General features: G+C 38.9%; 2 protein-coding genes across 2 annotated transcripts; both read right to left on the bottom strand.

Moving 5' to 3' along the window:
- Window positions 1-226,579: 226,579 nt before the first annotated feature.
- LOC142098164 (taste receptor type 2 member 119-like) lies at window positions 226,580-227,293 on the bottom strand. The gene has a single exon (XM_075180723.1). It carries the CDS (start codon window positions 227,291-227,293, stop codon window positions 226,580-226,582), a length of 714 nt encoding a protein of 237 aa, XP_075036824.1.
- Window positions 227,294-233,064: 5,771 nt separating this feature from the next.
- LOC142098162 (taste receptor type 2 member 40-like) lies at window positions 233,065-233,718 on the bottom strand. Its single transcript, XM_075180720.1, has one exon. The coding sequence runs from the start codon at window positions 233,716-233,718 to the stop codon at window positions 233,065-233,067; it is 654 nt and encodes a 217-aa protein (XP_075036821.1).
- Between the last annotated feature and the right edge of the window lie 54,640 nt (window positions 233,719-288,358).

Here is a 288,358-nt window from a genome sequence, read left to right as displayed (position 1 = left end):
CCTTTAAAAATTATATGCGGCACAAGAGAGTACCAATGGACTGGAGTTATACGGCTGTACCACTGGACTTATACGGCAGGATCAGTGGACTTAAACAGCAGTACCACTGGACTTATACGGCAGGATCAATGGACTTAAACAGCAGTACCACTGGACTTATACGGCAGGATCAATGGACTTAAATAGCAGTACCACTGGACTTATATGGCAGGATCAGTGGACTTAAACACTCCTTATTTGTTAATACAAATGAAATAGCGAAATATTAAAAAAAGGGGAATGTAAGCATTTTCTTGTAAATATGGAATAAACTGCTAAAAAATGTAGCTGAGAACTACCCTAGCACGTCGGTGTAGAAATTATAGATCAATAGTATATTTATTTGATAAATAGTATAATTTCCATAATTCCTGCTATATATAAATTACGAGATCCAGACTAAACATATAGTATTAGTGATCTGTTAGTAATAGGATCACATACTGAAGAGGGATGGTAGCTGTCTATTGTCTACAGCTCCTTCTTAATCCCTCCTATACGTAGTATAAACACTGTCCCTGATAATTGGATCAGACAGACTCACTGGGATAAGGAATTCACACTAGAGCTGTATAATTGTGTGTTTCACCACTGGACTGAGCAGGACAGAGGACACCACCACACACCTTCCCTCTTCCTTCTCCAATGCCCGAGTGAAGATGGCGGCGGGCAGCGGGGAATAATATGAATCCGGATCTTGCGAGATCCGACGGCAGGATGATGACGCTTTGCCTCGTTCTGAGTTTTGCGTCGGGTGGGAATCCCCGAACAGTTCTCGGATCCGGCTCGGATCGGCACTGTTCGGGGGTGTTCGGATTTCAAGAATCCGAACCCGCTCACCCCTAGTTGGGGGGAAACTAAATACAGACTGGGCACAATCCATGGTGGTACAAAATATCAATTATCATGTTTTACTAACAGCTTCAGTTCACTCAGAACTTCCTGCTACATCTCTGCACAAACTGGAGTGATTTCATGAAAAGAACTGGTAGATACGAAAATACCAATCAGCTTAGAGTATTGATTTACATTAATAGTCTATTAGATGAAGGAGGACTTGGTAATAATTACCAACAGCTGAATAATTATATCTTAACCAGTGGAAATATAGATTTATCATTCACTTACCAGACGCATATTGTTATGTGTCTCTCTGCAGGAGAATTTAAGGCATTATATAGAGTATGAACCTTGCTGCCTATAATGACCTGTGCTGATTATTATCCTGATAACGTGGACAAATCAGAAATTCGTAATGTGATTGTCTATGAGGTTATATATATGCATTTTAAGTGTGTAGGATAATAATGAATATGATTTGTTTTCTCTATTTCTGCACAAATGGGAAAGTGAGTAATTTATATCTGTGCTTTTAATAGCGCTATTTTCATATGACATTATTAGTATATTGATATTACTTTGTTTCATTGATTTGCATATACTAGTTTGTCCCCTGTTAGAACTGGTGTCTGCACTCACATGTTGTAATACGTGTTTTACCTTCAGTGTTTTGTGCAGCAAATCTCCAACTGTAATTTTAGAATTTTGGAATATTTTAAAGAGAAGATAATAATTATTGTTTAAGCTAAAACACAATGTTCTAGTGAATTTTCAACACTGTTGATGCATCTGACACCTGAATAATATAATACCCTCAATACTCAGGTCATTTACGATATCTGCAATAACGTATCTTAAATATTGAGATTGTATATCAGTGTTGGCTAACCTGCGACACTCCAAGTGTTGTGAAACTACAAGTCCCAGCATGCTTTGCCAATATATAGCAGCTTATTGCTGGAAGGGTATGCTGGGACTTGTAGTTTCACAACACCTGGAGTGTCACAGGTTAGCCAACACTGTTGTATATAAATACTGGAAAATAAGTTATTCTTATTACACAAAACCATTCATTTACATTATGTATTTACATTCATGACAAAACACAAATGTTCTGAGCCTTGTTGCAAAATGCGTCTAGTCAGCAAAGTTACGTGACCACAGACAACTTGTTTCAAAACTAAAGATGTTAGTTAGTATTCAGGAATTAGCAAAGAGAAACAGATAATGGAACATTGAGGAATAAACAAATAGAGAGCTTTGTTCCAAGGACCGTTATCAGGACTGATGTGTTCTATACTCTCCATACGTGTATCATTCCTATCCATACTTGCCAACTCTCCCGCATTTTTTGAGAGTCTCCCGGACTCCCGGGTGAGTGTGGCAATCTCCCGAATTCTGCCCACTTCACTAGGAAGTGCCCCATTACCTAATGAAGTGGGCAGAATTAGATCCCAAACGCCGCGATTCCCGGTGTCAAATGACGCAATTTGCGTCATGACGTCACAGGGGGCGGGGCCGAAATGACGCGATTTCGGCCACCCCGCCCCCTCACGCCCACCTCCACTGTCTGGCTTCTGGAAGGGAGCTGAAGGAAAGTAGGTAATTATGTTCCTATCACTGGTGTCTGCAATCTCCTTTTCCTCACCATTGTCCTGACCTCACGGCTGTGTACCTTCTATTGTATCAAAATTGTCTCCTTCCATCACCAGCTCATTATATTCCTGAAGTCAAAACTCACCCCATCACATCAATGCAGCTAAAATGATGTTTTTATTCCTAGCACTGAAAGTAGATTTTTATTTATCCCAAATTCTACTGAATTATTTCCCTTTATAGTCAGTAAGTTCAGTGTTTCATGTTTCTTACTGGAAACTTTAAGCTCTAATACTTACCTTCAAAAACAAGAAATTAATAGTTATTTGTCTGTCACCTCTACACAGGGCCATCTTAACAACATTATGGGCCCCCGGGCAAAGCAGTGCACCGGGGCACCTAGATATAGATATAGATATAGATATATAGATGTATACAGATACAGATATAGATATAGATATAGATATAGATATATAGATGTATACAGATATAGATATAGATATAGATATATAGATGTATACAGATATAGATATAGATATAGATATATAGATGTATACAGATACAGATATAGATATAGATATATATATATAGATGTATACAGATATAGATATAGATATATAGATGTATACAGATACAGATATAGATAGATAGAGATAGAGATAGAGATAGATAGATGTACTTACTCAGTGACCCTTGAAGGTTTTTTTTGCAGGTTTTTTTCTTTTGCAGGATTATTTATTCTCATTAAGAGCCATGCCTATGGGGCCCCCTTGCCCATGGGGCCCCCGGGCAGCTGCCCATCATGCCCAATGGAAAAGATGGCCCTGCCTCTACAGAACTATTTTAAAAGAAAATTTGACTCAAACAGATGACAATAAAACTGACTAATTACTATTAGCCTATATTCTGCATATAGTGTTTGTTAATATCTCTAATCTGATGAGTTCTCTGTCTGATATAGTCTGTTACATTTAAGGAAACGTCTCTAATTCGTTCACTGCAATTCAAGCAACTCAGGATGGAGAATATCAAGTCCATGTTGTTTTAAAGTGAATTTATCATTAACACATTATCAAAGATGCTTAATTTATAAAGATAAATTAAAATAAAGATGGCAATACATGTTCTTACTATGTGTTATTGTAATGTAATCTCTTTATGTAGGGATCCAATCTCGCATTTCTCACAGGATATGATATGGTAAAATAATACGGTTCTTCAAAACTTTACCAGAAAATATCTCTAGTAAAAAAAATATAGTATAAAAATGTTTTTAATAAGTAATATTTAATCTGGACAGAATGGTGGGGTAAGTACAAAGCTTGGTCATAGGGCATCGGGGTGCGAGTTGTTCCAGTGTTTCATTATCACAGTAAATTACAATATCTATTGCTGGAGTTGTTGTTACAACAAATGGAACAATATTTATTTGCACCTCTTTCAAGCTCCACATAAGCTGTTATTAGTTGCATTTCTTTTAAGTACGAATATAATTATTTAGCTGTATGAATTTTTTAAACTCTGTAGCAACATGGCAACAATATATCTTTATTTAACAGAGCAGCAGCCAATATTGATGAAGATGTCTGTGCTATGTTGAACATGTCGCTTACAGAAGAACAAACATCTAGCTCAAGCGGCCGTGGGAAATCTCCATGTCCTAGGTAGGACCAGTGCCGCTTACAGCTCACTTTGCACCAAGAGATCGTTAGAGTTAGTTTAGCATCATGTTTTTAGGTATTTGTTTTGCCAAACAATGACCATTTGGATCTAAGACAGATGTAGTTGCAAAATAAATAGGATGTTTAAGGGATGGTTTACATGCCCTGGCAGCCATGGGTATGCTGGCGCTTGTAGTACTACAAGTGCCAGCAGGCCCAGACAGTTACTTGCAGCCTGGTCTGGCTGGGACCTGTAGTCCAACATGTTTTTTTACATTAATTAAACTACTATTACCAAACCCATCACCCGGCGGATTGGGAAGAGCCTTAGTGCTTTCAGTACAGGACTGAGTACACCTAACGGGAGGAACACTTTTTTTTCCAGACCCAATCTTGTTAGGGAATCCAGCCCTGTGCTGACCAGTCTGGGACTCATTTATCATTATGGCAGGGGGACGCCACACTGTGGGATTTCCTGCTATAGTCCTACCAACAAGGCAAAGTACAATGCTAGTAATAGGAAAATCCAGGTGGCCCCATGCTTTTTGTGCCCCTGACTTTGCTAGTGCCAGCCTAGGCTGGCAGCACTAGAGTTGGTTAAGTTATTTGGGGGGGTGGGGTCATCAATTTTTTAAGCATTTATATTATTCCACACAAGTTCCCCAAGTACCAACATGCCTGGCAGCCTTGGGTATGCTGGTGCCTGTAGTACTACAAGTGACAGCATGCTAAGATACTAAACAGCAGCCCAACCATGGTGCACCAGGGACAATAATTTTTTTTTAAGATGAAAACATTATATTTACCCCTCACCCACTGCCAAGGGATGTGTGAATAGCCCCAGTGTTATCATCATGGGGCTGGGTACACTTAGGGGTTCACATTTTTTGTTGCAGATCTCCCTAGGGAATCCAGACCAGTGCTGATCAGCCTGGGAGTGGTTTGGCATTATGGCAGGCGGGCCCCTTGCTGCGTGTTCCCCTACTGTAGTACCATCCAACCCCGGATGACCAAGCCTAGTACTGGTGATAGCGAAATCAGGGTGATCTATGCTTTTTGTTTCCAGGTTTCAGTAGTACCAATCTAGGCTGGCAGCACCGGGGTTGGTTAAGCAGTTTGGGGAGGTGGGGACTCCATTTTTATTTTACATTTAGCTCAGGTTTACTTTCTCCCCAGTATTCACATTTTAAATCTAGTCACATATGTTGACCTTTTTACTGATTCCATTACAACCTGTAGATATTTTACATGTTGACCTTTTAAATGTGTTCACCCAATGAACAAGATGACATTTTGACTCTTGACTTTGGCGTAAACATTGTGAATGTCCAGCCCAATGGGATTCTTCCGCATGTTGACAAGGCTGGGGCTGACGCATCTTATGACTGGTGAACGACACCCTGTGTCTCTTTGTTATAGTGTGACCAGTCCAGCCTGGTGCTGGTCGCTGCTTCGTGGGGAGAACCCAACCCGTATAGAGTTAGACTAAAAATGCCTTATGTCTTTAGAGGCTGAACGGGAGAGGGAAGGAGCGGACATAAGTAGTCTGAGCACAGAAAGAGTATGTCCACTTAACTTCGACTGAGACGCAGACTCAGATACACCACATTTTGTTAGATACACACAGATATGCAGTGTTAATGACAATCGTAAAAACAACTGTCCTTTTATCTCTTGTGGGTGCTAGAGGGTTTGGACGATCAATATCCCTCTGAGGAAATTGGTGTTACATAATATAGAAGAAGACGCACATCAGGGTGAATTACACATAAAGGACTTGGAGGTCGATACAAGGTGCCAGGACTCAAATTAACATTCTACTTATACAAAGAACCAGGAGCGGAATTCAAAGTCTGCTGAAAGGCTTGACCCATGTCTATTTTTGGCCATGCTGTTTATGCCCCTGCAAACATATACCCATCTGTTTATGGGAGATTGGAGTAACGTTCCACGTAATTACTAACGAAGAGCCCTGCATGTTCTAATTGAGAAAGACTGTTCTCTGGTGAAGGGGAAGAAGAAGATTAAATCATTTTACTAAGGTTCACTTTACCTGTCTTCAAGTTTGACAGAAATAGTTTCTATTATACTTATTATACAACTGCATCAGATAGAAAAGGACATTTTCTCATTTATAGCTGTGATTTCATTTCATATTGCTATTTGTATATGACTATTTAAATATAAATTGTGAAATGTAATTGCTAATACAAGTTTGTACATTAGAATATTTATATGCCTTGGTTTGATTGACTTGTATATATTATATATTATTAATATTTTATTATTTTATTTAGACTATGGTCTTCACATTTTCTTGTGTAAAAGTAGTTTTACCGTCTCTCTTTTGTGGAGCAGTTCTGTAACTGTAATTTTACAAAGTAGGAATATTTTAAAGAGAACTTGCTAATTATTGTGAAGCTAAAACACAATGCACCATCACCAGTGAGGATGCTTCTGTCATCTGAAGAATAAAACACTCTGAAACATGTATAATACTCTCATTATTTATAGTATGTGACATAAAGTGTCTTAAATATCGAGATTTGAAGTAATTACTGTAAAATAAGGTATTCTTATTACACAAAACCATTCATTTACATTATGTATTTACATTCATGACAAAATACAAATCCTCTAAGCGTTGGTGCATATTGCATACATTTAATCATGCAAAGTATTGTAAAGTTACGTGACCAGAGGTGACACAGATGGATTATCTCAAAACCAAATAAACATGTTAGTATTTAGGAATCAGCAAAGAGAATACATAAAGGAACAGAGAGGAATAAACATAGAGCGAGACGGAGAGACGGAGAGGGAGACAAACAGACGGAGAGACTGGGAAGAGTTGGAAAGGTTATCTGATTACTGAGATTAGTTCTCATAGAGCTGACTAATAGAACCTATTTTAATAGGTAAAAATGGAGACTCTGTACATTGGTTTCCGGATTTTGATCATTATCATTCTCTGTTCTGGAACATTGCTCAGCACTTGTATAGCAGTTGTCAGCTACAGATCCCGGACAAAAGATGGATTTCAAAATCCTCAAGATCTGATAATATTTCTCATTGGACTGTCCGGTGCTCTGTTCCAGGGATTTCACCTTTCTTGTAATGTATTAGTCCTTATTAGGAGAGATGTGTTCTCAACATTCAATGTGTGTATGATATCTATTAATGTGGTGTCCTCAATCTCCATTTTCATCACTATTTCTCTGACCTCATGGCTGTGTACCTTCTACTGCATCAAACTTGTCTCCTTCCAGCACCGGCTCATCATATTCCTGAAGTCAAAACTCACCACATTGTTTCCCTGGATAATAGGAGGAACCTTTGGGATGTCCAGTGTTTTACTGATCATAGAGCTTGGTGTGATCTTTATGATGGTTCCTCTAGATAACACTAATAACAGCACCAATTACTGTGGAAGACTCAATGATAAGTATATAAGTAATATTCGGCGTACTGTAATTGGAGTATCCTTCGTAATAGCTGTACCATTCTTCCTGATCCTGGTCTCACTCGGATCCACGCTCACATCTCTCATTCTCCACATCTGGAGAGTACAGAATTCATCCAACGTAGAGACTTCACACCTGAGAGCTCACATCAAAGCAGCCAAAACCATGAACCTGCTCCTAGTACTGAATGTAACTTATTTTATATTACAAATACTACTAATAGGGGATTTATTGGCTTTTTCTCCCCCTTTAACCTGGATATGTTCAGTGTTTTATGTTTCTTACTGGAAACTTCAAGCTCTAATACCTATCTTCAGAAACAAGAAATTAAAAGTTATTTTTCAATCCCCTCTACTGACGTGTTTTAAATTAAAATATGACTCAAACTGATGACAATTAATCCACCTAATTACCGGGGGGCTAATATTCTGCAAACCGACGTTACAACAATCTCCAATCTGATGAGTCACATGCCTGCCATATTCTGCAACATTTATGGAATAATCTCTAATTCTTAAACTGCAAATCAGATAATTCAGTAGGAAGAAGTGAGGGGAGAATATGAAGTCCATATGGCTTAAAAAATATAAAGCAGCAAAACATCCACAGCACTCAACCACATATAAATATTAATATTTAACATTTTATTGCACTAATCAATCAATAGCAAAAAATACAATGCTGTCCATGTAGATCTTTTTTTTACAAAAAAATCATATGCAACTCTCTATATGACCAGTACTATATAGTACATACTGTTTTACATAATATGCTCACATGGAACTGAACCTCATCTGCTTTTCTCTTGACTTAGTGATCTATGTATTTAAAAAAGCTCAGTGACAATCAATTTGTATCTCTGCAATGTATAATGAAGCATCGCTCTAATTCACCATGCTGTGGCTGCTCTGAGAGTCCCCCTGGCAGTGCGAAGTCCTTTCACTATATACCGGCAGCGGCTTCAGCTGGGTCCCACAGAAAATGACAGGTAACACCATCCATACTTTGTCTTGGGGTTTAGTCCATCTCTATATTTTATGCACAATTAGTATTGTAATGAACAATATTAATCCTTAAAGAATGAGTGCTATTAAGAGATGGTGATAAATGATGTTCTTTTTGGGCTACCAAAATACTATGGTATCTCCATCAATTTTTGCTATTTTCTTCGTATCATGATCCAACTTGATGATCGCCTGATTCTCTGTCTTCTGGAGCTCCTCCAGGAAGTCTTCATCTTTCTCAAAGATAAGCATCAAATGGGGTTAAGGGTATAATATGTTCCATGGAGGTGGGTTCCTCTTGGTTTGCAGTTAGTAGCATATATATTGTATGAGGCATTTTGTAATGGATACCAACACCAGTATTCTTGCCCCAGATACTTTACAGTAGAACATAGTTTTGGACTAGCTTCCATTAAGCAGACTCCTTCCCTGTCCCTGCACTGATGTCTGAGAACCTTGACATGATCCCTTAAACACAACACGGCATGTTCCCTTCTCTAACAATAATCTTTATTAACCAGATACGAATGTGAACCTTCATATGTTAAAATGTCAGACAGGAGACATTGTACCTCCAGACATGGGAACACCCAAAGTCACTGCAATGTACCTCTGCAATTCTCTACTGGAAACTGAAGCTAGAGAAGCAGCAGTACAGGGATGTGTTGTGAGAACTGAGTGGGATGGATGTGGGGATTAAGTAGGACGGTTATAGGGACTGAGTGAGATGTTTATAGGACTCTCCAGAATGTGGAGACTGAATGGGATGGATGTGGGGATTCAGTAGGATGGTTATAGGGACTGAGTGAGTTGTTTATGGGACTGTCCGGAATGTGGAGACTGAGTGGGATGGATGTGGGGATTCAGTAGGATGGTTATAGGGAGTGAGTGAGTTGTTTATGGGACTGTCCGGAATGTGGAGACTGAGTGGGATGGATGTGGGGATTGTGTAGGACGGTTATAGGGACTGAGTGAGATGTTTATGGGACTGTCCGGAATGTGGAGACTGAGTGGGATGGATGTGGGGATTCAGTAGGATGGTTATAGGGACTGAGTGAGTTGTTTATGGGACTGTCCGGAATGTGGAGACTGAGTGGGATGGATGTGGGGATTGTGTAGGACGGTTATAGGGACTGAGTGAGATGTTTATGGGACTGTCCGGAATGTGGAGACTGAGTGGGATGGATGTGGGGATTCAGTAGGATGGTTATAGGGACTGAGTGAGTTGTTTATGGGACTGTCCGGAATCTGGAGACTGAGTGGGATGGATGTGGGGATTGTGTAGGACGGTTATAGGGACTGAGTGAGATGTTTGTGGGACTGTCCAGAATGTGGAGACTGAGTGGGATGGATGTAACTTTTGTGCTACATATCTGCTCAGGTCATCAGTTACATATAATGAATGTGTGTAATCCAGTGAGCACATTAATTTGTGAATTAGCAGCTCCACCACAGGATGTAATGTCTGGATGGTGAGAAAAATTCCCCAGCAACAGTGCTGTGAGCCAGTAAAAAAGCTATTACTCTGAACATGATGACATTTTGACTCTTGACTTTGGCGTAAACATTGTGAATGTCCAGCCCAATGGGATTCTTCCGCATGTTGACAAGGCTGGGGCTGACGCATCTTATGACAGGTGAACGACACCCTGTATCTCTCTGTTATTGTCACGATCTGCCCTCAGCTTATGTGCTACATGCTGCTTTGCATGGCAGCTCCTGCCTTTTTGTCCTATTATTGTTTTGTATTGGCAGTACCTCCACTCACCAGAGGTGCTGCTATTGTGTGCATTAGGGGTTAACCCTCCTGTTCACCAATCATTCTATGCACCTGGGTGTGGTCCATTTAAACCTGTTTCCCCCAGCTCACATTGCTGGTTATTGTTGTCCTAATCCTGATGTCATTTCCTGTTGTCCTTACCTGATTGTTTCTGGACATTTCATGCTACTTGCTGCATCAGCTGGAACCTGGTATTTATCACTGCTCCTTATTACCTGTTATCACCTCTCTGCAAATAAACACAGTGTTTTTCACCGAATTCATGACTCCTAGCTGTACTTCTGTTTGAGAACCGTGACAGTATAACCAGCCCAAAAAACAGCCTTGGAGTCAGGTGAAAGTTTTGTTTTTTTTCTGGGACCTTTTTGCTGCAATCAAGTTTTCATTTGTCTTTTGCAACATGTCTGTTTTACCTATCATGGAATTACCCCTGCTACAAACCTTACAAATGGACATTATATTGTTGCGCTCCCAGCTGGCCGGATTTTCCGCTTTGCTTTTGGACCCACTCAGGAGACTATCAGAGACGGTTTCACTGAAATCTAATGCTGTTGATTTGACCCAGCCAACTCTGTCTGCTGCTGAATCCGTGCCGCCAACACCTTGCAATAATACCATGTCAAATTTGCATTTAACCAACAACTGCAGTTTAACTAATGCCCGGTTCACAAGTGGGCCACGCCCCCATCTGACCGAAGTGGAGCGACAGCGCAGAGTAACCAACAAACTGTGTCTCTACTGTGCCAGCAATGCACATTTCTTGCAGGACTGTCCTGTCCGTAGACCACGTCAGCTTACTGAACCATCTCCTGTTGTTTCCTCTCGGCACTCCAAATCTGTTTATGCTCCAGCATTCCTGTTCTCTGCGAAGAGACCCAATCTGCCAGCTCCAGCCGCCTGTCCTGAGGCACCCATTCCCTCTGTCTCCTGTGCCGAGGTGCCAGCCTCTGTCTCCTGTGCCGAGGTGCCAGCCTCTGTCTCCTGTGCCGAGGTGCCAGCCTCTGTCTCCTGTGCCGAGGTGCCAGCCTCTGTCTCCTGTGCCGAGGTGCCAGCCTCTGTCTCCTGTGCCGAGGTGCCAGCCTCTGTCTCCTGTGCCGAGGTGCCAGCCTCTGTCTCCTGTGCCGAGGTGCCAGCCTCGGTCTCCTGTGCCGAGGTGCCAGCCTCGGTCTCCTGTGCCGAGGTGCCAGCCTCTGTCTCCTGTGCCGAGGTGCCAGCCTCTGTCTCCTGTGCCGAGGTCACATCATCTGCCTCCAGCTTGGAGCCTGCTGCCACTGTGTCCGGTTCGGAGTCTCCTGCCACTGTGTCCGGTTCCGAGTCTCCTGCCACTGTGTCCGGTTCCGAGTCTCCTGCCACTGTGTCCGGTTCCGAGTCTCCTGCCACTGTGTCCGGTTCCGAGTCTCCTGCCACTGTGTCCGGTTCCGAGTCTCCTGCCACTGTGTCCGGTTCCGAGTCTCCTGCCACTGTGTCCGGTTCCGAGTCTCCTGCCACTGTGTCCGGTTCCGAGTCTCCTGCCACTGTGTCCAGTTTTGAGTCTTCAGCCGCTGTCTCTGTTCCTGAGCTCCAGTCTGCTCCAGAGGGGGCGCTGCCCTTCCAGTCTGCTCCAGAGGGGGCGCTGCCCTTCCAGTCTGCTCCAGAGGGGGCGCTGCCCTTCCAGTCTGCTCCAGAGGGGGCGCTGCCCTTCCAGTCTGCTCCAGAGGGGGCGCTGCCCTTCCAGTCTGCTCCAGAGGGGGCGCTGCCCTTCCAGTCTGCTCCAGAGGGGGCGCTGCCCTTCCAGTCTGCTCCAGAGGGGGTGCTGCCCTTCCAGTCTGCTCCAGAGGGGGTGCTGCCCTTACCGACTGTTCCAGAGGGGGCGCTGCTCTTACAGTCTGCTCCAGAGGGGGTTCTGTCCCTCCAGCCCGAGTTGCCAGTCCATGCGGTCCAGCCCGAGTTGCCAGTCCATGCGGTCCAGCCCGAGTTGCCAGTCCATGCGGTCCAGCCCGAGTTGTCAGTCCATGCGGTCCAGCCCGAGTTGCCAGTCCATGCGGTCCAGCCCGAGTTGCCAGTCCATGCGGTCCAGCCCGAGTTGCCAGTCCATGCGGTCCAGCCCGAGTTGCCAGTCCATGCGGTCCAGCCCGAGTTGCCAGTCCATGCGGTCCAGCCCGAGTTGCCAGTCCATGCGGTCCAGCCCGAGTTGCCAGTCCATGCGGTCCAGCCCGAGTTGCCAGTCCATGCGGTCCAGCCCGAGTTGCCAGTCCATGCGGTCCAGCCCGAGTTGCCAGTCCATGCGGTCCAGCCCGAGTTACCACTTGGTGCTGTCTGCCCTCAGGCTTCTCAAAGTGCTGTCTGCCCTCAGGCTTCTCAAAGTGCTGTCTGCCCTCAGGCTTCTCAAAGTGCTGTCTGCCCTCAGGCTTCTCAAAGTGCTGTCTGCCCTCAGGCTTCTCAAAGTGCTGTCTGCCCTCAGGCTTCTCAAAGTGCTGTCTGCCCTCAGGCTTCTCAAAGTGCTGGCAAGCCTGCCACCCAGTCCGGGCCAGCTTCCAAGCCTGCCGCCCAGTCCGGGCCAGCTCCCAAGCCTGCCGCCCAGTCCGGGCCAGCTCACAAGCCTGCCGCCCAGTCCGGGCCAGCTCCCAAGCCTGCCGCCCAGTCCGGGCCAGCTCCCAAGCCTGCCGCCCAGTCCGGGCCAGCTCCCAAGCCTGCCGCCCAGTCCGGGCCTGCTCCCAAGCCTGCCGCCCAGTCCGGGCCTGCTCCCAAGCCTGCCGCCCAGTCCGGGCCTGCTCCCAAGCCTGCCGCCCAGTCCGGGCCTGCTCCCAAGTCTGCCGCCCAGTCCGGGCCTGCTCCCAAGTCTGCCGCCCAGTCCGGGCCTGCTCCCAAGTCTGCCGCCCAGTCCGGGTCTCCTGTCAAGCCTGCTGCCAAGTCCGAACCATCCGTTGCCAAGGGTGCCAAGTGTGAGCTGTCATCTACCTTTGATGGGCACCTTTCTCAGTTTAGTGCTCTACTGAGGTTTTGTGCTTCTTATTTCCCCTCAGTACCTAGCCTTGCCAGTGACCCAAAGAGGCAAGTTTTGTTTTTGTTAACACATTTTAGAGGAGAGGCTATGGAATGGGCAAACCCTTTTGTTGAGTCTGATCACCCCATTCTTTCTGACTTACAACTATTTGTCGAGGCAGTGATCAACAAGTTTTCACCAACACCTCCCGCTATGCCTTGTTACGGGGCCTCTGTATTGTCAGCAGGTCCACCCATCTCACCTGGCCAAGAGATATCTTTGTGCTCCACTCAGTTGGCTCAGGCCCCAATTCCGAGAAAGTCCCGTAAGAGAGGAGGACGTAAGAGAAGAGGAGGTTCTGCAGTTCTTGAACTGGCAACTGGCATGGTCTCCTTTGCCTTTCCGCCCTTGGACGAGGACTTTTCTGCCGGGCCCCCAATTCTGGATTATGATTCCGATGAATTCAGACATTTTTGATAATTGGGCGTCTGGAATCCGCCCTTAAGGGAGGGGATACTGTCACGATCTGCCCTCAGCTTATGTGCTACATGCTGCTTTGCATGGCAGCTCCTGCCTTTTTGTCCTATTATTGTTTTGTATTGGCAGTACCTCCACTCACCAGAGGTGCTGCTATTGTGTGCATTAGGGGTTAACCCTCCTGTTCACCAATCATTCTATGCACCTGGGTGTGGTCCATTTAAACCTGTTTCCCCCAGCTCACATTGCTGGTTATTGTTGTCCTAATCCTGATGTCATTTCCTGTTGTCCTTACCTGATTGTTTCTGGACATTTCATGCTACTTGCTGCATCAGCTGGAACCTGGTATTTATCACTGCTCCTTATTACCTGTTATCACCTCTCTGCAAATAAACACAGTGTTTTTCACCGAATTCATGACTCCTAGCTGTACTTCTGTTTGAGAACCGTGACAGTTATAGTGTGACCAGTCCAGCCTGGTGCTGGTCGCTGTATCGTAGGGGGAACCCAACCCATATAAAGACAAAATGCCTTACGTCTTTAGAGGCTGAACGGGAGAGGGAAGGAGCAGACATGAGTAGTCTGAGCACAGAAAGAGTATGTCCACTTAACTTCGACTGAGACGCAGACTCAGATACACCACATTTTGTTAGATACACACAGATATGCAGTGTTAATGACAATCCTAAAAACAACTGTCCTTTTATCTCTTGTGGGTGCTAGAGGGTTTGGACGATCAATATCCCTCTGAGGAAATTGGTGTTTCATAATATAGAAGAAGACGCACATCAGGGTGAATTACACATAAAGGAATTGGAGGTTGATACAAGGTGCCAGGACTCAAATTAACATTCTACTTATACAAAGAACCAGGAGCGGAATTCAAAGTCTGCTGAAAGGCTTGACCCATGTCTATTTTTGGCCATGCTGTTTATGCCCCTGCAAACATATACCCATCTGTTTATGGGAGATTGGAGTAACGTTCCACGTAATTACTAACGAAGAGCCCTGCATGTTCTAATTAAGAAAGACTGTTCTCTGGTGAAGTGGAAGAAGAAGATTAAATCATTTTACTAAGGTTCACTTTACCTGTCTTCCAGTTTGACAGAAATAGTTTCTATTATACTTATTATACAACTGCATCAGATAGAAAAGGACATTTTCTCATTTATAGCTGTGATTTCCTTTCATATTGCTATTTGTATATGACTATTTAAATATAAATTGTGAAATGTATTTGCTAAGACAAGTTTGCACATTAGAATATTTATATGCCTTGGTTTGATTGACTTGTATATATTATATATTATTAATATTTTATTATTTTATTTAAACTATGGTCTTCCCTCACATTTTCTTGTGTAAAAGTAGTTTTACCGTCTCTATTTTGTGGAGCAGTTCTGTAACTGTAATTTTACAATGTAGGAATATTTTAAAGAGAACTTGCTAATTATTGTGAAGCTAAAACACAATGCACCATCACCAGTGAGGATGCTTCTGTCATCTGAAGAATAAAACACTCTGAAACATGTATAATACTCACATTATTTATAGTATGTGACATAAAGGGTCTTAGATATCGAGATTTGAAGTAATTACTGTAAAATAAGGTATTCTTATTACACAAAACCATTCATTTACATTATGTATTTACATTCATGACAAAATACAAATCCTCTGAGCGTTGGTGCATATTGCATACATTTGATCATGCAAAGTATTGTAAAGTTACGTGACCAGAGGTGACACAGGTGGATTATCTCAAAACCAAATAAACATGTTAGTATTTAGGAATCAGCAAAGAGAATACATAAAGGAACAGAGAGGAATAAACATAGAGCGAGACGGAGAGACAGAGAGGGAGACAAACAGACGGAGAGACTGGGGAGAGTTGGAAAGGTTATCTGATTACTGAGATCAGTTCTCATAGAGCTGACTAATAGAACCTATTTTAATAGGTAAAAATGGAGACTCTATACATTGGTTTCCGGATTTTGATCATTATCATTCTCTGTTCTGGAGCATTGCTCAGCACTTGTATAGCAGTTGTCAGCTACAGATCCCGGACAAAAGATGGATTTCAAAATCCTCGAGATCTGATAACATTTTTCATTGGACTGTCCGGTGCTCTGTTCCAGGGATTTCACCTTTCTATTTATGTATTAGTCCTTATCAGGAGAGATGTGTTCTCAACATTCAATGTGTGTATGATATCTATTAATGTGGTGTCCGTAATCTTTGTTTTCTTCACTATTTGCCTGACCTCATGGCTGTGCACCTTCTACTGCATCAAACTTGTCTCCTTCCATCACCGGCTCATCATATTCCTGAAGTCAAAACTCACCACATTGTTTCCCTGGATAATAGGAGGAACCTTTGGGATGTCCATTATTTTACTGATCATACAGCTTGGTGTGATCTTTATGTCAGTTCCTCTAGATAACACTAATAACAGCACCAATTACTGTGGAAGACTCAATGATAAGTATATAAGTAATATTCGGCGTACTGTAATTGGAGCTTCCTTCGTAATATCTTTCCCGTTCCTCCTGATCCTGGTATCACTCGGATCCACGCTCACATCTCTCATTCTCCACATCTTGAGAGTACAGAATTTATCCAACGTGGGGACTTCACACCTGAGAGCTCACATCAAAGCAGCCAAAACCATGATCCTGCTCCTAGTACTGAACGTAACTTATTTTATATTACAAATACTACTAATAGAGGATTTATTGGCTTTTTCTCCCCCTTTAACCTGGATATGTTCAGTGTTTTATGTTTCTTACTGGAAACTTCAATCTCTAATACTTATGTTCAGAAACAAGAAATTAAATGTTATTCTTCAGTCCCCTCTACTGACGTGTTTTAAATTAAAATATGACTCAAACTGATGACAATTAATCCGACTAATTATCGGAGGCCAATATTCTGCTAACTGACTTTATTACAATCTCCAATCTGATGAGTCACCTGCCTGCCATATTCTGCAACATTTATGGAATAATCTCCAATTCTTAAACTTCAATCCAGATAATTCAGTAGGAAGAAGTGAGGGGAGAATATGAAGTTCATATTATTTTACAGCGAATTTATCATTAATATATTATGAAAGATGCGTAGTACATGAATATAACAAGAAAGTGTTTCTACTATTTGTTATTGTATATATGTCATATCTTTATGTATGGATGTAATCTAGTATTTCTCCCAGGTGATGATGAAACATGTAGCTTAAAGAAATATAAAGCAGCAAAACATCCACAGCACTCAGCCACATATAAATATTAATATTTAACATTTTATTGCACCTATCCATCAATAGCAAAAAATACAATGCTGTCCATGTAAATCTTTTTTTTACAAAAAAATCATATGCAACTCTCTATATGACCAGTACTATATAGTACATACTGTTTTACATAATATGCTCACATGGAACTGAACCTCATCTGCTTTTCTCTTGACTTAGTGATCTATGTATTTTAAAAAAGCTCAGTGACAATCAATTTGTATCTCTGCAATGCATAATGAAGCATCACTATAATTCACCATGCCGTGGCTGCTCTGGGAGTCCCCCTGGCAGTGCGAAGTCCTTTCACTATATACCGGCAGCGGCTTCAGCTGGGTCCCATAGAACATGACAGGTAACACCATCCATACTTTGTCTTGGGGTTTAGTCCATCTCTATATTTTATGCACAATTAGTAATGTAATGAACAATATTAATCCTTAAAGAATGAGTGCTATTAAGAGATGGTGATAAATTATGTTCTTTTTGGGCTACCAAAATACTTTAGTATCTCCATCAATTTTTGCTATTTTCTTAGTATCATGATCCAACTTGATGATCGCTTTATTCTCTGTCTTCTGGAGCTCCTCCAGGAAGTCTTCATCTTTCTCAAAGATAAGCATCATATGGGGTTAAGGGTATAATATGTTCCATGGAGGTTGGTTCCTCTTTGTTTGCAGTTAGTAGCATATATATTGTATGAGGCATTTTGGAATGGATACCAACACCAGTGTTCTAGCCCCAGATACTTTACATTAGAACATAGTTTTGGACTAGCTTCCATTAAGCAGACTCCTTCCCTGTCCCTGCACTGATGTCTGAGAACCTTGACATGATCCCTTAAACACAACACGACATGTTCCCTTCTCTAACAATAATCTTTATCAACCAGATACGGATGTGAACCTTCATATGTTAAAATGTCAGACAGGAGACATTGTACCTCCAGACATGGGAACACCCAAAGTCACTGCAATGTACCTCTGCAATTCTCTACTGGAGACTGAAGCTAGAGAAGCAGCAGTGCAGGGATGTGTAGTGAGAACTGAGTGGGATGGATGTGGGGATTGTGTAGGACGAATATAGGGACTGAGTAAGATGTTTATGGGACTGTCCGGAATGTGGAGGCTGAGTGGGATGGATGTGGGGATTGTGTAGGATGATTATAGTGACTGAGTGAGATGTTTATGGGACTGTCCGGAATGTGGAGACTGAGTGGGATGGATGTGGGGATTGTGTAGGACGGTTATAGGGACTGAGTGAGATGTTTATGGGACTGTCCGGAATGTGGAGACTGAGTGGGAAGGATGTGGGGATTGTGAAGGACGGTTATAGGGACTGAGTGAGATGTTTATGGGACTGTCCGGAATGTGGAGACTGAGTGGGAAGGATGTGGGGATTGTGAAGGACGGTTATAGGGACTGAGTGAGATGTTTATGGGACTGTCCGGAATGTGGAGACTGAGTGGGATGGATGTGGGGATTGAGTAGGATGATTATAGTGACTGAGTGAGATGTTTGTGGGACTGTCCGGAATGTGGAGACTGAGTGGGATGGATGTGGGGATTGAGTAGGATGATTATAGTGACTGAGTGAGATGTTTGTGGGACTGTCCAGAATGTGGAGACTTAGTGGGATGGATGTAACTTTTGTGCTACATAGCTGCTCATGTCATCAGTTACATATAATGAATGTGTTTAATCCAGTGAGCACATTAATTTGTGAATTAGCAGCCCCCCCACAGGATGTAATGTCTGGATGGTGAGAAAAATCCCCCAGCAGCAGAGCTGTGAGCTAGTAAAAAAGCTATTACTCTGCTTGTACATAAAAATGCTGAATTCTCAGTTACACATATTTGCAAATGTATGGTAAGTCCTGTCAAGGCGCTTCTGTTAATAGGGTGGTCCTAACTCTAAACAATGAGAGTCATATATATTGGGCCACTCATTCATGTGTTTTTAAATTTAGAGCTAACTTACCAAGAGTTACCCCTCTTAATATGACTAATTACTCGGGGTCAGATCCTGCAAACCAGCTTTATTTCCTTAAATATAATTTAAGGAAATGTCTCTAATTCTCAATCTGCAATATGGGCAATTCAACAGGGAGAATGAATAGGGGTGAATATAAGTCCAGACTCTTTTATAAGGAATTTATTGCTTATATATTATCAAAGATGGTTAATAAATGATGGTAAAATATATATTAAAATTATGTGTTATTGTAATGTAATCTATTTATATAGGGATCCAACCTAATATCTCTCACAGGAAATCGTATATATTAAACTAATTTTCTTCTTCAAATCTTTATCAGAAAGTAAGCTGCAATATCTACTGCTGGATATGTTTCTATAATAGATGGAACAGAAAACATCTGGTTACATTTAAAGCCTTACATAGATCATACCGTAGTTATTAGTTACATCCATTTTTTATACAAATTTGAGTATTTGGCTGTATGATTTTTAATTTTTATTTTTAGCATCAGAATATTGTTAAGGTCAATTAGGCATCAAGAAAATGACATGAAACTCAAATAGAGACCAGACAGACAAATCCAAATAGCCAGGCAGAGATCAAGCAAATAGGCGAGGTCCAGAAGTCTGTCCAAAAGGTCAGGGCAACAGGCAAAACAGTATAGTCCAAGGTACAGGCACATGATTCAGGGTCTCAGGCAAGCAGGCAAGGTCCAAGGTACAGGCAGGGGTCATACACAGAAGTTCAGTCCAGCAGGTAAATACCAAATTGCACAGGAGCAGGTTAGCAGCAGCCAGGAACAAATGGATGAACTGCACAGAGCACAGCTAGAGGCAGGTACTTAAAGCAGTGCAACAGGTGCAGTTCTAATTAGCATCAGACAAGGAGATTAACTCCTTCAGGCATGTTGCATAGTTCAGGAGCAGGACAGCAGCAGCACCTCAGATGGATTATAGGTACTGCTGCCAGATACAAAACAAAGGCAGTCATAACATAGCCCCCCTTTAAGGAGCGGATTCCAGACGCTCCATACATGCTCCCTTCAGGTTCTTCTCCTCTTCTTTTTCTTTTTATAAGATCTCCCTGGAGACACAATTGGGCTCTTCTCTAATGGAATACAGAGAAGACCCAATTCTTCAGAAGCAGAAGAATTGTAAAGTCCGTCCACTAACTCTCTAGTATCCTCCACAAATTCACGTTCAGAATCTGAGTCCCAGCCTGGAGTCGGGATAGGACCTTTTATTTTATCACCAGATGATGATATGCCCAAAAAGCCAGTCACCAAGGTTGGTATTTGTTGTGACTGAAGTGGCAAAGCAAAGGTTTTTCCATTCTTGTTAACCTTCTCCCTAGGTGACCTAGACTGTCTGATGGAAGACACATTCATAGAGGTCTCATGGACAAGTGCAGGAACTGACGCACAGGCTGGAATGGGCACAGAAAAATCGTGATCAGATGACTTGACTGTGGATGGAGTGTACTTCTGACAAACAGCCTTATGAGAAGGCCCAGGTTTGTGGCTCCCCTCTAAAAAATATAATAAATTGAACCCACTTGGTTAAATTGGTCAACAAAATAATCCGGACATTCTTGAAACTGTTTCATGGAAAGTTCGAGTACCGTAACAAACTGTTTGATGTCTCCATCAAAGAAGACTGGAGGAGGATCAGATGACTCGGAAGAGGCTTTTGGGCATTCAGGCTCAATAGCAGTCTCTGCAGAGTACCCAGCTTGTGCAGCAGTCTCTGGAGAGTCCTCAACTGGAATGGCAGAGCAAGAGTCCCCGACTGGGATGGCAAGTTGGGCACACTTGACGGAAAAACCGTACTGGGCACAGCACTCTGACTGGATTGCACTGTGAGACGCCTCAGAGCAGACAGCACTGTGAGACGCCTCAGAGCAGACAGCACTGTGAGACGCCTCAGAGCAGACAGCACTGTGAGACGCTTCAGAGCAGACAGCACTGTGAGACGCCTCAGAGCAGACAGCACTGTGAGACGCTTCAGAGCAGACAGCACTGTGAGACGCCTCAGAGCAGACAGCACTGTGAGACGCCTCAGAGCAGACAGCACTGTGAGATGCCTCAGAGCAGACAGCACTGTGAGATGCCTCAATGCAGACACTACTAAGTGGTAACTCGGGCTGAACCGCATGGACAGGCAACTCGGGCTGGACCGCATGGACAGGCAACTCGGGCTGGACCGCATGGACCGGCAACTCGGGCTGGACCGCATGGACCGGCAACTCGGGCTGGACCGCATGGACAGGCAACTCGGGCTGGACCGCATGGACAGGCAACTCGGGCTGGACCGCATGGACAGGCAACTCGGGCTGGACCGAATGGACAGGCAACTCGGTAGGGGACTGAAGGGACAGGGCCCTCTCTGGAATGGGCTGGAGGGACAGGGCCCTCTCTGGAACGGGCTGGAGGGACAGGGCCCTCTCTGGAACGGGCTGGAGGGACAGGGCCCTCTCTGAAAGGGGCTGGAGGGGCAGCGCCCCCTCTGGAGCTGAAGACCCAGGAGTAGAGGCAGCGGCTGAAGACCCGGGAGTAGAGGCAGCGGCTGAAGACCCGGGAGTTGAGGCAGCGGCTGAAGACCCGGGAGTAGAGGCAGCGGCTGAAGACCCGGGAGTAGAGGCAGCGGACTCAGGACCGGACACAGCGGATTCAGGACCGGTCACAGCGGACTCAGGACCGGACACAGCGGCCTCAGGACCGGACACAGCGGACTCAGGACCGGACACAGCGGACTCAGGACCGGACACAGCGGACTCAGGACTGAAGGCAGAGGCTGGCACCTCGGAACAGGAGGCAATGGCCAGAGACTCAGTGCTGGCGGCAACTGGAACTGGCACTGCAAGACAGGCGACAACTGGAACTGGCACAGCAGGACAGGCGGCAACTGGAACTGGCAGCGCAGGACAGACGGCAACTGGAACTGACACCGCAGGACAGGCGGCAACTGGAACTGGCACCGCAGGACAGGCGGCAACTGGAACTGGTACTGCAGGACAGGCGGCAACTGGAACTGGCACCGCAGGACAGGCGGCAACTGGAACTGGCACCGCTGGACAGGCGGCAACTGGAACTGGCAGATTAGGCTGAAGTAAAGCAACAGGAGCTGATGTGCAGAACAATCCAGGGTCTGGAGAGGAGCACACTAAAGGCTGCTGCATAGGATGTTGTGGACTGCGGAGCAGACAACTTTGTAAGAAATGTTCGCCACTGGCGCAGTAGAGGCATAGTTTATCAATCCTTCTGCGCCATCGTTCCTCCTCAGTGAGAGGGGGACGCAGGTAGCTTGGTCGTTTAGAATCCCTAATGGTAGGGACCGCTGGCAATACCATAGATGCAGCACCAATGTCAGAAAAAGTTCTGGGAGGATTCTCTGCATTTGTAAACAACCACAAATAAAATTTGGGGTAGTGCCCAGGCGCCTATACAGAGACAATGAAGTCAAATGGGCGAAATAGGTGTTTATTTGAATGAATCCATAATAATGAACGTTGGCATATAATATATTTTCCTCTATGACTGCGATATAAAAACATATACATAAAAAAACGTGAAACACAGCAGTCTTGTTGGTAAACAAACTTTACCAGATAGTGAGCTGTTATGCATAAATGGATGATAGAGTCCAGAGTAATTAATTGTAAAGTTGCAAAGATGGTGCAATAGCCATGTGTATAGGCCCAAACAACAATGGGTGTTGTAGTTCTTTACAAAGCAGAGCAGTCTTTATGTATAAAGACAAAATCAGTATGAGTGGAGTGAACCCACAGCGGCTCCAATTCACCACATAGGGGCAAAGGGTCATGAACAAAACAAACTCACCCCGCTCTGCAGAGTTTATCTCCCAAACATCCATCAGGGCTTCATCAGGGTTGTCATAGTTATTAAAAACGGATTGTCCAATGAAAGGTCTTGTTGGACCAAATGCAGAAATTGAAGCTTCACAATGAATAGGTTCAATAATAACAGCAGGTTCCTTTCAATATCTTAAGTGTATCTTCAAAGATCCCCCAAATGGCAAAAAGAACTGGATTTGATGCAGAAATCTAGTCTCTTAACAAATCCCTTAAGAGACCAGAATTATTCTAATCTAAAAAGAATGATTAAAGAAAACTGTTAAGTTCAAAGTCAATATTAAGACCTCTTGGAACGAGAGTCTTAAGTTTGTAGATCCATTTACTCTCCTCACAAGACATGGACCGGATGAAATCTCCTCCTCTCCATGACCTCTTTACTATACAGATGCCCTGAAATTTAAGCAATGAGGCATCTTTATTGTGAAGGAGTGCAAAGTGACTGGAGACACTGTGTGCCTCAAACCCCTTAGTTATGTTCCTTTGATGTTCGCTAATCCGGGTATGTAGATCTCTTGCTGTCCTACCTGCATACTGTCTTCCACAGGGACACTCAAGCATGTAAATCACCCCCTTGGTGTCACAGGTGATTTTGTCTTTTATCTTGTAAGTGGCTCCAGTAGCAGTTGCAGTAAACGTACAGATAGGTTTAGTGCCCCTCATACAGCTCGTCTTGCATGCTTGACATCTTGTGCAGTAAAAGAAGCCTTTTTTATCCTCTCCCAACCATGTACTGGAAGGTGTCTGTCTGGTAATGGGAATGCTGCTTGTTACAAGGGCATTTTTAAGATTATCCGCCTTTTTGTAAATAAACCTTTAAATAAAAGTTTACAAGGTAAAACTTCCCTCAATCTTTCATCGCCCAAAAGAATGTTCCAATGCTTGCAGGTGATTTTCTCTATCTTTTTGGAATCATTATTATATCTGGTGATAAATGAGGGAGCATCGTATGAATCAAGAGGTTTTGCCGTCTTCTTTATCAAGAGGTTTTCTCTGTTCTCTTCCCTGACTTCAACAAGGGCTTTTTCTACAGAGGTGTTATCATAGCCTTTCTGTAGGAACCTGTCCTTTATTATGTCAGCTTGGATGTCATATTGCTCTATGGTGGAACAGTTCCTCCTGATCCTGGTGAACTGGCCTTTGGGAATGTTTCGTAGGCAGTTATTGTGGTGGCTACTGCAGGCCGGGATATACGAGTTGCAGTCAACATCCTTGAGGTGCGTTTTAGTTGCAATCTGATTGTCCTCAATATAGATTTCAAGGTCCAGGAAAACAACCTTATTTCTGCTATGGTTGGCTGTAAATCTCATGTTTAGGTCATTGTTGTTGATATAGAGTAAAAACTCTTCCAGCTGTCCTGTAGTGCCTTTCCATATACACAGTACGTCATCTATAAATCTGTACCACTTGTGTATATTTTCTGCGAATGGATTGTTGTTCCATATCCTAAGGTTTTCCCAGTGGGCTACAATCAGATTCGCGTAACTTGGCGCGAACTTCGCGCCCATCGCAGTCCCACGAATCTGTCTGTAGTACCTACTGTTCGCCCAAAAATAATTATGTTGTAGGACGAAGTGTATACTTTGCATCAGGAATTCTATTTGTTCCGTTTGGAGGTTTGATTCCTCTCTTAGAATGGAGTTCACATGTTGGCAACCCTTGTCATGATCGATTATCGTATATAAAGAAGTTACATCACATGTGAGAAGAATAAGGCCCTCTTCCCATTGGACACCCTGTAGGACTTCCAATGCATGGCTTGTGTCTCTCAGGTAACTCCTTTGTTGTATGACAAGAGGTTGCAAGAAGAAGTCTATGTAGCTTGACAAGTTGGTGGTGAGGGAATTATACACACACACACACACACACACACACACACACACACACACACACACACTAGGGTAAATTTTTGATAGCAGCCAATTAACCTACCAGTATCTTGTTGTTTTTTTGAGTGTGGGAAGAATCCGGCGCACCCGGAGGAAAGACAACGCAAACTCGAGGAGAACATACAAACGCCACACAGATAAGGCCATGGTCGGGAATTAAACTCATGACCCCAGAGCTGTGAGGCAGAAGTGCGAACCACTAAGCCACTGTGCTATTTTTTCCTGATTTTCCTAATTTCCTAAAATATGTGGCTGACTGCTTTGCTCTTCACCTACTAGAATTATCAACTTTACAATAGGAATCTTCTTCGTTTTGAGGATGAGGATATCTGGGCTTCTACCAAAGCTGCTGGTGGTATCAGCTCTTTAGTGCTTCTTTTTGGAAATTCCATATATCTGGAACATTTACACTGAAAATATTACAATAGGAAACACTACATATAATTTCAATGTTTGTTGTGGCGTCATCATAGTTAGGTTCTCATATCTCATATCAGAGCTCTGGGCTGCTTATTACCTCTCGTATTAACTCTAATCCCCAAAGGACTGACTTTGATCTCACTCTAGACACATGCAAATAGGATGAAGATGACTAAATCAAACACCTGTCATCCTCCAACACGGTCTCATATACAGTGGCCAAAGCCATAATACCTCTGGTTACCCTGCACATCACCTTTCATGTAACCTGCATTTCTCTTCTATTAAATTTAAATACTTTTGTTGGTATTATTTGTTGTTCTATTCCACAAAGCAATTCCTTGTCATTATAGCAGGTAGGCAGACAAAGAGGTTCTAAGGCTCTTTATCCTATACTATGTGGTCCCAACAGCTGAGGATGGTTAATATCCAATTTGTTTAAGCAAACTCATATTTCTCAGCATTATTGTTGGTGTGGTCAGTTACAGACATTGTTTAGGTAGGTTCAGTTTACTTCTCTCCAGCTGTCCATATGCACATCTATAGATCTGTTAAATTGGCCTGAGTACCAAGACACCTGAGGGTAAATGTATCAAGCTGCGGGTTTCTGGCAGGTTTGAAAAGTGGAGATGTTGCCTATAGCAACCAATCAAATTCTAGCTTTCATTTTTTAGAATGTGCTAAATAAATTATAACTAGAATCCGATCAATCACATACTGATGTTGGGATCAAATGTTTAAAAAAGTTCCAAGATCTTTCCAGCATGAGTCTTCTAGAAGACCACAGGCATATATATATTTCAATAGCCACCATCCCCAAACAACCAACGCCTTTCAGTCCAGGGACCGTCCGGGATTTAAAGCAACATCCCAGATCTGTGCCTTTTGTATTGCTAACCTCTTATCCTATTACATAACAATATCTTGCACGTAACACCTTCAATAACTTTGTCTGTATAGGTACAAAGTGTATTTGATTTACATTGTGTACTACACAGAACTGTGAGCTATGTTCATGCATTATAATAATGAAGTAAGTGAGAGTTATTGTGTCCACTTGTCTGTTATATTTCCAGCACTTTACTTATGCCATTGATTAAGTGTGTACTTTTGTGAGCATTGATCATTTTGAACTAAATGTTGTATTTCCACAATGTTCCTCATACTACAGTCTGAGATCACAACCAACCAGGACAACCTTCTCCAGGGAATGACTCATTCTAATTAGAAAGTGGAATAATATCCACTAGCACTTTAATGACAAAAACATCCAGTTTATCATACATTTGTTTCAGGATGATTTGCAAGTCTTTGTCCTTCCAACAAGGATGATGTGGATGCAAAGCAGGACCTAAGATTTGCATCTACATCTGTGATTCACAGCCCTCATATTCTGTGCAAATCGTGAATAACTAGAGAACACACATTATGCTTTCTCCAGCTTTTTCAACACTAAAATATGTATTATGTATTGGTTCTGGAGTTTCTGGAATTATATTCAATACATGGATTGTACATGTGAATTTTAAAGACTGGAGAAGAGGTGTCAGACTGAGTCCATCTGATCAAATTATCAGTTTAATGGGTCTTATAAACATAGTTCTGCAAACTGTGTTGAGCGTTGACATATTTCTCTCTGAAATGCCATCTTTCAAGATGTTTATCCAAAGTCACCTAATTTTTCTGTTTTTCATGATGTTCCTTGTTTCCTGCACTATGTGGCTCACTGCTTGGCTCTCCATCTACTATTGTCTGAGAATTGTCAACTTCACAAGAGGAATCTTAGTTTTAAAGATGAGGATATCTGGGCTTCTACCAAAGCTTCTGGTGATATCAACCATTTATTGCTTATTTTTTACAGTTCCATCTCTCTGGAACATTTCTGCTGAGATAATAGGAAACACTACAGATAATTATATGAATAATTACAGGATCATAGTAAGCTTCCCATATCTTATTACAGCATTTATGGGGTGCATTTTACCTTTCATATTAACGCTGATCCCCATAGGACTGACTCTGATCTCACTCTGGAGACACACAAATAGGATGAAGATAAATAAATCAGACCTCAGTCGTCCTCAGACACAGGCTCATGTCACAGCGGCCAGAACCATGATTCTTCTGGTCACACATCGCTTTTTTTGGATCATCCATCTATATACTGTTGAAATCATTCAATATTACAGAGATTTACACAATCTTTTGTTGGTATTTTATTTTGTTTTATTCCACAAAACAATCACTGGTCATTATAACAGGCAACTCAAAACTGTGGAAGGCCAGTAAAGGGATCCTAATTCACACTGATATGAGGAGACATGTAGTCCCAGCCGTTCAGGATGGACTTTAACTTAAATATGAATCCTTTTAATAGCCAATTATTTAGTAAATATAATATATTATGTTTCTTGTTAGAGTTTGCGATAAGTTTCTGCGGTTGTTTCAGGATGACTGATGGTGTAATCAGTTACATGTCTTAGTGATTTAGCTCAATCTATTGTTAGTTTCATTTGTAACCTCCTTTAATAGACATATTGATGTTTGGATGTGTGTCCAATGTACAAAGTGGAGAAGGTTTATTGTTATTATAGTTACATCGATTTATGCTTCATCTCATCTATGTTTTCATATTTCTCTTTCTATTGAAATCAGTCCTGTAGTGTTATTATAGATTATTGGAATATATGATTTCCAGAGGTCCCTGTTTCACAGGAAATCTGTTTCCAGAACACTTCTGTCCTTGGGAGAAATGGTCTTTTGGACTATACTCAATTTAAAAACTATAGATGTGGACAAATAAATAAATGCAGAGTCCAAAAAGATGTATACAGACAAAAGGAGTGTATATAAATGTATATAAATGTTGACAAGAAGGTATAATTAAACAGGAACTGAGAGAACTGAATAAATAAATAAAAAAAAATGATAACATAATAGAATAAAGACTTTTGATTAGGGAAAACTGCTTTGGGTGGTTTTATTGTTAAGACTGGATATGTCCTCTGATAAACACTGCTTATTTTAAAGACTTAGGACACTAAGTAAATAGGAAGGTACCTGAAGCAACAACAACAATATGGCTGTTTTCACTAATTTTAGAATCACCAAGGTTACCCCTATGGTTGACTTAACAAGACACATTAAAGCTGAAATGATTGTCCTTATTCTTTAGATGATACATTTCCCTCTGACACTTGCTCCAACCAGGACCGGTGCTAGGGTCCTTGGCGCCCTAGGCACAATTTCAAAATCCCACCCTCTGAGTCTCAATGCGCCCTCCTATCCCCCCTGGGTCTAAATGTTCCCCTTCCCTCTTTTTCCTTACCTTAAAGATGCTCCTCGCTGCTGCTTAGTCCCGTCCCTCACTGACACTGTCGGGCCGTGATGATGATGTCACGCCCGACAATCAGTGAGGGGAGGAGGGAATGGAGGAGAGTCGTCGGAGGGAAGGTCCGCCCCATCAGCTGTTGGAGGGGAGGAGGGCGGTCGCGATCCATGGCCTTTCGCCCCTCCCTGTGAATTCATCGGAAGCTGTGCGGCGGCCGCGGAAGGTATGCTCAGCGGTCACCGCACAGTATTAAAGTACAACGGTAATTAAGTACCCTACTTCTGTGGCGCCCTCCAGAGCCCGGCGCCCTAGGCAACTGCCTAACCTTGCCTAATGGGAGCGCCGGGCCTGGTTCCAACATTACACTACAACGTTCTATAAAACTTGCACTGTGCTCCTAGTTATCCTTCTGGAATTCTGAGCTTAATCCTAAATGCCTGATCCTGTCACCTTCATCTCCAAAGACACCAAACATTACAGCCAATGTGCTCTGTTCTGAAGACTCAACACAGAGGGCCTGGTCACAAAGATTACTGTTGTATTGTGCATGTTCAATAAAATAATGTGGACTTTAGAGTTATGTACAAGTCACAGATGAGCACACTTCAGTGTGGCATGTTATTAGTGTGGCTGGAGTGTTCTGATTGACTAATCTTGTATAGAACCATTGTAGGCTATGACTGAATTGCATTTTATCAGTGGCACAATGGTTAGCATGGCTGCATCGCAACACTGGTATCATGGATTTGATTCCAAACATGGCCATAGCAGTATGGAATTTGCATGTTTCCCCTGGTCTTGTGTGGGTTTCCTCTGTGTGCTTCAGATTCATCCCACAAAAACATACTGGTAGGTTAATTGGCAGATGATTTAAGTTTTGTTTCTTCCACCCCATATTAACCAACACCACCCATCACCACAAACCCACTCATCTTCCTTGACATTACATCCATGGACTCCTGGCTCTAATGCAGCCCTACTCCAGACATCAATCTACAGGACTCTGTGGCAAGGCTTTGTATATTGGACACTGAGTTATAGTTGGTGTCCCTATACTTACGCTGTACACAAAGCCTAGAAAGTAGCTCATTACCATAATAAATTGTACACATGCATAAATACAATACACATGCAGACATGAACCGGTTGCTTAGAATTTCCCTACCAGAAAAATTGGATTCTCAAGAACATCTACATTAATTAAGTATAACTGTAGTTCAGATTTTCCCCCACTGGTAGACTGGGTAAAAATTAATACATGTAAATAGAATAAATGACTACACAATTATTAGCAGTGACTGGCACAGGACTATAATCAAGTTGTAGGTGGATTGAATAAATATATATATATATATATATATATATATATATATATATATATATATATACAGTTCTACCGGAAAGAGTTCACAGCGCTTCACTTTAACACATTTTGTTATGTTACAGCCTTATTCCAAAATGGAATAAATTCCTTTTTTCCTCTCAAAATTCTACACACAATACCTCATGATGACAATGTGAAAAAAGTTTTTAGGGATTTTTGCAACTTTATTAAAAATAAAAAACTAAGAAACCACATGTACATAAGTATTCACAGCCTTTGCCATGAAGTTAAAAATTGAGCTCAGGTGCATCCTGTTTCCACTGATCATCCTTGAGATGTTCCTACAGCTTGGTTGGAGTCCACCTGTGGTACATTCAGTTGATTGGTCATGATTTGCAAAGGCACACACCTGTCTATATAAGGTCCTACACCTGTCTATATAAGGTCCTACACATACACCTGTCTATATAAGGTCCTACACCTGTCTATATAAGGTCCTACACCTGACTATATAAGGTCCTACACCTGTCTATATAAGGTCCTACACCTGTCTATATAAGGTCCTACACCTGTCTATATAAGGTCCTACACCTGACTATATAAGGTCCTACACCTGACAGTGCATGTCAGAGCATAAACCAAGCATTAAGTCAAAATAATTGTCTGTAGACCTCCAAGACAGGATTGTCTCAAGGCACAAATCTCAGGAAGGGTACAGAAAAATATCTGCTTCTTTGAAGGTCCCAATGAGCACAGTGGCCTCCATCATCCACAAATAGAAGAAGTTAGGAACCATTAAAAAAAAATCCAATGGCTTATAATCAAAGCTTATGTTTTGTAAATAGACCATCAGGTAGATACCTATTTGGGATAATATATGTCAATAATAAACAAAAAAATCTAATATCAAAATTAGCATTCATTATCCATATACATCACTGCTAATAATAATAATAGTAATAATAATATATATTATATATATCCTATGAATCATTCTAAAAATACAGCAACATAAAAATCACCCTGTGTGACCAGCAGCATATAAATCACACAGTGTGACCAGCAGCATATAAATCACACAGTGTGACCAGCAGTATATAAATCACCCTGTGTGACCAGCAGCATATAAATCACCCTGTGTGACCAGCAGTATATAAATCACCCTGTGTGACCAGCAGTATATAAATCACCCTGTGTGACCAGCAGCATATAAATCACACTGTGTGACCAGCAGTATATAAATCACCCTGTGTGACCAGCAGCATATAAATCACACTGTGTGACCAGCAGTATATAAATCACCCTGTGTGACCAGCAGTATATAAATCACCTTGTGTGACCAGCAGCATATAAATCACACTGTGTGACCAGCAGCATATAAATCACACTGTGTGACCAGCAGTATATAAATCACACTGTGTGACCAGCAGTATATAAATCACCCTGTGTGACCAGCAGTATAAATCACCCTGTGTGACCAGCAGTATATAAATCACCCTGTGTGACCAGCAGTATATAAATCACCCTGTGTGACCAGCAGTATATAAATCACCCTGTGTGACCAGCAGTATATAAATCACCCTGTGTGACCAGCAGTATAAATCACACTGTGTGACCAGCAGTATATAAATCACACTGTGTGACCAGCAGTATATAAATCACCCTGTGTGACCAGCAGTATATAAATCACCCTGTGTGACCAGCAGCATATAAATCACACTGTGTGACCAGCAGCATATAAATCACCCTGTGTGACCAGCAGCATATAAATCACACTGTGTGACCAGCAGTATATAAATCACCCAGTGTGACCAGCAGTATATAAATCACACAGTGTGACCAGCGGTATATAAATCACCCAGTGTGACCAGCAGCATATAAATCACACTGTGTGACCAGCAGCATATAAATCACCCTGTGTGACCAGCAGCATATAAATCACACTGTGTGACCAGCAGTATATAAATCACCCAGTGTGACCAGCAGTATATAAATCACACAGTGTGACCAGCAGCATATAAATCACACAGTGTGACCAGCGGTATATAAATCACCCTGTGTGACCAGCAGTATAAATCACACTGTGTGACCAGCAGTATATAAATCACCCTGTGTGACCAGCAGTATATAAATCACCCTGTGTGACCAGCAGTATAAATCACACTGTGTGACCAGCAGTATATAAATCACCCTGTGTGACCAGCAGTATATAAATCACCCTGTGTGACCAGCAGCATATAAATCACACTGTGTGACCAGCAGCATATAAATCACCCTGTGTGACCAGCAGTATATAAATCACCCTGTGTGACCAGCAGTATAAATCACACTGTGTGACCAGCAGTATATAAATCACCCTGTGTGACCAGCAGTATATAAATCACCCTGTGTGACCAGCAGCATATAAATCACACTGTGTGACCAGCAGCATATAAATCACCCTGTGTGACCAGCAGTATATAAATCACACTGTGTGACCAGCAGCATATAAATCACCCAGTGTGACCAGCAGTATATAAATCACACTGTGTGACCAGCAGCATATAAATCACCCTGTGTGACCAGCAGCATATAAATCACACTGTGTGACCAGCAGCATATAAATCACACTGTGTGACCAGCAGCATATAAATCACACTGTGTGACCAGCAGTATATAAATCACCCTGTGTGACCAGCAGTATATAAATCACCCTGTGTGACCAGCAGTATATAAATCACCCTGTGCGACCAGCATATAACTTAACCTGTAAGACCAGCAGCATATAAATCACCCTGTGCAACCAGCAGTATATAAATCACCCTGTGCGACCAGCATATAACTTAACCTGTGCGACCAGCAGCATATAAATCACCCTGTGCGACCAGCAGTATATAAATCACCCTGTGCGACCAGCAGTATATAAATCACACAGTGTGACCAGCAGTATATAAATCATCCTGTGTGACCAGCATTATATAAATCACCCTGTGCGACCAGCAGCATATAAATCACCCTGTGCGACCAGCATATAACTTAACCTGTAAGACCAGCAGCATCGTAATGTGGTTTTTCAAAGTACAAATTTGCTGCTTTTAGTTGTATTAGCTCCTAACTCTAACTGATTTCCAATATATTTGCAACGTTTTCCGTAACATTTTCCTGAGCCTGTGTATTGTGAGAAGTACATATCTACCATCTGTATATTACCATTTACTTTCTTAACAGGTAACCAGTCGTCAATTGCTATTTGCATTAGTCAAATTCCACTCACTGACCTGTTTCTGTTCAGCTTACTCTGTACACATCCTTTACCACCATCTAGAAGAGCACACTCTGCCCAGAAAATGTCGGTCCCAGTGTTGACTGCTATGATGGTCCTCACAGTGATTGAAGGTGTGGTGGCTATTACTCTGAATGTCAGCATCGTGATTATAAATGTCAAAGGCATGAAACATGGTTTGATACTGAGTCCTTCAGATCTAATTCATGTGATAATGGCCGTAGTTAACCTCACCATGCGCTGTTTTATACTTATACATTCAATAGGTCTTTCTACCTCAGCTTGGAATGTTGTGGACAATTTCTATATAATGGTCGTTCTTCTACCGTTCCAAATTTACTTCACCTATTGGTTAACTGCCTGGCTCTGTGCTTATTATTTTATCTCTGTCACCAACTTCAGTCACCGTCTCTTTGTTTGGATGAAGAGAAGCTTTTCAACTTTCCTTCCTTATCTCCTCATACTGTCGGGTGTTGGGTCATTTGCCATAAGTGTCCCATCCATTTGGATTATCTATTTGAAGAATCCAGTACTTTTTCAAGGGAATAATACACTCAGCTCCACAAGTAATGGTGTAACATCTCTAAGTTTACCATACACAATACTTATCAGCTGTATAGGGTGCTGTTTTCCATTCATTATTATCATCAACTCCCTGGTGTTCACAGTGTCCTCACTTATAAGACACATCTGGAATATAAAGCAGAATGATTCTGGATTTTCTTGTCCTAATCCCCAAGCTCATATTAACGCTATAAGAACAATGATCCTCTTTCTTGTACTGTCTGTAATATTTTACATAGCTGAGGTTATAGTTTCATCAGGAACTTTCAATTTTGCAGATACTGTGTATAATATTAGCTGGTGTATAATCATGTTATTTCCAACAGCTGAGGCCATCATCATTATCCAGGCCAGCTCCAAGCTCAAGAAGATCTTTCTGCAGAAGTTTTGTGCTAAGTAATTGAAGGACACTGAGAATTAGAAGTGGAAAGAAGAAAATAGAGTTGTTATATTTACATATTTAGTAGTTTAACATTTTATATTGGACAATTAGAAAAGAATGTCCTTCTGTTTACTACTTATAGGACCCGAAAGTGTCAAATGAATTGGAGATTGTATCAGAGTCTACTCTACTGTAATCACATTTTCAGGAAAAGCTTCATCACTGTTTCTCATGAAATTTCATAAATGTATTGGGAGGAAAACACGATTATTTTGCTTTTTATATTTAAGAAATATGGGTCTTTTTAGGAAGTATTGGGACAAGTTAGGAATCCAGATATTTCTTATTTAGATATCAGGTTTTTTTTTAGATACATATTTATGTTATGTTTTCCTTTACTACGTAATGCACTTGTTATTTAGATTGTCAAGATATTGTGTTTGTTTTATTCATTTTTATTATTTTGCAAAAACAAAATTGAAAACATAATGTTACATTTATACTGAAATCTAATGTATAGTACTACACACTGAATGATCAAATAATAAATTTGAAGGCTGTATAACCTATTGCAGTTTATATGTATCACAGGTTTGTAATTCAATACTAGGAGACGAGGAGATAAGGACCACGGCATGTGCATTGCTTGCTCAAACTTGTGAAATTACTATAATTATTATTTATTTATTTATTTATAAGGCACCACAGACTCTGTAGCGCTGGCTACACTAAGCAAGTCAAAAATTGATGAGGTAATACACATAAGAAGCACGGATGAATGTCACTAACACTGTGGGGACTCACACAGAATGTAGCTAAAGACATTACAAGGGAGATGGAAAGTAGACAGATAAGAAACAATAGGTAGAGAGGACCCTGCCCATGGGAGCTTACACTCTAGAGGGAGAGGTGGTTAGAGGCAGTATGAGCAACTGGGATAAAATAGAGATGGCAGCCGAGGAAGAGGAGGTGATGGACAAGATGGTCAGGAGGTGGTAGGATAGGCAAGAATGAAAAGGTGAGTTTAGAGTGAGCGTTTGAAGGACTGAAGGTAGAGGGAGAGTAGAGTGAGGCGGGGAAGGGAGTTCCAAAGAATGGGGCAGCACGGCAGAAGTCTTGCAGGCGAACATGGGAGGAGGTAATGAGAGGTGAATTGAGGTGGAGGTCAGAGACAGTACAGAGTGGCTGGGTTGATATGTACCTCAAGAGAAGGTCAGAGATGTAATGGGGAGAAGTGTTGGTAAGGGCTTTGTAAGGGATAGTAAGGAGCTTGAACTGAATTATAACACGGATAGGGAGCCAATGAAGACATTTATGCAGAGGAGCAACTGAAGTGGAGCGATGGGAGAGGAAGACGAGCCTAGCCACAGCATTCTGGATGGATTGAAGGTGAAAAAGGGGGGAGTCAGGAAGGCCATAAGGATAATAAGTTTGCATTGGTTGAGATGAGAAATGATGAGTGAATGGACCAGGATTTTGATTGCTCTGTGAGAGAAGAAGGGGCAGATTTTGATCATGTTATGGAGGAGGAATTGGCAGGATTTGGTAAGTGACTGGATATGAGGGGAAAATATGAGGTCATAGTCAAGGGTGACTCCAAGACAGCGGGCTTGGGTGACAGGAGAGAGAGTTATGTTACCAGCCAAGAGGTAAATATTGGGAGGGAAAGCAACATTGGCAGGAGGAAAGATGATGAGCTTGGATTAGGAAATGATGAGTTTGAGGAAGCACTGTGACATCCAGGTAGTGACAACAGTAGATACTTGGGATAGGAAGAAGGGAGAGACGTAATGGGAGGAAAGATAGATTTGTGTGATATTGGAGGCCAAATGATTGAATAAGTTGGTCGAGAGAGATGGTGTAGAGAAAAGAGAGCAGAGGGCCAAGAACAGAGCCTTGGGGGGCTACAATAGAGGGGATTAAAATTGGAAGCAGAGACACTAAAGGAGTGGCCAGAGAGGTAGAAGGCTAACCAGGATAGAGCAGTTTGACGAGGATCTAAGGAGTGAAAGATGCTGAGGAGAATAGAATAGTTGATGGTGTTAAAAGAAGCAGAGAGGTCAAGAAGTACGAGAAGTTAAACGTGACATTTAGACTTAGCTGAGAGTCGTTTGTGAAATAACTTTAATGAAGAATTTTTCTATTGTCTTATAAATAAATTAATAATTGCTGTGGCTTCAGAAAAGATTTGCACCTTTGATAAACGTTAGTAAATAGTTTGGCTGTGGAAACGATTGATTCTGAGAAAGAACACATATGTTTTAGTAACACAGATTTGCAGGTATAAGCAGATTCTGAAAATGGCACATGGAGGTTATTGCTTGTTGTCCTCGTGTTATTCGCTATTTGCTATACTGTTAATTTTAAAGTCACAAGGGAGATTTACCAAAGTGTGTTGTTGTAAAAGTGCACATATTTCATGTGCATTTTGCAAACTGTGAGATTTACTAAATGTTGCATCACACATAAAATCACGTTTTTAAAAACGCCATTCCAATTTCTTCAAATGGCAAGTATGCTCTGTGGATTTCAAAAAACTTTATAGACTTGTTTAGATATTGTTGCTTAAATAATATGTTTAATATTTTGTATCATATATACATAGTTACTGTGAGATTTTGTATGTGTCATGTCAGTAAATATTATATATTCACTGTTTGTATTTTTTTTTCCCTCATCTTGAATACATGTTTGCTTGAGTCTCGTTAAAAATTCTTTAATGACCCTGAGTGATCAGTTAATTGCATAAACCACTTGTTAATGAAGCTGTAGACTTTTTTATTACTATAATAGTCTGTGTTTTTGACCCTGCATTAAAGAGTTAAGCTGGACTGGGATTGGCATTATAATACATCTAAAAAATGTAGACCAACAAAGCAGCAATCATGTTAGCAAATAGAGCACACAGTGGGGATGCTGTCTCTAAATGTCTTCAATTTCTTCTTCAAGTGTCTGCTCTCTATGTGGTCTATTTATCAATGGAACTAATACACGTTCTCAGGTGAAAATGAGAGTTTTCGCTTGATTTTAGAAAGCCCTTGATCCCAAGACTTCCACCAGTTATTGCTAGAGATATCCTTTATCAGGGACCTCTGGTGGAGCTTATGTATGATAGACAGTGGTGGTAAAAATACCACTGCTGTCCTCTTATCTCAACCACCATCTCAGGGTGACAATAGCAGAGGGAACATCCGAATAAAGGCTTTACTTATTTAAATAAAGTCTTCCTTTGAATTGAAAATATTGTAGAATCAATATATATATATATATATATGTATATATATATATATATATATATATATATATATATATATATCTAATATATATAAGCCTAGCAGCGTGTGTTAGTCTGTGTGTCAAAAAAAAACAAAACAAGCTGCAGCGCCACCTGCTGGGCGGAGTTATACACTGACCTACTAAATTCTTAGCATTATCTCATATATAAAAGTAAAAGCCTAGCGGCGTGTGTTAGTGTGTGTGTGTGTGGGGAAAAATCTATTTTCTCAGAAAGAGCTCATCCAATTGACCTGAAATTTGGTATACTGACATTATTTGACAAAAAAATTAGAATAGTGAAGTCAGTTAACTTCCATCATCCCCCCTTCCCCCTGTGGGAGGGGTAGTAAAGGCTAAATTTACGATTTGAGGGGTCAAACTCATTTTCATGAGGTAATTTTACCTTATGAACACACATTAAAAAGGGTGCTTGCGTCGGGAAGTAACGCTCTTCCCCTGAGGAGGCCTGGGCTAGGCCCAAATGCATGACAAGAACCTTTTTAAGACCTTAAGTAGCTTGATTTGACTAGAATGCATGAGTATCATGCACGGGTTAACTTGTGTATATATATATATATATATATATATATATATATATATGTGTGTAAAACAATAGGCAGTGAACTCTTTCTCACTCACAATAAAGATCAGAGTTTTCTGCCCTTTCAGGCATGCTGTAATACCTCCATGTACTGCGTGCTTTGACCAATCCCAGCTTGTCATCTGATAACTTCTCTTTCTTGATGTGGCAGAGACTGGGATTGTCTACCATGTATTATCTGATTACAGAATTCCTTTGAAAGATTCAGCTCTATCTATCATTTGTGTGATAGGGAAACATAGAGTATTAATATAAGCAGATTTCATACTCTCAGATAAAAACAAAAATAAATTCCCCAGCGCTAAGTAAGGGGACTGAGGACCAATAGGAGAAACTAGAAGTGTGAAGTCCTGTATTTCATATGTTTATAAATAGGTAATTTAAAATATTCTCTCAAACAGTGAAAGCATAAAAACAAATATAAACACATAGAAAATGAGAAAAAATATAATAAACTACCTCCCCATAGTTTGGCAGCTTATTAAGGATACATGGAGAGCTCTGGAGTACTTTTCTTTTCTTTATTTCATACTGTGCACATGGTCCTTCATATACAGATAGCTTTTGGGTTGAGTGAAGGTGTCAAATAAGTCAGTGGCCTTGTGTCATTATTATATAGATCATTTTGCAAACCTCCCTTAGAAGAGAAGCCTAATTATGAACTTGATTGAGAGGGTGAACTTTCCTCCCCCACAAGATAAGGGCTCACGAAATATGGAAGCTGTAATGTCATGAAGGTGTCTGTTAGTGCTCAGGCAAAAATAAATCTCATCTAAATAATATTCTGCTAGTAAATGACTCCAAAATGTAAATATAGTCTCCACCCTACTTTTGGCCATTGTGTTTTGGAGGCCTTGGCGAGGTGGTGACTTCTCTCTAGGTACAGCTGGTGGGGTGGTATTTTTATTAGTTAATTTCAATTTCATTTTGGAGACTTGATTTTATTCTCTAGGCAGAGACCCTGAACAGCTCTGCTTAATACCCTCATTTTGAATCTATGAGAAGCACAACATACATTTACCAAGTTCTCTCGGCTGTATATGTTGCATATCTCCATCATGGCTCATACTGGGATTACTGTACCAAAAACTACTCTAAAATGAACTCTCTTTGCCTCAGTAAGATACTTCCAGCTTTGGTGGAGGACAGAGTCTCTTCCTTTCATCATAGATGGAGCAGTTATAGTAATACTGTAGTTACGTGACATCTATGGGCTTAATGAATATTTTCCATAGCTAAATGTTCTGCCTCTTTAGCATATTTCTGTTACATAGGTCACTGGGACAATGGTGACTTTAGCGGTATGTACAGTAGTGAGAATTTGTTACACTGTAACCATGATGTAACACATAGCAACTGTTTCAGTCTAAGTACACTCCAGTTATAAAGCAGCTTCTATTTGTACTTTGTAAGTGACGTTTCTTCAGAATTTGCAGATACATAAGTGGTCACAATCAATTATTTTGGCACTTTGGAGTTTTCACTCTAGATGGAGTTGACTGATTGTCTTTATTCCCTGATACAATGTAAGTCACTGAACTGTTATTTATGATTTCTAGTAATATTCACTGCTCCTAGGCTCCCTCCATGTGTTATATGTATAGCTAAGTGGCCACCTTAGTGTGTATTTGTAAGTGACGCAGTTCTGTTATAATTGTATTGGCAGAGTCTATTTAATTGGACCCCACATGTTCCTGATATGTCTGTATCTATAAGACTACAATTACTTGTTATAGGCTCTCGTGTGATACTCAGATTTATTTTGTATGTTTTGTGTTACTTTACACTTTCCCTTTATTGTTTTCATGATATTCATGTTGTGCAGATCTACATTGTTCTCTCCTTTCTTGTTTAGAAAGATAAGACACATCACTCGCTCCAAATGACAAAGATAATTAAAAGTTCTGAGCAACATAAACATTATAAAGTAAGAATATAAGCACAAATATCTGTACAAGGTTAATATGTGCTCATGTAACGTATATGGGAGGCGGTGACGCAGTAGGTAGGTTTTGCTATCTCACAGCACAGGGGTCTGTAATAATATATAATGTATATAATTCTGCATAATATGTTGGCGCTGTTTACAGACAAGCTAAGCACAGAAAGAGACAAGAAAGTTCAGACATTTCAGCCACTGACAATGTTTAACCGTTGTACTTCAAATGAAAAAGTTTATATTAAGAGCGGTCATGAAAGCCGCACAATTGGACGCATTTTATAAATGACAGAACCAGTGTGTGAAAATGATAGAGGCGATTTAGGAATTATTAATGAGACAGAGCTCTATATTAATAGTGCGTATACTGCTGGATGTGCAGCACCTCCATGACTGAACAAGGTGACATTTTATATCAACAGCGATTACAGTCTTTTAAATATACCTCACCCTCTAGTGCAACATGGTTTTGCCAAGGTGAAAAGTTACTCCTTTTCTTTGCTTTGCTCCTAACTTAAAATCAGGCCCAAAGTGGGCTCATGCTCCATCAGAGGTGCCATAATACTAATGGTTTAATAAAATCTGGCATATATTGAGTGAATATATTTTTATATTGTAACATGAATAAGTACTAGGTAAGCAGTGCAGCTCTGTATATATATATACAATCATCTGTAAAATAAGGGACCAGCATAGGGTGAAACCACAAACTAATCTAAGTTTATTTCCAGCTAGTGCTCAGGGTGCCCATTGCTGATCATACATGTGAACATTAAAAAATAAATGTATAGAAATGAATTCTCCCCAATATTAAGTAAGTAGTACGGTTATAATTGGATAGAAGAAGAATAACTTTTCATAAGATAACCCCCATTCTGATCTCAATGAAGAGACAAAATAAGGACAAGGGCAAGGTAGAGTATATACTATGAATACCTAATATAAAGAGAACAATAGGGACTTATACAGGGGGACATTCTATTTATCTGCACACATTTCTATCCTTTAATCACTTTTTCATTTTTTTAACATAGTTGGTTAAGGAGAGCTCATTACTATATTAATGGATAAATAAATGGAAATACTTTAATTTTACAAGTATAAATCACGTTTTATTTTTATCATACATCAATGGATTCAATATTTGTCTTAATACTGGTTAAAAAATTTTAGTGCCCCCAATATCACAACTTTCATGTCTCTTTTTGCGTGTGATATATTGTCCTTGTTCTGGCAGAGCACCCCAATAATAAATATTAGTTTTGGGTCGATATAACCAGTAGAAAGCAAATATTGCTACAAAGCATATCTGGAGCGGATATTTCTTTATCATAGTTTACGTAAACTTAATACATAATAATAATATATTTTGTAATATATGTACATTTTAGACATCCACTTGTGAATGCAGAAAGAGAAAAACAAAAAACTAAGCACCACTTAAGTCTTAGAGTAACCCTACATCTATCATCATTCAAAAATGTTGGACACTTAGGGGTAAATGTATCAAGCTGAGAGTTTTCCGGCGGGTTTGAAAAACCAATTCGATTCTAGCTATCATTTATTTAGTACATTCTACAAAATGATAGCTAGAATCTCCACTTTTCAAACCCGCCGGAAAACTCTCAGCTTGATACATTTACCCCTTACACTGCAGATGATAATCCTTCTCACCACTTCACAGCCCAGCAAAAGTTACTTGGCAAAATACAAATTCCCAGATATAGGTGAGATAGGGACCTGAGCAGTTTTGTAGGTGTTGTGATAAGAGACTACGAACTACATACAATAAATTCAGTGTTGCTATCCCCTTCCCCACTCATGTATCCCACCATACACTGGTGACATTATCACAGTTTAAAATAATAATGGGTAGGACAGTGGGTAAGCTGGAGAAACCGAACCTGACCATCTAGATACTTTGATATAATTCAACATCATATGGGCAACAATTTGTCATACACTATTGCAACTCTTCAAAACTAACAGCTACAAACTGTTTCACTATGAGATCATTTATATTATATTACAAATATCATTATTACATATATCATAACAATTGTTTCATCAATTTTCGTTATAGTTCTGTATCTCGCTCATCTCTAAGAATCATCTGACTAAGGGATCGTCCCAGTGTTTAGTTGAATCATCTCACATGCAAATTCCTTACATTTCTACAATTTTCTAATTCTCAGTTTTCACGTTTCTCCAGAAAACTGAAGAAAATTTCTCCAGCAATATCTTCTTTAGCTTGGAGTTGGCCTGGATAACGATGATGGACTCTGCTGTTGGATGGGACATTATTATAAACCAGCTGATTAAAACTGTGTCATCTGGGGAGGAACTGACATTCCTTGTAAATAACACGATTTCAGCTATGCCGAAGATTACAAATAGTATAACAAGAAGGATTAATGTTCTTATGGCGTTGATGTGGGCTTGGAGTTTAGGACGAGTAAATCCAGAATCATTCTGCTTTATTTTGCACACGTGTCTTATAAGAGAGGAAAAAGTGAGCACTATAGAATATAGTATGAAAGTTAAGGGAAGAAAGCAACCCAGGAAGGTAGCAAGTAGCACATAAATATAGTTAAAATTAAATTTCCCGCTGATAAAAGAGGCTCCGAGTGTACTGTTCTGAGAAGATTTCACTTCAATTTTTACTTTAGTATTCCAAATGCACAGGAGACTTAGGAGAAAGGACCCAGCTGCTAAAAGTAGAAGAAGAAGCATCTGGGAAGTTGAGCTAATCCTCTTTAACCAATCACAGAGTCCATATCTGAAGTTGGTGATGCGGGTACAGTAGTAGGCACAGAGCCAGGCAGTGAGCCAAAAGCTACAGTAAATCATTGTAAGTTTAAATATAATTACTGATAAGTATACTTCTTTAATAAACAATATAGGAACACAGATACCATAGATTGCACCTTGTACAATAACAGAGCATTGTAGAATAATGTTCACCAGCCCCATCGCAAGATGGATGAGATGAGATGAATTCAGTCTCTGTCCATTTTTTATGCTTTTGACATAAGTAATCACGATGTATGTGTTCAAAGTAATCGCTATCCCACTTTCCACAAAGCTAATGATTAACAGAATGATCCACATTGGAGACAGCATTATCTGGCTTCTCTGTGTATGTTCCAGCTGGTGATAATGGTTTGTGCACGTTAAGTACAGACAGATCTATGTTTGGAGTTTGAATGATGCAAATAGTTTTTAGGGCTTGGTTACATAATCTTCTAATAACATAAATATATATTTTACTGCAAAGCTATTTAAACTAGTTGACAAAGTAAATTGAATGTTCAACATTTGCATTTAAAGTTTGCCTATTTCTGCAAATGATTATTTTCCTTTACCAGATAGATCTCTTCAAAGCTCTGTGTTAAATAAAGATTAAACAAGTGGCTGTAAGAGATGGGATTTTTTTTATTTACCTAATACAGTGAAATGTGCATCAGTGTTAGCTGTGTGTCTTTTAGCTTCTCTCCTATACATGTGATCTATATAATAATATTTATTTATTAAAAAAAAAAAAGATGTATTAATGATTTCATAAGCAGAATATATTAGGGAGATGGGGGCCTGTTGATGAAATGTATTAGACTGAAGCAATTCACAACAATGTTTAGATCCCACACTGGGAGCTATCCCAAGAAATGCTATGACATATACCTATAACAATATATCTAAAGTTTAATAAGGAGTTTCTGACAGCACCACAGTGAGGCCCTATCAATACGACAAAACAATTATGCAACTTCATGTTTAAACTATGTCTAGCAGTGAGTACTATAAAACATAAAACATAATAATACAAATACCAGACATCTGCCAAATATCAGATTGCAGAGATGACTTGGTAATTAATGCAGATCAAGGTATTTAGGGGACGGTGATTAAGAGTGAAGTTAATGTCCAATGTGAAGTAGGCCTGGGCTGAAACAAACAAGGCTAAAGAAGCAGCATTACTGGTACACAGAGGTATTGAATAGTATAAGGAGAGCACAAGGAGAGAATGTCCTATCATGAGACTTTATATTGTAAAATATAATGGGAAGAAAGAAATTGATCGGCACTGCGTGGGGGAGTGCGGGTGATATCGGAGTGCAAATCAGTTTATTATTTTGCACATAAGTTAAATACTGTCTGTTTTTTTCATGTAGCACACAAATACTTGATAGCTTATTTGTACACTGAAATTTAAAATTGATATTTATGTGCTACATGAAAAACAGTCAGTATTTAACTTATGTGCAAAATAATAAGTTCATTTAATCCCCTTGCATTGCAACATGGTTTTGTCCAGAAAACTTAAGTAAGAAAACATACTGAAATTCTTGTCTGAGTTCCTTAATGACTCAGGGCCAATAAGACTATACCGCAAGATGTGGCTATAACATTATCCTATAGTCAATATCCAACAGTAAAAACACAATAAGATAAAAAAAAACTCTAATAATAAAAATGACAAAAATCTCAGAGATCAATATAGAAAACCCTAAAATACTTTAAAATATCACAACTATTCTCTCCTAGCAGAAGTTTCCTCACAACTCTATCAATAGAAAATGAGGAAGTGCCAAACATTTCATAGATGATCCCAGCTCACACTCCCACACATTTTAAGCACCAATAGAAAGTCACACAGGTAAAAGGGCGTTTGTAAATACTAATACTAATTTATGACTGAAATCCGTCAGTTTGAGGTTTTGGCATTTCAAAGTCACCATATATTACCAATGACTAGTATACATGCAGTTTGGACCTGAGAACGTCATGCCAAGATGTAATGTTTTATACAAAACCTCTCAATAAAAATTTCCCCCGTGAGAGTGTTAGAATATATTAAAACAAAAACAAGATAATGGAGTTGGTTTATACTGGTGTTATTATTTCCTCTTTCTAGAAATAACTTATGTGGTGAAATAACCATAAACCAGATGTCCCCCGCAAAAGTGAAATTGTCTTATTCTATCTCAGAGCTCAGAAAACAAGAGATCAAATGGAAATCACTGGAAATTATAACAGAGTTTGTAATATTTGTGTAACTACTGATAACAAAGACTTATAACAGGAAACCATTAATTTACATAGGTGACACATTGCAAATTCTTCCACCCTTGTTGCAAATTAAATGACCACAGATGACACGCCTGGATTATCACAGGACCAAATAAAGATGTTAGTATGAGAGAGAGACAGAGAGATAGAGAGAGAGACAGAGAGATAGAGAGAGACAGGGACGAAAGAGAAAGGTTATATGATTTGTGAGAGCACTTCTCATAGACCTGATTAACTAAACTGTAAAATGGAGGCTGCAGAAATTGCACTTTTGATTCTTATGATTTTCACGTCATGTTCTGGAATAAGTTGCAATATATTTACTGCAGTTGTCAGCTACAGAAGTTGGAATTCACAACCCTCGAGATCTCCTTATATTTTTCATTGGACTGTCCAGTGCATTCTTGGGGAGATTTCACTTTTCTACCAGTGTATCGACTTATATCTGGAGTGATGTGTTCTCAGTTCTCAATGTGTGTGTGATATGTACTGATGTGATGCTATTAATCTATGTTTTCTTCATTAATTGCCTGACCTCATGGCTGTGCACCTTCTATTGCATCAAACTTGTCTCCTTCCACCACCGGCTCATTATATTCCTGAAGTCAAGACTCACCACATTGTTTCCCTGGATAATAGGAGGAACCTGTGGGATGTCCAGCATTTCGCTGATCGTAGAGCTTGTTGTGATCTTTATGTTGGTTATAACAGCACCAATTACTGCACAAGTATCAATGATACATATAAGAGCAATGTTCAAGTTATTATAGAAGGATTCAGCATCATGATATCTTTACCGTTCCTCCTGATCCTGGTACCACTGGGCTCCATATTCACATCTCTCATTCTTTTAAAAGATTCAAAACAGCCAAACTGCTGCTGGTTTAGTCAAAACCACCATAAAATATATATACCTGTTTCTGATCGAACATGCTGTGTGAGATATCTCGTCATTCCTAGCAAAAGAGGCACCGCTGACATATATTATTGTGGCAATCGTTATTTATTGATTATGGGCATACAATTCATTTATAATTAACTTATTGGTGCACTCATTATTTTTTATTAAATCATAAAAACAGCTCACACAGCCGGCGGCTTGAGCAATCCGGCCTCTCACAACCACCTCTCTTGATTTAGCTGTTTTGCTGCCGCTCTCCGGAGTTTTGTCAAACTGCTGCTTAGCAAATCTAATGGTTTGTACTTTTATCATGTTATAAATCGGGATGGTGATTAGTTATATGGTGCTTTGTAAATCTGTGGTTTTCAGGCGGTTTATTGGTGGTTCGCCCTTTAGTAATTCCAGCGATTTTTAAACCGCTGAAAAAAAAACAGGTAATTTTATCAAACCATCCTTTATTAAAACCAGTCCAAAATGTAAATTGTGTCAATTGACTTTATAGAAAGCTTATCAATAAATATTAAATTGCTTAATTACAATGTATGTGATATTGTTCAAATCACATTCATATATTTGAAATTGATTAGCACTGTATTAACTGCTTAGTCCCGTGTAATGTTTAGAATAACTGCATTGGTATTGTGTTATAAAGGCATTCTGGACCCAGTAGTGCAGCCACCCACGACCCCCTTCCTTTGTGTTGACATATCCCAGCTTTTCTATTGTCCAGAGACTGTAAGTGTAACAAGAGAAGTTTTTATCTGTACAGTAATTCTCAATGGTTGGGCTTGGGAAGTACTTGTCAGCTGCCCATACTGGATGAGGATAGGATACAATCATCCCTGGGAAAGATCCAAGAGGTCACTGTCTCATCACATGGTCTTAAGCTCAGAGTAGCAAAAGCTCATCAAAGATGGCCGTAGCTCAGATGAAACAGAGAGTGCTAGCCCAGACTGGAGCAGGTGTCAGTGGCAGGCCGAGGTCAGGGGTCCGAAGCAAACAGGCAAATCGATATCCAAGTAGAGGTCAGGGTCACAGGCGAAACAGCAAAGTCCAGAATACAAGCCAAAAGGACAGGGAAACAGGCAAACAAGCAAGATCCAAGGTACATGCAAGGGTCACAACAGTAGATCAGGCAGACAGGAATCTAACAACAGGTCATCACAGCACAGGACTGTAAATGCTATAACCGACAGGGAGGCTAAGCCCTCCCTGCCTTAAATACAGAAAGCAGCCAATAAGGACCCTGCTCTACAAGTATACCTAGGGCTGCCTAAGAAATTAAATACAATATTAATTAGCCCGCAGGCTGTTAAGCAGAGTATGCTGTCAACGTTGCTTTATAAAGTGTCCCGACCGTTGTCATGGAGATGGTCGAGGTGACGGAAACGGGAAGTGGCGTCCCGGTTTTTGCCATGACAGCTGGGATGCCGATGGAGGAGACAAGCCGCGGCTCGCCGAAGATGTTATACAATTTAACTGGGTTCGCGATGGCAGATAATGGGTTACTACTAGAGATGTTTGGACTCAGTTTTCCTTTGTCCGCCGGATTTATATATATTGTTTGAGGACTATGAGTACTATATCTATCCATTTAGGACTATATGACCTATGGGTTACAAGTAGTACACACTATACTTTAATTTAGACGTTTGTGTATAATTTATTCGATTGACACACCCAGATCTCTAGGTATATAGGAGCACTTGTCAGTTCCTCATATTTGTTTGTTGCCATACTGTATGTTTGGGGCTTATTAGGTGTTTTTGCCCAGAGGTAGCTGCAAGCAGCTCTAAAGTGGAGTGCCATATATTGATCCTTTTTACCTTTTTTATAATCATTGTTGCATCGTCGGATTTCGCGGGTTTTAGATTCCATAAGTACCTCCCTCCCCAGGAGATCCTGTGCCATTGGGTAGCAGGGTTCTTGTTACTCTCCATTATCCAGGGACATTGCTCAGTGCCATTGTTCATACTAAAATAGGAGGGATAGCAGTGTTCTTGTCACTTGACAACAATTGACTAGAAATGACAGGAAAATAATGTTATTGAGGTTAATAATAGTAATGTAGGAACAAAAAAGCCAAATTATTTGATTTTATCATTTTTAGCTATTTTTTTTAAATAAAAAAATACATATTCAAAACCAAAACCAAAACACAGGGGTCAGTGATCATCCCTAGTTATTACAACTATTAAATTCAGAACAGTTCATTGGCCAGAGCTCCTTTATAAACTATGGTATTTACTTGGACTTGTATATTTCTTTGAAGATATCTCCAGGTGACAATGAAATACATCAGTTGGTTGGGATATTCTTTCTAATTTTCCATTCATAAAGTGGACACTGCACAATTGTGAATACATAGCAGCTGATTAGTTTTGTCTTTGGACTTTTTTTGTTAGCACTGTTGAATGTATCAGCTTTCCATGGCTAGTTATAATATGTTATTGGCATTTGAGGATACAATTTGATAGATCAAGTGAGTTAATTAACAGTGTTTATTTGTTGCTTTTTTGCTGCAATTTATAAAGAATAATTATATCATTAATACGTTGTAGGGACACTGTGTAGTTTACTCAATAGCTCTAATTAATAATCTCTGGTGAAGTTACAATTTATGTACATTGTCTTATATTGATTGGTGTTGGTTCTAAATTTTGGAAAAAATAATAAAATAGTTATGTGAAATATGTAAAATGAAGCCCATATAATGTATTCCATATTCCTAATTTAACCCTTTATTTTCCAATGTAGTAATTTTGTATTACTTTTATATAATAACATTTCCATTTGTGTCCTTTTTTCGGCAAAGGTGCTCTCAAGCAACATCTAAATGTGTGCTTATAGTATCCAGTTGTTTCAGACGTCCCAATATTGATCACTAGATGGTGTATGATTTTAATGCTTGCCAAATATTAATTTATTTAGAATATTTATTATTTATATGCCTTTTTAGTATTTTGTATATATAATACATTATTGATTCATATGCATTTTCACATGTCAGTGCTGCTACTGAATAGTATACTGTTGATAATTCTCATGGAAAGAAAAAATGTTAAACATGGTGATGTACTCTATTACAACTCTGTATTTTGTATATATAAGGTTTTGTTGCAATCTAATAATTATGTTTCTCTTTCGTCCATTGACAGACAAGTCAGTTTCCTGGTGGAGGAGCCAAGTCATGAGAATGATGAGCGTTGTGAGCTAATAATTAGAATTTAAACTGTTTATCATGGCATTAAAATCATGAAACCCAGTTTTTGGAGTATGAGATGCCAACTCCGTTACATATTAGGCACCACCGTTTACACCATACAGTCATACAAAACAGTCGTAAACGGTGTGATTCATGTAAATATACAATACATGTTAAGAACATTCATATTTCTTAACAATACCAAATTTTCAATGAGGTGCATGTTTTTACACAGACTTTTCCTCATGATACAATATGTGAATTAAGAGAAAAGGAGAGCCAAGGACCGTGCTTGGATTGACAGTGGGGAACAGCTCAATGCTTTATATTAACAGATGAGACATTTGTGGATTTGGAGAGTTTTTCATGACTATCATTTATAAATATAACCCATCTATCAATCAAAGCCAAAGCATCTCAGAAAACTTCCTGTATGGGCTGCTGTATCACATGGTCCATGTCCAATCACGATTTTTGTAGGTACTGTATATCACATGGTTACAGAGATTTTTGTTTTTTATTCCATAAATAGTTGTCTTAGCTGTCTTTTAATCTATTTTACAGTGTAGCAAATGTTACTGTTTACTAAAAAATTATATAGCATAAGGAAATTGTGAACCGGTCTATAGTTAAGTGTATTAATTGGAGTTCTTAAGAATTTTAATTCTGTATTATAAGGAATCAGTTGTTTGAGTCATTATGGGGTATCCAATTGGCGATTTGCATTCATTTGGACAAAACAATGCAATATGTCTAGAAAGTACATCCATGTAACTCAAAAGTGTAAAAGTTTTGTAGTATGTGGAGACAGCAGCGTTTTTGCAAAAAAAACATTTTTGTATTCTGTATGCATGCTGGATAAATAGATTTTACAAGAATAGATCTTCTGTAGGGTTATCGGCCACTACATCAAGAAATCTTAATCCTCAAGTCACTGTATTTTTCAAGAGAATGACCCAAAGCGCCTCTGTAGCTTTTCTATTAGAAAATGATGTCAATTGGGTCCAAACACCTTCAGAATTAGTTGATATTCAGCACTTTATTTCGGCAGTACACTGTAATGTACTGAATCACACTTGATATGCTTGTGTTATAATGCCAAATAAATTATTATATTTTATTTTTCATTTTATTATAGGTCATCTTATTTTAAGCTGATTGAATTAGTCTACATTAATTAAAATATATGTTTGGAAGGAAGGTGGCAAAGCAGAAACTTGCAATAATTTAATAAACCACCCACTTTGAGCTTTGCCGACTGCAATCAAGAGAAATGGTATAGCTACAGAAATGTATCACTGACACATTCTCATGTACATCCTCCAATGTGGTGTACATAATACATAAAATTGTACAAGGTGCCCTGAGGAAATCTACATTGGAGAGACCAAGCAAAAATTGCAATCCAGGATGAATCTACACAGACACACAATAAAAAAGACTCTGGACACCTCCGTGGGTAAACACTTCTCTGGACCAGGACACAGTATGAAAGATTTAAAAGTCTTAATACTGAAAGGATTTTTTAAAAATAATAGGGAGAGAAATATCTGGGAATTCAAGCTGATAAGAACATTCCATTCATTGACTCAAGAACTCAACGTAACACCTGGATTTATGACCCTACATGGACACACTTCACACCCCACAGCAAGTGACTCCAGATTTCTGGACTCCTAGGACTTCCACTCTTCCATCCGAATAGAATACCCCCGTTTTATTAATTTAGCTTATCTTAATGATGTATTCACCCCTGTACAAATTGCTTGATGTTACATTTCTTAAATGTTGTGCCCTTTTCTCAGTCATTCATTTGTAAACTTGCCTGATGAAGGGGCCTCTGTGCTCTGAAAGATAGCAAATATAAAAAATTATTTTGGTTAGCCAATAAATCTATCACTCCTATAATACTTTTTTCTTTTTTGACACAAAAGTATTTAACATCACATAGATTTTTCTGGCTGATACGGTGCTGCAACAATTTTAAAAAAAAAGATTTTTGCTACACATTGAAATGCACTCACTATAAGGCAGAATATGGACTTACAATATTCACGCTTATGACACTACGAGTTCTCACACTCAAATTAAAGCACGTTTTGCTGAATTATACCCTAAGAACAGAACAGAATAGTTTTTGGGATTTCTTGGATATGAATTTTGTCATAAACATTTTTATTCTACGTGCACTTAATTGTTACTGCAACTGATCTGTTATGTATTAAGCCACTTGTTCAGAGTTTTTCTTTCATGTGTTTGAGAAACTGTCTTTTTTGGAAATTATTTATCAGCAATTTTATTGTTAGAGGTTTTTGTTATATAATTTTTTTCCATTTTATTAAATCTTTTTTTCCTATTAATTTTGGGATGCAACAATCATTATGCTCTACTTTAGGTAGTTTAATTGTTTATAAATGTATTCTTTCCTATTGGCAGGATAGTTTATCTCTCTCTTTCTCTATCACTTTCTCACTCTCTCTCTAGCTCTGACCATTTAAGTTTTATATTAGGAGGATATAACCAGCAAAGTACAAAGTGTAATTACACTGTGAGCTATAGCAGCAAATCAGTACTTTGTACCTTGTACCCAAATAACCTCCACTACCCTCCTCTGAACAAGTAGAGATTCTCCAGTAAGTCGTCCGCAGGAGATACTAGTGCAAACAACTTTAATAAATACGTATAATAATATTATTATAATTATTAAGTGAATGTTAAGTATAAAAAAAAAGTGGGAATCACAGACCTCTAGTTAAGTCTGGGAAGTTGTAGATCAAATATCTGTTGAAAAAGTAATCACAGAGCAAACAAATATGTTCAAGTCAAGAAAACTACCACTAGTTTAACTATTACTGAATATTATTGTTCCTTAAGTTGAAAATCCCATCATTAAATAATAATGTTTCTGTTGGATGATTTCAGTTAATTTCATTGTAAACGTGTCGAAATGGTCAAATCAATATTGTGCGGCAGGAGTGACACAGCAAGTGACCTGAGAGTGTTTGTGTATTTGAGTCTCAGGATTGCTGACATTCAGCCACGGATGCTGAAGACCAGAGAGTGTTTGTGTATTTGAGTCTCAGGATTGCTGACATTCAGCTACGGATGCTGAAGACCAGAGAGTGTTTGTGTATTTGAGTCTCAGGATTGCTGACATTCAGCCATGGATGCTGAAGACCTCAGATTGTTTGTGTAACTGAGTCTCAGGGTTGTTGCAGCAGTAACAAGCAAAATGTTTTGTTTCTCTGTTTAGACCAAGAGAAACTTTATTATTGAGGTTAAATAATTTATTTAAAATGAATGCCAAAAAAAACTCTGGTATAAGCCTTTCAGTCACTGTCAATGGAATCCATAATATCTGTAATCTTTGGACCATGATCTTCAAGTAATAAGGAAAATTCTTGTATCTATGTTATCATTGTTACCAAGCAGGACGTTATGTATTTATTACTCTCTTAAACAGTAAGTTCAAGCAGGTAATAAAGTTGTCACTTTGACTTGTAGTCACACAGAAGTCAGGATCAGACAGGCAGACATGGAGATAGATGATTATAAACGTATCATTAGTAATTTCAGTTTTGATAGATGTAAGAGAGGTAATCAGGGGTTTAACAGAATTCTCATCCAGCTCTTTGGATCTATAGGACATGGTAAATCTGCATTCATCAACACCTGTAAGTACGTCTGGGAGGATGGAGAATACAGGAACTGGGCAAATGCATCTGTTGGTGATGGTGCCGTAACAATGGATAGAACAACACATCTTCTCACGGAAAACATCACTCTAGTAGATAATCGATGTGCCGATCACTATATAAATCAGGAAATCCTTGCTCAGCTCGGTAAGTAATCATTTTATTGTTTTGCAACTGATTTAATGAATAAAAACACATTGGCCGATTTTGTGCGTATCATACCATACGCCAGTGAATGCAGACAAATATATATACATTTATAATATACATATATAATCCAAGGATTCTAAAAATGATTGAACTGTTTTATTTTTGTCTTGAGAGCAAATGTGAAATACTCACTTGTCAGGAAAGAATAACAATATCTTCTCTATGAGCCTGATTCATCAACAAACGTAAATGTCGATTTTGTGCGTATAATCCGCAGCTTTAATCTGCACATACCCAGAACCGGACCATACGCAACTAAACGCAGCATCGCTCAATACATTTTCGTAAGCAAAGGACACTTACTACAGCCTACGATTTCTGGGAGTGAACAGAGCAGGGAAGAGGCATTAACCCATAGGGAATGTACAGTCAGAGCGTGCCAAACTCGAGCACACACAGTCATGTCCAAATGAACTCTGGGCATCTCAAAGTTACTTGTTTTTCTGCCGGATGTCTTGCTCCAGCTACAGAGCTAGTCTAAGTCCTGATCAGTAGTGATGACAGTCTCGTATGCATGTTATACCGTGTGTATGTGTGTGTGCAGTCAGGAGCAGCTGTAACAATGTATTTTATGTCCAGAAGACATTAATAACATCCTAATAAATGTATTTCATGGGAAAAATATTAAGAAAACAACATTTTTATTCTTACTAGTTTAACATTAATCCATATATTATTAACATGTGTTATTAAATGAGTAGGATTTTTTTCTGTGCGTTCTGTTGCAAAATTCTACATTGGTATTGTCTGTGTAATAGAGCAGAGCAAACCTGCACCCAAATCCATCAGTTTACGTATCTTCAGATCCGCTCCTTGTTGAATTTGGGAGTGCGCAGAGTCGATTTACGTGCGTTTTATTACAAACACAAGTTGCGCTCAGTGTGCGTGTCCTGATGAATCAGGACCATTATCTTATGTCCACCGTTGTAATTAGCTTTAAAGAAGTCAACAAAGTCTAAATACTAAATTCTTCAGTAGTTTATCAGAACTGGAGATATTTGATAAAGTATTAATTGTGGGGGAAGATCATGTTTTCCTATGCAGAGCAGAATTACTGTCTTTAGGTACACACACGCACCCAAAGCTAGTGCTCAGAAAATAAAAAATAGGATGCCATGGAGTCACTGGAAAGATGTCCACAACTACAAACTGAGACATTTAAAATGTATTTTTGATGAGGAATATAATGCCTTTTGTGGTTTAATACTTGTGGAGCCGTTAATCTGTACATTTTATTTAAATATAGTTGCAGAGGCTATTCAAAATATTATGTAGTAGAGTTCCAGCTAAAATACTTAGAATTGTTTAGCCCCTCTCATAAGTATCTCCATTTTTATGGCATTCTCATTAGGTTATTTATGGATTTGTGTATAACATAATTGGGAATTTTCAGGTTATACAGGATGGGATTGGGTTTGGACTTTAAATTTAATTTTGTGTCTAAAAAAGGTATGGGAGATGTATGGGATGGGTGTGCTTGATATCCAGATATTTTTAGTTGTGAATATTTAAGCAGGAAAGATGTATTTTTTCTGATCTTAACATGATTGCTATCTATCTACATTTAATTTTGCGTGTTAATTTTCCATGCTGTGCACAGGGCTGGCTGCCGATTTCTTCCCTTCTGTTGTTGGATCTTCAACCTTTGTTCATATCTTTTAACTTCCATTATAACTTGAGCCATCATGGCAGTAAGTAGGCCGGTTGGATGGGGACTCCGTTTGTTCACTTGGAACACGAGGGTCTTCAATGACAAAGTTAAAAGTTCCCTAGTATTATCCCAAATTCAGAAATATAACCCTGATATTACATGTCTATTAGAAGCAGATCTTTGCGGTATCAGAGTTCTGGCTCTCAAGAGACCATGGTTGGGTTTGGGCTCACTCAGCAAACTCCTCGAAGGCTCAGGTGTCTCTATTTTAATCAAGAACCAGTTAAATTTTACATTAAAACAAATTCAAACCGATACTAATGGAAGATTTGTGCTCATAAGAGCAGTTATTAATTTGTTATCTCATAATTCTAGCTATATGTATATATATATATATATATATATATATATATATATATATATATATATATATATATATATATATATATATACCACCCTCTACAACAGCGATGTCCTAAAAAAAGCTGCAGCTTTTATGGTACTTTCACCAGAGACTCCGGTGGTGTGTCTGGGATTCAACATTATTAGTATTGTACATTCAATAAAATAATAGCTAGACCTTGATTGGTTGCTGTAGGCAACATCTCCACTTTCAAACCCGCCGGAAACTCAGTTTGATACATTTACCCCCTGGAGTGTCTACATCTCAAGTCACACACGAGGGAAGATAGACTTATATAGCTGCACGCACAGCTGGATTGGTTGGACTACCTATTTGACAAGTCCAATCATAGACTTCTTTCCTGTGGACATTTATGTTACACTCAGGCAGATATGGGAGGAAACTATATGGTGTGTTTATCTAGTGAGGATATGTTCTAGAACAACAATACCGGCTATACTTAATAGTCATAATGCAAAACTTTTTAAAGGAAATGAAATAACCCTAATCTTTCTACATTACTAGAGGGACCTGTATACTTCCCAGGTGTCCTACAAAGAAACCAAATTCATTACTTATCTTAGTAACATTCGATTGCCCAGACTTTCACATAAGTCAGAAGTCAGTTTCTTTAATCTTAGAATGTGAACAACTCTAAGAGAGAATTCTACTGAGTGTATGTACACCTGACAGAAGTGTAGGATGCGCTAGTATTAGACATATGTGTTATCACCCTATTTATACACAACCTAATAATGTAATATAAACAGTTTAATACACATTGTGTTGTGTACAAATAGCGTAATGCAGTGACATACACGAGAGAATAATGTCATTATAAAAGGGGAAAGTTGCATTTGTGTTATTAAATAAATAAATATAACACCACCACATATGTTGTTTACTCATTTAAGAATTAAATGAAAATCTACTTTACTGCAGCAATCAGAATGGAAATAACAGTTAAGTAATGCAAATAAATGGACACTAATTAATTTAGTTAATTGATCTAACATAGCTACAAAACCATCATATGGATGGTTTAGTCCACAAACAGCCAATCAGAAGCAACTGCATAGAACTGCTGACAGTCATGATCATTGCGTATCTCCATCACACTCTATATGTCACGAATCAATGCAGGAATACAGCTAAGGAGCCATGAATAAAGTGAAAAATCATTCAAGTTTATTGCTGAAGAGTCAGAACAGATGTTGTAATAATGAGCTTGCAGTAATTACCAGGTATACAGCAGTTGCAGATAAACAGGTGGTGTGGAAAGATTCTTAGTAAAGGGCAAATTTGTAGGAGCACAATTATGTGGTGCTGCTTGCACAGATTCCACAGCAGAGAGAGTTGGTGGAGATAAATCACCTGCTTCCAAAAATAAATATGAAAATGAATTGCAGAACAAAAAGGTCCCATAATAAAAAAAACTTTCACCTGACTCCTAAGCTGTTTTGTGGGCTGGTTATACTGTCACGAATCAATGCAGGAATACAGCTAAGGAGCCATGAATAAGGTGAAAAAACATTCAAGTTTATTGCTGAAGAGTCAGAACAGATGTTGTAATAATGAGCTTGCAGTAATTACCAGGCATGCAGCAGTTGCAGATAAACAGGAGGTGTGGAAAGATTCCAGGCAGCAAGTACAGGGAAATGCAGGGGTAAATACCAGGTTCACAGGTGAAACAGGTCAGCAGAATGTAAGTAGAGATCTCAAGCAACATAAACCCAGGAGCACGGCAGGAGGAAGTGACCACAGAGTGTAACATCAATAAACAGCAATGAATGCTGGGGGAGACGGGTATTCATAGGGGAAATGAGACCACACCCAGGTGCATGGGATAATTAGTGAACAAGTTAACCCCTAATGAAAACAAGAAAGGCACAATAGCAGCACCTCTGGTAATCAGAGGTACTGCTGCAATACAATAATAAGGACAAAAGGCAGGAGCTGCCAGGCAAGGCAGCATGTAATGCATAAGCTTGCAGGCAGATCCTGACACTATATATACACCTCATGACTGGCGCACCTGCATCCGTGTCCAAGTCTAGTTGAGCAATAATTACGTAAACATGACCTTTCTGTACTTGCCCCATGCTTGTCCGCACCTTCCCTCCCGTTCTCAATCTTCAGTTGTTAGGAGACGTAAGTTGAACATACGCAAAACACTTCAGTTTTATGTGTACTTTAATTGTGTGCATGAGAGGCAGAATAAACAAACATACATCTAACTCTAAACCAAATAAAGGGGAAATGCCATATTCCATGTGACTCTGCATGTTCTTGGCTTAGCAAATTACTTTTTTCTGTGTATTTCAGGTAATTTGCTACCTCTGGATAGACCTGTTTGGCGGAGTAGAGGACTTGAACTCATCCAAAAAATTGTGGATGCAGAGAAAGAAATAAAAACTTCCGATTTGATTGTCCCTGTGTTTGTGCACCAGTAAGGAGTGTCTACTTTTTTTTTTTCTTTTATATATATATATATATATTCTAAAAGGAAGAGGAAAGCAAAGTGCCTGATAGTGTAATATTTCTGGAACTATAGCCAAAAATAAAGGGCATAATAAACATGTGGAAAACAACAGTAGTGTGGTATTGTTTTCCAGCACCAAAACACCCCATGGGGTGTTTGTACATACTAGATTGAGAATAGAAATCACTTATCTGCAGTAATACTCTGATCTCAGACCTCTTGATGCCCCTTTTTATAAATTTGGGGGAGCAAGGGGATCAGGTACAAGGAAGCCCTGGAGTGTTCACTGTGTCAACAACAAGCGTACAAGGAGATGCAAGCAGCTCCATGCTAGTTTCTAATGCAGTTGTTAATTGCTTGGATCCTCTGCTCTGTCAAATCTGTGTGTGTGTATATATAAATTTATATATATATACACATATACTGTCTATGGTTTCAAAGCATTCACAAAAAAGACAACCTATTTGCTGATGACAATAGCCATGTATCATACATATTTATAATTACCAAGTAATAGAGGAACTGATGTAAATCATTAAATATTCTCTGTAAAGTGCTATGCAATATGTAGGTATATAAATTACTCTAAATAAATAGCACAACTGCAGATTACATTAGTAGTAAATCAGTTACACTTTGAGTGCTGGATTCTCATAGTTTGCTCATTATAGTATTTCTCAGCAGTCAGTATATAGTATTTTATTCATATTCATTTTATGATAAAGGATGAGGAAGTGTTAACTCAATAATCAGAATAGTGACCATCAATTTTCTTTTCTGTTTTGTTTAGTGCGAGAAGATATTTGTGCCCTTATGAACTGGATTATCTGAAAGAATGTTTTGACAATGTCACAAAAGTGACTGGTAAGTGTGGACTTTGTACTCTTACATTACAGCAATGATCTTAAATGCAACTTATCTACCAATTAGAGAAGAAAAATAATAATAAAAGCTAAAGAATACTTAACCACAATCTGTTTTATAGTCAGATTACTTTACACAATGCCAAATGTATCTTTGAAAAAAGATCTGACAATATAAGAATAATCCACTGTTGTTTTTATTCCTACAGGAATATTTCCTATTGTTGTTCTCACCTATAAAAACCACAAACATGAACACTCGGCTGACATAGAGAAAGCGTTTAGGAGCATTGGAACTGAACGTTTTTATTCTCTGGAAAATTATACCCCAGAAAACCATGTGAAGACAAGACAGACGCATGAGTCTGTTATTCGATTTTTAAATGACGTTATTTTGGATGTTGAGTACCGATTGGACCATTCACGAGATCCAGAGCAGGAAAGGATAGATCGGAAAGTATTTGTAGTTAGTTATATTCACAACGAAGAACTGGAAAATCAGAATAATTATTTAGAGAAAACACAGAGAATAAAAACATTGGGAAAATAAAAGGTTGAACAGGAACAGAAATGTAAACAGGATGAGGAGGAAACAACAATAGAGAGGAAAAGAGAAACTTGAGAAGTAAATTAAGAGACTACAGGAAGTAAATAAACAGAGAATGAAAGAAAGTGCAGCAACAATAACGGGTGTCAAGAGCAAAACAATTTACAGGGAATATATTCCATATATACAGTAAAAGCTTAGTCAGCACCAGAGCAATTCAAATAAAGGGCGCTGAGCGGCCCAAACTTAGATACAATGTCCACTCTGGGCCGCTCCATAGATCATATTGCTGTATCGTTCTATGGTGCCAGCTCTCACCACATTCTATCCATAGAGAAACACAAGGAAATGATTCATCACTAATAATTCTGCCAATAATTAAATGTTTACAACACATAATATACAAAACAGTAAGAAGATTCACTGTATATACAAATTGAGCAGAGAGTAACATCTAAAACTCAAATTGTGAAATTTTCCTGTATCATTTTTTCATCCTTATCGTCCTGGTAAATTACATTAATAAAACTGAATTGGAGATAGCATTTTCAATTTGTTAACAATTATTTATTTGTTGCTGACAAAACATTTTACACAATCTTTATAATTTGGTTTATTGAGTTCTTTACTTAATTAATTTTCTTTACTTTTTAGGTAAGAAACTGTTCTCTACAAACACAGTAAGGTTGATGTATAATGATGCCTAAATGACTGCATCATAAAGAGATAAATTTGAATTTAAACTTCTGTACGGCATTAGACAATGAGCTAATTTATTGAAAAGATAGTTATATAAAATAGTTTTCTGACCCTTAGGCCAGTGTAACTTGATTTTACAACTTCTGTGCTAAATGTATGTTTGTAATGCACTGTTCTATAAATTGGTGCTGTCCAACTTTATTAGGGAGCAGGGAAGTTTTTGGGGGGCTAGCATACAGGGTTTAAAGGCCAATTGAAAGACAATTTCCTTTATGTATTTGAAACTCAAAATATGGCGTATCTTCACTCCAACTTTGTGATCCATTTGTATCACCTTCCAAAAATCCTATGTTCCCCCATTGTGGACCTTTTGTTTCCACCTTTATAAATCTTGTGTTTTTATCTCCTTGGGGAAGCTTTCTTCTTTCTGTCTGCTTCCTTTTCCTCATATGCTAATCTTTTTTTAGTTTCCCCCCTTCTATTTATGTTTTTCTCCAATGTATTTTCTATTGACCTTTAGGTCAAATGTCTTTTCACGCTAGCAGGGATAATGAAAGCCCCTTCAGTCACAAGGTTTATCCTCAATGGCTGTACAAAATACCGAGCGATGAAGGGCATCCATTCTTTGTACTGGCAAGTGGTCTTTCTTACATAATATAGCCCACATTGGCAAATAATGATATACAACTTATTTACTCGGTCATGTTACTGAAAATCTTATGAAGAATATCTTGGAAGAGAAAACATTGCGCCAGTCTCCAAATAGCAGCACTTTATGCAATTAGGACATCTAAAGCATCCAGTCATAACATGGGACAGTAAAAGTTTTGATGCCCTGTTTATAGCCAGTGATGTCAGTGCACATTACCTTATCTGTAATATTTTTGCCACAAGCATAATTTTGGGCTGGTAATTCAGGATCTATTTCAACAATTGGCCTAAGGGCTTGTGTGGACCATTTATTAAATACTGGTCGTGTTAGATGAATTCCCCCATGGAAATGTATTTGATGCTCATTCTTCCTGCTTGGGCTTAAAGGTTTCTGATCTACGGGAGATCCCTCTTTTTAGTATCAGCCAACATCTGTGGTGAATAGGTGAATATCTTGTAGCTACAAACTTATCCATCATTTTCTCCGTGTCTTTGCTGGCTACATCTATTTTGCCGTAGATCCTGGGCACTCTTAGCATCTGCGAATAAGGTAGCCATTGTTTCAGGGGCAAAGGATGGGGGTTACAAAATATTTCTGTCTCTTGGCAAATTGAAGTAATCAGTTGTTGTTTTTTTAAAATCAGAACATCTAGGTAGTGTATTTCTTTGTAATCATACTCATAAGTGAACTTGATAATACATTGATATTATAAATAATTGCAATGAATTATTCTTTACTTCCAATGCAAATCATTTCTTCTATACTCCTTATAACCAGTAGGTCATCTATGTATCTGGTGTAGAAAAAATACTGCTAAAGACAACAGGGTTAAAAAAAAAGCAGTGTTCTCTCAGCCTGGAACCTGTACACGTGGTTGGAGATAATAACACAGATATCCGTTGGTAAAGTAACTCAGGGCCGATATGTTCTATTTAAGTCTCTCGCTCTTTAGGATAATTGCTCAGTATTTTGGTGCCTGTCTCCCCATGATCTGTCACACTTATATATCACTGTTCTTCTGAATACATTCCCCCAGCAGTGGGATAAATAATTTACACAAATGGAACTTGTGTTAATTATTTGTCTGATTTTCACACTTTCCTTCATTCTGTGGTCTCCTTGTGGCATGATCCCACATTATTAGCAATAAGTACATTGTTGAGGGATTTCTTTGGGGGGATATCTTTGTTTTGGTGAAAAGTACAGTTAAGAATAAGGGGAGGACGATCCAAAGAGAACTGTGAGGACCGTAGTGGGTGCTCACAAATCACCTAAGCAGATTGCTGCAAACAAAATGCAACTTTATTGAATAAAAACAGAGCAGGTTTTGCATATATACAGTTCATCAGGTTGGTGCTAAAATTTGCACAGAGCTAAGAACACAGTCACAGGGTCTTACAATGACTCTTCCAAGGATCCCAAACACCTGGTCTGATAGTTACCCCTCCTCCACAATGTAGGGCCAGTGCAATACCTTTGCACTTTTGGCAGATATGCAAAGTCACAAAGCCACAGAGTCCTATCGAACCACGTTCACAAACTGTTCCTAGAATGGAAGCGCAGTTCCTAGTCACCTAGACACACACACTTTCAAATCCCAAAGCACAGGTTATATTCCCTTGAATACTGAATTTGGGGCTAAAGGACAGGGGCAGTAGTCAGGCTATTATAGGTTGACAGTAGATAACACCTATTCCGTAAGTGACTTCCCCCACGGTGCCAACAATGACATTGTTGGCAAAACATGATAAGCTCAATACATTATTTAACCATTTAACTCAGACATTCCATCTCCCATCTATAACTTACTAACAACCCGGCGATATTTAAGAATAACCTGTCTGATTCTATTAACAACTTCACTATTAGTATAAATACACAAGGCATACAATAGCATGTAAAAAACAAACAAAAAAACAAAAAATTCCCCCAGCACACTGCTGTAGCCAGCAACAGACCTGCCATTTCTACTGTAGATAAAAATGCAAAAGTCTTAGTTGCCCACAGTTGCACATGTTTGTTAAAGCCCCCTGCCACTCCACGGCGCTTTTGCTAATAGGGTAGTCCTAGCTCTAAACAGCTAGAGTCCCATATATTTGGGCCATACATATGTGTTTTTACAATAGCATGTGTCAACCAAATACACAAGAGTAACAAGTGACAATAAAATCTGTAAGGCAGCAAGAAGGTAAAAGTTTATAATAGGCAGTTGGTAAAATAGATCGCGAGAGTTGCTGGATCTTAATCTCAAAAGTTACACAACCTCATCACATGACCTCATATGGCCTCTATACCAACCCATAATCTGGCATTGGCATCATGGGTTAACGCTCATTGTTACAAATGATTAGTGACGTAATATTTTTTGATATTTGGTACAACTAACCCTTCTTTGCAACATTGTTTTTACATAGTTTTAGAATTGTCTCTGGGTCTCTTGCCCAAATAAATTTTTATATACACCTGTGTATTAATTTAATTATTTGTAAGGGGATTCTGACCGGTAGTGTTTGAAATAGGTACATTGATCAAGGGATTAAAGTCATCTTTGTTGTTGAGAAGCTTGAAATCCAGGACATTAAAAGTTTATTACAATCAATTAAATGATTTAAATAGAATCAATACTTTTGGGAAAGTAGCCTCAAAGAGTTGATCATATTTTTTTTACGTAGGTCTACAGGTATTTCATTTAGGAGTTAACCAATGGAAATTATAATTTTGTATATTTATTGGAAGATTTCAGGTTTTTCTCAGTTAATTTTAAAGTTTGAGTGTTCTCCAAGTACATTAAGATCAATCAGAATGGTGGGCAGTGCTGTGTGAGGAGTTAGTAATGTGAGAAGAATATTAAACAACTGGGGATATCTAAAGTACATGTTTTCCTTATCTATTAATAACTTATTTTGTATGACTTGTGTGCTGCAATTGCACCATTAACAATGAACACTAATTACACTATTTATTTTATAATGAATTCAGTTCATTATGTTAAAGTAACAGAAAACAGGTGCAATGTTTTATCTAACAATAAAGCTTTGTTTTAACCAAAAAATAAATCATACTAAAATTAACTGAACAACAATAAATGGAAAATCCAATATAGTTTGTCCCAGGTCAAACCTGAGGACACCCATTTGATTTTATGAGGATTTTACTATTCACCACGAATATAACTATTATATTACAGTATAGATAACATCAGGTACAATGTTAGTATAAATACACACAGTATGGAGTTTTTTTTATGCTCGGTTGCAATTACATCAGTAACTTTTTAAGTGTAGTGTATGCTGCATAGCTAACCAATAGCTGTAGAGACCTCAATTTAAGCTTTGTGAATAATGGGTAGGATGTAAAAATAAAACTTGTGTCTTCTAAGCAAGCAGTTTTCTCATGTAATCTCTCTAATCTGTATTTTTCTTTCTTTCTCTCGTCTATTATTATATTTATATATAATCAGTACAAAATGGAAATGTGTTTTTCATGTATGTCTAGTCTGTCTTGAACACTAAGGAAAATTAACGATAAGGAAAAACATCCAATGTAAATACAACTTTCCATCATGTTTTCCATCATGTGATTTGTCTTCTGTTCATGTGGAAAGTTCCATCAGATAAGGATGATACTGATATAAAATAAACAAGTATCAGATGAAGCCAGAGTATCACTCTGACACCTGATTATAGATGCACTGTCCATTATACACAGCCCTCACCTGTGATACTGATACTGAACATATTTGCATTCAATGCTCAGATTTATATGAATCTCCTGCCTCAATCTAATCATTATACTGCAGACTGTGCATACATAAAGTAATAACTGCTAAAGAGGAATCACACGAGGGTCATATCTGATAGACAATGTGGTCAGCGCTGAACCTGTCTAGATTAATTATTACAATGATCACTGGGATATCTGGAACCATCATATGTTCTTCACTTTTCATTATGTACTTCAGACACTGGAAAGAGATCAGTAATCTGGGTGTTAGTGATACAATCTATGTTGTTATACTGCTTCGGAACGTCCTCTTACAAGGCTTCTTTACAGGGCAGAGTGTTTTTGAATTATTTCGGATATGTCTGATTCTGGGCAGAAACACATATTTATTCATGACTATGCTACATAATGTCCTAATTGATTTTAGTTTCTGGAACACCACCTGGCTCATCATCTTCTACTTTGTTACATTGGTGAACGTTTCCCACCGATTCTTCCTCCGTGTCAAAACAAGGTTCACGTCTTCTGTTCCTCAACTCATAATGGGATCACTGTTATGTTCCATAGTCATTAATATTCCAATATTATGGCCAACAAGCATTGATATTCCCAATAATAACACTGACAAATTAATTATGTGTGGTTATATAATCACTTGGAGTGATACCTACATCATTATCAGATCAATTAACTCTTGTCTTCCATTATCTATGACTTGTCTCTGTATCGGGCTCAGTGTCACAATTGTACTGAGACACATCTGGAGGATGAAGAGAGAACCTCATGTAACATCTCCTCAGCTCCAGGGTCTTGTCCGAGCCGTCAGAGTAATGTTTGTGGGTGTTATGTGGGACATTGCTTTCTTTTTAACAAAAACAACTCTATTTTTTTCAGCAATTTTCCATCTTCATAACATTTTACAATTTACTTGCTGGTTATTTCTCCAGATTTATCCCATGGTTCAAACACTGATTTTAATCCATGTAAATCCCAGGATAAAGAGCACATTATGTGGTCACAGAATAACCACATGAATATAAATTCATTACAGCTGTAATGAAAACAATGTTTTGTCTCATTTCTTAGGACTAGATCTGTGCATATTAATGGAACTGTAGGATCATTGTTCTCAGACTGAAAGTTTAAATTCCTAGTTTGTTCCAGTTTATTGAAGAAAAAAAGCCCAAATAATAATCCAGCTATAACATTTTATATTGTTCTAATTGTATGCATGTATTACATATTACTTACACTGGGACAATAATATTACTCTGTGTGTTTCTATTAGGATAATGTGGTCATGTTTTAATTCACAGCTTAAAGTGTAAATGAACAGAAAGACTCTTAATGGCAACAGACCTGTAGTGCTCAATGGATGAAATGTTTTTTTCTATACAATCATTATTATTACCCCACACTCACCGCCACTGAGAGGAGCCCTAGTGCTTTCAGCATGGGGCTGGGTACTCCTAGGGGGAAGATTTGAATTTTTTTTTGCAGACCCGATCTCCCTAGGGAATCCACCCCATTGCTGAACAGCATGGGGCTTCTTTGGCATTCTGGTAATACTAAAGTTGGGGGGGGGACTCATGTTTCTTAGCCATCCAGCTTTGCTAGTACCAGCCTAGGCTGGCAGTACTAAGGTTGGTTAAGCTGTTAGTGGGGGGTGGAGCACCTCATTATTTTTTAACACTTTTTTATGGTATTGTTGATTTAAATCTACTGCTTTGTGTGAAATTGTGACTGGTGATCTTACAACATGTTGACATTCACCTTTTAACTGTGTCGACATTTATGACTGTCAACCTTAAGGTGCCAACATTCACAATGTCAACATGTTCATTGACGACATTCCAACTACATCCCATTGTAGTTTGTATCTCTCCATCTGCTTGCTTTATTTGTTTGCACCATTATTTATTTGTATATGCTATTATTTACACATTTGGCAATTTGTTATAATTTAATAATGCAATAATAATCCCACCCATTATATTGTCATTTTATGGCAGTGGATGAGACAGTAATTAAAATATAACATGCTTGATTGCAGTGTTTGTCTACATCAAATGTACTGTGTGTGTGTGTGTTTGTGTGTGTGTGTGTGTGTGTGTGTGTGTGTGTGTAGAAAGGAGGTTTGGGGGCAGTGTAATCTTACCTGTCTGGTGATTGCTGAAAGTCTAACCTGAGCTGTTGAGTGTGTGAATGGGGGACAGGCTGCCAGTATATAATGTGTGTGTTGTGATGAGTATGGTACACTTTAACCTGGTACAAAAAGTTCTGTATCCAGAACTCCCAACTGAAGCAAGTAGCCCTGTTTTGTAAGGCACAGGTAGAACCCTCTGCTACCGGTAAGCGTACAGTTATCATTGACACTGACCTGGGCCTCATGGTCCAAACTTTAAATTGCCTTTACTATACTGATTAACTATAGTAAGAAAAGAAAGAAGTATAGAGATGGGCAGGGGCGGGCTGGGCCGGGGGGCATCGGTCCCCCGGGCCGCTCAGAGTGACCGCTGCATCATATGACACGCGATGCGGCCGCGTCCTCAATGACATAACACTTACATTGGTTTGACAAGTCCAGACTGGTACAATAATTCATCCACAACCAACAGAGAGCTTGTTGGCAAAGATTATTTCACAGCCAAATTTGATTAACCCGTTCCCCAATTGACAAAATAGTTTAAAGAAAACCATTCTCCTCAAAGCACAACCATCATTCCATTCTCATCATCTTCTGCCACACTGAATTATTATTGTGTGTATATATACTATATTTATGTATATGTATATCAGAGCAAATTTTGTCAGGGGCAGTTAGAGACATCTTTATTAAGGGGACAAAAACAGGGTTTTGTGCTTGATATGTGGTATTGGTCAAACCAAAGACTACATGACCGTGACCATGATCGCCTATTGGTTAGGTGTATCGCCATCAACAGCAGCAGCATCTTCATTATTCTTCTCACCCTTTCAACATAGTAGCATAGCACTCAATACCAGGTCATTCACAGACAAGCAACTTTTTGTATAGCTGGTTTCTCAAAGTAACATAGCAGTGTCAATCTGTTGGAAAAATTCAGGAATGTCATAGCAAAATGGCTCACTCCATTATGATTCTCCTCAGGACTTGTCACTGGCGATAACGGAGTGCACATTGTGTGTGCATTACGAATGGGTTAATTACAACACAACCGCTCTTTGCACACACAATAAACATGGTGGGGCAGAATTTCTTAAAAAATGAGAGGTCAGTGCAGGAGATGCTGTTCGTGGCCCATATAATTTTTGGGCATTTTCGAGGGGAATTTACGTAAATATGTTTGAGTTGACAACCACGGCACAGAGAGAGTTAGCTGCGGCTGGGGCAAAGGAAGGCCCAGAAAAATTTTCAAAACTGGGTCACTGGGTACTGCATCTACTGTAACTTGTTATTTAGAAACAGACCCGAGGCCTAGATTGACGTTTGGAAATTTTTACACCTAATGAACAAAATGTTTATTTGTGACCACCCGGACATGTGGCTGGTCTACAATGAAAAATTTAGGGAAAAGGTTAGCGGGGTACGTGACATGCCTTTAGGTTATAAAGACGTGGAAGCTTGGATGGTGACAAACCGAACAAGTTTTAACCAGGGGCAAGGGAGGCAGAGCACGCGGTTTCCTTCCACGGGGAGACGTAGTGCTCCCCAATTCTCTAAGAATTGATGCTTCGCTTTCAACAATTCATCATGCGGCAGAGGCAAAGAGTGTAAATATCGCCACATATGTTCCCACTGCCCAGGAAATAACCCCCTTAAAGATTGCCCCATAAAGGCCAGTAGTACGGGTAGAGGGTGTGGTCCGACAGAAGGTGAGCAGTAAAGCTAATTCCCCTATTGTTCTCACGGTACTTAACCATTGGTTGCGGCTCTACCCTCATGTGCCCCAGGCTTCCTTCCTTCGCGGTGGCTTTTGTTACGACTTCCATCTTCCCATAATAGTGGTAGGAGGATGTTTTCGGGTACCACCAGAAGCCTAAGTTCAGCAGCCAAACACCCAGACATCTTAGCCTCTAAGATCTGCAAAGAGGTGAGCCTTGGTCACATGATAGGGCCTTTTATTCCCCCCCACTTCCGGGTTTAGTCATATCTCCTGTCGGAGTATTGCCCAAGAAAGCATTAGGAAAATTTCAGTTAACGCAACACCTATCCCATCCGCCAGGGAGCTCGTTTAACGATGCTATAGATTCCATAGTTTGCTCGGTTAAGTATCAATCTTTCGACGAGGCCCTAGCACTTATTCGTGAGTTCGAGTCAGGTGCCCTCATGGCACAGCTAGTTATAGAGTCTGCTTTCTGGCTTCTCACCTTGCACCCCACCTCATTTAAATATATAGGACTTCGAATTCACGGTAATTATTATGTAGATAGGTGCCTTCCCATGGGCTGCTCGGTTTCATGTGCCTACTTCGAGACTTTCAGCTCTTTCCTTCACTGGTGCATCCAGGCCAGCACAGGTCACCATGGGATAGCACATTATCTAGATCATTTGCTATTTATTGCCCCACCCACTTCCGCTATTTGCTCAGACACGCTTTCTGCAGCCCAAGCTCTATTCCGATTGATGGAGGTCCCAGTGGCGCATGATAAAACAGAAGGTCCCATGACTCGATTATCCTTCCTGGGTATTGAGATTGATACTGTCGTGGGAGGTTGTAGGCTGCCCCGGGATAAAATTGAGAAGATTTAGTCTTTATTCTCTGAAGTATTGTGCTCCTCTTCAAGTAAGCTGCGATGGATTCAATCCCTGTTAGGCTCCTTCAATTTTTCTTACCGGGTTATACCAATGGACATAGTGTATTGTATAAAACTACAACTAGCCACTGCAGGTTTTCAACATCCACATGTACACATTCGCCTAGACAACGAAATTCGAGGGGACTTGAGAATTTGGTTACTTTTTCTCCACCACTTTAACAGGATTAGAATTTGGCCCTTCCCGCAGATCTCCACCAAGGCCCTTGACTAGCATTCGGATGCTTCCCGCGCCAAAGGTTTTGGGGCTTTCTTTCAAAGGGAATGGTGCTCTGCACCTTGGCCTCAGGCTTGGTGGGGCCTGCGACCTGGTTCAGAACCTCTTAGTTTTAGAATTATTTCCCAGCATTGTGGCCATGGAATTGTGGGCTCCTCGGCTCCGCTGCAGAAACGTGTTTTTTTGGTGTGATAATCTTGCTTCTTCGTGATCTGCCTAGGGTTCTGGTGTTTCATTGCCTGAACTACGACATAAATTTTTGCGCCCATCATTTTCCTAGCGTGGATAATAGCATTGCCGATGCAATTTCCTGTTTAAATTGAAAGCGTTTCGGAAATCTAGCGCTGCAGGCACAACCCAAAGATATAATCTGTCCCCATTATGTTTGGCAAATGGTAGAGCCGGCATAATGTCCCTTGCGGTAAAGTCCCGCGTCCCATCCACTATAAAAGCGTACACTCTGGCCTGGCAATGATGGGTACATTTCAAGTCAGTTTGTCCCTTTGACATCTCCAACTTATCTGGTATGATGGATTTCATGTAGCAGCATTATGAAGACGGCACTATCAAGGCCCCCATGGCTTCCGCCTTAGCAGGCATTTCTTTTATGGGTCGGTAGGGTGTCCCAGATCCTACTAAGTCATTTCTCATTAATAAGGCTCGCAAAGGTTGGGCTAGACTTCATCCTGTCGTGGCGGACAGCCCCAGACCTATAACTCCGTTTATATTGTCTCGCCTCATGAGTGTTCTAGCCGAAACTACCAGGGACCCTTACGAAACGCTGCTTTTTAGAGTCGCCTTTAGAATTAGTGATTTGGTGTCCCAATCCGAGGCTCAGATAAGCTCAGAGCTGCTAGCAAAACATGTAATAATTCAACCCTTATTAGTACAATGTAAAATAGCACAGTCCAAGAAGCATCGATTGGGTGGGGGTCAGTGGATTAACCTAATGGCACAATCCAAACAGAACATATGCCTTGTTTCACTGATACAGGAGTTTGTTAATACCCGAACAGCAGGTTCAGATATGTGGCTTATCCACAAGAATGGTTCCCCCCTCACAAAATTCCAATTTAATTACCTTTTTAAATGTTCCCTGGCCTTCATATGTTTATACCCCGGTTTGTATGGCCCTCATTTAGGATTGGTACAGCTACCGTTGCATCCGCCGGGAGTGCCTCAGCACAGGAGATTCAGTCTTTGGGACGATGGAGGTTCAGTACTTATAAGAGATACATTACACCTGATGCTTAAATGTTGTTTCTCTTCCTTTGTCTCACGCTCCTGACATTGTTTTCCTTCTCGTCTCCTCTCTGCAACGACCCAGAGCTACTCCGCTTCCAGCTTTTAGAAGGTATTTTTCCCATCTATTCTCCGGATCAACGACTGAGTGGTGGGCCTACGGGGTTTTTGGTGGGTTTTTACCTTCGTCTGGGTCAGAGCTCTCTCTTTCTCCATCTTTTCTGGGCATCCTTGCCTTTTAATATGATGTTATTGGTGTTTGGATAGGAATAAGTTGTTATTTTAATAAATTCCATATTGTTGATTTGTCACCATACAGGGGCTACTGATTTGGCTGTTAGACTCTCTGTTTAGGGTATATTTAGTTCTTCACTACGTTTCAATTATGTTAAAGTTATGGCTTACTGAGTTTATTATCTGTTTCGTTCTAGGTGGCACTGGAAACCGGATTCAAGTATGGGTGGTTCGCTATTCTTATATCTTTTGGGCTGCTTAGCATAGGCTGGCTAGTTTTTGGTCTGGTTTTCCACACCCGGTACACATCAAGTGGATAGGGAAGCGGAGTTTGCGTTGGTCCGCCATGTTGCCCCCGTTTGGTTAAAGAAATAGAAGCCAATGGCCCCCCGGACATCTTAACGTTGCACCTAGGCGATAATGATGTTGGTGAGGGTAAGTCCCTAGACCTGATTATTCGAATGTGAAAAAGTGTCCAGGAAATACAGGCATGTTGGCCTGCGATTTGGATGTGTTGGTCCAATATAATACCAAGGCTATCTTGGCGTTCTGAAATTCCTAATTGCATCATGGTGCAGGTGGTTAAGAAAATCATTCAAACCCTGGGAAAGGTCATGCGAGATTTGAAGGGCACGGTCATAGATCACCCGCTGCTGTCCATTGATGCAGCTCACCTTTCTCGGCTAGATGGGATTCACCTTACGGAAGAAGGGACTAGGTTTTTCATAGAGCAGATACTTTGGAGACTTAGGCGTGTTGTTAGGGATTTGGGTGGTGGGCCATGTGCTACATAGGGCACGGCTTAGTGGTAGGAGAACAGAGCAGTCAGCAGCTATAGCATATGGTGTTGGTAATTTATTGTCACGAGTCACTGCCCCTTTTGAAGTCATCAGACTCTTGTCCCCCATGTGAGGAGGACCCATTGGCCTGTTTGAGAAGTCATATGCCACTGTCGAGTCCAAAAGGGGCATAGTCATAAAGTTAATGTTAGCACCGGCCAATAGATAAGGTATAGCCTGGGTTGGTGGTACAATGGTCTGACCTTTCCACCTTTATTGGTTGTAATTCAGCTGGCTGCCCTGCTCTCTCCGCCACGGTTTTACAATATGATATTCTTTATTCTTCCCATCTTAAATGGTGTCCTTGTATTTATTATGCATATGGATAACCTAGTTAGATTATAACCTGGTAGGAGTGTTGGAGTTATGAAAAAGTATCAACGTTATGAATTTTATAGAAATCTGAACAATTAGGCACATACAAAATCAATTTGTTGCAGGCTGTACATAAACAGATGAAATCCTGATCTACGCAGGTGTTCTGTAAGTAGATATATGAAACAGGCAATGAAGATTGTCCTAGTTAAATGCAAATAACGCTCAACAAATAATAATGCTGTTAGATCATATACTAAGTCCAGCAGTAGTGCAATAAGGATTGCTGTGATCCTTAGAGTCCAATAGGTTCAGAAAAAAGCAATATCTCACCCAATGTAAGTCAACAATAACAATAAAACACCCTTTTCCGATACATGAATATAGAGTAGCATAAATGCTGAATAGAGTTCCAGTGACCCTCCTCTGTTATGGAAGTCTTGTATGAAAAACTCCCAGACTCAGACTATGGTTGGGGCAGTCTGACAAAGAACAATCAAAAGCCGATTTTATGTACAGTAGGTATTTATGACATCTTCATGAATGCATTTCATGAAAAAAACAACTTTTTTTAAAAATATATTTTTATTACTGATTATATTATTAACAGGTGTTAATGTATTTAATATTTTTTTATCGATGTGCTTTAATGTAACTTTATACATATGCATTGTGCGTTCCCTGCAGTGTGTTGTGTTTGTCTTCATACAGCAAATGCCGTATAGGCAGAGCGTACTTAGACCCATGTTCAATTAGAAATGTTTCTTCAGATCTGCTTATACTTGAACACAGGTCTACTTGCGAGCAATTTATGTCTAATTTTACAAAACCCCAAAATGTGTTCAGTTTTTGTTCCTTAATGAATCAGGCCTTACCTGTACAATTTATCTAGCAGATTTAACTAGTAATTAAACTTTGTTTTAACCATCAATAAATTAAATAAACAACTGCAAAAAAAGTGACCTGCACTGTATCAGTCAAGGAAAGAAATGATTATCCCAGGGGGTGAACCTGATGACACCAATCTGGGGATGGATTCCTTCAATGTATCCCCTACCAGTTATATTTGCAGTCCAGGATTGATGGACTCAGGCTCATGCGCAGGAGCTGGGGAGGAGAAAAAGCTACTTTTAAAGTGTGACAACATACAAATAATATTGTTTAATGCTCAAATATATACCGAGTTTTCTGAACTTTTTTTCTAAAGTGTGTGTATAATGTGACAAGAGCACACTTCTTGTGAAACACACATGAATAACTCCTTGCATTTTACTTTGTTTTAATGTCAGGATTGTAAAGTATTTGACACCATAAAGATTCCACAGTTTCTTGTGACCCTAAACACTAAATAAACAAGACCAGCTCTTTCACTGCTCTAGCATCAGACACAGTGAACAGTGAGACAAACAGGTTTTTATACCTGACATTCCTCCCACATCCCTAGCTTGATGGGCAGGTGACACTCCCACCTTCCCTTTAAAAATGAGTTCTCACCAGCTGCTCTGCTTGCTCTGACTACAGGCACACCCTGTCAGCCTGCTGTGGGAGAAGACACTTCCAAACCATATTAGTTAAATCAGACATTATACTATTATTTTGTCATACATATGTACTCCACCTATTTATCTTTAAACTAGGTGCATTACTGTACAAATGTGTTACTCTGCTTGCATCCTATCTCTGCAGACTGCCAGCTAAATGCTTTCACCTGTTACAATGAATAGTTTTTAGTCTAATTTGGAGTTAATACTATTTTAATTGTATGCATTAATGTTCAGCATTGCTAATTCATATTATTCTAAGCAAATGCACCACTTATACATTGATTTACTGTATATAGCAGAATATGATAAGTATATTACTTCTCTTGTCTGTGTGTGTGTATATTAGGGAATTTAGACTGTAAGCTCCAATGGGGCAGGGACTGTTGTGAGTGAGTTCTCTGTACAGTGCTGCGTAATTAGTGGCGCTATATAAATAAATGATGATGATGATGATGATTGTGCACATTCACATTTGGGACACAATGGGCAGTAAAAAACGGTTTTGCCCCTGAACGTTGCTACTCAGTATTTAAAATATATTTATTTCTCAAATACATAACTTTCCAAACCGTATTCCATTGATAATCCTGTGTCATGACTATTGATTTTTTGGTGGGATATTTTTCAGATATTATGGGACTGATGTACAGACGTTAGTCAAACTCGTAACCACAAAATGTGCTTTCCATACTGTGTTTGTGCAGTAAAGTGGCGCACATCTAAGTCTTATACCGACTTACCCATATCTGCCCGTTGGGCCTCTCTACGCTTAGAGACCTGGAACATGTGAAAGAATGGATGAGCTTCCATAGCCCAAGTGCATAAGAAAATTTACATTGAAGACATACTCTACATGTCTCATTGCTCAGCTAGTGCAATGTGTTTGTAAGGAACTGTATGTAAATAGTTAAGACATGTATGACATCCGTGTAGCATGTATGATACATGTGGTTTCCTGTAACCTTATTCAGGAAATGAAAATAAATGTTATCACTTTACCTTTAATGCTGTAACTTAACAGATTTGCTCTAATGATTAGCAGAAAATATAAGTATCTTACAGGACACAGTGCAGTGAGAACAATGTCCATTTATCCAAAAGCCTCACTGGAAAATAATAAATAATAATTTGGAAATAAACATGTGAGATAACCCCAGGACACAGTAGTGAGTTAATAGTGTTAGTTGTAAACGTGACAATCACAGAACACAACTCAAAGACACTGTTACTCGCATCACACTACTTGAACAATAGTATTATAATAAAAGAAGGAGACAATGTATATTCTTATTTAATTATATAGTATTTTTTTTTTATTCTTTGAATAAGCACTTTATGGGTCGGGACAGACATATACAGTCATGGCCAAAAGTTTTGAGAATGACACAAGTATTAGTTTTTACAAAGTTTGCTGCTTCAATGTTTTTAGACCTTTTGTCAGACGTTGCTATGGTATACTGAAGTAACATTACAAGCATTTCATAAGTGTCAATGGCTTTTATATACAATTAAATTAAGTTTAAGTAAAGAGTCAATATTTGCAGTGTTGACCCTTCTTTATGAAGACCTCTGCAATTCGCCCTGGCATGATGTCAATCAACTTCTGGGCCACATACTGACTGATGGCCGCCCATTCTTGTCTAATCAATGCTTGGCGTTTGTCATAATTTGTGGGTTTTTGTTTGTTCACCCACCTCTTGAAGATTGACCACAAGTTATCAATGGGATTAAGGTCTGGGGAGCGTCCTGACCATGGATTTTGATACAGAAGCCACTTAGTTATTTTGTTGCCTAATGGCAAGGTGCTCCATCATGCTGATCTTGGATGGTTGGGAGAAGTTGCTCTTGGAGGGTGTTTTGGTACCATTCCTTATTCATGGCCGTGTTCTTAGGCAAAATTGTGAGTGAGCTCACTCCCTTGGCTGAGAAGCACCCCACACATGAATGGTCTCAGGATGCTTTACTGCTGGCATGACACAGGACTAATGGTAGCGCCCACCTTTCCTTCTCCAGATAAGCGTTTTTAGAGATGCCCCAAACAATCTGAAAGGGGATTTATCAGAGAAATGACGTTACCCCAGTCCTCAGCAGTCCAATCCCTGTACATCTGTCCCTGATGTTTTTCTTGGAGAGAAGTGGCTTCTTTGCTGTTCTTCTTGACACAAGGCCATCCTCCAATAGTCTTCGCCTTACTGTCCTTGCAGATGCACACACATTTGCCTGCTGTCATTCCTGAGTGAACTCTCACTGGTGGTGCCCCAATCCCATAGCTGAATCAACTTTATGAGACGGTCCTGGAGCTTGCTGGATGTTCTTGGATGCCCTGAAGCCACATGTTAACCATGGTTAAAAGAGAAAGATCAATGATTTCAAGCACCACCCACCTTTTATCTACAGTAGAAATGGCAGGTCTTTTGCTGGCTATAGCAGTGTGCTGGGGGATCTTTCTGTGTGTTTGTTCCTTTTAGGATAACCCCACCCTTTCAAACACCTGCTATGAGCCTATTAATTGATTGAGCAACTTCCACTTATGGGACTCTCATTGTTTAAACTTAGGACCACCCTATTAGCAAAAGTCCTGTGGAGAGGCGGGTGGCTTTAACATACATTTGCAAATGTGTGCAACTAAGAATTTTGCATTTTTATCTACAGTAGAAATGGCAGGTCTTTTGATGGCTATAGCAGTGTGCTGAGGGATCTTTCTGTGTATTTTTTAGGATGTTGTCTACTGTGCATAAAATATATTTTTGCAGTTTCTTCTTTTTGCAAACACACGTTATAGCATGCATATGCGACTCTCGTCATTAGCAATCAGGACTTAGACTAGCCCTGTCGCTAGAGCAAGAGTTGTGGCAGAAAAACAAATACCTTTGAGATACCCTCCTGTACATTGACTACTGGTGAACTCCCCTTCACTGCCCTGTTCCCTACGCTGTAGTAAGTGTCCTTTGAGCACAAAATAAATTGAATATTGCTGCATTTAGTTGCGTATGGTCAGGTTCTGGGCATACACAGATTAAATTTGTGGATTATATGCACAAACTCTGCATTTTACCTTCCTTGGTGAATGCGGCCCATAGAGAAGAGATTGTTATTCATTCCTGGCAAATGAGTATTTCACGTAGTTCTCAAGATAAGAGTTCAATCATTTTTAGAATCATTGGATTATATATATGTTTTCTGTGTCTCAAATTTCAATTATAATATTGGTATACTGTTTATGATTTGTTTTAATTTAACCAGTGCAATCTGCATTTAATTGAAGCTGTAAAGTAACAAAAATTCTGGTGAAATGCTACCACGTGAATATCATTATTATTTCCCACCTGTCTGAGTTATTGATTCAAAAACAAAGGACGCAGAACTGCAGAGAAGATGAGAAAGGAAATGTAAAGGGGCTTGGAAGGGGTCTGGTTGGGATGACTTCAACATGTTCAGCATCTGTCGGATTCACTTTGTCAGTCTTCATTCTGTTACTAATTTCAGTATATTGTAAATTAAAATTTTACTTTTTAATAATAACAAATAAAATGTATTTGATATATATTTGTATTTATTTCTCATCCATCTTCGCTGCTGACTCTACAAAGCTCTACACAATATTATTTACCACACAATTACCTTCTATGAACCCCATATCTTTTTTACCAGCTACCTAAGGGTAAATGTATTATACTGCGGGATGTACAAGTCGCCGGAAATCGGCGAGATGACAGCTTAAATTTAAAGCGGCGCTGCCTTGTAAAGGGAAGTTTCCTACACTGACCTATATGATTAATTAAAATGCAGTTAAAATCAGTTGCACTCACCTCCTAGGTATAGGGGTTACATCTAGCAAGGGCTGGCTTGTGAGCCACACACAAATGTGTCAGCTGCTATGACAATAAGGCAATATTTTTCAACAAAACCAGAGAAGAAACAAGCCCGCGCTAGGTATATTCCATATTATATAAGGTTAGGGGCAGCACAGTGGTGTAGTGGTTAGCACTTCTGCCTTACAGCACTGGGGTCATAAGTTCAATTCCCGACCATGGCCTTATCTGTGAGGAGTTTGTATGTTCTCCCCGTGATTGCGTGGGTTTCCTCCGGGTGCTCCGGTTTCCTCCCACACTCCAAAAACATACTGGTAGGTTAATTGACTGCTAACAAAAATTGACCCTAGTCTGTGTGTCTGTGTGTGTGTATTAGGTAATTTAGACTATAAGCCCCAATGGGGCAGGGACTGATGTGAGTGAGTTCTCTGTACAGCGCTGCGGAATTAGTGGCGCTATATAATAAATGGTGGTGATGATGATGATTAAGGTACAAGCTACCTGATAATATAAATCCCCATATATGTATACAAAACAAAAAAGACAGTTGTTAGCCCTTACATGCAGGTCCTACACTGACCTAGGTTAAATAAATGGTAACAGGCCATCAGATTATTTCACACCCAAATTAAATTACCTGTTCCCCAAATCACAAACAAATGGATAAGACCACCTCCCCAAAGATCCATCATCATTCCATTCTCACCCTCTGCTGCCTCCAGGGCTGCTCTCTGATTGGACTTCATAGGTTCATAATTACGTTATTTCAAGATTGCAATAAATATTTTTTATGATCTGGACCATTAGTATATTTTCATCTTTAATAAAGTAAAAAATCGAAGTATTTGGGCAAGTTGTGGGAACCTGAAGTCCCCTCTTTATCTCTGTTTGTTGGCGATCTTCTATTGTACAGTCATCAGCCCTGGCTACAGCTTGCGCAGCAGTGTTTAATATATAAATATATAATCCAATACTAACTATGTAGCTGAATTTCAATTTCCATATAAGTTCTCATATATCTAAAGATCTATATATATATATATATATATATGCCTAGTGGCGTGTGTTAGTCCGTCTGTGTGTGTGTGGAAAAAATAAAACCAAGCTGCAGCGCCACCTGCTGGGTGGAGTTATACACTGACCTACTAAATTCTTAGTGTGTGTGGAAAAAAAAATTCAGAAAGGGCTGAAATTTGGTATACTAAGATGTTTTTAATTTGTTAATTTAATTTGTTAATTATTAAAAGTGTTTATAAAGATTTAAAAAAATATATATATATTTCTTGAAGGAGAAGTGACAGTTGGGAGTGGTTGGTGGTTGCTGGGGGTGACAGTGGGGAGTGGTTGGTGGTTGCCGGGGGTGACAGAGTGAGAGGAGTGTGGTACTCAGGACCGCTGAGAGAGATTCCTGTGTCTGGATAGACATCTGGATATATGTGGCGATAAAGATGAAGGATGAGGTGATGGAGAAAAATGATGAGGTGGTGACATGTGGACAAAACCACGTTAAAAAAGGGCGCTTACGTCGGGAAGTAATGCTCTTCCCCTGAGGAGGCCTGGGCTATGGCCCAAATGCATGACAAGAACCTTTTTAACACCTTAAGTAACTTGATTTGACTAGAATGCATGCGTATCATGCACGGGTTAACTTGTTATATAATATTTTTTATTAAAAATATTTTTTTTTTAAATAAAATTTTTATGTTAAGTTAAAAAGTAATATAAATATAACAGTAATATTTATATAATACAAAGTAATATGGAGTAATAACCTGATAACAAATATCCAAAAGGGACTATAATACTAAAAAGGCAACATACTATAGCTATTTCATGCAAGCCACCCAGCAAAATGATGCCTATAAAAATAAACAACTCTCTTTCTTGAGTAATTGTTGAGTACACTTCCCCCTCTAATGCCCAGAATGTATTTCTCCTTTCCATATACATTTATGATTATATGCTTTACTACTAAGGTCCTTTTTTAAAATATTTGCTACACCTTTTGCAGATTGTTACATATGTTCCAGGAGTTGTAGAGTTCACATTTTGTGATAAATGAGATGTTAATTTGAAACCCCTCATTTTGTCACAGTCCCAAACTTTCATCTACATTTCCGCTAAATCTGTAATATACGTCCACTAACCTCTGCACTAGACACTGCTAATAGTTGCCTCTTTTTATCATATATTATATTTAGCCGCTAACATATGGAATATTTTGCAGGAAATCCAATACTTTGAGGCAAGTTTACATTGTGATTAAAGAGATGGCTTAAAAGTGAAATTAAAACATATTCTGATATCCACAAATGTATGTATTTGGTTTATAGTGGAATAAAACAAAAAGTTGACACATTTACTAAGTTGTACCACACTCCACTCAGAAATCCTTAAATAGTCTGGACAAAATTATTGGCACCTTTTTAAGTACTTTGAGATATATGGTAATAAAAATAATATTGGTAGGAGGCCCATGAAGGTCTTGTTGCAGAAAAAAAGAAAAAACAAAGCCTCATCATCATCATCATCAACATTTATTTATATAGCGCCAGCAGATTCCGTAGTGCTTTACAGTTGGGAACAAAGGTTAATAAAACAATATTGGGTAACACATACAGACAGAGAGGTAAGAGAACCCTGCTCGCAAGCTTACAATCTATAGGACAATGGGAGTTTGAAACACAAGGGCATATGCTACACCATATTGCATCATGGGCCAGCTAGAATGCAAAGGTAAAAGTACTGAGTGGGCTATGTGTGTGGCAATGTTGGTCAGAGGGTTGTTGTCTTGCGTTAGCTTTGTAGAGGATGGTAATAGGGTAATCTGGGGAAATTAAGATGGTGGTTGAGGAATATCATAACCTTGTCTGAAGAGGTGGGTTTTCAGAGAACGCTCGAAGGTTTGAAGACTAGAGGAGAGTCTTACTGTGCGAGGGAGGGAAATCCACAAAGTGGGTGCAGCCCGGAAAAAATCCTGCAACCGAGAATGGGAGGATGTGATGAGAGTGGAAGAGAGACGCAGATCTTGTACAGAACGGAGGTGTCGAGTTGGGAGATATTTTGAGACAAGTGAGTAAATGTATGTCGGTGAAATTTTGTACAAAGCCTATTTATTGCTAAAACACATCTAAACAAGGTGAGAATATCTTGTGGACAGATAAGAAAGACCAAATTAGAGCTGCTTGGAACACCTTCCATACAGTCAAACATGGAGGAGCTTTGGTGATGTTTTGGGGAACTTATGCTGCATCTGGCAATGGCTGTCTTGAACGTATGCATGGCATCATGAGCTGTGAAGACTACCAGGACACTTTGGAGTGCAATGTTGAATCCAATGTAAGAAATGTGGTCCTCCTTTGATGGGTATAGGCTACCAGAAAGACAATGACCCCAAAGACACTTCAAAAATCACACAGGGATGTGACAAGACAAGACACTGGATAGTTATGAAGTGGCAGCAATGGGACCTGATCTAAATCCCATAGAACTGCTCTGGAGAGATCTTAAAACAGCAGCTGGGAGTCGGCACAATTCAAATCTGAGAGAACTGGAACAATTTGCACAAGAAGAATGGACCAAGCTGCCAGTAGAGTAATTTCTATTCATTTTCTGATTTAAACTATCGTATTTTTCGCTCCATAAGACGCACTTTTTCCCCCCAAAAAAGGGGGGGGGAAAGTGTGTGCGTCTTATGGAGCGAATACTACATTGCACACCACCTGAGAATTCTCTGTTTACCTGATCAGTGTGCGGCTGCGTGTCTTAGCCATCTAAACCGGAAGTTCTGCTATTCGGCATGCCTGCGTTCCAAAATAGAGGAAGTGAGGAGCACATCGTTTCCACATATCCCTGATGAAGCCTGCCTGAGCGCGGGGGAAACGCTTTGGAAAATCTGACCATATCCACGATCCATCTATTGTTCGGCTGATTTGTTTGTATCCCACATCCCCTGAAGAAATCTGCCCCGCAGATTAAACGCGTTGTGACACGCCCACTTCCGTGACGTCATACAGGATATCCGGTCTATGCGTTCCACTATGGAACGCACGCCAGGCTCTCTATCTCCATGCTTATAACCGTTAGGAACTCAAGTCTACATCAAGCCTCACGAGCTCCACCGCTAGCCATCTGTCTCTACACCATCTACAGCTGTGATCCTTGCCGGATCACACCATTAGCCACCAGGTATCCTAGGTTTCCATCTGGCCATTTGTGGTTGTTGCATCAATATTGTCTTTTTGATCGCCTTGTTTATTCATTTTGTTCCAATTAAATAAATTGTTTATTTTTATATAACGTCTCTGAATATTCATGCCACACAATATTCTTATATTCAACATTATGGCAATCATTTCAATGATTAGTTAGCTCTAGGCAATTGAGCGCAATACAGCTGTTGTATATTGTATATTTATACATGCAACTCCGATTCTGTGCCACTGCAGCGCTGTAGTGTATTGTCAACTCCCTAACTGTAAGTCTAAAGACTGTGTTCCCTTCTGAGGTGTTTTTTCCGGGAGTGCCCGCTGTTGTGGTATATTACCGATATCCATCTATTATAAGGGTGTATGAGATTTGGTTCAGAATATTTTTTTTTCCTGTTTTCCTCCTCTAAAAACTAGGTGCGTCTTATGGTCAGGTGCGTCTTATGGAGCGAAAAATACGGTATATACACTACTAAATTCAGAATAAAAAAAACAATGGTTCTGTAATATTAACAGATAAATAATCATGGAGATAAAATCATGTTCTTAATTATATCATATGTTTAGATGAAATTGCGAGCAAATTGATAAAAAGTGCAATGGTGCCATTATTTTGGTTCCAACTGTACATTCAGATGACCTACCCCTGCTGCATCTAAAACAGATGGAGAAGAGTATTGGATGGATGGTATACACTTTGTCTAATGATCATCTTTCCTCCAGTGATAATCTGTCATTCTGTTGTACTGCTGGATTCCTTTCATGTGCAGCAAAATGAAAATTCAACTGATTTGGAAAGGAAACTTACTTTGCATGACGTTGGTCTTATTTAAATAAAGTCAAATAATGACAGAGATACAGTAACTGAACTGCTCCACACTTTGTATATATACCACGTCAGTCCATTGCTCATCACATTGCATTACATGCTCAGACACAGAATGAAGATCATCAAGTCAGAACAAGATCTAATTTTGTATTGATTAAACTTTTGGATGTGTTGCAAAAATTTGTCTGTGTCTCCACAACAAGAGCTGACTACAGATCATCAGAGAAGTTACAAGAAGGTCTCACATCATGGATATTGATCCGAGGAGCCCCGGTGTTCTGACTTGTCTTGTCATTTTATTATTTGAGGTATTTGTTGCAATATTCATCTATGCCTTTATTACATGTGTAAACTTTCATCATTTCCAAATCAAAAACCCAAAGGAGCCAAGTTATAAAATTTGGTTAGCTATTCGTACGTCCACCCTCTGTTTCACCATTGTGTCATCTGCTAACGTATTCTGCAACATTGTGTGGTCTGAACTCTTCCAAACACTGTATTCACAAGGCGTATTTACCTTACTTACCATATACAGCTTGTGTTCATGTGCGTGGCTCACTGCCTTACTGTGCTTCTTCTATTTCACAAAGATTGTAGATGTCAAATCTAACTTTCTTGCTTGGGTCAAGAAGAAGATGAACTCTTTTGTTCCCTACATGATAGTGGTGGCAAATATGTTGTCTTTGGGCATCAGCTTCCTAAGTTTGCTGCTTTTTAGAACTTCTCAGAACCCTTCCACAAACAGTTCATATATCCCACCTGCCAGCATTATTTTTGGGACAAGTTTGGTAAATTTAATTGTGGCAAAGATTATTTTGGTTTTGATTTGCGTGCCATTCCTGACTATGATGATAACAACACTCTTAACTGTTCGGTTCCTGAAGCTTCATGGTCATAAGATGGAGAAGAACATGAGCACTTCTGGTGAAACCAATCTGAAAAAGTACAAACACGTTGTGTCTAAATTGATGCACTTCCTAGTTCTCTACGCTGTCTTTAATTTGATTACCTTTATGTTTTATTTTTCAGTTTTTCCTCAGCAAAGTCCTGGTTATTGGGTGACTATGATACTGATGATCTCTTGTACCCCAACACAATATGTTATGATTATTCTTCATAGCTTCAATCTGAGGAATGCCTGGAAGCGTATGTTAGATTATATAATCTGCAACAATTGAATAACCACAAGAATTTATAGTTCAGTGAAATTAATCATTTTAAGAATTAAATCATTGTATGTTTCAGGAGAAGCAAATGGAGTAAGAGTGACCAGGAAAGCACAACAAATACATTTAATCAGTAATTTTTTGAAAAAAAAACAATTAAAATATTCCAAAATTCACTTTAATTATTTAAAACTCTAAATAGCTATTAACACTAATATATAACTACTATTAAAACATAAATATTTGTATAACAATTAAAAAACATCTCCAAGGTGTTGGCTTTTCTGTATAGCAAAGTTCTTAGTTTTCTGGCATTACTTCATACACCAGACTGATCTACATTACACTGTCCCAAGATAAGCCAAAATAATTTGGCATAATGTGCGCTCTATATGACTATATGTACAATATTATATGTAGTAATAATATGTATCATGTTATTTTGTGTATCTGTGTATTACTATGAATAAGATGTAACTATAACTTCTGACCATGAATGTTACTTCTAAGCCATTTGTACACCTGTCTTATGATATTTCATATTAACAAATAGTGCTTAAAAATAAATAAGTAAAACAATGATGATATGACAAATTGAGTATAATGTTTATTTTTCTCTTTGTAGATTAGATAAGAGTCTTATAGATAGGGCATAAATTCAAGTCTTTTCTGACTGTATCATACTAAAAGGTGCCTTGCTTAAATGTTATGTTATCACTGAAGAGAATTACACGCAAAACATCTGGGACTTAGTCAAGGACATCACCCATGAGGAATTCACCAACCTGCTTCTGCAGATCATGGTGAGATGGGTTGAGGGACCTACCATCCAGGCCTGAGTGAGATAATGGACTTATATTGATGAGAATAGTATAACAGCCGATACACACCAGAGATAAAGAAATTATTACTGAGCTGGAAGACTTCAAGTTTTGTATTAACTGTCCAGTTAGCTCACTAGTACGTGGTTGTAGTGTCAGTCTTACAGTTTCCAGCCCCAATGGACTTTACAAGCAGAGGAGCTCCCATCTACCACTAACCCTCACCCCAAAGATAAGAATATCATCAGCAATTCAATGTATTTATAAAGCAGATACATTATGGTTGTGATCATTGTTTGTGAGGGATAACTTTTGGAGCTTGCATATTTAAAACCTTCGGTCATTATGAGGAAGTAATTGTTACAGCCACCTGAACATTTTGGTTATATTCTACGCATCTGCTTTTGAAAATTGGAGTTAAAAGTATAATTTACAAGATCAGAAAAGAGTCTCTACAGGGAGGTTCAATGTCTCCTACACAGCTGTATAGAGCTGCACATCTGTAAGTCTAGAAATAGATTGAACCATCGCTGACTTCAATCAAGCAACAGTCAACTGGTGCAGACCTACTCTTGTGAGTCCAGACTGCTTAATATACTCCTCGGCTCTGCTCCGAATATAAGTAATCCTCAAACTGAGCATTTCTTGTTGTATTAGAACTTGATGCTATTACTGGTTTATTCTAAAACTTTGTAATATGTTCTCTAACTTGTTTCAAAAGGAAGAACATTGTCTTAATCTACAGTATCCTAATATATTTGTGCATTTATAATGTATTCTACACAATTATACTATCTGCAAATTTTGCAATTAGCTTAAAGTGTCCAAAATTGTATAGTATAATGTATGTTTCTTACATTGTCAATTACACAACCTTATACAACATTACATCCAGCTTGTGTATCACGGCCAGTCTTTACTTCTTCTTCTTCATAACAATCAGAGTTTTTCAGTCTCGTATTCTCACATGGGTGAAAATGAAGATTGTTACAGTTGTCGCATGGTTGATTTCAACAGCAGAATTTGTGTCTCTTTATGGAAGTTTCTTATAATTTCTTATTCCCATCCAACAACTAGCCCAGAATAACTCAACCCAACGCGTTTTGTCTTATCAAAAGACTTTCTCAAGAGGTCTTGACCCATTAAGAAAGACTTTGCATAAGACGAAACACGTTGGAGAATGTTTGGTGTTCTGACTGCTTGTTGCATGAGTGGACAAGCAAGCTTATATTTTTATATTTAATGTACGGGCATTATTTTGTTCTTGGTTCTATTAAGTACTTTTATATATCATTTGCTTGAGTTTTAATTGAGTTCTAACAGTTGCAACAGCGTACGATACTATTGTTGCTATCCTTTTGCGTTCTTGCTCATACTCGGATCCGTTTCCTGAGGACAAGAAGGCTCTACATGTTTCAGATAAGCTGTTAGTATATCACTTTTTGGTACGGGTCCTAATTGGAACTGTTGCACTTTTTTATTGTATCTTTACAAAGAATTACTTCTTTTTATTTTTGTTTTTGATTATAGATTGGATACGTGCAAATAGGTATCACATGTCAAAGAAGCTGCCTACTGTCCAAAAGGAACTATTATATATTTTATATTATTATTAAATGCCTGTGGCTTATATTTTCTTAACATTACAGTATTTTGATATATTTAAATAGTGTTATTGCCTCTCCTAATAGTTAATTCCTTGTACATTTCACAAAAAAAACCTTTATATTTTCCGAAGGTAATTTGTGCACTGCCAACTGCAGTAATGTAACATCTATGAAGGAGACCGACCAAAGTCTCTGCAAAGTTCCATTCAAAATAGTTTAGCTACAATGGACAATAGTTGGAAAAAATTGCGCGCAAAGTTAATTGAAGCAGTAAAAAAATACTATAATACTAGAAGGTGACCTTAAATCACTGGAATTCCCTACTATATTATAATCTACAGTCGTGCACTATAAACCCTATTCAAATGAATGGGAACAGTCTTTACAATAACAAATGTAAATGTGTTCTGGGTGTGCTCCAATGACAGCAATTGCTGCAACTTTTATCTGAACTGCTGATACTGTGAATGTTTTCTGTAAATGTCTTTCTATAGAGATTAAATTTATGGTTAATAAAAGTTTGCTCTGTTAAATTTAAATTCAAAATCTTTTTTCTGTGCATTATAACATTGTGGAGGGATAACATTGACATTCATTGGTTATTGAATGTGCGCTGGAAAGGGGGCAATTAGCAATGATGTAAGCTCTGAGGGGCCCGGAGAGGATCTATGTGAGTTACTGAGAGGCCCAGAGAGGATCTATGTGAGTTACTGAGAGGTCCCGAGAGGATCTATGTGAGTTACTGAGAGGCCCCGAGAGGATCTATGTGAGTTACTGAGAGGCCCCGAGAGGATCTATGTGAGTTACTGAGAGGCCCCGAGAGGATCTATGTGAGTTACTGAGAGGTCCTGAGAGGATCTATGTGAGTTACTGAGAGGTCCTGAGAGGATCTATGTGAGTTACTGAGAGGTCCTGAGAGGATCTATGTGAGTTACTGAGAGGTCCTGAGAGGATCTATGTGAGTTACTGAGAGGCCCAGAGAGGATCTATGTGAGTTACTGAGAGGTGCTGAGAGGATCTATGTGAGTTACTGAGAGGTCCCCAGAGGATCTATGTGAGTTAGAGAGAGGTCCCGAGAGGATCTATGTGAGTTACTGAGAGGCCCCGAGAGGATCTATGTGAGTTACAGAGAGGTCCTGAGAGGATCTATGTGAGTTACTGAGAGGCCCCGAGAGGATCTATGTGAGTTACAGAGAGTTCCCGAGAGGATCTATGTGAGTTACTGAGAGGCCCTGAGAGGATCTATGTGAGTTACTGAGAGGTCCTGAGAGGATCTATGTGAGTTACAGAGAGGCCCCGAGAGGATCTATGTGAGTTACTGAGAGGCCCCAAGAGGATCTATGTGAGTTTCTGAGAGGTCCCGAGAGGATCTATGTGAGTTACAGAGAGGTTCCGAGAGGATCTATGTGAGTTACAGAGAGATCCCGAGAGGATCTATGTGAGTTACTGAGAGGTCCCTAGAGGATCTATGTGAGTTACTGAGAGGCCCCGAGAGGATCTATGTGAGTTACTGAGAGGCCCCGAGAGGATCTATGTGAGTTACTGAGAGGCCCCGAGAGGATCTATGTGAGTTACAGAGAGGTCCTGAGAGGATCTATGTGAGTTACATAGAGGCCCTGAGAGGATCTATGTGAGTTACAGAGAGGCCCTGAGAGGATCTATGTGAGTTACTTAGGGGTCCCGAGAGGATCTATGTGAGTTACTGAGAGGGCCCGGAGAGGATCTATGTGAGTTACAGAGAGGCCCCGAGAGGATCTATGTGAGTTACAGAGAGGCCCCGAGAGGATCTATGTGAGTTACTGAGAGGTCCTGAGAGGATCTATGTGAGTTACTGAGAGGTCCTGAGAGGATCTATGTGAGTTACAGAGAGGCCCCGAGAGGATCTATGTGAGTTACTGAAAGGTCCCGAGAGGATCTATGTGAGTTACAGAGAGGCCCCGAGAGGATCTATGTGAGTTACTGAAAGGTCCCGAGAGGATCTATGTGAGTTACAGAGAGGCCCCGAGAGGATCTATGTGAGTTACTGAGAGGCCCTGAGAGGATCTATGTGAGTTACATAGAGGCCCTGAGAGGATCTATGTGAGTTACAGAGAGGCCCTGAGAGGATCTATGTGAGTTACTGAGAGGCCCCGAGAGGATCTATGTGAGTTACTGAGAGATCCCGAGAGGATCTATGTGAGTTAGAGAGGCCCCGAGAGGATCTATGTGAGTTACTGAGAGGTCCCGAGAGGATCTATGTGAGTTACTGAGAGGCCCCGAGAGGATCTATGTGAGTTACTGAGAGGTCCTGAGAGGATCTATGTGAGTTACTGAGAGGTCCTGAGAGGATCTATGTGAGTTACAGAGAGGCCCCGAGAGGATCTATGTGAGTTACTGAAAGGTCCCGAGAGGATCTATGTGAGTTACAGAGAGGCCCCGAGAGGATCTATGTGAGTTACTTAGGGGTCCCGAGAGGATCTATGTGAGTTACTGAGAGGGCCCGGAGAGGATCTATGTGAGTTACAGAGAGGCCCCGAGAGGATCTATGTGAGTTACTGAGAGGTCCCCAGAGGATCTATGTGAGTTAGAGAGGCCCCGAGAGGATCTATGTGAGTTACTGAGAGTTCCTGAGAGGATCTATGTGAGTTACAGAGAGGCCCTGAGAGGATCTATGTGAGTTACAGAGAGGCCCTGAAAGGATCTATGTGAGTTACTGAGAGTTCCTGAGAGGATCTATGTGAGTTACAGAGAGGCCCTGAGAGGATCTTTGTGAGTTACAGAGAGGCCCCGAGAGGATCTATATGAGTTACTGAGAGGTCCCGAGAGGATCTTTGTGAGTTACTGAGAGGCCATGAGAGGATCTATGTGAGTTACTGAGAGGTCCTGAGAGGATCTATGTGAGTTACTGAGAGGCCCTGAGAGGATCTATGTGAGTTACTGAGAGGTCCTGTATAAACCAATCCAACCCTGATAATACAAAGATGATGTCTCAGTGCAATCGTTATCAGGCTTCAGAGTGAATTGCCGATGTCAATATGCATTGTGATTACTTATTATGTGGGCAGGACAGTGGCTCAGTGGTTAGCACTTCTACATGGCCTTTTCTGTCAGGAGTTTGTATGCTCTCCCCGTGTTTGTGTGGGTTTCCTTTGGGTGTTCAGGTTTCCTTCCACACTCCAAAAACATACTGGTAGGTTAATTGGCTGCTAACAAATTGACCTTAGTGTGTCTGTCTATCTGTTTGTGTGTGTGTGTGTGTGTGTGTGTGTGTGTGTGTGTTAGGGAATTTAGACTGTAAGCCCCAATGTGGCAGGGACTGATGTGAGTTCTCTCTAACAACGGTACGGAATTAATGGCGCTATATAAATAAATGATGATGATGATGATGAAGGGTATATTAGGCAGTAGTGCGGGGCTGTGGCAGTAAGTGGTTCTAATCTAAATGTAGGAATACAAATAGAAAATGCCAATAAACTTATACATAAAGTTACCATTATCCACTGCTGGCAACATTAAATGACTCTCGGTGTTACCATATTTACCTGTTTTCAAAAGAGTGCCCCCCCCCAAAAATAGTCCAAATAGTACAACCTGAACTAGCACTCATAGCAATGCAATGGCTGGCTGGTCGTATTGAAATCACTAGGACTCTTCCCACCCTACTAGTGGAGTGGGTGTGGGTAATAAAATAGTTAGACAAATAAATTGATGCGTTTTTATGCTGGTGGACTACAAGTCCCAGAAAGCTCTGTCATGTTTAAAGTGTTATGCTGCTGCTAGTAGAGCTACAAGTGGCAGTATATCCTAAAAGCAGGGGCCCGCTGGGACCTGTAGTTCACCTGTAAAAAACACTGTAAAATAAAGATGCCCACAATATGACAAAGTTCTTTATTTAAATAAACACTCCCCCATCACATAACCTCTTTAATAACCATTTTTTTGCTCACCTACATCCACAAAGGTCCTCTTATTTCTTCCAAGCTTGAAATCCAAAGTCTTAAAAAAAAATCAAACACATGATGAAAGGACTGCTCTTTAGTGGAACCACACCACAAATGCTAGACTTGGAGTAAATCATTCTGTCCGAGCAAAGTTTCTTTGTTGTGATTGGTCAGAGCGTAGGAAAGGATCTCTGATTGGATAGAGGCTGAGAAACCTATGTATGTTTAAGTCACAATGAAGGTCATTGATGCAATGGACTTCATTCATTCATCTGAGAAGACATGTTTCATGTCTTTTCAGATATTTTTCACTATGCAGCAATTCTTCGGAAAATAATGGTGCTTTTGCTGTTTCTACAGAATATTCAAAGACAAAGTAGATTGTTTGTTTGTTGTTTAAGTATGTTTCTTCTACATTTAGAAGGTAGTGCCTACTCTTTCTGACCTTGGATTCTCACTCCTATATTACATCCAGAAAGTGAGTGAAGATTTGGCAGCATCTACAAAAGTGAAAACCTCAAGCACAAGGAGGTCACAGAGCAAGACAGAGGAAAAGAACAAGGTTGGGGACGTCACGTTATACCAGGGTCACAGGAAAGCCAGAAATCAGAAAGGAAATACTAGTACTTACTATAGTGTCCTTGACTAGCAACTGGGTCATGTGTCAGTCAATATCAATAGTTTACTAACATTGCATTTATCTATCACGTCAATTAGACCCTTGCTTTAAATATGTCCCACTAGATAGACTTAAGATAATTGCTGAGATTTAATTTTGCACCCATGCAATGTTAGTAAATAATCCTTATTATTGTATAAAGGTTTGGTAGGGTGACATGATGATGCATCAATTCATTAGAAGGATCAGGGATCAGATGAGGCAACAAGGACAATCCTTACCTGATGAGTCTAATCTGAGAACATGCAGTTGTTGCCAAACATATTGTAAACCCTGGATTTTTTTTTTAACAATGTACAATTTCTTACAGAAAATTGTTGAAATTAAAACATATTCTAATATCCACAAATGTATGTTATTGGTTTACAGTGGAATAAAACAAAAAGTTGACACAATTACTCAGTTGTACCCCATTCCACTCAGAAATCTTTAAAAAGACTGGTAAAATTATTGGCACCTTTTGAAGTACTTTGAAATATATGGTAATAACAGTAATATTGGTAGGAGGCCCATGAGGGTCTTGTTGCTGAGAGAAAGAAAAAACAAAGCCTAGATATTGCTAAAACACATCTACACAAGGTGAGAATATCATGGGGACAGATAAGACCAAATTAGAGCTGGTTGGAACACCTTCCATACAGTCAAACATGGAGGAGTTTCGGTGATGTTTTGGAGATGTTATGCTGCATCTGGCAATGGCTGTCTTGAACGTATACATGGCACCATGAACTGTGAAGACTACCAGGACACTTTGGAGTGCAATGTTGAATCCATTGTAAAAAATATGGTCCTCCATTGACGGGCATAGGCTACCAGAAAGACAATGACCCCAAAGACACTTCAAAAATCACACAGGAATGTGACAAGACACTGGATAGTTATGAAGTGGCAGCAATGGGACCTGATCTAAATCCCATAGAACTGCTCTGGAGAGACCTTAAAACAGCAGCTGGGAGTCGGCACAATTCAAATCTGAGAGAACTGGAACAATTTGCACAAGAAGAATGGACCAAGCTGCCAGTAGAGTAATTTCTTTTCATTTTCTGATTTAAACTATATACAGTATTAAATTCAGAATAAAAAACAACGGTTCTGTAATATTAACAGATAAATAATCATGGAAACAAAATCCAGTTCTTAATTATATCATATGTTTAGATGAAATTGCAAGAAAATTGAAAAAAAAGTGCAATGGTGCCATTTTATTGGTTTCAACTGTACATTCAGATGACCTACCCCTGCTGCATCTAAAACAGATGGAGAAGAGTACTGGTTGGATGGTATACACTGTGTCTAATGATCATCTTTCCTCCAGTGATTATCTGTCATTCTCCTGTACTGCTGGATTCCTTTCATGTGCAGCAAAATGAAAATTCAACTGATTTGGAAAGGAAACTTACTTTGCATGACGTTGGTCTTATTTAAATAAAGTCAAATAATGACAGAGATACAGTAACTGAACTGCTCCCCACTTTGTATATATACCACGTCAGTCCATTGCTCATCACATTACATTACATGCTCAGACACAGAATAAAGATCATCAAGTCAGGACAAATTCTATTTTTGTATTGATTAAACTTTTGGATGTGTTGCAAAAATTCGTCTGTGTCTCCACAACAAGAACTGACCACAGATCAGCAGAGAAGTTACAAGAAGATCCCACATTATGGATATTGATCCGAGGAGCCCCGGTGTTCTGACTTGTCTTGTCATTTTATCATTTGAGGTATTTGTTGCAATATTCACCTATGTCTTTATTACATGTGTAAACTTTCATCATTTCCACAAAATAAAACCAAAGGAACCAAGTTATAAAATTCGGTTAGCTATTCGTACGACCAACCTCTGTTTCACCATTGTGTCATCTGCTAACTTATTCTGCAACATCTTGTGGCCTGAACTCTTCAAAACACTGTATTCACAAGGCATATTTATCTTACTTACCATATACAGCTTGTGTTCAAGTGCGTGGCTCACTGCCTTACTGTGCTTCTTCTATTTCACAAAGATTGTAATTGTCAAATCTGCTTTTCTTGCTTGGCTAAAGAAGAAGATAAACTCTTTTGTTCCCTACATGATAGTGGTGGTAAATATGTTGTCTTTGGGCATCAGCTTCCTAAGTTTGCTGCTTTTTAGAACTCCTCAGAAACCTTCCACAAACAGTTCATATATCCCACCTGCCAGCATTAATATTGGGACAAGTTTGATAAATTTAATTGTGGCAAAGATTATTTTGGTTTTGATTTGCGTTCCATTCCTGACTATGATGATATTAACGCTCTTAACTGTTCGGTTCCTGAAGCTTCATGGTCATAAGATGGAGAAGAACATGAGCACTTCTGGTGAAACCAATCTGAAAAAGTACAAATGCGTTGTGTCTAAGTTGATGCGCTTCCTAGTTCTCTACGCTGTCTTTAATTTGATTACCTTTATGTTTTATTTTTCAGTTTTTCCTCAGCAAAGTCCTGGTTATTGGGTGACTATGATACTGATGATCTCCTTTACCCCAACACAATATGTTATGATTATTCTTCATAGCTTCAAACTGAGGAATGCCTGGAAGCGTATGTTAGATTATATAATCTGCAACAATTAAATAACCACAAGAATTTAAAGTTCAGTGAAATTAATAATTTTAAGAATTAAATCATTGTATGTTTCAGGAGAAGCAAATGGAGCAACAGTGACCAGGAAAGCATATTGAGTACATTTAATCGGGTATTTCTGGGGGGAAAAAAGAACAATTAAAATATTCCAAGATTCACTTTAATTATTTAAAACTCTAAATAGCCATTGACTCTAATATATAACTACTATTAAACCATAAATATTTGTATAACAATTAAAAAACATCTCCAAGATGTTGGCTTTTCTGCATAGCAAAGTTCTTAGTTCTCTGGCATTACTTCATACACCAGACTGATCTCTGGGAAGATCACAAACAGCTGTCTGTAGACACATTTAGTGAGCTTTTTCCTAGGTGTTAAATACACTGTCCAAGATAAGCCAAAATAATTTGGTATAATGTGTGCTCTATATGACTATAATGTACAATATTATATGTAGTAATACTATGTATCATGTTATTTTGTGTTTCTGGGTATTACTATAAATAAGATGTAACTATTACTTCTAACCACGTATGTTACTTCTAAGCCATTTGTACACCTGTCTTCTCGTGATATTAACTAAATATTTCATAACAATGAATAAGTAAAAAAAAGTTGATATGACAAATTGAGTATAATGTTTATTTTTCTCTTTGTACTGGTTTATTCATGCAGCTCTAAATCAATTCTCTAAACAGATGAGATTGTTGCTAGTCACGATGGCTTGTTATTTGCTTGCTGGTTGGGTCCTGGCCATTGTCATGATCACTTGGACGTCCCTTCTAACTTGTCCCGGCCGTCACCAGGACAACAGTTGGGACACTCTCTGAATCACTGCCACGTCTCGGCATTAAGTAGAGAGCTGGTGCGCGTGCACAATAAGAATTAATTCATTATTAGCCTTCTGTGGCTAATTGCAGTCCTGGTGCTTTGTTCCCTGATTGGTCCATTCTAGTATGTAACGTTACCATCTGTGTTGTCTCACATTACTGACTGTATTTTTGCCATTTCATCTTGGATGTCCTCTCGCCAACTCAAACTCAATCTTTCAAAAACAGAATTAATAATGTTCCCACCCAAAAACATAAGCTTACTGTCTGACATTTCTATTTCTGTTGATAACATGACCACAATTCCCACCCTGCAAGCTCGCTGCCTAGGTGTGATCCTTGACTCACAACTATTTTTTGTTCCCCACATCGACTCTATATCTAAATCCTGTTACATACATTTAAAGAACATTTTCAGAATACGCACATATCCCACACAAGATACTTTAAAAACCTTAATTCATGCACTCATCATCTCCCGCATCGACTATTGCAATTTCCTCTTTACTGGTCTTCCCAAAATCAGACTCAAACTCCTACAAACTATTTTGCCCACAGTGGCTAGATTGATTTTCCTTTCAAACCGTTATTCCTCTGATCAGCAACTCTCAGTCTCTACATTGGTTGCCTGTTTTTCAACAAATCCAATATAAAATTCTTCTACTAACATACAAGGCCATCAACAAAATTGCACCAACATACATCTTCTCACTTGTCTCAAAATATCTGCCAACTTGACATCTCCGTTCTGCACAAGATCTACGTCTCTCCTCCACTCTCATCACATCCTCCCATTCCCCGTTACAGGACTTTTTTCAGGCTGCACCTACTTTGTGGAATTCCCTCCCTCGCACAGTAAGACTTTCCTCTAGTCTTCAAACCTACAAGCGTTCTCTGAAAACCCACCTCTTCAGTCAAGATTATGATATTCCTCAACCACCCTCTTACCCTCCCTATTTTACCCTATTACCACCCTCTACACAGCTAACACAAGACAACAACCCTGTGACCATCATTACTGTGTGACTGATCACACAGCCCACTCAATACATTTTTACCTTTGCATTCTAGCTGGTCCAATGTGCAATATGATGTAGCTTGAGCCCTTGTGTATCAAACTCCCATTGTCCCATAGATTGTAAGCTGTGAGCAGGGTTCTCTTACCTCTCTGTCTGTATGTATTACCCAGTATTGTTTTATTAATATCTGCTCCCAATTGTAAAGCGCTACGGATTCTGCTGGTGCTATATAAATAAATTTTGATGATGATGATCTGTTACCTGACTCATTCTTACTCAGGATCACTTATTATCCAAATTCTTATTATTAAAACCTGACATACAGATCTAGAAGGCGATTACCTTATTAAGAGTCGCAATGCATAACTTCATAGTAATACTCATCATAACCATATGTAAGATTTTATGATTTGTATATAATAATTTTTTTGGATAAACTTTAGAGAGTGCTATAAAATGCTAACATAGTTTGCGTATACTTTCTAGGGAGATTTATTTTCACAGCAGCCTTGGTTTATCAATCTTTGTTTGTTTTTAATTTGATATCACCCCCCCATTAACCCAATATTGATCTAGAATCATTTATGGTACAATAGATATGTAGGGCTTTCTTGTACAAATTTTCCTCAACTATTCTTAATCAATAGTTAATCTTTCCATCCATGCTTATTGAATCCCGTTTTATATCGGAAAGTCCCACAATCAATGTTATTGTCTGATACTTCTGTGAAGAAAACAAAAGTACCCACCCAAAAATGTGACTAACTTCTCTAAAACCAAAACGATGCCTTTGAAGCTAGGTCAAATCTTTGGCAACTTTGAGGACAATATCACATCCCTGAATTGGAGATAAAGAAGTGCTGCTGACATTACAATTAAGTTCAGAGACTATTCCCAGCAGCTAGAAAAGGATGATGGGACACTATTAATGTAATGTAATATTATCAGAGGGTTATTATTACAGTGGGTGTTATCAGAGAACCCCACATTGTGGGGATTTATATTGTACAAGAAAGGAAGCAATGCTGGTGTGAGTGATAATGAAGAAAAAAATAATACTAATACATCATCATCCTCAATCTCCTCCAATGTAAATAGAATTTTAGAAATGTAATGGATGGGAGACATTTTTCATTTGTACACAATGCAAAACATAAATTCTGGGGACAATGTATTCATAAATTTACTTTACACTATAGTGTTCTATTTCTACACTACAATCATTTCCTACTTTAATGTCTCCCCCAGGTGTCTAACCATCTAGTCTCTCACTATTATAGAGCTTGTAGGTAGGAGAGAGATCACCACAGTTCACAAAAATAAAATCCCTTCATCCTGCATCAATTTTTCAGCTACTTAAAAAAAGACCGCATTAATCCGACTGTCTAACAGATGAAACATGTATCATAGTAGTATTCCAGATAATCCTACATTGGGGGTTTGCTTTACATTTACATTATTTTTCCTCAACATTATTTTTAAGGACCATCTATTCTACCTCTAACTTTATAAAAGATACTAATATAATGTATGACCACTGGGGCCTCCATAGCCCATCCTGAAATCTCATGTCCCGATCTAGAACATTCCAAATACAAGCACACAATAAACAGCGATTTGTTTAACATTCATGGTTATAGCAACAAATAAACTTATCTGTAATCCTTATAGCTGAATCCAATATTATCAACACTTTTTTGCCTTCATTATACTGCTGTTCCTATCTATACCACCTGATAGTGGAAGCACCCTGCTACTCCTGAACTAACAGATAATTTCACATATACATTAGGGTGTGTCAGATCAGAACTAAACTTACTAAGACTCTGTCCTGTATCCCTACTTCTAACTGTGACACAGCTACCTACCTACCTACCTAATGATCCTGCTCGCCCATGCCTCCTCTTTAACTCTGGTCACAACCACTGCCTGCTCAGTGAGAAAAGCATATCATGCCATGTTCTCAAGTAGACTTCACTGTTGCAAGTCCCACACTCAAATTAAGAATCTGGTAAGTCTATTACCTCCTCCACGGTCTGGGCAACTGCTCCACCCACACACTTCCTGGCAGACTCACACTGCAGGTTTTTAAAATTCTCATGGGTGATGTGGAGGTTCTTGGTAAGGTCCCGAAACTTCAGACGATAGGTCTCTGGGGTAATAGTGTACCGTTTAAGGAGTGCCCGTTTCACTATATCATAGTCTGCACAGTTCTCAGAAGGCACTCCGCGGTAAGTCTCCACTGCACGTCCTTGTTGTGTGGGCACAAGATGCTTAACCCATTCCTCTCCGGGTACAGCGTGTAGCCTGCAGGTTCTTTCAAGTACCTGCAGGTACTCATAAATATAACCAACACAGTTCTGAAATCTAGGGCAAGGTAAAGGTGACAGTCCTGATCCTCTAAAGGGCGCCTCCCCCTAGGCTTCATGGCTGGCGCCACTCCCTCTTGGCTGGGCTTACTTTGCCACCGTTCCCTTTCGTTATCCCTCTAGTTATCCCTAATGCACACTCTAACCGCAGTAGGAGGGGCTTACATATGCTGCCAGCACTGGATTCCTTACTGGCATCCATAACCGGGTTCCTTCTGGGTAACTGTCACTGCTAGGGTACCCCCTTGCTGATACAACTGGGCTGGTACCCCTGAACTCTTACTATAGATCAGGGTTGCTGTGGATGGATCCCCCCGGCCTAGCAAACTGGCCAGAGCTGCTGGGTAGCGGGCAGAGCGGTGATGCTTGAAAGCTGGGTCCAAACCTCAGACAGACGGAAACGGAAGCGGATTAGATATTGGTTCTGACCTGTAGGTCACAGGAATTTCAGCATGGAGAAGTCGTCAAGCAAGTCTTTGAAGCAAATGATGTTTATTTGCTTTCACACTGGTTTAAGGTACATTCAATACAAACCAGTGCTGTTTTATACAGTTTTGGACACAGCCTCACAGGGTAAGCCAGCTTCCTGTAGTCTGAGTTATTTGTAGTATCAGGATGTAATATGTTTACCCAAATATGGATTTAAATGCAATTTATACTTAACAAATTAACACTTTTCTGCAATATCCTGAAACCCATTGATCAGAGATTTCCTTTCACTTTAACCAGGATACAGGTACTGGCTCCCTGCAATGCATTCAAGTGATGGTCACTCCCATTGAATATACTTATTTAGCAATTACAGCTATCCATAAAACAGACTCCCTCCTCACATATGCCTAATTGGAGATTTCCTCTAGCAAAGGTACAAAATCCCAAGCAAGACATTTCCTCTACCAAAATGCACAAAAAGCTTCACCAACAAATGCTTATTGCATCAGAAATGAATAACTCAGAAATGAATGCAATTCCTCTACAAAGGGCCACACGATATATTAAAATCACTATATTGCAAGGATATAAATAAGCGCCCTGCGCTATTTCCTTTAAATAAATTATACCATATGTTATTTATAAGTGATCCAGTCACAGATATCCACAAATGTGTATTTGATTTCCAGTGGAATAAAACAAAAAGTAGACACATTTAAAAAGTTGTAGCACATTTAACTCAGAAATCCTTAAATAGGCTGGACAAAATTATAGGCACATTTTGAAGTATTTTGAAATATAGGGTAGTAATAATATTGATAGGAGGCCCACGAGGGTCCTATTGCTGAGAGAAAGAAAAAACAAAGCCTAGATATTGCTAAAACACATCTATACAAGGTGAGAATGTCATGTGGACAGATAAGACCAAATTGGAGCTGTTTGGAACACCTTCCATACAGTCAAACAAGGAGGAGGTTCAGTGATGTTTTGGGGCTGCTGTACTGCATCTGGCTCTGGATGCCCTGAGAAGACTACCAGGTCACTTTGGAGCGCAATGTTGAATCTAGTGTAAGAAATATGACCATTGACCCCAAAGACACTTCAAAAATCACACAGGAATGTGTCAAGACAAGACACTGGACTGTTACGAGGTGGCAGCAATGTGCCCTGATTTATATACCAAAGAACTAATCTGAAGAGATCTTGAAACAGCAGCTGGGAGTCGGCACAATTCAAATCTGAGAGAACTGGAATAATTTGCACAAGAAGAATGGGCCAAGCTGCCAGTAGAGAAACTTCTTTTCATTTTCTGATTTAAACTATATACAGTATTAAATTCAGAATAAAAAACAACGGTTCTGTAATATTAACAGATAAATAATCATGGAGATAAAATCCTGTTCTTAATTATACCTTATGTTTAGATGAAATTGAAAATTAGTTGAAGAAAGGGCAATGGTGCCAATATTTTGGTTACAACTGTACATTCAGATGACCTACCCCTGCTGCATCTAAAATAGATTGAGAAGAGTATTGGCTGGATGGTATACACTGTGTCTAATCTAATGATCATCTTTTCTTCAGTGATTATCTGTCATTCTGTTGTGCTGCTGATTTCTTTCATGTGCAGCAAAATGAAAATTCAACTGATTTGGAAAGGAAAGTTGTTTTGAATGACGTTGGTCTTATTTAAATGAATTCAAATAATGACAGACATAAAGCAACTGAACTGCTCCACACTTTGTATATATACCACGTCAGTCCATTGCTCATAATCACATCGCATTACATGCTCAGACATTGAATGAAGATCATCAAGTCAGAACAAATTCTAATTTTCTATTGATTAAACTTTTAGATGTGAGAAAAAATACGTCTGTGTCTCCACAGCAAGAAGTGACCACAGATCAGCAGAGAATAACAAGAAGATCCCACATCATGGATATTAATCCGAGGAGCCCCGGTATTCTGACTTGTCTTATCATTCTATCATTAGAGGTATTTGTTGCAATATTCACCTATGTCTTTATTATATGTGTAAGTTTAAATAATTTCCATAGAAAAAAACTGACGGAGCCAAGTTATAAAATTCGGTTAGCTCTGCGTACGTCCAACCTCTGTTTCACCATTGTGTCATCTGCTAACTTATTCTGCAACATCGTGTGGCCTGAACTCTCTAAAACGCTGTATTCACAAGGCATATTTACCTTACTTACCATATACAGCATGTGTTCATGTGCGTGGCTCACTGCCTTAATCTGCTTCTTCTATTTCACAAAGATTGTAAATGTCAAATCTGACTTTCTTGCTTGGCTAAAGAAGAAGATGGAATCTATTGTTCCCTACATGATAGTGGTGATAAACATTTTATCTTTGGGCATCAGCTCCGTAAGTTTACTGCTTGTTAGAACTCATCAGAACCCTTCCACAAACAGTTCATATATCCCACCTGCCAATATTACTTTTGGGACAAGTGTGGAAAATTTTGTTGTGGCAAAATTTATTTTGGTCTTGATTTGCGTGCCATTCCTGACTATATTGATAACAACGCTCTTAACTGTTCGGTTCCTGAAGCTTCATGGTCATAACATGGAGAAGAACATGAGCACTTCTGACAAAGCCAATCTGAAAAAGTACAAACGCGTTGTGTCTAAATTGATGCGCTTCTTAGTTCTCTACGCTGTCTTTAATTTGATTACCTTTATGTTTTATTTTACAGTTTTTCCTCAGCAAAGTCCTGGTTATTGGGTGACTATGGTGCTGATGATCTCCTTTACTCCAACACAATATGTTATGATTATTCTTCAAAGCTTTAATCTGAGGAATGCCTGGAAGCGTATGTTAGATTATATAATTTGCAAGGATTGAATACCCACAAGAATTTAAAGTTCAGTGAAATTAATCATTTTAAGAATTAAATCATTGTTGTTGTTGTTTTAGGTAGTGACAGCAATGATTACATATTTTGGTTCAGGATTAGCAATAGCAAGAGTGGCCAGGAGAGCATAAGAAATACATCTCATCAGGTGTTTTTTGCAAAAAAAATTTCAATTAAAATATACAAAGATTCACTTTAATTAATTAAAACTCTAAAGAGCCATTGACAATAATATATCACTACTATTAAAACATAAATATTTGTACAATGAGTAAAAACATCTGCAAGGGGTCGGCTTTGCTAATAATAAGGTTCTTTATTTCTCTGTCATTACTTCATACACCAGACTGATATCTTGGAAGGTCACAAACAGCTGTCTGTAGACACATATAGTAAGCTTTTTCCTAGGTGATAATTACATTACACTGTCCCAAGAAAAGCCAAAGTAATTTGGCATATTGTGCGCTCTATATGACTATAATGTACAATATTATATGTAGTAATAATATGTATTATGTTATTTTGCATTACATATAAGATGTAGCTATTACTTCTGACCATGAATGTTACTTCTAAGCCATTTGAACACCTGTCTTATGATATTTCATATTAACTAAATAGTTCTTAAAAATAAATAAGTAAGAACATTGATGATATGACAAATTGAGTATAATGTTTATTTTTCTCTTTGTAGATTAGATAAAAGTCTTATAGATTGGTTATAAATTCAAGTCTTTTCTGACTGTGTCATACTTAAAGGGGCCTTACTATAATGTTATGCTTTCACTGAAGAGAATTACACGCAAAAAATCTGGTCAAGTACATCACCCATGAGGAATTCACCAACCTGCTTCTGCAGATCATGGTGAGATGGGTTGAGGGACCATCCAGGCCTGAGTGAGATAATGGACTTATATTGATGAGAATAGTATAACAGCCGATACACACCAGAGATAAAGAAATGATTACTGGGCTGGAAGCCTTCAAGGTTGGCAGAAGCTGTCCAGTTAGCTCACTAGTACGTGGTTGTAGTGTCAGTCTTACAGTATCCAGTCCCAATGAACTTTACAAGCAGCGGAGCTCCCATCTACTACTAACCCTCACCCCAAAGTTATCAATGCCGTCACCTATTCAATGTATTTAAGAATGAGATACATTAGTGATGTAGTCATTATTTGGGAGGGAGAATGTTTAGAGCTTGCAGATTTTATATGGAAATAGCTAGAAAAAATCCATTATAAAAATAAAGAAGCAGATAATGTGTCACTCCACCAAAGAATTATATATATATTGTTATAGCCTTGTGGAAAACAATATGTAGCAGAACAAGAAGACCAAACAACACATTTATAAACATCAGCACTTTATTAAGTTAAATTCTGAGCCCCTATGTACAGACACTTTACAGAATGTCAAAATAGCAATACAGAATTCCTTACATTTTATGGTATAGAAGTATTACCAATGGATGATAGAGGAGGGGACCGTTTAGCTGCACTAAGCAAGTGGGAGACAATTTGTATTTATTACTTAGACACACTGATCCCCTCAGTAACACATCTGGGGGTAAATGTATTATGGTCCGTTTTTTTCAACTCGCCGGAAATTCGGCGAGTTTACAGTTAAAATTTAAAGCGGCTCTGGCTTGTAAGGGCAAGTTTACCTTTACAAGCCAGCGGCGCTTTAAATTTTAGCTGTAAACTCGCCAATTTCCGGCGAGTTGAAAAAAACGGACCATAATACATTTACCCCCTGAGGTCTTCATATGAAAAAATGTCTTATTATAAAGGACTTTTATCATGTTATTACTATTGTTCTTGATCCAATTCAATATAATATACTTCTTGTCCTGGGAATTCCCTGTCTCTACACTTCATTCTAAACAAACCAGCCGTATCTGATCTTAGCATGGAAGTTGGAAGGAAGAACTCCAGTAATATCAGGATACATCAAATATCTTTCTCACTTTGGACTTTAACAACTTTGTTAATATAAAGGACAATAGGTGTTCGGTCTCTGTGAATTAAATGTATTTCATTCAAGAGCAGTTTGTCTCTTTTTATTTATTTTATATTTGAAATGAATGCACATGAATGGATTTCAATCATATCTAAATGTGTTTATGTTTTGTTCATCCTTTTTTATTGTATTTTGCACTTATGTCCGCCCCTGTTAGCTATATAAACTGCCCACACTCTCAGTATGTCAGTGCCCCTTTCCCTGTAGCAGAAGGATCTTTTTACCTTCATAATAAGCAACAGGAACAATATACATATGGTTGACCCAAAGGCTAAATAAAGTATTAATGGCACTATAATGGAATCTACTGAGGAGGAAAGGGATCTAGGAGTCACTATTTCAGGTGATGTAAAGGCAGGTAAGTAACAAAACAATGAGGAAGGCAAGTCAGATGCTTGGTTGTATAGGGAGATGAATCAGTATCAGAAAGAAAGAAGTAATAATACCACTGAATAGGTCATTGGTACGGCCTCATCTAGAATACTGTGTTCAGTTCTGGAGGCCATATCTCCAGAAGGATATAAATACATTAGAGACTTTACAAAGAAGGGCAACAAAAATGGTGCATGGCCTACAGCACAAAACTTACCCGGAAAGACTCACAGATCTTACTATGAATAGTTTGGAGCAGAGAAGGGAACGGGGGACATGATAGAAACTTTCAAATATATCAAAGGTTTGAAAAAGGTACAGGAGGGAAACAGTCTTCAAAGGAAGAACAAGAGGACATGTTCGGACACTGGGGGGGAAGTAGGTTCAGAGGAAATCTGAGGACAAACTACTTCACAGAAAGGGTAGTGGATAAGTGGAATAGCCTCACATCATAGGGTGTAGAGGCTAATATGCTTGGGATAGACATAAGAATACCCTTACAAAAAACTAAGGATCATTTGAGGTCACCATAGGTTAAAATATGGGCAGACTAGATGGGCCAAGCAGTTCTTATTCTATTTTTCTATGGCAATAAAAAACAAACAATAATAGAAACAAAATAACCTATTTCTTCCTCATTTAATCATATTTGGAAACACATAAGACTTTCAATAGCTTAGATCTTTTAGACAACGGAATCTGCTTTTGCACTTCCCACACTACTACAGAGGAATCAAAGAAAGATCTGGGTGTTCTCACAAGGACCCAATGACTGGAAGCTGCCATGTTAATGATTGTCCATGTCCCTTCAGTATATCTATTTCTTTTCCCCAGATTCCATGTAATTCTAAAGTTTTTTCTGCATTAAAACAGATACTTTCTTTAATCTAACGTTTTCTAACCCAAACTATAGCATATGTCTTTTAGATTACTAACAATAGACACATCTAAATGTACAGCAACAATCATTGTCTTTTCAAATCAACCACAATGCCATTTTCATATAAAATTTAAGTACCAATAATCATAATTTCAACTTTTGGCGTGTAATTAAAAAGAAAAAAAAACATTGGAGGTATGTTACCCTCAAAGTATCCCCAGAGTCTAAAAAGCCTTTTGATCATGGTTTCAAATCTCACACAGCCTGTACTCTCAGCATTAGGGGTGCGTGCTGTGACAGATCCTGGTTAATAACGAGCATGGCTCTGCCAGTATCCACAAACATTTTTTACTCTTAATTTCCCCTCTTACCAGTGAGGATGACCAGTTATCCCTGACCTGGGAAGAATGAGCAAGGTCAGACAGGGAAGTATTTTTGGGAATAAACCATTATGCAAACTTAACTTTCTCTTATTTAATCTGCTGAGAGAAGATGATGTTTAAAAATCTCAATATGTTTTTCTTTTTCTTTTGCCTCCTTTATACTGAAAGGAATGAATTACAAACAATCACTTTCTCGCACAAACTGTAAAAACATTATTCACTCTTTAGGAATATTTCAGTCTTTACTGGGTCTCTGAATTTCGTTGAATTGGGAATTGGTAGCAGCTGGTACATATTACATATTATCATCTGCTTTTTATTTTAATGTTGGATAGACTTGTCCATCCCTGGATAACACATTGTCTGTATGTTCAGCTGTGATTCTCTTACAGTCTGATCTTCTCTTACAACATTCTTTTCTTGTAAGTTGTAAATCTCTGTGTTACTACTCAACCTCTACTGACAATTTTCCACAGCTCAGGACAATTTTCATCTCCCGTGTTAATATATTTTAATGTATTTATTTTCCTGAGGACATCCAAGATGAAATGGCAGAAAGACAGTCACTAACGCGAGACAACACAGATGGTGAAAGATCAGGAGAGGATAGATAGATTTGTGTATCATCCGCATAGAGATGATACTGAAATCCAAAGGAGCTTATTAGTTTTCCAAGAGAAGTGGTGTAGATAGAGAATAGCAGAGGACCTAGGACTGAGCCTTGTGGTCTCCAACTGATAAAGGAAGCGGAGCAGAGGTGGATCCAGGGAAACTAACCCTGAAAGAGCAATTTAGATAGGTAGGATGAGAACCAGGATAGGACAGGGTCTTCAAGACCTAGGGATTGCAGCATTTGTATGAGGAGAGAATGGTCAACAGTGTCAAATGAAGCAGAGAGATCCAGGAGAATTAGAAGAGAAATGGTCCATCTTTTGATACCAAACATGCCTAAATACAGTGTATTTGTAGAGCTTACACTCATTTCTTTAACTTCTCTGTGGGGCAGAATTCTTAATTTGCCATATGAGCTGCCTTTCATCATGCTATTGAGGAATATGTGGTTGATCACTACTTTTATTGATTTTAAGTGGCATATTTTAAAACTGAATTATTTTTGTCTATATCGCATATAGTTAAGTAAGTACAAGGGCTCTTTAAGCCAGACACCATGCTGAGTGGTTCCTAAAAGTCTATTCAGGAGTCAAAAACTCCATCCCAGGCCAGGATATAGCTCACAGCAGGGGCTCTTTGAAGCTGCCACAGGTGACGCTCCTATCTTCTCACACTGGAATGTGCAGAGCCATACAACAGACTTTCTGTGTTCACATTCTACAATTACAACTTATCAATGGATTCATTTGATATAGCCTATTTACACTGCAGTTATGATTTAGGCCTTATTCCCCACAATTATGTGCTGGGTAAATATAAATAAATAACTAACTGTAAGTTCTCTATGTTCACGACATTGTGCTATTATGCAATATTGAATATAATGTTTATTCATTTCCTGCCTGTTCTACAGTTAACTCTCTCTCTTGATCATGTCAGAATACAGGACTAATTCCGGAACCAAAGCTGCTGAATCTGCCTTATTTTACATGTTCCAAGGTAACAAATGGGTGTTTCGAAACCAGAACCCGATATGTGGTTTGCGAGAGGGAAGGACATCTCTGAGGCCCAGTGTCTGCGCAAGTCTGCGATATAATCAACCCAAGATGGCAGAGTCATGGCACGGGAGCTAGCTCAGTTAGTCAGAGAACTGATGAAGCATGCAAAGCATCCTAGGGAGGTAAGTGAATAAACTCCTCCTAATTTTCTCCTAGAAGGACTCTAGCAGTGGAGCTTTCTTTCCAAGAATTCCAGTTGCCCTATAGCAGTGGTTCATGAGTCTTCTTGGATCTTAAATCTTAAAATTCCTATATGGTGTTTGGCTTGAGGGTCTTTCTCACAGCAAGGTTTGGGAGACCTAGACCTCCATCAAGTCTTGAAAGCAGTAAGCATCCACCCAGGTCTGAATTGGCACCATCATCAGAGAGTCCTACCAAATCTCACCTTCCTCCTAACTAGATGGGCGGAGGACTTCTCTGGTAGATAGGCTGAGAAGTCTGGCAGTGGTTTGACAGTACCTCAATATTCAGGTTTCAGGAGATACCTGTGGTCCAGTATGGTTTTCTCACTCAGAGGCAGATGGTCTTTTCTGCCTTCCCCACCTTCCACTGAGCTGGTGGGTGATGCCTCACAAAGGGGGACACTGTGATCCTCCCACTTTAATTTGCTCAGTTAATATTGAGTGCTGTGGTTCTTTAGCAATTTAAATCTTATCCTAAGAGCTTTGTTGGATAAAAACATACTGTGTTAATATAACTGCAGATGTACAGAGAGGGAAGGAGCTACAGTACAATCTAGTTTGCAGTTGAATAAAGTGCCTACTCCAGCGCACAGCACTCTGCACCCCATGGTTTAGCAGTGTTCAACAAATCAATTCAGAGCAATGGAATTTTAAGTACAAAAATCCCCTTTCTAATGAATTAAAGATAGTTGTAATATCCCTGTAAGTCTGGTATACTTATTGTTTAATTATTAGATTGTATATTTAATATAATTTATCCAATTCGCGCTGCAACATTTTTCATTTTTGTTATTTTATTATTGTAGAGAATTTTCATTCCCCTCTAATATGCTGGTGCTTAATTTGGTATTTGATTGTGATTAATCACATTTTATAGTGGTGTATTACTTGTGTAACAGTAAAAACAGACTATAATGACTACACCACTGCAAACCAAACAATGAGTATGTCAGCCCCACCTCTCACAGCAAATTGTTTCATCTCTGAGCTTTAAGGAGATCTATCTGGAAAAGACAAATCATCATCTGCAGAAATAGGACCACTTTAAATGCAAATGTTTAAACTTGCAATTCAAAATGATAACTAGTTTAAATAGCTTTGTAGTAAAATATGTATTTAAGTTAGGAAGATTATGTAACGAAACCCTAAATACTATTTGCATTATTCAAACTCCAAACATAGATCTGTCTGTACTCAACATCAACAAACCATTATCTCCATCTCGAACAAGTACAGAAGCCACAAAATGCTGTCTCCGATGTGGATCATTCTGTTAATCATCGTCTTCTTAGAAAGTGGGATAGCGATTACTTTGAACACATACATTGTGATTACTGATGTCAAAAATATTAACAATGGACAGAGACTGAACCCATCTCATCTAATCCATGTTCTAATGGGACTGGTTAATATTATTCTACAGTGTTCTCTGACTCTACAAGGCTCACTCTATAGTATATGTATTCCTATAATATTTATTAAGGAAGTATATTTATCATTTGCAGTAATTACACTTTCAATGATTTACTGTAGCTTTTGGCTTACTGCCTGGCTCTGTGCCTACTACTGTACCAGCATCACCAACTTCAGATATGGACTCTGTGTTTGGTTAAAGAGGATTATCTCAACTTCCCAGATGCTTCTTCTTCTTCTACTTTCAGCAGTTGGGTCATTTCTCTTAAGTCTCCTGTCCATTTGGAACATTAAAGTTGAAACTGAAATGCAGTTTTCTGATAATATTACACAGGGAGCCTCTTTTATCAGCGGGATATTTAATTTTAATCAACTGTATATGTACATAACCACGTTTCTTGGTTGCTTTCTGCCCTTCATTCTCATATTCTCTTCTATTATGCTCACTTTTTCCTCTCTTTTAAGACACGTGTGCAAAATAAAGCAGAATGATTCTGGAATTACTCGTCCTAAACTCCAAGCCCACATCAACGCCATAAGAACTATGGTCCTGCTTCTTATACTTTTTGTAATATTCCACATAGCTGACATCATGTTCCTGACATCTAAACTTAGCTCCTCACCAGATGGAACGAACGTATTCAGCTGGTTTTCAATCATGTCCTATCCAACAGCAGAAGCCATCATCGTTATCCAGGCCAACTCCAAACTCAGGAAGATAATTTTGGAGAAATTTTGTGCTATTTGCTGGAGAAACAAAAAAAAATGAGAATTAGAATATTATGTCAATTTTCAAATTTGATTTTTATCAGCATATGAAATGAAAGAACATTGAAGAAGATTCCATGTATAATATTCACTTACAAAGAGATTTCTGCCATTCTGAGAGTTCTAGCAATTAATCATTTGTATGCATATCATATGTTATGTGCAATAATAATATATGTGCAATATAATATGAATAATATTCTGGCATAAAACCACAGCAAACTATTTTGTATCTAGTAATATAATAATAATAATAATAATAATAATAATAATAATAAATGTTGTAATTTTTTTGACAAAAGTATATTAAAGTATGTAGATGGTCCAATATGATTGCCTGCATCTGACTATGTATGGAAGAAAAGGACCTCACCTCATCACAGCCTCTAAACCACAATGGAAGGAGGAAAGGGGCAATCTGTGTTTACATTCTGGGGTCATTTTTCAATACAACATTTGTTTACATCAGGTGTCTATTACCGGAGCACTAGTAGATGGCTTCAGGACATCACAGCTATACAGACACCATGACACCGACCTCACCTTATCTTTGGTGGAGGGCAGATCATCCTCTCACGCAAGTCCATATTTAGGCTTCACTTCTGAAGGATGTTTGCAAAGTTAGATTTATTCATGTGAAATAATAAGGTGCATTAACATTTTTGAGTTAATTGATCCACTCATCTCTAGTTTTCAGCTTCACTACTTAAATGTTGTTTTGGAGCTTTGAATTAATTTAATAACTAGCTCATGGACTTTGTAGGTAGATCAGACAAGAAAATTGATCTCTGCATGTGATTGAAAGCTGCAAGTGATCCATATTTCATTTATATTTGCATGTATACATATATAAATGCATAAATGTAATGTATGTATGTATGTATGTATGTGTATAGGGCACATTATTCATATTTAATAATATCAATATGAATAAAACTAAATAAAATAAAATAAGTAAATGTATGCACATTATCTGTGAACCTGTGTGGTGAATGATCCCACCTGGGTCAACTGACATTAATCAATGCTCAGGATCACGAACAGATAAGCCCTGCCATTGTCCTACATATGTATGTGCTTTTAGCTTTATACATGTTGATATTAATAAACATACTACCCATGAATGTTGTTTACTCTTATGGTAGGGTTTCTGGGAGAGAGCTCTAATTACGAGCTACACCTTTCCTGGACTATGTGGAAACTACAACATCACCAGCATCCACAGATCACTTGCGTTTGGCATTCACATCCATGGATTACAATAGCATCCCCTGATAGAATGTTGGAGTAATGCCGAACATGAAGATCCAATCAGACTCCGACGTATTTTTTTAAATTTTCAGTTATTTATAGATGAACATATTTGAAAATAAACCTTATATAATCCTAAAATTCATGAAATAATTTAAAATGTAATGTAAAGAATTTAAATACATGGAAATACACTAAAGTAAAAAGGAGATGATTCTTGTTTTCCTATGGGAGACAATTTTTTGAAAATTTTTGAAAATTTTTATAGAGACCTTGGCCAATAGCTATTCTACATTCCAACAGATACATTTTTTCTATTTTAAAAATATTTTTTTTCCATGAGACAGATGGTGTACACCAGGATAAGGCAATTGTCTAGTGGCCATACATAATATATTGATTAGTTTTGATGATGAAATTTAAATTTCTGGTATAGAGCTTCCAAGTAAACACATAACCATGTTACAATACAAGGGGTGCAAATTAGTTTATTATTTTGAACATAAGATAAATACTGGCTGTTTTTTCATGCAACACACAAATATTTGATAGCTTATCTGACATTTAAAGTTGATCTAGGACATGTTGTATCCCAGCTTTAAATCTGTCCCCACATTTTAAATTTACCTCCCCCTCCAATGCAGCATGGTTTTGCCAAGGTTCAAAGTTACTTAGTTTGTTTTGCTTTACTTTCCTTAATGAATCAAGCCAATTATCTTAGATAATTTAAAAGTTGGTTAAAATTTCTTTAATGTGTCAAACTTTTTTCAAAATTGATTAAACTTTAGGACAAGACCACCATATAGTAAGTGATCAGTATCTCCTCTATCTTGACATCCTCAAATTCAAATATTTGGAATATGATTGTATGTTTCACTTAATTTTTCTGATGTCCAGTACCAAAAATGAATCATTTTGATTGTCTATTCATTGAGTCTAATATTATAATTTAGCATTGTAGTGGTTGAAAAAAAAAAACATTTCATGAATCTCTATTAAGAGTTTCTCCTAGAAGGTTATCCCAAATTAAATAGGTAAGTGGAGGACTTCCAGTGTCATAATTAGTGAAAATATTGTAGATTCATTGAATTGCTCCTTTTTGGAACTTATCGTTTATTGTTTAAGGCTAGACTGTCTTCTGCCCAACTAAAATAAATTACTTTATCTAGAGACTTAAGAGGTGGATTCTCGTCCAAAGAGACTTCTCTTCAATTTTGGGTTTCCAAAGATTATTATGAATGATTGTATTAAAGGATAGGACAAGGGAAACAGCCAGACGAAGATCTTTATTACAGATCCTAAATGGAACGATGTTGCTGATACGTAAGTAATGAAAATAAGGAGGTTAGGTCCAACATCACACGCAGAGTCATTGTCACAGCTGCCCGAACCAGAGCCTGGATCTGAGGAGATGAGCTGACCTGTGATACAATCTGTCTAATCTTCCAGACGTGTTGTATTAGAGACCTTACACTGAGACCAATACAGACGAGAGTCAGGATAAAAGGTATGATGTAACCAAACAACATGTTAAACATAATAAAGTAGACATTCACCTTTATTTTAAGACTTAATGGCTCATTAGTATTATTTGTATTTTTAAAAAACATCACATCTGCTGTCCAGAAAAAGGGTAAATTAGTCCAAAAGGAGCATATTACTGATCCTATGATTAGTTTGTTAACGGAAGAGGAGAACCAATTTTTCCACCAAAAGAAGATCTGATGGGAAATGTTGACAAGTTTCACACAGTAGCAGATGGAGAGCCAGGTGGTGTTCCAAAAACTCATACTGAACACAAAAAATTGAGTAAAAGTAAAAAATAAAACTACACTTGTGTTAATTGTTGTCTGAAAAAAGAAAAAACAGTAACTATGAAACAAAACTGAGCACTGCAGGAGAACACCAGTGAGAGCCATAGTGGACAAGATTTTATCACAGACACCAGGACTAGTGATCTTTCTCCAGAGTCTGACGTACACAGTGAGGATAGATGAGTTTATGATGACCCCATGTATCCCAAATATAGCTGAAATAATGACTTGCGCGATCAGTTTAGCCAGCTGCAGCTGCATCCTTTGGCGATAATAACAGATCTGATCAAGTGTTGGCAGTGTAATGACTCCATACTGGGCAGAGTGAGGAATGAACATGGTAAGAGATGCAAATCAGTTCAATATCTGATTTCCCTCTGTGTGTAGTGATTAATTTTATCAGTAAAATTTGAAGAGATGGGAGGAGAGGATGCTATGTCAGGAATATTGTTATAAGTGGGTAACAGATAAAAACGAAAATAATACTAAATATACAGACATATTTTCCATTGAATGATGTGGTGAAAAGAAGAACAGAGAGGACCATGACTAGGGTGTGGTATGAATTTTCGGCCCTCACAATGCCGACAGAGTTTACAACCACAAAAAATACAGAATATTATAAAAGCAACAACCTGAAAATATCTACTCACCATATAGTGGACAGTCAGTATTTATGGCAGGTTTAATTAGCTACACATCGAAAATGCTGCTTTTAGAAATATGTACAGTAAGAAATTACATCATTTGTAATGGACACAGTGAAAACAGTGCTTTTAAAGCGGAAATGGTCTGACCAAACGCCTGTATAATCTGATCCAGTTCAGAAATACTGACTGTCTGATATATTGTAAGTAGATATTTTCAGGTTGTCACTTTTATAGTAGTCTGTATTTTTTGTGGTTGTAAATAAGGATGAGCGGGCTCAGATTCCGTTAATCCGAGCCCACCCGAACAGCGCAGATCCGACGGGATCCGAGCACTGTTCGGGTACTTCCGGCCGCCAAAGGAATCCGAAACGAGGCTATGACATCCAAGTCTTGCGTCGGTTCTCGCGATACTCGGATGTCATAAATACTCACCTTGCGGCCGCCATCTTCATTTCGCCTGACATCAGGGAAGAGGGAGGGTATGTAGGGTAGTGGTGCTCCTACGTGATCAGTGCTCTGTCCTGCTGAGTCCAGTGGTGCTTTAGTCCTGTGCTTAGTTGTGCTAAGTCCATACAAATTTTATAATTATTAAAATCTCTTAAAAATTACTAAAAAAAAATTATTTTAAAAATTATACAAAATTAATAAAAAAAAAAATATTTAAGCAGTTCCAAATAATAGGTACTGCAATCTATATTACATTTAATACGTTCATTCTTTAAGCAGTTCCAGAGAATAGGTACTGCAATCTATATTACATTTAATATGTTCATTCTTTAAGCAGTTCCAGATAATAGGTACTGCAATCTATATTACATTTACTACGTTCATTCTTTAAGCAGTTCCAGAGAATAGGTACTGCAATCTATATTACATTTAATACGTTCAATTTTTAAGCATTTCCAAAGTGTGTGTGGTTTAGGGGTACACTCATTAGTGCTGCATATAATGGAGTACAAAAATTTGGAGGATAAAGTAGGGAAAGAGCAAGACCTACTTCCTCCTAATGCTGAAGCTGCTGCCACTAGTCATGACATAGACGATGAAATGCCATCAACGTCGTCTGCCAAGGCCGATGCCCAATCTCCTAGTAGAGGGCATGTAAAATCCAAAAACCCAAAGTTCCCAAAAATTAGCAAAAAAAGAAAATTAAAATCATCTGTGGAGAAACGTAAACTTGCCAATATGCCATTTACGACACGAAGTGGCAAGGAACGGCTTAGGCCCTGGCCCGTGTTCATGACTAGTGGTTCAGCTTCACCCATGGATCTAAGCATTTCTCCTCCCCCCTCTAACAAATTTAAGAGACTTAAGCTGTCATCAACAACTAGTCCAAGAACAGCGAGTCCAAGGGTTTTTGTGGTTGCGAAGCCTGACCTTCCCATAACTGTACGGGAAGAGGTGGCTCCTTCAACCATTTGCAGCACGCCCTCTGCATATGCTGGAAGGATCGCCCACAGTCCAGTTACAGATTTGGCTAATGAAGGTGTGAATGTTGTACACCGGGAGGAGGATATTGATGTAGCTGGCGCTGAGGAGGAACTTGACGAGGAGGATGCTGATGTGGTTATCATAAATGAGCCACCAGGGGGGGAAACAGTTGTTGTCCATGGGATGAAAAAGCCCATCGTCATGCCTGGTCAGAAGACCAAAAAATCCACCTCTTCTGTCTGGAGTTATTTTTATCTGAATCCGGACAACAAATGTATGGCCATATGCAGCTTGTGTAAAGCTTAAATAAGCAGGGGTAAGGATCTTGGCCACCTAGGGACATCCTCACTTATACGTCACCTGAAGAACCTTCATAATTCAGTGTTTAAGTCAGGACCTGTGGCTAGGACTGTCAGCAGTCCAGGGACACCTAAATCCCTTGGTCCTGTTGGATACATACCACCAACACCCTCCTCGTCAACTTCCTCCATGATCTCCATCAGATTTAGTCCTGCAGGCCATGTCCTCAGCCAGACTGAGTCCTCTTCAATACGGGATTCATCCGAGGAATCCTGCAGCGGTACGCCTACTACTGCCACTGCTGCTGGTAGTCGGTCATCTTCCCAAAGGGGAAGTCGTAAGATCGCTACGTCTTTCACCAAACAATTGACCGTCCAACAGTCATTTGCCATGAGCACCAAGTACGACACTAGTCATCCTATTGCAAAGCGGATAACTGCGTCAATGACAGCAATGTTGGTGTTAGACGTGCGTCCGGTGTCCGCCATCAGTGGAGTGGGAGTTAGACGGTTGATGGAGGTATTGTGTCTCCGGTACCAAATCCCGTCGAGATTCCACTTCACTAGGCAGGCGATACCAAAGATGTACAGAGAAGTAAGAACAAGTGTCCTCAGTGCTCTGAAAAATACGGTTGTACCCACTGTCCACTTAACCACGGACATGTGGAAAAGTGGTTCAGGGCAAACTAAGGACTATATGACTGTGACAGCCCACTGGGTAGATGCATCGCCTTCCGCAGCAACAGTAGCAGCTGCATCAGTAGCAGCATCTCCACAACGGCTGCTCGTGCCAAGGCAGGTAACGTTGTGTATCACAGGTTTTAGTAAGAGGCACAACGCTGACAACCTCTTAGAAAAACTGAGGGAAATAATCTCGGAGTGGCTTACCCCACTTAGACTCTCCTGGGGATTTCTGGTGTCAGACAACGCCAGGTAACAGTGTGCGGGCATTACATCTGGGCAATTTCCTGCACGTCCCATGTTTTGCCCACACCGTTAATTTGGTGGTGCAGCATTACCTGAAGATTGACAGGGGTGTGCAGGAGATGCTTGCGGTGGCCCGCAAAATTGCTGGACACTTTCGGCATTCTGCCAGTGCCTACCGCAGAATCGAGCAACATCAAAAAGGCTGAACCTGCCCTGCCATCACCTCAAACAAGAGGTTGTGACGTGCTGGAACTCCACCCTCTATATGCTGCAGAGGATGTAGGAGCAGGCAGCTGTGCAGTGGAATTGAGACCATTTGAAGGCGGAGGTATTGTGGCCCCGGTACCAAATTGGGTAGCGGGCCCACTCCACTACGCAGTCCAGAAAGCTACCTCGGTGCAACATTTTGGACTAAAAAGAATATTGTGAGGTGTTCAGAATAGACTGGAAATTAGTGGAAATGATTGTCATTTAATGTTATTGAGGTTAATAATAGCGTAGGAGTGGGAAAAAAACCAGAGAACTGGATTTTAGTGCTTTTTATGCTTTTTTAAATATAAATCAAAACCCAAAACCAGAACCAAAACCTTTCGTCAGGTGTTTTGGCAAAACAAATCAGAACCCAAAACCTCAAGCTAATCAGAACCCAAAACCCAAAACCCAAAACACTAAAAGTGCCCGGTGCACACCCTTAGTTGTAAACTGTCGGCATTGTGAGTGCCGATGAAATGACTGCCATCGAATGACTACATACAGATACAGGGAGAACACTTCTCACAATTCTCTTGTTGCAGAAACAAACAACCTCTTGTTTGTTTGCTTTGCTTTATTGTCAGAATATAAGCTCGCTGGACTTCGCCAGTTATATATGGTGCCAGTCTCTCAAACCAAACTTCAGGAGGTCAATTTGCCCTTTTTGCAGCCTTCTCAAAGGACATCTGATACACTTCTATGTCATCAGCTGGTGACATATTCTGAAGAACCGGACCAGGTGGTTCATTTCTGTCACGCCTCACCTGGACTAACTCTTCCCTTAGGAGCTTTGTGTTTTCATCCTGGACCTCTGCAGCTCATAGCATCTGAGTTTGCTGCTTTTGCTGTGCATCGGCCACATTCACAAGGGCTATCAAAACTTCCTCCATATTAATGTCTATGCAGGTTGAATAGCGGAAACTTGCTTCCCTGAGCATCCCACTTCTAACAACACTTGTGGCACGAGCACACTTCTCTTGATACAGACACAAGCAACTTCTTGTTTGTTTACTTTGCGTTATTGTCAGAATGGCAAGATAGTAGACAACATATAAGTTTCACACACTTTCTGATGACCCTAACTTAATAGAGACCAGCTCTCTGGACACCAGCTAACTTATTTAGCATCGATCACACTGAACAATGAAAACATGCAGGTTTTTATACTTGATACTCCTCCCACAGCCCTAGCTTGATGGGCAGGTGACACTCAGACCTTCCCTGTAAATAGGAGTTCTCTCAGCTGCTTTTATTTGATTTCTCTTACTGCAGGCACACCCTGCTAGCTTGCTGCATCTGTGGGAAAAGAAACTTTCAATGACTGTAAGTTAATCAGACTCTATACTTTTATTTTGTTACACATATGTCCTGCTCCTGTTTATCTTTAAACTAGGTGCACTGCTGCACTAACATGTAACACTGTTTTCATCCTTTCTCTACAGATTGCCTGCTAAATACCTCCCTTTGTTACATATCCCTCCCCCTAGCATCACCAATTGGGGGGGCGCAAACTTCGTGAGGAGTGCAATTTTTCGTGACAGTGCATCTTCATTTTTATGCAGAATTGTGGGTCGATGTTCTACTGATAACTTGAAAGATTGCAGTGACAAGAACCAGCAGGTTACCTTGGCAATTACCAATTGTTCTGCTTCCACCGCAAAGGTCCATGATCTGTTATAAATGAGAACTCTCTGCCTAAGAGTTAGTAGCGCAGAGCTTCTGTAGCCCATTTTATGGCAAGACATTTCTTCTCCACAGTGGCTTATTTTTGTTCCCTTGAAAGTAACTTCCAACATAGGTACATGGGTACAGGTCAGAGTTTTCCTACTCCATCCTTCTCCTGTGACAAGACTGCACCTAAGTGGACACTGGAGGCATCAGTTTGAAGGAAGAACCTCTGGGTAAAGTCTAGTGCTTGTAGAACTGAAGAGGAACAGAGGGCTAAGCGAAGATCTGGCCAAGTAGTTTCTGAAGAGATAAACCAGGCTAATCTATCTGGACAACTTTTTTAAGTGGAGCAGCTCTAGTGGAGAAATGGCTTAGGAATTGCCAGTATTAACCTTCTAAGCCTAGAAAGTTTCTTAACTGCAGCACGGTGGCTTAGAGGTTAGCACTTCTGCCTCACAGGGGCATGAGTTTGATTCCCAACCATGGCTTTATATGTGTGGAGTTTGTATGTTCTCCCCGTGTTTGCATGGTTTTCTCTCACACTCCAAAAACATACCAGTAGGTTAATAGGCTGCTATCAAATTGACACTAGTCTCTCTCTCTCTCTTTTTGTTAGATTGACCTTAGTCTCTCCTGGTCTGTGTGTATGTTTGGGAATTTAGACAGTAAGCTCCAATGGAACTGATGTGAGTTCTTTATACAGCGCTGCGTTATTAGTGGCGCTATGTAAATAGCTGATGATGATCTGTGATTTCTTTTCCAGTCGTGGCCAATTTTTGACTGTCTCCATTTTATCTAGTTTGGGTTTTACTCAACCTTGCCCGACAAATACTTGGCTTCTATCATAGCTATGATACATTTTTCTGGATTAGCTGTTAGTCCTGCAGACCTTAATGGAGTTAAGAACGCCTCGACTTTGGCCAGATGTGATTTCCAGTCAGGGGTATAAATCACTATATCATCAAAATAAGTGGCTGCATAAGCTGTATGGGGTTGTAGCAATTTATTCATGACCGTTTGGAAGGTGACAGGTTCTTCATGCAACCAAAAAGGTAGGACTTTATATTGGAAGAGTCTATCAAGGGTGGAAAATGCGGTCTTTGCTTGAGTGAACAAGTAAAGGGAGCTTGCCAATACCCCTTGGTTAAATCAAGAGTAGTTAGATAGTTACTATCCGCTAGACTTTCTACCAATTCGTCCACAGATAGCATCAGGTAGGCATCGAAGTGGAATATGATGTTTAGCTGACTATAGTCATTGCAGACCCTAGTGCTCCTATTGGTCTTCGGAAGTAGCACAATAGAGCTGTTCCACTCACTAGTGGATTCCTCAGTCATGGCCAGCTGGAACAGCTTCTCAAATTCCTTTCTTATGTCAGCCCTGGCTTCTGGAATTCGATGTGGCTTCTGCTTTACGACAACTGCTGATGGGGTGACAATGTTGTGTTCACGTAAGGTAGTGCTCCCAGGAATGGAAGTGAAGAAATTCCTATTCTGGAGTATTATTTCCTCAGTCTGTTGTTTCAGCTTAAAAGGCAAAGTTGGTTCTAAGGGCACTTCAGACTTTTCAATGATAGTATTCACTACCCAAGGTGAGGTGTCCTCACCACACCAAGGTTTAAGGGCATATTTGCTCCTCTCTTCTCGTACGCAGGCTTGAAAGCTCTAACTGCAGCACTTTTATCATAACCTTTCTTCTGCATTTCCTGAGCCTCTATTACATGTCATTGTACAATGGGCCCTATCTTTCCTAGCCTCTCATAAATTTGGGACACAAATTGTACCAGATTTGGCTCCTTGGGGCAATGCTGCTTCCACCCTTTCTTTAACATATCCAAGATACTCCTGGGCAGTCTCCCAAACAATAACTCAAAGGGACTAAACCCTGCTGAGGCTTGAGGTACCTCACGAATGGCAAACCCAAATAGGGGATAAGACTGCCCCGATCTTTTTTTCCTGCACCACGGCTTTTCTCAGCAAGTGCATTTATGTGCAGTTAAAGACAAATGCTGCAAAAAATGGACAATGCGATGTGAGTCACATATGAAATGAAACAAAGTCTATGGCTATGAATAAAATGGTCAATGGATGGACTCGGTGGTCTAATTGGTAGACGTACGATTCCATGATGAAATAAAAATGCAACATTCTGAAAGGACGTTAACGCGGAAAGAGTCCCAGATGATGGTGAGGAAGTGTGTTAAAATATCCGGCTGTACTGATTAACTCCAAATATTCGGCATATCAATAGCAGCTGCGTGCTAAGAAGCTGATCAATGTCACGGAGAAGGTGTATAGAAGATAAACAGTCCGTTCAATGACGCAAAACACCACAATCCAAGATGTTATGGGAACCAGCATTAAGCATGGAGCGTGAGCCTAACAGACCTTGACGACCTATGTTCGCCTCGTCCAGACTCCCCATTTAAGACATGTAGTTTCCATAGTCCGCGGCTGAATCAATTGCCATGTAATAGATATCGCATACCAACAATACTGACGCGTTTCTTTGTCTTCCAGGTAATTTCTTCATGGGGAAAAAAATATATATAAATTTGTGTCTCATACAGCTCGTAGTAATGCAACTGTGCTGCTTGTAGGATCCTTATATGCTCCTCAGTTTGGTAACAAGCAGGCACAGCTGTGTATTCGTCATGTGAAAAGACTTACCAATAGTTAATAAAAACTATACATCAAACCCTTCAGCATCGTGTTTGTTCGTAGATCTATGTAAAAGATGTATATATGTATCATAATACAATAGTAGATGGTTTCTTGCTAATACATAAATATAAAAATAAATTAGTATGCATATAGATAGACCAGCAAAAACCTTTCTTTTCATTTATGGAAAATCTAATTAGTGGCCGAGTCCAAGGAACGTCAATTCCATTCTTTTATCTGTAATTCGCATGTATACATTAAATAGAAATTCTATATATACAAAAATGATAATAGTAATGATAATTAAAAAATAATGTAAATGCAAAAAAATTCACTATTGGAAACCAGATGACAACTGGCTCAAACTCTCAAACTTGTTAATCATACATAGTGGTTGACCTGATGTCCACCCTCTAGAGCCACAGGGGGGCAGTTGGAATTTTCAAAGAAAATCGGCTTATCTTACAGTAAAAAACTGACTCAACCAACCATATATAGAGAAACTTATCAATAGATCTTATAACAAACCATTTAGTTCTATATTGCCATTCAATCCACTGGGGCTCAAAGTGTTTATCCAGTAGTTTTCTTGTCTACAAAGTCTGTGAAATCTATTTCCCCCTCGTATAGTGGGTCAATAATAGAACAACCAGAAGAACAGACACTTGATCCAAATGGCGAACCATATGACCCTAAATCTGGAGGAACAAGGTGTCTTACAGGTAGACACATGAGAAGTTTTGCGCTTACTTATCATCTGGACTCTTTCAGTGTTATAGTACTTTCAGACTGTTGTATTTTTCTTTCATCATTTAACTGTAAGTCTACCAGTTATATCACCCGGTCCACCCATTCAACATTTCATTCATAGATATAGACTATGTTTTATTTCATATGTGACTCATATTGCATTGTCCATTTTTTGCAACATTTGTCTTTGGACATTCCAGCTCTAGGCACAAATCCCCCACCAGGGGATAGAGTTTTTATGTTATTATTTACTTTATTTATATGTTCATTGTATTTGTTTGGCATGTGAATTTAATTTTATTCATTATCCTTTCAGCGTCGTACTTGATCTCAATCAGTTTCAGCGCTGCCATAGTTTTTCTTTATCTATTTGTATGTATTGAATGGTAGAGCCACACAGCCCTTGACAGCTGCGTTACTCATTGGGTATTTGATATAACATCTGGTATCATTCATTCTTTTAATTGCCATACGGTGCGCCATTTGGATCAAGTGTCTGTTATTCTGGACAAAATTATTTGGCCACACCTGTTAATTATTGAATTGAGGTATTACAATCAGACCCGTTGCCAGAGGTGTAAAAAATCAAGCACCAGCCATTCAGTCTCGATTTGAAAACATATGTGATACAAAATGGGTCGTTCTGAAGACCTCAGTGAATTCAAGCATGGTACTGTGATAGGATGTGTGGTACTGTGATAGGATGTGTGGTACTGTGATAGGATGCCACATTTGTAATAAGATGGTTTGTGAAATTTCATCCCTGCTGGATATTACATGGTCAACTGTAAGTGTTATTATTTGAAAGTGGAAACGTTTAGAAACAACAGCAACTCAGCCACGAAGCAGAAAACCACATAAAATCACAGAGCGGGGTCAGCGACTGCTAAGGCGCATGGTACGTAAAAGTCACCAATGCTCTGCTGATTCCATAGATGAATGGCACTAATGTAAGCACAAAAACTGTGCAGCGGGAGCTGAATGGAATGGGCTTCCATGGCCGAGCAGCTGCATGCAAGCCTCACATCACCAAGACCAATGCCAAGCATCGGATGGAGTGGTGTAAAGCACACTGACACTGGACTGTGGAGCAGTGGAAACGTGTTCTGTGGAGTGATGAGTCACACTTCTCTGTTTGGCAGTCAGATGTTCTGCAGAAAGAAACTCTCACAGGCTGAGAGAAGTAGGGAAGGGGTATTCTATCACATGCTGAATTGGGATACTATTACATCCTAGAGGGATATTATCACACACTGAGGGGGGAGGGAGGGGGTATACTATTGCATGCTGAGGGGGAGGGAGAGGGTAACTATTACATTCTTAAAGGGGGAGGGAAGAGGTATAATATCAGATGCTGAGAGGGGAGGAAACGGAATACTATCACCGTCTCTTAGAGGGAGGGATGGAACATACTATCACGTGCTGAGAGGGGAAGAAAAGGGGAATATTATAACACACTGAGGTGGGGGTGGTGGTGGATACTACCACAACCTGAAGGGGGAGGAAAAAGGGAAACTATCACAGGCTGAGAGGGGGATGGATGGTGGAGACTATCACAGGCTGAGAGGGGAGGAGAGGGGGATACTATCACTCGCTGAGGGGGGTAAGAAGGGGGAATTCTATCACATGCTGAGAGTTGGGAGGGAAGGGGGATACTGTCATAAGCTGAGGGGGAGAAGGAGGGGGGAAACTATTATACGCCTATGAGAGATGGAAGGGGAAAGCTATCACATGCTGAGAGGGGAAGAGAAGGGAAATATTATAACACACTGAGGTGGGAGGTGGTGGTGGATACTGCCACAAGCTGAAGGTGGAGGGAAAAGGGAAACTATCACATGCTGAGGGGGTTAAGGAGGGGGATACTATCTTTGAGTGCTTATGTCTGTACTGCAGTGTGACTGTCTGCAGCATATCATGAGTAACTGTCTGTCCCACAGCCTTAGGCTGCATTGGTTGCCATGGTAACACTTTCTTGCCATGTGACAGTGCTGGATTGTTGGAACTGTCAGTCGCCTCTCACTCACAAACCCAGTGGGTTGCTTGAGATCATGACCGGGCTGAGGTAGGTAGCCCAGGTCACCATTGGTCATTCTCATGCTCAGACCAGTGTTGTACAGCTGGAGGATCAGTCTTCCATCCTCAGCTTCTTCCACTTCGACAGCAATGTACTCCCCATAGTGCTAGAAGACAGAACTTCCCTGGCTGTCGGAATCTTACAGCACAATCAATTACTCCGCCCAGTCAATGGAACTACTGACAGGATGGCCCGAGAGTGGTGCAGATGATGTGCTTGGTGGAGAGCGGATACAGACCAATGCACTCATAGTTCCCCAACTATAGGATTCAATTGAAGATAAACTAGAGCTCCGCCTATGGGGTTACAGCCGCTACTAATATGTCATTGGGCCACCTCCACTGACATCATTGCTCATATATGGAGAGTGCTGTTCTCCGCTGCTTTATTCATGCACTTCTCAGTATCAGTAGTTTACCTATATCGTAAAAGACATAATGCAGAGACAACTGGATCCTGCTTAAGGGCTACATTATTAAAAATTGCTTTTCAGAGGAAGATGAGAGCAGTAAAATCTGTGCTGCCAGTCTGCATGTTTTACCTGTCACTCTGGGTATTGTACAGCCATCAGTAACACCAGTCTGACTCCTACAATTCACCTCACAGAATGGGGACAGCACAAACTGTGCAAGTTACAATCAAATGTTTTATTTATGCCATCAGTCTCGAGCAATGTCAGACACAGAGATGTGCTGTAAAACTTTTATACACACCAGATACTGTATTTGCAGTTGCCTGTAACAGATGCCCCAGAGGCATCACTTGGACTGATTAAACTTTGAAGTTAAAGTGTTACCAGAATTAATAATATTACAGTGTACCCCCCACCCCCTTCATCCCCAAACCCCTAACCAACAACAAGGTGGCTGGCAAGTGTGGATATTTCCTCCAGCTCACAGGAGAAAATCTTTAAGCGAAGGAGAAGTCAATCATATTTTTATTCTCAAGTGACACCAGCACACATCTCTATTTGAGATGAACAATTCTATGATGTCCATTATCTTTAAAATGGGACATATTTTACCAAATTGTAAAAACCTATAACTTTCTCAAGTATCGCACCCTTCAAAGGTACTCCACAGAAGCAATAGCTTTCTAACAATGCAAACCATTAGTATTAAATCGCTTTGTATGCTGTTTTATACTTTGCCAAAGAAAACAGAAAAACTGTGACTTCTTGAAAAAAAGGAAGTGAAAAACATGGCAAGATTTTAAACTTTAGATTATTCTAAATGTGTAAATTCTTATTTGTTCATGAAATGTGTCATGCAACACCCAGAGACAGTTCCCCATTGGCATACCAGATTTCAGCTTAATACCTCTAATGCTTTTTAAGATGTAGCCCCTTAAACACCATGCCCATCTCTCACAAAATTAACATGGCGTAATGCGATTTATTGGAGTCAACTTAAATATAAAGGCATGACTGTGTCTTTATAATAACAGGTATTAAATACAGTACATACAAAACTGCTTCTCCAAAAAGGTGTATATCCTCTAAAACAAACAATTAAATAAACTAATAACTAACTAGAAATGAATAATAAAATCTGTAGTCTGGTATGTTTAGTCTCAAAATATCAAGGTGCTGGGTTATATAGCACACATGGGTCTCTGGACTTCTACTCTATTATGTACTCTCTTTCAATAGTTCTAATAAATGTAATAAGTAAAAAAATATATTAAATTTCTCCATAATATTTATAAGATTATCTCTATGTTAAGGTGACCAAAATAATCATGGAAACAAAACAAATAAAAGCCTAAAAATCATTAAATACTACAGAAGTATTGGTTATCTATATTAAGGAGTACTTTAGTATAGATAGATAGATATCAGTTTTTTTAAATAATTTTATTTGAATCCACTAAAGAAAAATAGTACATGTCAATAGCATAACATAAGTAATATTGAGTTTGCACAATCTAAATATTCAGAATAAATGATAAATTTTCAGTTATAGATGAATATTCTGTATATGAAAATAAAACTTATAAAATGTAATGTAAAAAAAAAAAATATGGAAATACACTAAAGCATGATTCGTATTTGTGTAGTAAAATGTACGCTTTCCTAAGGTAGACAAATTTTTAGATTTTTTTTATAGAGACCTTGGTTAATCGCTATTCTACAATCCATCAAATAAATATTTTCTATTTTAAATATATTTATATTTTTAAATATATTTTTTTCTATGAGATAGACAGTGTACACCAGGATGAGGCAATTGTCTATTGACCATGTATATTATATTAATTAGTTGATGATGATGAAATGTAAATTTCTAATATAGAGCGTCCAAGTAAACAATTAATTTAAAAGTTGGTTAAAATGATTCTAATGTGTCAACCAGGATTGATTGACCAGGCGTGATCAGTATCTACGCTACTCTTGATGCCCTTAAATGCAAATATTTGGAATATGTCTATATGCTTTGCTTAATTTATCTGATGTCCAATACAAAAAAATAAATCATTTTGATTGTCTGTTCATTGAGTCTGATATTTGAAGTTAGCATTGTAGTGGTTAAAAGAAAAAATATTTCATGAATCTCCATCAAGAGCTTCTCCTAGAAGGTTATCCCAAATTATACAGGTAAGTGGAGGACTTTTAGTGTCATAATTATTGAAGATTCTGTCGATTCATTATATTGCTCCTTTTTGGAATTTTTTGTTTAAGGAATCTATTGTTTATTGTTTAAGGCTAGACTGTCTTCTGCCCAACTAAAATCAATTACTTTATCTAGAGGCTTAAGAGGTGGATTCTCGTCCAAAGAGACTCCTCTTCAATTTTGGGTTTCCAAAGATTATTATGAATGCTTGTACTGATGGATAGGACAAGGGAGACAGCCAGATGAATATCCTTATTACAGGCCCTAAATAGAACGATGTTGCCACCATGTAAGTAACCAAAATTAGGGAGGTTATATCCAAAATCACACGCAGGGCCATTATCACAGCTGCCCGAACCAGAGCCTGGATCTGAGGAGATGAGCTGACCTGTGATACATTCTGCCTGATCTTCCAGACGTGTCTTAGGACAGACGTCACACTGAGTCCAATACAGATGAAAGTCAGGATAAAAGGCACGGTGTAACTGATCAAAATGTTAAACATACAAATAAAGACATTCACCTCCATTTTATAACTCGTTGGCTCATTGGTAATATTTGTATTTTGAAAAAACTTCACATGTGCTGCCCAGAACAAGGGTACATGAGTCCAAACTGAACATATTACAGATCCTATGATTAGTTTGGTAACGGAAGAGGAAAAACACTTTTTCCACCAAAAGAAGATCTGGTGGGAAATATTGACGAGTTTCACACAGTAGCAGATGGAGAGCCAGGCGGTGTTCCAAAAATTGATACTGAACACAACAAATTGGACATAAGCAGCAAATAATAATAATCTTGCGTCATTTACTGTCTGAAAAAGAAACCAGTAAGTATTACACAACACTGAGCACTGCAGGAGAACATTAGTGAGAGACATAGTGACCAGGATGTGATCACTGACACCAGGACTAGTGGTCTTTCTCCAGAGTCTGATGTACACAGTGATGATAGATGAGTTTATCATGATTCCATGTACCCCAATTATAGCTGAAATAATGGCTTGTGCGATCTGTTTAACCAGCTGCATCCTTTGGTAATAATAACAGATCTGATCAAGTGTTGGCAGTGTAATGACTTCATACTGGGCAGAGTGAGGAATGAACATGATAAGATATGCAAATATGTTCTATATCTGATTTCCCTCTGTGTGTAGTGATTAATGCCGTCAGTGAAACCTGATGAGACGGGAGGACAGGATCTTATGACAGGGATGTTTTTATAAGCGGGTAACAGATGAAAATTAAAATAATACTAAATGTAAATAAATAATTTTCCATCCAATGAACCAGTGAAAGGTAACAACAGAGAGCACCAGGACTATATATAGATACTGTGAGGACATCTCAAGGACGTCTGGAATTCCTACTCAGGACATAAGAAGCCGAATGTATTGATGGGAGAGCATAATATATCTCTAGGTTTGCACATGTGTAATGGACAACGTGATAATATTAGGTTATGTGGATAATGTCAGTAGACACATTTTGATGGTATTTACTATGTAATCCTCCACCCCCAGTATATTGGAAGCAGGAATAAGTGTCCTGGCTACAGTGGTGTGTAGATGGTATTGTCCAGTATAGGATCAGTATTTCTTCCCAGAAACAAATAATGTATTAAAAGCCACCTCCAGGGTACAATCACTTCTGATTTGTGTTACTTCTGTACAAACTGATTAAACATTGCAGTCAGTTTAGCATAGGTACAAATGTGTCAGCTCATGCACATTATATAATATGTATTATTAATTCTCGTCAGTACGATATATGAATTCTGACTTCTGCTGGGTAAAGATTAAGCATCTAAATGTGTGTAGTGTGAAACAGGTGATTAGGGATATAATATCATATTAACCTTTTTGTAATAACATTTTTATATAATTTCACAATTGTTTGTATGTGTAACCCCCTGTTAGCTTGGTGGGTGGTGTAGGTGTATTCTCTCAATGACACCTCTGGATCACTCTGGGGTCAGTCACCCGGCTCTAGCTCAGTCTCACCTCCAGATCTCTGTGGGTGAGTCAGCAAACAGTTGTCTCTGCACATACAGGTTCAATAACAGCAACTTTCATGTAGTGCAGATGTAGTAAGTGTAGTAATGTACAGTCACTAGCGTTGGAATAAATGGCTGCAGACCATCTCTCTTGATGAAAATAGATAAGGTAGAATTTGATCTACATCTTATCTCCTAGAACAAAACTGTGGGTCAATGTGATGCCGACTCTCCACCCAGCATAGGGGGAGGGAAGGATGTCCAGCATTAGAACCATTCGTTTTTTCATTGCACATCACCTCCAAGATTATAAGAAAACCAATAGAAGGGAGTGTGGGCCTAATATTGTCATTCATCATTTATTTAATTATAAATATCATTGCTCAGCAATGCACCGGGGGGAGCCAAGAAGACATTCCTGGAGGGCATTGTTTTGTATCTCTCCAGCCCCACAGCCCACATGGATGGATATTTAGAGGTTTAATTTTTATTCATTGGCTATATGTTTATGTTATATTAGCTATGTGAATAGAAGTGTAAAATGATGGATGAAAAATAAAATCCACTCATGAAACGCTCTAGCAATGAACCTGTATAAATGAAAATATTAAAATTCTTAACACTTATTATTGTTATTCAAGCTAAAATGTATAAAACAAACACATTAATGCAAAACAGTCAGATGATTAGTCAATGTGACACTAAGTTGCTGTATAAACAGGAACGTTGCCAGGTCATTTCTTTGATCACTGAAGCGCCTGAGTAAATTGGCTTCATCTCTCAACTGCCCCTCTTAATGTGACTGGTGGAAATCAAGCTGGCTAACTTAGGCAGCTGGCTAGGGCACCGGGCTCAAGGAAGGTGGCACTGTGGCTGGGTACACACTCTAATAATGCTCTGAATGAGACTATGTTAGTTAGCAGGTGGTAGTGCGGTCGCTGTGAATGTCCATACTTCAGTCCTTAGTTGCAAATAAAGGCAGACAAGGCCACAAGGCAGCACCACCATTCTGCATCTGCCCATAGCCTGGCTCCCGGCAGCATCATGACGTCACAACGATGTCAGTGGAAAGGAGCCGAGAGGGTCCAGGAAGCAAAGAAGAAATAATCAAGAAGGGGACAAAAAGAGAATGGAAGAAGAGAAGGTAATTACATTGATACAAAGAAAATGGAGGGAGAAGGGGCTACAGAAAATGGGGGTGAGGGGGCTACATACAATAGGGGGTAGGTGGTTAGAGAAAATGGGGGGAGGGGAGAGGCATTTACATTCAGAAATCTTCACAAGTTATATATTATTAATTTAAAGGAACTAGATTTGAAGTACCATTTTTTTTGTACTTGCCCACTATTTGTCTCTCCCCTTTTGCTATCTATTGGTATAATGAGCTTTACATCTGCAGAATACATTGACACATAAACAAAGATAATCTAAATAATATACATAGCGTCCAGCAGTTTATTTATTAAAATCTTGTCGGCTGGAGGGCATGTGAGAAAAAAACTGTTTGGCTTGGACATTTTTGAGAAAAGCTGATGGCTAGAGGGTCCATATGAGAGAAAAGTTGGTGGGGAATGGGGCATGTGTAAGAATAGTTGGTGGGCAGAGGGGGACATGTCAGTATGTAGCAGGTGAGTATTTTTTGCTTGGTTCTGAAATCTAACATTTGGAGCCTCCCCTATAGATATCCTGCGTTTCCTCATGGGCAGCAGTGAAGCCTTGACAGCGTTCTGCATCAGACATCAGTACATCTGAACAGCAGTGCATCTGGACAGCAGTGCATCTGGACATCAGTCTTACCATCTTACCAGCATTCAAAGAGTACAGTAATATTATTGAGATAACCTTATAAATGTTTTCTGATTGTTTATGTATTCAAATATGTGTTTCTTTTCTCGTACCTCCATCATTAATATAAACTACTATATTTCTATATGTGGATTTCTAATTTTTATTTTTAAATCTTAGTAAATTCCACAAACATAAAATGTACAACATAATGGAAGAAGTATAAGCATCTAAAACTGTTTCAATTTGCCATAATTTTGCTGCCTCCCCTATCTGTTACTTGACACTATGCAAGTGTTTTAGACCAAGTAACTGTCTTCTGTCCCACTACAAGACCTTCAAATTATCTATTGATTTAAAAGGTGGATTCTCGCCCCAAAAGACTTCTTTTTAATTTGGGATTTCCAAAGATTAATACAAAACATTGTAATGATGGATATGACAAGAGAAAGAGTAAGAAGATTATTCCTATTACAGATTCCATATGGAATGACAACACAAAAATGTAAATAATGATAATTAGGAAGGTTAGGTCCAACATCACACGAATAGTCATTGTCACAGCCGCCCGAACCAGAGCCTGGATCTGAGGAGATGAGCTGACCTGTGATACATTCTGCCTGATCTTCCAGACGTGTTGCAGGAGAGACGTCACACTGAGTATAATACATACCAGAGTCAGAGTAAAAGGCACGGTGTAACTGATCAATATAATAAACACAGTAAAATAGACATTCACCTCCATTTTAAACATAAGTGGCCCTTCAGTAATATTTGTATTTTGAAGAAACATTGTTTGTGCGGCCCAGAACAAGGGTAAATTAACCAAAGTAGAACATATTGCTGATCCTACGAGTAGTTTGGTAATGGAAGAAGAGAACCACATTTTCAACCAACGGAAGATCCGGTGGGAAACATTGACCAGTTTCACACAGTAACAGATGGAGAGCCAGGCGGTGTTCCAAAAACTCATATTGTTCAGAACAAATAGGACATAAAAAGCAACTAAGAATATATTTGTGATAAAAACTCTTTGTGACTGAAAGAAAAACAAATAAACGTTAAACAACTTTGAGCACAGCAGGAGAACATTAGTGAGAGCCATAGTGAACAGGATTTGGTCACTGACACCAGGACTAGTGATCTTTCTCCAGAGTCTGACGTACACAGTGATGATAGCTGAGTTTATAATGAGCCCATGTCCACCGATGATAAATAGAATGATGGATTCCACAATCTGTCCAGCCAGCTGCATTCTGTAAAACTGGACGACTTATCTTGTTTCCTTTGTTGATAATAACAGCAGATCTGTGCAAGAGTCAGTGGTGTAATGATTTCATACTGAGCAGTGTGAGGAAGGAACATGATGAGAGATGCAAATCTGTTCTATGTCTGGATTCCCTTTGTATGTTATGGTTACTGCACTAAGTGCAACTTGAAGAGATGGGAGGAGAAGATGCTGTAATGGGATCTTTTTTTTTTTAAAATAATTGGGTAACAGGTGAAATGGAAATTTATAGTAACTGTACAGAAATAAATATCCAGTGAAAGGTAACAACAGAGAGGACCATGACTACATATAGATACAGTGAGGAAAGCTCAAGGAAGTCTGAAATTTCTACTCATTATATAGGACACTGAATATAAAGGGGAATATGGTAACAATCTATGTTTGCTATTTGATGAATAATAAGGTATGTGTAGGTAATCATCATATATGTATTCATATAATGCTGTACATAGACCTCACTCATATCAATCCCTGTCCCATTGGAGCTTACAGTCTAAATTCTCTAATATAGGGACACACACACAATAAGGTCAATTTGATAGCAGCCAATTAACCTACCAGTATGTTTTTGGATTGTGGGAGGAAAACCACACAAACACGGGCAGAACATATAAACTCCACACAGGTTAGGACATGGTCAGGAATCAAACTCATAACCCCAGGGCTGGGAGGCAGAAATGCTAACCACTAAGCCACTGTGCTGCCCGGAAGATAATGTAGTTGAAGGTATATACATTGTGATCTCCTCCTTCAGTATATTGGAAGTAGGATTAAGTGTTCTGGCTAGATTGGGGGTAGATTGAAATGATCTAGTAGTAGACCAGTATTTCTTTGCAGAAACAGACAATACTGTGTTAAAGCCACATTCTGATTACAGTCACTGCTGACTTGTGTTAGTTCTGTACAAACTGATTAAACATTGCAGCCGGTTTACCATAGATGCAAGTATTGAAAATGCAGATATAATGCTTCCAGTTCTTGTACATTATATTCCATGTATTATCAGTTGTCATCAGTACATGATATGAACTTTGATTTCTGTTGGATAAAGTTTAGTTCAGGGCAAAAAATCTAAGTGGAGTGTATTCGAAAAAGAGTGATTAGGAGCCTGTATAATGCTGTGTAACATGTTTAAATAGTTTATCTTTATTAACAAATTTTATATGTCATTTTAACAATAAAACCTGGTTAATGCACTATGGGAGCGCCCCTATTTGTTAAATATTTTTGCTAGGGTACATCTGATAGAATCTCCATGCTGTAACATCTGTGGAATAAATATTGATTTAGCACTTTTACATTGAGAATTGTTCACATAGATCCATCTGGCTTTTTATATAAAAGAGGTAGCTTATCTTACCCTTGATTGAGGAATCTGCCATCTCTTTTCACCCTTGGATGAGTGATGATTCAAATGCCTCATTTAGCAACTGCAACTTCCTTGATTTGGGCAGTTTTAGAATGGGTAGTTCCTTACAGGCAGGCATAAGTTGGACTGAACTGTCCTCACTACCCAATTCCTTGGGTGAGAAGTGCATCTCTTTAGATCTGCACATTATTTTCTAACCTACTGTCTTACTTTTACTTCATCTGAAAAATATAGACTGCAGAGGACAGACTGTCACGGCTCAGAATAATTTGTGGATCCCCTGCCTCTATTTTAGATGGTATCAGTAGAGGATGGTGGAGATAGAGCACGATGGTATGCAGAGTGATGGTAATCACAGGTTAAAGTTCTCAACTCGTAAGCATCACGGATAACAATAACACAGGAGATGATGGTAGTGTTGCAACGTAGTATATTAATTGATGATACAACAGAAGTTAAAATATAAATATATATACATCTCAGCAGAGCTGAGCACACGGCAGTTCATCAGATTACAGGGATAATCACAGATGTTACTTCATAGGTGGTAACAGCATGAAATAAGCAATATAACAGTTTAATGTAGAAATGATGAATAGAACACTTGGATCCAATAGGAACACAGCTGAGCCGATGAAGAGTAACAATAACAGGTAACTTCTGCAGCAAGTAATATCCAGATAACAGGTAATGAACAACGGAAAGTCCAGGTATACAGCCAGAACCCACTGCAGCGTGAGTAACATGAAGAACAGGCAATGAGTCCATAATCACAGGAGGTTAAAATAGTAATCTAGAACCAATAAGCTTCGGGAGGAGGTCCTAATCAAGGTAGCAAGGAACACCTGCGAAAAAAAAAGTAATGTCTCTGAAACAGAAGCAAGCGCAATCAATCATAGTTCTTAAAGGGAAAGTCACAATGCCGGCACCTAGCTATGGGACCGGCGTGGGACACAGACTCTTGTAAATTGGGAAACTTGATGAAACTGGGGCTGGATTACGCAACCTTGCATTAAATAGATAGAGATCTCTGGAGATTAGAAATCTGGTTAAAGATTTGCCCAATTATAAGCATTACGCTGCTTATGAACCTGAGCAGTTCCTTTTTAGAAGCCATTAGACTTTTCATAGAGAGAATAGTCTGCCTCTCTTGTGGCTCCTTGTTGAGCATTAAAAATAAGGGAACGGCCACATCAGCAATCTGGATCTGGATATTCCTAAGTGACATTATAATTCAAACAGGTTAAATGTCTTGTTGCTACTAAGGCTGGAAATCTGGTTGACCAGTTTCATGTCTGAAGACTAGATTGTCCTTCCCCGTAAGGGTGGTAAAGAAAGCCCAAAATCAAAATGTTGTGAAACCTGTTATCTCAGAGTCTTATAACCCAAATTGCATGGAAAAATTTGGTAGGGGGGATCCTATCCATTAAACCTACCCTGGTCATCTGTAGGTTGCTGATTTTTCCCTTGATAGTGGATGCAGGGGATTTTTGACTATTTCTGACTCCTTGTCCACCAACTAAGAGAAGTATCTTTCTTTCCTGGCTGGAGAAATGACACCAGAGGACTTGGACTGGCCTCCGTCCTGTTACCACAACTGGGGAGAATCTATCAGGTCCCCTAAGGGCAAATTTGTTACACCTGCTTTGGGCTATTGCAAGATATGTTGTTTTTCTCAAATGCCCTTCTCTTTATTTTATTTTATTTATTTCCTTATTGGAACCTGCTGTGGGTGCCTTATTAATAGCCCCAGATGATTGCCCTGAGGAAATATGATATTTTTGCTGTAACTGGCTCTGAGTCAGATGAAAGTGAGAACACCAGGGGTCCCTGCTGGTATCTCCATGGATTTTTAATAGGGGGGAGTCTCTGCTAACGAATAGGAACCTTCTTCTTATGGTAATGTGCAATTTACAGCTTTAAAAATATTCATAAAAGTAGGTAGTGGCTACTGACACAACATTCTTCATCTTCCCCGCTAACAGAAAATCAGACAGGCTAAACACAAGGAATTTGAAGTTGTATCTGCTGGCCATATGACCCTGTGCTTAGAACTCTGTGACATATAAACTTTTTTCATGTTTCACACCGGCGTGTTTCTTTGGGATGCTGACACCACCCATTTGCTATTGCTAGGTGCAAAGCCTTCATGAGGAACAAACATGGTAGCATCAAGAAGTTATATGGTGTCAGTTATATATTATATGTTATATGGTGGCCTTCTGGGATCTATGGTTGGTATGTGAATGCACTGTATGTGTTGGATGTTCGATTGTCTGTGATGTATAGTTGGATCTGTAGCACAGTTCTTCTAAGGAGGGAGAATCGAGGTGTAGACAAGAAGACTTGGCACTGAGGCAGCTCATTATTACCAACATTTAATTATACCAAACTGGTAGAGAAGTTATACAAATACAGATGCGCACATTCTTCTAGTGACTTGAGGGTTGTGCATATTATATAAATCTACACTGCCTCACATAGTCAGTAAATTTCTTAACAAAATATATAAAAAAGAAAAGAAAGAGCTTATATTCGAAACATTGAAAGTCAAAGTGTTTTGCTTTATCTCTACAGCTACAAAAACTGGTTAAAAACTTGGGCCTCACCTAGAGTAAGGAGTAAGGTCAGCAAGAATGGTCAACTTGTACCTTGACATAACCATATAGATATTACTAGATAGATTTTCAGTTACATTTTAAGGAAAATGTATTTGTATTGTCCAAATAAATGGCAGATTAATGAAGAATGATCCCACCAATGTCATTATCAGTAATTGTAGAATAGAAGAGAACAATCTTATTTTCAGGTAAAGGAAGAAATTATGAGAAAAGAAGACCAGTTTCAGATAATAGTGAACTGAAAGCCAAGCAGTGTGCCAAAAAAAGGCATAAATTAGAAACAATGCAACAATAGATATATATATATATACATCACTTTTGTTGACATACAGCAGGTGAGTCCAGAAGCAATTTACCAGACTATCAACCACCAGGATACATTGGAGGGCGACATTTGCAACAGCCATGGAGAGAAAGATTTGATCACAGACACTGAAACGTTGCTTCTTTCTGCAGTCTATGAAATACATTGTAATTATTGAAGAATTTAGAGTTAATCTTGAAATGATGGCCGTGATAACATCCTGGTATATATCTATAGCTGTCGACATTCCTTTTGTTTTTGTACCATCTTAGTGTAAACTTAAAATTTGACAGTGGACACATCAACATTCACAGAAGCAAATTTTGATTATACAAGGATGAGGACAGTTTATACAGGTGTATGCAAATACCTGATTTCACTGCTAAAAGTATAGATTTAAAAATAGAACATGGAACAGGGAAATGTTCATTGTGCCAGACTATGTGTGTGGCTGGGTCTATCTGTCTACTTTAGCTGAATTTAGATAGAATGACTCTTATCCTAAGGAGTCCCATATGACAAGATCTCCTGCCTTGTAACATAAATATAGGGAAAACATTAAACTCATTTAGAATGCTGCATGATGGATTTTTAGTGTGTCTATTGTTTAGGGTAGAGGCACAGGGCACCTACATGTTTCAGACCTAGATATTTAGCACAAACGTGTCACTACCCAAAGGTGCATTTTGATAGAAGATCTGTTGTCATACAGATCAAATACATGTAAAAATCTGCCACATGGGGACGTGGCCTGGAAACACAAGATGATGGTTACATTTAATGTGAGCTTCATCTGAAGGACTACATAAGCCAATTCTATTGTATCCCTATCTTTTTTCACCTCCTAAATTTGCATAATATATCCTTTTGTACTGCAGCCTTGACATAGAGCAAATTAGCTGGGCGATGAGCTTACTCTTTCCCTTTGGATGCAACGTCCACGGTAAGTTAGCCACTCACTCAGGGCTGTACTATTTCCAAAAGCCCTGTTTTGCTATTTGAGCCTGGCTTCGGACAGCTTGGCTCAGTAGTTAAGGTCTGTTTAAAGCTCTAACATAAGATCTGAACCACACAGACTTATTGATGGAAGGAGCTCACCATACCCTTTTATCCAAATATCAACCTACCATGCCCCCACAGGACGTGATAGTATGCTTACACTACTACAGAGTGAAGCAGAAATTCTACTTACAGCAAGAAATATAAAATATATCTCTTACTTAGGGAAAAAAGTTTCATCTTTCAGGATCTGTCACCACCAATTCTCAGAGATCACTAAAACTCTCAGATCCCTAGATTTCTGCTATAGATGGGGATTCCCATTTCAACTGATCATCATCCATGCCATTAGGACATTCTACATAAAAACAAAGCATAGCTCTGCTACAGGAGTCAAATCTCTTTGAGTCAAATCTTGTCACCTTCTTATACTCCCAAGAAGAAACCACCAGCCTTTTAGTGGTCCATAGCTTGATTGCTCTCTCTTGAAAGGAATTTAATTTCCGGCTACATAACCATTTTAATGTACAATTAGAGTTAAAATAATTTGCACAAATTGGCCGGTTTAATGGGTATGAAACCCTGTGACACAGAGTTCTGCAAGTTGTATATCCTTTGTAGAACGTTCTCAAGTACAGTTGAAGACCCATGTTCTTCCTGGGTAGTCGTAGCTACTAAAGTCTTTGTAGTTACATATTGTTTAACAGACATTTCTGTGGAAGCAACATCAGGTTGTTCAACTAACATTACATTTGGCTCTTGAACTGATTTAACAACATTTGAATTATTTTGAATTTGATGGACATATCAGCTTGTGACCAGTCTCCATTAATAATTTGATCTATGACACTTAAGTCTTCTCCAACATTGACAGTATAAATTAATGGTAGTAACTGATAAATGGCAACTCAGTTCAAGGCAGCAGATTCAAATGGCAGGACTGGCATTTATAGCTGGAATAACTCTGGAAGTCCCAAATGATAACACAATTCATAGAGACAGTAGCCGAATAACCACAGCTAGTACAGAGGCTGGAGAAGCAGAGAAGAATGTAGACACAGGATGTACTACTGATGGCAGGATAACTGGTTAACTCAGGAAGGACGAGACACTGGAATAACCACAGATGGCAGGAGGCCTGGTACACTCAGGAGACATGAGACACTGGATGAACCACAGCAGTCATGACCCAAGGTTTTGCCAGAAGGCACGAGGCACTGGATCAATCCACGGGTGTCAGAATAGAGGAGGGTCAAACAAGCCAAAGGGTCAAAAACCAGGAGATAATACCATAAAATGAGCTGACGTATAGACAAAAATGAAGCCAGGGTCTGGGTCAGAAGATAAGCAGCAAATCGAGGAACAAGCAAAGGTCAATACCAGGAAGTCAAACAGGAAAAGGACACATAATTACTCTGAAAAACCAGCAGCAGCAGGCAAAGTTTTTGCAGAATCAGATTTCCAACGCTTCTTCTTCTGGGGAGGGGGGTACTGTCAGGTGCCATCTCTGCACTGACACTTGGTGCAGGAGATGGACGCCTTCACATTCTCGTCAACCGCATCCCATTGCCTAGCAACAGGACGATATCTCCGCTCACTTGTCAGCGGTCAGCGTGTCTGACCACCAAGCTTCCATCACCTAATCAGGATGCTCCTTATGGTATATAGAGCACCCTCTGACACATGTTGGGTGCCAGCCTATTGGTTCACTCCTGCTCCAGCGCTTCCTGAACTTCTGATCCAGTGTTCTTCGGTTCTGATTTGGCTTCCTTTTACTCTTCTCCTGTGTTTGATATTGGTACTTTGCTGCCCGGCCAGTTTGACTATTTGGCTTAACCTGACTTCTTTCTGGTACCTCCCTGTGTACCGCACCGCTCGACCCAAAGCAACAACTGAACGAAGAGTTGAGAGGACCTGTGCTCCAGATGGAGGCGTCTCTTTTTTATATTTATTTTTGTGGGGACTAATCTATTTGGCACAAATAGTTTCAAACATAACAATTAACCTTAAATTAAAATTTTACTTGACTACCTAATCAGGTTACAGTATGACATTGGTTATTGATATAATCTACCACAAATATCAATAAGCAGTAAAAAAAAATGTCAATGTCTGAATTTGCAGTGATGTTGTAATATATCATATAATAATGGCTAAAAAGGGATAATGAAATATGTCTGTACTACCACATGATGATCCATGTTTCTCCCCTGATATCTATAATAATATGACCTGTACTATGGAGCCATATTAAATTATTTACGGGCGCCTTGTAAGTATAGGTAGTTATGGGAGATTCCAGAAAGGTGTGTGTTGTGTCCACCTTACAAAAATGATCAATGTATGACTGTGAGGTCCACACCGTCACTACACACACTAAACGTGCTTCAAGCTGCCTCCAGGGACCATATGGGGTTTAAAATCAGCATAGTGGACCTGAACCATTTGTATGGCTACCCCAATAATGTCTTGCAAGTAGCACCCTTAAATTCTTTAACTGTTTGGGTACAATGTATATTTATCTTTATGTTCATGTATTGTAGTAAATAATGATGTTAGAAGTTATGGTGTCCTTCTGTCTGGTGTGTGTCACCTACCCACCAATTTCCTGATTCCTTTATATTTGGCCATAGACAAAGTGCATCCTCCTCTCAGCATTATCAATATTAAAGGCAATTCTGTGTATGTACAATATCTCTAAAACAACTATCTCATGTCGCAATCAATCAGGACAACCTTCTCCAGGGAATGTCTCATTTTAAGTAGAAGGTGAAATAAAATCCACAAACACAATTTATAAAAGCAAAAAAGATCATCTTTATCTTTAAATATCATTCAGCAAGATATGTAATTCTTTGTTCTTCCAACAATGATGTAATGTGTATGCAAAGCAGAAGACTTAAATGACTAGAGAAACAAAATACCACCAAGATTTGCATCTAACTCTGTAACTTACAGTCACCATCTTCTGCACAAATCACTTGTGGACTAACTGGGAATCACTAGACAACATACATCATGTCTTCTCTTGCTTTTTTAGTACTAAAATTTCTATTATGTTTCAGTACAGGATTATCTGGAATTACCTTGAACTCATGGATTGTAAATATTAATATTAAGGATTGGAGAAGAGGAGTTAGACTGACTCGGTGTGATCAAATTCTCAGTTTTTTGGGTCTTATAAACATAGTAATGCAATCTGTCTTGAACATTGACATGTTTCTCAGTCAAACGCCATCTTTCAAAATGTTTAGTCAAGTTCAAAAAATTATACTGGGTGTTCTGATTTTCCTCGTTCCCTACAATTTGTGGCTCACTGCCTGGCTCTCCACCTACTATTGTCTGAGAATTGTCAACTTTACAAGAGGAATCTTCTTACTTTTGAAGATGAGGATAAATGGGCTTCTACCAAAGCTTCTGGTACTATCAGCTGTTTATTGCTTCCTTTTTGCATTTCCATCAACCTGTAACATTTCTGCTGAAAACACTCAAACATTCATAGGAAACACTTCGTATAATTCTACTGTTGTTTATGGCACCATCATAGTTAGGACCCCATATCTCCTAGCAGTATCTCTGGGGTGCATATCACCCTTCATATTAACGCTGATCACCATAGGACTGACTCTGATCTCACTCTGGAGACACACAAATAGGATGAAGATGAATAAATCAGACTCCGGTCATCCGCAGACACAGGCTCATGTCACAGCGGCCAGAACCATGATTCTTCTGGTCACTCTTTTTACTCTTTTTCATGGATCCTGCATCGCACTTCTGAGGAATTCATTCAAAATTGAAGAGATTAGCATGTACTTTTCTTGGAATTTTATTTTGTTTTATTCCACAGCACAATCTCTTGTCATTATAACAGGTAACTCAAAACTGTGGAAGGCCAGTAAAGGGATCTTCATCTATTATGGTATTGTGGGCAATGTGCTCCCAGACATTCAGGATGGACTTTGACTTACATATAGTATACATCTGGGTAATGTCCATTTTGTAGATATGAAACTTTATTTTACTGGTTGGGGTTGGTGTTAACAATTAACAGCAACTAATGTTTTCTCAATATAATTTGCATTTTTGATGGTGTATTCAGTTATATCAACTTTTTTAATTTAGTTCAATGACAGAGGCTCATACATCAACAGTTTGTAGGTGTAAGTCATAGGGTGGGCACCATCAGTATGGACTCATGGTTGCATTACTTCTCTCTCCCTTACTCTAAAATTATATCCATATCTGCCTACCACTGTTCTGCCGTGCAGTGTAACATACGTCCCAACACTCTCTCAGCCAGGACAAACATTCTGACCAGTAGGATGGAGGCACAGTCCATTAGAATCTGGACTGTTCTACCTAAATCAGAACAGTCCATTAGAATATGGACTGTTATACCTAAATCAGAACAGTCCATTAGAATACAAACTGTTCTAGCTTAATCAGAACAGTCCATTTGACTTGGGTATGTTCTACTTAAATCAGAACAGTCCATTACAATAGGGACTGTCCCCACTAAATCAGGACAGTTTGGAGTTATACTGTAGTCATTAGGAGAAGTACCTGGTGCTGCTACTGAGAGAGCTAGAGGTAGTTAGGTGGAAGGTGCCAATGCCGAGGTGATCTGGGAGCTAGTGGCTGCAGATGGGGGGAGGTTTTTGTGAAAGACAGGAGAGATCCTGTTACGCATTAGGGACCTGTCTAAAAGTATCATTAAAAAGCATTGACTATATGATCATTTCATCCAGATGATGTCATTAACAGCCATGAAGTAGGAAGCCGGATTTGCAAGAGTAGAGTAGATGATATACACTGTGATACATGGCACAAATAGATTATCTTGGTAATCTTTTATATTACGTACACTAATATGTTTATTTATATGGTTTCATTTAGGTGAGAGAGAAAAAAATATATTATCTATTAAATTTGTAAATTACTAGAAGATGTTATTAAGGTCATTCAGACCAAGATATCAGCACATTCCAGCAACTTGTTTTGTTGCAAATTGTAACTTGTGTATTGTAAGAACTAATGTACTAACTACTTTAAAATTAAATGAATATTTAAAGCTACCTCATAGTTATGAATCCTGTATAAAAACATTCAATCTTTAAATGATCATTGAAGTGACTCATATCATCATATTTCCCATAGCAAACACTGAGCATCAGGTAATTTGCCTATTGCTCTGTAGAAGTGTAACAGATTTACATTCCAGGTGATATACAATGAAGAAGGACAGGTTAATACAGCATATTCAGTCACTACCTATTGTGGGATTTCTTTAGACAAACTGTTCTTCATCTGTAGTTAAGCAGATTATCAGGCCCTGATGGCTCTGTTGTTGTGAACACAGAAGCTGTCATACAAATTGCCTATCGCTAACACCACACACAGGGAACCTCGTCATCTCCCCCACAGGGAACCCCACTCCCAATGGTAATATTGTGAAAAGTTCACTTATGCCTTGGAGATTTTTGGGTTCCCTATAAAATAACACATTATAGACAAAACATAGTTCCAGCTAACAAAGCTTAGTCCATCCTAATATTTAAACATTTTAAGGTTCTGTGTAAAGAATAAAATGAAATACAAAAAACTAAATTATTATAAAAAATCATGCAATGTGATTTTTAAACATTAAACAAAAATACTGATAATGTATACCAGTATGTATATCCAGCATCACACTCCTAACATTTGAAACCAATAAAACCGTATTGCTAATGTATGAGAGAAGTGCCTATCTACAAATTTGATACTATATTGCCTACTGCCAGGGGCAGGCTGGACTGGGGGGCAGGCGGGGCATCTGCCCCCCGGGCTGGTCACATAGTGCACTACTTTGTTCTGAGTCACTGGGCCACCTGCATTTTTTTCCATTAAAATAGGCTGCTGAGTCGGCTCTTGCCCCCCAGGCTAAAATTTGCCAGCCCTCCCCTGCCTACTGCAACGCAAATTGTCAATTCATTTGGTGTATTTCTTTCTCACAATGAGCTACATTTTCAGGATCAGTAAGACATTATAAAACACCCCAGCATGCAATGTCTTTGAAATAAAATAAAATACTTTTGTTGCTACTGAGGCCGCAGATGTGAAAGTTTCACCTACCTCTTGTAAGTAATCAGTCAGCATTTTTTCCCTTTCTTGGAAACAAAATGGCACAATGGCTTCCCCCTGCCATGATCTTATGATGTTATTTCCTGAGGTGAGTGGTGTCAAGTGTGTAATTGTCAATCATCCCATTAGATTGTGAGAGTGAATGTTGTGTTTAGTCATCACTATTGTCCGTCAGTGACAACTGTCCTGGAGCAGCTACAACCCTTATGTCTGGAAAGAAGCGTACTTCAGAATACAATAGAACTTGAATTGCCCACATCTGCTTGGGAATGGCCCTTGTTGTACCTGGGCTACATTCATCCTCCTCTTCCCTTTCTTGTTACGCTCTTCAAGTCGTATGAAGTCGTCAGTGTCATTTGCTTTGGACATGAATTTCGTGTAATTGGATTCATTAAGTCCCAATCTGCACATGCCGAACGTAAGTGGACTTATGTCTGAAGATGAATCAGGCACTTAATGTCTAATACTGGGATATGCTTATACCTTAAAACATACCATAGAGATGTCTGCTAGGCATTTCTACTATAATAAAGTATATAATGAAAGAACCAGGGATAAAAAGTATAGTAACTCACCACCTATTAGTGTAAGAATTGAGGTACAGTTTGTCTGGGGTATGAAGGTTCTTTTGTTTCATCACATGCCTCCCCCACTTTTTAGTTCTGCGTCCCTGGCGGTTTAAGTTTGTTGATGAACACTGTTTTCCTCCAGGATCAAACAGTCTGAGGCCCAAGTCATTAGAATAGCTGACTGGATTCTCTGGTGGTTCTGGTGGTTATTAGTTCATAGTTTTTGAGTCTTCCAACAGAGCTCTAAGGACAAGTTGAAGGGGTCCAGTACAATTGGTACAAATGCAAAGAACTAAGTATCCGCCCCTCCCCCACGCAATCCTTGGGCACAATCCTGAGATCTGTAAACTGGGGTTGGTAGTGCTGGCTCCTCTTGCAGCTGTGAGGTGACTGGCATATCTTCCCTTCTGCAGCTCTCCAAATATCTTAGCAGCATTCATCCTCCATCTCCTCATCTCCCATGTCTGCAAAAGAAAAGCTATACATGAGCGCCTTTGCTGGTTTCAGGCTGATTTGCTATTTTTTAGCTAAATTGCTCTTTTTCACTCTCCAGCTTTGTGGGAGAAGCTGATGCGGATGGTGCTTTTCATCATATATCTATGGAGCTTCGGCAGGTGTATTGCTGAATCAAGCAGACCCTGACTCTGGGTCTCTTTCTCTTTGTGTGGAGATTCCAACCTTTCAACACTGGACACCTTCACTGTCTTACTATTACTTTGCAAAGGAACACTGCGATACAGCCATACCCACATGATTCTCTGCAGAGTGTAGTATGGGGTAGCGGTTGCTACATTTACCCACACTGCCTCCTAATAAGCCTTCAGCGCTACGGCCAAATCTTCCTTCAGGGACATCTCGTCTACCATGGGCACTTTAGCTGGTTCTCCTCTCCATAGCGACCTGTCACTACAGCAGATACTCCTCTGGAGCTAGGGTTCTGAAAACTCCTTTCCAGCTTCTTCATCTTCATCCTCATCATGAGGATTCTCCTAATACCAATGAAGTTATAGCTGGATCAATGCCTCCTTACGGTCGATGCTGCCAAATGGATTTTTCACATGAAGGGCATTTCCTCCAATATCTCTATGTTCAATCTTTAGTAATACTTCTCAACCTTATCCATTTTAGATTTGCTAACAAGGAATGGCTTGAATTCCATGCACTAATGATTTGCAAGGTGTTTGGTTCTCACCTCATGTGCAACCATCTATGCCTCCCTGGTTTTCGCTACCAGGCTGAGCAATTAAACTGTTATGCAACCAAAAGTGAGAAACATTTCTGGGGTGTTCCTACTTGGGTAAAAATCATTGAGACAAAGGATTAGGTACACATATAAAAGTGTGGTTTATTTGCATAAATACATAAAGAACGATATATAAAAATAATAGCAAAACAATAATCAGCGAAGCCCTAGCTGGTAGTTACCCTCTGTGAGGCTTATTCTTTAACCTGAGACTCTCTGCTGATATTGAGCTGCAAAGGTTCATGGTCCTATTCCGAGTTAATGCAAAAGTTCTGTGTCTCTCTGCCTGGGTTACTGGCTCACACAGCACCTTGTGCCAAAGTCTCTCCACAGATCTGCTCAGTGTTTGTGATCCAGATGTCACACTCTTTCTCAGCTATAGAGGGCCAAGATGTCTGGGCAGGCCTGATCCTATAATTATCCTGACTGTCCCATAAAACAGTGCTCACTGAGAAAATGATCAAATTGTCTCCCAACCAGGACAATATGAAAAGTTCATTAAGTCCCAGTGATTAAACAATAGACCCACAATCCCTATGGCACCCACCCCTACTGTTAATAACAACATGGCAGTTTTAAGTAATCCAAGAAATACAGTAGCTAAACCAATTTACTGACTACATGTTGCAATATTAATAGTGACAATATACTGGCACTAGCAGTAACACACTGTTAGAAGTTACATTCAGTGTCTAATACTGACACATGTTTATACCTTAAAACATACATTATAGAGGCTGCTAGGCATGTTGAAATTACATAATGCTGACACACCAAATATATTTTGTCCCTATTGACTGGGGCATTAACTGCAACATATATTTCTACTATAATAAAAGTCTGGTATGAGGGGAACAGGGATGAAAGGTGTAGCAACTCATCCCTTAGTAGTGTGAGAGACTAGGTACAGTTTCCCTGGGCGATGAGAGCCCTTTAATTTCATCACACGGGCGAGCACCAATTTGCATATTATATCCTCCATGAAATCGCTCTGCTCATGTGCAAAAGGTGGGACAACGCATATGCTGCTGGTGAAGAGGGGAACACAAATCAAGATGTGGCTCTTGACATAGGCAGAAATACTTTTGTGTTTTGTGCTCTTTTTTAGGAGTAATTTACATCCTTTTTGTGACCATCTCTTCATTAGCCTCACTGTGCATAAAAGATAAAATAAATATAATACAAAATATCAGTACCGTGCGGGTGAGAGATCGATGGTTAAGCGGGTTTAACCTTTATTTTATAAATCCCGGAATCCACCACACACAGATCAACAAATTTTGTCGGACAGGTAAATTTGTGAAGAACAAATGCCCTTGTGTCTAACTCTGTTCCTCTGTTCCTGTGACCTGACCCCCATCTACCATTTATTTGTACAACTTTTTTCATCCATAGAAATGTAAATAACACAATAATGGTTTTTCATACAAAGTGAGGCAACATATTTGTAATGGTGACAGTAAATTAGGAAGATGCCCTGGAATTATCTATGCCAAAGAAATTATGGAAATGCTAATAAGGAACAGGGAATAGCTGTCACATAACAGGAGAAAATATAACTTGTTTCCTTCATACCGTTGTAAGTAAAATTCATCAAATATATAAAAATTAGACAGGTTTAAAGATTTACCACCAGCAATATTTACTATGATTGCGGTATGTTAATGAAATACGTCTTGTATCAATGTTTAATTTTATATCCTTTCCTTCCCTAATATTGTAATATTAGCTGTCAATCTTCTACAGTATACTGTATTTATAGCTGATTAAGTGTTAGATTAATAAGGACAAATGGAATAGTCTTCAAGGGCCCAGTATTTTTGGGCCTTGACAATGATTGTGAAGACCAGGATCAAATCTTGGTTCATCATCATCATCATCATCATCATTTAGTTATTATATACACAGCGCCACTAATTCCACACCTCTGTAGAGAGAATATTTCTTACTCACATCAGTCCCTGCCCCATTGGAGCGTGCAGTCTAAATTCCCTAACACACACAGTCAGTTTTGATAGCAACAATTAACCTACCATTATGTTTTTGGAGTGTGGGAAGAAACCAGAGCACCTGGAGGAAACCCACGCAAACACGGGGAGAACATACAAACTCCACACAGATAAGGCCATGGTTGGGAATTGAACTCATGACCCCTGTGCTGTGAGGCAGAAGTGCTAACCACTTAGCCACCGTGCTGCCCAGGTCTGTTAAACACAGATAGACACAACACAACATACCCTTACAAGACAGATAAGGCCATGGTCAGGAATTGAACTCATGATACCAGTGCTGTGAGGCAGAAGTGCTAACCACTAAGCTACCGTCCTGCCCACAGTTTAGGTTGTCCTAGAGAACACAGCCCAAGTAAAGAGATGTCAGCTATTAATTTTGATAGAAGGCACCACCTACAAAGCAGTGACATCATAATCTATGCAGCAAATGCCAAAGACAATGTTGAATATTGGTCATAGGGTACAATACATTGCAAAATTTGATAACTTATATTACAGATATATATTTTGATGGTGGCTCAATAATTAACACAACTCAAACCAACAACTAATGAAGTCAGGGGAAGAACTGGGCTCTAGAGGGGCGGTCTCATTTTTCATGTATTTTGCGGAGACTAATCTATTTGACACAAATAATTTCAAACATAACAATTAAACCTAAATTATTTATTTTTTTGAGTACCTATGCAGGTTACAATATGACATTGGCCATTCATATAATCTACTACAAATATCAACAAGCAGTAAATAAATGTTCTCAACGAATTTACAGTGTCATAGTGTAATATATCACAGAGCATAAGACTAGTGACCACAAAATAAACCCCTACTTCTTACTTCATCCTACTGTGCATCATTGTCTGTTGTCTCCTGCATCTGTTATTTACCCTATTATGTCTTATGCATAGTATTACGCATCCTGTATGTCCATTGCTTTACTTGTTGGTATGTCTTTGTTATATGCTCAACTTCTCCACTGCACAGCGCGGCAGATTTAATAATAATAATGATAAAAAAAAAATAATAATAATCGTACTACCACATGATAATCTTTTGTTCCCCTGATATCTACAATAATATGACATTTACAATGGAGCCAGATTAATTTTTTTGCAGGCCTCTTGTAAGGGTATGTTGTGTTGTGTCTATCTGTGTTCAACAGACCTGGGCAGCACGGTGGCTAAGTGGTTAGCACTTCTGCCTCACAGGTCATGAGTTCAATTCCCAACCATGGCCTTATCTGTGTGGAGTTTGTATATTCTCCCCGTGTTTGCGTGGGTTTCCTGCGGGTGCTCCGGTTTCCTCCCACACTCCAAAAACATGCTAGTAGGTTAATTGGCTGCTATCAAAATTTACCCGAGTCTGTCTGTGTGTGTGTGTGTGTGTGTGTGTGTATATTAAGGAATTTAGACTGTAAGCTCCAATGGGGCAGGGACTGACCTGAATGAGTTCTCTGTACAGCACTGCGGAATCAGTGGCGCTATATAAATAAATGGTGATGATGATGATGAATCATCAATGTATCACTATGAGGTCCACACTGTTACTGCACACACCAAAATAAATCAAGCTGCCTCCAAGGACCATCCAGGGTTTAAAATTAGCACCACAAACAAATATCGAAGGGGGCCGAGAGGGGATGGGGCAGATACAAAGTAATGGGGCACATCCTGTCATGGGGGGCGGACGTTCTTTGGAAGTTAGAAGCCAGGTAATTAATTTTTTAGTATTTTTCTAATTACTTTTTTTGTTTTCAGTGGGTGGTGTGTGTGTGTGTGTGGGCACCCGAGCAGGGGGTTAAGGGGGAGGGAGGAGCTTCTCTAGACATCACACTGTCCATCAGTATGCAGAGCAAGCCGAGAAGCTCTAATTCTTGCGATATTTGGTAATCTTGCAGGACTAAGATCTTCTCTGCTCAGTCTGAAGGACATTTCCACTCTGATGGATGCTAGCGGCTCAAGCACAGCATAAGTAAGTACAGTGGGCTGGGGGTGTCATAATTTGTCTGGGGGGTACTGTGATGTGTCTGGGGGTGGCATGGTATGGCTAGAGGGTGATGTGATGTGGCTATGGTCGGCATGATTTGGCCTGATGTGTCCGGGGTAGCTTGGTATGGCTGGATGGTGGCATGATGTGACATGATGTGGCTGGGGGGGTCTTGTGATGTGTCTGAGAGTGGCATGGTATGGCTAGAGGGTTATGTGGCTATGGTCGGCATGATTTGGCATGATGTGTCCGGGGTAGCATGGTATGGCTGGATGGTGGCATGATGAGGCTGGGGGGTGGTGGGATGTGGCTGAACAGGAAGTGATGTGGCTGTGGAGGACATGAGAATGTCATGTTTTATTTTGATATATGCATAATATACTGTTCACTCATTGCTCCGTTTTCCATATTTCATGTACCTATACATTTTCCAAACAGGTCCCAATATTCCAGGATCCATAGGGAATCCAGTACCAGGTTGTAAAAGCTGCAATAACGAATAGTTGAGAGAAACACCATTTTAATATGTCATGTCTAAAGAGGTGCAGGCACACTCCATGCTAGCCACACCACAAACACTATATGACCACGCTTTCTTCGGCACACAACCCTTTACCTACTCATCTGTTGAGGAGGGCCCACAAAGTTGCTGTACCAGGGCCACATATTCCACTTGGCGGCCTTGCGTATATCCTTATCATGACCACCATATTTCCTTTGTCTACATTGTTACAATGTATCTTTCATTTACCTTTATGCTCATGTATTGTAGTAAATATCAACTTTAAATTTCAGTGTACAAATAAGCTATCAAATATTTGTGTGCTACATGAAAAAACAGTCAGTATTTAACTTATGTGCAAAATAATATTCTAATTTTCAGCCCTTGTATAGTAACATGGTTTTGTCCAGGAGACTAAGAAATTTGTTGCCTAAGTTCCTTAATGAATCCGGCCTAATATCCCTAACACAACTCTGAGATCCCAACCAATCAGGACAGCCTTCTCCATGGAATGTCTCATTCTAAGTTGAAGGTAAAATAAAGTCTACTAATGCAATTAAAAAAAATAATAATATTTTTCAGTAAGTTCTGTAATTTTTTGCTCTTCTGACATTTATGTTGTTGTAGATGCAAAGTAGAACACATACATTACAAGAGAAACAAGATATCAACAAGATTTGCATCTACCTCTGTGATATACAGTCATCATGTTCTGCACAAATCACTTGTGGATTATCTGGGAATCACTAGAGAACTCATCATGTCTTCTCTTGTTCATTCAGCACAAACATTTCTGTTATGTATCATTGCTGGAGTAACTGGAATTGCCTTAAACTCATGGATTGTAAATATCAACATTAAGGATTGGAGACAAAGTGTTCGACTGAGTCCATGTGATCAAATTCTCAGTGTTTTGGGTCTTATAAATGTAGTAATGCAAACTGTGTTGAGCATGGACATATTTCTCAGTCAGATGCTACATTTTGAGATATTTAACCAAATTCACCTAATTTGTCTTCGTTTCCTGATTTTCCTTGTTACTTACAATTTGCGGCTCACTGCTTGGCTCTCCACCTACTACTGTCTGAGAATTGTCAACTTTACAAGAGGAATCTTCTTAGTTTTGAAGATGAGGATATCTGGGCTTCTTCCAAAGCTTCTGGTGGTATCAGCTGTTTATTGCTTTTTTTTGGCGATTCCATCAGTCTGGAACCTTTCTGCTGAAAACATTCCACTAATAATAAGAAACAGTACATATAATTCTACTATTGTTTATAGTGTCAATATAATTAAAACCCCGTATCTCATAACAGTAGCTTTGTGTTGTATATTAGCCCTCATATTAACGCTGATCCCCATAGGACTGACTCTGATCTCACTCTGGAGACACACAAATAGGATGAAGATGAATCAATCAGACTTCTGTCATCCTCAGACACAGGCTCATGTCACAGCAGCCAGAACCATGATTCTTCTGGTCACCCTAAACACCATTTTTCATGGATCCTGCATCTCTATTCTGTGGACTTCTTTCAAAATGGAAGAGATGTGCATGTATTTTTCTTGGAATTTTATTTTGTTTTATCCCACAATACAATCTCTTGTCATTATAACAGGTAACTCAAAACTGTGGAAGGCCAGTAAAGAGATACTAATCCACATTGGTAGCAGGTGTAATGCGGTCCCAGCTGTTCAGGATAGACTTTGACTCAAATAGACTCTTGGTTAATGTCCATTTTTATTGTAGATATACAACTGTATTGTGCTGGTTGGGGTTTGTGTTGGATTAATACTCAAGAGCAGACTATTGTTTTCTCAGGGCAATTTTCATTATTGATTGTGTGATTAGTTACACAGATTTTCCTTTCAATTTAGTTCAATCATGTCTATTTTGCTTCCTGCACAGCTCTGTCTGTTAAACAGTTAACTCCCCCTGTAACATATGTTCTTAATAGGTACATCGAACTTTGTAGGTGTAATTTCCAAGGTTGGCCCCATCACTGTTGGGGCATGGCTGCATGTTTTCCCCTTAAAAATTTGCTTGTGGATTTTGAAGTTATTGTAATACTCGTTTATTGTTCTGTGCTGTTATATCTTGTATGGTCTATTGTGTGTAATCTGTACAGTGCTGCAGACAATTTGTGGTGCTTTATAAATAATTATAATAATAAGAAGAAGAAGAAGAAGAAGAAGAAGACCCACACCTGTCCACCACTGCTGTGCACTGGGACGTACCTCTTTTCAGTCAGAAAAAACATCCAGACTGGTGAGATGAAGGCACAGTCCATCAGAATCAGTACTGTTCCAATTAAATAAGAACAGTCAATTAGAATTGGGACTGTTCACCTTAAATCAGGACAGTAAGGAGGTTTTCTATAAGAGTCTCTGATTTTAGGATTCTGCTTCTGTTATCTGTTTATGTTGCTGTTTTCCTGTGTGTGAGAACTGTTTGATTACAATTAGATAGAGCTGCAATTCAGTTGTGCCGGTTACATGTGTTAGGATTCTGTTGTCAGATGTCAGGTTCTGCTCTATTTCCCTGTATATAAGAGGTCTCTGCTTTCACTGCAGGTTTGTTACCAAGCATTATCCTGATTGGTTGCCTGCACTATTTAAGGCTTGTCCTGACACTCCATCTTTGACAATGATAGGGTTTACTTCTAGCGGTAGCCGCCTGTGTTTGATTTTCCAGTGTCTGCTTTCTGGTTCTGATCCCTGGCTACGTCTGAATAAGATTCTGGTTCTGATCCCTGGCTACATCTGAATAAGATTCTGGTTCTGATTCCTGGCTACGTCTGACTACAATTCTGGTTCTGATTTCTGCCACTTTCTGACCACTCATTTCTGTTTCCTGCCTAGCTGCCAAGTACTAATCATCATTTATTTCTAAAGCGCCAGCAAATTCCATAGCACATTACAGTTGGAAATAAACACAGTAATAAAACAATACTGTGTAATACAGACAGACAGAGAGGTAAGCTTACAATCTGTGGAACAATGGAAGTTTGATATGTGAGGTTAACGGCTAGATATTGCATATTGGTCCAGCCAGATTACAATGGTAAAAACTGCTTAGTAGGATACTTGATCCAGTCAAACAGCAATGTTGATGTACACCATTCCTGGCTGAGGTGGTAGCAGCTAGAGAAAGCTGCAACAATGCTACCATTACCATTTATATAACATATGCTCTTTGTTTTCATCTGGTGTTAAATATATCTGCTGTTCAGCTACTCCACATCCATTTCAGCCTGCATGCTGACCATCTTCTGTGCAGCTCCACTCAGTGCAGTTGAAGTGGTAAGAATTTGCAGTGAGTTTTGTAATTCTTCCAGTGCAATTGTGGCTGGCTATTCTGGGGGACTCTGGGTCTGTCTCAGTATACACTGGATACTCTGCTGATAAGTACACTGTGATATTCGGTGTACCTCGCTTCCTGGTGTGGGTTAACGTCCTGCTCTGATTTTATGACTTTCTGTACCCTGCAATTCTGTCTGTAGATAGCAGAACTATCTGTATATTATTCTGAACCTGTTAATCTGCATATGATTCTGAACCTGGTAAAACTTCATATGATTCTCAACCTGAAAATCTGCATATGATCCTGAACCTGATAATCTACATATGATTCTGAACCTAAAAATCTGCATATGATTCTGAACCTTATAGTCTGTATCTGAAATCCTGCAATACTCTGCATATACTGTTTTTTTCTGACCAATTGTGTAATAAAATAAAGACTGTAATTTTAGGTCAAAAACCTAATTTCTGCTGCTAAACTAACACCTAGAGAGGTGTCGGGTGTTACTGTCAAGAGCTAGGGCTAGTTAGGAGAAAGGTGGCAATAATGTTGACGAGAGCTGGGAGCTAGTGGCTGCAGATGGGTTGAGATTCTTGTCATTTGTGAAAACAGGGGAGGACCAGTTTGACATCAAAGGTTCTGCCTAAAAATAGAGTTAAAAAGTTTTAAACATGTGATCATTTCATGATGTAATCAACAACCAGGAAGTAGGAAGCAGGTATTGGGAGAACGAGAGGATTACATAGACTGTGATACATTCAACACTCAATAAGCTTGCCAGTCTTTTATGTTAATTATATACTTATGTTTATTTAATGGTTTTATTTGTGGATTTATTTAGGAGAGAGAGAGAGGGGGAAGAGAATCTTTCTTACCTCATAGTTATGAATCCTGTATAAAAACACTTGATTTTTAAATGATCATTGAGGTGACTTTTATATCCTTATATTTTCCTTAGTAAACAATAAGCATCTGTATAATGGCACACTGATGTAGGAGAGGCAGAGCAAGCGAGGTTGATACAGCATGTTCAATAACTCCATATTGTGGGGTTTGTCCAGCCAGACTGTTTTTCATCTGTATTAAAGCACAGTATTAGGCAACAAAGACTGTTATTGAAAACACAGAAACTGTCATAGAAATCACCTTTACCTAACAACACACATCCACCAATCACACTACACCCCATCTTCAGCCTCTAATCCTATAAACAAATATAAACACAACCCAAGTTCAGATCTTCAGTACCCTGAGCAGATAAGATCTTGTTTCTCCTGATACCCTTTCTCTCATTCCCTGCTCCATGTCCATGCTCATAATAAATAGCACAAAGGATTGCTAAAATTATCTGATATCTGTGAAGATTCAAACTCTAAATTTCATGTCCATCCTTAATATATTAGTCTATTGTTTACCCATAATTTCTCCTTGTTCAAGACCTGCCTCCCCAGAAGTACCTTCACTTTCATCTCCCTGCCTCCCTTGACCTTTTACTCTCTCCCACCTCTCTGACCACACTAACCTCCACTCACTTCCATCTCTCATGTCTCCTGACCTGCTCTGTGCTTACAACTCCCTGAATCCCCTGACCTTTTCCTCTATGTCACCTTCCTGCCTCCATGGACCTCCCATCACATCTAACTCCTTTTATTCCCTGTCCATCTTATAAATCTCTGCATATGTCACTTCTCTCACTTCTCTCTTCCAACTTCTTCCCTACTCTGATCACCTCCATAGTCAATACCCCGTCTTCTCTGTCTGCTCCTTGCTCACAACTCCCTGCCCCTTGGGCTGTTCCTTAATTCCAACTCCAACTTCCTGGACTAAATTTCCAGTAAACAAGCCCATATGGATGTGCTCTTTTTAGGAGTAATTTACTCCCTTTTTGTGACCATCTCTACATTAGATCTATGTGCATACAACATAAAATACATATAATACAATATTTCCCTCAGTATCATGCAGGCGAGTGGGGAGGTCATGCGGGATTAGCTTTTATTTTATAAGTCCCAGCATCCTGCTCTTCCCGCACACAGTTAAATTGATTTTGACAACATGTATATTTGCAAAGCAAAAATGTCCAACTCTAAATCTGTCCCTTAATGTGTCAGTAATATTACTGTTCCCAGGGTCTAAATTCTGTTCTTTTGAATTAATCCCCATCTATCAATTATCTGTCACACTTTTATCATCCGTAGAAATGTAAATACATTACAATGGGTTTTTATACTAAACAAGACAAGAACATTTCTAATGGTGACAGTACATATGGAAGATGACCTGGACTTATTGTTGCCAATAGAACAATGGAAATTCTAACAAGGAACAGCTGTCACATAAACAGTAGATATTAGACCTAGTTTGCTTTACAAAGTATTGTAGATAAAATTCACCAATTATTTGAAAATTCAGACAGGTTTAATAATTAATCCCCAGTACTACTCACTATGATTATACTATATTAATGGAACGCCTCTTGGGTAAATGTTTCTGCTTACATAATTTCCTTGCCTAGTATTGTAAAATTAGCTGTTAAATAATATACAACTTGCTGCATTTACATCTGCTCCAGTGTTAGATTACTAAGTGCAAATGAAATAGGCTCAAAGAGCCCAGTATTTTGGGGCCCATGACAATGATTGTGACTCTAAGTAAATAGGTCCAGATCTTGATTCTGCACAGATTAGTGCTGCTCCAGCACAGCTGAACTAGAGAACACAGTCCAAGCACAGAGGTGTTAGCTATTAATTTTGACAGAAGGTAGCACCACCTCAGCGGTGATGACATCACAAACTTTGCAGAAATCATACTTGCCAACTTTTCCTCATTGGCTTCAGGGAGATCCCGGGGGAGGTGTGCATGCGGGGGCGGTGCTTGACGAATCACATCCTTTTGGCCCCGTCATTGGGGCTAAGATGATGTGATATTTGCATCATGAAGCCCCCCCCCCCCCGACACTTATCTATGGCGGGGGTGAGAACCAGAAGTTTGCCCTGCTCTTCAGGGGGCCCGGGAGGTCTCCCAGAAATGCGGGAGTCTCCCGGACATTCCAGGATAGTAGGCAATTATGTGTTAAAGAAAAGCAGCTAATGAATCTCTAGAGACTGAAGTGTCTTTTACATTTCTGCCTCCATTACTGAAGTGATGCTATCTTACCGGTCAGTCTTTGATTAAATCTTGGTCTACATGCAAAATGGACACCTCCATAGGCATCAATACATGGACATAGGGCACAATTTCTGAACTGTGTCATCATGCCACAGATGCGAAGCCAACGACGTCTTATACTGGCTAAGAATCTGGGAGATGGCCAGACTCTTCAGGTAGTTGACGGAGATGTCTTCCTGACATTCAGGGAGAGTTGGCAAGTATGCAGTTAATACCAGGGCAGATACGATCTGTGCAATCAGTCAGGATCACAGTGAGAGACAAGAACAACATAGGACATTGGTCATAGGGCACAATAACAGGAAAGGTGAGAGGGTTTCTCCCATCTCTTTACACCCACTTTATATAGCACATGTATATTTCTGACTGTGTGTAGTTATCAGTCCTATAGATCACAGACAGGCTGCCTTATTCATTAATTTCTTTTTATCATTCTCTGAGAAAAATCCTGTAACCGAGAATGGGAGGATGTGATGAGAGTGGAGGAGAGACCTAGATCTTGTGCAGAACGGAGGTGTCGAGTAGGGAGATATTTTGAGACCAATTAGGTGCTCCCAAGCTTCTTTCAACGTGTTACTTTGAAAAATTGCAATCTCCAGCGCCCACTGATAACCTCCCCCCCCCTTCCAAACTGCCCCTCCTCTCCCTGTGCTCCTGTGGGGCAATCAGTATGTTTCATCAGTGACTGATTAAAGCTGACTTTCAGTATAGGTCAGGAAACAGTATCACCACCGAATAGACCGATAGCTGCTCTGAGCAGGACCCAGCCGGGTTAATCGCTTTACTTTCTATTTTTTTATGTTACTGATTTATTCTCCTTTTTGTATCCTATTTTGCTACAATGTGTTTCCCCCATATATTAATGGGTGAGGGGTGTTGGGTAGTAGGGTGTACAGCATGTGGAGGGCACAAAGATTAATTTAGAGAATATTCACTCACAATGCCCAGGGCAGCTCCCACTGTAAATACAGCTCTGACTTTAAGTGCACAAAATGCAGCTGCCCTCTCATGGGCATCTCATCATAATATCAGTAGCAGTAATCAAGAATCAATGGTTATTTGCATTTGGCAAACTCCAAACAATGACACATATGATTTGAGAATATACCAAGACCAGCTGGATCAAGTACACTCAGCCCAGAAAAGGTCACACTAATGCAGAGTGTTGTGTTTAGCATCGATCTCATGTGGATGTGGTAATAATTACTTAGAACACATGTTTTGTGGTTAATAACAGCAAAAGCAGGAGAAAAATCATCAAATTCATCTTGTCGTGGGTCTGATTAACGTTTCTGTGAGGAAACCAAGGGTCAGGCTAATCTGCAAATAGATATAATCTAAAACACATTAACTGTCTGTAAGATTGTAACCTGTAATGTATGTTGATAGCAAAACAAATCAGTGTACAAGACACACTAGGTCCATCAGGAACTATAACCAGCCATAACCACCACACACCACCTCCATGGTTATATGAAGACCCGTGCAAGGCCATGTGGGACTAACATTACCATTGCCCAGCAATGCATCAGGTGGGGCCAGGAAGTCATTCCTGGTAGGACTAGAAAAGTATTCACAAAGAACATGGATTTTCTTTATTATTATTGTAAAAAAAGGGTTGTGCAATCTGCACAGATTTTGAAGCCAAGTTGTGGAGAAAGAATTATGTCCTGCTAATCAATAGTTCTTTGATGCTCATTCCAGAAATTTTGCCTATATAATAAGTAGGACAGTGTTCCCAACTCTAACCCTCAAGTACCCCTAACAGTCCATGTTTTCCATATCTCCTTGCTGGAGCACAGGTGTATTCATTACTGACTGACACATTTTGAAAGACCCACAGGTGGTGTAATTATATCACTTGTGACCTAGAACACCTGCACTGTTAGGGCTCCTGAGGACTAGGGCTGGGAAACACTGAGCAGACCCTTTTTTGTCCAGACAAATGAAGGAAGAAGAGAGTTATATTACTGAGACCTTCTTGTAAGAAAATACCTGGCAAAAGGCAGTAGAGTGGAATCATTATTTCTTGACAGAGGATCTATAATTAGCAAAATGGTTCTTAGAAATCTGCATAGGTTTCCCAACATAAAGCTTTTTGCAAGGACATTGAATAATATATAAATAATGTAGTGACTCTCGCATGTCAGTCTGTATTTAATTTTATATGAACGGCCAGTAGTTGAATGTACAAAACTAGAACCAACAAGCTTGAATTGACAATTCGCACACCTTAAAAACTCCAGTATCTAGATTTAGCCATTCCAAACGTATATCTTTAAAATTCTTGTAAATTCATATTTTAGTGTAGATATTGTTCATGTATGTTTTTATGTCCAATATGCAGATCTCCTAATAATAAAAGTGCTATCAAATTTTTCAGGAGGTATTTCCTCAGCAGATTTTTCAAACAGAACCTCTTGCAGGAGCAATAAGTGTCCTATTTATTTTTTTATAAAGAGGTACTGTAGCCGAACACCTTTACAGCAAAATACTTCCACCAAATAGATGCTCAAGTGATTTGCAAGAATGGGGTCTCTGCAAACACCCCAAACCAGATGATTAACGCTGTATCAGAGCTCCAAATGTAATAACACCAATATACAGACCTCCTGATCTTCATCATATGAAGATGTAAAGTCGCAGATCCACCAAACACATCTCTAACATTTCATCAACCGTTGTGACCTCATCAGACGTCTAGAAATGCACAGAGTCCATTGAGTTTTAAAACCTGCTCGTCAATGGTCAATAAAAAGCAAAATTTTAAAACTGTTGGTGGTGGCAGTAATATATTATTATTATTATTATTATTATTATTATTAGTTATCGTAAAAATCTTTGTTAAAATATTTTTTCAATAAAATTGTAACCAGGATCATTGTGTATTAAAACATTGTGTGGAGCATACGTCAATCATGATTCATCTGAAGCCATTTATCAGCTCTTAGTGTATTAATAGTTTATATGCATTAAATAACAAGCAATATAGACAAAAAATTTTTTTATAAAGACAGCTAAATCACAAATAGTTCTCATATGACCTGATAATAAATCATCAGATATAAACCCAATAGTAGCCTATATAATAAATCAGTTTAAGCAGCCATATTATTACGTATCATATGAAATGAGGAGAACGTATTATAATTTATGTCTACAAAATAGATCTGTAATATTTGCTAACTTCTGTTACAGCCTGTTTTGGTGGTGGCTCAATAGATAGCTCGACCCAAAGCAACAACTGAAGGAAGAGAGGAGAGGACCTGTGCTCCAGACGGAGGGGTCTCTTTTTTATATTTATTTTTGCGGGGACTAATCTATTTGACACAAATAGTTTCAAACATAACAATTAACCTTAATTTTAATTTTACTTGACTACCTAATCAGGTTACAGTATGACATTGGTTATTGATATAATCTACAACAAATATCATTAAGCAGTAAAAAAAAAAAAATTCTCAAAATCTGAATTTGCGGTGATGTTGTAATATATCATATAGTAATGACTAAAATAAGACGATGAAATATACACATGCTAATCCATGGTTTTCAGTGATATCTATAATAATATGACCTGTACTATGGAGCCATATTAAATGATTTATGGTCCCCTTGTAAGGGTAGGTAGTTATGGGAGATTCCAGAAAGGTCTGTGTTGTGTCCACCTTACAGGAATGATCAATGTATGACTGTGAGGTCCACATCGTCACTGCACACACTAAACGTGCTTCAAGCTGCCTCCAGGGACCATATGGGGTTTAAAATCAGCATAGTGGACCTGAACCATTTTTATGACTACCCAATAATGTCTTGCAAGTAGCACCCTTAAATTCTTTAACTGTTTGGGTACACTGTATATTTATCTTTATGTTCATGTATTGTAGTAAATAATGATGTTAGAAGTTATGGTGTCCTTCTGTCTGGTGTGTCACCTACCCACCAATTTCCTGGTTCCTTTATATTTGGCCATAGACAAAGTGCGTCCTCCTCTCAGCATTATCGATATTAAAGGCAAATCTGTGTATGTACAATATCTCTAAAACAACTATCTCATGTCGCAATCAATCAGGACAACCTTCTCCAGGGAATGTCTCATTTTAACTAGAAGGTAAAATAAACTCCACAAACACAATTTATAAAAGCAAAAAAGATCATCTTTATCTTTAAATATCAGTCAGCAAGATATGTAATTCTTTGTTCTTCTAACAATGATGTAATGTGTATGCAAAGCAGAAGACTTAAATGACTAGAGAAACAAAATACCACCAAGATTTGCATCTAACTCTGTGACTTACAGTCACCATCTTCTGCACAAATCACTTGTGGACTAACTGGGAATCACTAGACAACATACATCATGTCTTCTCTTGCTTTTTTAGTACTAAAATTTCTATTATGTTTCAGTACAGGATTATCTGGAATTACCTTGAACTCATGGATTGTAAATATTAATATTAAGGATTGGAGAAGAGGAGTTAGACTGACTCGGTGTGATCAAATTCTCAGTTTTTTGGGTCTTATAAACGTAGTAATGCAATCTGTCTTGAACATTGACATGTTTCTCAGTCAAACACCATCTTTCAAGATGTTAAGTCAAGGTCAAAAAATTATACTGGGTGTTCTGATTTTCCTCGTTCCCTACAATTTGCGGCTCACTGCTTGGCTCTCCACCTACTATTGTCTGAGAATTGTCAACTTTACAAGAGGAATCTTCTTACTTTTAAAGATGAGGATATCTGGGCTTCTACCAAAGCTTCATGTACTATCAGTTGTTTATTGCTTCCTTTTTGCATTTTCTTCACTCTGGAACATTTCTGCTGAAAACACTCAAACATTAATAGTAAACACTACGTATAATTCTACTGTTGTTTATGGCACCATCATAGTTAGGACCCCATATCTCCTAGCAGTATCTCTGGGGTGCATATCACCCTTCATATCAACGCTGATCACCATAGGACTGACTCTGATCTCACTCTGGAGACACACAAGTAGGATGAAGATGAATAAATCAGACTCCTGTCATCCGCAGACACAGGCTCATGTCACAGCGGCCAGAACCATAATTCTTCTGGTCACTCTTTTTACACTTTTTCATGGATCCTGCATCGCACTTCTGAGGAGTTCATTCAAAATTAAAGAGATTAGCATGTACTTTTCTTGGAATTTTATTGTGTTTTATTCCACAGCACAATCTCTTGTCATTATAACAGGTAACTCAAAACTGTGGAAGGCCAGTAAAGGGATCTTAATCTATTATGGTATTGTGGGCAATGTGCTCCCAGACATTCAGGATGGACTTTGACTTACATACAGTATACATCTGGGTAATGTTTATTTTGTAGATATGAAACTTTATTTTATTGGTTAGGGTCGGTGTTAACAATTAACTGCAACTAATGTTTTCTCAAAATAATTAGCATTTTGATGGTGTATTCAGTTATACCAACTTTTTTAATTTAGTTTAATGACAGAGGCTCATACATCAACAGTTTGTAGGTGTAAGTCATAGGGTGGGCACCATCAGGATGGACTCATGGTTGCATTACTTCTCTCTCCCTTCCTCTAAAATTATATCCATATCTGCCTACCACTGTTCTGCCGTGCAGTGTAACATACGTCCCAACACTCTCTCAGCCAGGACAAACATTCTGACCAGTAGGATGGAGGCACAGTCCATTAGAATCGGGACTGTTCTTTCTAAATCAGAACAGTCCATTAGAATCAGTACTGTTCTACCTACATCAGAACAGTCCATTACAATAGGGACTGTCCCCACTAAATCAGGACAGTTTGGAGTTATACTGTAGTCATTAGGAGAAGTACCTGGTGCTGCTACTGAGAGAGCTAGAGGTAGTTAGGTGGAAGGTGCCAATGCCGAGGTGATCTGGGAGCTAGTGGCTGCAGATGGGTGGAGGTTTTTGTGAAAACAGGAGAGATCCTGTTACACATTAGGGACCTGTCTAAAAGTATCATTAAAAAGCATTGACTATATGATCATTTCATCCATATGTTGTCATTAACAACCATGAAGTAGGAAGCCGGATTTGCAAGAGTAGAGTAGATGATATACACTGTGATACATGGCACATATAGATTATCTTGGTAATCTTTTATATTACGTACACTAATATGTTTATTTATATGGTTTCATTTAGGTGAGAGAGAAAAAATATATTATCTATTAAATTTGTAAATTACTAGAAGATGTTATTAAGGTCATTCAGACCAAAATATCAGCACATTCCAGCAACTGGTTTTGTTGCAAATTGTAACTTGTGTATTGTAAGAACTAATGTGCTAACTACTTTAAAATTAAATAAAAATTTAAAGCTACCTCATAGTTATGAATCCTGTATAAAAACATTCAATCATTAAATGATCATTGAAGTGACTCATATCATCATATTTCCCACAGCAAACACTGAGCATCAGGTAATTTGCCTATTGCTCTGTAGAAGTGTAACAGATTACATTCCAGGTGATATACAATGAAGAAGGACAGGTTAATACAGCATATTCAGTCACTACCTATTGTGGGATTTCTTTAGACAAACTGTTCTTCATCTGTAGTTAAGCAGATTATCAGGCCCTGATGGCTCTGTTGTTGTGAACACAGAAGCTGTCATACAAATTGCCTATCGCTAACACCACACACAGGGAACCTCGTCATCTCCCCCACAGGGAACCCCACTCCCAATGGTAATATTGTGAAAAGTTCCTTTATGCATTGGAGATTTTTGGGTTCCCTATAAAATAACACATTATAGACAAAACATACTTTCAGCTAACAGATCTTCGTCCATCCTGATATTTAAAAGTTTTAAGGTTCTGTGTAAAAAAATAAAAAAATAAAAATTATTATAAAAAAATCATGCAACGTGATTTTTAAACATTAAGATAAATACTGATAATGTATACCAGTATGTATAACCATCATCACACTCCTAACATGTGAAACCAATAAAACTGCATTGCTAATGTATGCAGCTATATGTACACATTTGATACTATATTGCCTACTGCAATGCAAATTGTCAATTCATTTGGTGTATTTCTTTCTCAAAATGAGCTAAATTTTTCAGGATCAGTAAGACAATTTAAAACATCCCAGCATGCAATGCCTTTGAAATAAAATAAAATACTTTTGTTGCTACTGAGGCACATATGTGAAAGTTTCACCTACCTCTTGTAAGTAATCAGTCAGCATTTCTTTCACTTTTTTGATAAACAAAATGGCCCAATGGCTTACCCATGCCATGATCTTATAATGTTATTTGCTGAGGTCAGTGGTGTCAAGTGGGTAATTGTCAATCATCCCATTAGATTCGGAGAGTGAATGCTGTGTTTAGACATCACTATCGTCCGTCAGTGACACCTGCCCTGGAGCAGCTACAAACCTTATGTCTGGAAAGAAGCGTACTTCAGAATACAACAGCACTTGAATTGCCCACATCTGCTTGGGAATGGCCCTTGTTGTACCTGGGCTACATTCATCCTCCTCTTCCCTTTCTTGTTTTGCTCTTCAAGTCGTATGAAGTCGTCAGTGTCATTTGCTTTGGACATGAATTTCATTCCATTGGATTCATTAGCGCAAGTCCCAGTCTGCGCATGCGGCACGTAAGTGGACTTATGTCTGAAGATGAATCAGGACCTTAATGTCTAATACTGGGATATGCTTATACCTTAAAACATACTATAGAGATGTCTGTTTCTACTATAATAAAGTATATGATGAGGGAACCAGGGATAAAAATTATAGTAAGTTACCCCCTATTAGTGTAAGAAACGAGGTACAACAGTCTGAGGTCCAAGCCATTAGAATAGTTGACTGGATTCTCCGGTGGTTCTGGTGGACTGGTGGTTATTAGTTCAATATTTTATGAGTCTTCCAATAGAGCTCTAGAGACAAGTTGAAGGTGTTCAGTACAATTGGTACAAATGCAAAGCACTAAGTATCCGCCCCTCCCCCACACAATCCTTGGGCACAATCCTGAGATATTTAAATGGGGGGGACAGTTAAAAAGGTACAAGGTACAAGACACATTTCTGTGGTGTTCCTACTTGGGTAAAAGTCATTCAGACAAAGGATTTGGTATATATAAGTGTGGTTTATTTGCATAAATACATACATAACAATATAAATATATTAGCAAAACAATAATCAGCGAAGCCCTAGTTTGTAGATACCCTCTGTGAGGCTTAGTCTTCAACCTGAGACTCTCTGCTGATATTGAGCTGCAAAGGTTCATGGTCCTATTGCGAGTTAATGAAAAAGTTCTGTGTCTCTCTGCCTGGGTTACTGGCTCACACAGCACCTTGTGCCAAAGTCTCTCCACAGATCTGCTCAGTGATTGTGATCCGGATGTCCCACTATTTCTCATCCATCCTCCATCAAACATTACACTATTGACCGAGTAGAGAGTGCCAAGATGTCTGGGCAGGCCTGGTCCTATAATTATCCTGACTGTCCCATAAAACAGTGCTCACTGAGAAAACGATCAAATTGTCTCCCAAACTGCACAATATGAAAAGTTCATTAAGTCCCAGTGATTAAACAATAGACCCACATTCCCTATGGCACCCACCCCTACTGTTAATAACAACATGGCAGTTTTAAGTAATCCAGGGGATACAGTAAGTAAACCAATTTACTGACTACATGTTGCAATATTAATAGTGACAATATACTGGCACTAGCAGTAACACACTGTTATTAGTTACATTCAGTGTCTCATACTGACACATGTTTATACCTTAAAACATACATTATAGAGGCTGCTAGGCATGTTGGAATTACATAATGCTGACACACCAAATATATTTGTCCCTATTGACTGGGGCATTAACTGCAACATATATTTCTACTATAATAAAGTCTGGTATGAGGGGAACAGGGATGAAAGGTGTAGCAACTCATCCCTTAGTAGTGTGAGAGACTAGGTACAGTTTCCCTGGGCGATGAGAGCCCTTTAATTACGTCACACGGACGAGCACCAGTTTGCATATTATATCCTCCATGAAATCGCTCTGCTCATGTGCAAAAAATGGGACCACGTATATTCTGCTGGTGAAGAGGCGTAAAAAAATGTTCTCAGGGAATTTACAGTGTCATAGTGTAATATATCACATAGCATAAGACTAGTGACAACAAAATAAACCCCTACTACTTACTTCATCCTACTGTGCAACATTGTCTGCTGTCTCCTGCATCTGTTATTTACCCTATTATGTCTTATGCATAGTATTACGCGTCCTGTATGTCCATTGCTTTACTTGTTGGTATGTCTTTGTTATATGCTCAACTTCTCCACTGCACAGCGCGGCAGATTTAATAATATTAATAAAAATAATAATGATAATAAAAATAATAATAATAATAATCGTACAACCACCTGATAATCTTTTGTTTACCCTGATATAATAATAACAATAATATGATATTTACAATGGAGCCAGATTAAATTATTTGTGGGCCTCTTGTAAGGGTATGTTGTGTTGTGTCCACCTGTGTACAACAGACCTTAGAAGAATCATCTACGTATCACTATGAGGTCCACACTGTTACTGCACACACCATAATAAATCAAGCTGCCTCCAAGGACCATCCAGAGTTTAAAATTAGCACCACAGACAAATATCGAAAGGTACAGAGAGGGGATGGGTCAGGTACAGCCTGTCGGGGGGGGGAGGGGTGGGGGGGGGCTCCTTTGGAAGTATGAAGCCAGGTAATTATTTCTTTATCTTTTTTTAAATTACTTTTTTAGTTTATAGCGGGTAGCGTGTGTGTGTGCTAACCCCGTGCAGGTGGGGTTAAGGGGGAGGGAGCAGCTGGGAGCTGCTCCCAGGCCCCAGAGAGTGTGTGACATCACACTGTCCAACAGTATGCAGAGCAAGCTCTAAATCTTGCGATATTTGGTAATCTTGTGAGACTAAAAGCTTCTTTGCTCAGTCTACAGGATATTTTCACTCTGATGGATATTAGCAGCTCAAGCACAGCATAAGTAACTACAGTGGACTGGGGGTGTCATAATGTGTCTGGGTAATGTAAAAATGTGTCTCAGAGGGTGTCATAATTTGTCTGGGGGGATGTTGTTATGTGTCTGAGGGTGGCGTAGTATGGCTAGAGGGTGATGTGATATGGCTATGGGTAGGCATGATTTGGCATGATGTGTCTGGGGGTAGCTATAAATGGATGGAAGTGTGATGTGGCATGATAAGGCTGAGGGGGTGGTGGGATGTGGCTTAAGAGGGAGTGATATGGCTGAGAAGGGCATGATAAATGTAATGTTTTATTATGATATATGCATAATATACTGCATGATCTGTGTGTTCACTTGTTGCTCGGTTTTCCATATTTCATGTACCTATACATTTTCCAAACAGGTCCCAACATTCCAGGATCCATACAGGAGTCCAGTACCAGGTTGTGGAAGCTGCAATAACAGGTAGGTGAGAGAAACACCATTTTAATACATAATATGTCATGTCTAAGAGGTGCAGCCACACCCCATGCTGGTCACACCACCAGCTATGTGACCATGCCTCCTTCGGCACACAGCCCTTTTTCCTACCCATCTGTTGAGGGGGCCCACAAAGTTGCTGTACTGGGTGGGGCCACATATTCCTCTTGGCGGCCCTGCATATATCCTTATCATGACCGCCGTATTTCCTTTTTCTGCATTGTTGCAATGTATCTTTCCCTTACCTTTATGCTCATGTATTGTAGTAAATAATGATGTTTAACGTGATTGTGTCCTTCAGTATACTGTGTGTCACCTGTCCAACACTTTCCTTATATAGTTATATTTGGACATGGAATAAATGCATCCCTCTGTCAGTATTGTCAATATGGAAGCAATTCTGTCTATTCATAATATCCCTAAAACTACTCTGAGATTCCAACCAATCAGGACAGCCTTCTCCACGGAATGTCTCATTCTAAGTTGAAGGCAAAATAAAGTCTACTAACGCTATTTAATAAACTAAAATTAGTAAGATTTTTCAGTAAGTTCTGTAATTCTTTCCTATTCTGACATTGATGTTGTTGTGAATGCAAAGTAGAACACACACATTACAAGAGAAATAGATATCAACAAGATTTGCATCTACCTCTTTGATTTACAGTCATCATGTTGCATAAATCACTTGTGGATTAACTGGGAATCACTAAAGGCTCACACCATGTCTTCTCTTGCTCTTTCAGCACTAACATTTCTCTTATGTATCAGTGCTGGAGTAAGTGGAATTATCTTAAACTCATGGATTATAAACATCAACATTAAAGATTGGAGACAAAGTGTTCGACTGAGTCCATGTGATCAAATTCTCAGCTCTTTGGGTCTTATAAATGTAGTAATGCAAACTGTGTTGAGCATTAACATATTTCTCAGTCAGATGCTATCTTTCAAGATATTTCACCAAATTCACCTAATTTGTCTTAGTTTCCTGATTTTCCTTGTTACTTACAATTTGCGGCTCACTGCTTGGCTCTCCACCTACTACTGTCTGAGAATTGTCAACTTTACAAGAGGAATCTTCTTAGTTTTGAAGATGAGGATATCTGGGCTTCTTCCAAAGCTTCTGGTGGTATCAGCTGTTTATTGCTTTGTTTTGGCGATTCCATCAGTCTGGAATATTTCTGCTGAAATCCTTCCACTAATAATAGGAAACAGTACATATAATTCTACTATTGTTTATAGGGTCACTAAAATTAAAACCCCGTATCTCATAACAATAGCTTTGTGTTTTATATTAGCCCTCATATTAACGCTGATCCCCATAGGACTGACTCTGATCTCACTCTGGAGACACACAAATAGGATGAAGATGAAGATGAAGAAATCAGACTTCTGTCATCCTCAGACACAGGCTCATGTCACAGCAGCCAGAACCATGATTCTTCTGGTCACCCTTCACACCATTTTTCATGGATCCTGCATCTCTATTCTGTGGACTTCTTTCAAAATGGAAGAGATTTGCCTGTATTTTTCTTGGAATTTTATTTTGTTTTATCCAACAATACAATCTCTTGTCATTATAACAGGTAACTCAAAACTGTGGAAGGCCAGTAAAGGGATCCTAATCCACATTGGTAGCAGGTGTAATGCGGTCCCAGCTGTTCAGGATGGACTTTGACTCAAATAGACTCTTGGTTAATGTCCATTTTTATTGTAGATATACAACTGTATTGTGCTGTTTGGGGTTTGTGTTGGATTAATACTCAAAAGCAGACTATTGTTTTCTCAGTGCGATTTTCATTATTGATTGTGTGATTAGTTACATAGATTTTTCTTTCAATTTAGTTCAATCATGGCTGTCCATTAATTTGCAGTTTCAGTCACCTGGACTGAGAAACAAGACACCTAGGGGTATATTTACTAAACTGTAGGTGATGCTGCCTATAGCAACCAATCAGAATTTAGCTGTCATTTTGTAGAATGCACTAAATAAATGGTAACTAGAATCTGATTGGTTGCTATAGGCAACATCTCCACTTTTTCAAACCCGCAGTTTAGTAAATCTACCCCCAAATCTTTGTTCACATTATGACTGGCAGAACTGGGCCAATTGATCAATTTGAAATGAACACACATTTCTTACATTTGATCCTTTGAAAAATTAGTGAATTGACCTGATTTGGATCTCAGTGTCTCATAAGTCTATGTTGCTTCCTGCACAGCTCTGTCTGTTAAACAGGTAACTCCTCCTATAATATATGTTCTTTATAGGTACATCGATGTTTGTAGGTGTAATTTACATGGTTGGCCCCATCACTGTTGGGGCATGGCTGCATGTTTTCCCCTTAAATATTTGCTTGCATATTTTGGAGTTTTAGTATCACTCGTTTATTGTTCTGTGCTGTTATATCTTGTATGGTCTATTGTGTGTAATCTGTACAGTGCTACAGACAATTTGTGGGGCTTTATGAATAAAAAGAAGAAGAAGGAGAAGAAGAAGAAGAAAAAGAAGAATACCCACACCTGTCCACCACTGCTGTGCACTGGGACGTACCTCTCTTCAGTCAGAAAAACCATCCAGACTGGCGAGATGAAGGCACAGTCCATCAGAATCAGTACTGTTCCAAATAAATAAGAACAGTCAATGAGAATTGGGACTGTTCACCTTAAATCGGGACAGTAAGGAGGTTTTCTATAAGTCCCTGATGATAGGATTCTGCTTCTGTTATCTGTATCTGTTGCTATTTTCCTGTGTGTGAGAACTGTTTGATTACATGTACACTCACTACAATTCTGGTTCTGATTCCTTGATACGCCTGACTACAATTCTGGTTCTGATACAATACTGTGGACAGAGAGGTAAGAGGGCCCTGATCAGAAGCTTACAATCTATGGGACAGTGGAAGTTTGATATATGAGGTTAAGTGCTGCCTATTGTATATTGGTGCACCCTGATTATAAAGGTAAAAACTGCTTAGTAGGTTACTTGATTCAGCCAAACAGCAATGTTAATGTACACCATTCCTGGCTGAGGTGGTAGTGGCCAGAGAAAACTGCAACAGCACTACCATTACCATATATATAACATATTATCTTTGTTTTCATCTGGTTTTACATATCTCCACTGTTCAGCTACTCCACATCCATTCCAGCCTGCATGCTGACCATCTTGTGTGCAGCTCCACTCAATACAGTTGAAGTGGTAAGAATTTGCATTGAGTTTTGTAATGCATCAAGTGCAATTGTGGCTGGCTATACTGGGGGACTCTGGGTCTGTCTCAGTATACACTGGATACTGTGCTGTGAAGTACACTGTGATATTCGGTGTACCTCACCTGCTGATTTGGGTTAATCTTCTGCTCTGATTTTATGACTTTCTGTATCCTGCATTTCTGTCTGTAGATAGCAGAACTATCTGTATATTATTCTGATCCTGGTAATCTGCATATGATTCTGAACCTGATAAAACTTCATATGATCCTGAACCTGATAAAACTTCATATGATTCTGAACCTGGTAACCTACATATGATTCTAAAACTGAGAATCTGCATATGATTCTGAACCTGATAGTCTGCATCTGAAACCCTGCAATACTCTGCATATAGTGTTTATTTCTGACCAATTGTGTTGCAAAATAAAGACTGTCATTTTAGGTTACACACCTCATGATTTCTGCTGCTAACCTAACACCTAGAGAGGTGTCGGGTGTTACTGTCAAGAGCTAGGGCGAGTTAGGAGAAAGGTGGCAATAATGTTGACGAGAGCTGGGAGCTAGTGGCTGCAGATGGGTGGAGGTTCTTGTCATTTGTGAAAACAAGGTTGGGCAGGTTTAACATCAGAGGTTCTGCCTAAGAATAGAGTTAAAAAGTTTTAAACATGTGATCATGTCATGATGTAATCAACAACCAGGTTGTAGGAAGCAGGTATTGGGAGAACAAGAGGATTACATAGACTGTGATACATTCGACACTCGATAAGCTTGCCAGTCTTTTATAGTAATTATATGATTATGTTTATTTAATGGTTTTATTTGTGGATTTATTTAGGAGAGAGAGAGAGAGAGAGGGGAAGATAAAATTTCTTACCTCATAGTTATGAATCCTGTATAAAAACGCTTGACTTTTAAATGATCATTGAGGTGACTTTTATATCCTTATATTTTCCTCAGTATACAATAAGCATCTGTATAATTGCACACTGATGTAGGAGACACAGAGTAAGCCAGGTTGATACAGCATGTTCAATAACTCCATATTGTGGGGTTTGTCCAGCCAGACTGTTTTTCATCTGTATTAAAGCACAGTATTAGGCAACAAAGACTGTTATTGAAAACACAGAAACTGTCATAGAAATCACCTTTACCTAACAACACACATCCACCAATCACACTACACCCCATCTTCAGCCTCTAATCCTATAAACAAATATAAACACAACCCAAGTTCAGATCTTCAGTACCCTGAGCAGATAAGATCTTGTTTCTCCTAAAACCCTTACTCTCATTCCCTGCTCCATGTCCATGCTCATAATAAATAGGACAATGGATTGCTAAAATTATCTGATATCTGTGAAGACTGAAATTCTAAAACTCATGTCCATCCTTAATATACTGTATTAGTCTATTGTTTACCCATAATTTCTCCTTGTTCAAGACCTGCCTCCCCAGACGTACCTTCACTTCCAACTCCCTGCCTCCCTTGACCTTTTACTCTCTCCCACCTCTCTGACCACACTAACCTCCACTCACTTCCATCTCTCATGTCTCTTGACCTGCTCTGTGCTTACAACTCCCTGAATCCCCTGACCTTTTCCTCTATGTCACCTTCCTGCCTCCAGGGACCTGCTATCACATCCAACTCTGTGTTGCCCCTAACTGCCCTTACATCCAACTCCTTTCCTCCCTTGACCTTTCCCTCTATGTCACCTTCCTGCCTCCAGGGACCGGCCATTACATCCAATTACTTTTCTTCCCTGTCCTTCTTATAAATCTCTGCATATGTCACTTCTCTCACTTCTCTCTTCCAACTTCTTCCCTACTCTGACCTCCTCCATAGTCAATACCCCGTCTTCTCTGACTGCTCCTTGCTCACAACTCCCTGCCCCCTTGACCTGTTCCTTAATTCCAACTCCTTGCCTACCCTGACTAAATTTCCAGGAACAAGCCCATATGGATGTGCTCTTTTTAAAAGTAATTTACTCCCTTTTCGTGACATCTCTACATTAGATCTATGTGCATACAACATAAAATACATATAATACAATATTTCCCTCAGTATCATGCAGGCGAGTGGGGAGGTCATGCGGGATTAGCTTTTATTTTATAAGTCCCAGCATCCTGCTCTTCCCGCACACAGTTAAACAGATTATGATGGACATTTAAATTTGCAAAGCACAAATGTCCAACTCTAAATCTGTCCCTTAATGTGTAAGTAATATTACTGTTACCAGGGTCTAAATTTTGTTCTTCTGAATTAATCCCCATCTATCAATTATCTGTTACACTTTTATCATCCGTAGAAATGTAAATACATTACAATGGGTTTTTATACTAAACAAGACAAGAGCATTTCTAATGGTGATATTACATCTGGAAGATGACCTGGACTTATTGTTGCCAATAGAACAATGGGAATTCTAACAAGGAACAACTGTCACATAAACAGTAGATATTAGACCTAGTTTGCTTTACAAAGTATTGTAGATAAAATTCACCAATTATTTGAAAATTCAGACAGGTTTAATGATTGATCCCCAGCACTACTAACTATGATTATACTATATAATTGAAACGCCTCTTGAGTCAATGTTTTTATTTACATAATTTCCTTGCCTAGTATTGTAAAATTAGCTTTTAATCTTTTACAGCTTGCTGCATTTACATCTGCTCCAGTGTTAGATTAATAAGTGCAAATGAAATAGGCTCAAAGAATCCAGTATTTTGATTGTGACTCTAAGTAAATAGGTCCAGATCTTGGTTCTGCACAGATTAGTGCTGCTCTGGAACAGCTGAACTAGAGAGCAAAGTCCAAGCACAGAGGTATTAGCTATTCATTTTGACAGAAGGAAGCACCACCTCAGCAGTGATGACTTCACAAACATTGCAGTAAATACCAGGGCAGATACCATCTGTGCAATCAGTCAGGATCACAGTGAGAGACAAGAGCAATGTAGAAAATTGGTCATAGGGCACAATAAAGGGAAAGGTGAGAGGGTTTCTCCCATCTCTTTACACCCACTTTATATAACACATGTATATTTCTGACTGTGTGCAGCTATCAGTCCTATAGATCACAGATAGGCTGCCAGCCTTATTCATTTCTTTTTCTCATTCCCTGAGCCAATTAGGTGCTCCCAAGCTTCTTTCAACGTGTTACTTTGAAAAATTGTAATCTCCGGTACCCACTGATAATCCCACCCCCTCCCAAACTGCCCCTCCTTTCCCTGTGCTCCTGTGTGGGAATCAGTATGTTTCCCCCATATATTACTGGATGAGGGGTGTTGGGTAGTAGGGTGTACAGCATGTGGAGGGCACAAGTGTAAATTTAGAGATTATTCACTCACAATGCCCAGGGCAGCTCTCACTGTAAATACAGCTCTGGCTTTAAGTGCACAAAATGCAGCTGCCCTCTCATGGGCATCTCATCATAATATCAGTAGCAGTAATCAAGAATCAATGGTTATTTGCATTCAGCAAACTCCAAACAATGACACATATTATTTGAGAATATACCAAGACCAGCTGGATCAAGTACACTCAGCCCAGAAAAGGTCACACTAATGCAGAGTGTTGTGTTGAGCATCGATCTTATGCGGATGTGTTATTATTTTCTTAGAACACATGTTTTGTGGTTGGGCTGGGTACACTTGACCGATGAGGAAAAATCTGACATCGACAAGCCCTACAAATAAAATCTGAATTTCTGCAAAACCGATTGTAAAATAAACAGACTTACCTTGAACCCGGCGCTGGAGATCTCCGATTGGATCACCATTATGATAGAAAGTTATTCCAATTGGACAAGTGTCCGGCACTGAAGCTTGACGTCTGTCAACTGAAATTTAAAGCGGCAATGTGGGGACCCCTAAGGTTATGTGTTTTTAAACACTTAACCTGACATACAAATACCTTATTATATATTGTATCTAATTTAATAGCTATGCAAAAACACCCTTTTTATATTGTTAGTTATTAGCTTCAGCTATCCAATATCTTCCAATCTTATAACTGCTTTAGCAACATGTATTGTATCTGCAACTCAAACATGAAAGAGATAAGTGAATGTTTGCACATTTCAAGACTTTAGGCTACAGTAAAGCATTGATTAGATAAAATATATAACATCATTTAGACGTATGTTTTTTTTCTTACGGAAATATAATAGCAACATACATTTATAATGTAAGCACTTGCCCCATAGGGCTTGTTTAGAGTTTGGAGCCTTTGTGTCAAAGCGTAGACATAAAAATAAGCACATTTATGAGTACAATTTGATTTGTACAGTTCAGAATAAACATGTGAATACATCCACATGAAGAGTCAGTTAAATGTTTCAAACTACGATTTAACCTTCTCATCATACTGAGGCATAGGAGAGACTTTATCATGATGAATGGGGCTGAATGTAACACTAGGATGGAAGAGCAGCAGTAATAACAGGGAATCTCTCCCTTAGAAATGATCGGTATATTTATTAGGAAATTATCCGCTCTATTGACTTTTTGATAAGCAATTTAATCTACTATTAACCAATATCCGTTTAACATTAATATATGATGATTATCCTCTCCTTCTGTTCTCCACCACCTTAACTCTGCTCTCCAGCTCCTTGTCTCTTCCACGAAGTCCTCCTGCCCTTCTACCCCTCTCTCTACCCCGCTGGGGGCTCTCACCTCTCATCTAGCTGTACATTGAGCTTCGGAGTTACTGTGCTTTTTGTTAACTGTCTCACCCTGTATCGTGTTTCTGTCTGTCCCTGTACGGCGCTACGGATAACTAGTGGCGCCCTATAAATAAAAAATAATAATAATAATAAATAATAATTAACTGATTTTATCAACCTTGGGACAGTATGTTATCTATCTAGATCGACATATGTAAGGAACAGCGGTAGAGTGGTAATATGAATGACCAAATAATTGCAAATATTTCACAGGTATCAGATACTAAATATAATATACAGTATATGTACCGCAATATAACAGTAAGTATATGTACAACAATCATATGGAGTATAACCACCTGTGAAACAGATACAAAAGGAGGGTTGGAGACCTCATATAAGTCCATCATTTCTAGGACAAATGAAAACAGTCTTATCAGTGTTCCCTTTTCATGGTGACTGATAGACTGTCATTGTATATACACATGTGTGTAGCACCTTTGTAGTTGTGTTGCTGCTAACTACATTTTCCTGGCTTATATGTATTGTCATGTAGAGGACTTCATTACATGGCTTCAAGAGAGCATATAGTTGTGACCAGTAGCCAAGTGCATTAGTATACGGGGGTATGTCATACCGCTACTTCTCCTACTGCCTTCATTGTAATACTATCACACTCCAGTCCCTTACATTATATATATATATATAGTAGGACAGGAGGACACAACTGCTGGACTGTATTGGATAATTGTCTCTGCATTTCGTATCATACCCACTATTGCTTTCCATATGTAACCACTTATGTTTGCACTCCTGACCCTCCACCTATAGACATTGCAGTGTCAGTCAGTCAGTTTCTTCTCATGATTGGAACTGAGACCTTGTCAGGGTCAGCGGAGATGTTATCACTGTAATGTAGATAATGACAGTGGGCTTCTGTGGGATGACTGTTCCTCAAATGACTGTGGGAATATTATTGCGCTTAGGACACTCTATAGCATTTTGATGATCAAGCGATTTTCCAGAAAACCGGGATATACTAAATCCTTATGTAGATTACACTTATGGTGACACTGTACCAGGAGCCACAAGACCAATGACAAGTAATACTTTAAGGGACTGCATTCAAATAGTACATAATATTATCAGTTCAAAGACAGATAAACTTATAAATATTTGTCTGACTGTTTATTTATTCAAGTATGTGTTTCTCTTCTCGTTTGCCCATCATTAACATAGGCAACTATATTTCTATATGTGGATTTCTATTTTTTATATCTAAATTTTAGAAAATTCCACATACATAGAATGTACAACATAATAGAATAAATATAAGCATCTAAAAAAATCTCAATTTGCCATAATTTTGCTGCCTTCACTTATCTGTTACTTGGTGCTACAAGTGTTTTATACCAAGTGCGTATCTTCTGCCCAACTACAAGTACTTCAAATTACGTTTTTTTAATTTTTTAAAAGGAGGATTCTCGCCCCAAAAGAATTCTTTTCAATTTGGGGTTTCCGAAGATTATGTCACAACCAGTAGGGTCAGAGGAGTACCCGCACAGTCTGCTCACATTGGCACTACCTCCTAGAAGGCGTGCCGTCTAACGGAGTAAGAGGTTTTCGCCAGAGCTCCCGCGACCACAAGTCGCGGTTCTCCTAGGAGTTGATGGGCGAAACTGTGAAGAGAACCAGGACTATAACTGAACATGCTTTGGATGACGAATACCAGGATGGCTGAGTAGCGATAACCGGCAGAGCATTTACCACAAGGATAGTGGAGTAGACACAGAGGCTGTCATGATTTGTGGATTGCCGTGCTGGAGACTCAGAGAACAGGTAGCGATAATCTGCAGAGCGTTACCACAGGATAGTGGAGTAGTTACAGAGGTGATGATGATCTGCAGATAGATGTGCTGGAGACTGATGTACACAGTGATGATAGATGAGTTTATGATGATCCCATGTCCCCCGATGATAACTATAATGATGATTATCACAATCTGCTCAGCCAGCTGCATTCTGTAAAACTGGATGACTTGTCTTGTTTCCTTTGGTAATAATGACAGCAGGGGGTAAATGTATCATACTCCGGTTTCTTCAACTCACGGGAGTTCGGCGAGATGACAGCTAAAATTTAAAGCGGCGCTGCCTTGTAAAGGGAAACTTGTCTTCTCTTTAGCTGTCATCTCGCCGAACTCCCACGAGTTGAAGAAACCGGAGTATGATACATTTGCCCCCAGATCTGAAAAAGTGTCGGTATTATAATGACTTTATACTGAGCAGAGTGAGGAAGGACATGATGAGGGATGCAAATCTGGGGCCTGATTCATTAAGGATCTTAAATTAAGAGGATTCTTATTTCAGTCTCCTGGACAAAACCATGTTACAATGCAAGGGGTGCAAATGAGTGTTCTGTTTTGCACATAAGTTAAATACTGACTGTTTTTTCATGTAGCACACACATACTTCATAGCTTATTTGTACACTGAAATGTAAAGTTGATATGTGTGTGTTACATGAAGAGGTAGAACAGATGTTGAACATTGTACACTACAGGTGGAGGAAGTGTTTCTTTATATCGACATTGTGCACTAGATCTTATTTTATGTACTCACATTATGTTGACATAATGAGGGATTTTTATAAATAGTTAAAGCTCTGTTCTAAAGCAATATCTCCGGAGTTCCAGGAGGATTGATATATTAAGAGTCAAATTTAAAGAATACATCTAGTGTAACACTTATAGGGGACACTCATGTGGAAGATGACCCATAGAAAACGTTAATGCTAAGCAAGCGTTCAAGTGACCTTCATATACGTTCTCCCACAAGGGAGGGCTCATGACTCCAAGCAACTCTGAATTTAATATCCTGCCCAATACATCGAATATATTATCAAAATATTTTCATTGAACTTTAAAAATTAATTTATTTGTTTGTTATGCAGTATCACACTATTAGTGCTTTCCTTTCCTATTAATGTGAATTGATCACGTTGTTGAGAACTTTTAAAGAAAATATTCACACATTGAATTGAAATTAAGTATAATTTATATTATTTATCACATCACTTATTTTGTGTTGTGTGAGAGATAGATAACGCTTGATTATTTCTTTCACTTTATGTCACTTTTTGTCACTTTAACAACTTGTGTATAGTTGTTTGGAGTTATTTTTGGGCTGGAATTGAAAGTGGAGCTCTTTAGAACTCAATCACCCTTCAGTCCTTCTTTGCATTTGCAAACCTCAGTGCATATACTCAAATCAAGGTGCATAAAAGGTCCACAGCTGATTCTGACCTGCACAGTGGACAAGTCCAAAATGATATCAACAGTCAAATTGAGCTTTAACATAGACTTTCAGATGTGGACATCCAAATTCTTACACTGAGTCCATTACAAAGGTGAGTCAGAATATTCAGCAGACCTCATTTAAAATAATAATTTAGTCATATTTTGAGGATTGTTAAATGCCATGCAGAAAAATAAAATAACAATGGATGCCAGTTCAAAAAAGATAAGTAACAGTAGAAGGGAACCAGATGAGATGAGGTGATCACCATGGACTGGTAGTCTTAGACAATAATAAATAAAAATAATATCAATCAATGATATAGGTATAAATACATATTTGAGAAATGTATTCAAAACATTCCAAATTATCTCCAAAGACAATAAGTCCGGCAGGAGGATACTGGTGATGGAGTGCATGATTTTATTACAGAAAATTGTCTCTGAGATACACAGGGGCAGTTTAAGAAATGTGCTCTAGCAGTAGTCCAAGGGCAAAGCAGATTAAATAAATTCCCAATAGACATCACTGACATCGGCATCACAAATTTGTAATACTATTATGCAGACTTTACTCATTTGCTGCATCATTATTTATTATTTCTGGATCCACATTTTTCTCTTCTATATTTTCTTCCATCTTTTCTTTACTGGTTTTTACACCATGTGTCCATCGAGCTCCTGGATTACATCCTGGCTCTGTATTTTCTACTTTTTTCTCTGGTTTCTTAATGGTATCAAACACATCAGCTAATAATACAGTATATGCGAGCTATTAGCCTATCTCCTTCATGGTACCAACGCGTTTCTAGTTGATTTACATTTGTGGTACAGTTCTCACCCCTCATATTCAATCTCTTGCCCATTCCTATTGCTTCCAGCTCAGCATCATCACCCATATCAGAACCTTCCTCTCCCAGTTTGCCACCAAAACTCTTATGCACTCTCTGATCATTTCTCATCTTGACTACTGCAGCCTTCTCATTACTGACCTCCCCCGCTGCCATATTGTTGCTCTTTCATATATACTTAATGCTGCAGCTAGATTTATCTTCCTCTCACTTTAATCCACATCTGCCTCCCCTCTCTGTCAAGCAAGCCTTACACTGGCTCCCCTACCCCTACAGAATAATTTTAAAAAAACTCCTCTTCCTCAAGCACAAGGATATCTCCATCTCCACTGCGCCCTACATTTCTAAACTCATATCCATGCATACTCCCTCCTGCCCTCTTCGGCCCAGCCAATGACCATCATCTTTCCTCCCCTACCCCTACAGAATCATTTTAAAACTCCTCTTCCTCAAGCACAAGGATAACTCCATCTCCACTGCTCCCTACATTTCTAAACTCATATCCATGCATACTCCCTCCTGCCCTCTTCGGCCCGGCCAATGACCATCATCTTTCCTCGCTTCTGAAAACCACATCTCACTCCGTTATTCAAAATTTATCTTCTCTGGGTGCACTCATCAGCTCCTTTGGCCTCAAGTACCACCTTTATGCTGATGACACTCAACTCTACCTTTCCTCTCCTGATCTCTCTCCCTCCCTTCTTTCCAGGGTATCCGCACGCCTCTCTGCCATCTCCTCCTGGATGTCCTCTAGATTTCTTAAACTCAATCTTGCTAAAACTGAACTCATTGTCTTTCCTCCCTCTCGTACCTCCTTCCCCTCTGACCTCTCCATCACTGTTGACAACTCATCTATCTCCCCTGTTCCCCAACTCCGCTGCCTAGGTGTCATCCTCGGCTCCTCTCTCTCCTTTGCCCCTCACATTCACTCTCTCGCCAAATCCTGCCGTTTCCAGCTTCGCAACATTGCCCGCATTCGGCCCTTCCTCTCCCAGGATGCCACCAAATCTCTCGTCCACTCTCTGATTATCTCCCGCTTGGACTACTGCAACCTTCTCCTTATCGGCCTCCCCCTCTCTCATCTCGCTCCCCTTAGATCTGTACTTAACGCCACTGCTAGGCTTATTTTCCTCTCTCGCCGTTCCACCTCTGTATCCCCACTCTACCAAGCCCTTCACTGGCTTCCCTTCCCCTACAGAATCCTTTTCAAGCTCCTCACTCTGACTTACAAGGCCCTCGCCAACTCCACTGCTCCCTACATCTCTAACCTTATCTCTATTCACACTCCCTCCCGCTCACTGCGATCGTCCAACGATCGTCGCCTCTCTTCCCCTCTGATTACCTCCTCTCACGCACGTATCTAAGACTTCTCCCGCGCCGCTCCCCTCCATTGGAACAAGCTCCCCCGCTCCATCAGAACTTCCCCTAATCTGTCCTCTTTCAAACGAACATTAAAAACCCACCTTTACCTTAAAGCCTTCCAGTCTCATGCCTAAACTCCCACCGGTCGGCTACCTCTCTTTCTCATCCCTTCTTCCCTTCTCCCCCTTCCTCCCGTCTCTCCGTCTCATCCATGTGTCTGTCTGTCTTCCCCTCCCTTTAGATTGTCCGCTCCTTTGAGCAGGGCTCTCCTACCCTCTGTTTCCATCACTTTTAACTGCGCTCTCCAGCTACTCAGCTCACCTCCTCTCAGTCCCTCTGCCCTCTGTCTCCTCTCGCTTCTCTCCGCTCCCCTCAGTGACTCTCAACCTGTCATCCGTGCCCACCCTCTTGGGCCATAGTTACCTGCCTGTACTCACTTTTCCCCTCCCTCCCTCTCTTTCATGCTGTGCCTGAGCCCCCAGAGTTATAGTGCTTACTGTTACTTGTACTGTGCTGTTTCACCTTGTACTGTGCCATTGTTTGTCCTTGTACAGCGCTATGTATACTTTGTGGCGCCCTATAAATAAAAATTAATAATAATAATAATAATAATAATTGTGCTGTGCCCCCACCACTGGAATGATCTCCCTCATTCGGTCAGACTATTCCTTAGCCTGTATATCTTCAAATGGTCAATTCAAAATCCACCTGTTAAGAAAAGCCAATCAGTTGTCCACTATTTCCCTATGTAGTATACCTCGACCTATATCACCCTCTATCTCTCACTCTCTAGCTTCTTGCCCTCTGTTCCCTGTTCCCTTTATTTTGGATCATCCCATGTGTCAATCATTTTTCTTACTCTTTCCATTTAGATTGTAAGCTCTAGTGAGCCGGACCCTCTTCCCTCCTGTTATTATTATTATTATTATCTTTGACTTATAAGGCACCACAAAGGGTCCGCAGCACCGTACATTACATATAGAGAAAACAGAACCTAGACACAACATGATACACAAATATATACAAACACAGGTGATGGGGTAAAGCAAATCAGATTATATCTGACAGATAGTGAAAGGGATGGTAGAAATCAGCGAGAAGAAGGCCGAAGCTTAATAAAACAGGGAAAACATGGCTAGCGAAGCAGGCCAAGGGGTACAGAGGGTGAAGGAACAGTAGAAGGAGCACACAAGGAAAGAGGGCCCTGATCATGAGAGCTAACAACCAAAGGGAAGGGGGAGACACATAAAGGGTGGTACTAACTAGGGGAGAGAGCCAGGACAAGAGAGTTAGGAGGACTGATAGACTTGAATAAAGAAATGAGTCTTAAGGGCACGCTTGAAGCCGTTGAGAGTAGATGTTAACCTGATGGAATGTGGAAGATCGTTCCACAGCAGGGGAGCAGCCCGGGCAAAGTCCTGAAGACGAGAATGAGAGGAGGTGATCAGTGAAGTAGTGAGGCGGCGGTCAGAGGCAGAGCGGCGGGGGCGGGTAGGAGTGTAGGTAGAGATGAGATTGGAGATGTAGGGAGGGGAAGATTGACTAAGAGCTTTAAAGGTGAGGGTGAGGAGTTTAAATTTAATTCTGTAGGGCATGGGGAGCCAATGTAGTGACTGTTGTAGGGAGACCGCAGAGATAGAGCGGCGGGAGACAAAAATGAGGCGGGCAGCAGCCTATAACATATACCTTTTTCAGGCTATCAGTAGCTGTGTTGTGAATTGTAGTGTTATTTGTTTACTGTTTTGTACTGTTATACCGTGTACTGTCTTGTAGTTTGTGGACCTATAAAAAAATAAAAATAATAATACTACTTTCTCCAGGGAATGATAATTCTAACTTGAAGGTGATATAAATTCCTCTAACACTATTAAAAAAGCAAAACTAATCATCTTTATCTTTAACAATCATTCAGCAAGGTATGTAATAGTTTGTTCTTCCAGCAATGATGTAATATGTATATGCAAAGCAGAACACTTAAATGGAAAGAGAAACAAGATGCCAGCAAGATTTGCATCTAACTCTGATTTACAGTCTTTATCTTCTGTATAAATCATTTGTGGACTAATTGGGAATCACTAGAGAACTCGCATCATGTCTTCTCTTGCTCTTTCAGCACTAAAATTTCTATTATGTTTCAGTACAGGAGTATCTGGAATTACCTTGAACTCATGGATTATAAACATCAATATTAAGGATTGGAGAAGAGGAATTCGACTGAGTCCATGTGATAAAATTCTCAGTTTTTTGGCTCTAATAAACATAGTAATGCAATCTGTGTTCAGCATTGACATGTTGCTAAGTCAAATACAATCTTTCAAGATTTTTAGTCAAGTTCAAAGAATTATTCTGAGTGTTCAGATTTTCCTCGTTCCCTACAATTTGCGGCTCACTGCTTGGCTCTCCACCTACTACTGTCTGAAAATTGTCAACTTTAGACGAGGAATCTTCTTAGTTTTGAAGATGAGGATATCTGGGCTTCTACCAAAGCTTCTGGTACTATCAGCTGTTTATTGCTTCCTTTTTGCATTTCCATCAATCTGGAACATTTCTGCTGAAAATACTAAAACAATAATAGGAAACACTTCGTATAATTCTACTGTTGTTTATGGCACCATCATAGTTAGGACCCCATATCTCCTAGCAGTATCTCTGGGGTGCATATCACCCTTCATATTAACGCTGATCCCCATAGGACTGACTCTGATCTCACTCTGGAGACACAGAAATAGGATGAAGATGAATAAATCAGACTCCTGTCATCCTCAGACACAGGCTCATGTCACAGCAGCCAGAACTATGGTTCTTCTGGTCACCCTACACACCATGTTTCATGGTTCCTGTGTCTCTCTTCTGATTAATTCATTGAAATTTAAAGAGATTGGAATGTATTTTTCGTGGAACTTTCTTTTGATCTATTCCACAGTACAAACACTTGTCATTATAACAGGTAATTCAAAACTGTGGACGGCCAGTAAAGGGATCCTAATCCATACTGGTATTTTGTGCAATGTGCCCTCAAACATTCAGGATGGACTTTGACTTACATATACATCTGGTTAACGTCCATCTTTATTATAGATATAAAACTTTACCTTTTGATTTGTGTTTATGTTGAGTTAACAATCTAAAGCAAACTAATGTTTTATCAAAAAAAATTACATTTTTGATGGTGTGGGTACACAGAATGTTTTTTTATTTATTTCAATAATAGCAGCACATTCAGCTCAGTTTGTAGGTGTAAGTCACAGGGCTGGGCCCCATCACTATGGGGACATGGTTGCATTACATCCCTCTCCCATCCTCCTAAATTATACCCACACCTGTTTACTGCTGCTCTTTTGTGCATTGGGACAAATCTCCTAACATTCCCACAGCCAGGACAAACATCCTGGAGGTTTTTGTGAAAAACAGGAGGATGTTGTTTCACATCAGGGACCCTGTCTAAGTAACATTAAAAAGCATTGAATATATGATCATTTGATCTGGATGATGTTATCAATAGCGAAGTTGGGGCAGAACTTGCAAGAATAAGAGAGTAGATAACAATCACTATGATACATGGGACATTCAGATTAGCTGGCAATCTTTCATTTTAAGTACATGTATATACTTAGTTATGGTTTAATTTAGGACAGAGAAAAAAAAATATCTATTATACTTGTAAATTACTAGAATATGTTATTAAAGTCATTCAGACCAAGATATCATCAATACATACCAGCAACTTGTTTTGTTACAAATAGTAACTTATGTATTGTAAGAAATAATGTACTGTCTACTTTAAAATGAAATGAAAATTTAAAACTGTATAAAAACATCCAGGGGTAAATGTATTAAGCTCCGGGAAACTTCCCTTTACAAGGCAGCGCCGCTTTAAATTTAAGCGCTGAAGACGCCAAACTCGCGGGTGTTGAAGAACCCGGAGATTCATACATTTACCCCCCAATCTTTAAATGATCATTGAAGTGACTCACATTTTTATATTGTCATCAGCAATCACTGATTACCTGTTATTTGGCATGCTGATCATTCTGTTCAAGTCTAACAGATTTACATTCCAGTTGAACAATGGAGAAGGACAGGTTAATACAGCATGTTTAATCACTACCTATTGTGGGACTTGTTCAGACACATTGTTATTCATTATACTGTATATTGCCAATGTAATTTTGAGTGCTTTTTAAAGGTTTCCCATAAAGATTAGTTTTAATCTACTCCTTTTGGATAAAGAACTCGTGTGCTTCACTGCTCAACCCTTGTCCTTTTTTTAAATGACCCTGCTCAAAACTCCCTTCTGCCCCGTACCTGCTTCTCAGTTCCAAACCCGCCTCCCTGACATGTTCGTTGTTTAAATATACAGTAGATGAGCCAACATCCTGATTATATTTTGCAATATCATTAGTTACAATATACTGGAAATAGCACCAAATAACATGCACATATGGTTTATACAAAACACAGTGCAAGTAACTACAGTCAGGGCCTGATTGTTCTCCACATGAAATGTGAACTCAACTTGCGTTTACAAACCACGCATGTTACTGTTACACATATAAGCCTATATTTAGATACAAGGAAACCTGAGTAATAAGTTTGGAGATGAATATGGCAATAAGTCACTTACGTGATGTGAATTCCTACACACGTATCTTTCGTATTTTTATTTGTTTTTCTACCTGATATAGGAGCAATTGAACTTTTTTGCCCTATATGCGTCTTTACCCCTAATTCACTTATGAACGCACATGTGTGCATTTCCTTAATTTCCCAAATTCATCTTATTACTCTTGCTTCATGATGATTATATCATATTAACCCTTTCCCTGCATTACCTCATCAACCTGCACTATATCATGACACTAATAACCCTGTTATCACATCCTTTACTAACAAATATGTCTCCTTAATACACATTTGCTTTTACTAAAAAACACAAAGTTTTTTTTTTAAACAATAATATTTTTTATAAACAAATAAATATAATTACAATGACAAATAACAATATCAACTACAAATTAAACAGATTTGTTTAATTAAATTAAATATATTTTTGTGTTTTATTTTTTCAATAAGAAATGTTTCATCTGTATCTTCCCCCCCAAAAAATGTTGGAAGTTAGAAACAAATCCTTGCTCTATGGGTGTAAATTGGTCTCACAAATTTTCTAACTCTGCAGAGTTCAGGGTACTACATTAAGAGAAATTCTCTGCAAGATTCATCTTTGTGTGAACACAGTAATAGCCCAAGCACTGCATTAGATGCACATGCAGATATATTGTGGGTGGTTGTTTTACTTAAGAGCAAACACTTATTGGGCCCATTATCTTAGGCACTTGTCTTTGCCTAGGCCTAGGCATATGCTTATTTAGTAAATAAATTATTTTTGACACTTAGGCTTTTATGCTAAAAAAAATAATATACTACTAGGTTATTAAATCAAGATACTTAGATTCTTGTTCTGGAGCCTCTGATGGGCTCCCTGCCTCCTCCTGATGGAGCTCCTCCTGGGGCTCTTCCTGGGGCTCCTCCTAGGGCTCCTCCCAGCCTTCTGAAGGTAGCAGCAACAGAGTTCTGTTGGATGAAATATGACACATTAGTATTGTATTACATATTATCTCTCTAATTTTCATGAAACACACACATATCAACTTTAAATTTCAGTGTACAAATAAGCTATCAAGTATTTGTGTGTTACATGAAAAAACAGGCAGCATTTACCTTATGTGCAAAACAGAACACTCATTTGCACCCCTTACATTGTAACGTGGTTTTGTCCAGGAGACTGAAATAAGGATCCTTTTCATTTAAGATCCTTAATGAATCAGGCCCCTAGTTATCATACATTTAGTATATTCTACAAAATGACAACCAGAATCAGATTGGCAACATCTCTGCTTTATCAATACCACAGTAAATATACCCTGTAATGTTTGTCCAAATTATGACTGGTAGAACTTGGTGAATTAATCCATATGCAGTTGAAATTAACACAACTGTCATACACTTGATCCAGTGAATAATTATTTTAATTTACCTGATTTAGATCTCAGTGTCTACTAAATATATTTTGGTTCCGCAAGAGCTCTGTCTGTTAAACAGTTTATAGACCTTTATGTCCTTAATAGGTATATTGAAGTTTGGAGGTATAATTTACAAGGTTTACAGCATCACTGTGAGGGCATGGTTGCATTACATGCCCCTTAAAAATATCCCTGCACCTGTCCAAACCTACTGTGCTGTACATTTGTACATACCTCCCAACATTCCCTCAGTCAGAACAAACATCCTTACTGGTGAGATGAGGGGACAGTCCATTAGAATCAGGACTGTTTTACCTAAATCAGGACAGTCCATTAGAATCAGGACTGTCCTGTCTAAGTCGGTACAATAAGGAGGTTTACTGTAAGAGTCCTTAATGTTAGGATTCTGCTTCTGTTACCTGTTATGTTGCTGTTTCTCTGTGTATGAGCGCTCTCTGCTTTCATTTAGGCAGAGCTGCATTGCAGGTGTGTTACCTGCATTATCCTGATGTTTCTCAGATAAAGGATTAGGAGGAGTATTTTATAAATCACAGACATACCTTCCATTCGTACTGAGATTATCACACTGTGAAGAAATAAATTGGCATTAAAGGCTGGTCTTACATTATGATGAGTGAATGTAATGTCACTTACACTGTGCATGGAATAACGAGTCACACTGTGGACACTACAGTGTTCTATTTTTATTAATATTTTACATGGGTCAATATCAAAGAATGTGAAACTAAAGATCATCATCTTTACCAGAGGAAGAGCACAGTCCTCACATACAATAGATGAGTTTAAATTTTACACAATTTTTAAATTCAGGAAACAAAATCCACACAGGACACATCAGGGATGATGGAGAGTTGGTGGAAAAATGAGTCTAAATTTCTCAAAAAAGCACATAAGTCTGGATAATTAAAAAGAGGGCCTGTAGTTAAAATGAATCTTTTGTCTTCCCCATTTCCAGTTCCTAAAATATAGTAAATACAAGGAGATCTTCCTCCTCAGCTGGATTTAAGTGATGGGACATTTGTTAGATCAACATTCAGTATTCACCATTTTTCCAGCACAGAACCTCCTTAGAAATATCTTCCTGAGCTTGGAGCTGGCCTGGATAATGATGACGGCCTCTCCTGTTGTTAATAACATGATTGTACACTGGCTAAGAATATACGTGGCACCTTCATAGTTGTTTATTCCTGTGAAGAGCATCAGCTGGGCAATGTAGAAGATTACAGAAAGTATAAGAAAGAGGATCATTGTTCTTATAGCGTTCGTATGAGCCTGGATATTAGGACGAGAAAATCCAGAATCATTCTGCTTTATATTCCAAATGTGTCTTATAAGTGAGGACACTGTGACCATAAGGGAAATGACAATGACAATGAATGGCAAACAGCAGCCAAGACCGGTGAGTAGAATTCTGTACACAAGATCAAGAGAAACAGAACCACTGACAACTGTGGTGCTGAGTGTACTATTCCCAGAATCCATAAAAGGAATAATCCAAATGGACGGAACACTTAGGACAAATGACCCAACTCCTGTCAGTACAAGGAGATAGTGCAGGGACGTAGAGAGACTTCTCTTTACCCAAACAAAGAGGCGGTGACTGAACTTGGTGATGGTGGTACAGTAATAGGTACAGAGCCAGGCAGTTATCCAAAAGCTGAAGCACAAGTACCACAGTAGAACAACCATCATCATGTTACTCTCTATAATGAACAAATTAGGAAATGCAAAAAGTATGATATAAATGATCAGGAAACTCCGCAAGGTGACGTTATTCAGTCCCATGATTAAAAAAATGAGATCAGAGGGGCTGAGCTTCATATATGTTTTCAAGATTTTACAATTAATAATGACAATACTTATATTCAAAGTAAATGTCACTAAACTCTCCATGAGATTGATAACAAGCAAAACAATCCAAAATAGAGATGACATTTTCTGGGTGAGTCTTCTCCTGGCAGCTGCAGGTAAAGGACTTGTACAGTGTATGCGGAACAGAGACAGGTTGTTGTCTGATACTAGACTGATGCAAATAGTCTTTGTCACTTGGATACCTGACAACTAAAATCATTATAATATGCTGACATGGGCTGTGTACTTGTAACTTATCACAGATTCAGATGTTTCTGAGGTTAATTTATTTGTATTTATTTAAGAGCCTGATTTAAATAACTAGTCATTTGGTGCTTTGTACGCAAAACAATTATATTGCAAAAACTGCAGACTTACGGGTCTAGGTTGAGTCATACTCAAAACACGGCAGTATTTTTGCATCAACTGTATGTCAGCCATAGAAATAAATATACTTACAACCAACTACAGCACAGAGATGTGACTTGACAATACTAAATTCCAATGTCGCATTCTCCATATAAAATGAAATTAAACAGAATTACCCCCACATCCATCATTCAGCATTGGAATTATATTTCCTGCTGTAGTCCAAATGTAAATGAAAAGTAAGTAGTTTGAATAGCCGCGACTTGAGGTAATATAGCGCAATGCCATTGGATGAGGCGCTATTAGCTAGTTGGGTCAATGTGCAATCAACCAATCAAAAGTGGGTAGATTGCGCTGATGGTGTCTCCATCTTCATTATCGTTTATAGGTCCAGGGATTGTCCATTGTGAGTGATGGGAGGTGATGTCCACAGGGAACACTACAAGAGGAAATGGGCATGAGGGTTTTAGAGGCGATAGTACCAAGAAGTTTGTCAATGAGGATGTTTAAATCCCTTATAATAAGAGTCTAGGCTGGTGGAAAGGACGTAAGAAAGCCAGTAGGTGATGTTGTTAAGGAATTGGGAATTTGACAGTAGATAAGAGCAATGAGAAGGTAGAGTAAAGAGAGAGGAGCGGGGAATGTTCGGGGAAGGACTCCGAAGGGGAAATCAAGAGACAGTAGGAAGCCTACTCCTCTATCTTCTTGTCGGTCATTGGGTTTATGAGTTTGGGTGAATGTGAGACCTTTATAGCGGAGAGCAGCAGGGGAAGTAGTATCAAAGAGTGGGTTCCAGAACTGGCCAGGAGGCTGAAGGAATTAGATAGGAATATGCTGTGGATGGATGTGAATATTTTACAGACAGGATGAGTTTCAATGGGTTGGAGTAATGTGGAGGTTGGGAAATTTTGAGGATGAATTAGGAATTTGAGCCAACCTCATCTGATGATATTGATTGCTCCATTCCCTTTATAGACAGCACTTCCAGCCAATCAGTAATAATACAGATATCTTTATTTTGCTCTATAAGATCATTGTAAAACAACCTGTCTCATTTGGAGATATCTCTTGTCAGGTTTCCAGACTGAATAAACCACAGACTTAGACTATTGTGTAATAAAACAAGTACACATTTTATCGTAATTAAAAGCTGACACAGGATATAAGCTGCAAATCTGACCAGTTTTGCACAATAGCAATTCTGTGTCAGTATAATCTGTGTCCTTGTCTGCAAATGTGACCCACAGGTGTTATATGTCAGCTATGTGGTGCAGTGTTTCATCATGTAATATGTACATTATTATTAAATGTATGACTAAGAGAGATCTGACTGTGACCACAGAGCCATAGATGTCCTGTATATTCTGTATTATATGCTAAATCTACCAAGATACTATTAGTAAAATCAGCGCAGAATTGTTTCTCTTACAATGTAACACAAAGCCCAGAACATTTGAATATCTTCACAGGTGATTTGCAGTGTACATATTGGTCATTTGTTTAGTGAAATAACACAGACTGAATGATAGGATGATTTCAATGCACCTAACTTCCAACATAACACAACACACAGTAATATAGCTGATTCAACTGATCAGAATTATTTTGCTTAGAAACATGAAATATAATATGTGGTGCTGAGTAAAATTATATCCTGCAGGAAGTATTCAGAAGGTTAAGGACCTTCTTCTATCTAGTAATGTAAAATTAAATAATTTATGACAACAAGTGTACTCCATCTGTGGCTATAAATACAGGATCATAGGGCAAAAGAGACTCAAGCACGGTGGCTCAGTGGTTAGCACTTTTGACCTACAGCACTGGGGTCATGAGTTCAATTCCCAAACATGGCCTTATCTGTGTGGAGTTTGTATGTTCTCACCATGTTTGCATGGGTTTCCTCCAGGTGCTCCGGTTTCCTCCCACACTCCAAAAACATACTGGTAGGTTAATTGGCTGCTAATAAATTGACCCTAGTCTCTGTCTGTCTGTCTGTGTGTGTGTGTGTGTGTGTGTGTGTGTGTTAGGGAATTTAGACTGTAAGCCCCAATGGGGCAGGGACTGATATGAGTGAGTTCTCTGTACAGCGCTGCGGAATTAGTGGCGCTATATAAATAAATGATGATGATGATGATGATGATGAAGCTCCCATCATAAAGCTTTACTAACAAAGTCCTCTCAATAGTTTAAAAAAAATCTAAACTTAGTGAATCAAGACAAAAATCCAACAAAATCTGATTGATTGATCAGTTGAGATGGGGAAATCACTTCAGATAAATTGTCCCATTTTTTAATGATAATAATTTGAATATAACATTACACACACCGTTCAGCATTCTTCTGACTTCCTGGATATTGCCCTCTCAGTAAATTATGGGATGATTAGTACTCAAACTTAATGCACGAAAACTGATACTAACAACGTATTGAATTATCATAGTTATCATTATTGTCCTTGGAAGAATAATATAATCAAAGGTCAATTATAATGTATGCAGAGAAATTGCAATACAGATCATTCTTGTGTATTCAATTCTCATAATTTATGAACGTCATTTAGAGAAAAATGTTATCCTCATCAAATTTTGGAACCATATTTAATTATATCAGCCTATCAGATGTAGACAGAAATTCTTTGCTAACAGATGTAAAAATCTTACAAAAAACATACAGAAGATAAATAACTGTCTTACTACATATAACCACTATGCAAATAAGCAAATAGTTCAAAATATTTGGAGAACATGCAATCCTGATAAACCTTCATTCACCTTTTAGAGATCTAATACATTAAAGATCATGTTAACTCACAGGTTTATTTAGTAGGAATAAGAAGAGTAAAGTACAGTCATCCCCAAAAGTTTGCTGCTTCATTGTTTTTAGACCTTTTTGTCAGATGTTGCTATGTTATACTGAAGTAACATTACAAGCATTTCATATGTGTCAAAGGCTTTTATTGACAATTACATTAAGTTTATACAAAGAGTCAATATTTGCAGTGTTGACCCTTCTTTTTGAAGACCTTTGCAATTCGCCCTGGCATGCTGTCAATCAACTTCTGGGCCACATACTGAAGATGGACGCCCATTTTTGACTAATCAATGCTTGGAGCTTGTCAGAAATTTGGGGTTTTGTTCACTCAACCCTTGTCCTTCTTTTAAATGACCCTGCTGAAAATTCCCTGCTGCCCCTTACCTGCATCTCAATTCCAAACCCGCCTCCCTGAGCTGCTCCTTGCTTACATATACAGTAGATGAGCCAACATCCTGATTATATTTTGCAATATCATTAGTTAAAATATACGGGAAATAGCACCAAATAGCATGCACATATGGTTTATAGAAAACACAGTGCAAGTAACTACAGTCAGGGCCTGATTGTTCTCCACATTTAATGTGAACACAATTTGCGTTTAAAAACCACGCATGTTACTGTTACACATATAAGCCCATATTCAGATACAAGGGCACCTGAGTAATACGTTTGGAGATGAATATGGCAATAAGTCACTTACGTGATGTGAATTCCTACACACGTATCTTTGCATTTTTATTTGTTTTTCTATCAGATATTGGAGCAATTGAACCTTTTTGCACTATATGCGTCTTTACCCCTAATTCACTTATGAACGCACATGTGTGCATTTCCTTAATTTCCCAAATTCATCTTATCACTCTTGCTTCATGATGATTATATCATATTAACCCTTTCCCTGCATTACCTGCGCTATTTCATGACAATAATAACCCCGTTATCACATCCTTTATTAACAAATATGTCTCCTTAATACACATTTGCTTTTACTAAAAAACACAAAGTTTTTTGCAAACAATAATATTTTTTAAAACAAATAAATATATAAATTCTATTTTTTCTATAAGAAATGTGTAAAAGGGTGTTTCATCTGCACATGCCCCCCAAAAATGTTGGAAGTTAGAAACATTTCCTTGCTCTATGGGTGTAAATTGGTCTCACAATTCTTCTAAATCTGCAGAGTTTAGGGTACTACATTAAAAGGAATGGTCTGCATGATTCATCTTAGTGTGAACACAGTAATAGCCCAAGGACTGCATTAGAGGTACATGCAGATATCTTGTGGGTGGTTGTTTTACTTAAGGGCAAACACTTATTAGGCCCATTATCTTAGGCATTTGTAGATTAGCAATATTTACCTAGGCTTAGGCATTTGCATATTTAGTAAAGAAATTATTTTTGAGACTTAGACTTGAGACCTCCAGGGACAATATTCTATCACGAAGGGTCAATCTCAGGATTCCTGCTGGAGTTCCTCTTGGGGCTCCTCCTTTGGCTCCTCCTTGGCCTTCTGAAGTTAGCAGCAACAGCATTCTGTTGGATGAAATATGACACATTAGTATTGTAGTAAATATTATCTCTCTCCTAGTCAGATAGATACAGTGGCGTTATATATAAATAAATGGTGATGATGATGATGATGATAATGTTAGGATTCAATTTTAATTATTAAATACCATAGATGGAGCATTGCTCTGCCCTGGGACAAATACAAACTATATACCACTTGCATATGGACTTGACCTAGAAGGTCTATTAAATCTTCAGTATCCATTATATTGGAATATAACTACATGGGCCAGATGAAACTAATCATATGTATTTATTTGTCATTGTGAACTTACACTTTGAAGCTTCACTCCTTAGGTCTGCAAGAAGCTGTTGTTGCTGCTATCTCAAGTCACTCTAGTGATGCTGGAATTTCACAAAAATACACCTGCTGCCCAGTCTATGCCTTATATAGAGCCTGTAGGAAGTGTTTTTTTGGGGAGTTACTTATGTATTGGGCTGTGGGACCCATGGTCCTTGTAAGGACTGGGAGTTCCATTCTGGAGAAGCTACTCACCCTCATGTTTGCAAGTGAAATAGCAAATCCATTCTACACCATATCTAAAATGGCAGATTTCTTTCCCTTGTCCATAATGGAATACCTGTCATATACCCTTCAATCACAATAGTGAGCTGTACTAAGGCATTTACGGCCGTTCCAACACCTGGTTGTTCACACACAACAAGTGGTTGGAGAGTATGTTTCTGTTGTTACTATATAAAGCTGGAGAGGCAATCTTTGTGCCTTGTCATTTTGTGATTGAGCCTCCGTATTGAATTTCTAAGGAGAGTTTGGTTCTATATTGTGTATTTTATAAAATGTTCTATTCTGAGGAAGAGATGACATAGTCAATCCTTCACCAAGTGTAGGCAGCCCAACGTCTCCTACAAAGAGGTGAAGAGTCTGGTGGAGTTTGTGGTGGAGAGGCTGCACAATACAAGCCACCAGCTATCTGCCCCAAGGATGCACAGCACTTGGGAGGACATTACAGAGCAGGTCAATGTGAACACAAATGTTTTTCAATTATATTGTGTGCTGAATACATTATCAAAATGGGCACCTTATTCAATATTGTCTAACACAAATGTTGTGTAAGACTTGGAAATAACAAACCAAAACCTGTTCAAAATATGACAATATAATTGTTTGTAATATGTCAATAGATCTGATTGTGGTTATCGTCTTCTAGGCTAGATGGCTGAATTTCATGTCAAATGCTTTGGTTTAAATATTTTATTCACTACCATCAAAGTAAACAAAACATAAACAAAATACTTGACTGTCCGGCTTCTAACTTATACACTGGAACACTGTCACAAATATTAAATTGTGACCAGTTTTATATTTAAAATATAGTTTATGGGTTTGTATCAATCTATAATTACTGTGTGCCTTTTACATTTATATGTATATGTATTTCTGCATCAGTAATATTAACTTGCTTTTGACAGGATATATTGCAACATTCTTCACTTTGGACATTTCGCACAGTTGGCAGGACTTTAAAAGGCACCTTTTGGACAAATTGAGAGACCACCACTAACATCCCAGTTGCAACCTAATCAGCCTACTGGACAATCTGGCCATGTAGTCAAGAGTTATAAAAGGATGTATATGTAAAAGTGCCATCAAGCCAAAGGAATGAAGTTTACACTGTATGAGCATTCTCAAATCATTTGGTGTAATTTTTTCCTCTGAATGACCCTATATATATATATATATATAATATATATATTGTGGTAAGAGCCCGCTACTGTAGAAGCACACGCGAACAACTTCTTCCTTTTTATGTAGCTTTATTGTCAGGATGGTAAATGCTTTGACACCGTATACTTTCACAGCAATTATGGAGACCCTAAACGCTAGCTATACATAGACCAGCTCTCTCTCAGGACCAGCCAGCTTACCCAGCGTTGGTCTCAGTGCACAAATGATACAAACAAACTTTTATACATTTTACTCCTCCCCCAGCCTTAGCTTGATGGACAGGTGACACACCCACCTTCTCTTTAAAAGGAAACGCCCCATCACTGGCTCTATTTGTACTAATCAGACACAACATGTCTGTTTGCTGAGAGGAAGGATTTCTTTATCATGTAAGTTAACCGAACTTAAACTATTGTTTGTTACACATAAGTCATCAATTTAGGTGCATTACTGCACAAATGTTTTACTCTACTTCCATGCTTTCTCTGCATATTGCCAACTAAATGCCTCCCTTTGTTACAATAAATATATATATATATATATATATATATATATATATATATATATATATATATATATATCCACACCTCCTGGCAGACCTATCATTTTGGATGTGGGGTCTTTAACAAGTAACCTTTCTTATTTTGCTGACTGTCACCTTCAGTCTATTGTTTTTACACTGAAGTCACACATCAAGGACACCACAGATTTTTTTTTATTTAACACAAGGTATTGTCTGGAGTCCTACCTATCATTTTCTAAACTGCCATTTTCATGCGCTTTATTCCAACATCCCACATCAATTGGGCTTAGAAGCAATTAAATATTTTCTGGATAAACAACACACTAGTGAATCATTGCTGGGTGTCATCTATACACTTTATCCTGCATCACAATTATTTCCTATTCAAGTCTCAATTTTATTTACAGGTGATGGGCACAACCATGGGAACCAGGTTCGCCCTGAGCTATGTGAAACTTGATATGGGGCACTTTCAGGAGCAATACATATAGGATTCTGGGTTGGGGCGAGCCTGGTCCTCTATAGCAGATATATTGACAATCTTTTCTTTGTTTGGGATGGTGATCCTCATTCTATTTCACAGTTTTTGTCTCATTTCAATTCTAATGGATTCGGCTTAAGATTTACCAGTAGTTTTCATCCATCAACAATTAACTATCTGGATATTACTCTTAAGATCTGTCAAGGGACTATAGCTACGGAAAATTATTCCAAGGATGTTGACACACTGAATTTTTTACACTATAAATGTAGCCACTCTAGACCTTGGAGGGAAAATATTCCCAAAGGCCAATATCCTACAAATTAGGAGAAATAGTTGACAATATGAGAATTTTTAAGAAACATTCTGCTCGACACTATAATGCATTTCAGGAACAAGGTTATCCCCAGGATATTTTGGATATTATAATGAAGTGGTGGGGTTAGATAGATCCAATTTACTTAACCATTTTCCCAAGCAAAGGGAGAAAGACAAATCAATGGTCTTTACTACCCAGTATAATAGCTATGCTGGTGAGATCAAACATATTGTGAAGAAAAATGCAGCCTTGCTAGAATTAAATGAACATATTGGTCCTCTGATAAGAAAAGAAATATGAAAGTGTTTAGAAGATTAAGGAATTTGAAGGAAAGATTAGCACCAAACTTTTGTAAAAATATTGCTGTGCCCACTATTCTTATCAAGGAATTGAGTAGAGAAAGATGGTTTGGTAGATTGGATGGCTTCTACAGATGTGGGGGATTAAAATGTATTTCTTGTGGGTTAGCAGACCATAGAACAACTAAATTTAGGTCTTTTGTGACTGGTGAAAAATTCTCAATAGAGAAGGTAATGATTGTAATCAACCTTTGTAATCTATTTGATTAACTGTAAGTGTGGGATTCAGTAAGTGGACGCACAATACGATCTGTTGGTGTGCGATTCAAGGAACATCGGCAGAACAAACTGAAAAATGTGAAAACCGACACTTATCTGCACACGTCAATGCCTGTCAAGAGAACAAATTAGAAGGCCTTATAATGAGGGCCATTGAGCAGTTTGGTATTTCAAATAGAGGAGGCGATTGGTTCAGTTTATTATGTAAACGTGAAGCTTTTTGCATTTTTAGACTCAAGACACTATCACCATATGGTCTGAAAGATACCATAGAATTGAACATTTTTTTAAGTTTTTCTCTCTTTTTTGATTAGTGTGTTTTTTTTCCGTGTAATATGTACTGTGATCACTATGTGATATTTGGTAACATATATTTATATTACTTTGGTTATTTAGTCCCTGTCACACTTCCCAATTTTTAAGTCAATTTTAATATTTTCAATATATATATATATATATATATATATATATATATATATATATTTACTTTAGTTTTTATATTAATTTGATCACTGTATATATTTCATTTTTTTGTATACCTACATGTCAGTATTTCCTGTTGGGTACTGAGATGACTATTATTATTTATATACAATTAAGTGAACTTTTTATCCACTTTACCAATTCAAATGAGTTTTCTAGTTACTTTTCAGCATAGTTTGGTATTAATGATTTTTTTCAGTTTGGGTATTGAGTCATTTTCCATCTATTACATGTTTTTATTAATTTTTTATTAATTGATTTATTATTTTCTGTAATTTTTATAAACAGTATTGCTTATTTATTTTATATATATATTGAGTATTAAGTATATAGTATCTTTACTTTTATTGTTGTAGGTTTTCTACTTGTGATTGGGATTATATGTAATTGTCCATTCTTTAGAACATTGTTATTCTGCTTTTGATTGTTATTTATGCTATTTCTATACAATATTGTTTATTGGATTGAACCAATATTCAGTACTACACATTCAGTAAGGCAACTACAACAAGCCCATACCTCTTTGTGGGCTATTCTTGTGAATTTATGAATGGGGACCTATTTTGATTAGACAGCTAAATCCCATGATTGATTTAAAGTACATTATTGGATCTATATCACGTGACATCGCATGACGTCCGATAAATACGAGACATGGATACTGCGTATTAAGGCTCTGATGAAACGGCTACACTGTGGCTAAGAAACGCGTCTGACTGTTTTATATACTTACCAGGTGAACAGTGGTGTCTTTCTCCGAACCCAGGGTTATTCATTCTGCAGTTGATCCTAGCATTAAACGATGAGCTGGATTTAAAGACGGTCGCTTACCATCTTTCCCTCCATGGGCTGGAGAACGGGCTAAGTACTAGTTGTTTTTTGGAGCTTTTTCTTCCATCTGCCTCTACAATAGCTTTACTGCACAATTATATCTCCACATGCAGCTTCATAGGCTGAAGCACGGGCTTAGTACCATTTATTTTTGGAGCCCTTTCATTATCTATTTCTGCTGTTGTTTTGCCACTCAACTATATCTCCACATGCAGCTGTGGGAATTTTCTATACTAGCCTAGGAGTGCACAGGATCCGTCATCCGGCAATAATAGTAATGACTGGAACTTTGCTCAAGGTGTGATTATTTTTTCGGTTTAAGGGCTTATAATAGTGAACCAAGCAATTTGTTTTAATCATAGTATTTTTATAGTTTGAACACCCAGATACCACCTTGTTAGATGGCTGTTTTCCATATTTATATGTCTTTTAACATGTCATTAAAAGAATTGTAAATTTGCTGTTAAGCTTAGCGCTCTCCTCTGTTTGTTCTATCAGCTTTCCTTATATAGTTAAATTTGGGCATTGAATAAATGTATCCCTCTGTCATTATTGTCAGTATGGAAGCAAATCTGTTTATTCACAATATCCCTAAAATAACTCACTGAGATTCCAACTAATCAGGAGAACCTTCTCCACAGAATGTCTTATTCTAAGTTGAAGGTAAAATAAAGTCTACAAACACTATTAAAAATGTATACAATTTTTTTAGGAAGTTTTATAATTCTTTTTTCTTTCAACAATGATGTTGTTGTGGATATAAAGCAGAACAATTCAATGACAAGAGAAACAAGATACAGCCAAGATTTGTATCTACTGCTGTGATTTACGGTCACCATCTTCTGTACACATTTGTGAATTAATTGAGAATCACTAGAGAACTAACATCATGTCTTCTCTTGCTCTTTCAGCACTAAACTTTATATTATGTATCAGTATAATATATATATATATATATATATATCCTTTTGATAAAGTCTCGGCTGAGACGAAACGCGTTAAGGAGGTCCTGTACTTTGGTGGAAGCGGAGGCAAGGAGGTTCCTGTGTGCCAGCTCCAGAGAGTCATTCTGAGGGGACCCCTACAAGCTCTTTTCTATATAGATAAGCTTGTTTTATTGTACCCGATATACGGGCATTTTACTGCTTTTTATAGATTTAGGCTGTAATTAAAACAGATTTTATCTTTTAATAAGCCTGTCTCTATTCATATTGAGTCCAGCTGAGCAGTCTTTGTTTTAAACAGCTATTTTAATCCTGGGGAAATCTACCCTTGAGAGGCTAATTATTGCTTTATAAACTGGTTGTTTCTATCACGCATGTACTATATCTATTATATCTATGTATTCAAATGCCACTTATTGACTGAAAAGGTAGAGCATATTGAAATTAGGTGTTGAAACATCTGAGGGAAAATAACCTCTGACAAAAGAATCATCATATTTCCTCTACCCCAGAGTGTCTGGATGTGACTCATGCCTTGATGTTATCACACTATGTTTGGCGCTTCTCTTTTTTGTGTCATTTCTACCTAGGTGTTACATCTGCAATCTGATGTTGTAGCGGAGCTGCCTACTGTATGTGATATACTAATTTTTAATCACGTTGTTACGTGATATTTCTGTTTGTTCACTAAGCGCCTGTTTGTCTTATCACTTTTATATATATATATATATATATATATATTATAGTATGGAGTATCTGAAATTACTTTCAACTCTTGGATTGTACACATCAATATTAAGTACTGGAGATGAAGCATTCGACTGAGTCCATTTGATAAAAATCTCAGTTTTTTGGGTCTTGTAAACATTGTAACTGTGTTGAGCGTTGACATGTTTCTCAGTGAAATGCAATCTTTCAAGACATTTGTCCAAAATCACCTAATTTGTCTTTGTTCCCTACAATATGCGGCTCACTGCTTGGATCTCCACCTACTATTGTCTGTGAAATTGTGAACTTTACAAGAGGAATCTACTTAGTTTTGAAGATGAGGATATCTGGGCTTCTACCAAAGCTTCTGGTGCTTTCAACTGTTCCATCACTTTGGAACCTTTCTGCTAAAAACACTCTAAGTATAATTTGTAATGTTTTCCCAACCATTCAGGATGGTGTTTAACTAAAATAGAAACTTTGTTAATACCCAATTATATTATAGACATACAACTTTATTGTGCTGGTTGGTGTTTGTGCTGAGCTAACAATCAAATGCAGCCTAATGTTTTTTACATACAATTTGCACTATTGATGATGTAGTCAGTTACTCAGATTTGTTTTTTTAAATTTGCAGGTAACACAGTCAGAACAAACATCCTGACTGGCGAGATGAGGGGACAGTCCATTAGAAATAGGACTGTTTTACCTTATTCAGGACTGTCCATTAGAATCGGTACTGTCCCGTCTTTGTTAGTACAATAAGGAGGTTTACTGTATGAGTCCCTGATGTTAGGATTCTGCTTCTGTTACCTGTTATGTTGCTGTTTCTCTGTGTATGAGAGCTCTCTGCTTTCATCTGGGCAGAGCTGCATTGCAGGTGTGTTACCTGCATTATCCTGATGTTTCTAGATAAAGGATTAGGAGCAGTACTTTATAAATCACAGACATACCTTCCATTTGTACTTAGATTATCACACTGTGAAGAAACATATTGATATTAAAGGCTGGTCTTACATTATGATGAGTGAATGTAATGTCACATACACTGTGCATGGAATAACGAGTCACACTGTGGACACTACAGTGTTCTATTGTTATTAATATTTTACATGGGTCAATCTCAAAGAATGTGAAACTAAAGATCATCATCTTTACCAGAGGAAGAGCACAGTCCTCACATACAATAGATGAGTTCAAATTTTACACAATTTTCAAATTCAGGAAACAAAATCCATACAGGACACATCAGGGATGGAGAGTTGGTGGAAAAATTAGTGTAAATTTCTAATAAAAGCACATACAAAATTGTCTTCTTCTCCCATCGCAAGAAGTTGCAATTGTCAGATACGCACAAGTCTGCATTTGGGTCTTGCTTTCTGATCATATGCAGAGTGAAATCACACTAGCTATAACACATTAGCTGGCGTATGACTCTCAATCAGCCCCCTTGCTTACTAAGTTTCTTGGGTTACTTCTCATTCAAAGTGCACAACCATTAAGAGTACTTTTTTAAATATACTGTAAGATTAACGGAGCTAAAAATGGAAAGATATTTCTTGCAGTCTGTATGTCCCCTTCCAGTACCTCTAGAAATGTAAATGTATTCAGCACTATCCCAGACAAACATTTCAGGCAGACATGGATAGTTAAATGTGAAACTAAATTAGAACACGATGTCTCTGGATACAGTGCAATAAATATATCTTGGGTAATGTTGGCTTCATTTGTACATTTATAAAACCTTGTACATTCTACATTTTGTTACGTACACAGAGAGTGTCCTGGGGCATTAAGAAACTGCTGACAGTTTGAATCTGAAAACAGAAAACTATTAGTTTATACTGTATATGTCACTGTGTTAATGTATAGGAAGCATGATGCAAGTCTGCTAAATAAAAAGAGCATCTGTAGTTAATATGAATCTTCTGTCTTCTCCATTTCCAGTTCCTAAAATAGAGTAAATTGAAGGAAATCTTCATCCTCAGCTGGAATTAAGTGATGGGACATTTGTTAGATCAACGTTCAGTGTTCACCATTTTTCCAGCACACAACCTCTTCAGAAATATCTTCCTGAGCTTGGAGCTGGCCTGGATAATGATGATGGCCTCTGCTGTTGGAAATAACATGATTGTACACTGGCTAAGAATATTTATGGGACCTTCAATGTTGTGTATTCCTGTGAAGAGCATCAACTGGGCAATGTAGAAGATTACAGAAAGTATAAGAAAGAGGATCATTGTTCTTATAGCGTTAATATGAGCCTGGATATTAGGACGAGAAAATCCAGAATCATTCTGCTTTATATTCCAGATGTGTCTTATAAGTGAGGACACTGTGACCATAATGGAAATAACAATGACAATGAATGGCAAACAGCAGCCAAAACTGGTGAGCAGAAATCTGTACACAAGACCAAGAGAAGCTGAACCACTAACAACTGTGGTGCCGAGTGTACGATTCCCAGGATCCATGAAAGGAACAATCCAAATGGACTGAACACTTAGGACAAATGACGAAACTCCTGACAGTAGAAGAAAATAGTGCAGGGAAGTAGAGAGACTTCTCTTTACCCAAACAAAGAGGCGGTGACTGAACTTGGTGATGGTGGTACAGTAATAGGCACAGAGCCAGGCAGTTACCCAAAAGCTGAAACACAAGTACCACAGTACAACAACTATCATTATGTTACTCTCTATAGTAAACAAATTAGGAAATGTCAAAAGTGTATTGTAAATGATCAGGAAACTCCGCAAGGTGACATTATTCAGTCCCATGATTAAAAAAATTAGATCAGAGGGGCTGAGCTTCATATATTTTTTTATGCTTTTGCCAATAATAATGACAATACTTATATTCAAAGTAAATGTCACTAAACTCTCCATGAGATTGATGACAATGAAGACAATCCAAAATAGAGATGACATTTTCTGGGTGAGTCTTCTCCTGGCAGCTGCAGGTAAAGGACTTGTACAGTGTATGCTGAACAGAAACAGGTTGTTGTCTGATACTAGACTGATGCAAATAGTCTTTGTCACTTGGATACCAGACAACTAAAATCATAACAATATGATGACATGGGCTGTGTACTTGTAACTTATCACAGATTCAGATGTTTCTGAGGTTAATTTATTTGTATTTATTTAAGAGCCTGATATAAGTTTCTAGGCATTTGGTGCTTGTACACAAAAAAATTATATTGCAAAAACTGCAGACTTACTTGTATAGGTTGAGTCATACTCAAAACACGGCAGTATTTTTGCATCAACTATATGTCAGTAATATAAATAAATATACTTACAACCAACTACAGCACAGAGATGTGGCTTGACAATAATAAATTCCAACGTCGCATTCTCCATATAAAATGTAAATAAACAGAATTACCCCCACATCCATCATTCAGCATTGGAATTATATTTCCTGCTGTAGTCCAAATGGAAATGAAAAGTAAGCAGTTTGAATAGCCGTGACTTGAGGTAATATAGTGCAACGCCATTGGATGAGGCGCTATTAGCTAGCTGGGTCAATGTGCAATCAACCAATCAAAAGTGGGGAGATTGCGCTGATGATGTCACCATCTTCATTATCATGTATAGGTCCAGGGATTGTCCATTGTGAGTGGTTGGAGGTGATGTCCACAGGGAACACTACAAGAGGAAATGGGCATGATGGTTTTAGAGGCGATAGTACCAAGAAGTTTGTCAATGGGGATGTTGAAATCCCTTATAATAAGAGTCTAGGCTGGTGGAAAGGACGTGAGAAAGCCAGTAGGTGATGTTGTTAAGGAATTGGGAATCTGACAGTAGATAAGAGCAATGAAAAGGTAGAGTAATGAGAGAGGAGCGGGGAATGTTCGGGGAAAGGGCTCCGAAGGGAAAACCAAGAGGCAGTAGGAAGCCTAATCCTCTATCTTCTTGTCGGTCATTGGGTTTATGAGTTTGGGTGAATGTGAGACCTTTATAGCGGAGAGCAGCAGGGGAAGCAGTATCAAAGAGCTGGTTTCAGTACTGGCCAGGAGGCTGAAGGAATTAGATAGGAATATGCTGTGGATGGATGTGAATATTTTGCAGTCAGATCTAGCTATCCAGAATGCACAAGAAGAAAGGACTTGGGAAAACGAGGAGATGAGAATGACTGTGGAAGGGTTGGAGTTATGTGGAGGGTGGGAAATTTTGCGGATGAAGGATGAATAAGCCAGCCTCATCTTATGATATTGCTCCATTCCCTTTACAGACAGCACATCCAGTGAATCAGTAATAACACAGACATCTTTTGTCACTCTATAAGATCTTTGTGCAGCAATCAGTTTCATTGGCGATATCTCTTGTCAGGTTTCCTGATTGGGTAAACCCCAGACTCTCTAAGTCTATCGGTTAATACAGTTAAAATAGAAGAACAACATTGACCACTTTATGCCCTCCTTTACTTGCAATAAATTAAGTAGCGTAAGAAGGTGACCACTGAATTGCTGATGTATGTATGCACAAAAATCACCCCTTTATAAAATAAGCCAAATTTCACATATATGATAAGATGTGGAAATGGATCAATAATTCAATGTAGTTCTTTTAATTCAAAGTACAGTGCAGAATTCCATTTAACGTAATAAAACAAGTACACATTTTATCATAATTCAAATCTGACACAGGCTATATGGTGCAAATTTGAGCAGTTTTTCACTATAATAATTCTGTGTCAGTATACTGCGTCCTTGTCTCCAAAAATGACCCACAGGTGTATTACATGTCAGCTATGTGGTACAGTGTTTCATCATGTAAAATGTTAATTAATATTAAATGTATGACTAAGAGAGATCTGACTGTGACCACAGAGCCATAGATGGTCTATATAATCTATAGTATATGATAAATCTACCAAGATGCTTGCAGTAAAATCAGCACAGAATTGTTTATCTTACAATATAACACAAAGCCCGGACATTTGAATATCTTCACAGGTGATTTGCAGTGTATATATTGGTCATTTGTTTAGTGAAATAACACAGACTGAATGATTTCCCTGCACCTAAATTCCATCATAACACAACACATAATAATATAGCTGATTCAACTGATCAGAATTATTTTGCATAGAAACATGAAATATAATATGTGGTGCTGAGTGAGATTATAGGCTGTAGGGAGTATTCAGAGGGTAAAGGACCTTCTTCTCCCTAGTAATGTAAAACTAAATAATCTATGACAAGTGTACTCCATCTGTGGATATAAATACAGGATCATAGGGCAAAAGAGACTCAAGTTTCCATCATAAAGATTTACTAAAATGTCCTCTCAGTAGTTTAAAAAAATATATAAAATTAATGAATCAAGACAGAAATCCAACAAAATCTGATTGATTGACCATTTGAGATGGGGATATCACTTCCGATATATTGCCCCATTTCTTAGTGATAATAATTGTAATATAACATTACACACACCGTTCAGCATTCTTCTGACTTCCTGGATATTGCCCTCTCAGGAAATTATGGGATGATTAGTACTCAAATTTATTGCAAGAAAACTGATACTAACAACATATTGAAATATTATAGTTATCATTAATGTCCTTGGAAGAATAATATAATCAAAGGTCAATTATTACGTATGCAGAGAAATTGCAATACAGATCATTCTTGTGTATTCAATGCTCATAATTTATCAACGTCATTTATAGAAAAATGTTATCCTCATCAAATTTTGGAACCAAATTAAATGATATCGGCCTATCAGATGTAGACAGAAATTCTTTGCTAACAGATGTAAAAATCTTATAAAAAAAACATACAGCAGATCATTTTACTGTGTTATTACATATAACCACTATGCACATAAGATTAAGCAAATACTTTAACATTTTTTGGAGCACTTGTAATCCTGATAAACCTTCATTTACATTTAAGAGATCTTATACATTCATCATGATAACTTCCAGTTTTATTTAGTAGGAATAAGATGATTAATGTACAGTCGTGGCCAAAAGTTTTGAGAATGACACAAGTATTGGTTTTCACAAATTTCGCTTGTGTTTTTTTAGACCTTTTTGTCAGATGTTGCTATGGTATACTGAAGTAAGATTACAAGCATTTCATAAGTGTAAAAGGCTTTTATTGACAATTGCATTAAGTTTATGCAAAGAGTCAATATTTGCATTCTGTCAATCAACTTCTGGGCCACATACTGACTGACGGCCGCCCATTCTTACCTAATCAATGCTTGGAGTTTGTCAGAATTTGTGGGTTTTTGTTTGTCCATCCGCCTCTTGAGGATTGACCACAAGTTCTCAATGGGATTAAGGTCTGGGGAGTTTCCTGGCCATGGACCCAAAATTTTGATGTTTTGATCACCGAGCCACTTAGTTATCACTTTTGCCTTATGGCAAGGTTCCATCATGCTGGAAAAGGCATTGTTCATCACCAAACTGTTCCTGGATGGTTGGGAGAAGTTGCACTTGGAGGAAGTGTTGGTACCATTCTTTATTCATGACTGTGTTCTTAGGCAAAATTCTGAGTGAGCCCACTCCCTTGGCTCAGAAGCACCCCACACATGAATGGTCTCAGGATGATTTACTGTTGGCATGACACAGGACTGATGGTAACACTCACCTTTCCTTCTCTGGACAAGCGTTTTTTCCAGATGCCCCAAACAATCTGAAAAGGGATTCATCAGAGAAAATGACTTTACCCCAATCCTCAGCAGTCCAATCCCTGTACCTTTTGCAGAATATCAGCCTGTACCTGATGTTTTTCCTGGAGAGAAGTGACTTCTTTTCTGGCCTTCTTGACACCAGGCCATCCTCCAAAAGTCTTTGCCTCACAGTGTGAGCGGATGCACTCACACCTGCCTGTTGCCATTCCTGAGCAAGCTCTGCAATGCTGGTGCAGGGTGATATCTACTGGCACGCATCCATGTCATTTATAAGGTAAAGGCTATAACGTACCAGTCATCACTATCAGGCGGCACTTACATCTGCCCTGTAGTGAGTGCAAAAGATATGGCTGAAAACATCCGTAATCACACTAAACACAGGACTTGCATTGGCCGCAACTGCATTGAAACAGCCTTTCTATACATGGCCCAGGGTAGTCTGCCCCTTCCCTCCCCCATCCCGCGTCTAAAGATGTAGACAGTAGTGTCAGTTGACTGTGGACATGAATTGCATGCAATGCCGCTCATTGACATAATGCCCATTGCTGGACATGCACAGAGCTATATCATACAAGATATGCAAACGGATGTCTGTCCGTACATGAATCAATGACTCACAACTGCAATGCAATATGGACAGGGAAACAATGTATGCTAGAAGCATGAATTTCACAGCACATATGTGTAATGTTAATTTGATAATAATAAGAAAAGTAATGTCCTTTTACTTAGGACAAAAATAAAAAACAGTTGTGAATACCCTGAGCGCATAAATATGTACATTCCTGCATGGTGCATGCATACTAAGTGTGTCCGTATCTAGACTCGGTTATATCTGACATTTGTGTCTCCATACATCTGGAGAGGCAGGTCGGGGGTAAGCCAGCATCAGCTGAGTGCAGTAAGTGTAGCACACACATAGGAGACATGCACACCTCATTAGATGTGAAAGCAACCCCGGATACACAACAGATACACACCTTAGACATATCTTTTGTGTGTACTGAAGGGCTTGTGTAATGATATTTATTATTATTATTATACTTTATTTATTAGGTGCCACAAGGTTTCCACAGCGCTGTACACAATACAAACAGTAGACCATACAGGGCGGAAAAGTACAGTACAATAAATGAATATTACCAATACTTCAGAAGCTCCAGGCAATGCTTTTGTAGTGAGGTTGGAGCAGAATAATAAGTATAGAGACAGGAGGGAAGAGGGCCCTGCTCATAAGAGCTTACATCCTAAGGGAAGGTAAACTGACATCAGGCACAGAGTGCAGTCATTTGAGGGAATGGAGTGAAAAAAGGGCTGGGAGGAGAGAGAAGATAAGAGCGAGCGATGTTGGCATTTAGTATTGTGAAGCCGCATATCTGTGCTATAGTTGGGTGTAAGAATACGCATTGTACGCCTGACGGAGAAATATCGCTGTGTTTTGAGCTATGTATGACTCAACATATACAGGAAATTCTGCAATCTTTGCAACATCATATTTAAAATATATTTAGGACGTCGAATGTGCCACACTCTGAATAAGGTGCTTAGAGTGGTGCCTTCAGAATACGCATGAACATGCAGAAATAAACATCTGAATCTGTGATAAGTAACAAGTACACAGCCCATGTCATATTGTAATGACTATTGTTGTCAGGTATCCACGTGACAATGAATATTTGCATCAGTCTAGTATCAGACAACAATCTGTCTCTGTTCAGCATACACTGTACAAGTACTTTACCAGGAGAAGACTCACCCAGAAAATGTCATCTCTAATTTGGATTGTCATGATTGTTATCAATCTCCTGGAGAGTTTAGTGTTATTTACTTTGAATGTAAGTATTGTCATTATTAATGGCAAAAGCATCACAAAATACATGAAGATCAGCCCCTCTGATCTAATTTATTTCATCATGGGACTTATTAACCTCACCATGCCGAGTTTACTGATCATATGTTCTATACTTTCGTTGTTACCTAATTTTTTGGTTGTGGAAAGTAACTACATAATGATGGTTGTTCTACTGTGGTACTTGTGCTTCAGCTTTTGGATAACTGCTTGGCTCTGTACTCATTACTGTACCACCATCACCAAGTTCAGTCACCGCCTCTTTGTTTGGGTAAAGAGAAGTCTCTCTACTTCCCTGCACTATCTCCTTGTACTGTCAGGGGTTTGGTCATTTATCCTAAGTGTTCCGTCCATTTGGATTGTTCCTTTGATGGATCTGGAACAGAATCCTGGGAATCGTACAATTAGCACCACAGTTGTTAGTAGTTCAGCTTCTCTTGGTCTTATGTACAGAATTCTACTCGGCAGTCATGGCTGCTGTTTGCCATTCATTGTCATTGTCATTTCTCTTATGGTCACAGTGTCTTCACTTATAAGACACATCTGGAATATAAAGCAGAATGATTCTGGATTTTCTCGTCCTAATATCTAGGCTCATATTAACGCTATAAGAACAATGATCCTCTTTCTTATACTTTCTGTAATGTTCTACATTGCCCAGCTGATGCTCTTCACAAGAATAAAAAACTTTGAAGGTGCCATGTATATTCTTAGCCGTGGTATAATCATGTTATTTCCAGCAACACAAGACATCATCATTATCCAGGCCAGCTCCAAGCTCAGGAAGATATTTCTGAAGAGGTTCTGTACTGGAAAATTGGTGAATACTGAAAGTTGATCTAACAAATGTCCCATCACTTAATTCCAGCTGAGGAGGAAGATCTCCTTTTATCTACTGTATTGTAAGAACTAGAATTGTGAAAGACAGAAAAGACATATTAACTAAAGATGCTCTTTTAATGTATCCTGAGTTGTATCATGTGTCCTATGCATTGACAAAGTGACATATATAGTATATAAGTAATAGTTTTCTGTTATTTGATTGCAAATGTCATCAGTTTATTCATGGCCCTGGACACCCTTCATGCATGTATCAAAATTTAAAATGCATAATGGTTTGGAAATTTACAGATGTAGCCAATTCTACCCAATATATATGTATTCCCCTGTACCCTGCAACATTGTATTCTAATTTAGGCCATTATTATTATTGTTATTAATAATCTCTATTTATATTGCAGCACATGAGTTCCACAATGCCATTCAGATGGCAAACAACAATAGGAGTACAACACAGTAAACAAATATCATTGTAACTTACAACACAGCTACTGATAGCCTGGAAAACAGTTATAGGTAATGAGAATAGGAGGGAAGAGGGTCCTGCTAACTAGAGCTTACAATCTAAATGGAAAGGGTCAGATGAATGATTGACACATGGGGGTGAGCCAATGTAAGTGGATCTAAGGGCACAAAGCAAGAGAGGAAGTGATGGAGAATGAAAGAGGGTGAGGTAGGAAGGAGAGAGGTGATAATAATGAGCAGCTGAGATCCAGAAAGGGTTTGGTGGATGGCTGGTAGGCTTTAAGGAACAGGGGGATAGTATGATAGAACGAGCCAGAGCTTTTCAGTGGTAGGGGACAGCACAGGAGAAATCTTGGATAAGGGAGTGACATGTGGTTACGAGGAAGGAGGAAAGGTGACTGAGGGGGCAAGAGAGAGTATGTATAGAGATGAGGTTATAAATGTAGCCAGCAGGTTAGCTGGTGAAGGCCTTGTAGTTGATGGTGAGGAATTGAAGAGAATTCTGTAGGCAAAGGGGAGCCAGTGTAAGGCTTTACAGAGAGGGGAGGCAGATGTGGAGCAGTGAGTCAGGAAGATAAATCTAGCTGCAGCATTAAGTATAGATTGAAACAAAGTGAGATGGGAGCAGTGGAGGCCAGTAAGGATAAGGCTGCAGTAGTCAAGACATGAAATGATCAGTGAGTGCATAAGAGTTTTGGTGGCACCCTGGGAGAGGAAGGGCCTGATACAGGCGATGCTGCAGAGCTGGAAAGGACAGAATTGGGCAAGACAGAGTGAATGTGATAGGTGAAGGAGAGCAAAGAGTCAAGAATGACACCTAGGCCGCAGAGTCAGGGAACAGAGGAGATAGTGTTGTTGTCAACAGTGATAGAGAGGACGGGAGGGGAGAAGACTCTTGATGGAGGGAAGAAAGGTAGTTCAGCTTTGGCCATTTTAAGTTTGAGAAAGAGCAATGACATCCAGTAGGAGATGGTCACTAGGCAACTTGACACCTGAGAGTTGAAGGAATGTGAGACATCACGAGATGAGAGACAGAGTTGAGTGTCATCAATATTGGAGACTAAAGTATCTGATGAGTTCACACAAGGAGGCAGTGTACAGAGAAAAGAGCAGAGACAGAAGCCTATGGGACTCCTATGGGTAGTATGGATGAGGGGCAGGAGGAGACAGTGGAAGAAACAGAGAAGGAGCGGTTGGCCAGGTAGGATGTGAACCACAACAGTGTCAGAAAGGCCAATGGTGCAAAGGGTGTGGAGTAAGAGAGGGTGATTCACGGCGTGAAAGGCTGTGTGTCCTTGAAATATTACTCTGGGATAATCCTGGCAACATTTACATTTTCAGGGGCGTTGGATATTTAGTGTACTAAATATCCAACTAAATATTGTGTACTAAATATCTTTCCATTTTTAGTTCCTGTAATCTTACTAAATTTTTGAAAAAGTACTCTTAATGATTGTGCAGTTTAGCGGAGAAGCAACATAAACAAATTAAAAAGCAAGATAACTGGGCTGATTAAGAGTGTACGCCAGTTAAAGTGGGGTAACTTGCATGATTTCATCTGCACATGCTGAGAAAGTGAAGGCACGCAAGCAAATGCAGGCTTGAGCGTATCTGACATATACGACTCCTTGTGTCAGGAGAAGCAGAATGGGGCAGGGAAGGGGCTATAGGGCAAATACAGTAAAAGCAAATCCAGATCATATGAACCTGCAGAAACATGCATATACCTCTTTTAGGAGGCGTATCTTTTATACCTGTTAAAGGGCAGAAGCAAATACAAGCTAAAGAAGATGACTTGGTGTAAATCAGGCACATAAGCTGACTATGCAGATCTGGATGCGTCTAGAGACATGTACAGCTCTGTATATAGGAGTGATTGCTTTATTTTTGCATGTTCTTTTTTGAGATATTTACACTCATTTTGCAACCAACTCTCTTATGTGTCCTGTTTGGATTTTGTTTCATGAATTTTAAAATTGTGTAAAATATAAACTTGTCTATTGTAGGTGAGAGCTGTATTCTTTTTATGGTAAAGGTGATCATCTTAGTTTTTATCTAACTCAATATTGACTCATGTAAAATGTTAATAAAAGAAGAAGAGATCAGTAGTGTACACTGTGGGACTCGTTATCCATGCACAGTGTATATGATATTATACTCACTCATCATAGTGTAAGACCAGCCTTTAATATCAATTTATTTCTTCCCAGTATAATAATCTCAGTGCAAATGGAAAGGCTGTCTGTGATTTATAAAATATTCCTCCTAATCCTTTATCATCTGAGAAAAACGTGAAAAATAAATAATAAGAAAAATCTTTTAATAAATAGTGCTAAATATGATTTAAGGTTGCTGTCACTTAGTAATGATACGATATAGACTTTTTGTTGCATACATAAAATATATATATCACACCAAAGAGTGTACAAACGTTCACATTCTTGTCTTTCTGTCTAAATTCAACAGTACCTTGGGAGGTAATATTCACTTATTTTTCAACTTAGGATGCAGAATGCCAGGACTAACTTACAGATACAGTACAATACAAATATTTTGTACATTTACATATTAAAGACTTGTGTTATATGTTTGCTGCATTTAATTGTACTCTCAATTTAATCTTAAATTACAGTGAACTTTTATTATTTAAATTGTTTCTGTCACATGTCACCTTTTAATTTATGATTTTATTGAGATAAAAAAATCTGCAACACATTTAGAATGTCTACATAGACACATAGGGGCGTATTCAATTGTGAGCGTTAACGCTGAAAAACGAGCGCTGGAAAAATATTATCATTTATACGGTAATATTGCGCGCGAAAAGCGTTAATACAGTAGTTTACTCGCGGAATTTCAGGGAGCGGCGAGCTAAAATTCCGCGAGTAATTACTGTATTAACGGTAAGATTTTTCGAGCGCTCGTTTGTTAGCGTTAACGCTAACAATTGAATACGCACCATAGAAAGATAGAATTTGACAGCAGATAAGAACCGCTTGGCCCATCTAGTCTGCCCATTGCTTTATTACAATATGGTAATCTCAAACCATATTTGAACCTTTATTCTTTGTATGGATAACTTTATGTCTATCCCAAGCATGTTTAAACTGCTCTACTGTATTAGCCTCTACCACCGCTGATGGGAGGTTATTCCACTTATCCACTACCCATTCTGTGAAGTAGTTTTTCCTCAGATTTCCTCTGAACCTACTTCCCCCCAGTGTCAGTACATGTCATTGTGTTCTAATACTTCTCTTCCCCCCAGTGTTAGTACATGTCCTCGTGTTCTAATACTTCTCTTCCCCCCAGTGTCAGTACATGTCCTCATGTTCTAATACTTCACTTCCCTCCAGTGTCAGTACATGTCCTCGTGTTCTAATACTTCTCTTCCCCCCAGTGTCAGTACATGTCCTCATGTTCTAATACTTCACTTCCCTCCAGTGTCAGTACATGTCCTCGTGTTCTAGTACTTCTCTTCCCCCCAGTGTCAGTGCATGTCCTCGTGTTCTAATACTTCTCTTACCCCCAGTGTCAGTACATGTCCTCGTGTTCTAATACTTCTCTTCCCCCCAGTGTCAGTACATGTCCTCGTGTTCTAATACTTCTCTTACCCCCAGTGTCAGTACATGTCCTCGTGTTCTAGTACTTCTCTTCCCCCCAGTGTCAGTGCATGTCCTCGTGTTCTAATACTTCTCTTACCCCCAGTGTCAGTACATGTCCTCGTGTTCTAATACTTCTCTTGCCTCCAGTGTCAGTACATGTCCTCGTGTTCTAACACTTCTCTTCCCCCCAGTGTCAGTACATGTCCTCATGTTCTAATACTTCACTTCCCTCCAGTGTCAGTACATGTCCTCGGGTTCTAGTACTTCTCTTCCCCCCAGTGTCAGTGCATGTCCTCGTGTTCTAATACTTCTCTTACCCCCAGTGTCAGTACATGTCCTCGTGTTCTAGTACTTCTCTTCCCCCCAGTGTCAGTGCATGTCCTCGTGTTCTAATACTTCTCTTACCCCCAGTGTCAGTACATGTCCTCGTGTTCTAATACTTCTCTTCCCTCCAGTGTCAGTACATGTCCTCGTGTTCTAACACTTCTCTTCCCCCCAGTGTCAGTACATGTCCTCATGTTCTAATACTTCACTTCCCTCCAGTGTCAGTACATGTCCTCGTGTTCTAGTACTTCTCTTCCCCCCAGTGTCAGTGCATGTCCTCGTGTTCTAATACTTCTCCTACCCCCAGTGTCAGTACATGTCCTCGTGTTCTAATACTTCTCTTCCCCCCAGTGTCAGTACATGTCCTCGTGTTCTAATACTTCTCTTCCCCCCAGTGTCAGTACATGTCCTCGTGTTCTAATACTTCTCTTACCCCCAGTGTCAGTACATGTCCTCGTGTTCTAATACTTCTCTTCCCCCCAGTGTCAGTACATGTCCTCGTGTTCTAATACTTCTCTTCCCCCCAGTGTCAGTACATGTCCTCGTGTTCTAATACTTCTCTTCCCCCCAGTGTCAGTACATGTCCTCGTGTTCTAATACTTCTCTTCCCCCCAGTGTCAGTGCATGTCCTCGTGTTCTAATACTTCTCTTCCCCCCAGTGTCAGTACATGTCCTCGTGATCTAATACTTCTCTTCCCCCCAGTGTCAGTACATGTCCTCGTGTTCTAATACTTCTCTTCCCCCCAGTGTCAGTACATGCCTCTTGTTCTAATACTTCTCTTCCCCCCAGTGTCAGTACATGTCCTTGTGTTCTAATACTTCTCTTCCCCCCAGTGTCAGTACATGTCCTCGTGTTCTAATACTTCTCTTACCCCCAGTGTCAGTACATGTCCTCGTGTTCTAATACTTCTCTTCCCCCCAGTGTCAGTACATGTCCTCGTGTTCTAATACTTCTCTTACCCCCAGTGTCAGTACATGTCCTCGTGTTCTAATACTTCTCTTACCCCCAGTGTCAGTGCATGTCCTCGTGTTCTAATACTTCTCTTCCCCCCAGTGTCAGTGCATGTCCTCGTGTTCTAATACTTCTCTTCCCCACAGTGTCAGTACATGTCCTCATGTTCTAATACTTCTCTTCCTTTGTAGAATCTTACCCTCCTGCAAATAATTGAAACTCCTGATATATTTACAGTAAATATTAATACATGAAAGAGAAGGGTTGTGTACTAAAATGCGATCTTGGGAACCCCGACACGAGTGAGCAAGACATATTGAGGGTGAATATTAAGGAGCCCGACGTACTTTTGTTTCCAATAGGTTATTATCCTGATTTGCAGTGAATGCGATTAAAAAAGAGGGTGGCACCAAAGGATGATGCCGTCATGGGCGCCGACAGTAATGTTTCTACTCTTAAGGGGGTAGTTGGGAGAGGTGCCGCCTCTTTAATGTTATTAAGTAAACTGCCCCCTTAAGAGTAGAAACAGTACTGTCGGCGTCCATGCGGACATCATTCTGTGGTGCCGTCCTCTTTCTTAATCGCATTCAATATGTCGTGCTCACTCGTGTCAGGGTTCCCAGGATCATATTTTGAAAGAGAAAAGAGTGTCCAAGTTATTTTGCCTGTGTCCATGAGTCCAACAGTTCAATGCAGCAATACAGTCACAGTAAACTGCATCTTCTTATTTTATAGCATCATCATCATCACCATCATCATCATCATCACCATTATCATCATTATAATGATCATAATCCCACAGAATCTTGCAATGTGATGTATCTTATTCAGAATGAAACACAAAATGATTAAAGCTGAATATTTGTTTAACAAAAATATGGAAATTAAGTAAAAAAAAAAATTTGTTCCCAGAACATTACATAAAGATAATTCTTATGTACTAAATCTTTTTTCATGAAACACTTATATGGGTTAACTGCCGTGTCTGCATTTTATTTAAGGGAAGTCTGTGGTCCAATATTATTGGGAAAGTGTTTCACACCTGTTTGAATGACATTATATAAATGTTTTGTAAATGTAGTGTGGATAAGGCCCTCCCACATGGAGTGTCTGTGAACTACTATACTATAATGAGTGTTCTTTTGATGATATTTTATTCTCAGATAAAGTCGGGATAATAATGCTGCTAATATGGTGATAATGATGATGATGGTGATGATGATGATGATGGAGATGATGCTGATGGTGATGATGATGGAGATGATGATGATGATGATGGAGATGATGATGGAGATGATGCTGATGGGGATGATAATGATGATGATGATAATATTAGTAACTAACAAGCTTTTACTAATAAGATTTAAACTGATTACATTTTATCCTTCCATATAACTTATATTAGTGAGCAGCAAAAATAAATTCCAACCATTTGGCAGAAAATGCCTTAATGGCAATTAATCTAGGAGTTAAATTCCTTTTATTTCCTCATCTGTTCCCTATAATCTTCTATATGAGACAGAAGAAAGAGAGAAATGAAAGAAAACAGTGATATGTATATTTATTGTGTCTTCTTCTCCTGCTCATGCTGATACATGATACAAGTCCATTTGTGCTATGTAAAAATGCATATTTATAACTTACATTCCAATTTATCGACATAGATGTAATTTGCGTAACCTTGTGCCTGTAGAGGCCATAGAAGTGTAGGTTCAGCACAGTAAGGATGAGCACACACAAGTGAAGCACGCCCCCTACAGGTGCATCCTATTTACATTTGGATGCATCTTTAAATACGGTTCTTATGAGGTGTATTTGTTGCACATCCCGATGGTTGGTGTAACAATATGTGTGGTTAATGATGTCAGCACCAGTGTAATATATAAAAAAATGTGTTATGAATATAGCACAAGTATATGGCGACTTAGACATGTTTTTTTCACCATCTGAAACATTGTCCAATATTTAGCATTTTGTTGTATTTGGTCCTGTGTAGAATTGGACTTAGGTTCATTGCCTTTCCCGGCTGCACATGTGTACCTACATGCAGCTGTATTGAGAGGTTAGTGTTTTTTTAGACTTTTGGTCTTTTATGTTTTGAGAAGAATATCTGAGGTGCTACGTGTAATTTATGATCCAAATGAACTGCTCTCCTTATGATGCATCTGATTTGATTTACACGTATCATTAGGCATGGAAAACTGTCCATGTTCTTGATGATAATGGCTCATTTTGTGCTCATTTATTTTAGCAAACTAAATAACAATTTTCAAGATTTAACATATTTCTGATTTCTCTTTTCTCAAAGGTTAATGTGAAGCATTGTTAAAAAAAAGATGAAATAATTCACTTTAAGATTAATGTTTGGGATTTTTATTATTAAAATGTTTGTAATTACTTTTACACATACTGGGCCTGAGTCATTAAGGCAAAAAAGGAGTAAATGTTCTCTGGGACAAACCATGTTACAATTCAAGGGGTGCAAATGAGTTTATTATTTTGCACATAAGATAAATACTGGCAGTTTTTTCATCTAGCACACAGATAGCTTTATTATTACACTGAAATGTAAAGTTGATCTAGGACATTCCCTGCCCCAACTATAAATCTGTCCCCACATTTTACATTTCCCTCCCCCTCCAATGCAACATGGTTTTGCCCAGGTGCAAATGTTACTCCTTTTTAATGCTTTGCTCTCCTTAATGACTCGGGCCCACTGTATGTAAGCCCACCCAGACATGTATAATCATCACCTGACAAACTGACCAATATTTAACATTTCGCTGTCATTGTCCCTGATGTGTTACCTTTAAGTACAGTATTTGGGTGGAGACACAAGTCAACCACTTCCCTTAGGATGCACCTGATTTAACTTACTCGTATTCTTTACAATGGAACATTAGTCAAGTAGATGATGAAGGCTGCATGTTTGCGAGGGACATATCTATAAGATAGATTACACTTTACTTAATGTATGCAGCGATATTTATACATATGATAGTAACGGAAAAATAGGGACAACAGCGCTGCTCTGCAATATGCATGGTATGGTATGTAAAGCTGCCAATGTGGGTCTGTATGGAATGGATTACACAAATTTCCCCAATAGGTACAGTGAAGAAAACACATTTTAGGACTTTTTTTTTTTACATTTATACCAGAGTCTAATGAGAGTCTGCTTTTGGACCCCTTTTTTGGACATTTAATTTATGTATGTTCATGTAAGATTTATATATATAGAAGATTTCCTTTCTAATCTTACAATATCATTTTTTTATTTATTATTTTTTGCCAATTAGGCATATTTGCAATAAATTATTGGTTTGATATATTTGATTTTTTAGATTTTATTAGGGTTCTTTCATACATTTTTTTTCTCTTATGTCACAACTTTGTGCCGTGGGTCCTCTCCAATGTGTATATTTATACATATACACTCACCCCACATAGTTGCGCCCAACTCTAAATCTGTTGATGTGAAACTCATCAACAATTGCTTACTCTATTATTCAAAGCTCCAATCCATAGAGGATGTTTCATTCCAAGGGTGACAAGACACCATACCGGAGTTATGAGTGCAGGTAACTGAAACTTAAAAAGTAAGGTGAAAAAAATATATAATATATGCTTACACCCTTGTTGAACAGTGTTTGCCTTAAAAGTCAGAGGACACTGTAAGTACAAGAAGAAGCATCTGGAAAGTTGAGCTAATCCTCTTTAGCTAAACACAGAGTCCATATCTGAAGTTGGTGATGCTGGTACAGTAGTAGGCACAGAGCCAGGCAGTGAGCCAAAAGCTACAGTAAATCATTGTAAGTGTAATTACTGCAAATGATAAATATACTTCCTTAATAATCAACATAGGAACTCATATAACAGAGAGTGAATCATGTACAGCCAGAGATCTCTGTAGAATAATATTAACTAGTCCCATCATAATATAGATTAGATTAGATGGGTTCAATCTCAGTCCTCTTCTAATATTTTTGACATTAGTAATGACAACATGTGTGTTAAAAATAATGATTAACAGAAAGATCCACATTGGAGATAACATTTTGTGGCTTCTCTGTGTATGTTCCAGCTGGAGATTGTGGTTTGTTGAGTACAGACAGATCTATGGTTAGAGTTTGAATGATGCAAATAGTCTTTAGGGTTTGATTACATAATCTTCCTAACATAAATAAGTATTTTACTACAAAGCTATGTACATTATTCTAGCAACTGAATTACAATTTTTAAGATTTGCATATTCTGTAGATAGATTTGCTCAAAGGTTTATGTAGAATATTGTTTAGTAAATATGAGACAAATAGCTTTGAGAGTCGAGTTTGAGTTTCTTAATGTTTGTTTTTTTTAACTATAAAAAAGTGTGTTATTAATATAACACAAGTATATGCCGACATGTTTTTTTCACCATCTAAAACATTGTCCAATATTTAGCATTTTGGCAAGTTTACAGTGAAATGCCTTTAAAGCCATTGCCGATTTAAATTTTCACCACAAACCTGCCGAACAGCGGCGACTTGAAAATATCAGAGGTTAATACATTCCATGGCGTTTCCGTGCTTCGGTTAAGACGGAGAAAGGAAAATATAACTCAAGTAGCAGTGGCCACCTAAATATAATTATCCATGCAAAGGGAAATAAGAGAACGGGAAAGGGAAAAGACAGTGTGATTAGAGGTACTCCTATGGTACTCTAAAATATAACTTTTATTCAGTTTGTTTAAAATTGGAAAGGAGTGGAGTGAAATATTTCATAAAATTGATTAATAAAAAGTAAGTGACAAGGTGATTAAAAAGCAATGGAATTGCTGTGTCTCACCATATCCTCATAAATTAAACATAGCGCATATATATAAGATTATATCATTATTGTGAATAGTATATGCATATCAGCTACAATAAAGGAATGAATCCTGTTTGGTTGTGCACCTTGTGGGTAACGGATATTAAAGGTTGTGCACCTTATAAATATCGGATGTATGTCCGCAACAGGGATTATAACAATAATTTGTTTAATAATAGTATTGAATTTTGTAAACTATTACTGGTCTGTTAGTTGGTCTTATAAGATTGTAACTATACATAGAATGCCCACTGACGAATATTATGACTTCCTCAGGGCAATATACACCAGGCTTAGTAAACAAGTATACGTTATTCCCATACAAGTGTCCTTGATTATGCCAATTAGTACACAGCAAATTAGACTGTAAGCGGCTTACCATTTGGCGTGCTTCTCAAAATAATTATTTGGAGAGAGTTAGTGATCGAAGTGAGATCTGCTGTTACGGAAAATTAATGATAATGGCTGGATCCTGGGGGGTGTCTTAGGGATTTTGATAGTGTGAAATTGATTTTAGATTTTTTTTAATCATGTATTTTTATTAAAGGTTTTTCTCCAAAAACTCCAAAACAGACATAAGTCTTGCAAACATTATAGGTTCAGCAATTAAATGTTCATGACAGATAGAAAGAGCAAGTCAAAAATAAATCTAAATTCAGCATTAATGGATAACACATCACAATAGATGATAACAGAAGTAAAAGTAAAATCAATGACATAATGTTCGTCAAACGTCAATCACTTGCAGTTAACATGACTCTAATGCATGGCTCTCCACTGCGCAGGTCACCTAAGAGGACAAGGTAGATAAATTCTATGTAATTGCACCATTTGTCAGGTCCAGATGACGCTTGCAGATTTTGCAATTGTACCATATGAAGTGATACTTCTTACTGGTCTTCCTACTAGTGTACATGAATCTATCATGATTCAATGCATCATTGGCCAAACTTATCCACTGTGGAAGTGCAGGGGTTTGAACAGCCAACCACTTCTGTGCTATTACCACCTTAGCAAGTGAAATTCAATATATACTTGAATATCGGTCTATTGAAGGTTTCTTCTATGGTGTCACCAAAGAGACAGATTCTAGGACATAATGAGAGGACAACCGGTAGAGTAGTCTACACACATTTTCAGCTGAAGACCCAAAATCTGTGCACCGTGGGACAGGACCATAGCATATGTCAGAAAGTAGCTGTGGGGGAATTACATTTTGGCCAGTTGGAGTCAGAATATTTACCCAATCTAATGAGATAACTGCCAATTACTAGTGATGATGGCTCAGAATGCATCTAGGACATGTGTTTACAATCAGGAGCAACTGCAGAAATGTATTTTATGTACAGCAGACATTTAGAACATCCTAATAAATGTATTTCATAAAAAACACTGTATTTGTTAATGTTTTATCATTAATGTCTATATTATTAACAGGTGACATTATTTGAATAGTTTATTTTGGGTTTTTTTCTGTGCGTTCTTTTGTGAGTTTATATTACACATAGGTATTACATTTTCCTGCAGTGTTTCATGTAGACCTACATGTATTTTTAGATCTGCTCCTTGTTGAATTCTGGTGAGTGTATACCCGATTTACGTCTATTTAAAAAAAGCGCACATTGCCTTCAGTATACGTCCTTTAATGAATCAGGTCATTAATGTTTATTGCTGAGTGTGAACATTACATATGATATTACAGACCAATAATCTATAAGAGGCCAGAAATCACTGTTCATTACATTAAGATATCAGATATGTCACCTGGCAAACAGTCAGCATTTCGATATGGTTTTGAATTAAATATTTGTGGTCAATATTACATTATTTGTAGAGTCTTGATGCATTTCTTATCACCATCTTTTGGATACTTTTTTATTTCACAAATGTTTTGTACAAAACATGATATATTATATCTGACCAACATGTCTATTTCTACAAGTGTAAACATTTTGGCAAGAGCCAAGTTATAAGGTTGTGATTCATTATTGGACAATTTTAGTACTGATGTGGCGTATATGTGATTGCTATAATACATTGTAGGATGATCACTTCTTGATTTTGATGCTATTGACATGGAGAATGTCAAAGTCACACACTGCATTAATTTATTAGGAGATATTACTGAACATTTAGTTCAACCTCATTACATATATAGAACTTATTATCGGTTATAGGACGGTACAAGCAGTTTACCTAGAATTCTCAATAGATAGCTGCCATCTGGGTTTAAAAATCAGCAAATTGGCCTAAAGTACATCTGTTTGGATTTGTCAATTGTATGTCATTTTTATATTATTCTCTAATTTAGTATAATTTTTTTGATAAAGATGAAAACTTAAAATAATCACCGATTACAGATTAAACAAATTTAACTCCATAGAGTAAGTCTACGGTGAACATTTCCTTGAATAATAATGAAAGCTTGCATGGTTAAGTATCCACATTGTGCAACAACACATATCCAGGGCCAAGGAGAGATATCTGGAAGTGTTTCCAAACTTAGGAGCAGCTGTGAAATATAGTATAACAAATATAAGATCGACATATGGCTGATGGTTCTTGTAGCAGTCTGATGACCATGAAGAGGAGACAACAAACTCTTCTCCAGGTTTTTCTGTATTTCATGAACATCAAGTATTATTGTGAATGATGTTTTATCATAAAGAAATGTTCTCTGATGATCAACCAGAGAACCGTTGGCTGCGTCATTTAATTGGTTATTTATGGTCATAAAAATGACAGCAAAAGCAGAATACACAATTGATGCAACAACAACAAAAACATCACAATGGGGGTCTTGGAGAGCCTCACTCTGATAAATATGTAGAATGGATGCCAGAATGGGATAATTTTGAAACAGTTGAAGGTGCAGAGCCTGGTGGTCACCACAGATGGGATAATGGAAGAAACAAATATAAATAAATACCAAATTAGATCTAGAACGTTAATATTGTTGAAGAAGAAGTAATTTGTAAATTTATAAATCTGGAGGATATGCAAGAAAATACTTGATGATCCCAAAATAAGAAGGTTTTGGTCACAGCACTCAAACTACCAAACCACTTCCTGCTATAGACAACAATTACAAATTTGTTTAAACCTGCACACATCTCCACATAAATGAAGACGGCTGTGAGTATATGTTTGTTTTCCAAAATATTGCATAAGCCATTTGTGGAAGTGAAAATCTGAACGTTAAAGAAACATCTAAATGGGTATCCAGTTAATGTATTAATTATAAAGATAGATTTACCTGCACTGTGTGTTGTAAACATTTCATTTCAATTCAAGAACTTTGTGCAGTCAGACACTTGTACAGTTTTCAGTAAGTAGATTCTTAGGAATATTGGTGTTACATAAACAAGAGATATTAAGCATGTTACATAACTATGTAAAAACAATGAATATTAACAACTTTCAGATGCACAATATAGACGAGGTCCTGGAGGGGTACAACGATGGAAGTCGGAGATGGAGTTAATATATTGCTCCAACTGCTACTGATCCACAAATCATGTCCTCCTTTGTTGGAGACTGGATCATGGACCTTACAAGAGAAGAGGTGACGGTCCCAGGGGAGGGATATCTACAATTCAGGTAAAGGTGGCTGATTACTCAATAAAAAACATTCAACAAAAAATACATAATTTCTACCTCTAAATTGGTCACAAAAAACAAAAATCTCAAATTACCAAAAGTAAGTATGGTTTCAAACAGATAAAAAAAGTCCACTTTAATAAAATGTTCTTAAGACTACAGCAAAAATGGACAGAATCACTTACATCTCCAAAATGGAAAAGAGTTGTGTGCTAATGGTTAAAAGAACAAAAATGACAAACTGATACTTTAGTTTTCAGAATAAGTGACTAATTTATTTCTATTGATGCTTAAATGTGCAAAAGTATTCAACTACTCTATTACCAAACTGTCTTATTTATCACAATGATTTAGGTGATAACAATAACGTATATCTATAAATGCTTTAGAGCACTGTTCAGTAAACTTCAGTTTCAGACAGCTATAATGGTAATCATTACTCACAATCTCTGTCAGATTACTGGCTCTTCTGAGTTTCTGGTGTTTATATCTTTCTCATGTTGTTTCTTTCATATATACCAGATGCAGCGTGTAGAAGTAATTTATGGATACACATTTATATTGAGCTTTGGAGGTTCCACTGACTCAGTGCTATACAACCAGCTAAAGTATGATACACCATTTCTGTTTCCAATGAGCCCCCATAACCAATTGTCCATGTTTTGAGCATGATTGGTCAGAGTCATGAATCTAGAAATGTCAGTGTCACAGGAAGGCTCCAATATATAAACAGAGAAATAAACATTATTTACTAGAACACATTTGTGAGATAAACATAAAAGAATATTCTTTCTTACTATCACATATCAGAAGACAGGTATACAAATGCTCTCTAACCATTTGAAATGATGATTATTATCTATTGCAATAAAAGAATTTGAATCGGTTGGTTTGCTGTAATTATTAGTAATTAATTAATTGTTTTTAATATAAATTTCAAGGTAAACAAATAGACCTTTTCTTTACAATTTTCAAATCTAAATTTGATGTTCAAAGAATTAAAATTCAACCTAGAGCAAAAGATCTGTAAGCTTCTTTCATCGCCCTCCCATATGAAAACAACATCATCTATAAAGAGATGCCATAGAACCAGGTTTGCTCTTTAGTGGAATCACACCACCACATGAACATATTAGCAAAACTAGGTGTGAACCTGGTTCCCATCACCGTACCTCTCTTCTGTACATAAAAATTGACATCATTCCAAAAATAATTATTAAGGAGGATGAACTCTCTACCCTTCAAAATTAATGTTTTTATTCTTCTTACTTTGGGGGACTGGTCTAGAAAATATTTAACGGCTCTTATACCATCATCATGATTGATGATGGTGTGAAGAGAATTTACGTCTGTGGTACCGAATATGTAAGTTTTTTTCCAATTAAATATTTGCAGAATATTTAGAAATTGCTTAGTTCTTTAAATATGATTCATGAATAGCTGTAAGTGATAAATAAAATGTGATAAATTGGATGTGGCAGAATCTGTTCCAGCCACAATGGGTCTTCCCAGTGGGCACACTGAATTCTTATGAATTTTCAGACGCATTTAGAGAAATGGAATTGTTGTAGTTATGATTATTATATACTCTTTTTGTTCCCGAGGCATAGTTTCCTCCCTTTCTGATTTATCTATAAATTCTGATAGATTTTTTAAGATCCTTTATGAGGTATTACTCTCATTTTTTTTATATATATTAGAGTCATCCAATTGTCGCATCATTTCTACATCTTGCAACACTACACTATCCCCTTCATTGGCCCATTTAATAATAATTTTTTTGCTCAATTTTAATGACTTTATTGTTTCTCTTTCATTCTTACTCAAATTTAGTTTTTTATTTTTGTATGTTAAACTCTGTATATCTTCCTTAACCAACATTTCAAATGTTTCTATAATTGGGCCATTACAATGTGTTGGGAATAAAATCTATTTTTTCTTAAAGGGATCTTTTTTTAATTCCTAGTGTAGGAATAGAATTCTAAACTTCACTTTCATTAGCATTAGTACATTTTTTGAATTAAAAAAGTTGAGGGAGATTAGAGGAAAAAAGATTTTACTACTGCATTAGCACAGGCTGAAATGTGTTTTATTTATTCCTTTGAGACTTTATGTCCTAGAGGTTTGAATAATGATTTTGAACTAAAATGGTCTTTTAGAAGACATCAACAAAATGAGCGAATCAGAAAATAGCTGCTAAAATGTAGCCTGAATTTCACAACGAAACTTATCAGGAAATGCTCCGTGACTTCACGTGGCCGAGGACACAGGAAAACTCTATAGGTTTACTCTTACTTACGCTTGTAACACTGGAGTAAAAGCACAAGATAATAAATTACTGCTGCACTGTATTTATGGAACTTGCTAATTAAGAAGTGCTACGCAATGGAAAATTGAAGATTCAATTGTAGATAATTGTATAAGATATTCCAAAACTTTTAACCCGGGTTCAGTGTTGCCACCACACCGTTGTAAACAATTATGGGGATTGTTATGGAAAGAAAGTAGGGATAAATACAATTTTATCCATGTGGGAGGATGACAACTTGGTTTTCAAATAATAGCCCAAGTGCAAATTAAGAGTATTAACGGGTAAAATAAATATATCACACTTACAATTTCTCCAAGATAAAACAGCATATAGATTCTATTGAATGTTGACAGACGAAGGATCAGCCATGCAGTCCACATTACACATTACAGTGGGGACTGTTCCTAAGACATAGGACACTATGTGAATTGAGGAGCAGGGATATTTTTATAGTATGTGCAATTAAGCAATGATGATTAGAAGCTGTAATGCAGGTTAAAAATTAGTCATTAAAAACACAAAACAAAAACTGAAGTGACCCTTAATTATGTCTCCAAATATCATTAAAGAAGTAACTTTAATTTTTATTAATCATTCATTAAATAATAAAATAATATTAGAGTAAAGCAGATTAAGTGGATATAAATCCATTGATTCTAGCTCAAATAGAAACAGATAGAATAGATAGAAATAAAAACAGGTAATAAAATTGAGTAAAATTCATTCAATCAACGCAATTAGGATTATAAACAGCAATCTGATGGTGTATAATCAAAATCAACTGCTAGTAAATCAATATTCTCATTGCAGTACCCTTACTGTGATAGTGTACAAGAATCCTTCTATTCAAAGCGCATTTAAAGTTAATAAAATGAAGAATACCACTTGCATATCCCAGAGAAATCGTTGGAATGAGTGAACTGAAATTATTAAATTATTTCAAATTCCATGATATTCTGATGCTGGAGGTATAAAACCATTGTAAAGTGTGATCCATTAAATAGTTTTATAAAAAATCAAATGTATATGTTATAGATTATATAAGATGTACCAGTGGCGGAACTACTATTGATGCGGCAGGTGCTTTGCACTGGGGCCCTTGGAGATAATGGGGCCCCGGTTCCCTCCTTCCTGTCTCCCTGCACCGGGGCCCACGGCTCACTAGTTCTGCCTCTGAGGGGTAGTATATAATTACAAGGGTAATAGTAAAAACGAGTTTGAGGGAGTTGAACTAGAAGCAGCAGTTCGCTCTGAAGCCCAAAAGTGACTGCTTCATCTTAGTATTATCAGTGTCAGATTGGTAGATACAGGGCCCCCCAGGCATCCATTCACATTCAGCTTTCTAAATTCCTACCCAGTCCTCACACTCACTCACTCACTCACTTACTCACTCACTCACTGAGTCCTCTACATCCCACTCAATCCTCATTGCAAAATTCATTAAACCCCATTAATGTCGAGTTAAATGTGAATTAGATTTTATTGCACTTTTTCATTAAGTAACTTACTGAAGTGTAATGACTTGTTCAGCTCATATTCATTTCTCATATTTCACAGAGTACATATTATTAATAGGGAACAATGAACGCCATATACAATGTAGTAACCTGTATTCTGGGTATATGTACACATGAGACTCATTAACTCACTAAAAATAAAGCTTGTAGTTTATCATATATAATCTAGTACAAATAAACAAATATAAAATATTTACAGATTTTTGTTTATTATTTACATTAATTAAATACAATTTATAAACAGATCTATTTGCCTATAAAATATTTGCGTTAATGTACAATAATATAAAATAAAAATAAAATGGGGCTCTACTATTTAATTAATTAGAGAATAATTGTATAGCAGTGGATTATGTTGATTATACAGGATAACACTGGTTGTTATTTAATTGATAAAACAAAACAAAAAAAAATATAAAATATGTAAAAACTAGTTTAAAAATGATGCAGTAACACAAAACTGTACAGTGTATATAGCTGTTTCTACAGGATTTAATACATAAATATGTTTGAATTCAAAAACTAATAAAAAACAAGCTTTTTTTTTCTAATTTTCTCAAATATACGTTTTATAGGACAGATGATCCCAGTGTTACTCAGTGTGATCAGACCCTGTGTGCACACAGCCCACAACTCGGCTAATATAAACCCTCATCTGACTCTGGATATTTCCATCACAGATCTGGATGTGTTCACCCTCCTCGGAGAGATCACTTGGAAGGATCATATCCAGGTCAGTGTAGGGGCCTTTGGGGCCTTTGTGTATATTATGATGGCATTCATGGTAAATCATTGTCCTTTTGGTGTACACGCTTTTCCATGAACCCTTCCGAAGCTGGAAACTGATGAATATTACTGATGAATATTACTATTACTTTGTTATGTATTGATCTTTTAATTTAGGATTTGTTTAACCACTTTTTGTCAGACCTGTTGTCCTGACTTCTTGTAGGATGTGTATTTGAGGAAGTGATGACAAAATAAATGACCCTGTGATTCTCATAGACAGGGCTCTGATACTGTGGACAGAGGACTGCGGACTGTTGTAAAAGGGGCCTGAGGAATATTGTCCATAACTTCTGGGTACTAACAAGGGATATAAATCACCCCTGGATATAATGTAGTATAACAACTACCAATAATAATACACAGTCCCCACACACATCACCCAGCAAATGAAAGAAAAACAGAAACTGAATTGTTTTAAACTTCATACATACAGAAACAATGTCCATAATATAGGGACAAAATATATAATTTATAGTACTCTATCACTCACTGGTGCACAGATGATGCTTTAAGGTTGCATATGGGTTCCTGGTGGATATTCTGATGCACATTATGTCTCCTGTACAGTTTTACACTTGACGGTCACTTCGGAAAAATATCCCTCACCTCACCCACGTGTTTGGCAAACATATAATCTGCAATAGAGGGCACAGCTCAGGTTATATAACGATGGAGCCAGATAATGATTTGGGGGGGGGGGGGCTTTGGCACTGTTATTATAACATTATTTATTTGTTTATGTTTACATATAAAGAACTTATATAGCTGAAAATGCCAACATAACAACACGAACCGTAAACAATGATTGTCAATGTTATCTTTACACAATGTTATAATACATGAAATCAGGAATCAGACAACACTGCAAACAAAAAAACATTTATTGAGAATAATCACTCTAGAAATACAATTATTGACTAGAATCACTTTATCAGCAAATAGCACATAAATATTGGAGCACAGAATACAGTAACAAGCCTCCTTCAGATGGTTGGTGAACTGGACCCATTTCCTGCCACTTACAAAATGTATTAAAATGTGAAAACAATAGAACAATTCCATTATTCCCACTGACTGTCTCTAACCAAGCTCAAATTATTTATTATTATATGTTAGTGTAATGGGCAATGATTAAGAGTGACCTGGTCCCATTATGTAAAGATGCCCCTGCCTGATCAGTCTTTATATTTTCCACCATAGCACAGGGGTGATGGGAAGAGCCACAGCGCATTTTACCATTGGGCAAGTAGGTTATTGGATCCTCCTACCATGTCTGCAGGAGGCTACTGTATACTCTCTATGGGGGGCATAGAGGCTACCGCTCAAAGGCTGTAGCTGGATCACTTTGCTCTATGACCATTTAACCCCACACTGTGATCAGCTGTGTGGGGAATGCTGAAGGTTTTTATTTAGTTTATTATTTTCTACAGAGACTCTCAATTTAGTTGAGCAGAGTTTACAATTTATTTCTGTAAAAGTATTAAGACTTGGTCAAGCGCACAAACACACACACACACACACACACACACACACACACACACACACACACACACACATTTTTAGTATACTTATAACAATCAAAAGGCATGAACATTTTTCATGCATAATGAATTGACTAATAGCAAAAGCAATAACACAATTAAAATATAACATTATTCTGTTTAAGAAGATTAATGTATTGATGGGATATAGTTGTGACCTCTTTATCTTCCTTTGACTGATCGCTAATGGCTACTAATAGCCTCTGATGGGCTTATTGCATCTGATTTTACTCCGTTATCTGCAACATGGTAGTTTTCAGTAGTAAGTCATGTTCTTATCCCCAGTGTCTAATGCATATTCTCATCTCAAGTTTCATTTACTGGATGCCTATGATACTAAGACTGTACTCAGAGGTCAATCATATCACAATTAACATATTATGCATCTGTTCAACTATCACTGCCACTTGTGATGGGACAAGAGAGTGGTTATAAGGTATGTAGATACATGTAATAATATTAATATTCACTGAGTTGAGCCATTTGAGATATGTGAAAGACTGAAGATTTGTTTCATGGTTCTCTTTAGGTTAGGATTACCATGGGTAAGAATAGCAGACTGAACTGTTCCAAATGAAAACAGTACAATCACAATTATCCAGTATCCCCAACTATTGTTAGCAAAAATTTCCAGTGAAAACATCACCATAACAAGAAAAATGAATGTATGGAAAAATTCCAGATAAACCATGGTCTGAACAGCACATTGATAATCTTTCACATTAGTGTTACCAAAGGTCCCCATGTTCCTCTTCATCTGACAGTCGTATACCTTGAGGCACCAGGCACTGCTGGCTGTTGCTGTTATTGCAATAAGGGAAGGTAGAGAGTTGATCATTAGGACAATGTTCATGAACTGAAGCTTTGGTTTGTTGTCTTCTGAGATTATGATAAGTGTAATTATAGTTGAGTTATTCTGGGCTGGTTGTTGGGTGGGAATAAGAAATGATAAGAAACTTCCACAAAGAGACACAATTTCTGCTGTTAATATCAACCATGGGACAATTATACTGATCTTCATCTTCACCCATGTGAGCGTGCGGGACTGAACGTTTATGATTTTTATCATGTAGAAGAGGCAAAGACTGGCCGAGAGCCACAAGCTGGATGTGATGCCGTACAAGGTCGTGTAATTGACAATGTAAAATAAAGCCTTTATACTGTACCATTGTACCCACATGTAGCTAATTACAAAGTTTAGAGAAATAATAATTGTGTAGAATACATTAGAAATGCACAAAGAAATCAGGATGATGTTGCCTGTGACAATTTTGTTCTGTTTAAAACCAGTTAGAGAAAATATAATAAAGACATTGGAGAAAATCCCAGCAACAGCCTCAAGTGCTAATACAACAAGAAACGGCTCAACAGGTGGATTACTCATTGTAAGAGTTATGTGGATGTTACCAAGAAGTCTGGAATCACAAGAGCAGGTCTTCCAAAGTTGACTGTCGCTCGAGTGATGGCAATAAGGTCTTAACACATTTCTAGACGTATCAGCCAAATACAGAGGTTTTAGCTGTGTAAGAGATATCAGGTCCCACTTTAGAAACTCTTTTCTGTCCTTGTTATTTCCTATTTTCCAAAGCAGACTGTAGTATATAGCCAAATAATATTTTTAGGTCAGGTGGCTGTAATAATTACTTCCTTATAAGTGCTAAAGTTTGAATGTATGCAAAACGTGAACATATAGGCTTACAGGTATAATGACTGAATACAAATACTGTATGTAAATGGTGTTGTGCTAGATTTACAGACGTGATCACCCAAGTTACATCTCTTTGTACAAGTTCATTGTATTCCAGTTTATTATAAAGGAGTTGTCCAGAAGGAGTAAAGATGAGGAGAGATGTATAAAACTCCAATTATTCTTCATATATCAACTCACATGAATTCAGACACATTTAGTCATTTACATGGGGATTTTCAAATTTATAAATCTATTAAAGTGAGAGAGAGATAAAAGAGAGAGAGAGATGAGAGAGAGAGAGAAAGATGAGAGAAAGAGAGATATGAGAGGGAGAGAGACGAAAGAGAGAGATATGAGAGGGAGAGAGACGAAAGAGAGAGAGATGAGAGAGAAATGAGAGAGAGAAGAAAGAGAGAGATGAAAGAGAGAGATGAAAGAGAGAGAGATGAAAGAGAGAGAGATGAGAGAGACAGAGAGAGATGAGAGAGAGACGAGAGAGAGAGATGAAAGATAGAGAAATGAGAGATGAGAGAGAGATGAAAGAGAGAGTGAAAGATATGAGAGATAAGGAGATGAAAGAGAGATGAGAGAGAGATATATGAGAGATGAGAGAGATGAGAAAGAGAGATGAGAGAGAGAGAGATGAGAAAGAGAGATGAGAGAGGGAGAGAGGGAGATAATAGGGAGAGAGGGAGAGAGAGAGAAAGAGAGAGGGAGAGAGTTGAGAGAGAGAGATTCATCCTTTCTCTCCTGTCAGAGAGTCAGATTATACACAGAGCAAAATTCTGGCCTATTATGAGCCTACACCCTTTAATTGGACATTTTCATGCTGTTCTGGAGTACTTATATTATGGACAGGTCTTCAGTTTTGTTCCACTGTAAACACTTTTTAAGCCATCACATTGTGGTGGAGAGGGTTAACAGGATTGTCTCTTATGCAAGCCCCTCCCCCATGTTTGTAAATGGCAAAAATACAATGATCCTTAATATTAACTATAAAGATACGTATATGTCCAGTAAAGAACTGGTTTGAATTAAACTCTGGGGGAGAGGTGGGTTGGATTTCAGTCTAACCAACGCACAGAAAAAAATAAAAACGTTTCAATTAATGTCACGTGTCACTAATGACAAAACATTAAAAAATAAAATCTTTTTTCCCCATAAAATACATTTGTGAGGATATTATGAATGTCTACTGTACAAAACATAAATTTTTACAGTTGCTCCTGAAAACAAACACATCTGATAGCATGTATGCACAGCCGTCATCACTAGTAATCAGCACTTACACCTGACCTGTAGCTGATGCAGGAGATATGACAGAAAATCACATATTTTTGAGATGCTAAAAGTTTGAACCAGACGCTGCTGCGTGTGCTCCAGGTTGGCACGCCCTTACTGTACATTGACTATGTGCGTACACCCCTTCCCTCTCCCCATTCCACCCATGAAATAGTAGGCTGTAGTAAAGGTCGAAGAAGAATTGTACGTTGCTGTGCTCTCTGGTGTATGGTTTGTTTCTAGACATGCGCAGAGAGATTTTACGCAAAGCACAGCTTGTGACGGTATTTACGTGCCTTAATGAATCAGACCCATATTGTTTTTACTCCACCTTACGACAAAGAACAGATATATCAGGACAGGAATTATCACACTATAAATGTAAAGGTTGTGCACAATACACATATGCCAATTAGGATGGCTGTGACTGGATTTTCTATATATATTGTTAATGAACCAGCATTGTATGAAAGATTTTAGCTAGGTAGAACCTCTGAAGGTCGGCTTGGTAAATTAAATTCATAATCTTTTACAATTGCTTATATGGTACTGTTATTTAATATTACTTTTTTTAATAGGATTACAAACAAAATCTGATACGCTGAACTTAATATGATTATAATAAAAATATGTAAATATATATATGCATATATGTTTGTCTGTATTCATATATATATATATATATATATATATATATATATATATATATATATATATATACACGTATACATATATATGGAAGTTTCAATGACCAATGAAATATTTTGTATTTTATTTTATTAGAAAACTAATAATGGTAGGATTAAAAATAATTATTAAAAAATGTATATCTACTATAGTTAATTTATCATGGTCAAGGGAAAATATTTAAAGAATAAATAGCTAAAAGAGTAATACAGATGCAGCTAATATTATAATGAAAGCGGGAGCCATTTATGTAAAGTGTCACTTTATAGAAACAATATACAAAGGTGGGGTCTGCGCTCCTAGACCTGTAGGTAAGCAGCCAATTGGGATGTGGATGGGGCTAGTCCTAATCCCCAGAAATTTCTAATAGTTATGGATAGATACCCAGGCGCTGGTGTGATATAGGGATACAACATTCATAGGTAAATGGCTAACAGTAAATTTAATACAATAGCAGTGTAAAATAATGTGCCGGCACACTTAATTGTATTGACAATAATTAGTACACCAAAATGCATAGATACAGATGTGAAAACATAGACATAGATTGGAGTCCACTAGCATACAGATAATGCAAAAATACCACAAAGGCTCAATGGTAGCTAGCCCCAAAAGAGTTCCATAAAGAAGGAGCAACTAAATCTTATGTAGGGGGCTTGATAATCCAAAATATATTGATGAAAAAGGTGCTATGCACCAGAAGCAGAAAAGTCTTGAGATTGTTAATTTCCAAAAAAACACATGTGCATCAATATATTTTGGATGTATTGATGCCGATACATGCCTCTGAGTGATGCCGATACATACTGCTGAGTGATGCCGATACATGCCGCTGAGTGATGCCGATACATGCCTCTGAGTGATGCTGATACATACCTCTGAGTGCCGCTTTAAATTTTAGCTGTCATCTCGCCGATCTCGCGCGGGATGCAAAAACCGGACTATAATACATTTACCCCTATATGTAAGTACCTTTTAGTCATTGCGCCAACTATAATGCCTAAAGTAAATGGACAATTTTTTTTTTTAATCATTTAGCTATTCTCCCACAAAACTTTTATAATTCGAACCCACCTCCTTCATAACCCTTAAAAACTGTGGTGTTGTTTGGTGAGATGGACGCCTCACTGACCACATGATGTTCATAGGCAGGGCACTGATGCTGTGGATAGAGGACTGTAGACTGTTGTGATAGTGGCCTGAGGTATATTGTCCTTAAATACTGGGTACTAACAAGGGGTGTAATTCACACTTGGGAATACTGTCGTTTTTTGCCCATGCATGCCCAAACAGCTACCCCATAATAACACCCCTCACACCCACACATCACCCAGCGACCTGCAACGGAAACAAAAGAACAAAACAGAAACGTAATAGTTTTAATCTTCATACAGACAGTAACATAATATATAGACAGAAATATATATAGTATAATGTGCAGTACTCTAGTGCTCACTGCTCAGGGATGATGCTCTAAGATGGCATATGGAGACGGATGGGTTTATCAAGTGTTGGTAAGAAGCTTGTGGTTCCTGGTGGATATTCTGGTGCACATTATGTCTCCTGTACAGTGTTATACTTGACGGTCACTTCGGAAAAATATCCCTCACCTCACCCACAAACATATAATCTGCTCTAGAGGGCACCAGCTCAGGTTATATAACGATGGTGCCAGATAATGATTTGGGGGGGGGCTTTGGCACTGTTATTATAACAGTATTAATGTGTTTACATTTACATATAAAGAACTTATATAGCTGAAATGCCAACATAACAACACGAACAGTAACCAAAGATTGTCAATGTTATCCTTATACACAGGGCCGGTGCTAGGGTCCATGGCGCCCTAGGCATTTTTAAAAAATCGCCGCCCTCCTCCCTCCTCTCCTTACCTTGTCTCACCACCGCCGCCTCTCTGCTCCGTCTCCTCCCCTCCACTCACTGACACTAGTAAGTGGAGGGGAGGAGAGGGAGCAGAGAGGCGGCGGTGGTGACAAAATAGCCTCTTCCCCCCCCCCCTCCCCCGTGCATCTGATGCTGTGCGGCGGCCGTGACAGGTATGGTCAGCGGTCGCCGCACAGTTTTAAAGTCATTTAGTATTCTGTGGCGCCCTCCAGAGCCCGGCGCCCTAGGCAAGTGCCTAACCTTGCCTAATGGGAGCGCCGGACCTGCTTACACAATGTTATAATACATGAAACCAGGACACAGACAACACTGCAAACAAAAAAACATTTATTGAGAATAATCACTCTAGAAATACAATTATTGACTAGAATCACTTTATCAGCAAATAGCACATAAATATTGGAGCACAGAACACAGTAACAAGCCTCCTTCAGATGGTTGGTGAAACTGGACCCATTTCCTGCCACTTACAAAATGTATTAAAATGTGAACACAATAGTACAATTCTATTATTCCCACTGACTGTCTCTAACCATAGCACCAATTATTTATTGTTATATGTTAGTGTAATGGGCAATGATTAAGAGTGACCTGGTCCCATTATATAAAGCTGCCCCTGCCGGATCCCTCTTTATACTTTTCCACCATAGCACAGGGGTGATGGAAAGAGTCACAGCACATTCTGCATTAGGCCATTGAAATCTCCTGTTTGTTCAGCAGGAGGCTGCTCTATGCACTCTGGGGGCTATAACCCGATGTTGAACAGGCTGTAGCTGGATCACTTCGCTGTATGACCATGTAGCCCAACAGTATGATCAGCTCAACCTGTCTAACTCTGGAGCTAGTTATGAATGATTTTGGGTGTGGGTAGATTGCAACATAGAAGGAAACCCCTGTCAAGCACACACACAAACTCACACCACACATCACACAAATTCTACAGTATACTTGTCACAATCAGAGGACATGAACATTTTTTTAAATAATTCATAAGGATTTACAAATAACAAAAGTAATAACACAATTGAAATGTAACATTCTTCAGCTTAAGAAGATGAATATATTGATGGGATATAGTTGTGGCCTCTTCATTCCTCTCTGACTGATCATTAAGGATTCTTACTACCCTCTGTTGGGACTTATTGCATCTGATTTAACACCATTATCTGCAACATGGTAATTTCCAAACAGTAAGTCATGTCCTTATTCCCAGTGTTTATTGAGTATCCTCATGTCAAGTTCCATTTATTGGATGCTTACATCAAATATGACAACACACATGTCAATCATATCACTATTTTGCATATTCTGTAGCTCAACCATTACTGCTGCCAATTGTGATTGGACAAGAGTTATAAGGTATATACATGTAATAGTATTAATATTTACTAAGCTGAGCCATACGAGATATGTAAATAACTGATGATCCGTTTCATGGTCTTCTTTAGGTTAGGATTACCATGGGTAAGAATGGCAGACTGGGCGGTTGCAGATGAAAACAGTAGCATCACAATTATCCAGTATCCCCAACTATGGTCAACAAACATTTCCAGTGCAAACACCACCATAACAAGAAAAATGAATATATGGAAAAATATCAGATAAACCATGGTCTGAACAGCACATTGATAATCTTTCACATTCGTGTTACCAAAGGTCCCCATGTTCCTCTTCATCTGACAGTCGTATACCTTGAGGAACCAGGCACTGCTGGCCGTTGCTGTTATTGCAATAAGGGAAGGTAGAGAGTTGATCATTAGGACAATGTTCATGAACTGAAGCTTTGGTTTGTTGTCTTCTGAGATTATGATAAGTGTAATTATAGTTGAGATATTCTGGGCTGGTTGTTGGGTGGGAATAAGAAATGATAAGAAACTTCCACAAAGAGACACAATTTCTGCTGTTAATATCAACCATGGGACAATTATACTGATCTTCATCTTCACCCATGTGAGCGTGCGGGACTGAACGTTTATGATTTTTATCATGTAGAAGAGGCAAAGACTGGCCGAGAGCCACAAGCTGGATGTGATGCCGTACATGATCATGTAATGGACAATACGATAAACATAGTTTACACTGTATAATTGTGGCCACTTGAAGCTAATTACAAAGTTTAGAGAAATAATAATTGTGTGGACTACATTAGAAATGCACAAAGAAATCAGGATGATGTTGCCTGTGACAATTTTGTTCTGTTTAAAACCAGTTAGAGAAAATATAATAAAGACATTGGAGAAAATCCCAGCAACAGCCTCAAGTGCTAATACAACAAGAAACGGCTCAACAGGTGGATTACTCATTGTAAGAGTTATGTGGATGTTGCCAAGAAGTCTGGAATCACAAGAGCAGGTCTTCCAAAGTTGACTGTCGCTCGAGTGATGGCAATGACGTCTTAACACATTTTCTATCTGCCACATACAGAGGTTTTAGCTGTGTAAGAGATATCGAGTCCCACTTTAAAAACTCTTTTCTGTCCTTGTTAATTTCTATTTCCCAAAGCAGAGTGTAGTATATAGCCAGAAAATAATCTTAGGTCAGGTGGCTGTAACAATAACTTCTTCATAAGTGCTAAAGTTTGAATGTATGCAAAATGTGAACATATAGACTTACAGTATAATGACTGAATACAAATACTGTATGTAAATGGTGCTGTGCTAGATTTACAGACGTGATCACCCAAGTTACATCTCTTTGTACAAGTTCATTGTATTTCAGTTTATTATAAAGGAGTTGTCCAGAAGGAGTAAAGATGAGGAGAGATGTATAAAACTCCAATTATTCTTCATGCATCAACTCACATGAATTCAGACACAAATGGGGATTATACATAAGTGATTTACATGGTGATTTTCAAATCTCCAAGTCTATTAAAGGGAAATCTGTACAGACACTAGTATTTCAAATATTGCAAAATCACTGGAATTATCAATTTTTGCAGTGATAAATATAGATGATTGAAACAACTGATTTCTGCAAAGTTAAATATGGGTAATCTATGATCTTCTACTAAGATTATTTTAGTAAATCACTATAGAATATCTCAAAATAAACTCACTCGTCCCAAACATTCTATTTGTCTCTAAACCAGGGAGATGAGTAAGAAAAAAAGAATGAGGTCAAGTAGGAGATGGAGGTGACAGGAGATGGTGTAAATATGGAAGAGGATGAGCAGCTCAGTTTGCGGGAGAGAGCATAGAGAGTAAGAGTTTCTAGGGAACAAGAGAGAGAGAGCGAGACAGAGAGATGAGAGAGAAAGAGAGATGAGAGAGATGAGAGAGAAAGAGATAACAGAGATGAGAGAGAGAGAGATTCATCCTATCTCCTATCACAAAATGAGATTACACACAGAGCATAATTCTATCCCTTTATGAGCCACAACCTCTATTTGGCCAACATCATGCTGTTCTGGGCTAGTTATGGAGAGGCCTTAAATTTTATTCCACTGGGTCAATCAGTAACATTGATGGACATGATGCAAAGAACTGTTTTAAGCCCTCCCATTATGGTGGAATGGATTAACTGTAGAGCTTGTAGTACAATTTTCTATTAATGAATGATGCGGCCACATTGAATAGAATGCGATGCGGCTGCCTATGCACGGACTGTATAGGCTGCCTGCAACGCTCCAATGGGAGTGCTACATGGCTCCTCCCCTAGACTATGGAAGACCTGTAGCACCAAATTACCTTCTTCCTCGCTGACTGTCGGGTGTGATGTCATAATCACATCCCGATGCTGTCGGTGAGGAGCTGTGCTGGGAGGAACTACTGAGAAGAAAAGAAAACCATAGGAGGGTAATTAAATTAGAATTGTTTAAAGAGGGGCACAGTAATGAGGGGGACAATATAATGAGCGGCACAGTAATGAGCGGGTCAGCGTGATGAAGCGGATATTGTGCTGAGGGGCACAGTAAAGAGAGGGACAGTGTTATGAAGGGCACAGTAATGAGGGGGGCACAGTAATGAGGGGTGCAGTATGATTAGGGGGACAGTGTGATGAGGGGCAGAGTGTGACATATGGGGCAGTAGTGTGATGAAGGGGGCAGTAGTGTGATAATGGGGGAACAGTGTGATGAAGGGGGCAGTAGTGTGATAATTGGGGAACAGTGTGATGAAGGGGGCAGTAGTGTGATAATGGGGGAACAGTGTGATGCAAGGGGAACAGTGTGATAATGGGGGAACAGTGTGATGCAAGGGGAACAGTGTGATAATGGGGGAACAGTGTGATGAAGGGGGCAGTAGTGTGATAATTGGGGAACAGTGTGATGCAAGGGGAACAGTGTGATAATGGGGGAACAATGTGATACAAGGGGAACAGTGTGATAATGGGGGAACAGTGTGATGAAGGGGGCAGTAGTGTGATAATTGGGGAACAGTGTGATGAAGGGGGCAGTAGTGTGATAATGGGGGAACAGTGTGATGCAAGGGGAACAGTGTGATAATGGGGGAACAGTGTGATGCAAGGGGAACAGTGTGATGCAAGGGGAACAGTGTGATAATGGGGGAACAGTGTGATGCAAGGGGAACAGTGTGATAATGGGGGAACAGTGTGATGAAGGGGGCAGTAGTGTGATAATTGGGGAACAGTGTGATGAAGGGGGCAGTAGTGTGATAATTGGGGAACAGTGTGATGAAGGGGGCAGTAGTGTGATAATGGGGGAACAGTGTGATGCAAGGGGAACAGTGTGATAATGGGGGAACAATGTGATACAAGGGGAACAGTGTGATAATGGGGGAACAGTGTGATGAAAGGGGCTGTAGAATGATATTGGTGGGACAGTGTGATGAACGGGACAGTAGTGTGATGAAGGAGGCAATAGTATGATGATGTGGGAATGGTGTGAAGCAGGGGGACAGTGTGATGATCGGACATACATATCTGTTATTGTTGTGATTTTATAGCTATATAATGTTATATAAGTATATCCCATTATAATCAGCCATGTATGTAAAAAGAAAAGGTGCTGTTGGGAAAAGATATAAAAAAAATAAAATGCAATATAAAGTGAGATTTGTTGTTGGTTGCATTGTTTGTTTTTAATATTTAAGATGTATAACTTATAATACAGTATTGCTGAGTTGAGCAACACTAAAGTAGTCTCTTTTTATATTTCTAAATATATACTGTACCGGAAACAACTCTTGAAGGATGTCCCGCTACTTATGGGCAGGGGCAGACCTAGACTTTATTTTTAGGGAGAGGTGATTTAGCATAGCCATGGCCTCCTTCATTCTGATTGGCTGGTCCCAGTTGGCCCCGTCCCTGGTTCCAATTGGCCCCACCCCCTGGAATTTGCCTCTTGCCAATGTAAAAGGTATGTTTGTGCTACAGAGGCCCCCCCCCCACATCTGTCACTGCTTATATGCCAGTGTTGTATTCTTGCCCCATGGGCTAAAGTCTGTTAGCCGTCCCCTGGCCACAAGAGGGATCAATTAGAAAGTTATATGTATATTGAAACTTTTTTGTGTATAACAGATTAAGTGTGATAACAGTAACTGAGGATAAACTGTCAGTTTTGTTTCTCATATAAAATCTGTTTTCCTAGGAAAAAAATTAATATTTTTAGTTATAATCTATTGAGCTCCTTACATAAATCACTATTAGGAGCAGTTTATACTATAGAGGTAACCTATAACTCTATATTTTACATTTACATGATATGTAGGATGTACAGATGAAGCAGGGATTCTATAGACAGTTCTGTCTAATATTTGTGTCATTTATGTAAATGTGATTAACTTCATTCGATATTCATCAATTATTATTACTACTATTCTCATTTATTTATATGGCCCCACAAAATTCTGCAGCAGCATACAGTGGGGAAATCAGGCATAGTTCAAAGATTGGGAGGACCAACAGACAAACTCCAAGACAAGCCAATGCAAAATCCATGATATTCAACAAAAATGAATGCAAAAATAGTAAGAAATTAAGCATAATACTGTACATAAGATGCAAAAGGTATGGTGTATAACAAACACGTGTCATATATAAAATGCAAAAGACATGATATATGGAGGCAAAGGAGGACGAAGTGGGAATGGAGAAAATGACATGAGGACAGAGGGCCCTGTTAGTGAGAGCTTACAACTCAATGGACAAGGGCAAAGTTGAGGCAAGAGGGGGGTGACAGGGAGTGACAGGATGAACAGATGAGTTTTAGGAATGTTTAAAACTTTTGAGGTTGTTGGACAGCCTGACTGGGTGTGAAAGTGCTTTCCACAGGTGGGGAGCAGAACAGAATAAGTCCTGGAGTTCGTATTGGTAAGTGATTATCTGTACATAATTGGCATAGGGAAAGGTGTTTCGAGTGAGATAAGGTCAGAGATGTAGGGAGGGGGGTGAGTCCTCTGTAGTTGTGCCATGGCTAAATCTGTCTGTATAAATCTGCACCAGCATTGCTTCAGATATATTGTTTACTATCTTGCATTGCCTTAGACTACATAAACCTGCATCAGCATATCTTCTAATACATACTTTATATTCTTGCATTGCCTCAGACTCAAAAGATTTGTTTTTAGTAATCATATGGATTGGGAGAGCAAGTGTTTTTTATGGTACATTAAGGGTTAACAGACAAATATGCTTAAATCAGAAGTCTGATGTCATAATGGAAAGCACCCGCTATGGCAGAATAGCTGTCACCAATGTCTAAAAGCTGCGTCACAGAACTGATTGCAGTGGTGCCTGCAATAACCTGACTTCCAGCACTGATACAATGATGGGGCTCCTGGAGCATTTCACTTGAACATTTTACGTTGTCTTCTTAATCAAAGCTAAGTATATGATTATTCCTGTGTACTCTCAATAAATGTCAATTTGATTGAGACTTGTTTCCTTGTGTTTGTTATTCAACTAAGAGTATCCAAAAGTACCGGGTTCCTCCGGGAACATCGTATTTTGAAGGATGTAATTTAATGGGAATCTTCTTACCAGACTTTTATGTCTGTAGGCTTCTTTTAATAACATTATATTTAGGTAAAGTGTATCTGACATGTCTATATAACAGACCATTTTAGTGAGAACAAGATAAAATAGTATATGGGTATGTATGTATGTTAACTTTTCAATAAACTTACTTCATTTATACAAATAGTTAAACTATAATAGCTATCAAAACATAACTAATAAGCACCTCTAGGTGTGTGGAAAATGATGTATTAAAAATAAAAAGTTAAGGAGGATTTCACAATAGAAGATCATTAAAAATGGCTAGAGATTATACCATGCTGAAACATCCTTTTAAATAAAGGTTTCAAAAGGTGGATTATGGAATTCTAAATTGTGCCACCTTGTTGTGGCTGATATATATATATATATATATATATATATATATATATATATATATATATATATTAGGGATGTGCACCGGCGACTTTTGAGGTCTCGTGTTTTGTGTTTTGGATCCGGATTTTCGTTATTTTTGAGGTTCGGATTTGTCTCGCAAAACACTTGACGAAAGGTCTCGGTTCGGATTTAAGGTATTGGATTCGGATTTTTTTTTGAAAAAAACATAAAAAGTTTAAAAATCAAGTTTTTGGGCTTATTTTCACTCCTAGGCTATTATTAACCTCAATAACATTCAATAACAAGCATTTCCACTAATTTACAGTGTATTCTGAACACCTCACAATATAGTTATTAGTCCAAAACGTTGCAAAAAGGTATCTTTCTGGACTGCGTAGAGGAGTGGGTCACCACAATATATATTAAAAACCCTGAACTTTTATGATTCGCACCAATAATTGTACCTGGACTGCGTAGAGGAGTGGGTCACCACAATATCTTAAAAACCCTGAACTTTTATGATTCGCACCAATAATTGTACCTGGACTGCGTAGAGGAGTGGGTCACCACAATATATTAAAAACCCTGAACTTTTATGATTCGCACCAATAATTGTACCTGGACTGCGTAGAGGAGTGGGTCACCACAATATATTAAAAACCCTGAACTTTTATGATTCGCACCAATAATTGTACCTGGACTGCGTAGAGGAGTGGGTCACCACAATATATTAAAAACCCTGAACTTTTATGATTCGCACCAATAATTGTACCTGGACTGCGTAGAGGAGTGGGTCACCACAATATCTTAAAAACCCTGAACTTTTATGATTCGCACCAATAATTGTACCTGGACTGCGTAGAGGAGTGGGTCACCACAATATATTAAAAACCCTGAACTTTTATGAATCGCACCAATAAATGTACCTGGACTGCGTAGAGGAGTGGGTCACCACAATAGATATAATAAGAAAACCATCAACTTGTTTGATTCGCACCAATAAATGTACCTGGACTGCGTAGAGGAGTGGGTCACCACAATATATTAAAAACCCTGAACTTTTATGAATCGCACCAATAAATGTACCTGGACTGCGTAGAGGAGTGGGTCACCACAAGATATATTAAAAACCCTGAACTTTTATGATTCGCACCAATAAATGTACCTGGACTGCGTAGAGGAGTGGGTCACCACAATATATTAAAAACCCTGAACTTTTATGATTCGCACCAATAATTGTACCTGGACTGCGTAGAGGAGTGGGTCACCACAATATCTTAAAAACCCTGAACTTTTATGATTCGCACCAATAATTGTACCTGGACTGCGTAGAGGAGTGGGTCACCACAATATATTAAAAACCCTGAACTTTTATGAATCGCACCAATAAATGTACCTGGACTGCGTAGAGGAGTGGGTCACCACAATATATATAATAAGAAAACCATCAACTTGTTTGATTCGCACCAATAAATGTACCTGGACTGCGTAGAGGAGTGGGTCACCACAATATATTAAAAACCCTAAACTTTTATGAATCGCACCAATAAATGTACCTGGACTGCGTAGAGGAGTGGGTCACCACAAGATATATTAAAAACCCTGAACTTTTATGATTCGCACCAATAAATGTACCTGGACTGCGTAGAGGAGTGGGTCACCACAATATATTAAAAACCCTGAACTTTTATGAATCGCACCAATAAATGTACCTGGACTGCGTAGAGGAGTGGGTCACCACAAGATATATTAAAAACCCTGAACTTTTATGATTCGCACCAATAAATGTACCTGGACTGCGTAGAGGAGTGGGTCACCACAATATATATAATAAGAAAACCATCAACTTGTTTGATTCGCACCAATAAATGTACCTGGACTGCGTAGAGGAGTGGGTCACCACAATATATTAAAAACCCTAAACTTTTATGAATCGCACCAATAAATGTACCTGGACTGCGTAGAGGAGTGGGTCACCACAAGATATATTAAAAACCCTGAACTTTTATGATTCGCACCAATAAATGTACCTGGACTGCGTAGAGGAGTGGGTCACCACAAGATATATTAAAAACCCTGAACTTTTATGATTCGCACCAATAATTGTACCTGGACTGCGTAGAGGAGTGGGTCACCACAATATATTAAAAACCCTGAACTTTTATGAATCGCACCAATAAATGTACCTGGACTGCGTAGAGGAGTGGGTCACCACAATATATATAATAAGAAAACCATCAACTTGTTTGATTCGCACCAATAAATGTACCTGGACTGCGTAGAGGAGTGGGTCACCACAATATATTAAAAACCCTAAACTTTTATGAATCGCACCAATAAATGTACCTGGACTGCGTAGAGGAGTGGGTCACCACAAGATATATTAAAAACCCTGAACTTTTATGATTCGCACCAATAAATGTACCTGGACTGCGTAGAGGAGTGGGTCACCACAATATATTAAAAACCCTGAACTTTTATGAATCGCACCAATAAATGTACCTGGACTGCGTAGAGGAGTGGGTCACCACAAGATATATTAAAAACCCTGAACTTTTATGATTCGCACCAATAAATGTACCTGGACTGCGTAGAGGAGTGGGTCACCACAATATATTAAAAACCCTGAACTTTTATGATTCGCACCAATAATTGTACCTGGACTGCGTAGAGGAGTGGGTCACCACAATATCTTAAAAACCCTGAACTTTTATGATTCGCACCAATAATTGTACCTGGACTGCGTAGAGGAGTGGGTCACCACAATATATTAAAAACCCTGAACTTTTATGAATCGCACCAATAAATGTACCTGGACTGCGTAGAGGAGTGGGTCACCACAATATATATAATAAGAAAACCATCAACTTGTTTGATTCGCACCAATAAATGTACCTGGACTGCGTAGAGGAGTGGGTCACCACAATATATTAAAAACCCTGAACTTTTATGAATCGCACCAATAAATGTACCTGGACTGCGTAGAGGAGTGGGTCACCACAAGATATATTAAAAACCCTGAACTTTTATGATTCGCACCAATAAATGTACCTGGACTGCGTAGAGGAGTGGGTCACCACAATATATTAAAAACCCTGAACTTTTATGAATCGCACCAATAAATGTACCTGGACTGCCTAGAGGAGTGGGCACTGGGCACCACAATAAAATATATAAAAAACCTTCAACAGGTCTGCATTACACTACACATACGGCTGCTCCTCCATCCTCTCCATCATATACATGTTGGAGTTTTAGCGTGTGACAACCTCTTGTTTTTGATAATGTCAGTGCATTTTGAATATTTTTCAATTTGCCCCACACCACTGAATGTACTTTATCTATGATACGCATCTATCTATCTTGACTGCGTAGTGTGGTGGCCCCGGTACACAATTTGGTACCGAGGCCACAATATAATTAAAAAACCCTCCACGTGTCGGAATTCCACCAAACAAGTATCTGGACTGCATAGTGGGGTGGCCCCGGTACCCAATTTGATACCGGGGCCACAATACCTCCTCAAAACATGCTCCAGACAATTCGTCATTGACAGACCCCAGACAGACAGGGTCGTAGTGTTATTGTTTGACTTTGTAAACCCAAAAAAAGTCCCTGTTGCACTTGCACATAGTCGTGCAATGAAGACTTACTTTTTCATTTAAAGGCACGATCTTTCAAGTGTAGTGTTTGTAAGTCTAAGTCATATTATACTTTTGGTAAAATTGTTTTTTTTTGTTCCTCTTTATGTTAATTAATTAGTAATAGAATTAAAGTAGGAAATAGAATTAAATAGAATTAAAGTAGGAAATAGAGTGGTATAGAGTTGTAGTGTGGTATAGATAGAGTGGTCCACACAATATAATAATAAAACCCTCAACTGGTCTGAATTCCACCAAACAAGTATCTTGACTGCGTAGTGTGGTGGCCCCGGTACACAATTTGGTACCGAGGCCACAATATAATTAAAAAACCCTCCACGTGTCGGAATTCCACCAAACAAGTATCTGGACTGCATAGTGGGGTGGCCCCGGTACCCAATTTGATACCGGGGCCACAATACCTCCTCAAAACATGCTCCAGACAATTCGTCATTGACAGACCCCAGACAGACAGGGTAGTAGTGTTATTGTTTGACTTTGTAAACCCAAAAAAATGTCCCTGTTGCACTTGCACATAGTCGTGCAATGAAGACTGACTTTTTCATTTAAAGGCACGATCTTTAAAGTGTCAGAAAGAGAGAGAAGACACAGGAGAGGAGAGTTGTAGCTGGGGACCTGGGGTGGAAGCTCCCAGGCTCCCCCAGCATTGCCTGGAAGTCTGAGCGTGGTGACTGAGCCAGGGCAAGGAATGTGTGCCCTGGATGAGGGGGAGAACTCCATGCCACTATAGTGAACCCAAGAGAGAGGGGGACACTGCACATGGAAGAGGCCCTGGAGTGAGGGCTGCTACAAGAGGCATGGTAGCTGTAGTGTCAGATCCTGAGGCTGAGAGTACACAGAGTGACGTGTCAGAGCACAGGAGACATTATCCCCGCAGAGGAGGGATGAGCTGCAGTTGAGAGGTCTGTTGTTGAAATAGGACATGCACACTTTAACAAACCAATCATTTCAGCGACAGGGCCTACCAAACAACTTTGGCTGAAATGATTGGTTTGTTTGGGCCCCCACACCAAAAAAGCTATTCATCTCTCCCTGTACAGACTAAACAGGCTCTACTGAGGCAAGATGTCGTCCTCATCCTCAACCTCTGATTCCTCTCTCCCTACAGTGTGTACTTCCTCCTCATCACACATTATCAATTCGTCCCCGCTGGACTCCACAACCACAGGTCCCTCTGTAGTATCTGGAGGGCAGTGCTGTACTTCATTGAGGAATTGATTATTCATTTTTATAAACATCATTTTTTCAACGTTGTGAGGAAGCAACCTCCTTCGCCGCTCACTGACCAGGTTCCCCGCTGCACTAAAAACTCTTTCCGAGTACACACTGGAGGGGGGACAACTCAGGTAAAATAGAGCCAGTTTGTACAGGGGCTTCCAAACTGCCTTTTTTTCCTGCCAGTAACAATATGGACTGTCTGACATGTCTACTTGGATGGTGTCAGCAAAGTAATCATCCACAATTTTTTCTATTGTCACAGCATCCAATGCAGCGAGAGTAGACATGTCTGCAATGGTTGGCAGGTCCTTCAGTCCGGACCAGATGTTATCAGCATCCCCGCCAGTGCCTCTTTTGGGAAAACTGAGCTTTTTCCTCGCAGCCATAGATGTGGAAGAAAATGAGGGTGGAGCTGTTAGCATGTCACGGTTTTCTTCAGAGGACAATCTCCTGACCAGCAGGTCTTTGCACCGCTGTAGATTTGTGTCCGCCGGAAACAGAGACACAACATACGCTTTAAACCGAGGATCGAGCACGGTGGCCAGAATGTATTCCTCTGACTTTAAAAGAGTGACCACCCTCGGATCCTGGCAAAGCGTACGAAGGGCTACATCCACAAGAGCTACATGCTTGCTGTAATCGCAATGGCTTACCAGCTCCTCCCTCACTTTCTCCAGCTGCTTCTGCAACAGCCTAATCAGGGGAATGACCTGACTCAAGCTGGCAGTGTCGGAACTGACTTCTCGTGTGGCAAGTTCAAATGGCTGCAGAACCTTGCACAACACGGAAATCAGTCTCCACTGCGCTTGACTCAGGCGCATCCCCACTCCTTTGCCTATGTCGTAGGTGGCTGTGTAGGCCTGAATGGCCTTTTGCTGCTCCTCCATCCTCTGCAGCATATAGAGGGTGGAGTTCCAGCGCGTCACAACCTCTTGTTTGAGGTGATGGCAGGGCAGGTTCAAGCTTTTTTGATGTGCCTCTAGTCTGCGGTAGGCACTGGCTGAATGCCGAAAGTGTCCAGCAATTTTGCGGGCCACCGCAAGCATCTCCTGCACACCCCTGTCACTCTTGAGGTAATGCTGCACCACCAAATTAATGGTGTGGGCAAAACATGGGACGTGCTGGAAATTGCCCATATTTAATGCCCGCACAATGTTACTGGCATTGTCTGACACCACAAATCCCCATGAGAGTCTAAGTGGGGTAAGCCACTGGGAGATAATTTCCCTCATTTTCTCTAATATGTTGTCAGCGTTGTGCCTCTTATTAAAGCCTGTAATGCACAATGTTGCCTGCCTTTGCATGAGCAGCCATTTTGTAGATGCTGCTACTGATGCAGCTGTTGCTGTTGCTGCGGAAGGGGATGCATCTACCCAGTGGGCTGTCACAGTCATATAGTCCTTCGTTTGCCCAGAACCACTTGTCCACATGTCCGTGGTTAAGTGGACAGTGGGTACAACCGCATTTTTAAGAGCACTGAGGACACTTGATCGTACTTCTCTGTACATTTTTGGTATCGCCTGCCTAGTGAAGTGGAATCTCGAGGGGATTTGGTACCGGGGACACAATACCTCCATCAACCCTCTAAATCCCACTCCACTGATGGCGGACACCGGGCGCACGTCTAACACCAACATTGCAGTTACAGCCGCAGTTATACGCTTTGCAATAGGGTGACTACTATCGTATTTGGTGGTCATGGCAAACGACTGTTGGACGGTCAATTGTTTGGTGAAAGACTTAGCGGTCTTACGACTTCCCCTCTGGGAAGATGACCGACTAACAGCAGCAACAGCAGCAGTGGCAGTAGTAGGCGTACCGCTGCAGGATTCCTCGGATGAATCCCGTATTGAGGAGGACTCAGTCTGGCTGGTGACTTGGGCTGCAGGACTGAATCTGATGGAGATTGTGGAGGAAGTTGACGAGGAGGGTGTTGCTGGTGTGTATCCAACTGGACCACGGGATTTAGGTGTCCCTGTACCGATGAGGGTCCTAGCCCCAGTTCCTGAACTAACCACTGAACTATGAAGGTTATTCAGGTGACGTATAAGGGAGGATGTTTCTAGGTGGGCAAGATCCTTACCCCTGCTTATTTGAGCTTTACATAAGCTACATATTGCCATACATTGGTTGTCTGGATTTGGATAAAAATAACTCCAGACCGAAGAGGTGCATTTTTTGGTCTTCTGACCAGGCATGACGATGGGCTTTTTCATCCCATGGACATCAGCTGTTTCCCCCCCTGGTGCCTCATTTACAATAACCACATCACCATCCTCATCATCAAGTTCCTCCACAGCGCCAGCTACATCATCAATAGCCTCCTCCCGAGCCACCTCTTCCCGTACAGTGATGGGAAGGTCAGGCTTGACAACCACCAACACCCTTGGACTCGCCTTGGGGATTTGTGATAATTTCTCTTTAGAAGGCAGAGTTGTTTGCTGTTTTGTTGCTGACAGCATAACTCTCTTCAATTTTTTGTAGGGGGGGGAGGAGGAGGAGGGCTAAGATCCGTGGGTGAAGCTGAACCACTAGTCATGAACACGGGCCAGGGCCTAAGCCGTTCCTTGCCACTCCGTGTCGTAAATGGCATATTGGCAACTTTACGTTTCTCCTCAGATGATTTTAAGTTTCTCTTTTTGCTACTTTTTCTTAACTTGGGCTTTTTGGATTTTACATGCCCGGTACTACGAGATTGGGCATCGGGCTTGGAAGACGACGTTGATGGCATTTCATCGTCTATGTCATGACTAGTGGCAGCAGCTTCAGCATTAGGAGGAAGTGGGTCTTGATCTTTCCCTACTTTATCCTCCAAATTTTTGGTCTCCATTATATGTAGCACAAGATACTGCAGAATGTGTGAACTTGGTAATATTGCAGTACCAATGGACTTATACTGCTGGATTGGTTTTGCAAATTTGGTTATAATTATTATATATATTTTTTTTTTTTTTTTTTTTTTTACTTTTTTTTTATTTTTAAAAAACTTGGGAATAGTGGGGAAATAACTATGCCCTTAGAAGCACAGAGCACAGGACACAGCACCACTGGACTGAACAGGACACGGCACAGGACCCAGCAGCACTACGGAACTCAGCAGGACAGAGCACAGGACACAGCACCACTGGACTGATACTGCAGAATGTGTGAACTTGGTAATATTGCAGTACCAATGGACTTATAATGCTGGATTGGTTTTGCAAATTTGGTTATAATTATTATATATTTTTTTTTTTTTAAATTTTTTATTATTTTATACTTTTTTTTTATTTTTTAAAAACTTGGGAATAATGGGGAAATAACTATGCCCTTAGAAGCACAGAGCACAGGACACAGCACCACTGGACTGAACAGGACACGGCACAGGACCCAGCAGCACTACGGAACTCAGCAGGACAGAGCACAGGACACAGCACCACTGGACTGATACTGCAGAATGTGTAAACTTTGTAATATTGCAGTACCACTGGACTTTTACTGCTGAATGTGTGAACTTGGTAATATTGCAGTACCAATGGGCTTATACTGCAGGATTGGTTGTGAAAATTTTGTGGTAATTAAAAAATATTAAAGTAGTTTTTGGTATTTTTTAAAAAAACTTTTTTTTATTTTTTTAAACACAGGGGAATATTGGGGAAATAACTATGCCCTTAGAAGCACAGAGCACAGGACACAGCACCACTGGACTGAACAGGACACAGCACAGGACCCAGCAGCACCACTGACCTCAGAAGGACAGAGCACAGCACACAGCACCACTGGACTGATACTGCAGAACACAGCACAGCACAGCACAGCACAGCACAGCACAGCACAGCACTAAACAGCACAGAACTAAACAGCACAGAACTAAACAGCACAGAGGACCACCTAACACACCCTCCCTCTACCCTGATCAATGCCCGAGTGAAGATGGCGGCGACTAGCGGGGAATTTATAGGATCCGAGTATCGCGAGATCCGACAACGGGATTATGAGTCAGAGCCTCAGTTTCACTTTTGAATTTGGCGCCAATACCCGGATCTGTCTCGGATCCGACTCGGATCCGCAACGTTCGGGTGGGCTCGGATTTCAGAAATCCGAGCGCGCTCATCCCTAATATATATATATATATATATATATATATCAAAGCAGGACCACTGTCACAGGAGAGCAGGCAACACACATCCTACGCTATGAACCACCAGACTACGCCACTGTTTTATATGTTGTAAATAACCATAGCAATAAATCTGCATTTCTAAAACGTTCCACCTGGCTTTAAAAACAAATCTCTATTCAGTGTTTCCACCCCTTAGCTTTCCTTGTATCAACGCAGGAGACATGAAGTTAGTCCATGAGATACATAAGGGAGAGAGAGGTTAGAAAATAGATTGCAAGCTTGCGGTCAGCGCCCTCTTACCTGTCTGTCTGTATTACCCAGTATTGTTTTATTACTGTGTTTGTTTTCTGTTGTAAAACGCTGCGGAATATGCTGGTGCTTTATAAATAAATGATGATGATTAAATAAATGATGATGACAGAATGTATCAGTTGAGATTTAACAATGAAAATCTTGTGGTTTGTAATGTTGACACCATGATCCAGGACTTCATATCACAGTGCGGGATTCCTAATATATATATTACTACAATAAAATAATGACACAGACATCACACTTGTGAGGAAACGTAGAATATATTTATTACACTTAAAGCAGTCAATGATAACTGACTACATCAACCTTAATAATCCTAATAGAAACACAATGACTTATAAACTAGTCCAAATATAAATACTATATAATAAATAGATAATCTGTATTAATATTTAAAATGTAAAGGCTTATTTATTACTTGTTTCTTTTCATTAATACCTGATAACACTCTTAACATAATGTAGGGAATTGATTGTCACAGTCTGAAAACAATATCGTACAAATCTGTTAATATTTACAGATTTAGACATAAGAAACAAGACGAGACATATTCATTTCATTACAACTGTAAATAATTTATAATCAAGTGGTGACGCTTTGTCCACATAATCTGCTCTTTAACCTGGGATTTCCAAAGATTAAAATCAGAGTCTGAGCAGCTGGATAAAGCTGGTGAAATAACCAGAGAGTAAATGAGAAAATGTTACCAAGATTGAACGATAATGATAACAAAAATGCAGTTGTTGTTAGGACATACAAAGTAATATCCAGTATAACACGTACAATCATTGTCCTGACGGCTCGGACATGGGCCTGGAGCTGAGGAGATGTTACATGAGATTCTCTCTTCATCCTCCAGATGTGTCTCAGTACAGTTGTGACACTGAGCCCGATACAGAGACAAGTTATAGGAAATGTAAGACAAAATCTGAGCAATAATCTAAAGACGATGTAAGTATAATTCCAGGTAAATTCATCACCTAAAGTAAGTGATTTGTCAGTGTAATTTTTCACAGTGTCTAAGCTTGTTGGCCATAGCATTGGTATATTAATGATGATGGAACATAACAGTGATCCCATTATGAGCTGAGGAACAGAAGATGTGAATCTTGTTTTGACACGAAGAAAAAACTGGTGGGAAAAGTTCACCAATCTAACAGAGTAAAAGACGGAGATCCAGGTGGTGTTCCAGAAACTAACATCAATCATTAAACCATATATCATATACATGGATAAAAACACGTGTTGGTCCACCATCGGATATATCCCAAAGATGTCAAAAACACCAAAAACAGTTAAAAAGCCCTGGAAGAGGACATTTGTAAAGATTGTAAAAATATGGATTTTATCAGCCAAGTTACTCATCTCCTTCCAGTGTCTGAAATACACATTGAAAATAGAAGAAACGATTAGGGTTCCAGGTATCCCAGTGACCATCACAATAATTAGTTTGCACAGCCTCATAGCTGACCACATTGTCTATCAGTTGTGATTCTCGTGTGACTCCTCTTACTATATGGATGAGAAGTCTGCAGTGTAATGATTAGACAGAGGCAGGAGGTTCATATAAATCTGAGAGTTTAATGCAAATATGTTCAGTATCAGTATCACAGGTGAGGGCTGTGTATAATGGACAGTGCATCTATAATCAGGTGTCAGAGTGATACTCTGGCTTCATCTGATACATGTTTATTTTATATCAGTATCATCTGTATCTGATGGAACTTTCCACATGAACAGAAGACAAATGTGTGATGAAAGAATGAAAGCTATAGGACAATCTATGATGGAAAGTTATAGTTATGTTGGATCTTTTTTTATCTGAGAGATAATGTTGATAACTGTAACTGAAGATAAACTGTCAATTTACCTCTTATCTAAAATCTATTTTTTTAACAGAAATAATTTACATTATTAGTTATGCTCTAACTTAGGCTTATCACATAAATCACTGTACTAGGAATAGTTTATGTTATTGAAATATTCTATAATTGCATATTTTATATTTACAACTTATACATGATGGACCTGATTAATTAAGGAGCATATAGGCCAATTGATAAAGTATAATACTCACATTCACTCTGCGCTTGCCCAAAAAACGGATCATACGCCACTGAACATAGCAGCACCAGATTCCCCTTTGAGCACAAAGGATACTTACTACAGCCTATGATTTCAGAGAGGGACTGGGTGGGCCGGGGGGTGGATGTACGTAGTCAATGTACGGTAAGGATGTGCCGATCTCAAGCACACGCAGAAACATCTGATTCAAGTTCTAACAGGGGTGCACTTAGGGGAGTTTCCAAATTTAATTTTAACATTTAACAACCAGCACTGCACAGTGGAAAATCTTAGAGGTTGAATTGGGATATGGTTATCATTACATAATTGGCAAAGCAGCAAGTTGGGAGGATATGGAAGTGAGATATGGTCAGAGATGGTGGCTGAATGTTATGTAGGAGAAAGCTAAAAGTTTTCAGACAATCAGTGTACAGATTGACAGAATAGATAAGAGAAAGTTGAGTGTTAGAATAGATAAATCACTCTCACCAAGGTGTTTAAGATGAATTGAAGTAGCGTAGAGATGGTGAGAAGGAGGCCATAGAGGAGGAGGTTGCAGCAATCAAGGCAAGACATTGACAGAGCGGGTAGTTTCTGTAGTATCAAGGGTGGGATCGTTCTTATCCTTGTGATGTTTTAAAGGTGGGAGCAACAAGCAGGGGAGCAAGGTTAGATATTAAGATAGTAGAACCAACATCATGGTAAACAGAGACAGAGGAGTGTTCTCTTTATGGTGAATGAGATGTGAGGGGGTTTAGAGTCCCTTGAAGGATAGAAAATGCTGAGCTCAATTTCAAACATATTGTGCTTTAGGTAACAATTCAACATCTATAAGAAGATAACAGAGAGACAGCTTGGCATATAAGAATGGAGAGAAGATGATAGGTCAGTGGGAAAAGAGGTAGATTTGGATGCCATCAGTGTAGAGGAGGTTCTGGAGACTGAGGCAGTTGATTAGTTCACCAAGAGAGGAGATGTAGAGTGAAAAGAGCAGAGGGCCCAGGATGGAGGATTATGGGACCCAAAAAGGTAGGGAAGATGAGACAATTAGTATCTGGAGAGGTAGAAAGTAAACAAGGAGTGAGCAATGAAGGTCAGTGAAGGATATGAAAGAGTAGAGGGTTGTCAATGGTGTGGATGGTGACGGAGTGTCAGAGAGACTGAGCATGGAGAAACTACCCTTAGACTTAGCAGAGTGAAGATCGATGGTGACTTTACTGCTTACATGCAACAATATCCACAAAATGACCCTCATAAAAAAGAATGGAAATTACTATCCCACAAGTGTGATAGATCCCATACAACCCCAGCAATATTACAGAAGATGATGACACCAGTTGGTATGAATCCATATCTAAGGGAAACGAGTTCCTTTGGTTAGTTTGAAAAACAATTAGGGTGATGTCAGATTCCAGGAATAAACAAGATGCGCCTCTGAAAAGCTTGAACATCTACAGAACACAAGAGCTGCACTTGATTCCCATTGACATTGACTCATTACTCACACTCACGCTCATACTCTCTCTGACAGCTGTAATGGTCATACAGGAAACCAGCATAGACAGGACGTTTCATTCTCACAGACATATGTGAGCATTGTGTTATCTCCCTGACATCCTGCAGTTGTGGAGGAATCCTTCTCTTGTGTCTTCTCCTCTAAAAATTTAGGACCGAATTGAAAATGTAAAATTATTCATTTCTAATTACTCATTTTAAATAACAAACACACTAATAATTAACCAATTTAATCACAGTATTAATTCTACTGTTAATATCTAAGTACCGTTGCTACCTTCTATTAGTGCTCTAAAAGAACTTTTAAATCTGCACTGAAGAATACAGAACATTTATTATGGAGTCAGTGGATATTAATGTCATCTCTGTGTATTTTCATGACGTTTAGGACACAAGAAGGTGATTGTGGTGATTGGGAACATTGAGAAGTCAGAGGATGAGATGAGGTCAGAGTGGAAACAGAATCAGTTCTCACAATGTGATCTCCTGCTCTTCACAAAGGCAGAACTGGATTATCTCACCAGAAAGTGGCTTCTGCAGGGAATGCTGGGAAAAATAAATAAGATTAGAGACATCCTGCAGTCAGGTAAACATTTGATTATTCAAACAAGACTGATCATCTAGCTGCAAAAGGTGGGGAGAAAATGGAACCAATGAAGTAATTTAAGTTAAAGGACATAGGTGCCGGGTTCCTACTGTAATATTAACTTATTCAAAATTATAGTTTGCTAAAACCTGTTTGCTAGCACCAAAATCTAAAGGAGAAAATACATTTTACAATTGCCTTCATGAAGCCCAACATGTATTTTAAAGTCATAATTACAGCATTTGACATCATGAAAGTACAACATTATATTATAAAATATTTATATTGCATGATACTATGGTTTTAGATAGATAACATAACACTGTACATTGCCAGATACAGTAGGTATGGAAAGTGCATCACTATACTGCACTCTGAACTGCTGCACTGATAGATGCTCCCATCTGTGTTCAGTTCCTCCCCTGCTCAGGTCCCTGTGCTGTCTCCCCACCTCTCAACAGTCCATGTATGTTTAAACTGAAAGGCAGAAATGTTTGTGTGAGTTACAAGTGGGAGGCTACTCAGCGCTGTGTCCTATGTGCCTCCGGTAAAGGAAGTACTGGGCTGCTAGATATCATCATCATCATCACAGCTGTTTATAGCACCACTAATTCAGCAGCTCTGTACAGTGAACTCACTCACATAGGTCCCTGCCCCATTGGAGCTTACATTCTAAATTCGCTAACATACACAGACCGAGAAAGAGACTAGAGTCAAATTGATAGCAGGAAATTAGCCTACCAGTATGTTTCTAAAGTGTGGGAGAAAACCAGAGCACCCGGAGGAAACCACCACAAACACGGGGAGACTTGAGTCCTGCTTCCATCTCAAGTGACAGGACCCTGTGAGGTTAACATGGACTGAGCGCTTCATGATACAAGCATAATACAGGGCATGTTGGGTTCTGTGTATTATTGCAATCGCATACTTGCTGAGCTGTAATCATCATTGGAAGGTTTGTGTGTAGTGCAGGGAGTCACAGGACTGTGACAAGAGAGGTCACAGCAGTGACATTATCCGCTCTGTGTGCAGCATGTTGGGCTCCAGTAAGCGGGGGAAACATTATAGAATTCATCTCTTTGTAATACGGTATCGCTGAATATTGTTTCTAAGAGTGCTGCAGTCAGTTTGACATAGTAATTCAGATCAAATGCTGGTTTTGTCTTTAAAGTGTGAATGTAAAAATATCATATGCCATGAACTCTAAAACATATCCTACTAAATCATCAGAAGCCATTTGTTTAAGTATTTTGTATTTTACAAGAAATAAAAAGTTAAATATATATTTGAGTAACATGATATTAAAATGTAAAGGCCGAGTTAAAGTGCATCCTTGTCATCTACTATTACCACGAATGTTTCCCATACTTTGTGTTTGCTCCCCACTACCACATGTTACCCTCCCAGCTGTCCCCTAATTCAGAGATGTCAGACATCCACTACTCTGGTACCCCTGACTTATCCTACACATCCAGGATTTATATCTGAGCACTATTCATTACAGCAAATCTTCAAATCTTCAAATGTTTCAGAGTTTCCAACTCACAATTTTATTACATCATTGAGCTCTTAGCTCACTCTATGGCTGTCTCATACTCCCAGGTTCTGTACATATTACCTAGCTTTATACATGGGATCATTTAGTATGTTAATATCTGTGTATTTTTAGTTTAATCATAGGAGTATTTGTAATTTACATCATAAATCATTTTTTATTATGTTTAATTTAGTATTTTTTATTTTTTTTTAAAAAGTGTTGTGTGTGCTCGAGAATATAGATTGTAAGCTCCACAGTAAATGTTGTGAAAGAAAGTATTATTATTATTATTATTATTATCATTTATTTGTAAGGCGCCACATGGTTTCCGCAGCGCCGTACACAGTACAAACAGTAGACTATACAGGGTAAAACAGTACAGAACAATAAACACAAAGTACCAGTACTTCAGAAACTCCGGGCAGGCAAATACAGTAGAGACGGAGTGGAAAAACAGGTATGGAGACAGGAGGAAAGAGGACCCTGCTCATACGAGCTTACATCCTAAGGGAGGGTGAACAAAATCAGGCACAGAAGGGAGCCAGTAAAGCAAAGGGGAGAGAAAAAAGGGGGCCAGGGGAGAAACAGAAGAGATGAGAGGTTAAGTGGATGGTTGGTAGGTCTTAAGGAACAGGTGAGTTTTAAGTGCCCGTTTGAAGGAGCACAGGTTGGGTGAGAGACGGATGGAGCGAGGGAGGTCGTTCCAGTGAAAGGGGGCAGCGCGGGAGAAGTCTTGGATTCTAGAGTGGGAAGAGGTGATCAGAGTGGAGGAGAGTCGGCGATCATTGGCTGAGCGCAGGGAGCGGGCAGGAGTGTGAATGGAGAGGAGGTTAGAGATATAAGGGGCAGTAGACTGGGAGAGAGCCTTGTAAGTGGTGGTGAGGAGTTTGAAAAGGATTCAATAGGGGAAGGGGAGCCAGTGTAAGGCAAGACAGAGAGGGGAGGCAGAGGAGGAGCGGCGTGAGAGGAAGATGAGTCTCGCAGCCACATTGAGTATAGAGCGGAGGGGGGCGAGGTGGGCGCAGGGAAGGCCAGTAAGGAGGAGTTTGCAGTAGTCGAGGCGGGAGATGATGAGAGCATGGATGATAGTTTTGGTGGCATCTTGAGAGAGGAAGGGACGGATGCGGGCAATGTTACGGAGTTGGAAGCAACAGGCTTGGGCGAGGGATTGGATGTGGGGGGCAAAAGAGAGAGAGGAGTCAAGAGTGACTCCCAGGCAGTGGAGTTGGGTGACAGAGGAGATAGTGAAGTTGTTAACAACAATGGAGAGGTCATGGTGGGAAGGGAATCTGGGTGGGGGAAAGACAACGAGTTCAGTTTTGGAGATGTTAATTTTAAGAAAGCGTGAGGACATCCAGGAGGAGATGGCTGAGAGGCAGTCAGTTACACGAGAGAGGAGGGAGGAGGAAAGATTAGGAGAAGAGATGTAGAGTTGAATATCATCAGCATATTGGTGATACTGAAGAGCGAACGAGGAGATGAGAGCCCCAAGGGAGGAAGTATAGAGTGAAAAGAGTAAAGGGCCAAGAACAGAGCCCTGAGGGACTCCTACATGGAGAGGGGAGGTGGTGGAGGAAGAACCAGACATGGATACAGAGAAGGAGCGGTTAGCAAGATATGAGGTGAACCAGGCATGGAAAGAACCAGAGAGGCCGAGAGACAGAAGAGTTTGCAGGAGAAGGGGGTGGTCCACGGTGTCGAAGGCCGCGGAGAGGTCAAGGAGGATAAGTATAGAGAAGTGACCCTAGGATTTGGCCGATAGGAGATCATTAGTGACTTTAGCCAGGGCTGTTTCGGTGGAGTGGAGGGGGCGGTAGCCGGATTGCAGAGGGTCAAGGAGGGAGTTGTCAGAGAGGTGTCTGGTGAGGTGGCTGCAGACAATCCGCTCAAGTAATTTGGAGGCATATGGGAGAAGAGAGATAGGGCGGTAGTTTGCAAGAGAGGTGGGGTCAAGATTGGGTTTCTTGAGGATAAGGGAGATAAGAGCGTGTTTGAATGAGGATGGGATAATGCCAGAGGAGAGTGATAGGTTGAAGAGGTGTGCGAGGTAAGAGCAGGCAGTAGGAGAGAGAGAGAGCGATGGAGGTGGGAGGGGATGGGATCAAGAGGACAGGTAGAGGGTGGAGAGGAAAGAATAAGGGAGCGAACTTCTTCACCTGATGTAGGGATGAAGGAGCACCACAGCCAGTTGATAGCGGGAGGTGAAGCGGTGAGGATGGCGGAAGAGGGATGGGAGGAGATGTTCTGTCTGATGGCTTCAATTTTGGAAGAGAAAAAGGAGGCAAAGTCAGAAGCAGAGAGGGAAAGCGGGACAGTGGGAGGGGGGGAGAGGAGGGAGTTGAATGTGGCAAAGAGGCGGCGGGGATTGGAGGACTGAGAAGAGATAAGGGACTTAAAGAAGGATTGTTTAGCTAGGGACAGGGCATAGCAGAAAGAGGAGAGTATGAATTTGAAGTGAAGGAAGTCAGCCAGGGAACGAGATTTCCTCCAGAGGCGTTCGGCTGTGCGAGAGCACTTTTGGAGGTAGCGGGTGAGTTTGGAGTGCCAGGGTTGGGGAATAAGGCGACGACGGCGGATAGAAGAGGCTGGGGCAACGGTGTCCAGGGCAGTAATGAGGGATTGGTTGTAGAGAGAGGACGCCTGGTCAGGGCAGGCCAGAGAGGGGAGGGGTGATAGGAGAGTTTCAAGAGAGGAGGAGAAGGAGATGGGGTCGATGGCGTCCAGGTTGCGCCTGGTGAGGATTGTGTGCAATGTTATACAATGTTATACAATTAACCTTCTCACTTGCAAGAGTAGTTATGACTATTTTAGTTACATATAGGCTTCTACTTCCTACAGATATCCCAGTAAGCAATGCAATAGAGATAAAGGACTCTTAACTCCAATCACTTGGTCAACCATCTAGAGGACCTCTCTCCAGAATCAATGTCTTTTAGAGCATTTCCACATTAAATAAATAAAACCCCATTGTCTAGATGACACGGTACATTCTGGAGACAGTTTTAGTTTTTATAGAGTAGTGAGAGTGTGGTGCTCACAACGACAGGTATTGGGCATGTCTTGGAGAAACCTCCAGTGGCACATCCACAATTTCAGAGATCACTGCGTTTCCATAACTATTCCCATGTCACGATTCCCTTTATACTTAGGGAAAGAGCAAGATCTATGGTTGCTAGATTGCAACCATATATAGACAGGATTTAAAATAAATCTTATTAGCAATGATGTATAAAATGTCACCAATTTCAAATGTTAAATGTATCTCCAATATATGAAATTATCAAAGATTTGTGAATTTGGGGATGGGAAAGATTTCAACGTATTGTATAACTTTCTTCTTGTTGTAACTTTGTCCTCCTCATTATGCTTCATATGGAGTAAATGCAAATTCTGCCAATTCATTGTAACCTCTGTGAGACATTACAAAGCATTAAATACAGAGTGTGAATAACTACAATTACAGGATCTAGCAGGAGATGAGCAAGATAACTAAGGTAAATCCAATCCCAGAATGTTAGAAGTGTCGCTATGTAACATCCATACATACCCTCTACTAACTACACCAACTCCCATCAACAACCATAGTATAACATATACCTTGACAAAGACCCCTGGTTGATCGAAACGCGTTGGTGTGGATCCTGGAATCTGTAGTTCTGACTGCCAAATCATCTAGGAGGAAGAACTTTCCTTTAAGGAGATCCGAAATCCAAAGACCCATATTACATATGCAGACCATCAGTCTTTTCTGGTAGGCCGCCATTATCTACTTTTTCAGGATATACATCATATTTTTGTGGATGCTTTTATTCATTGTTTTTATTTACAATAAATGTTATGAAAGATAATACACTATAGCATTTTGTCTTTCCCTCTTTCTTGCATATGTCTCTACTCTATGAATATGGATACTGAATGAGATCATCAACTTGAACACATCTTGTGAAAAAGCACTTTGATGAACTATATTGTATGGACATTTCTGAAAGCAATACTCTTACTGTAATATTCTATAATCCAATCCTGTGTAGCACCATTGGGTGTTGAATGTTATGAGATTCTCAAGAGAAACTGCAGAACAGGAAACATTTCAGGATCAGCTGCTGATGTGGAAAATGCGAATCAGTCCAATATCTAATTTCCCTTTACGTGAGGTTACTTTGTTTATAATCATATTTTTTTACATTCGGATTTCTCTGTACAAACAAATGAAATGCTAGAAGATGATATTTTCACAGAAGAGTAACATAACCTTTCTAATCAATGCTTCTAAATATTACTAGGTATCATTCCTACATGAAGGTACTAACCATAGGAGAGTCAATCTCTATGTATTGGGCCAATGGTTCTGTTTTCTTTGACTTGAGTTATTAATCTGATTTTTTTTTAAATTTAATTATTAAGATTACATTCTGAATTACTATGTTTAGTAATGGTCAAATGGTAAAGAGGGCCCTGCTAGTGAGAGCTTACAGTCTAAAAGAGAGACAGCAGTGTTGAGACAATCCTAGCTGGTAGGACATGCAGAGAGAGTAGTGTCATGTGAGGGTACGGTATAATGAAATGGTGGATTTTGAGAGAGCATTTTAAAGCTGGAAAGTTAAGAGAGGGTCTGGCCAGGTGGGGTAGGTAGTTCCATAAGTGGGGAGCAGCACGGAAGAAGACATTGAGGTGGGAGGGAGTAATGGTTACCAGAGATTAAAGGTGTAGGTCAAAGACAGATCAAAGAGTGTGTCTCACGGCCAGGTCAGAGATTTATGACGGGAGGAGTTGATGGGGGCTTTTAAGATGAGGGTTAGAAGGTCACAAACTGGAACAATATTAGCAGATAATCCAGTCAGAAGCAACCATGTTAGATTTTCTACTAAATAAGCTATTATAAATGTATTGCCAATGGATACCTGCCATCCACCTTCTTGGGTTTAGCTTTCAGGTTGATGTGCCGGGGACAGGGAGAGCTGTTTTCAGATTCCAGAAATTTGTGGTATTACACTGCTGGACTTATACTTGCAGACAGCACCTGGGTCACAGAAAGCCCTCTTATACACTCAGGTAAGACATCATAACCAGCGTGGGGCACCCATCAGCCTAAATATCAACCCAGTGCACTGAATGCTGAATTACCAGATTACTGTGTGTCTGTCACCAGTTTCTAGTATAGTCGTGTTACTGATGTCTCTTAGGGTACCAGACCCTCAGCTTGCCATTGATTTTAAATACTGGTATTTCGCAGTGCTTATTGCTCCAGAGTCCTTGTCCTTATCCCTCTTTATTCAGAACACAGCATTTTTGCCTCCAGTAACCACTACAACCTGGAAAAAATAATCCCTGACTATTTTTATATGGTGTACAGACCTTCACCCTGACCATGATTATAGATGTTACCTGTATTATAACCCTTGGCACTAAATCTTGCATGTTACAAAATATCTTATTAAGGAAAGTGATTGCTATATTTGGTGCCAATTTTCTAATTCTAAATTCAGTGTGGACCGTAACACCTAATACTAGACATATACTAGTTGGCCCCTTCCCAGAAATGTTCCTGAGTTTGGGGCAGTTTACTAACAAAGGACTCCTGCAGCCACTGGCCATTGCGGCACAATGCTACCTCTGTAATTTGTTTCCAGCATTCATTACACTCAAATTTATGGGGGAAATCACAGTATTACAAATATAATTCCTTATCTGGAAAATATAGTTTCCTCAATCAAATCACAAAGGATTGAGGAGGTGCTAATAGTCTCAGCTGTCAAACACAAATAGCAGCTCTACAACTCTTCAAAAGTACAATCACAATAATAAGAAATGAGAGGCGCTAAACCTTGTCACAAAGCACACCAGAGGAAATAGTTTAAAAATAACAATAGTAGGAATTTATGGTAATTGTTTAAACAATTTTTTGGTTTATGCGACCTAATGGCCGCACATGGGAATATTCAACAATAATACAGTCCAAGCAGAAAAATAAATCAGCTGATCCCAGTGATCCAGATAACATTCCTCCTAATTTATCCGCCGGTAAATGCGGCAGTATGTCAAAATAAGCTTCCGACCTACAAGTTGGTAGAGGGTCGGCATCCTTATATATTTGTATGTGCAGATCTCATATATTCTGGCATTTAATCAGCGGCACAGAAATGAACTGTCAGCGCCTCAGTGATAGTACTCACACTGATCTCTCACATGCTGAAGGAAGAAACTTCAGATTAAAGGAATTCTCCAGACTCCGGATGTATAAAGTAACAATTAACAGTACCTGATGTCTTTCTCCATATAGGTTGGATTAATCAGATATATTGGGAAGATATTTAAACCTTTTAAACCAATCCAGACCAATGAGAAAACAGCAGTCACAACTGGAAATGTTAACCTTTTGTGTATACACCATAGCAAATTAAATCCTAATTGTATAAATAAAAAGAAATTGTTAAACCCTATTTATCTTACAGAAATTATTATTATTATTATGAATTTTGCTGTTCACATTAAACAATATTTTAAATTCATAGAACGATATAAGACAATATTGACCAGGATAAGAATAAATGTCTAAAAAAATTAATGAATAAAAAAATGAAAAAAAGTTTTTTTTTCTCTTTTTCACATAAGATAAATTTGTTCAGATCCAGTTGATACACCAAAATATAATGCAAATTATAACTTTGATGAGTTTATTCAAAATCGACATTTCATTTGGTCCAGCAGGAGAAGTGTACCCAGACTTAAGATCCAGTATGTTTCCCCAGTATGTTATCCCATCTTTTTTTCACATTTTTGATTCATCACTTATATGTTGCAATAGTAGCAGTTGACTATTAGGAATATTTTTGATCACATGTGCTAGACGAGAAGATGAAAAGGAGCTTCATGGACAGCAACGTTCTTATCTAATGGTTTATGATATAATGAAGTATGGAATTAATTATTTCAAGATAAATAGTAATATGCAAACATTAATGAATTCTAAATAAACGGTAATCCTTCAAATGAAACATTCTAAAAATTATGAAAATCCCTCCCTGATCTACCACGTTTTACTAAAAAAACAATATATCATCCACATATTTAAACCACTTGATAATTTGTGAAGCAAATGGACATGGATGACTTCCATAATGATGAATATTGTGAAAATGACATATAATCTTACTACAGAAGGCACCACGGGAGCACCATTGTCACTCCAATCACTTGAATGTTATGGGACTTGTGAATTTTTCACCCCATCAAATCCTATCCCATCAAATCCTATCCCTACCCGTGAACTGTACATAGAAGGGCAACTAAAATGGTGCATGACCTACAGCATACAACCCAGAAAGACTAAAAGATCTTAATATGTATAGTTTGGAGCAGAGAAGGGAGAGGGGAGACATGATAGAAACTTTCACATATATCCAGGGTTATAACAAGGTACAGAAGTATTAGAACACAAGGACATGCACTGACACTGGGGGGAAGTAGGTTCAGAGGAAATCTGAGAAAAACTACTTCCCTGAAAGGGTAGTGGATAATGGAATAGCCTCACATCAGAGGTGGTAGAGGCTAATACAGTATAGCAGTTTAAGCATGCTTGGGATATACATAAGGATTTTAAAAAAAATGTGCAGACTCGATGGGCCAAGTGGTTCTTATCTGCTTTCAAATTCTATGTTTCTATGTTTCTACACTTTCTCTAACATGTGGTTAAGTATATACACTTTTTAATCCTTACCTAAACCCGGCACATATGCTAGTGAGGTACAGCTGGACTTGTAAGTGAGCTTTTACACGTGTGTGCCTGTCCTTGCTTACGTTCTGGTGCTAATTGCATTCAACTCTATATGAGTCCAATAACGTTCAAGCTAATACAATTGTTATAGTTACAAAATGTAAAATGTAGTTGTATAAGTTATGAATATTTCACTGCCTGTGTGATTTTAACATTTCTATACAAGATCTTTGATTAATTGTAATGTTTGATGATGGGGGGCATTTTTAAATAATGGGGCTCATGCTGCATTGATGTGTCTTAGGCAGATCAGCATGGAGATATTTTATGAGTGTTCCTTTTTCTGACTTATATTTGACCCAGTATCATTGATGTTTTTAATTGGCGGTATTGCCTATCCCGCTAGTAACATCATCAGCAACAACTATGGTCCAAGGAAAGTGTCTAGAGGTCTCATGTAAGTCTCTTTGGGATTCCTGACACAGAGGTTAGAAGTCAGTTCAGGCTCCTACTGCATACCATCCTGGCAACTCTACAGATGGTACAGAACTTAGCCTTGATTGTCATTCGAACAGCAATAGCATCACTGACTAAATTGTTGTCTGTGTTGCATTTCTGTGTCATTCCAGTCTATAGTAGTTTTGGTGGCAGGAATGTCACAAACTGTTTTTAGTTGTGTATCAAAAGTGTACTATTGGGATTACAGATGAGCAGCTTGTTTTTTTCACATTGTACTTGTATAGATATAATGGCTCTCGCATTGCACATCCTGAGCAATTTGTAATGTATACAACTTGCATAACATATACAGACAAATATTTAATATCAAACAGCATGTGCAATTATATCATGCAGTATGTGCCAATCTCTATTGTAGTGTGAAGTTTTCATGCATTCTATTATAGTCATTTATGGTGTTAAAATATCTCTTGATGTCCAATATAAATTGACACCAACCTCTGATGATAGAATTGAAAGATACATGTTGCTTTGCTTTGCATAGTGGAAGATAAAAATAAAAATGTGACAAGGAGACTGCAGAGACCATAGGGAGACTTAAGGCATAAAGTTATTAGAGGAATCTGAGCACAGGGAGACTGAAGGTAGAGCATTATTGGAGGAATCTAAGTAAAGGGACAGAGGATAGAGAGTTATTAGTAGACCCTAGGTAGGACTGCAGGTATAGGGACCTGGATGCAGGGAGAATGAATGTATATCGTTATTGAAGGAATCTGGGTAAAGGGAGTTTGAAGGTATAGAGTTATTGGAGGAATTTGGGTACTAGGTACTTCAGGTATAGAGTTTTTGGAGGATTCTGGGTACCGATCTACTGAGGGGATAGAGTCATTGGAGCATTATGGGTACAGGGAGATGAAAGTTTTCTATTCATTGAAGGTTTAGCATATTTAACATAAGTATTTTCCTCTGGAGAGGTTGGTAGGGCTGTTAGCAGATTTTTGAAAGGTGTTGGAGCCCTTTGCAAACTGCTCCTACTATCACATCAACAGGCATCTAAGGATTGTGACACGTTGGTGCCCGGATCCTGGGTCTGATACAGGGAGTTGCACAAAATTTCACTGCGCCATTAACTTAAGAGATAGACGTACCGAAGGTTCTGCATACAGTATTGTTATCTATTCAAGACTTATTTCATTGGATCGCACAATACTTTTTGGACCTTATAATTCTCATCAATCACGGTCCACTACAAAGCGGGGCTAGATCAGGACTTCCCCACGCTTACATCTAACAAGGCAGGCTTGCCACGTCAGCACTCTCGATACAGAAGAACAGCTGGGACTAGATGGGCCTGTCTGCGCATGTGCACATCACTGGAGACACCGCGATCCCAGCTCCCAGGGCTTGGATACAGGCCACCCTCTGACTATGGGGAGGTAAGGATGAGACTGGTTTTCTGAAAGCTCTGGATCTTTGCTACCATTCTGAGCAAGTTTCCCACTGTGATCATTTGGAACTGTCTGGTCTCCTTAGTGCATTTACAAATTGGATTTGAACTGAACTCTACTGCCAGAATCCATACACTACAGCTGGCTTTGACATGATTCTAACACAAGTCCACTTAGGGTTTCAGCTAAGGTTATATGCAGACTTCTCTGTTTATCTGTGATTCTATTGCATTTCTTTATTGTATGTGTACATTACATGTTTTTACTTAATCCGTCTCTGGCCAGAACTATATGTTTATTGTACCTCTCCTTAGAAAAGGACACATATTATTTTGAATAAATGACATTTGTCTTAGAAAGGACTTGCCAACCTTCACATATATTTCTCTAGTTCCACACTTGTTTGCCAAAACGCCAAGGAGTTTCTATCTATAGTATTGTTAATTAGTTTGATTATATCTATCTATCTATCTATCTATAATATAGTTGTCTGTTTGCCTGTTAATGAGTGTTATGTTATAAAATACAATAATAAACAATTTTCACTGGTAGGTGAGTCAGGGAAGGTGGGATTGAAAGGGGACCCAGCCACAATTGATATCTGTCACAGAGATCATTTCCCTGCCCCATGCTCACTGTAATACTTATCCATGTAGATATTTGCATGCATTACTCAACTGTATAAACTGTCCTCAACTTTGTATAATAATTATGTATAATCTGTGACTGCAGACGCATTTTAACTTGACAATGAAACAGATCAAATACATAGTGGATGTTGACAGCTGCAGTTATATACATGATTGTTATCACGATCATCATGTGCATTTCAGGAATAACTCTAAACTCTTCAATAATTACAGTATGTTTCATAGACGGAGTAAGAAACAACATTTCAATGTTTGTGAACAAATCTATTTATCTGTGACTCTTACAAATGTCATTCTCCAATGATTCCTGGATACCTTATTTCTGAATGTACCTGCTATATGTCAACAATGGTTATTTATATATATTTACTGTTGAATTATTTCTACTTTGCAGCATTTTTTGCACATTGCTTGGCTTTAGGTTCACTATTGTGTGAAACTAGTAAACGGTTCTCTTACTTTCTTCCTTTACGTGAAAAATAGATTGTCTTCTTCTGTTCTACAATTAGTGATAATGGGCCTGATTCACTAAGGATCTTAAATGAAAAGGATTCTTATTTCAGTCTCCTGGACAAAACCATGTTACAATGCAAGGGGTGCAAATTAGTATTCTGTTTTGCACATAAGTTAAATACTGACTGTTTTTTCATGTAACACACAAATACTTGATAGCTTATTTGTACACTGAAATTGAAAGTTGATATTTGTGTGCTACATGAAAAAACAGTCAGTATTTAACTTATGTGCAAAACAGAATACTAATTTGCACCCCTTGCATTGTAACATGGTTTTGTCCAGGAGACTGAAATAAGAATCCTCTTCATTTAAGATCCTTAATGAATCAGGCCCAATATTTGTGGGATCATTGTTCATTAATTTTTCATTTATTTGAACATTTAAATTAAAATCTGCTCAAAATGTGACTGCAAATCCATCCATGTTTTGTGGCTCTCATCTGTATTGGGCTCAGTGTGAAGTCTCTCCTAGGACATGTCTGGAGGATGAAGCAGAACACGTCTCAGTTTAACTCATCTCCTCAGCTCAAGGTCCACGTTCGAGCAGCCGGGACAATGATTCTACAAGTATTGATTAACTCAATAATGTATTTGACAATCATTGCAATCTGCTTGTCAACATTCAACTTTACTATCCTTTGACAGTTATCTGGACAATTGTCATGTCATATCCCTCTGCTAAAACCATCACTTTAATCTTGGAAAATCCCAAACTATACAGTAGATTATTTGGTCAAGATGCCTCCTCCTGAGTATAATATCTATCTATCTATCTGTCTGTCTGTCTGTCTGTCTGTCTGTCTGTCTGTCTGTCTGTCTGTCTAAATAAATAAATAAACAGTTTTTCTGCTAACTAAAAAGTCAGAAGAGGATAATTACATTTGTATAGAAGCAATTTCTACACTTGTGTTTGTTGTAACTAGGACCCAAGGCCAAACACAAAAAAGAGTCCGAGTCATTAAGGAAAGTAAAGCATTAAAAAGGAGTAACTTTGCACCTGGGCAAACCCATGTTGCATTGGAGGGGGGGGGGGGGGGTAAATTTAAAACATGAGGAGAGATTTATAGTTGGGGTAGGGCATGTCCTAGATCAACATTAAATTTCAGTGTAAAAATAAAGCTATCAAGTATTTGTGTGCTAGATGGGAAAACATTCAGTATTCAACATATGTGCAAATTAATATACTAATTTGCACCCCTTGAATGGTAACATGGTCTGTCCCTGGAGAACATTTACTCCTTTTTTTGCCTTACTTTCCTTAATGACTCAGGCTCAAAATTTTTCAGCTGTAGAGATTAACGTTTCAATTAATGTTTTTTGTTTACATGCATCCTTTATTATATTGTATAAAGTAGCAAACTGACTAAGAGAGATAGTATAAACAGTATAAATAGAAAAACTTAGCCCAACCCTGAATCGATAGAAGAATATTTGCATCTGTGTATGTTTAACTTTCTTTTGAACCAAAACCATATAATCAAATGTCGTTATTTATGAGATGTCTCAGTGCCCAACCTTCTTGTCTACGTAGTGATCCTCCATCCTTAGGAGAAATGTGCTACAGATCCAACTATCAATAAACTGACCAATGACCAACAAATAAATTACATTGATATATTCAGTCATATAATCTTATAATGCCATCATACACTATGATGTCTTCCATACAGCTACATAATACTACCACATTGATGTCAACATATAGACTAATAAATGACCATGAGTCCTCATATATATTCCCACTTATCACCAAATAACTAGTGTCAATTCTCTTAATTACCAGCAGCGCTCTTTGTGATACACACAGTCAGTGCTCCAATATGTTGCAGATGTTTCACAAAACGTTTTATGTAATATGTTTGTTTTGTGTCTTGCTCAGGTCATACAATGTGCAATGTACTATGTGTTATGTAAGAGCGGTTCTCTCACGCTACAGGAGACTTCCAAATGGAGAACACAATCTCATATTTGTACTAAGTTACACATATAGGTCCCTCTTCCTGTTATATTGGAAAGGTGGCACATTTTATATGAATATAAGAGAATAAAGAAATAATCAGACTAGCATTCAGCATATACATCTATAAACTATATCATCCCTTTACATGCTGTCACCCAGAGCAATTTGGTTGAAGGGAAACTGATGATGTAGAGTTGTCAGAGGATTCTGGATAATAATAAAAGGGGGATTTGCAAATTTGACATATCAATAAAGTAAGTATTTGGGAATCCCATCAGGAGCACAATACAACATTCATTGCAGTACTCGCCATGTGTGACCGGGATGAGACTTATACGGGACCCAGCCACAACTGTAATCTGTCGCACAGCACATTTCCATGTTCCATGTTCTCTTTAATATATTTCCTTGGGGATATTTGCATGCATTGCTCACTTGTATATACTGTCCTCAACCTTGTGAAATTATTAGATGCTTCTGTGAATGCCGTTGCTCCCAGTGCTGCATTATAACCTGACACTGAGATTGAACAAATACATCAGGGATGTCGACAACTATAGATATATACAAGGTTGTTATTGCAGTCATCACCAGCAGTTCAGGAATAACTCTAAATTCTTCAATAATTATTGTATATTTCATAGACTGGAGAAAGAAACGATGTCTCAATGTCTGTGATCAAATCTTTCTCTTCATGTCTGTTGCAAATGTTTCCCTCCAATGTATCATGTTTATCGATGTTCTGGTACGTTGTTTCTGGACTCAGCAGCTAAATGTCAACAAAGGATATTTATATATATTTGTTGCCCAATTCTTTCTAATTTACGGCAACTTTTGGCACACTGCTTGGCTTTCACTTCACTATTGCCTGAAACTGGTCAACTGTTCAAATCATTTCTTCCTTTTCCTGAAAAAGAGATTGTCCTCTTCTGTTCTACAAGTACTCATAATGACATTGGTGGGATCATTCCTCATTAATCTGCCATTTATTTGGACAATTACATTAGAATTTCCTCAAAATGTGACTGATGCATCTAGCAATACATATAGTATTGTGATAAATAGCCAATTCACTCTCTTTAACATGGTGTTTGGCTGCGGTCTTCCAGTTATTGTGGCTCTCATCTGTATTGGGCTTAGTGTGAAGTCTCTCCTGGGACATGTCTGGAGGATGAAGCAGAACACGTCTCAGTTTAGCTCATCTCCTCAGCTCAAGGTCCATGTTCGAGCAGCCGGGACAATGATTCTACAAGTATTGCTTAACTCACTAATGTATTCAGCTGTCATTGGAATCTGTCTGTCATTGTTCAACTTTCATATCCTTTGGGAACCAGTTCTCTGGACAATTATCATGTTGTATCCATCTGCTCAAACTGTCACTTTAATCTCGGGAAATCCGAAATTATACAGTAGATTATTTGGTCAATATGTCTTCTCTTGAGGAAAGCATCTATCTATCTATCTATCTATCTATCTATCTCATATCTATCTATCTATCTATCTATCTATCTATCTATCTATCTATCTATCTCATATCTATCTATCTATCTATCTATCTATCGATATATCTATCTATCTATCTATCTATCTCATATCTATCTATCAATATATCTATCTATCTATCTATCTATCTATCTATCTCATATCTATCTATCTATCTATCTATCTATCAATATATCTATCTATCTATCTCATATCTATCTATCTATTGATATATCTATCTATATATATCGTATCTATCTATCTCATATCTTTCTTTCTATCTATCTATCTATCTATCTATCTCATATCTATCTATCTATCTATCTATCTCATATCTATCTATCTATCGATATATCTATCTATCTATATATATCGTATCTATCTATCTCATATCTTTCTATCTATCTATCTATCTATCTATCTATCTATCTTTATGCCTCTGTCTATCTAACTAGTTTTGTATTAAGAACCTGAATAGGGTCATTTAACTTGTATAGAAGAAATTGACTAAATCTTTGTGGACTTGATGACCTTTGCAATAAATGTTGACTATCAATTTTATTAAGTGATACAGACTAAGGGGTAGTATAGGTAATAAACCTTAAAAACAACCCACAAGTCTGTAGAAGAATCTGTGTATGTAAATAAACTCTACCAACATGGTATAATAGACTTATGTTCTAAATGTATGAGGTACCTCAATAATGGATCTATTTACCTTTATGAGATGCCTGTAGAAGGATTTATTCTCCTATGTATCCTATTTAGAGGTGGGGTCAGTCTTGAAATGTTCTGAAGTGTTCTACTTGCAAAAAAGTTGCCCTATTGGAGTTATCTCCTTTTTGTACAGTATACGCCTACTTGGATTTTAGCTGTTAATGGTGTTGATCTCCCTGGTGCAATCCTCTTATAATACTTAACTGTAGTGACACTTTGCAATTTTGTAGATTAACTCAGCAGAGCACATGGAGGAATACATATGTTTAATGCGGATAAAATACCAAAGCAATGTCTTAAAACAATATATATATATATATATATATATATATATATATATATATATATATATATATATATATATTTTTTTTTTTTAAATAAACACTAAACAATAAAAACAATGAAAAATTACACTATCTAAAAAGACAAACTACTAAAAAGGTCACTTGGGGGCGTGGCCTGGACGCCATCACAGCCCGACGCACTTCATGTGAGCTCCTGCCACATATATCCCCTAATCGCTGTTTTGGACCCCTTACAACTTGCTTGTGACCATCAATCGTTGGGGGTAAACATAAAGTCCACCTGTGCTCACGGTCAGCTCCGTTTTGCTCAAATCACAGGGCGCTGACTCTCTGAATGAAACAGCACAGAATAAGCCACAAGACTAAACTGTCGTAAAACTAATGTTTGCTTTAAATACCCATAATCACAAATAACTCTGCACAACATATACCTGCAAACACTTCTCTTATAACAAGCTATTTTTTTTATTAATGTTAATAATTATACAATTAACTGATTTACCTCTAAATCCATGGTAGATGCACAGTTTTATAAAATTGCAATGTAAATTCATTGATGTATAATATAATAATAGTAATAATAATGGTAATTATAATAATAATTAGACTCTAATTTGTTTGTCATCTTTTGGCTTCTGCAAATTTTGTTTGTGATTTGAGTTGTTATTTGCTTTTATCTGGATGTATAAGCGGTGTGCAACCTATTGTGAACCAAAATAATGTTTCTCTATTGTAAAATGTGCTTTTATTTGGCTGTGTCATATTTTGTCCCAAGCTTTATTACATGTCATTTCTGCCTTGGCTTGGCTGTGTAAGTCTTATCTGTGGATATTTTCTATTTGTTTTGATTAACTTTATTTTGATCAGCTGCTTGTCTCTGTTGGAGCTCCACACAAATAACAAAATTCAATTTAGAGATATTCCCCAACATGGGTCAGGAATCGAACTCATAACTCCAGAGTTGACAGGTGGAATGGCTAAGCACTAAGGAACTGTGCAGATGGAAACCTGTACACATTATATATAATAGTACTATAGCAACAAGAATACTCCATGCCTGTAAGGGATTTAAAGTGCCAGATATCACATATGGAACACATAATGTTGATCCTTACAAACATATAACACAACACAGGCACTAGTGTCAACATCAAGTTGTAATGAGAAACAATAACAATTACACACACATCGTCTTATTCTCCATCATGAAGAATGTCATCAATTTTGTATTGGAAATAAATGTGGATTTAAATATTAGACCCCCCTACACAGCTTAAACTGTAAAAATCATTATTCAAAACAGTGTACCAAATTGGTAGCTGCCAATTTCACTACTAATCAGCAGTTTGCTTTGCCTCCAACAGCATAGTGTCCCCCTGCCGAAACGACAAGCAAGCCCTGATTAGTCTGCACTGGCCTGCATCTCCTAGGGTGATATGCCACTACCCCCCTCCCACCACCACATAGGGGATCCACCCATGGTATGAAAATAATATATCCCTTAACTGGGATAATAACAGTCCATGGAAGTATAATATATCCCTTAACTGGGATAATAATGTTTTATGAAAGTAAAGCTTCAATGACCCACTATAGGTCCCAGGCTGGGACCAAGAGGGATAGATTCCTGAAGCAAAGTAATACACAAAAATGTGACACTTTGAACCTCAGCGAAACCATGTCACAAAGTAAGCGTTTAAAATATGTGTCTGAAATTTTAAACATAAGTAAATTACTGCCTGCTTTTCCTGGTAGTGGTACAAAAATGTTACACTTTATTTCTACACTGACATTTAAAGCTCAGCTAGGACAAGAACTACCACAATTATAAATCTGCTCCCTCTAATCAGGTGATATCAGGTGCCTGCAATTACAGGTTTCTATTATGAAGTGCCTGTAATTGCAAATAGTGGAGTACATTTCCCATCGATCAGCCCCCCCTTTGCTACTATATGATGAATGAATGACAGGCAAACATTTTGCACACAGGTGTGGAAAAGATCCGTGAGCTCGTCCACACGTGCTCTGCTAACCAATCATAAAGCAGAGTATTGGGGAGTAGATTTTGAACCCACAAAATGAGGGCAAACACGTTTGCTCGAAGGGAATTGAGGGTCGTGGCAGAGGGCATGGACAGTATGGCCACAGGCAGCTATATCAGTAATGTTTTTTTAATTTAATTATAAAACATGTCTTCATTTGACTTTTGCAAATAATGATTGTGCATTAAACACATACATTAAGGTTTATTTACATGGGTCCAAACATGGTTTGGGCAAGGTTCAAGCTTCCTCTTTTGTTAACTTTATTTTCCTTATTCAGGTCCACAAAGTACACACAAATAAGACCATGGTTGGGAATTGAACTCATGACCCCAGTGCTGTAAGGCAGAAGTGCTAACCACTGAGCCACCGTGGTGCTCAAGTGTCAACTCCATAGATTTTTAGGAAGCTGACATACATAACATAAAAGCGGTAGATGAGGAAAAAGGTTTTGCAGACAATACTTCAATTAACCTCAAAGGAGGCTGTCCCCTCCTAATCCCCCCCCCCCCAAGTGTTAGTGCATGCATAGTAATAGATGTCAGTATGCACATAATGTGAATGAATGTGTCCTGTGGCCCAATACATTTTTGCAAGAAAAACATTGTCATAAATCAAAAATGCACCTTGGCCACCAAAGTTGCATTTGAGGGGGAAATTTAAAATTTGAGAACAGATTTATAATTGGGGTAGAGCGTGTCATAGATCAGCTTTGAAGATCTGAGTAAAAATCAAGTGTTTGTGTGTTACATGAAAAAAGTCATTACTTTCCTTATGTGCTAAATACTATCCTAATACTACCCCTTGCTAACTAAAAACATCTACTGGTTTGGACAAAGCTCCTCTTTTATTTCTTTCCTTTATGATTCAGGCCCACAAGCTGCACACAGATGCTAAGGCCATGTTTGGTATTCAACCTCATGACGCCAGTGCTGTGAGACAGAAGGGCTAACCACTAAGATAACATGCTGATCTTAACTCCCATATATTTTTAGTAATAATAAAGTTTGTGAGGAGGGTAGCAGGTATCCCAAAAGTTTAACATCCTCCCCTTTTAATGAGTGCAATGAATGAGGTGGTCTTCCTACACATTCCCTAGGTAGATTTGGCCCTTTCCAGCCCCCTCCCTACCCAGGGCCATCTTAACAACATTATGGGCCCCCGGGCAAAGCAGTGCACCGGGGCCCCTAGATATAGATATAGATATAGATATAGATATAGATATATAGATGTATACAGATACAGATATAGATATATAGAGATAGAGATAGATAGATGTACTTGCTCAGTACTTGCTCAGTAGGTTTTTTTTGCAGGTTTTTTTTCTTTTGCAGGATTATTTATTTTCATTAAGAGCTGTGCCTATGGGGCCCCCTTGCCCGTGGGGCCCCCGGGCAGCTGCCCATCGTGCCCAATGGAAAAGATGGCCCTGTCCCTACCCTGTAATGAAAGCATGCTATCCCTTCCCTGACCGGTGTGTGTGTGTGTGTGTGTGTTTGCAATTAATATTAACAATAACACTTTAAATAAATTTGTGCCAGGTAACACATATTTTTCAGTTTGAAAGTGCATTGTAAACAATAGATGACTCCAGGATATTACAATTTAAAAAGTTCTTTCTGTTATGATTTATCTTATATCTGACAATAAAGCTTTTAGTTTTGACAGTATATCTACATGCTTTGCACATGCCGCATGCAAAGAATCCCACAGTTTGTATCAAAGTTTTTTTCGTATTTCCTACTTTTGTGACATGACTGTTCACCAGTAGATATTTTAATGTTTTAGAGCGTCTACAACTCATAGGAATTCTTTTCCCAATTACTTGTTTTAAATCTGAATCCAAATCTAGGATGTACTTATGTTTATGTAGAATCTCTCAAATCCTTTGCCAATGAGGATTAAATGTACCAATACATATAAATTGTTGGTCTTCTGATATGTTTCTTTGTTTTGGGTAATTCATCCCAAATGATGCTCAAGCTTTTTTAATCAGATTGTGACAATAGTCTATTTTAATTAGTCTCTCTTTTAGTTCTCCAGCTCGTGTATCAAATATATTAAGATCACTGCAATTTCGCCTGGTTCTGAGAAATTCCCCTTTGGGTATACCATGTATGTTTGAAGGTGATGAAAACGTGTGGCATGTAAAATGCTATTTTTTACAATGGATTTTCTATGTATATCCGTGACCAATTTGTTATTTGCTGAAATCGATTTAGTAAGATCAAGAAAGGTAATTTGTCAAGAATTGATTTCTGAAGTTATCTTTAGATCAATATTATGTGTGTTAAGAATGTGTATAAATTCAACAAGATGATCTTTATTGCCTCGCCAGATAATTAAGATATCATCATTAAAACAAAGCCATAAGATTATAATTTTTGTATTTTTCTCGTTGTTTGTGGAGACGACTAGTTCCCGTTCTCACGATCCTAAAAGATGTTAGCATAGGTGTTGGCGCTTGTAGTCCCCATTGCTGTCCCTTGAATTTGGGGATAAAAATTCTCCTTAAATGTAAAATAATATTTTGTAAGTACCAAATTCAATAGTTCTACAATAAAGTCATTGTGATCACAAGAGGTCTTTATTTGTAAAAAGTATCTTATCGCATTAAGACCTGCCTGATGTTGAATGCTTGTATACCACGATTCAACATCGTACGTGCATAACCATGTGTTGGGGTCTAAGGTCAGATTTTGTAATTTTCCTAACACATCCTTTTTATCTCTAACTTATGATGGATGGAGGTGTAGCCACAAATTCCCGTAAATACCAATCTATATACATGCTAGACTTCTCTTTTTAATTATTAATCCTGGATACAATGGGTCTGCCTGGGGATTGTTTTTCATTCTTGTGGATTTTGGGTAATATGTAAAACGTCGCTATTTTAGGGTTTTCCACCCAAAGAAAGTCAATAGTTATTTAATTCATATTTATTACATTTTAAGCTGACAAGTAAAATATAACTGCATTATCCTAATAGAAACATGCAGAATTATACAATAGACTTAGTGTAAATAATATATAACAATTGTATAAATTCTACTAATATTTAAAACAGAATGACTATTTTTGATTTAAATAAATTGTAACAAACTTAAAATATTGTAAAGGAAGTGACATGTTAAATTCTGCTATCAATGATCCTGCAATTACTATTTACAGATTTTGTCACAAGAAACAAGACAAAATAAAAATCTTGTTATAGCTGTAAAGGCTTTATATTCAGGGGGTGACGCTGCGACCACATAATCTGCTCTTGAACCTGGGATTTCCACGGATTATAATGAGTGTTTGAATTGTGGGATAATGCAAGACAAATAACCAGAGGATAAACTGCAGAACTTCATCTTTATGGGAGAATGGTGCTAAAACTACCAACATTGTAATCAGATAGAAAGAGAGATCCAGCATAACACGTATAATCATTGTCCTGACGGCTCGGATAAGGCCCTGGAGCTGAGGAGATGTTACATGAGATTCTCCCTGCTTCATCCTCCAGATGTGTCTCAGTACAGTTGTGACACTGAGCCCAATACAGAGACAAGTCATACAAAGTGGAAGATAACATCCAAACAATGCATTCAAAATGGAGTAAGTCTTATTCCAAATGAATATACAATCACACAGAGTTGATATGTCAGTGATATTATTTGAAATATCAATGCTTGTTGTCCATAACACTGGCATATTAATGATAATGGAACATAACAGTGATCCCATTATGAGCTGAGGGACAGCAGACATGAACCTTGTTTTGACACAAAGAAAAACCTGGTGGGAAATGTTCACCAATCTAACGAAGTAGTAGATGGAGATCAAGGTGGTGTTCCAGAAACTAACATCAATCAGCAAACTGTGTAGCATAATCATGAATAAAGATATGTTTTTGCCCATCATTAGATATATTCCAAATAATTTAAAACCACCATGAACAGTCATAAAGACCTGTAAGAGGGTGTTTGTTAGCAAAATAACAAACTGGATTTTATCACAAACACCCATATTCCTGATCTCTTTCGAGTACACAATGAAAATTGAAGAGCACACAATGGTTCCCAAGAGCCCAGTGATCATTGTAATAATTGATTGGTACAGCCACATTTGTGACTCCTCTTTAGCAATGATTATGTTATGGAAGATGAGTCTGTAGTAAAATGATTTGGACGAGGCTGGAGATTCATATAAATCTGAGCATTGAATGCAAATATGTTCAGTATCAGTATCACAGGTGAGGGCTGTGTATAATGGACAGTGCATCTATAATCAGGTGTCAGAGTGATACTCTGGTGTCATCTGATACTTGTTTATTTTATATCAGTATCATCCGTATCTGATGAAACTTTCCACATGAACAGAAGGCAAATCATGTGATGGAAAGTTTGATGGAAAGTTATCTTTACATTGGAGGTTTATGTTATTACAGAGATTAAGTCGATTAGTTAGTAACTGAGCATAAATTTCACAGTAATATCTCATCTAAAATCTGTTTCAAAAGGCAATAACCTTCATTTTACTTGCGCCCTAACTTGGGTTTATTACATAAATCAAGGACTCAATTTAAGATCAACACTTGATTGGTATAATATCCAGCTGGAATCTTCTAATCGAGCAGTGCTCCCTGAAACCTTTGTATTTGATTTAATTGTGGTTGAAAAATAAAAGAACCCTGCCTTGGGTCTCCCAACTTCTGCTGCCTACTCACCTCCCTCCTGCCTCCTGCAGGCTTGGAACCAGGATGGCTTCCAGCCTTCAATCAGGCTACTTTGTAGTGATGCTCTAGATGTACTATTTACATACACCTCTATGACCAGAAGTCAACAGAGCTGATTTGGAACATGTGTCCTACTTTCTATACAGTGCTGACACCTCCAATCGATCTCTCAACTACAAAGCCAACTAGAATTAGACATGAAGAGCCATCCTCTCATTCAACTCTGTGTCCAGTCCTTTCCATGTGATTGTTTTGCACAGTCTAATCACTTTTTTGTTGTTGTTATTCAATTAATTTTAATATTATTTATATTTGGTTAACATAATGTTTTCTTTTTAGTTAAATCTGCTACAGTGCAATATTTTCTATTACTATAACATAATTAAATGAATTAATTGTAAGAGCAAAAGGGTGATTGGTGTTAATGTTGTAGTCCCAGTACACAAGTTGTAGACAATAAGGTATTGATAAACAAGGGAGCAATGTATTTAATTGTTCTTGGTGCAGTCACAGTACAGAAGACATACATCATCATCATCAATTTATTTATATAGCGTCACTAAAACTAAGCGCTATGCAGATAACTCATTCACATCAGTCCCTGCCCCTTTGGAGCTTACAATCTAAATTCCACACAGATAAGGCCATTGTTGGGAATCAAACTCATGACCCCAGTGCTCTGAGGCTGAAGTGCTAACCACTAAGCCACCTTGCTTGATAAACAAGAGAGTGTGAGAGTATAAAATAATGAATAGTTATTAAAGGTACAAATATATGTGTGAAATACCTTAAAAAGCTATAGCTAAAGATATGATATGATACGCCCTTGACATAGGATTGAAGAAAAAAACAAGTTTTTCCCATGGAACAGAGAAAATAACAGGATGCAAGACTAAAAACAATGGCCTGGAAGACATTGTGCAGTCCTGGAAAAAGGATATTGCCTTATATTTATTTATTGTTGCAAAAAATATTTGCTGAGCTACAGAGATTTCCTTACAAGTACTTGTTGTTACCCAGTTAATGTTCGACCTTAGGTATAAATAAAGGAGCAGACTGAGAAGTCCCACAGAACTAATTCTAAAACTACAACAACTTGTGTTTCATTAACATCCTCTCCAGTCGACTGAATTATGCTGAAAGGAAATCAGGTTATCAGAGATTGGTAATAGGAGCATCAAGCCTCTGTACCTTGACATTAACTGGGGCGTCATCCGGGATACCCCAAATACCAGCCCAGGACTGACCAAATACCTCCTCAATCTTCAGGAACGGCAGACAAATCCGTACAGGAAGTAGTTAAAGTTTTGTGCATTTGCACCTCTCTACTCTATCTGCTCGTCCTGTAAGATATATGGTTCGGTTCAGTAGGGGATGGTATAATGGGTATTTGTACAATTACTGAATAACCTGTTTTCTTGACTTATGAATTAATTGTTTTGATGAAAAATAGATAACAATGAATGTAGACCTCGATAATCAAAGGCATTCCTCTAACTCACTGCTGAGGCTTGACCTTGTCCGGTGTAGATGATTATCCCTGGTCTTGAGAGGTCATTATAAGAAATCCTTCGCTCCTGTAAATACTCAGTGATATTGTACTGATAAGAGATGTATAACCTTGAAAAGACTGACCTGATCAAAGACTGTACCTTGCACAGACTACTGAGGCTTGACCTTGTCCTGTGGAAAAGTGTGAAATAAGGTTGCTCACTGATGCTGGAAAGGGTCCTTCGCATTGCCTTGGAGGTACCCGTGTTGAGGGGTGCTTGAGGTCGGAGGATAGGTCTGTCTACTGTCTAAGATCTGTCTACTGTCTATTGTCTATTGTCTACTGCCTATTTGTCTATTTTCTATTGTCTTGAAAAAAATTAGATGACACCTTTAGAAGAAATAGCTGAGTATATTGTTGGAATTATTGTAATAGTAATAATTGTACTAGTTTTAATATATTGCTTCATAAAAACATCAAGGGGAGTGGAGGGAATTAGAGACATGGTGTGTGGAGTACAAATGTCAGAAAATAATCTTTGTTGTCCAAACTGTAAATGTGTTGTTATAATTCAAAAGACATTGACAATAAAAACTAGTAAATTAATAGTGATGAAAGGAATTGGCACTGATTGTTCAGTAACATATGGTAAACATAAGGAGGGAATTTATAATCCAACAATATATACAGCAATAGTTGGAAGTCACGGTTGTCAAGACTATCTGAAAACCCAAGTAGGATTGGGATGGTGGCAAATGTATCATTTTTTTACCAGAAAACATGAGAAGGATAGGGCCACTTACTGTCCATCAATAAATAAAATACCAGGAAAGTACCCAAGTTGATCAAACAATCCATACAAACAGGATTTAATTGTAAAGGTGTATAAAATTATAATAACTCACTTCTCAGGCACACTAGGGGCCGGTATTCCCATAACTGCAGTTATCTAGTTAAGGAAAGAGAAGGTAATGTGGCTGTAAGGAATCCATATCATCTTCAGGAAGGCAGGAATGTCAGATATAGGGTCATTGGAACCTAGAAGATGGGAGACTTTTCAGAAAGAACATAGTATATGGATTACTAGGAATAAGAAAGAACACCAAGTATCAGCATGGGTAAGGGCATGTAGACAAATTGAACAAGAACAAATGGTAAAGGAGGAGATGTTAGAAGACATCCAGAGACATACAACTGTAAACCTGCCTCCTACTCAGCCACCCCCATGTGCACCATCAGACCCACATAAAGAAGGGACGTCAGGACAATTGTACCCCAATAATTCATATTTAACACCAGTAAGATACCCCAGTCTTAGAACATGAGGTGTGAGAGGGGATAGAAAGTGTCCAGCTTGTGAAGTCTGTGTCCCAGGGGCAGAGAGTACCTGCTCAAACTTTGATAATCAGGTACCAGTTGAAGGAGAACCATGTGACTCCCTCCCAGGAAACTCAAATAGGAAACCTCCCCTGTGGTCATCCTCATCACACTGGACTAGGAGTAAGGTTAATATCTGCAATTGTGGTCAGGTTGACTTCAAGGGTACCAATTGTAATTGTGGGAAGACTGCAATGTATCCAGTGGAAGTAGAGCCACCCCATGTCCTCATAGTACTGTCCAAAGTGACCCAATTACTATACAGACAGTGCACAAACCAAATCCAGAATTTATTCAATTAAACCACCCTGATGCACCTAGATTAAGAGTAATTCAAAGACAGGAACAATGTAGACTTTGGGCACCGGCAGAATTAACTGATATAGCAAGGAAAGCCTTGGATTACAGTAAGAATCCCCTGGCCTTACATAGATATCTATAAAGACTGGTGACAACTTGGGTCGCCACATGGGGAGACTTAGACAAAGTTTGTACAATGATAGTTGGAATGGGTAGTGTAAATGACATGCTTGCAATACCCGTTGGTGATGGAATAGTGGCAGCCCCAATAGGAATAGAACAGAGATCAGAAGAGTCTGGTAGCCTATTCCTAACCAGGTTAAGACGCTGGTGTGTGGAACAACAGCAGAGAATACCAGATGTCTCAGAAGGTAGACAGAGGAGGGACCAGTCAGTGAAAGATTATTATGATCAAGTCCATCAGGCACATCTGGATAGGGAATACCAGGAAGATAACCTTACACATCCGTGGCTACTGTGTACCACTTTCCTACAGGAACTCTAAGAGTCCCTAAGGAGTGAGTTAATGCCCAAAAGGCTGGAGGCCAGTACTATGACAGTATATTCCCTGCTAGAAGTATTAAGGGCTATAGAGGATCAGAGAGAAGAGAAAAAGAGAAAGAGCCAAGAAAAATCCACTCAGGTTACTGTCCATGTGGTCCAGGAGACTCCCCAACCAATGGTCTTTAATCAGAAAAAGAGAGTCACTGGGGAAGAGGCAAAAAGAAAGGGATTATGTTTCTTTTGTAACCAACCAGGTCATATGAAAAGGCACTGCCAGAAATATAAAGTCTGGCAGCAGAAAAATACTCACAAAAACCCAGAAGCCTCAGCATTTATTACCTCCACACCCAACCCACACCCATAGGAAATAGGCTACCCAGTGTCAGGCCCCCAGCAACCCACTATTAATACCCCAGGGCCCACAGGAAAAATTCAGTTGGAATTACCCCAAGGGGAAATTATTGATTGCATAGTGGACACTGGAGCAAGCCGCACAGTATTGAGGGCCTCAAAGATACCAAAAAAATACATGAGTAAAGTAAAAATCACTGGCACAGGTTTATCAGGGGATGGAGTTCAGCTTAAACAAAGTGAACCAGTATTTATTTGCAGGATAAGACTTTACGGTACCTGTACAATTTCAGACTTCAACTACCTGTCCTGTCAATCTATTAGAGGCTGAAATACTGTCAGCTATCCAAGCCAAAATAACTTCCATGGAAGGGAGGGTCCAGATTACTTCCCTGACAGCATAGTTGTCAGCTGAATGCTGGCATATATTTGGTTCAAAGTATTCCCCCAGAAAAACTAAGCTCAATACCCCTGTTACCCCTGTGGCTCAGTGAAAAAGTGCCACAAGAAGTGTGGTCAAGGGAAAGGACAGATGTGGCATTACTGGCAGTACAGCCTAGATATTTAAAAATGAAACCAAATACTGTCCCCATTACGATTAGGCAATATCCTCTGTCTCAACAACAAGGGTCATCTATAACCAAACAGATAGTGGCATACCAACAGGCTAAAGTTCTCAGGAAATGCAGGTCTTCCTGGAACACGCCACTTTTCCCAGGGAAAAAGAAGTTAGAACCTGGAAAACCACAGGAATTCAGCATTTTCAGAAGCAATGAACCTCATATTACAGGGATAGAGACCACAATATTCATCCACACAACTGCTCCAATATGTAGATGACTTACTACTGTGTTGCCAAATGATTAAAGGGTGTCAAGAAGAGACTATATCATTAACTAACTTCTTAGGGCAGCAACATTGCAAGGTATCACCCACAAAAATACAAGCAGCACAGAGTAAGGTAATATTTTTAGAACATTGCATCTCACAAGGCACCAGGCACCTCACACAGGACAGGATAACTGCAATCCAGCAGGTAAAGCCACCACAGAATACCAAGGAATTAGGGGCATTCCTTGGTTTGGTAGGGTACTGCAGGGAATAAATTGCCGGGGCATCCCTTCTAATGCAACCTCTCTATGATGCTCTTTATGAGGTAAAATGGTCCAGGATATAGCTAACTGAATCACAACTAACATTGTTTGAAACAATAAAATAAGCCATGGATGAGTATTTTATAGAGAAGTCTCCGTTCGAGGTGAAACGCGTTGGGCCACCTTGGGACACCTTTTTGACTCATTCCGGCATCCGTAGATAGGTGGTGACTCTGCGCTCCACTGTGGAACGCATCTCACCCGCGGATTCCGGCATACACGATCCGACTGTTGGAACCAGCCTGCCTGTTCTGGAGTTCCATTCTGAAGGAGATCATTGGACCCTGATTCTCCTTCATCCAGCAACGCTTTCACGCTGTTTACCAACACTAGCGTGAGTTTGGTGGTGCACACTCCGGTCATCACTTCATCAAATTTTTTTATCCTTTATATATATTTTTTCTGTTTGTATTTTAGTTAGCGTTTCATGCTGTGCATGGTTCATTGTAGTTTATTGTTATGGCCAATTGGGTCTTATTAAACTGCTATTAGTTAACCCCTCCTGGTCACATACGTTTGTTCAGTCTGAGAATTGCATCCCTTACCACAACATTATTGTTTATCAATCATAGCACATATCACCAGCTGATATCACCCTCTTTTCCCTCTTTTTTCCTTCCCCTCCCTAATTCTCCTTCCCCCCCTCCCTCCTTTCCTTTCTTTTCCTTCTTCTTTTTGAGGTATATCCTGACATACGTGGACATGTGTGGATTTCTGGATTGATCCCTAATCGGTTTATACTCCATTGACAGCAATTCCAAATTCTGCAAGTGTTTTTTCAGAGACATTGTGTGTTTTTTGTGGACTCTTAGAGCCAAGGATTTTTTGCTCTTTTTGTTTTTTTTTTCTCTATTCAGACTATTTTACAGTTTATTCTATGGTATGCATTGATACACCACCTTTATTTTTGTCATATCCAGCCATTGTATGTGATGTGTTTTATTTACTCTGCAGTAATATTCACCCCTTTTCTTCATTAACACTTCGCGAGCGCAGTTGGAACATATTTATTTGTACTGTATCTACAAGGAGGGATTCCTTGGTTCCCCCGCTGCTGCGAGTGTGTCACCTAGTCTGATATTGAGCGCATATGTATATCTATTGTACCAGCATTAGGATTACCAAAATATGATAAGCCATTTACCGTGTTCTGCAATGAGTCTAAGGGACATACACAAGGAGTCCTTTCACAGGAACATGCCCATAAACAGAGGCCCCTGGCTTACTACTCATTACAGCTAGACAGTATCATAAGAGGAGCCCCATCCTGCATAAGGGCGGAAGCAGCCACAGCCTTGCTAAAAGATAAAACTGCAGACATGATACTAGACCATCCCTTAAGTATACAGGTCCCACATACAGTTACAGAATTACTAAAGCAAGCAAGAATGAAGCATCTGTCCACAGCAAGGCTCACTAAGTACGAGGTGCACAGTTTTGAATCCTGCTACACTGTTCCCAGTTGGAGCAGATTCACCAGAGGGGAGAGAGGTGGGTGGGGACCTACCCACCCTTGATGAATCAGAAAGGGAGGAATGTATCAGTACCAGACAAAATACACACAAAAATGTCCCTTTTTTGAGTCACATGACTATGCTGAACTAATGAAACTAGAAATGTAGGAGTTAAAAAGCGTGACAGATGTCCCTATGCCTAATGCAGATTGAAAATTATTTGTTGATGGTTCCAGATATTATTATGAAGGGTCACCACACACAGGGTAAGCTGTGACCACCCTGGAAAAGACCTTAATACAACAACCATTCCCACCCTCTTGCTCAGCACAGGAGGCGGAGTTGCAGGCACTCATTGAGGCATGTATAATGTCAGAAAACCAAACAGCTAACATATACATGAACTCCAGGTACGCATATGGGGTGGCCCATGATTATGGGCCAATATGGAAGAGCAGGGACTTTGTGGGGTCAGCAGGAAATCCCATCAAGCATGCAGAACAAATAAGGTTTTGTTAAGAGCTTTGCAGCTACCCAGAAAGGTAGCCATATTGAAAGCCAGGCACAGACTAAAGAAAAGACTAGGGAGGTTAGGGGAAATGCCAAGGCAGATGTTGCTGCTAAACAGGCAGCCCTTATGCTCAGGGTGCAGGCCTGTCATGTGATGCAGAGTGAAAACCCTGTAGAGCCTGTAACCCTCGAAATACTGCTGAAGTTCCAGGAACAATTCTCCTCAATAGACAAAAATGCCTGGGAAAAGGAAGGTGCCGCATGTCACGCAGGGCTCTGGAGAACAGATAATAAGTATTGTCAACCCAGAAGCCTAGACCCCATGATGGCTCACTCGACACACGGGCTGGTCCACATTTCTAAAAAAGCTATGACCAATATTGTCTTATGACATTGGATAGCACCAGGATTCAATGCAGCTACTACGGCATATGCAGCAGCCTGTGTGATATGCAGAAAATACAATCCAGGTCAGGTAGTGAAAACACCACAGAAGAACACACCAAAGCCATTGTACCCATTTCAGAGATTGCAGATTGACTATATACAGCTACCTAGGGTAGGAACATATTAGTATGTTCTTGTGTGTACAGATTTATTCTCAAATTTGCCAGAGGCCTGGGCAATGGTTAAGGCAACAGCTAAAAACACTGCCAAGAAACTGATAAGTGAAGTAATTTGCAGGTATGGAATACCTGAATCAATAGAATCAGACCAAGGATCCCACTTTACGGGGAAAGTAATGAAAAATATAATGAAGGACATGGGGATACAGCAAGCCTTTCATACCCGCTATAGGCCTCAGGCAAGTGGAAAAGTGGAAAGATTGAATGGCACATTAAAGTTAAAAATTCAGCAAGATAAATAGAGTGTCTCTCCTGCGCTCCTATTAGATGGGGGGAAAGGGTAGGGAATGCAGCCCAATGTAACCCTTGAAAATACCTACTAGATTTCCACAGATACAATAAATTGAACACAAAAGCGGGATAGGGCGCAGATGGGAAGGTGATAGAGTCAGCGGGTAACTGAGCATCAAACAATGCCTGAACATGTGTATCACAAAACATTCAAACCCAAAAATAATAAAAACACTATAATGTTCATAGTCACAATGGAATGTGTTGTGGATCCCAATATTCAGTGTCACAAGATCATCTCAATGGGGAACGCAAAGATCATCAGGCGTGTTCTCATAAATGTTCACAAGTTCCACCGCATTATTCATATGTAAAGACAAAAATAAAACATTGATTCCCCAATAGTGTAGTAGTCCAAGATAAAACATTTAATGAACACAAGATAAAATTCACTTACATTTAGTAAGGAACACGATGCATAGAAAAGGTATCTTTTACACGCAGCCAGATATCTGCTACTGTTCCGTATCATGGTCAAACTCCGTGTTACTTCTGGGTTCCGGTGTCCCGGTAACCAGACTCAACCCTCATTGGAACCCTACGCGTTTCGTCACTAAGACTTTGTCCCCTGACGAAGTCTTAGTGACGCGGTGGAACTTGTGAACATTTATGAAATTTAGTAGGTATTTTCAAGGGTTACATTGGGCTGCATTCCCTACCCTTTCCCCCATCTAAAAGGAGCGCAGGAGGGACACTCTATTTATCTTGCTCAATTTTAATAGCAGCCAATTAGCCGACCAGTATGTTTTTGGACTGTGGGAGGAAACCGGAGCATCTGGAGGAAACCCACGCAAACACAGGAATAACATACAAACACCACACAGATAAGGTCATGGTCAGGAATTAAACTCATGACCCCAGCGCTCTGAGGCAGAAGTGCTAACCACTTAGCCACCCATATGTTTTGTAAATTGCTCATTGTCTTCTGTGAAAAATAATTCACTTTCCCATCACACGAGCTACAGATTGTCATACGTTGGAGCACAAACATTGCTGTACTTCGGTCTGGAGATAAAATTTATCGTAGAAAACAAAATACAATTTTGCTACTATGAACTCTAGGGGGAAAAGATATCATCCTCCAGTTTCTGCAAGTCGAAGGAAAACGGTGACTCTGCAGTGAAAATTTAAGTGGCGCTAGCTTGTAAAGGCAAACTTGACTTTATAAGCCATCACGGCTTTAAAACTGCAAAGTTGCTGATTTCCAGTGACCTGCAGAAATCAGAGGATGATACATCTACCCCTAGGAGCTCAACTAAGAACATATTTTTGTTACGCATTATCTTCTTTTTTTATAAAATTAATTGCAAAAATTCCTTTTCTATGCTGTATACTCGTGTACAATTATTTATTATCACAAGTCAAGTTTCTTTTTACAGATGGAGACCATTGAGTCTTCTTAGTATGTCAGAAGTATCCTATACAAAGGAAGGTAGAGTAATACCGTATTCTCTCAAATGTGTATCTATGAATACATTAATCTATTTCAATAAGCCTCCAATACCTGATATAATTAGTCAGCCTGGTGGGATTTTATTATTTTTATGAATTTTGGTCAGCATATAAAAGGTTGAACATTATTTCTTTTCATCCTTTTTTATTCTTATTTGCACAAGTTTCTATTCGTTGATCACTATATAATTTTATTTCTATATTTTGCACAGTAGAGCTAATTAATATATTAATTGACCAACATAATAAATTAATTTTATTTTAAGGTGTTTTAATAAATACAGCTATTATTTTAAAATGACCATACAATAGAATAAACATTTTTGTCTTAGTTCTGGATACTTAGATCTTGTTTTAGCACTGCCTAATTATTCTGTTTTATTCGGTGGGTGTATTTTGCACATCTGTTTTATTTGCAGTATGATTTATGTCTTTAGTATGTTGGCATATGTCTTCTGTATGAATTAAAAGCCTGTTTTATTGAAAATGATATTAGCCCAGATCTGCTCCCTTTCTCATTTTATTCCATATGTCTTCTTATCAAATAATGAGGAATTGAACTGAGACCCTATATCTCGTTGAGGAGACCAATACATCTTACAAGGTTATTTATAAAGCCCATCTTATGTCTGACGTCTGGTGAGTGAGATACCACTAGGGGTGACACGTCTGAGATCTGGAGCTTCACAGTATGGAAACAGAAATGGATCTCCAATAATTTGGAATTTCTTCACTTTTATTTCTATTTTGGACACTGCGGTGTGCTTGTAATATTTGCATATATTAGTATTACTGTACTACACTATTTGGATGTTTTTTTATTATATGTTAACTTCAGATTGAATACGTTGACAAAAGCCAGGAATCACAGAGACATCTATAAATATAAGTATTTATTTATTCACTTATTATTCTTTTTGCGTTTTTAGAAATCACCAGCGCTGAGATTTTTTCCTTTTGTTATTTTGCTTGTTTTGTTGCACTCAGACTAGTGTATGGTTTGTTTCAGGTTTAATCTTTAATTTTAAGCTGCATGAGGATGTGGAGCGCTGGGAAACTTCAAACACACATTATGACCACAAATTTAATGTGTCTCCAGTATCAGATCTTTCTTCTTCTCTTTTTTTCTAAAAATATAAGACTGTTCTGGGAGAGCGCCCCAACAATAATTCTGTTTAGGGATAATATACCAAGCAGTGATCACATTAAAGACATATCTGGTGCCGGTATTCTTTAGTTCTAAGTCATAGCTGAGTTTGTAACATCCATCCTGACATAACGTACTTCTTTTCTGTCCTTTGAATGTGTACACCTGGATACTAAGCTCCTATGTTGGCGTAAGTAGGGCTAGGGCTGGTAAGGAATGTACAAAAACTGGGGTGGCGGTGCCATTTCCTTATTGTACATTTGTGACCACATATAATCCAGCATGGAACCTGTTATGTGTGACTTCTGTGAGAGCAATTTCTGCATAATCTACACTGGTGGCCTCCTGATAGTGGATAGTTTACATCTTTATTTATTGAATATTGCACAACTCAAACATTTAGCCTGATATCCATTCTATATTCTCAACAATATTGATAATATCACTTGAATATTTTACAATCATATATTAGGAACAATCACTGAAGAGAGATCAGATGAAATGCAATTAATTTTGAAGTCCCTCTTTGCCCTGACAATGAACTTTACCCCCAAAACAACATTTTCACTGCATTTCAGCCCTGCCACAAAAGGACCAGCTGACATCAGGTCAGTGATTCTCTCATTAACACAGGTGAGACTGTTGATTAGGACAAGGCTGGAGATCATACTGGTGTCATACTGACTGAGTTAGAAATACAGATGGAAGCTTTAAAAGGAGGGTGGTGCTTGAAATCACTGTTATTTCTCTGTTAACCATGGTTATCTGCAAGGAAACATGTGCAGTCATCATTGCTTTGCACAAAAAAAAAGAGCTGCACAGGCAAGGATATTGCTGCTAGTAAGATGGCACCTACATCAACCATTTATCGGATCATCAAGAACTTCAAGGAGAAGGTTCATTACTTGTGAAGAAGGCTTTAGGGCACCCAAGAACATCCAGCAAGCCACAGGTCCGTCTCCTAAAGTTGATTCAGCTGTGGGATCGGGGCACCACCAGGGCAGAGCTTGCTCAGGAATGGCAGCAAGCAGGTGTGAGTGCATCTGCACACACAGTGAGGCAGATTTTTGGAGGATAGCCTGGTGTCACGAAGGCCAACAAAGAAGCCACTTCTCTTCAGGAAAAACATCAGGGGCAGACTGATATTCTACAAAAAGTACAGGGATTGGACTGCTGAGGTCTGGGGTAAAGTCATTATCTCTGAGGAATCCCCTTTCAGATTGTTTGGGGAAAACGCTTGTCTAGAGAAGGAAAGGTGAGCGCTACCATCAGTCCTGTGTCATGCCAACAGTAAAGCATTCTGAGACCATTCATGTGTGGGGTTGCTTCTCAGCCAAGGGAGTGGGCTCACTCACAATGTTGCCTAAGAACACAGCCATGAATAAAGAATGGCACCAAAACATCCTGCAAGAGCAACTTCTCCCAATCATCCAAGAACAGTTTGGTGATGAACAATGCCTTTTCCAGCATTATGGAGCACCTTACCATAAGGCAAAAGAGATAACTAAGTGGCCCGGGATCAAAACATCAATGTTTTGGGTCTATGGCCAGGAAACTCCCCAGATCTTAATTCCATTGAGAACTTATGGTCAATTCTCAAGAGGTGGGTGGACAAACAAAAATCCACTAATTCTGACAAACTCCAAGCATTGATTATGCAAGAATGGGCGGCCATCAGCCAGTGTGTGGCCCAGAAGTTGATTGACAGCTGCAAGGGCGA

This window comes from Mixophyes fleayi, chromosome 7, assembly GCF_038048845.1.
Source record: "Mixophyes fleayi isolate aMixFle1 chromosome 7, aMixFle1.hap1, whole genome shotgun sequence".
Taxonomy (NCBI): domain Eukaryota; kingdom Metazoa; phylum Chordata; class Amphibia; order Anura; family Limnodynastidae; genus Mixophyes; species Mixophyes fleayi.
This window is presented reverse-complemented; position numbering and strand designations above follow the sequence as displayed.

Bases quoted from the DNA above. Each gene is read 5' to 3' on its own strand.
- LOC142098162 (XM_075180720.1), bottom strand. From the start codon at position 233,718: ATGTACGGCATCACATCCAGCTTGTGGCTCTCGGCCAGTCTTTGCCTC.
- LOC142098164 (XM_075180723.1), bottom strand. From the start codon at position 227,293: ATGTGGGTACAATGGTACAGTATAAAGGCTTTATTTTACATTGTCAAT.